Below are 240,482 nucleotides of genomic sequence, written 5' to 3'. Positions count from 1 at the left end.
CCCTCAAACCCACCCAAGGCTGCTTCCTGGACCCAGCAGGCAGAGAAGGGACCTCTGGTGAGTGTACCTTTTAAAATACTATACATGGTTTAAAAGCAAGCATGTGAAAGGATTACTTTGCCCTGGCATTCGCGGTTCTCCTAGATGTACTCCTAAAGCCTTTGCAAAAGGTTTCTGGGGAGGACAGCCTTATTGTGTCTTTAATGGTAGGACACTTTACCACTCCAGGCCAGTAACTCGTACTCGGGAATCATTGTAGAACAAAGCATTGCAGTGTATGTTTGCTGGCATTCAAACAACATCCGTTCTTTATCTCTGTGTTATTCTCAGGAGAGTGAGATATAATTCATGGTCACCTGGTTGAAATAGAGTGCTTTTCTTCAGGGGACACTCAGAGGAGCCCATTCCTGCTGGGCTGTTTGCCTGTGGCTAAACAGAAATGTTCCCCGCTGTTAGCCACAGGGAGGGGGGAGGGTTGAGGGGGTAGCCACGCGGTGGGGGAAGGCAAAATTCGACCTTGTAACGAAAGCACATGTGCTATGTATGTAATGTTAACAGCAAGGATTACCCTGAAAGAGTGTAGCCACTGTTTTATAAAATGTGTCTTTTTAAATACTGCTGTCCCTTTTTTTTCTCCACCAGCTGCATGTGTTTCAATGATCACAGGATCTTCTCCTTCCCAGAGGCTAGTGAAGCTTAGAAAGAAAAAAAAACGCACTCGCGATGAAATGTTCTCCGAGCTCATGCTGTCCTCCCACACTGACAGAGCACAGACGAATGCGTGGAGGCAAATAATGTCAGAGTGCAGGAAAGCACAAAATGACCGGGAGGAGAGGTGGCAGGCTGAAGAGAGTAAGTGGCGGGCTGAAGAGAGGGCTGAAGCTCAAATGTGGCGGCAGCGTGATGAGAGGAGGCAGGATTCAATGCTGAGGCTGCTGGCGGACCAAACCAGTATGCTCCAATGTATGGTTGAGCTGCAGCAAAGGCAGCTGGAGCACAGACTGCCACTGCAGCCCCTGAGTAACCAACCGCCCTCCTCCCCAAGTTCCATAGCCTCCACACCCAGACGCTCAAGAACGCGGTGGGGGGGCCTCCAGCCAACCAGCCACCTCACCACAGAGGACTGCCCAAAAAAAAGAAGGCTGTCATTCAATAAATTTTAAAGTTGTAAACTTTTAAAGTGCTGTGCTTAAAGTGCTGTGTGGCATTTTCCTTCCCTCCTCCACCACCCCTCCTGGGCTACCTTGGTAGTCATCCCCCTATTTGTGTGATGAATGAATAAAGAATGCATGAATGTGAAGCAACAATGACTTTATTGCCTCTGCAAGCGGTGATTGACGGTAGGAGGAGCGGGTGGTTAGCTTACAGGGAAGTAGAGTGAACCAAGGGGCAGGGGGTTTCATCAAGGAGAAACAAACAGAACTTTCACACCGTAGCCTGGCCAGTCATGAAACTGGTTTTCAAAGCTTCTCTGATGCGTACCGTGCCCTCCTGTGCTCTTCTAACTGCCCTGGTGTCTGGCTGCGCGTAACCAGCAGCCAGGCGATTTGCCTCAACCTCCCACCCCGCCATAAACGTCTCCCCCTTACTCTCACAGATATTGTGGAGCACGCAGCAAGCAGTAATAACAGTGGGAATATTGGTTTTGCTGAGGTCTAACCGAGCCAGTAAACTGCGCCAGCGCGCCTTTAAACGTCCAAATGCACATTCTACCACCATTCTGCACCTGCTCAGCCTGTAGTTGAACAGCTCCTGACTACTGTCCAGGCTGCCTGTGTACGGCTTCATGAGCCATGGCATTAAGGGGTAGGCTGGGTCCCCAAGGATACATATAGGCATTTCAACATCCCCAACGGTTATTTTCTGGTCTGGGAATAAAGTCCCTTCCTGCAGCTTTTGAAACAGACCAGAGTTCCTGAAGATGCGAGCGTCATGTACCTTTCCCGGCCATCCCACGTTGATGTTGGTGAAACGTCCCTTGTGATCCACCAGAGCTTGCAGCACTATCGAAAAGTACCCCTTGCGGTTTATGTACTCGGCAGCTTGGTGCTCCGGTGCCAAGATAGGGATATGGGTTCCGTCTATGGTCCCACCACAGTTAGGGAATCCCATTGCAGCAAAGCCATCCACTATGACCTGCACATTTCCCAGGGTCACTACCCTTGATATCAGCAGATCTTTGATTGCGTGGGCTACTTGCATCACAGCAGCCCCCACAGTAGATTTGCCCACTCCAAATTGATTCCCAACTGACCGGTAGCTGTCTGGCATTGCAAGCTTCCACAGGGCTATCGCCACTCGCTTCTCATCTGTGAGGGCTGCTCTCATCTTGGTATTCATGCGCTTCAGGGCAGGGGAAAGCAAGTCACAAAGTTCCATGAAAGTGCCCTTACACATGCGAAAGTTTCGCAGCCACTGGGAATCGTCCCAGACCTGCAACACTATGCGGTCCCACCAGTCTGTGCTTGTTTCCTGAGCCCAGAATCGGCGTTCCACAGCATGAACCTGCCCCATTAGCACCATGATGCATGCATTGGCAGGGCCCATGCTTTCAGAGAAATCTGTGTCCATGTCCTGATCACTCACGTGAACGTGCTGACGTCGCCTCCTCGCCCGGTATCGCTTTGCCAGGCTCCGGAGCTGCATATACTGCTGGATAATGCGTGTGGTGTTTAATGTGCTCCTAATTGCCAAAGTGAGCTGAGTGGCCTCCATGCTTGCCTTGGTATGGCGTCCGCACAGAAAAAAGGCGCGGAACGATTGTCTGCCGTTGCTCTGACGGAGGGAGGGGCGACTGACGTCATGGCTTACAGGGTTGGCTTCAGGGAGCTAAAATCAACAAAGGGGGTGTCTTTACATTAAGGAGTATTTCAGGCAGGACTTCACAGAGGGTTCCAATAGGAAATGGTGCATCTAAGTTATTGTTCTTATTGGAACAAGAAGGTTAGCCTGGCCTCTGATTGATACATGGCTAGATTTACCTCGCTGCACCTTCTCTGTGAGTGACTGCAGTGTGACCTAGAAGAATGAGTCCCCTAGACGGGGGAGGGGAGGAAGCAAATGAATACAGAACAAATCTGGTCTATTTCTTGTTTTGATCCACTCCATCTATCTTTTACATCTTTGGCTGGCAGCAGACGGTGCAGAAGGACTGCATGCCATCCACATCTCATGGCTGCTCAGCAGAAGATGGTACAGTACGACTGCTAGCAATCCTCATCTCTTGCCTGCCTGGCAGAAGATGGTACAGTACGACTGCTAGCAATCCGTATCGCCTGCCTGCTCACCATAAGACGGTTCAATAGGACTGACTGCAGGACTAAAGTGAATGACCTGGTCAAGTCACTCCAAATTTAGTCCCTGCGCCCATGTCTGTCCAGGCGCTCCCAGCCGACGTGGCCAGGAGCACCTCGGACATGACGATGACGGCTACCAGTCGTACTGTACCGTCTGCTGCCACAAGGCAATGGGTTGCTGCTACTGTGTAGCAATGCCATACCGCGTCTGCCAACACCCAGGAGTCATAGGGTGACGGTTACCTGAGCGGGCTCCATGCTTGCCATGGTATGGCGTCTGCACAGGTAACTCAGGAAAAAAGGCGCGAAACGATTGTCTGCCCTTGCTTTCACGGAGGGAGGGAGGGAACGGGGGCCTGATGATATGTACCCAGAACCACCCGCGACAATGTTTTAGCCCCATCAGGCATTGGGATCTCAACCCAGAATTCCAATGGGCAGCAGAGACTGCGGGAACTGTGGAATAGCTACCCACAGTGCAACGCTCCGGAAGTCAACTCTAGCCTCGGTACTGTGGAAGCGCTCCGCCGAGTTAATGCACTTAATGCACTTAGAGCATTTTCTGTGAGGACACACACACTCGAATATATAAAACCGATTTCTAAAAAAACAACTTCTATAAATTCAACCTTATTCCGTAGTTTAGACATACCCTGAGTATCAATGATCAAACAGCATTCCAAGGCTCTGAAGGTACCCTGCCTTTCTTGCCATTACTTAGAGCTAATACAGAATTATAGCATTTAATTACTTGGAAATGCTGTTTTGTGTCTGTGTCCCCAAAAATCTATAGTTGTTCCACCTGAAGACTATTAGTCTTCTCCTAGCTTTTTTTAAGTAGGATCCAGATATTAGAGACACTTTGCAGGCTGAAGTGCTGAGCTCTAATTGCTTTTAATTTTGTTTTAACAGTGATATTTTGGAGATTGTGTGTGTGTGTGTGTGAGGGAGCCTCTGAGGTAACCAAGAATACTTGGCCATTATTTTGGTGTATTAGGAACGCCATCAGTAAAAACACACAGACAATTAATTACAGTGTTAAAAGCAATGGAAAGCAAAAGACCCTGAAATATAAATGGGGTGGAAGAAAAGAGATAAGTGCTCAGTCATTCAGAAGCTCAGCACAGCACATAATCACATACATAACTGTAAGGACAAGAATAGTTCTATTACAAGGACTAGCTACATTAGACTAATGAGTACAGATAGTAAAGAGAATATGGGCAACTTAATCTTACTGGGCCCAGTCCTGTAAAAAATCCATATATAGGGCCTGACCAAAGTCTTTGGAACTGGGAGTCTTTCCACTGACTTCAATGGGCTTTAGAACAGGTCCATTTTGAGTACCTTCACTTTTCCATTACCTACTTTCCCATACATTTACATTGATAACCTTAATGTTACACTGATCTTCGAACTCCTGTTTAAAGAGAAAAATGAATAAGCTACCTAACTTCAGCATTAATAGTAAAATAGCTTCATCTGCAGGGCTCTGAACTCACCACTGAGAGGTAGAGGAAATTCCTGCCTCTCCAGCTGCTGCCACTTAGGTGGAGATTATGGTCTACTCTTCAAAGCTGGTTTAATAGGGAAACTTCAAATTGAGACTGCTGTATCCCTACTACAGAAAAACACGTCTTTTTTTTTAATCAGGCAGGCCTTGAATTTGAAGTAGGTTGTGGAAAGCATTAAAAACTACAGAGAGACCTGTGAGGTCTGTAAATGTCTGACACCTGCAACTTTCTTCTCTCCTTGATGTTGGGGTACTTTTTTTAGAGAATGTTTCCTTGTGCATTTCAATGAGATATTCACAACCTCTTTCATCGCAGCTTACCTCTGTTCACTCTGCACAGAGAAAACACACCAGGCCCTAGATTAATCACAGAAAGGAAGGGACTTCCCTCTGCTCTGCTAAAAAATGTGGGCAGCTGCCTACTGAGCGCAAGAGTGAGGTTAACTGCTGAGTGGCTCTGCTACTCCTGAGTTCTTCCTACTTTCCACATTCACACATGTCATAGTGTGTTCTTGGTAAGCAATTATAACTGAATTAATAAAAGTGAGAGCTAGATTGGTCCTGATTCTGCAAGGAGAGCTGTACACAAAAGACCTCTGTGCCGGCATGGAGCTGTTGTAGGATCTGGGCTGTGGACTATTGTATGCGAGGACACAAAGGCTAAAATTAAGGAAAATACATAGCTCAGCCATGATGGATTTTCTGATCACTCGCTAACTCAATAGAATGCTACCTCCTTTGCATTTATTCCTAAAAATTAGGGTTGTGTGATTTATTTTAGAAAACAATTATTGGGAAATACTTCAAACTACAACATATGGGCAGGATGGGCCGAAGCTGCTTCCCAGCAATTTGGAGCAAGTCAAACCTACTATGTGAGTCAATCAACCAAAAGTGAATGCAATTACTGAATATCAAATGTAGAGCAGAGAGACTAATTTAATCACAGAGGCCACAAGGATAGTGCTTGGAGACGAAGCAGCACAATGCGGAAATTAAGATTAATCAAATATTTTATCAGGAAAAAGAAGAAATTATTTTCAAGCAGTAGCCAAGTGCCTTCCCTGCCTGTTGCTTTATGCTAGTTCCACCTCAAGAAATCAGTTTGCTGTTCCCCTTCTCTGTCTGTACAAGATTGTTTTATTATCTCCTATTATTTGCTTTTATCAAGTGAGCATCTTTCTATTTCTTTGGAAATTAGTTTAATAGTACATGGTAGCACCTAGAACAGAGACATTTATCTTACTTAACAGCCATACCTATTATCCATAGCTTAGTTAAGTAAGAATAGCCATACTTACCCCTTCTTCTTCCCTTAGGATTTTCCAAAGCAGGTGTTTGCTCCATCTGATGGAAAGTGCCTGCTGTCTGAACTCCACAAAACCTGCTGCATTCCTGGAACATCCACAGGTTAGTACAGAAACTTGTCTATATAATTCAATTGTACATTGTTACTCATGTTGTTTTGTGATAGCAGCATAGATTTGTGAACCTGCCATCTCCTGCTCTCATTTGTTTTATTGTTGCTGTTATAGTTAAGATGAGCTGGCAGAAGGCAAAGAGGGAGAGTAAAGATGACAGCGGAGGTGATATGAAACATGGAAGGAAAAAGAGAGAGCGTCTGTTTAAGAAAAGGTTTTCTGCACTGAATTTCTTCTCTGGGCCTTCCAAGAGTAAACTGTAAGTAGGTCTGAGGCTGAATGCTCAATGACTCATGATAGACACAGTGCAGGGTCCCATAGCATAATCTTTAACTAGAGGCCGTTACTTATACGTAATACTTTTCACTTCTAAATCATCTTCTAACCAAAGCCCACAAAAAGCTTTACAAACAACCCTGTGATCTGCTTTTACAAACTGGGAAACTGAGGTATAGAAAGATTGAATGACTTATGTGGATTTGTTTCCCAGTGCCCACATTTACTTGTTGGTACCCTTGTACAGTACTTGTTAACACTGAGTTGTGACAGCCCTGGAAATCACTTCCAGGACTAACATTACTAAGCTGGTGAATCAGTGTTTGCACTGGTATTGTATCCTGGAATCACGGCAGAAGTAGGGTGACCATATGTCCCATTTTTTAAAGGGACAGTCCAGTTTTTTGGGACTTTTTCTTATATAGGCGCCTATTACCCCCCACCCCAGTCCCGTTTTTTCACAATTGCTATCTGGTCACCCTAGAGAGAAGACATGATATGGTAGCAATATATAGGTAGAGCTGAAATCAACACACAACTTTATAGGTACTTGAAAGTTGCAAGTGTGGTGAGGTGTGTGTATGATACCACATTTTGAGTTGTGGGCTTAAACTTCAGTTCTTCCCTCTGAAATATGATCATGTAAAACTGATGCCTCTTTACTCAGCAGGCTTGCTCCTTGTGTATGCTCAGACTCCTTTCTGATCACTTCAGTGACAAAAACGATTAACTGCTTTTCTACATACTTGTTAGCCCCATTGGAATGTTGATTGTTATTACCTACTACCTTTCTTAGTGTCATTCATGTCACTCCAGGTCCCTCTTAGATGAGATTAAACTGAGGGCATGCACAGTGCAGAAATTATTGTGGATTGCTAACAAATTAACTTGAAAAAATGTCCTCGCCCAACCCATAGTCCAAAGCTGCTTTCTTTGCAGCTCTGCTAAAAGTAGTCTGTCTTTGGTCATTAGACCCAGGAAATTATGATCTTAGCAAGAAGAGCATGTAAGTATCAGCAATTAGTACATTAGGCTTGATAGCCACATCAACTTGTTACATGCTTGGCACAGATTAAAATAAACTAGCCAGAAATGACACTGAGAGCCAAACTCTGTTCTAGATTACACTGGACCAAATATGGAATAACTCTATTAATGGCAGTAGGGTTACACTAGCAGAACTGGACCCTGAGACATGAGTTGCGATGGAACATGGACAGATTTTGTGGGTTACATTTGCTCTCTTCTCGGGAGCTTGTTCTGGGGACAGAACAGGGTAAGAATTCAATTTCAATATAATGATAAAAACAGGAAAATCATGCTTTCCAAGACAAGGAGGCCTCAAACTAATCTGAAAGTGAGGACAGCTGAAAATGGAATAGAGATTTTTCCAAATTTGTTATAAAAAGCAGTACTGTTCTAGCTGCCCACTCTCTCAGTATTTTACTACACCAACAAGCTGACATAACAGCGCCAGTCCTCACATGGATTGAATGTATTTCTAAGGATCCTACTGTCTCGGTACATAGAAGTACCAATAAGCCCCGATCCCGCAAACACTGTTTGAGGACTATTCATGTAAGTGCTTGCAGGATTGAGACCTCAGTTAGCATTCAACTCAGTGGAAGGACACTGTTATACTCAGGTCATTAGTATTCATTTTTGTGAGTGCTAGCAGTGTCCCTTTTAAGCTTTTCCAGTTGTCTCTGTTGAAGGACAGAGCATTGTCATGTTTTCCTGCTAGTCGCTGAAGCTGCATGTGAGTTCACAAATGCAAATGGGCACTTTGTAGGATATATTTGGACTTTGTTTTACTAACTAGGGCCTGATGCCTGCAACGATCTCTGCACGGGCAGACCCCTGCACCGAGCCCTATGGAAGTCTGCACATGGGACTCCTTGCAGGGTCAGCTCCATGGAAAGTGCATATGTGTGGCTGTGTGTAGTGCCAAAGCGAAACTGCTGTTCTAAATTAAAGCCTCTTTCAAGATACCTGCAGTAACTTTCACTGAAAGAGGGCATTCAAGACAGCTTTGTTCTACAATTTTAAAACAAGCAGCTCAAAAATTCCAGCTTTGAAAAAGCAAGGTCTGTGACCTGTAGCATATTGTAAGTACCAGACTCTGCTTATTCCTTCCACACACATATTCTTCAATGGTGTTTAAATATGGCACCTGTTGTTTAGAACGTGCCACAGAGAAAACCTCGAGGGGTGGGGGGGTCGGGGTTAAAAATAGGGCATTAACAGCTTCTGCTAAGCTCATTTTGCTATCAAAACTTTATAGGTTAAATTTGTCACTGTTTTCCTTCTATTCCAGCCCTCAGGGGAGGAATCGGGTTTTTGAGGACAAGAAGAGATGTTTACACAGGAAAGGTTCCAAAAAAATGAAGCCCCCAAGGGAGGAAATGTGTTCTCTAAGGCAGCCACACTCGGGGAAAATGTGTCCGAAATGTGAAATCATCATCTGCCGGAAGTGTGAGACACTGCACTCAGAAAGCAGTTTCATTGCCCACAGCTTATTGGATCACTATGACCGAGGAGACGCCTGCTGCAGTACTGTATTCCCCAAAGGCCATCATGGAAATAGGGGTGATCAAGGACTCACAGTAGATTCCTTGTTTATGCAAGATGTTGAAGCTCCAAAACATTAAAACTCCAGCCCTACACTTGGATCCATATAGGCTCAGCTTGGAGTTGGCATGGATCTGAAAGCAGGACTGGGGTCTAAAATTGCATTGCATGCTTGCTACATATACCAGCTGCACATTGAATAACCTAAATATTGTGAGCTCTTCATATGTAAAGTAGTTTATAAGTGTGTGAGCTGAAAGCTTTTTAGGCCTACTAGGACCTATGTTTGCTCCGTAATAGCATCCTCTTAAAATGGATAGCATTCTCCATGCCACTCTCTATGAAACAGGTTAATCAGCTGCAGCAGGAGTAGTGCAGAATCCTAGATGCAGATCTTGACAGTGAATGAAGAATTTTGGCTTATATTTGTTGGTAAGGTGTAGGGCTGTTCAGAGGTTTTTTTTATTACTGATCTGGCATATTAAACAGTTTTTTTTTTATTTATTTTTAAACTGCATGAGCATGTATGTGAAATCAGAGAGACAGCCTTAGTGTCTCAAGTCTTCTGTTTATCCACAGGAATCCTTACATCCCTCCATTTCCCCACAAGCCATCCTCCCATACCCTCTAGTTCAGGGACCCTCTGTAGCTTCTCTCACCATCTTCCCATGCCTGGGGCTCTGTCTGTCCATTCCCTGCCCCCTATCAGCAGACAGGGTGTATGATCTCCCAGGTTATCATTCCCCACTCTTCCCCCTCATGCCAGCAGCTGTGCACACCCCCATTCCCCTTATCCCTCAAAGCAGGTGCTATCCCCTCCTCTGCACATACAAGGGTCTCCCAACTCCTCCCCCACCCCCACCCCGCAATGGCAGGGGCTGTGTGCACCCTCCATTGTCTCCTTTCTGTCACGGAGATGAGTCATTCAGTGTGTCAACATACTAAACTCTATTAGGAGGATAGGCAGAGAGGCTAGAGTGGAAGGTGGTGTTTGTATTACTGCAGCACCTACCAACCCCAGTCATGGACCAGGATCCCACTGCACTAGGAGCTGTACCAACAAAGAATCAGAAGGTGCCATTAGTTTGACGTACAGACAATTGTAAAGGTGCTTGAAGCTGTGGTTCTGCTAAACAGAGGGCAGGGGCACTTCTTACATCTCCCATGTTTCCCCTTAGGGTTTTGCCCTTCTATGCCCCCAAATAGTGTTCTGCCCCCTACTGTCCCCAACATGCATTGAAATTGTAGAATTGACTGGCTGTGGCATTCAAAATTTATATTGCAGACAGACAAAGAGAAATGGTGTTTAAAGCATCCCACGTGTAGCTAATCAGAGTAGAACACTGTGTATCTGTTCTATTGAAGTGAAACAAATTACAGATGGGGCCTAGCTGCCCATGTCATACTAGGATAACCATCTTCTATCTCAGATGCTCCCATTAGCAGTTAAGGCTCGATCCTGCACCTGTAAGAGAGTCTACATTGCTACCATGGTCCGTGGGAGTTGAGAGCATTCAAGCACTTGATAGGGTTAGCTTTAGTTGTGTAAAATGGGCATCTGAGCAAAATTCTACTCTGAGTGATCAAATGTGGCAGATGGCTGTAGGCGTAAGGAGCCCATATCCGAAGAGAAGTTCAGTTATATGCCCAAGCAGTAAAAGTTCATCTCTGATCAACCTTTTTGTTATCCCCCTAAACACAGAAGATTATTCTAAGACATAACATGCTGATCTGCAGGGAGCATCTCGAAGAACAGCTTTCTTTGTATTATTAGAGCACACAAAATGTACCCGAATGCACTTTTGCTTTTGTGCCTGAAAACGTTGTCAATGATACAGTTTGTATGATCATGGTCATGGTACTGAATTGCAGCTTGCAGACACAAAATGCCTTGCTTTCCTAGCCAGGTGGAGAGTGGTTTGCCAACCACCTTAGAACTGGAAAAGAAACCGAATGGTACTAAATCTTACCCTTATAAAGAAATGACTTTAAACACTTACTAAATAGGGGCAGTTTTGAGAACTCAGTGTGTGGGAGATTCAGACAGATAGGCTATGCCTTGTATGTATGTTATTAATAGCAGCCAGTAACAGTTATTGTACTTATTTGAAAAAAACAATATTCTTTAATAAAGCTGAAGCCTCTGTGTGCCTATGTCAGTGTTGTAACTCATCTCATGAAAAATGCAACACACAGATTTTTAAGTGCAGGTTCCTCAGATCATAGACAAACATCTCAGTCCATTTACCCTGAGAAAAAGCCTTAAGGTGGCTCGTGAAAAGAGTTTTCAGACAAAATGTGAAAGATTCAATTTTATTTCCTGTTTAAATGTTCATGGTTCATTTTTTGCTCTCCTGGTTACGAATTTTGGTTGGGGTGGAGGGATTTAATTCCACAGCTTCCACTGATACTAAAGGGAGTTGTGTTGCCCATCGCAGCTTTGGAAAAAACTCAGCCTCTGCTCTTATTCACAGAAAAATCACTAGAGAGCATGTGTATATTTTCTTTAAAAAACCCAAACAAGTAAGTAGGCATGGAGACCACCAGCTTTGTAAAATCTTGGGGGAGAAGCTATTTTCTTTACTATTTTGCCTGGATTGGGGTTCACAGTTGCTACAATAATAGGTATCCTTATCCCTTGCAGGGGTCCTTTTAGGTCAGTTTTCGGGTACAGTGGGGCAGCTTGTACTGATGCATGTGCTCTACCATGGTCTCTAACTAGAGAATTTCATTTTCCGAGATCATTACTCATCTCCCAGCACCATTACTCAAGGTGAATTGTTTTAAAGATTACAAAAAAGGTTGACATGTATGAACATGTAATTTCATCTTTAGTATTAAAGACAGGTGATAGTGTTAGATTAATACAGTATATTAAAAAGATTGATAATCAGAATACTGATTGCACACATTAAGAACAACATTTGAAATCACATCTTTGTTTTACTGAAAAGGAATAAAATCATCATAGTCTGACACTATAATAACTAAGTCTCTACTAGCTAATTATCTGATTTCAATAGTTCCAACAAACCAAATAATAGGATCAGGTTATATTATGAATAGTCATATTAGATGATCTGAATCAATTCAGACTGTTTAAAAATGATATGCGGTAAGAGTTATGAAATCAACATAAATATACACAGCTGTGAGGGAGTGAAAGGGAAGCTGCCTCCCTTGGAACACAAATATGAGTTGGCACTTAACAAGCAAATACCTAGATGGACAGTTGTGAACATCTGCCACCTTCAAGCAGTGAGTGCAGGAAGAGAGGGAAGGAATATACAGAAGATGAAGCACCTTTAGGGAGCAGCATAGCTACCACACAATTAAGAAGTCAAACAAGAGAGGAGATGACAAAACAATTTACAATTTATGCTCTGGAAAAGGGTGCTATTACAGCTTATTTATCTTAGGTCTGGGTGTCTAGGTGTATCTTCTCTTCTACAAACATGAGCGACTGCAGCTAAAGGGACTGCTTTAACAAAGGGGAATATTTTTTTAAACAGCAAACGGTACATAACAGGGTAACTTATTACAATTACCCTCCTCAACATCTACTTAAAATAATGTGAAACTTCATGAATCAGAAGATGTTTCAGTCTCATAATTTGTAGTCAGGATTCCATGTATTTGACAGCAGTGGAATTTAGGTCTTGCTGTAGATTTAAACTATACAATCTAAGCTTTTCATTCACCTGATAACTATGTCTAGTCACCTATCTATAATAATTATTTGAGGGTGTCAACAAACATGTGCACCAGGGTGATACAGTGTACTTGCACTTTCAGAAAGCCTTTGACAAGGTTCCCCACCAAAGGCTCATAAGTCAAGGTGTAAGAGGGAAGGTCTTCTCATCGATCAGTAACTGCTTAAAAGGTAGGGAACAAAGGGTAGGAATAAATTATCAGCTTTCACAGTGGAGAAAGATAAATAGCAGGGTCCCCCAAGGATCTGTATTGGGACCAGTGCTGTTCAACATATTCATAAATGATCTGGAAAATGGGGTAAACAGTGAGGTGGCAAAGCTGGCAGATAATACAAAATTACTCAAGATAGTTAAGTTCACAGCTGACTGTGAAGAGTACAAATGGATCTTCCAAAGCTGGGCAACAAAAAGGCAAATGAAATTCAATGTTGATAAATGAAAACTAATGTACAGTGGAAAACAATCCCAACTCTACATACAAAATTATGGGGATCTAAATTAGTCATTCCCTCTCAAAGTACTCTTGGAGTCATTCTGGATAGTCCTCTGAAAACAGCTGCTCAGTGTGCTTCAGCAGTCAAAAAAGCTAACAGCATGTTAGGAACCATTAGGAAAGGGATAGATAAGACAAAAATATCATAATGCAACTATATAAATCCAGGGTACATCCACATGTTGAATACTGCATTCGGTTCTGGTCGCCTCAAAAAAGATATTAGAATTGGAAAAAGTACAGAGAAAGGCAAGAAAAATGAGTAGCGGTATGGAATAGCTTCCATATGACAAGAGATTAATAGGACAGACTGTTCAGCTTGGAAAAGAGACTACTACAGGGGGATATGATAGAGATTTATGAAATCATGAATGGTGCAGAGAAGGTGAACAAGAAAGTGTTTACTCCTTCACATAACACAAGAAACAGGTGTCACCCAATGAAATTAAAAGGCAGCAGGTTTAAAACAAACATAAGAAAGTACTTCACACAATGCACAATCAACTTGTAGAACTCATTGCTGGGGATGCAGTGAAGGCCAAAAGTATAACTGTGTTCAAAAAAGAATTAGATGAATTCATGGACGAGAGGTCCATCTATGGCTATTCGACAAGATGGTCAGGGATGCAACCACATGTTCTGGGTGTCCCTAGCCTCTGACTGCCAGAAACTGGGACTGGAGGACAGGGGATGGATCACTCAAAAACGGCCCTGTTCTGTTCATTCCCTCTGAAGCATCTGACCACTGTCAGAAGACATGATACTGGGCTAGATGGACCCACGTCTGACCCAATATGATCATTTTTATATTCTTAGTCCTCATCATTGAGGAAAATCTTGAAACTGTCAAACAAGTGTAATCTGATGCCGTGATGTCTACTGGAGACTGCAATCAGCCTAAAACAACAGCTGTCAGTGGGGTGAATGGCCATTTACCTCAATGGGATGTTTACACCAACACCTAACAAACGACTATTTAAAATGTCAATGTAGCTAATTACTTCTCTGCTGATGATTTTAGCGGAACTATCCAGCTACTGCTCCCACTAGCCTCCCCTATGTCAAGGGCCCAAGAATTCCTACCTAGATGACAAAATCTCCAGCCTTTCTGTCTCTCTTGCCACCTTCTCCAAAGCAGGTGTGTTTTCTCAGCAAAAAACGTGCAGCACATTACAAACTGAAACTTGAAGGACAGCCTAAAATTCAATTTATGAACATAAATAGGGGAAATTAATATATCATTATTATTTAGTTAATTAAGACACTCCATTTTTAAATTTAAATGAAGCTGTCACAAAAGTCTCCAGGCTGCTGAGGAATTCAGGAACCTTGCTGCAGCCTTTGGCTCCAGTTCACTGCACAGTGCCTTGGGTCTTTATTTATTTAAAAGAAGGGACCTTGTATGGTGTGAAAAGTTTACCTCAGTCACTCAAATACATACTACTTAAAGTGTGGTTCTTCTCTTACTCTGGAAAACCAGTACCCCAAAATTTCATGGTTGCATTTCAATAATTTCCCGACCAAGATGGCTCAGTTTACAAATTGAAAGAGATGATTTTTCTAACTGCTAGCAATGAAAACAACTCCAGTTTGCCTCTCAGATTCTAGAGTTTTCTGGCTCATTCATTGCCAACCACAAATATGGGGAAAATAAACGATAATCATGAAGGCAGGGAGGTGCAAGGATGCTCCAGTACAAGCGCCAGTACAAGGTCTAGTGTTCCCTGGGATGCTAGTTGCACCAAAAGGAAGCAGGGAACAGATGGGGCTATTTATCTATCTCAGGTACTTATATACCCTCCATTAGAAGTATCTGAGTGCCTCACAATCTTTAATGTACATATGCTCACAAACCCCCTGTGAGGTAGGTAAGTGTTATCCACATTTTACAGATGGGGAATTGAGGAAGAGAGAGAATTAGTTATTTGCGCAAGGTCACTCAAGAAGTCTATGGTGGACCAGGAAATTCAATGGCTTCCCAAATCCTAGGCTAGTGCCCTAACCAGCGGGCTATCATTCCTCCTGTCATGGCCCTGCAATACTTGTGCACCAGACAGGAATAATGCAATATGTGCATTCCCCACTGTGCTCTCGGGAGTTTTCGGAGAGATTGGACTTCCCTGAAGCTCAGTCCCTCCCAGAAGTACTGCAGTATGGCTCCACATGATCTCTAATGCAGGCCTCTACCTATCAGAGCTACATTAACCCTGAGTAATCTGGGTAATCTGCCTTGTTGTATAGCAAAACTAAACATGTCCAGCAATGGTTCTGCTGACTCAACTGAGCAATGGTTATAGATGTTAATTTTTAGGCAGTGAATTGGTAGAGGCTGATGATCTGTCTCCCTTTAGGGTGAAGACAGATTTGTGGCCATTGGAGTAGTTTTTCTTCTCCCTTCTTCCTGTCTGCTCCTAAAAGCAGAGGGATGATATGGTACATGGTTACCAAAAGTAGACAGGCAATTAAAACAATTGATATGTTAGCATATTAACACAACAGGCTTTACCAGAAACATCACTAGCAGCAAAGAACATGGAACATACCCAACAGTCGGGGCAAAACAACATTTCAGTCCTTTCATATCTGACAAAAGAGAACAAACCAAGTACAAAATGCTGTACTTCTAACTGGCTTAGATTTGGTGTTTGGTCTTTAAAGAGGACAAAATAATTCACGCTATGAACAAAGTAAAATAATCTTTAATGAAATTCCTGTGTAAAACAATTGTTTAGTCCAAAAGGTAAATATATATTTAATTCTCTTTCAAATGTCAACACAAATTGAGAGCTACCAGTGGTCTTTGGAGAACAAACAGTAGTTAAGTTCCATCTTGCTAATGTTCAGAAACAGTATATGTTACACCTTTAAAACAGCAGTTTCTATTGCACGTATCACAATTGCTCTCCATGTAGGCACCTAAAAAACTGATACCTCACTAAATAAATTAAAACAAATCCAGTTTCTTTAGCAACCATTTTAAACTGAACACAAATATCCTGGAAAAGTAATATTACTGCAGGCTTTTAATAAATACAGTAAGAACAGATTTATGACTCCTCACTGGTGTTTTACAACATGTTGAATTTTAAGTATGGACTTTATTTTTTATAAAATCTTAAGTACCGACCTGGTGGTACAATTTCCTTATTATTTTGGTACATATGCTCTGTTAATCAGTATTTGTATTATATTTAAGTAAAATTTTCCATATACTGTACATACTTTACACAGTGGGTTTGTGTGTGCATCAGTGTTATGAACTTAAATGGAAGACTGAGTCAAGCAACTCTTTGCAGACAGATGAAATAACTTTGCTTTTTGCAAAGAGTTAAAAAACAGATTTAATTGAAGACAATACACCTTTTCGGAGGGATTTTCAAAAGCATTCAGCAGTGGCCTAATTGCTCCCAGTGAAGTCAGTGGGAGCAAAGTTAGGCCAACACTAAGTGCTTTTGAAGAACTCCCATTAGAAATCTTACAAATATCTAGATACTGTTCTTTCAGCAGCAGTACAAGACTTTAAGCACCTCCCTGTAGTACAATAACTGTGGCTACTCTTTACAGTAGAATTAATTAATGCATTTATGCAAGTATGGCAGATTTCATATGAAAAAATATATACAGTATGTTTAGAATTAAGATATCAAAAACTTCCGCCCTTCTTTTAAGCCCCAATTTTAAAACAATGAGCAGTTTCATAAGAGGTCTCCAAGCCTCCCGAGTGTGTAGAGTACATTAGCCCAAAATACAAAAACAAATATTTACACTTTCTTAAAGTACCAAATAATTAAAAAAAGAAAAAAAAGAAAGTATCTAGTAGCTCTCAGCGTGCAAAGTCAGCAGGAACTGATTATCCAGGATATTTACTATTTGTTCAGAAAGTCTTGGGATCAAGCATTCAGAAGCAGAGTGCAAAAGAATCAGCAATTATTCAGGCCACTTCCTTTTTTCTGTTTTGAAATACATTTTGTTGGTCAAGCCTACAGTTCCCTTTTTAAACACTTATTGTCAGAGTAACATTCAGTTTAGTGCAAATCTAAAAACCACCTAGGATCTGTAATCTTTTCGAACAGTGTGAGCCATCCAGTTCACTTTAGTAGTCCAACTTTCCCGGAGCGCTTCATCAAATTTTTGCTTAAATTGTTTTAGCGCTTCTTCCTCACTCTTCCCTAAGGCAAGAGAGTCCTAAAAACAAAAAGGAAACAAAAAGGTACTGTTGGGAATTTAAAATCCAGTTACGTCCCGTCCCCCAGCATTTTTAATTTTTCTAAATCACATTCTTCCTTCTCTACTATAAACCTTTAAAATCCATTATTCATTTATCAACATACAGTGATATTTTCTGGACTTAAATGATAGAAAAAAGAGGAAATCACAGGTTTTTTTGAGAAACTAACCAACTTTGGCCAGTGTTTGCTGTTAAAGCAACAAAACAATGGCTAAAGAAGAACATGGCACTAATTTGCAGTTCAGTAACTAAAAGTTATGAGTGACATACAGGCAGATGGCAACTCAACGTTGGCAAAAAAGAAATGAACTGTCGGAGAATATAAAAAAGTGACAGCCAGGAAAAGCTGGTATGAAAAATGTACTTTTACCTGAGTGATGCAATTTGCAACATGCTGTACTGTTCTGTTTTGAAAAGCATTCCACTAGCCCTCTCATATGAACGTGAACTACCTACCTAGATGATAAGATACTTTTAAAACAATTTCTTTATTTTGACTCAGAAATTAAGAAAAACCTTTTTCTTTACAGCACTATCTTCATCAACCAATCTGTGGGGTCATAAAAAAAAACTTCTTAGGGTATTCAAGCACCTTCAATTCCCACTGATCTTAATGAGATCAGCACCCTGGAGGGTCAGAATCTGACCTCTTGGTGCCAACTGGCAGAGGGCACAGGGGTTCATAAGAGTCACAGAGATCCCCCGAGTCTGGTATCCACATACTAATTTGCCAAAGAGCGTCATGTAAGGTCTCTATTGAAAGCCTGCGTCACACTGGTCCCCATATCCACTGGTCCCCTCATCGCAAAATGTATGTATGAACAATATGTAAGTAGTTATGTATGTATACTGCAAATTATGTTCTTAAGATCTGTGCCTTGGGACTGGTCACCAGAATGTTTTAAACAAGTTACTTTCAGGTAGGAGATGCTTATCTGCCTGTCTGACGATATGTAAATTGTGTACTGTGTGCTTCATAATGAACACCTATGTACACTCTGAGAAAAATGCAAATCAAATGATAGTAATGTCTCCTGGGGAGATTCTAGATAGGAAAAAACAAGCAGTGGAGGTTACCCACTTTACAAGTGAAGACAATGAATCATTGGAACTGTATCTGGAGGTGCAGAGATGCACCCACTTATCCTTTGCTGAGACGACAAGCTGCCAGCACACTTGTCTTTTGAATGGAGGATCACAGCCTGTCTGGCTGTTTGACAGTGGGAGAGAAAATTTGGGTGAACTAACCTTTGAGAGGCATCAGAATGTCCTGTTAGTTAAGTTTAGGCTCTACAAAGTATATTATTATTTTATTGTATATGTTTGTATATTTTATATATTCTACTAGCTTCTTGAATGTATTCTTTTTTAAATAAACGTATTGTTTTTACTATAAAAATATCTAAGTATTATGTGGTAAGCAGAGCTGTGGTCTAAGATGTAACTGATAAGCTGGTTGTACTGTTCCTTTGGGAGCAGAGAATTTGGGAGTTCTGTGAGTGTCTAGTGGATCCTGGGCTGTGAACCATGGTGTGATCCATCTAGTGTGATCCATGGGGCCGCTCAGGGGCCTCAGGGGTTGGAGTGTACCTATCATTAACCAGTAAAGGAGAGTGGGGTTAATGGAGGCCTGGAAGGCAGTGCTTGTGTTGCCAGAGACTGGTGGAGTTGGGGAACTGACCACAGCAGGCATACACAAGCATTCCTCACCACCTGGTGGTAATGAGGTTCCTCAAAACCCATGGTACCCCCAGGAGGCATCACAGATCCCTTGAGAAACATAACTAGTCATTCCAGTATCTTACATACAAAATAGTTGAGGGAAATAGGTCTGTGCCTCAGTACTAGATACCACTTGAAGAAAGCTCTATTATATGGAATGGAATACTAGGGAAAGGGCTTTCAAAAGTAAGGAAATGCATTTGCTGTGTGATCATAAATTCATGTACAGAAGAAATGCTAAGTCATACTGAGCTGTAGTTCTGGTTTTTACCTTGAGATACTGGATATCCTTGACAGAGGTTAGCTCTGGAAGCCCTGCAGTTAACATCAGTGCAAAGAGTGTGATAAATAGATTTCCATGTCTTCGCAGAATCAAATATGCGTCTTCACAACACTGGCGGAACCTGAACATCCATCACAAAACATATATGCAATGGACATGAAGCAGGAAAAGATAGGTGAGATAGCTCTTCACAGGTCATCTGGCCCAATACATATTTTTTCAAATGAAATTAAGCTTAGTATACAATTACTGTCTGAAATGACACTTGTGAACTTTTATTTAACCCTCCAGCTGTTCCACTTCCAACCCTGCATTTGTTTGCCAATATACATACAGTAAATACAGACAGTATCAAACTGAACTGTGGGCTAACTGCTTATTCTACAGTAGAAAAATAGCTCATTGACATTCGGTTTGTTTTCCATTTATCCAGCAGCACCAACTACAGGCAGCATTATGCTCCACCTACCAGAAGCAAGGATGCAAAAGGTCAGTCAAACTGAATGTCTGAGCATCAATATGCCCACTTCTTTGCCAATATGGGCTTCCGTAGCAAAGTGGCGACTCACATCAAAGCAAAATCTCTGAGAGACTCCTCCTAAGAGTACATCTCCACTGCACACTAAGCCCAGGTCTCTGGGACCGGGGCTTGTGGACTTGTTTCCAAGCCCATGCTTGACAGCCCACACTGCATTGTAAGCCTGGGTTTACAATTGCTGGACCTTGCTAAAGCATCAATACTGCACTACACAGACCTTCTGACTTGGGTCAGTGGATTGAGCTGCATCCACATTTCAAAATGACAGGGCCTGAACCCAAGTTACAGCAGGACTCTGTCTTTGACTGCTTCCCCCACCCCCAAGCAGAATTCTAGGTTCTGAGTGCTTGCTGACCTGAGTCTTACTGATTTGTGTGTGGATAGAAGGGGGACAAGTCAGAGTAGGTAGGAGTCAGGGACGATGTAGAAAGGGAGAAGAAAGGACTTTGACAAATAGAATTACTGGTGGGCAATTTTCCCTTGTCGCATGTACGTTGCCTTTCATACTAGCCAATGACAGTAAACAGAGTCAGTGGCTGTTGTAAGCAGTGGGTCAAAGGACTGGCAGCCAATCTGCACAGGCCGAAACTGTAGAGGGCCAAAGATAGAAGGTCTCCACAACACTGATAGCCATGGGGGCTATGGAATTGGCCAGGACGTGGACTACAGATTTCAGAGAGTCTGCTTGAGTGACAAGCTCTCAGGTAGGTAGAGAAGTCAGAGAGATGAAGTCGAGCCTCAGGGACATTACTGTGTCCCTGCCAATGAGATGGTTCAGAGCCCCTGAGTGGAAGGTTTGGTGTGGAGGATGGTTTATTCCTGCTGGCTCCCTGTAATTCTTGCCTACCAGCTACAGAGCCTTTTAGCTGTGAGCTGGCTTGGAGGTATCCGTACAGATGTGCCCTCCCTCTTCATTCTCCTGTGACTAGATTTTTTCTTCCTTTCTCTCTTCTCTTTATGTAGATGAGTTGGAAGACATTAGAGAAGAAACGGAAGAGCTGAGAAAGTACCGTTACTTATCTGATAGTAACTATGGTTCTTTGAGAGGTGTTGTCCAAGTGGATTCCCCTCTTGGGGCACACACACCCCATGCAGCGTCCAGAAGTGTCAGCTGAAGCTGTGCCTACACCTTATATGTCTTTGTGTATGCCTGCCCAGAGGTATAAAGGGTGGAATGGGCCCAACCATCCCTCAGCTCCTTTGACAATCCAGAATCCCAGAGGAGCAGGACTCTTTAGTTGTGGGGAAGGAGGGTTGGCCTTGGAATCCATGTGAGTAACAAATCTTAAAGAATCTCCATTCTTTCTCGTTCAAGTGATTGTCCACATGTATTCCACTCTTGATAAGTGTCAAGGTTCCTTCCCCACTCTGAACTCTAGGGTACAGATGTGGGGACCTGCATGAAAGACCGCCCTAAGCTTATTCTTACCAGCTTAGGTTAAAAACTTCCTCAAGATACAAACTTTGCCTTGTCCTTGAACCCTATGCTGCCACCACCAAGCGTGTTAAACAAAGAACAGGGAAAGAGCTCACTTGGAGACGTCTTCCCCGCAAAATATCCCCCCAAGCCCTACACCCCCTCTCCTGGGGAAGGCTTCATAAAAATCCTCACCAATTTGCATAGGTGAACACAGACCCAAATCCTTGGATCTTAAGAACAATGAAAAAGCAATCAGGATCTTAAAAGAAGAATTTTAATTAAAGAAAAAGTAAAAGAATCACCTCTGTAAAATCAGGATGGTAAATACCTTACAGGGTAATCAGATTCAAAACATAGAGAATCCCTCTAGGCAAAACCTTAAGTTACAAAAAGACACAAAAACAGGAATATACATTCCATTCACCACAGCTTATTTACCAGCCATTTAAACAAAAGGAAATCTAACGCATTTCTAGCTAGACAATGCCCTTACTACACCAAAAGTATGAAGTTTAGCTTTCCCTGGGTTTGACTGAGGCTTAGGAAATAAAACTGGGAGATGAATAAACTGGTTCTTATGGAACTCTGAAAGAACTTTGGTCAGGAACTTGTGATGAAGCCTGAGAGTACCACTGTCCTTATGAAAAACTGTATAAGACAGACTCAATGGAAGGGCCTGTTTTCCCTATCCTTTGAGCTGATACAATAGCTACTAAAAAGCAGTCTTCTGTGATACATGGTATAGGGTACAGCTTACTAAGGTCTCAAAAAGGGAGCCATCAACACTTAATACTATATTGAAGTTCCAAGCGGGACAGGGCTCCCATATTGGGGGGAAAACATGAATAATGCTCTTAAGGAATCTAGCTACTGTAGGATGAGAAAATATTGTGTGGTCCTGGATAAAGAGAGTGATGTGCAGATATTGCTGTTATATGACCCTTTGTTTCTGGACTAACAAACAATAAAATACTGCTGAAAAGGGTGCTGGGGGAAAAGGATGCTGATGAAATGCCCACACAGAAATCCTTTCCCGCTTAGCTTTATAGGTCAGTCTATTTGATACCAGTTGAATAGAAAGAGTGTTATCTCAGGAGGCTGTTTAACAGCAACTACTAAAGTTAGACATTTTTAAATCAGCAGGTCCAGATAACTTGTATACAAGAGTTTTAAAAGAGCTGGCTTGGAATGCTGGGGAAGTCCCAGAAGACTGGAAGAAAGCTAATATTGTATCAATATTTAAAAAGGTTAAATGGGATGATTTGAGTAATTATAGGCCTGTCAATCTGGGCATCAATGCTGGACAAGATAACAGAGAGAATGAAACAGGAGTTGAATAATAAAGAATTAAAGGATGGCAATATAATTAATACAAATCAACATGGGTTTATGGAAAACATTTCCTGTCCGACCAACTTCATACTTTTTTTTTTATGAGATTACAACTTTGGTTGATAAAAATAATAGTGTTGACATAATATATTTAGATTCCTGTAAGGTGTTTGACTTGGTACCACTCAACATGTTCATTAAAAAACTAGAATGATATAAAATTAACATGGCACACATTAAATGGATTAAAAGCTGATTAACTTATAAGTCTCAAAGCTTAATTGTAAAAGAAGAATCATCATCAAGTGGGTATTTTTCTAACGGGGCCCTGCAGGGATCTGTTCTTGGTCCTATGCTATTTAACATTTTTATTAATGACCTGGAAGAAAACTAAAATCATTACTGAAAAAGTTTGCAGATGACACAAAAATTGTGGGAGTGGTAAATAACAAAAAGGACAGGTCACAAATACTGAGCGATCTTCATCACCTGGCAAACTGGTTGCAAACAAACAATATGCCTTTTGATATAGCTAAATGTAAATGTGTACATCTGGGAACAAAGAATTTAGGCCATACTTACAGGGTGGAGGACTCTATCCTAGAAAGCAGTGACTCTGAAAAAGGTTTGGGGGTGGTGCTGGATAGTCAGCTAAACATGAACTCCTGCTGTGACACTGGCCAAAAGGGCTAATGAGATGCAAAAACAGGGGAATCTTGAGTAGGAGTAGAGAGGTCATTTTACCTCTGTGTTTGGCACTGCAATCACTGCTGGAATAGTGTGTCCAGTTCTGGTGCACACAATTCAAGAAAGATGTTAATAAACTGGAGAGGGTTCAGAAAAGAGCCACGAGAACGATTAAAAAATTAGAAATCAAAAAAGGCGTGAATTGATTCAAATCAATAAGTACCTATATGGGAAACAAATAACTGACAATGGGCTCTTCAATCTAGCAGAGAAAGGTGCAACACGATCCAATGGCTGGAAGTTGAATGTAGAAGAATTCAGACCGGAAATAAGGTGTAAATTCTTAACAGTGAGAGTAATTAACCACTGGAACAATTTACTCAGGGTCACAGTGGATTCTCCATCACTGGTAATTTTTAAATCAAGACTGGATGTTTTTCTAAAAGATCTGCTCTAATGAATTATTTGGGGGAAATTCTATAGCCTGCGTTATACAGGTGGTCAGGCCAGATGATCACAACGGGCCCTTCTAGCCTTGAAACCTATGAATCCAGTTGAGGCTTCTTGCTTTGGATGGAATGTTCTGAATACATGGGGCAAATGCACACAGAATAGAATCCGTATGAACAATCACTAGAAGAAGAATTGGGGAATCACATTACCATCTATGCATTTAGGTCAGGCAACCAAAATATACGGAAAGGAAGTGGAGCATAAAATTAGTAGCCTTGACTGACAGATATATTGTCTTTAGGATTCTGGTAGGCAGACCCAAAATGCTCTCAATAATTGCTTGCTGCCGAATACAATGGTACCTACATTTACATTTAGCCATTTGGCAAAGATCAGTAGAAAATTAGTTTTAGAAATATCACCAAAACTGCTAAATTTTGCTATACACCCTAGAATTTGATGACCGCAGAATTGCAGGATAATTTCTGGTAGTGATAGCAGTGCTATTTCTACTTACACAGTACTCAAGAGGTGTGTTAAAATAAATGTGTGTTTTAACAATGGGTGGGTTTTAAATTCAGAAAAATCATTTATAAAAATATGAACATGAATCAGATCTATGTATAAACAATCTATATTACAAAAGCAATCCTACCTCCTTTTTCTCTTCCACCAACCCCCCCCCCCCCAATAAATCAGTTATATCACATGGCTACAGATAGGTGTGTTTCATGGTTGAGACATCATTGCTGTGAATGCAGACTTAAGAATGGCCACACTGGATCAGACCAATGGTCCATATAGTCCAGTATCTGGTCTTCCGTCAGAGGCCAGTGTCAGATGCTTCAGAGGCAGTGAAAAAAAACAGGCAATTTTTGAGCGATCATCCAGTTGTCCAGCCCAGCTTCTGACAGTCAGATGCTTCAGGACACTCAGAGCATAGGGATGCATCCACGACCAACTTGGCTAATAGCCACTGATGGGCCTATCTTCTGTGATATTATTCAATTCTTTTTTTTAAAACACAGTTATGCTTTTGGCCTTCACAACATCCCTTGGCAATGAGTTCTACACGTTGACTGTGCATTGTGTGAAGAAGTAGTTCCTTATGTTTGTTTTAAAGCTGCTGCCTATTAATTTCATTGGGTAACCCCTGGTTCTTGTGTTATGTGAAGGGGTAAATAATATTTCCTTATTAACTTTCTCTGCACCATTCATGATTTTGTAGACCTGTCATATCCCCCCCATAATCATGTCTTTTCTAAACTGAACAATCCCAGTCTTTTTAATCTCTCTTCATATAAAAGCTGTTCCATACCCTTAATCATTTTTTGCCCTTTTCTATACTTTTTCCAACTTTAACATCTTTTTTGAGATGGAGCAACCAGAACATGCAATATTCAAGGTGTGGGCGTACCATGGATTTATATAGTAGCATTATGATATTTTCTGTCTTATTATCTATCCCGTTCCTAATATTCAGGTAGCTTTTTTGAGTGCTGATGCATATTGAACAGCTGTTTTCAGAGAACTATGCACAATGTCTCCAAGATCTCTTTACTGAGTGGTAAAAGCTAATTTAGACCTCAGTTTTGTACGTATAGTTGGGATTGGGTCTTCCAGTGTGCATTACTTTACATTTATCAACACTGAATTTAATCTGCTTTTTTGTTGCCCAGTCACCCAGTTTTGGGAGATCCCTTTGTAACTCTTCACAGTCAGCTTTGGACTTAACTATTTTGAGTAATTTTGTATCATCTTCTCAGCTTTGCCACTTCACTGTTTACCATTTCCCAGATCATTTGTGAATATGTTCACCAGCACTGGCCCCAGTATAGATCCTTGGGGGAACCTCATTATTTACCTCTCTCCACCATGAAAATTGACCATTTATTCCTACCCTTTGTTTCCTGTCTTTTAATCAGTTACTGACCCATGAGAGGAACTCCCCTCTTATCCCATCAGTATCTACTTTGCTTAAGAGCCTTTTGTGAGGACCTTATGAATGCTTTCTGAAAGTCCAAGTATACTATATGCATTGGACCACCTTTGTCCACATGTTTGTTGAGATGTTCAGAGAATTCTAATAGATTGGTGAGGTGTGATTCCCCTTTACAAAAGCCATGTTCTTTCTTCTCAACATATCATGTTAATCTAGATGTCTGATAATTCCATTCTTACCAGCAATTCCAGCAAATACCAATTTGCTGGTATTGAAGGTAGGTTTACTGGCCTGTAATTGCCAGGATCACCCATGGAGCCTTTTAAAAAAATAAATAAAAAAATCAGTGTTACATTAGCTATTTGCCCATCATCTGGTACAGACGCTGACTTAAGCGATAGGTTATGTACCATAATGAGTAGTTCGGTTCACCTATATACGCAGGGGGTACAGTATTTTCTTAATACTTTGTTTTCAAATTAAATGAGTTAAAATTACTTCTCTCTTAAAAAGCAAAAATGTTTCAAGTTTGCTAAGGTGTATTTTTCCTTAGTCTAGGTCCACTTGCATGGGTGATCACTTTGCATTATTTTACTGCATGCTGATTATGCAAAGGACTGTGTGCTGGAACTGATCAACATACTTTGCTCCAGCTACAAGGTGAGGAGAGAAGTTATGACTTTATCTTAGACAGCAAAACAATACTTACCGGCCAAATTTCTCAGTGTTCCCCGTTTTGCCTTGTTGAATGACATGAATGAAATCATAGGTAAGAATGAAAGGCACTCGTTCCCTTTTAATTCCAAATTTGGATTTGAAGTTCCCAAGAATATGCCCAAAATCTATGTGAAAGAGCTAAACAAAAATAGAAATAAAAATTTATTTCTCCAGAAAAATATTCTGTTTCCTAATTTGTTTAAAAACTTAAAGGGGAGCTTGTCAGGAATGGTTAGCTAAAAACGAGACTCACAGTAATCCCCCATCTTGCCCTAACACCCCATCTTTTGTGTATCTCTGAAGAGATGTAATTTCTTGTTTAGGGTTTTATTCTCAGTGTTTCAAAACTGAATAGAAAAATCAGTGCCAGCAACGTCCACACAGGAGGAAATATGGTCAGTCAGGAAGGAAATTTCAGTTTCAAGCTTCCAAGGTAGAGCAATAAACATTATTTATCTGTGTTAGGGCTTTACCATGATGCCCAACATCATAGTATCTGAGTGTTTTCCAAGTGAAATCCATAGCAATAGTGAAGTCCCCTATAGACTTCAAGGAGTCTCTGGCATTCCACCTTTCCAAGGTCGAAACTATGTCAGGGTAAGGCTTCTATTTTTTAAAGTTAATTAATTATTATCAAGATTTAATTTATTTCATGTTTTTGGTTGATGGGGCAGTGTCAGGGATATTAAAGGAAAAATTATTCTACGAATTAATAAAATACTGACAGGATTGTTCTAAAAATGAGAAAATGCTTTGTAGATGGAGGAGTGATTTCACTAAAATCGGGATAAAGCTACACTAGAAATAAAAAAAACTCATTATGAACAACGGTCTTTATTGAGAATATTCTTCATGTCTAACCCAGATGGAACCATACAGTTCAAAACTCTATACCTTGATTTTCTAGGTTGGTCATTTGCAAGATACATTGAGATTTGACCATAGCTATAATCATCTAGTGCCATAAGGAGTAGAATTGTGTAAATAATTAATTTTTCTGCTTTGGTGGCCAAACCAAACAATAATTTAAAAAAATTCTGCTGACCCAAAACATACATGTTTCAGTTTTTCTGGAGAAACAAAGAAGATGAAAAAAATCTATTTTAGGTTGAACAAAACGTTTTGCTCAACCTGAAACTGAAGTGTTTTGTTTTCAAGGTTACCTTTTCAAAAAAATGTTAAAAACAAAACAGTGAAATTCTGAAACAAAATGTCTTACTGAAATAAGAAGCTAAAATTTTATGTTGAAGAAATGCTGAAAATGAACGGTTTGCACATTTCACAATATATATATTTGATCAATTTTTTTTTTCTGAAATAGACTTGAATGTGTGTTTCGGTTAACATGAATCAGCATTTTTCAGTGAAAAAAATGATTGGCATGAAAAACATTTGCCTTGCTCTAATAAGGAGACTTACTGGGTTTTGGGGAAATGATGAATTATTCAGGACAATCTTACTTGACAAATAATTATTTACAATATCTCCCCCAATCTACCAGATCAGAGTCAACCATAACGACTACCATTTACATATTTAGTTCCATATTTATATGTTTTATTCTAGTAAGACACTAAAACTAGAATAATAAAAATGTAATTGAAAAAACTCTCAAAATAAGCTTTCTACAAGAACTACAATGGCAAAGACTTTTTTTTAAAAAAAATAGAGTTCATCTAACTGCTAACAGGGTTCTTACCTGACCATTCTTCCTGACCATGATATTGTCACTATGTCTGTCACCAATGCCCAGTACGTAAGTAGCTACACAGTAGCCAGCACAAGACAGGGTGAACTCCTCGATGGCTCGATCCAGGTCATCTCTAAAAATACAAAGGCAAACAATAATTCTACACGTTAGCAATAATTCACCTTCTATTTTCATATTAAGATAACACACAATTTTGCTTAAACTAGGATCAGATATGGACATTTTAAAACAGCCCAATTGCAGGATTATTAAACCATTTCACTATGTAGTGAAACAAAGTTCCTCCTCTGCCTTGGTCGTTTCTGTGCTTTTCGGCAGATTTGCTCACCTCAGAGGTTCACAGCAGTCCTCAGTTTGGTTCCTTTTGTTAGTGGCACAAACCTGCCGTTCACTCAGCTAACCTCATCACTGGCCAGCATGGGGAAAAGGAGGCGAACAATCCCCGCAGTCTCTGCTGGCCGACATAATGGGTCGGGGAACAGGCCAGAGACCTTCCCCTCTGGTGGGACCCACAGTCCAGGTCAACTCCTCTCATATCAAATAGGGAGTTGTGGGGATGGGGGAACCCAGGCCCACCCTCTACTCCGGGTTCCAGCCCAGGACCCTCTGGATTGCAGCTATCTACAGTGTCTCCTGTAACAGCTGCGTGACAGCTACAACTCTCTGAGCTACTTCCCCATGGCCTCCTCTCAACACCTACTTTGTCCTCACCACAGGACCTTCCTCCTGATGTCTGATAACGCTTGTACTTCTCAGTCCTCCAGCAGTACGCCTACTCACTCTCAGCTTCTTGCACGCCTCTTGCTCCCAGCTCCTCGCACACACCTCACTAACTGAAGTGAAGTCCTTTTTACAACCAGGTGCTCTGATTAGCCTGCCTGTCCGAATTGATTCTGGTAGCTTCTTAATTAGCCTGCCTTAATTGGTTCCAGCAACTTCCTGATTGTTCTGGAACAGCTCATTATCTTACTCAGGGAAAAGGGACCTGCTTAATCTGGGGCTAACATGTCTACCTTCTGTTACTCTCCTGTAGCCATCTGGCCTGACCCTGTCACAGTAGAAATGCAGAAATTAAACTATTACAATAGGCAATGGCATTGAGCCATTAGGTATGTGTAATTATTATTTTCTTTAAATTATGTTTCATGGCTTATCCAATGATGTACAGCACAGATAGCTGCCAGTGTTGGAATTCAGTGTTTGGATTGCTGTTTGAACTCCAAGAGCAACCTGAATCTGAAATCTAAAAAGAGAAAGGCAACAAACTTGCAGAGACAGCTATATATATATGTACTTGTGCATATATGCATGCATACAATGGGCGAGATCCTCACTCCGCTCAGCCCTTTTACATTGCGTAAAAGGGACAGAGCAATGTAAAAGGCATCTAAAAGCTCTTGATCCAGCCAAGGGAAGACTCTCAAGGCACAGGAACAGTGAAAGACAATAATGAGACTTCTGTCTGAGGACTCCCTGGCAAGCCCTGGCATACAGGGAGTGCTGGAGGCAGGGATACAGCACTCAGTGCTTGGAGATTCCAGACAGCGCTGTGGCCCAGTGGGTCCCATTAAACTCCTGAGGGCTGTCTAAATTATGCGTGAGACTGCAGAGCTTACAGCCGCCTTAGCCTCTCCCAGTCCCTGAGATGTGAGTTTTCTGCTGAGCCTCTTAGAGGTGCAGTGCAGAAACTCACCCAAACCTTCTGGATATGCATTATGGTGATGCTATAATGGCTCCAGAATTAAGGTTGCTTTGAATTTAAAGAGGGGGATCAAACCTATTTATTATGTGTGAATAATACAGTGTATCCTCTACTAATTCTGAGAACATAATACATTTTCGGACAATTTACATGAAAAAAGGGTGCTCTGAATCACTTTGCAGGATTGAACCCTAAAATGGGATTTTTTCTTAATCCTCAAAACAGATTTTCACTTTGTAAGGAATTTTATAACAAGTTATAAGCAAGAAATACACATGAAAATTTACCCTAAATTGTATTCCTTTAGCCAATTTAAGAGAGCATCTTTGTTGAACGCAGCAGCAGCAGCAACATTGCTACTATTTAACTGAATATCTGCAATGGTTTCTGAAGCAGAAACAGCCTCAATAAGGCCAGAATGGTCTCCTGTTGCTAAACAACCATATGGCAACATCCTGAAACAAAAACAGAGACACTATTAAAAAAAATTAGGAAGATTGTTTCTTTCAACACAAACATTCTTGAGCTGAATGTCCATGCTAATTTTAAGGATAAACTCTCAGAAGTTAATAAATGGACATGTTTCTAGAGCAAAAATATCAACACTTTATTTAAAAATAGTATTTTCCCTCCACTACATAAATACAGAAACTGCTATAGAAACTCACTTTTACAAATCCCAATCTTACAAATGGCCACTTCTATGAAACAATTTCCTGAATTTTTTCGGGGGTGGGGAGGGGGAGAAGAAGGGCAGGAAGGGCAGATATCACATAACAAAAATCATGTAGATGAAGAACAAGTCAATATCCTTTCACATTTCGATGCCTTCAGTGTATTGGAAATTGCTTTGCAATACTTGAAAGGACAAGAAGAAAATGATGCAGTGCACAATACAACAATTTATACACTGTAACTACTGTAATTCTGAGTGCTTAATTTTAAGACCTTTTCCACTTTACAAACTCCTCAGTCCCCAATTAGTTTGTAAAACAGGGGTTCTACTATATGGGAAATATGCAACACTTTGTTTTTTACTGAAGTGTAATTCTGTTAGAAAAACAATAGAGGGAGCCATTTCATGTCAGTTGCTAGTTTACAGTGTAAATGGGCTGTAAAGAGGAAGTAAATTACATTCACACTCACTTTAAGATTCCTTTATAGTGTGGTTTAATGAATGGTGTGGTTTAAGAGTGGTTTAAAGGTGCCTTAGTTTAAATGAAAATCCAGCCCCCTCTATGTTTTAGCACAATATCTATCGGATTTCCATTCTTCCTAGTTCAATTAAAAAGTTTCAAGACATTAATAAAGAGGTAGCACAGTATCTCCCCCAAAGTGTTTAAGAATGACCATCATAGGATGCTTGGGTGCATTACAAAGAGAGAAAATAATACAGAACATATCTAACAGAATATATATGCTTTTAACAATCTGTGCCATAGGCAAGATAAAATTCTGAAAGTTGGTACACTCCTTCATTCTGGACTGCTGATTACAGACAGGTTTCAGAGTAGCAGCCGTGTTAGTCTGTATCCGCAAAAAGAAAAGGAGTACTTGTGGCACCTTAGAGACTAACAAATTTATTTTAGCATAAGCGAAGTGAGCTGTACTCCTTTTCTTATTACAGACAAAAACCCAAATCTGGAATTTCTTTTACAGAACACCAAAAGGTTATCATTCTACCATCCATTACCACCACACTAATTTAAAATCAAGAAAATTGTCAAAGGCAAGCAAGTGCACACCACAGGCACTGACATTGATAGCGAAGTCCATCTAGAGACAAGCATATTGGCAACACATCATTATGTTATACTCAACAATGGCAATCCCTTCGGTTTTCAGTTTTGATAATTCATATTGAAGTAAATTAGAGCTAAGATTAAACTGGACCAGACAAATGCAAAAAATATGGTGAGGAGGTGTAGACGGGGATACAAAAAACAGGATTAGGGTTATTTAATGCAGAAGTAATTTAACTGAGGTATTTACAAGTATGGAGAATAGGGTCACATATAGATGTTAACAATATTTACAATTCAAATAAATATGAAGCAGTTTCATCAAATCTGGAGTTCTAGTTGTACACTATTCCCACCATTAACCCTAAGAAGACTATTTTATATATCTTCATGAAAGTAACTGATTCTAAAACTGAAATTTACTATATTAACTACAACAGAAATTACAAAATATTCATAAATATTAAAAAGCTGGCTACTGATTTTAGGATTCATTTAATTAGACCAAAATATGGCACCAAATATAGTGGACATGAGTTGAAAAGTATACGGTTAAAATTACTACCCACTGGTCTTGAAAAGTAAACTGACCTTCTTGTCCATTAGGGTGGGGACAGATGCTGAATTAACCCTGCTCCTGCCAGTCTCCTCTACTTTCCCACCACACCTTTCCCTTCTCCTCACTCTGAGCTGCAGAAAAGAGTCTCCCCCCTCACAATTTCTCTAGCCCTCTCTCACTATGTAAATGTTTGAATTCTGGGTTGCTATGAGCAGGTAGAATGCCTCCTGCTGCCAATCACCCATATTATCTCTTCATGCAGGACCATTTCAGAATCTGTGTCAAGAATTCACCATTGAAAGCCACCAACCCCTTTTATGGTTTCCTTATCTAGGGCAGGGATAGGACCAGCAGAAGGACAAGTCGGGGCAAAGCTAGAAGGCAGACTGAAGAGAATACATGGATTGAGAATCCCAACCCTGGCCTGGCAACAGCTATCTCCCCCTCCCTCCTCTCTAGTAAACATCTCTTAGCAGCCCCGACACAATTCAGGAAACTGTGTTTTTGGGACATATAAAATTCAACAAAAAAAAAAAAACATACGGTAAGGAATAATCTTCCATTGGCAGTGAAAAGAGCTACTTCTTTTTCCATCTCTACCATTCAGCGGAATAACAGAATCATATATATGTAATACAATCTGTCTGAGACACATAAAATAAAGCCTAAATGTGGATGATTTGGTTGTAAGATATATCCATATTATTGCTCAGTATTTCAGAAATCTGTTCTTATAGTGAACAAACTAAAAAAAATTCAGATTTGTAACCTTTTCTTTTTTATTACAGTCTCTTTCCCAATTAAAAAAAACCCAACATCCCAGACAGAGTTTTCACACTGGAATTAAAGAATACATATAACAACTGCATAACACCAGGGTTCATGGTGCAAGGAAACACTGCCCATCCTTATCACGACATGAAAATGTAAGCCAAGTATTGCTAGGTTAAAGTGCAAGCTGGCGCTCTTCCATGGCATTTCAACCTACCCTACTTGTAGCTTAACTTGGCACATATCCAACAACTTCCCCTTCAAAAGCAAGCAATGATGAAAGCTATTCAGCCCCTGGAGGACAGTGTGCTTACAACTGGAGGAAAAAACATTCTTGTCAGAGAGACAGTTTGACAGGAGTCAAATTGGGGACAAATCCTCAGGGCTCTGTCCATCTCCTTCTAGCCTTTTTGCCTTCAACATCTGTCAGTGGGATACCTTCCTCCTTTTTGAAGACCATGTAAAGACCACTGACAGATCTATAAGTAATCTTTGGCAATAAATATAATCTTCTTTCTCCACTGTATTTTCTCTAGTATCTTTCAATCCCTAACTATTTCAAAAGTTTAATTCTTCAAAAGGGATCTCTTCCAAATAAATGGGAGAGTATTGGTACTTCATTACATCAGCATGTTCTTCTATTTTCAGGTATAGCATTCAGTTTACTAAATGACTGAAATCCTACAGACAAAGAAAGGTTTTCTTTGGGTTTTTCTAAAATAAACTTTCCTTAATTTACTTGTAGTACCCACAGTGCCAATGCCAGACCTCACACCTATCAATACAGGTAAAAATGAAAATCCACTGTAGGCTTCTTGACAATAAAGGTAAATATACGTATATAACCCTCTTTGTCTATCAATGTAGTAACTAAGCACACCAACCACCGTAATATGTAGGTTTTGGATTAAAGCATCTTGGTTTATATGTGAAAATTCAGTTGAGTCCTGGGAAAAAAATACACAGCCTTTGAAAACATTTGTCTACATTGGGAAAATGGGTGGTATTTTAAAGTTGTGTTGACTCACATTCACTCCCCTCTAAGAGTTAACCATGACCAGATAGCATGTTTTTTAAACATAACTATCTTTACCCAAAATCCTGTGGCAAAATGGTTTTAAAAATGTGTTGGATAACATATTTTAAAATACCACTCATTTCCCCAGTGTAGACAAACCTGAAGTTATGAGATAAGCTGACTGTAAAGCAAGTCAATATATCCAGGTGAAAGGTTGGTCTCTAAATCTCCTACCCCTGTCCAGCTGTGCAGCACAGAAGACCAACACATGCTCCCAAGTATCTGAATACTTTGTCTCCCTTCCAGGAGAGGATGATCTGCTGGAGTTTCTGTCCTTGCATAGATCCCAAGCAGAAGAGAAGAACTGGACTGAGCCTCCATTTAGAATTGCTATAAAATAAACATTCTGGTTTTGGTGGTTATAAGAGAATTCTGGTCCCCATCCCAGACTGCTCATCTGCTGCATAGTGCTTTCTGCACCAGGGCCAGTTCACTGAAGCTGCAAAATCTGTGGTGGCAGGGGGCCCCAGACTGGATGAGGCTCCCATGAGAAGACTGCTTGAGGCAGTAAGCAAGTGCTCCTGCTCTTCTTTTAAAAGGAAAGGTGGAGAAAAGAAGCAACAGAACAACTGGAGCCTGGCTGTTTTCACAGGAGTGTGGTTGGTGGATAAGGATCCAGAGTGAAGTAGGAGAAGCTGGGAAGCCTAGGGCCTTCTGTGCACCCAAGAGAGCACAGGGGGCAGCAGCAGAAGGGAGACTTATCATTCAAAGAAATGGGGGGCAGGAGGATTGGAGGAGAAAGGGGCAGAACTGACTGGACTGGAGGGGTAGGGGTGATTTTTTCAGCCAGATTGAATTGTTTTGTTTGGCGGATTGAAGATGTGTCAGTGGAAATTAATATGGTTAGACTTCAGTTGTGTGGAAGTACCAGTATTTTTCCCCTGTGCTAATAGCTTTAGTCCTCAAGCAAATAAATTGAGGACATATTTTTCAAAGTCTGCTATTCAATCCTTTCTTCAGGCTCTATGCCTCGTGAACAGCAGACACACCCAACACCTGACCCTCACAAGAGCTCAGCCTGGTTATTTTTATATTTTCTGATGAGACACATGTGCTGTAGAATTGGGGTGATTTACATTTGATTTTGTGGTAGGGGTGACTTATGGTTCTCTCCCCTGCTTCCAGCATATGCTACTGTTGCTGTCATAACTAAGGCTATTTCAGTGTGCCCGGATCACCATCTGGATACTGCTGCCTGAATACTTCTTAATTCTTTTTGCAGCCTCTACACCCCCTCAGAATTTTGTTTGTAAGCATAAATTATAAAGGATGGATGAGAGCGGGGCTCCCAATCAAACAGATCCACAGGGAACCCTGAGCGTGTCTGAACCAGCCCTATGCTCCATTATGGTGCAGCTCTCTGTGGGGGTTCCCCTTACGACTCTTTCTGAGAGTTTATGGAGGCAATCTTTGGAGTGCATGGCATCTCTCTTCATCTCCCTTTGACGACCTTAGAAAGTAGGTCAGTCAGAGAAAACACATCTAATGACCCATCAAATTAATTCCCAATTGCCAAACGCTGTGTGTGGGGCTGGGCTGGAGTCATAGAGTCTACCCCTGAGAAGGGAGTAACTGAGGAATGCCTGATCTGGTGCTCTCCAGCTGCCAGGAAGGCAGTCCTTTTCCCCAAGTATTAGAGCAGCCTCCTGTAGGCTATTCATAATAGTATAAATTATCTGCAAATATATTTCTCTCTTTTCAAAGAAAAAATTAATCAGATGTTCAACTTTACAGCAACTAAGCAAACATTCAATTATCCTAAAGCAAACATATACTTCCTGAAGTAATCTTTCTATTTAAATTCTTCTTATATCTTAGACTTTACTAAAAGGAATCTTCTCATAAATAGCATATTTTCCTGATGGGTAACTTGTTTATAATTTTCCATATCTGTGTGGTTTGATGCGATGTGCCTGTAAAATCATACTATGAGTCTTCAACTACAAATGTTTAAATGATGAGATCAAATTCTCCAGCTGGTGTAGCCTGAATATTATTTAAAAATATGCTGACTTCTAGCTTACTGCAAAGATGTATATAGTTTAGCAATTAAAATCACAAACTGTAAAGGTTACAACCCTGCACCTCACATGGTTTCAAGTTATGGACAATGACGGCATGGAATGCTAAATTGCAAGGCTGTTAAAAAAAATCAACGTATTGTTAGAAACATTAGTTCCAAAGATGTTCTTAGAAATCAGTCTTTTTTTTCTTTTTTTTTTTTTTGCAGGGGGAGGATAGTCAACTAAAACTAGCATTTGTGTGCTTGTATATGTATCCTCAGCAGTGGGTGAAGTGGCAGAGGCAGCTGCCTAATAGCTAGTGTCCTGCACTATAATGCTATATTCCTTATCTTGTCATTTCAACTCTTGGAACTGGTACTAGTGCAAAAACGTCATGTTGAGTGCTGTAGTGAGTGGGTGGAAGGAGGTGAGTTCTTTATGTTGCTCTGTAACAAAGACTGGAAGATATAAGAGCAGGGCCTACTAGCTCTGAAAGAAGTTCTGTGCTGTTCAGTCCAGTCGTCAGTGAGTAGAAGGAGGGTGACTACGATCTGGGGATGTACATTAAAGATGGTAATAATAGGAGCAACTCTTAAGCTTTAAGATGGGTACTAAAGATGAACCTTTGGAAGAAAAAAAAAGTGTCAAGTTCATGACTACTAACATCGATGATTAAAAAGTTTGCCCTCTTCATTAAAGTACATTATGGTAAATCATATGTCAGAAGTCTACTGCAGTTAAGCAACCCTCATTACCTCTCTTTAGGTGCAGGAAATTATGTTTAATACTTCCTTAGCATAAACCCATGATAATAGCTAGATCGGCACTATATTCTGTTCCACTGGCATTCAGAAATAGCATTTCAAAACTGGTCCAAAATGAGTGATATCTGCACTATTAATTTAAGTCTCCAATCCCTAAATTATTGAAAATCATGTATGTTTTCATTGCAGTACATTGAGCTACTTTAAAACATTTACAGTATCTTATTTCAATATTAACTTTACTAGGATAAACTGTGGCATTTTCCTATGCTTCCAATATAATACAGCAACGAAGGATTTATAGCATGGTAAGGTAAACGTACACGTATATATACCCCCCTAAAGATACCAAGAAGTGAAACAGATAAACTGCTTCACAGATTTAATACATCATGTTTCTCCCTCTCACCCTTTGTTCCCTATATTATCAGGGAACAAGTGGTAAGAAACCAATTATTACAGGGATATCATACTTAACCAGTCCTCCTTGTCTTTAATATAAAATTTGTTTGTTCTCTTTTTTTATTGTAGTTTGACTGCGCAGAAGTCAAAAGCATTTTCTGAAGATTTTCATGAGAATCAGTTATAATCCAATTATAAGAATAAATGAAAGTGTACTTTTTCAGGGCTCAGTGCAGGAACTAAACCTCAATGACATTATATACATCATCTATGAGATGTAGTAATTATTCACATTGGAGGTGTGTTCCAGGTCAGAAGAACTGAACTGAAGTGAAGAACTTTTTTAGCCCATGAAAGCTTATGCCCAAATAAATTTGTTAGTCTTTAAGGTGCCACAAGTACTCCTCAATTTTTTTGCATATATAAACTATTTAACTTGAAAAACTGTCATTAGGAAACAAAGGCAACATAACAGGTAAGGAAATGTCATTTTTTTAAAAATTATGCTAACACTTCTAGTAAAAAAGAGCATTTAAGAGTTAACTCACTGGAGGTTTATTTAAACATAGCACGGAAGTAGAAAAAACTAAAGAAAGAAAGTTACTTTCACCAGGCATGCATTACCTTACATCAAACAGAAACTAGGCTTATTTGTAACAGTCCCACATGTTGTTGCCTCTGTTCACTTTGCCTTCGGGCTATATTAGACTGTGCTAAATATGCTTCAAATTTGACTAGAATGAATACAAAACTACATTAAAAAAGTTAAAGTTCTGACTTAAACTGATAAAACTAGGCATAGTGAAAATGATCAGTCTAAGTATTGCCCCTCACATAGCATGAATCATCATACACAACTGAGATCCCTTTATAAAAGGTTGAAGAGAGATCACACTGATGATCTTAACTCTAATATTCCTTTATTTACCCAACTTAAGTCAGACACTTATTTAAATACACCATAGAAAGCTGAGAGAAAATTTTTGCCTAAATGCCTTGAAGAGGATGTTTCAATTTCAGCACAGAAATTCACAAGGGCAATTTCCTGCAGTGATAGGTTTCAGAGTAGCAGCCGTGTTAGTCTGTATCTGCAAAAAGAAAAGGAGCACTTGTGGTTAGTCTCTAAGGTGCCACAAGTACTCCTTTTCTTTCTGCAGTGATAGGCAGTATTCTCTTAACAGGTAAAACGACACTGGGAGATTTGGCAAACTCCATTCCCTCCTCAACATTGCAAAATTCCTCGGTTTTATTTAATTAAAAATTACAGTATTAACTATTTTTGGATTACTTCTTTTAGATCATTAGATTACTTGTGTCTACTTTTGGGTCATTGTAAATAAGGACTTAAAATGTATTTGGTTTCTATGCTAGAGACTTTTCACTGTGAAAAACATCCCAGAATTCTGCAGAATTAGGATAGTTTGCACTAGTGCAAACTGTTTCCAAACAAATGAACTGAAATACTTACTTCGAGGGAGGGAGAGGTGCGGGTGGATGGGGGATAATAATTTTTCCTAGTCCTGTCTTGAACCTTAGTCTACATTCTTCTTTCCCTCTACTGTAACACTTGCCAGTTTAAATTTTAAGTAAGAATCCAGTTTAATACAAATTACCAAACAAAATAAAAATACAGAATTCAGGTTTCAGTTTGGGTTAAAAAAGACAAATATTAACATTTAAAGACAGTGGTACACTAATATGCTGTGCAATAAAAAAAAAATCTGTTCTTCAGAGAGTGATTTCAATAATGAACTACAAGTGCATATACAAGAACATAATTTGCTCCCAAAAGAACTTTGTGCAAGTTTCCTTTGTGGCCATTTTTGCACTCTACAGAAATGTTGAGACGCTGCTATTAATGGAAGTAGCTACACGGGTTATAAATATATGCAGGGGATGATCATAAGCCAACTTTTTGGCACAAAGTAGTAGTACGAAACCTACTTCCAGTAATATCAACTAATATAGACATGAATGCCAGTAAAACAACAAATCAAAGTGGACTCCAACCCAGTAGAAATACTTGAATTATGAAAAAATACTAAAATGACATGCTGTGACAGCCATATCTAGCCTGATTTCATCAGTCTATAAATTTGGATGATTTTAATAATTTGTGTGACACATTTATATTTGAGACATGATGTCTATATCCTGAATTACACTCTATGTAAAAAGAAAAGGAGTACTTGTGGCACCTTAGAGACTAACCAATTTATTTGAGCATGAGCTTTCGTGAGCTACAGCTCACTTCATCGGATGCATACCGTGGAAACTGCAGCAGACTTTATATATACACAGAGAATATGAAACAATACCTCCTCCCACCCCACTGTCCTGCTGGTAATAGCTTATCTAAAGTGATCATCAGGTGGGCCATTTCCATTTCTATGTAAAGAGCCCGACTCCCTCCAGATGGCAATGAAGTACTGTTCAAGGTGATGTCATAAGTCCTTGAAAAGTAATAGTTAACTGATATGTATTGGACATTCTGGGAAAAGCCACCCTACTGAAACCTGCCTTGAAGATGTGAATGAAGATTCATACCAGGGGAAGATGTACTTACAGAGACAAAGGCCTCATACTTATGTATTTTTTGGAGATACAGAGCAAAGACAAGTCAGCTGAACTTGGTATTCAAACATTCTAGCCCATTCAGCATTGCGCCAGAATGACCATTAAGGGCATCAAAGCAAGCAAACCTCAAAGGTGCTCAACACAGCTATGCCATATACTTGCCGCTGAAATGTATTCTCAGTTTGAGAGCTGCACAAGGGCTGTATGAGATTAAAGTGCTTAACTGGAGTTGGTAGGTCAGTGATACGATAACTCTGAGTACATCAAAATGACAATTCATGCTGCCTTGAGAATTTTTTTTAAAAAACGCTCAGGGGAAGAATCTTCTATTTCCTTCCATGGCCTTTGGGTCTCACACAGATCTAATACTTCTCAATCGGATATTGTAATCCTCCTGTAAGGGATCCATATGGATATCTACTCATGAATAGCTTAATGTGTCTAATTTCCAATCCTTTTCTGCCTGCCACTTAGGTCTGGTTATTAAAGAACTGCAAAGTTGCATTCCAGATCCACATACTCCCAGAATTCAACACAGTAGCTAGCCCCACCCCCAGCTAGTTCACAGCTCAGCCAGTGGCTAGCCCCCTAGATAATTCATGGCTCAGCCAATGGCTAGTCCCCCTAGCTGTAGCCAAACATAACTATGCTCTTTGGTCAAAATTCTCTACTCTGGCTGGCAAACAGAGATTCACCTTTTAAGTTTTTACCTCACTTGGACATTCACAGCATTGAATGCTAACTAGGACTACCAATTCCTGGACCACAACATGAAGCACATTTATATTAGTTCTGAAAGACCAAGTTAACAGTTAATCCACAAAATCATTACATGACAGAATATCACAGACAATGTTTTCCAGAACTATATATTCCTGACATATACCAAAGAATCATAAAAATTGACTGGTACACCCTTATTCAAGTGTTTCCTGTCACCAAAAGACTAAGGCCCAGATTTTTAAAGGTATGTAGGCCTCGCTGTGTTCAGTGCTGCAACACCTAGATGATTTAGGAGTCTAAATCTCATTGGTAATACTGATTTAAGCACTTAGGAGCCTAACTCCCATTGACAGCTGATGGGATTTGGGCTCCTAAATCAGTTAGGCATTTTAACACTGAACGCAGCAATTCCTAATTACCTTTAAAAATCTGGGCCTAAGTTCCAAAAGAAAGCCAAACAGACAAAGCAATTGATGGCATGAAAGAAGTCACTCAAATGCGAGACAAAAATGTGTGTAAATAACATGACAAGATGACTTCACCATGACAAAGGTGACAGCGTATTTGCTTGGTACACAACAAAAAAGCACATCATTTCCCATTCACTTCACTACTTCCAGTATTTCTTTCTCACAATAATTTGGACCATTTTGAGTCAGAAACCAAAAAATGCTGAGAACCACTGGTTAGGTAGTATTGACTTCTCTGGAAAAAATGGAATTACCAAAACTTTTGGCCATTGCAGAATTCCCCTTTATATAGGTGTCAATCCTTAAATTTGCACCTGTCCACCAGCAATCTGCAGTTTGGAGGAGTTAATTGTGAATGAAAAGTGGAAGCCTGGCACTGTTTGACTATTATGAATCAATTTTTTGGATAAGCTGGGTTGAGGGGTGCAGCATTGCTAGGTTTCAAGGAGGATAAACCTATGTGGAGGGCCTTTGAGGAGAGCTGTGAAAGCCAGTGTTCGTAATTTTGAGGTGTTCCTTTGTAATACTGAGTGGTCTTTGAGGAGAAAATGCAGAGAATGGTTGGGGGTGCCTTCTTGGACTCCTCCCTTAGTTGAAAAGTCAGGCTCATTTACTGTGGGTCCATATTGCCCGAGGCTGGGACAATGAGCAGCATAAAGGTAATCTGAATTTTAATCATGGGCAAGTGAAATCTCATCAAAAAAAGACTGAGGAAGCGAAGACAATCCTAGCTGGCACAGCAGATGCACTTTTAATAATGAACCTCTATCTTTTAAGTGCTCAGTGGGCATTGAGGCTGTTTTAGTCAGATGGATTCTTGTCACTAAAAAGGTCTTGTCCAGTGGAGAAGATAAGTTTGGGACAAGGAAAACAGTCACATCCTCAACAGTCAATTCCCTTTGCTAAAGCTATAGGTACCTGGTTCCCCGATTCCAGCCTTGTTGAAGACTATTCCTCAGTATGTGGTGTAGAAGCTATGCTGAAGACCCTGGGTTAACAGTTAAGATTTCTGGCATAGGAGAGAGACAGACTCAATCAGACTGGACTGTACTACCTTGCCAAAAGGACAGCACTAATCTATTTTTCCCAAAGCCTTGTCCACTTTATCAGTCTTTATCAACACACTGAACTGCAGGAAAACTAAGCAAGAGAATTCAGGAAAGCAAAGTAAGAGTTAAGGTTAAAGACTGTGCACTGCAGAACAAGACCTCGGACCTTTATAGTGGTCTTCAGACAATAATCAAATAATTGCTTGAATATGAATGTAACTTGTGAATACATTTAGAACTACTGCATGTGAAACCATGATAACTGCAGGCACATTTGTTAATCAGAAGGCCTGAAAACTTGGGAAAAAATTCTGTAATTGCATTAGCCGCATAACTGCTGATATGAGAAGTGAAAATGTACCAGTTAGAGACTACCTTGTCTACTCAGGGAAACTGGATTCTCTTTGCATTGGATTCAGAAAAAATTCTTACCGGAGGTCGAGACCGGCTTCTTTCCAAAGTAAGTCCATCAAACGCAAAATCTGGAGTGTCAACATGTCTTGCCGTAGATCTGCAAGAGAAAGATTAAAAAAATGCTACTTTAATTAAATAATTTCATGTTGTTTGTATTAAAGGCAATAAAAAGTCAGTAGTCAATTACATCAAAACATACATAATAAATATATGGAGATATACCTATCTCCTAGAACTGGAAGGGACCTTGAAAGGTCATCAAGTTCAGTCCCCTGCCTTCACTAGCAGGACCAAGTACCAAGTAAACATTATAACATTTTATTCAAAGAATGCTGCCCAATCAAATACTACATCAGTCCCAAAGGTTAAATGGGGCTAATAAAAAATATGGAGCCCTAACAGATAAAATGACACATGGATGGGTTTCTAATGGGTTAGGCTTAAATAGTATCTGCTTTTCGAGTTATAGGAAGGCATGGGTAACTTATGGCAACAAAAAAGCTATACAGTCTAAATGCAAAGAAAAAAGGAGAAGCAAAAAATATGAATTCTCAACTTCACTTACCATCACCATTTTTAAAGATGATCCCAAAGAGATCCCCTCCAAACATCTTATTGTTGTATACTATCCATAAAGGCTTCATTTTAGAATCCATATATTTACACTTCTCAACACTGGAGGGAAATACAACAACTATTTTACTCAATTAAGTAAACACTCTTTATTTGTAAGAATGAAGTGCAATAAAAAGTTTTAGAGTTCTAGTGTGGAATTGTTTTATACTTTGGTTGAATGCCATTCCAAACTTTCATTTCAGCACTATCATGCGAGTTATATTTGGCAAATTTACATCTATATAAATTTATATCTGGAAATTACTAAACCTAATGCCTGAAATAGCTGTCTGTATTTTCTAAGAAAATACATGACCTTCTTTAAATCCAACCCATTCAAATTTTACAGTTTTCTGTCTGTATTTAACTGCTGAGCATAGTATTCTAATGGCTAACATGTTTATTGTTCTGAACAGAAGCCAAGACTGTACTCTGACTTTTAGGTTTATATATATATAACTACAAGATCAGAAAGAGCGTTAAGTTTTAAGGTGGACAGCAAAAATCTTCAACCCCAAACTAAAACTGACATCTTACCCTTAAGAAAGCAGAAATTTGCTTACACAGCTAGGATGATACCAGACAGACAGACCGACCGACCTTCTCCCACCCTTGAAAATGTACTCTGTGTCAGAGCTCCTGCTGAGTTTCACAGACAACAGAAATCAAAGTGTTTCCATATTAAAGTTATGGTGAAAATGGAAACAGACAATCATATATAACTTACTATAGTTCTGATAGTATGACAGAGGGATTCAAAGGAGACTGGAGGTTAGAAAGTGCTTCTCTGTATGCATTTTGTTTTAAACACGTGTGCATTGCATCTTTTCCTTTTGCTTTGCTTTGCTTCATGGCATTCAGTTTTATTAGACTATTTAAGGTCTTCAATTTATTGAGGGCTTCAACCTGAAACAGATTTTTTAAAGTATTAATTTCTGAATCATTTATGAAATTCTAAATACAAGGATAATTTGAAATCCATATTATAAAACTACAAATGCAAAGTCTCATTTTCAAAATAAAAGGCCAATTAAAGATTTGGTTAAAATATTAAAGACAGCAATAGTAACAGATTTCTTTCAATAATAGTAAGAGTGGATTGTAATGAAGATGCCATTTCTGAAAAGAGAGTAAAACTTTCAAGAGCACTTAAGTGCCTTAGACTTCGAAATCGCATTTTCAAAAGTGACAAAGGCACTCAGGAGCCTAAGTTCCACACACTTTCAATGAGACAGGCTCCTAAATCATTTTGGAGAATAAAACTTAGGTGTTTTTGAAAATTTTCCCCATAAAATTTATTTTAGTGTATTGTCGATATACATGCATTATCTCTTCCATATACAACATACTTCTAAGAACTCTGGCCAAATTTCAAACTAGATGCCTAAAATTTGGCACCTACATTCATACTGAAGTCAGTGGAAGCAGTGGGCATTCATCATCTCTGAAAAAAACAATTATTTAAGAATCTAAATATGGATTCAGGCACCTTGCTTTAACTGGCTTATATCAGCTCAGTATAATCATGCCACTGATCCCACAAAAAATTAAGCACATGCTTAAATTTAAGTTTTTGCCGGATTAGGGCTATAGCGAACACTGGTTTAATAAAATTGTGCTACACCCCTCCATTTCACCCACCGTTATAACAAACACTTGAAAACTACCCTATTATAACATTAAAATGGGACTTATCCGTTTGATTTTCCCATCTTCACTGACAATGTAAAAAGTGAAATCCTGGCTCCATTGAAGTTAATGGCAGTTTGTCATTGACTTAAATGGGACCAGAAATTCACTCTAAATATTTTTGTTAGTTATTCACTACAGTTGATTCACTTTTAAATGAACTGAGGGGAGGACACAAAAAGCTACCCAGTTAGAAATGGTTTGTCTGAGGTAAGTTTTTTTCCCTTGCCAATGACACCCATTGCAAATAATCCATATCGTAATCCAAACCATGAACCAGAGAGCTTTAAAGACTGGGAAAGCTATGGAATATATACAGTTTGCCAGCTATTTAGTAAAGAAACTTTGCTAACTTATTTAGAGATCAAAACTAACTAGCCTACTCTCCCATAATACCAGAACTTTCAAATCAGACATTATGTTTCTCAAATTTCTAGAAAAACTCTTTCATACAGAAAGCTAACTGTAATGGAAGCAATGGCATCCGGTCAATTAGGAAAGAAACAAAAACAAAAAATACCAACTATTTTGTATCAGTCTTTGCAGACAACTTTCCTAACAAAAAAATGTCCATACTTGACATGCTGGGAAAAGGATATGGATAGATAAATAACCCCAGAGGAACAGGGTTTGATCAGGAAAAGAGGACCAGTAATCTCACTCTGTAGCACAATAAAAGAACATTTCTTTTTAAGATACTATTTAATGGTACCTCACACCAGACAGGTAAAAAATATAGATAGACTGAATGGGGATAAATTGGAGAAATTGTGATGGAAAAGGAGACTATGCATACATGGTGGACATGTCCAGTCATTAGAGAGTACTAGGGTTGCCAGGTGTCCAGCTTTTGACTGAGACGCCCAGTAGAAAGGAATTCTGGCAGCTCTAGTCAGTTCTGTTGGCCAGGCCATTAAAAGTCCGGTCGGCGGTACAGCGGGGCTAAGGCAGGCTCCTGGCCTACTCTGGCTCTCCATGAGTCCCGGAAGCGGCCAACATTTCTCTCCGGCTCCTAGGCGGAGGCACAGCCACAGGGGCTCCACATGCTGTCTCTGCCCTTAGCACTGACTCTGCAGCTCCCATTGGCCAGGAACCATTGCCAGTGAGAACCGTGGGAGTGGCACCTGAGGACATGGACAGCATGCAGAGCAACCTGGCCGCACCTCCGCCTAGGAGCTGGAGAAAAATGTCGTCCACTTCCAGGAGTGCCTGAGGTAAGCGCCGCCTGGAGCTTGCACTCCAAACCCCCTCCAACACCCCAACCCTCTGACCCAGGTTAAAACCCCCTCCCCCACCCTAACTCCCCCCCAGAGCCCGCTGCCTCCCCCCTCCCTGCACCCCAATCCTGACCCAGCCCTGAGCCCCCTCCCGCACCCAAACTCTCCCCCAGAGCCTGCACCCCCTCCCACATTCTGAGCCCCTCAGCCCGAGACCAGAGCTCTGACCCTCTCCCACATCCCAACCGCCTGCCCAGCCCACTGAAAATAGTGAGGCTGGGGGACAGAGAATGATGGAGGGAGGGGAGATGGAGTGAGCAGGTCCACAGCCTCGGAGAAGGGGCGAGGCAGGGGTGGGGTTTGGAAAGTTGGCAACCCCAGAAAGTACTGGAATGCAATCAGTAATCAAATATCACAAATTGATGGGTATTACGAAATTATCCTTTGGTAATCTCCTGGGGCTTCCAGAAATGGTCACCCAAAAGGAAATGAAGAATTAGTCCCTCATCTGGTAGTAGCTGCTCAGCTACTGAAAGCATCTAATTGGAAAAAGAAAAATAGCCCAATTCTAGAGGAATGGTTAAAAAAAAAACATATGGGAAGTTGTGGTTATACTAATTTTTCCATAGCAATCACATACCCAGAAAAAACAGAGGATAAACAAGTACTTTGATAATTGGCTAAATTTTATTCAATACTCAAAGAACATTCACCTGCAAAAAACCCAGCACACCTGTCCATTTTTTTTGGAATATTAACATTTGATAACACATATTTAGCAAACCAGGCATGTCTATCACTCAATTTATTAAAATCACTAGAAATGACATGTCATTGGTGGTGTAGTAACGCTCACTCTGTTAATATGTAGCAGCCTGTTAGCAGAGAGATCTGATGACTATATTTCTGTATAATGTCTCTAAGCAAAAGTTCACTATTGTAATGATTCTGTTTCCTATATTTATATGGCAAAGAGCTGTAAAACTGTTACTACTCCCTAATTAAATTATTGGGAGGGGGGAAATGTTTCTCGGATCACAATTGTTTGACCTTAGCCACACTGGTAAGGCATATTGTATATCTGTGGGAAATTCAATAAAAGTAAGTATAGTTTTTATTTTATTAAATCCTCATTGCAGTGAAACTTTAATGTGACCAAGAATGAGTTAAAAGTGCTTTGAGAACTATGGATGAAAAGTGTTATATGGCCCCCAATCAACTGTACTTAACCATGTCCCTAACCTTTAAGCATTTGAGTAGTCCCCATTACCTTCAACTGACTTCATTGACATAGCTCATGTGAGGAAGTTAGGCACATACTTAAATACCTTGATTAATGGGGTCTATAATATTATTATTATTAAACAAACAACTTTAAATTTTGTTGCTTGTAACTGGACAATTATTTGTAACCAATATCGTATTATACCTTGTGATGTTCACTGAACTGTTTATTCCTTTGTGGCAATCTTTTTGAGGAAAGACACTGAAGAAAATGCAGTGACATTACAGCACCGAATGTCAATATCGCAAAGCTCTTTATACATTCTGTCTAGGCTTGCTACTGATTAACATATTAACATGTGCATGCTATATTTTAATCTCAACTCGCGATTAGTGGTTATAAAATGGTTCTTTATTATAATTGTATTCATAAAATCCTCTTTAAACCAAAGTTAACTTGATCAATAATCTAACGCTGATTATTATTCACTCAAGGATATTCTACTTTCACATTTGCAACAGTTAGTTTCTATACAAGGAAACTTCAGCCTAATCTACAAGGTGTTGAGTTAAAGCTCAACATTTCTATAGATAAGCTGTCAGGCAGGATGCTGTGGAAGCTGTATGCAGTTTGATTATAAAACTGAGGCAGTGGAGGACCTGCCAGGTCAGCCATCTGTCAAAACCAAAAGCACTCTGCTTTTCCACAATTCCAGGAGCTGTACAAACACCAGTGACAAGGGGACAAAATGGAACCTGTGCTGAACAAACAGGAACTTTTTGAAGTATTTCTACTTTGAATTTCTTCCGTGTTTGCACAGTTGGGAATTTTTTTGCCCCTTCTTTGATTGTGTTGACATTTGTTTCCTGAGAAGTGCACAAAAAACTTCACTGACCTTAAGTCTATTACTGACAGCATTTCATCACCTAGTCTTTTTATGATTTTTAACAATACTAACAAGCACATTTGTGTAAGAGATGGCTTTTTCAATGCTTTCTGAACAGCACTAAGAGAGAAGAACAATGGTAGATTCCGATTTACTTCTTGAGATACAGTTGTAACCCAGATGTGATCAGAACTAAGAAAATTTTGATCAGAAAATTTCTAATTGGGTTGCTTTTTGTTGCCTCCTCTCAGTTTATATATTTGCTATGCATCAAATAAATCGGACAGAGATATTACCTCTGTTTTTCAGAAATACGTATTACTGTAGCAGCCCAGGTTTCAAGCCAATGCAATTTTGACACATTAAACTCTTCAGAACGAGCTTTGCAATGGCAGATCATTAACAGCAGCACATTATAATATGTTTAGAAATGAACGTCAACTCTTCTCTTGACTGGTACCTCCACAGTGATAGCAAAAATTATGTCTGTTGTCATTTCTCATTACAGCGAGCTATGTAGACTCCATTGTTAAGACATTATTTTAGCCTCCTTATTAAAGCAACAGTTTGAATTACCTTTAACAAAAGCCAAAGCTTCAGGAAGTGACCCTTTAGAGTAATCTTCTAAATCCATTGTTCCCCCTGGGATGCATGCACCCTATTTACAAGTATCAGGAATAGTTAAATGGCTGCCATGCAGGAGAGCTTTCCTCCTCTGGTGCTCCCCCACCGCTTGCTACTTCCTGTGTCAGTGGCGTGGGGCACGGGCTCCCCATTCCTCTGTCTCTCTCACTAGCCCTTTCTTCTCTTTACCTCCCTTCCCTTTTCACTCACAGATGTTGTTCTTACGAAAGGAGCTTGCAGTTGAACCCCATATCATCGATGGAATAGATATTTCACTTGCAAGTCAGGAATAAGTGAAGACAAATATTTAAACAATCAATACCTGTTTGGAAAGCACTTTCATGTGAGCAATACTTCCACGGCAGTAAGCTTCAAGTATTACGCCAAACAATACGGAGACAGCAGGTATGTGCACCTCTGACCTACAGGAAGCATGATGTGAAAACAGAAAAAAATCACTGAGTTGCAAAGATAGATTGTATCCATTTTACAGATAAGAAATCTTCAAGCTCTTACAATAGGAACTTATTACTACTGCAATTAAACACAAAACACAATACTCTAACTTAACTAAAATGCAAAACTACATTTGAAAAAACAAAATCCTAATGCAGGGCCACTTTCCCAAAGGACAGCAGCATAGTTCAATGGCTACGTGCTAGACTTTGAAGTAGAAGAGTCGGTTTCTATTAGTTTCCTCATTCTTTGGCCTAGGAATATTTCAGAGGCATTTTAAATCATGAGGAAGGAAGGAATGCTTTTATATCAGTCTTCAATACCTCTTTGGCCAGAAATGGTGTTGATAAACTATGGAGGGAACGATGCTGGCTAGACTTCAGTTATGCTAGAGTAGCAGGGGTATTGTGAGGAAAAATGGAGGCAGTCTCAAGGGTTCATGAGGAATGTGGAAATTTTCCAAAGGAGTTCCCCTTCCTCCAAAACAAACCATTTTAAAGGTATTAGGACAAAAGCTAATTATCCTCCACAAAAAAATTAAAAATGTAGTACTGTATTTACTTTGTTTTTAGGTAAAAACAACAGCAAGTTGCATTTCTAAGCTTGAGACAAATGAAAGCCCTTCTTACAAGGTATTTGTCATTCACAGAAAGGCCTTTCTACTCTTGCCTTTAAAAAGTGGCAACTAAGAATCAAAGAAATTTAATGTCTCAACAAGAATTCAAATAAAAGTGAAATTCATTCAAATTTGTGAGGTATAAATGTTGCATTTCCAATGCAAATAAAACATTTAAATTTATATGCAGAACAAATTATAGAAATAAAACTTCTAAATGTATGACCATATTAATTCCAAAATGGAGCAATTTAATTTTTTCTTTTAAATGTAGCTTTTGTTTTGGAGATTGCGCTACTGTTATTACATTTTCTGATTTTTAACCCTTTTTATGAAGAATTTCATGTTATCAACATCAAAGTTAAGGAATCACAAGATCAAGAAATACACAATATTGGGGAATAGTTACGATGAAAAATCCTCAAGAACATGTATTTGGTATGAAAGAGTTCATTCTGCCTGCTGAGGATACACACCACCCACACCAGTAAAAAGCGGAAATTCTTACCTTAGATGCCAAAATAGCATCTGCCCTATCCTCCTATTAGCAAGTGCTCTCTCTACCAGGAATCTGGAGAGGGCACAATCGAGAAAAGGTTCATATTTCAGAACTTGCACAAGCTGGAGAAGATACTGAGAGAGCTCTTCATCACTGGAAGGAGATAAAATCTTGTAAACAGCCAGGTAACTGGATTAATCGATTCTTGAAAAACAGACACACACACAAAGTCTGTAACAATGGTAAGGTCCACATCTAACAGGAAAGGTTTCCACCTTTCAGGCAAATGAGGAAGAAAAAATAATGCATGTAGGCTGAGTGTGAAACTGCCAAAGAGGTTCTAGAAGACCTTGAACGATAAGGAGAGACACCATTATGGTTAGAGCAGAAACTTCAGATAGAAATCAAGGGGCATAAAATGCTTTGGGTGAAATCTACTGAAATCAACAGGAATTTTTTCCTCTCTGTGTGTGGTCAGATTAACTGCCTTCAACACTTCATAACGGATCCTTGTCTCCTCTTTCAATTACTCTGACTGTGGAGATGGATCTATGGCAACAGCTCAGGCTCACCCCAATCCCCTCACGTGGTGCAAGAGGCATGACTGGAATGGACACTGAAATCACCTAAGAAAATAAACTCCAGCAACTCCCAATCCAGGTCAGTGAAACTCAGTAAGCTTACTCAGGGATGCTAGGTAAGTGTAAGGGTGAATAAATGGCCAATCTTTGTCTTTAGGGGAAAAAATAGATTCTTAGTGGCCCCAGGTAGAAGGGAGTGCACTAAGTACAGTTCTGCCATTTCCAAGGATTTAATCTTTAATGGTTATCCAAATGTTGAGGTCGTTCTATGGCTCTAATGAGACAGTCAAGGTGAGCTACAAGATCTCTGTGGGGCCTTACAATTCCGTCAGCCCCTCTGTGAGGTTCCAGCTGCTTCTGAAGTTAAATGGGTAGCTCTATATCTATGCAACCACAGCACCCAAGATCTGAATTAAAATTTCAGCCTATAACTGTTTGAGGTTCAGCACCAATTTCACCAGAATAATTTTGCGATCAGGTAGCTCTAAAAAGTGAAAATATGGCATGTTGGTTTAGAATGGTTATCATAAAAAGATGTCAAGAGCAGCCAAAATTTAAAACAAACAAGTAAATAAACCAAAAAACTCCAGAACTAAAGTAGTATTCAATAATTCATCCAAAAAAAGCCACCCAAATAACTTTTCAAGCACCCCTTTTTATTACGTAATTGTTCTGTATAATTGAAAAAAATGTATTCCTTCTCAAACATAACATACATCTTTCCAGGAAAACATCTATTTCCAGAGAAATAAACACTTGCATTCTCTGTTTTTTATGTAGTGACTTTGTTGCTTTATCAATGTCAGGACATATCTGAACTTCCCCCCTGAACTTTCTAGATTTTACACTTTTGAACTGCCTATAGAACTCTTTACCCAAAACAGACACAAAAGTAAAAATTAAAACTTTACAAGTTACTGAAAACTCAATCATGACAGTTGGTAGCATGTTTAAAGTGGCATTCTGAAAAAGTTTAATTTGGATAGAAGTACTGAAATCTGTTGTAGCATAAATTCCAACAAAGATAATACTTCATTTCCAACTATTATTTATTTGTAAGAATCTGTTTTAGAATTTTTAAGAAAGTCTAGAATACAAGTATTTTTCTGCTGTCTGGTGGTACATTAAGGAGTAAAAGCAGAAGAATAAGGGCAATGGACTTCAAAAAAGTAGACTTTTACAAGCTCAAAGAACCGGTAGGTAGAATTCCATGGGAAGAAATCTAAGAGAAAAAGGAGTTCAGAGAGCTGGAAGTTTCTCAAAGAAACAATATTAAAGGCACAGCAGCAAACCATCCCAATATGAAAGAAAGGCAGGAGGAATAACAAGGGGCCAACCTGGCTCCATCAGGAGCTCTTTAATGACCTGACAATCAAAATGGAATCCTATAAAAAGTGGAAACATTGACAAACTGCTAAGGATCAGTTCTAAAGAATAGCACACACATGTAGGCATTAATTCAGAAAGGCTAAAGTGCAAAAATGAGTTACTCCTAGCAAGGGATATAAAAGGCAACAGGCAGAGGTTCTATAAATATATTAGGAGCAAGAGAAAGATGACGGAAAATGTGGGTCTGTGACTTCGCAACGAAAGAGAACTAATAACTGATGACACCAAGAAGGCTGAGAAGTTTAATGACTATTTTATTTCAGTCTTCGCTAAAAAGGTTAATGGTGATCAGATGCTTACACAATCAATATTAACAAAAAGAGAGAAGGAACACAAGCCAGACGAGGGAAAGAAAAGTTTAAAGGTATTTAGATAACTAAGGTAGATGTATTCAAGTTGGCAGGGCCTGAAAAGATGCACTCAAAAATATTTCTACCTAAACTAGCTGAAGCAATCTTGGACTGTTAGCGATTATCTCTGAGAACTACTGGAGGATCGGTGAGATCTCAGAGCACTGGAGAAGGGCCAACATAAAAAGAGGAACAAAGAGGAACCAGAGTATTACAGACCAGTCGGTCTAACTTCGATACCTGGAAAAACCCTGGAACAAATTGTTAAACAATCAATTTGCAACTATCTAGAACAGAGGTGGGAAAACTATGGCCTGCAGGCCACATCCGGCCCGTGGGAGCATCCTGCCCAGCCCCTGAGCCCACGACTGGGGAGGCTTGCCCCTGGCCCCTCTCCTCCCCCGCAGGTATGCCACCATGCGGGCAGCGTGGCTTGCACCTGCCCACCTCCCAGGCTTTCCAAACAAGCCTGTCCTGCCGCTCTGAGTGGCAAGGTAAAGGGAGGGTGGGGAGACTTGGGTAAGGGGCAGGAGGTCCCGGGGGGGGGGCAGACAGGGGGCAGTTGGATGGAGCAGAGGTTCGGGGTGGGGGGTTGAATAGGGGGTGGGTTCCTGTGATGTTGGAGGGTCCCAGGAGGTGGCAGGACAGGAAGCGGGGGGGGGGGGGGGTTGGATAGAGGGTGGGGTCCTGAGAGGGGGCAGTCAGGGGACAAGGAGTGGGGGGGTTGGATGGGTCGGGAGTTCTGAGGGGGGCAGTCAGGGGGTGGGAAGGGGATGGGAGCCAGGCTGTTTGCAGAGGCACAGCCTTCCTTACTCGACCCTCCATACCATTTTGCAACCCCGATATGGCCCTCAGGCCAAAAAGTTTGCCCACCCCTCATCTAGAAGATAATAGGGTGAAAAGTAATAATCAACATGTATTTGTCAAGAATAAATCATGCCAAACAAACATATTTTCCCCCTTTAACAAGGTTACTGGCCAACTGAACCGTGTGGGAAACAGGAGACATTATATATTTTGAGTTTAGTAAGGCTTTTGACACAGTGCCACATTACATTCTCATAAGCAAACTAGAGAAATGTGGGCTAGATGAAATTACAATAGGGTGGGTGCACAACTGGCTGAAAAAACATACTCGGTTATCAATGGTTCACTATCAAGTTGGGAGGATTTACCTAGTGGAGTCCTGCAGGGGTCTGTCCTGAGTCTAGTACTATTCAATACTTTCATTAATGACTTGGATAATGGCATGGAGAGTATGCTTACAAACTTCGTGGATGACACCAAGCTAGGAGGGGTTGCAAGCACTTTGGAGAAGATTAGAATTCAAAAAGACCTTAACAAATTAGAGAATAGGTCTGAAATCAACACAATGACATTCAATAAAGACAAGTGCAAAATACTAAATTTAAGAAGGGAAAAAAATCAAATGCAGAACTACAAAATGTGGAATAACTGGCTAGGCATAGTACTGCTAAAAAGGACTTGGTTATAGTAGATCACAAATTGATTATGAGCCAACAATGCGACACAGTTGCGAAAAAGGCTAATATCATTCTGGGGTGTATTAACAGGAATGTTGTACATAAAATATGGGAGATAATTGTTCTGCTTTACTCAGCACTGGTGAGGTCTCAGCTGGAGTACTTTGTCCAGTTTTGGGTGCCACATTCCAAGAAAGATGTGTCTAGAGAGTCCAGAGGAGAGCAACAATGCTAAAAGGGTTAGCAAACAGGACCTATGAAGAAAGGTTTAGAAAAAAATCTGGGTATGTTTAGCCTTCAACAAAGACAACTAAGAGGTGACCTGCCAACAGTCTTCGAATATGTTAAGGGTTGTTATAAAGAGGATGGTGATCAGTTGTTGTTCATATCCACTGAAGGTAGGACAAGTAGTAATCAAGTTAATCAGCAGCAAGGGAGATTTATGTTAGATATTAGGAAAAACTTTCTAACTAGAATAAGTTACTAAGAAAGGTTTTGGAACCCCCATCACTGGAGGCTTTTAAGAACAGGTTAGACAAACACTTGTTAGGGATGGTCTGGATACACTTGGTTCTGCTTCAGCATGGGGGTGATTGACTAGATGACCTCTCAAGGTCCCTTCCATCCATTCGATTATTCATCACCATTTAGATTACATTTTCTTTATATTTTTACTTTCGGTATTCTATCAGGCATATAAAAATATCTGAAACTGAGTTCTTATATTCTGTTGAAGGGAATTTTGCTTTGGAGACATTGCTAAGAATAATCATTCCGGATGAACCAATTCAGCATTATTTGGTGAGCCAGGGTTAACAGCAATTACTTGTTTACATTTGAAAGAAGTCAAAATATTTTGTCAATAACCTAGCCTTGACAATAAAAAGCTGTTCATCACATACAAAGTTCAGGAGTCAAGGACAGGAGACGTGCAGTAATTCTGCAAATGATAAAGTTCAGCTTGTTCTGGGGCAAAATTTATACAACAGCAGAAATGTACACTATAAAGAAAGAATTGCAAGCAGGGGAAACTACCTCTTAGAAAAAAGAAAAGAAGGACTAGTGGCACTTTAGAGACTAACAAATCTATTTGAGCATAAGCTTTGGATGCATCCGATGAAGTGAGCTGTAGCTCACAAAAGCTTATGCTCAAATAAATTTGTTAGTCTTTAAGGTGCCACAAGTCCTCACTTTCTTTTTGTGGATACAGACTAACACGGCTGCTACTCTGAAACCTACCTCTGCGAAGAAACTGAAATGAAAAACTATCAAATCTGAGCTTTTTATTAAATGGTACAGAGAGTAATTGGGCCACTATTTTCAGGCACAGAGTTTGTGGTTTGTGATCCTCACAGTATTTCACTCTCCATGTACTTCTCCTTATTATCAAAGGCCCCACATTATAGAGATTCTCCCACTGACTAAGGCCTTGTCTACACTACGTGAATAACATAGCTGGAGTCGATGTAGCTTAGGTCGACTTACTGCGGTGTCTACACCAAGCTGCATTGACAGGAGATGCTCTCCCATTGACTTCCCTTACTCTTCTCATTCTGGTGGAGTATCGGAGTTGATGGGAGAGTGATCTGTGGTCGATTTAGCTGGTCTTCACTAAACCTGCTAAATCTACCTCCGTTGCATCGATCATTGCAGCACTGATCCCCAGTAAGTGTAGATGCCCTAAGTGGGGAGGAAAGACATGCCCTTTCTGTGGGATTAGGACACTGCCAGCCTCTTCTTGGAAAGGAAGGACATAAACTTTGTTCCCACCATGGCAGTATACTGAGGTGTTAATGGGCTGCCAGACTAGACTATAACTGGGCCATTCTAAAAGAGTTTAACTGTTTGTATGTATTGTTTTACTTGGGGATCCTTGTGTGGGAAAGAATGTGTTCTTAGACCATTTTTGATTCTGAGTCCTTTTTTCCCTTGTAAAAAAAGTAGAATGCAATTTCGCCCCAATGACACTTTTACAGCTGAAAAATTTCCATAACTTACCTCATTTGCTTTAAACAGCCCACTGCATATTCTCTCACATACTGGTCCGGATAATTGAAATCCAGCAACTCTAACGCTTCTCTAGGAGGCAGTTTTGACCATATTTGAAGAAGAGCCTGAAGCTGTTTTAAAAACAAGAATATCTATAGTCAGTCACCTGTTCAATATATAGTTGAGAAATTAGATGGGCAGATTTTCCTGATGATAATTATTTGGAATAGTAATGTTAACAAAAGGAGAAGGTGATTATGGGGTTAGCTGGTTGTAAAACTAGAAAAACAATTTTGTGAAATTTTTCCCATTTTTCAGCTGTCCTTCTGGGGTTCTTTTGGTGGAGTTTTGTTTTCTGAAAACCTGGTTTTCAGTAAGTAAACAGTGGTTTTAGCAAACAAAAATTCAGATAACTAAAAATAAGATAAGTGTTCTAAATGATTTCAGTAAAAAAAGTGTAGTTTTGTGGAAAATTTCTTGAAAACATGAAAATTTTGATGAAAAATATTTTCACAACAAATTTTGGTTTTTTTAACAATTTTTTTTATTTTTTTTTTTAGGGGAACAGACAAAAAAGCTTTTCATATTATACATTTTTGCCCATTCAAATTATGCAGCACATCTTTGGATGTAATGTGACTGCTCTGTATTAATGTCACTTTGGCTGCGAGCATAAGTGACCCAGGGAAGAACACCACAGTGAAGGATGATCCTATAACGGTGTGCAGATGACCTGGGTACTCAAATTCCATACACAATCCCTGCTACCAACATAGTGGGAAAAGGAAGCTATAGCCCATAGAGCTAAAGCTACAGAACATGGTTAATGAGAAGGGGGCATGGTCTGGATCCCCTTTGCTATGCAGATCCTGGGTTAGATTTTCAGCCCCCGAAAACGATCAGAGCAGCCTTCAGTCTAACAGACCACAGGAAAGAAAAAATATGCACACCACCACAAAGATCAGGGCAGTATAAATGAAAGCTTTAACCCAACTCAAAACAGCACCCCTTTACTTTGGTTCTGTACATTTTAGCTGTACTCTGGGATCTGACCCTACAAGTTTAAATTAGTCATCCAGTAAGGTGCACAATTTTCCTGAGGGCTACTTTTGTTAAAAATATACATTTCATCTTTATAAGCTTCATAGTAATGTTTAGAGGTCCCAAACTGGGATCCCATTGTGCTAGGCACTGTATATATACACAGGAAAAAACTGCACTGCTCCACAAATAACAGCATAAATATACAAGACTAACAAAGGGGGGGAGAAAGGGAATGTAGAACCCCATTTTAGAGATGCAAAGCTGAGGAACAGACAGATTAAGCAACTTGCCCAAAGTCACATAAGAAGCTTGTGACATAACTGGGAGTTGATTCCAGTTGCCTTAATCACAAGACTATCCTCCTTCCCTAATTCATGCTACAGCTGTAGTATTGATCTAAACTGCTATATGCCTGCAAACAGAAGCATTATTTCTCAAACTGGTTAAGGGACATGTATTTCTATCATTTGAAAATATGAAATATTTATTAAAATAGCAAAAGTTGACCCACTTCTAGCTCAGTGTCACCTATGAGTGATTAGTAAAAGTAGTGATGTTTTACTGCCCTTGCTATTTTTATCCCTTATGGTAGATCTAGCCCTGACCAAGTATAAATGAATAAAGATCTGTTAGTACAAGAAACACTAGAGCACGTATTCGAATAATTGAGGAAATAGATCTATAAAAGTCTCTGAAAAGAAGTGATCATATTATCAGAATACTGTTTTGCTTTTATTAAATTAAAATATAGGCACTTTTAAAAATTAATCTGCTGTCTGAAAATACCTTTTTCTAAGGCATATATCCATGTGGTAGTGAGACAGTAGGTCTTGTCAGTGTTAAATCAGCAACCCAGCGGGAATGTAAATGGGATATCAACACTACATTTTTTTTTTTAATTTTTCTTTAGTGGTAAGCAGCATCTATACTAAAAACCCTTCTTGTTAGTAGGATAATACAAATATTTCATAATAAGACCACTTATTCAGTAAAAGCTGAATGATGAAAATAATTTACATGTTCTCGCTCTGATTAGTGAATGCTTTTATCCACAAAGTGATACTTCCACTTTCCACAGCATGTCAGATCAGAGCTGAATGGCTTCACTCAAATATGCCAAATGTGCACTTATTTTGTAATGTTAATTACTATCCAAGGCCATCATTGAAAATTTAAGGGGCCACACTCCATGCTGATTTATATCCTGTGCAATCTCATTGACAGGGTTGCCAGGGATGCAGAATCAATTAAAAAAAAATTAGCTCAAATGCCCATGTTACAATCCCTGAGGAAAAAAATCAATGTTTCAGTCAGTGAGGTTATTTTCAGTAACACAGACTGATGAGAAGAACTGATATTTGTAGGCTTCAGAAAGATTGAAAGATAGTACAAAGTTTATCTGGAATATAAATACTGCTTCACCACAGAAATGTATATTTAAACTACCTGATGTACCAGACATTCAGCCCAGAGATGGGAATATCAAGTCATACTGTTTCCCTCTGTCAGGGAGCACCATGACATAGGAGCTGAAGTACCAGTGCTGGAGCTCTACAAATATACTGATGCTGATGCACCAAAACAGGTGCTGAGCACCAGCAAACACAGGTACTGAAGCATTGACAGCACAGGCTCCTCAACGCTTAAACACCAAAACAAATATGCCAGAGCACCAATGCAGGCGCTGAACCATCAAAAGCACAGGGACCTACATGTTGAGGCAGATAAAAATCCCAGATGCCGATATGTCATGGCTGAATGTTGATCTCAATGGTACCTCTGGAAATCAGGACACTTATTAAAATGTACAAATATGGTTTTAGGTGCTCAATTTTAAGCAACTAAGTTTGAAAATTACAGCCCTATCCTACCCAAATCTGAGCTCAAGTAATTATTTAAAATATTAATTTCCTACAACTTAGACTATGACTGCATTAAATTGTTAAAATTAAAGACAATGGTTATTAAAGCAGGAAATGTTAACTGATGTGACCTTAGAGGAAGCAAGAGCTAGAGATGACTTGTGAAAGAGCCAAGAAAATTCCAAAAGTACAGCCTGCTCTTGTTTACGTTCCTCCTCTGAATCTGCATTAGGAGGGAAGTGTAGGCCAACTAGCTCAATGTCCCAGGTGAGCATCTGCTGATCAAAATGTGAAGGTCAAAGTACATCAGACGTACTAGTCACATCTGGATAATTTTTCCTTTCTTAAATTTATTTTTTAAAAGCACATCTGGAGAACAATTAGGACAATGGGGAAGTTTATTTGGAAGTTTTCCAAACATTTAATAATCCTTAGATCTAAAATACTATATTTTTATTTAAAATGTGCTCTTTTCAATATCAACCATGTTAAAAAACACAAAACAAAGCAAATCAGTGCATAAAAAGTAAATGAGATTAAGCACTCATTCCTGTGACAGAAAGGCTATATTCACACTGCAGCTGGGAGGTGTGATTCCCAGTGCGGGTAGACAGACTCACGCTAGCTCAGCTTGGGGTAGCACACTAAAAATAGCTGTGTGGAAGTTGTAGAACTGTCAGTGGCTCATGCTACCAGCACAAGCTCAGACCCAGAGGTTGGGCGGGCTTGGACTTGGGCAGCTAACCTGAGCCAACGGCCATTCCGCAACATCCATACAGGCACAATAGCTGAACTCGAGCCAGGGAGAGTCTGTCTACCCCTTGCTGGGAATTATATCTCCCTGCTGAGACATGCCTTAGAATCTCACATACATGAAGACAATACCAGGAGCATGACATCAAGAAGTGAGGATTCTTAACTCTCAGTGCTGCTAAGGTTCTAGAAGAGATACAAAAAAGGATTGAATGACACCTGAAATCCGACTGGTTTTTATATAGGTTTGAAACTCTTGCTTTTCACTAGGTAATGAACACATGCATCCCAAATTCTTTCCAAGTGAGACTGCTTTACCACATTAAGTAAAACAGTTGAATTAAAAACTCAATATTTTTATTTAAAATTGTTTCATGTTTCAAAATATCCAATTGAGTTGTCTTTTCTTTCTCTCCTCCCGGAGGGTGACATTAGGCTTGAATAAAGACTGGGAGTGGATGTGTCATTACACAAAGTAAAACTATTTCCCCATGTTTATTTCCCTGCCCCCCACACTGTTCCTCACACATTCTTGTCAACTGCTGGAAATGGCCCACCTTGATTATCACTACAAAAGGTTTTGGTTTTTTTTCCTCCCTCTCCTGCTGGTAATAGCTCACCGTACCTGATCACTCTCTTTACAGTGTGTATGGTAACACCCATTGCTTCATGTTCTCTGTGTATATAAAATCTCCCCACTGTACTTCCACTGCATGCATCCAATGAAGTGAACTGTAGCTCACGAAAGCTTATGCTCAAATAAATTTGTTAGTCTCTAAGGTGCCACAAGTACTCCTTTTCTTTTTGCGGATACAGACTAACCTGGCTGCTACTCTGAAACCTGTCATCCTACTGAGAGTGGATGGGTTAACTTGGATGATCTGTTTAATAGGATCTGGCATCTGCTTTCTGCACACATTCTCTACGAATCCCACACTTAACCAAGTTCTCCCATCCTGCTGCTGGGCCAAGGTAAGAGCCCTTGATATTGACGAGGCACTTCAACAACAATAAGGGCTATTACTTAAGACAAATTAATTCTGGATAACTGTTCTGCTGTAACAGTTACAAGAATGTAGTATGTAAAAGAAATAGTCAGTAAATTAAATTACATTATTTTCTGAGAGTTTCTGTTGGTCTATAGTGTTTTATTTGCCATTTTCAGAACATCTAAAATAATTCATGACAGTAAGATGGTCTGCTGTTAAAAATATTACACTATTTCTTGAGACTAGATTCTGACTGCAAACAGCAAAATTTAAAAACACCCAGAAAAGTAGTTTTGATCACATTTAGTGACAACAGCTGTTTTTTTGCACCACATGTCAGACTCAGTGCAATGTCTGTTGCCAGTAAAAGACATTATTCAAACCTCTAATGCCAAGAAATTACTGTATTTTACACAGAGGGAATTAGTTGATGCTGTTGTGATGGTCCTTGGCCATAGTATTTATTTATTTTAACATTGGAAAACATTAACGACTATAAGATGCAACTTTAGAGGTTCTACCGTACCTCAAATTTTTGGAATTCATAATTCATACAAAAGCGGCAGTTTCTCCCCTCTAAACTGGTTTAATATATAGGCCTGTAATGAGGAATCATAAGTAATACTTTATCACTTTTGTAAAATATACTACAGTATATTTATTAAGACATGAATTATTATAATCAATACTGCTAACTACAACTGTGAAATTAAATAAGCTAAATACATTTTGGGATGCATTACTCATGCTTTATTGTTTGAATTATTTTCCAAAACTCAATTCAGGAAACTAAATAATTTGACTATGTCCTTTTAATATCAATCAAAAAATTGGAAATTCAGATGTTCATCCAAAATGCTTCAGTATTTTTTTAAAATGTGCTTCACAAAGAGAGGGTAAGCGGCTTATCTATCCATCTTGCTAGTATTTGTAACCTACAATTTTTCCTATCTTTATTTTGTACTAATATATTTACTGTGTATAGCTCTGGAAGTCTTATGTGCACAAAATGTTCTTTAGATAAAGAAACCTTCTTAAAATACATGGTGTATGCAGTTTGAGTAAAACTGATCCGAGTGCAGAGGGACCACACAAGGTCCTGTATATACCACATAAGTGTGACAAACCTTTAATGAATATCTTATGTGGTGCCTGAGACTTGGCATAGTTCCCCTGTATGGGATCTATTACAACCTAATCAAGTAAGGGTCCTGTTCAAACAACTGTTTCATTTTTAATCCAAAATGAAGTTATATTATCCTGAAAAAAAGAGGTTTTTAATAATTATTTTTCTATTTTTCCATTCAGCACAAGGTCCCCGCTACATGTCTGAGGCAGCGTAGAAGGTATGTACAAATATGTAACAAACATTCATGAACGCCACACAATATTTCTTTATGGGCCAAATGTGATTTATAATTTTTAAAACTCATTTAGCCACTGCCACGGGGCTAACTTTCCCACCTTTCTACCACTAGAAGGCCCTATCCAAAGCAGATCAATATGATTCTGCTGCATTGGGCATAGGGTGGCAGGATTCTGGGACTACATGCAGGGGAGCCCTTGACTTCTGAATGCCAAGAAACTCAGCTCTTTATCACTGACCCAGCATAAAAGGAAGGCATGGGAGTGAGAGAAATACTAGTAGACACAAAGCTCTGTGGATTTCAGAGCCATTCCTCTTCATGGAAGTGTGGTTCAAGTGCTGCGGATGCTATTGCAGCCACAGAGTATGGCCTGGAGGATTTCTTCCTCCCACTCCAGGGGACTCCACTGAGCCAAGCCTGATTTAAGAGAGGCATGGTGGACAGAATCTGCTCTTTATTTCTTATTCTTAATATAAATATGTAACAGAGCAATAAAAAATATACATATTTCGCAGTGAAGTATGCCCCCGCTTCACTTGCTCAGTGAGTAACTTTAGGCACATGAGAACTCCCATTGAATTCAATGGAACTATTCATGTGGATGTGTGCCTGCAGGAAGTAACATCTTAAACATTTTAGAATAGAAAAAACAGTTACCTACCTTTAGTAACTGCTGTTCTTTGAGATATGTTGCTCACACCCATTCCATTCTAGGTGTGCATGCACCCACATATGCAGTCGTCAGAGATTTTTGCCTTAGCGGTATCTGTAGGGTATCACCCCCTTAAGTGCCGCACTCATGTGTCACTGACCCTACTCTTTCTCAGCTCCTTCTTGCCGGCAACGCTGACAGAGGGGTAGGAGTGCGGTAATGGAATGGATATGAATTACACATCTCAAAGAACAGTTACGAAACGTAGGTAACCGTTTTTTCTTCTTCAAGTGCTTGCTCATGTCGATTCCATTCTAGGTGACTCACAAGCAGTATCAATGGAGGTGGGCTCAGAGTTCAGGGTCTTGCAGCACTGCTCTGCCAAAGCCGGCATCATCTCGAGCTTGCTGGGTAAGTGCATAATGAGAAGCGAATGCATGGACAGACGACCAGGTAGCAACCCTGCAGATCTCTTGGATTGGTAGCTGTGCCAAGAAGGTAGCTGACAACGCTTGTGCCCTAGTCGAGCGTGCCGTCAGGATCACCGGCGGAGACACCTTCGCCAGCTCATAGCAGCAGCAGATGCAGGCCGTAATCCAGGACGAAATCCTCCGAGCAAACACTGGGTGACCTTTCATTCTGTCTGCCACCTCAACAAACAACTGTGTTGACTTATGGAACGGCTTTATTCTATCTAAGTAGAAGGTCAGTGCCCTCCTGACATCTAGGGTGTGTAGCCTGTGCCCCTCATCTGACGCATGAAGCTTTGGCAAGAAGACGGGTAAGTATACGTCCTTGCCAGTAGGAAACTGGAAACTACCTTGGGCAGAAACGCTGGGTGCAGTCGCAGCTGGACCCTATCCTTATAGAAGACTGTATAGGCCAGCTCTGAAGTAAGCGCCCTGATCTCGGATACTCTGCGGGCCGACATTGTTGCGACCAGGAACAAAACCTTCCAGGAGAAGGCAGGAAGCCAGAGGCTCAAAGGGAGACCCCATGAGCCTCGACAGCATGAGATTCAGGTCTGGGGGGTATAGAATCATAGAATCTCAGGGTTGGAAGGGACCTCAGGAGGTCATCTAGTCCAACCCCCTGCTCAAAGCAGGACCAATCCCCAATTTTTGCCCCATATCCCTAAATGGCCCCCTCAAGGATTGAACTCACAACCCTGGGTTTAGCAGGCCAAAGCTCAAACCACTGAGCTATCCCTCCCCCCATGGGATCTGAGTAGGATCCCAGATGTGCAGGCAGACACTCCAGACCTTTCAAAAACAGTGCCATCATGTCGTGAGTGAAGATTGACCTGCCTTGGAAAAGAGGATGGAAAGCCGAGATAGCGACCAGGTGGACCTTTGTCGATGACAGGAACAAACCTTGGAGTTTGAGGTGCAGCAGATTACCTAGGATCTCCTGCAGCAGGGCCTGCTCTGCCCAAATACACCATTCCAAGGCCCAGCATGTGAACTTTTTCCATTTGGCCAGGTAAGTCACTTTGGTGGAGGGTTTTGTGCTACCCAGCAAGACCTGATGAACATGGGCTGAGCGTGCCTGTTGTCTGCGCTTAGTTATGCGGTAGCCAAGCTGTCAAGCGCAGCGCCGCCAGGTTCAGGTGCAAAAGCCTGCGTTCTGGGACAGCAAATCTGGCCTGCGGGGCAGCTACTGAAAGGCTCAACAACATTCCGAACCAGTGCTGGCAAGGCCACATAGGGGCTATTAGGATAATTCTTGCCCTGTCTTGCTTGATCTTCACAAGGACCCTATGAATCATCGGCACTGGTGGAAAGGCATATTTCAGTGGCCCTGACCAAGGAATGAGAAAGACGTCTGACAGGGAAACCGTGTCCATCCCCTGCATTAAACAGAACGCCTGTTCTGCCAGGACACAAACAGGTCCACCTGGGGAGTCCCCCACGTCTGGAAAATTATGCTGACCGCCTCTGGATGGAGGAACAACTCATGGAGAGATGAGCAAGTCCTGCTGAGGTGATCCACGAAGACAGTCCTGGTTCCAGGCAGGTGCGCGGCTATCAGATGAATGGCATGTAGCACATAAAAATCCCAAAAGGCGGAGAGCTTCCTGACAAGGGGCCAAAGACCTGTCTTCGTGTAATACACATCATGGCGGTATTGTCCATCAGGAACTGCAGCACCTCGCCCTTCAGGTGAGGCAAGAAAGCCTGGCAGGCCAGGTGAACCACTCTGAGCTCCCTGATTTTGATGTGGAGGGCCAGATCGTCCTGCAACCAGCGGCCCTAGGTGCTCCGCTCACCCGGGTGGGTTCCCCAGACCAGGTCCAGAGCTTCAGAGACCAGGGTCAGTGACAGGGATGGAATGACAAAGAGGACTCCCTCCAACACCAACCCGAGGTCCAACCACCAATCCAGGGATGACCTGATGTGGTCTGGCACCCTGACTACCTGGTCTAGGTGGTGCCTGTTGCAGACATAGACCAATGGCAGCCACGGTTACAGAATCCAGAGATGGAGATGAGCATGGCTGACCACGTACGTACACTCGGCCATATGGACCAACAGCAGCAGGCAGGTGTGAGCTGTGGTGAGGGGGTGGTTCTTTAGGTCTGACATGGCCTGAAAACGCACTTCCAGAAGGAAGGCTCTGGCTCGCATGGAGTCGAGAATTGGCCCAATGAACTCTATTTGCTGGACAGGCGTTAAGGTGGATTTTTTCTTATTTATTAACAGGCCCAGGTTGCGGTAGGTGGAACATACCAGATTGTGGCTCCTCTGCGCTTCCACCCAAGACCTGCCTTTGATAAGCCAGTCGTTGAGATACGGGAAGATCTGGATCCCTCAACACCTCAGGTAAGCAGCTACTGGTGCCATACATTCTGTGAACGACCTCAGGGCCGAAGAAAGGCCAAAGGGCAGAGCCATGAATTTAAAATGGCGTCCACCCACTAAGAAACAGAGGAAATGTCTGTGACATTGGAATACGGAAATAAGCGTCTTTCAAGTTAAGGGCAGTATACCAGTCTCCTGGATCCAGGGAGGAGATGGAGGCTAGGGAGATCATGCGAAACTTCAACTTTCTGAGAGACTTGTTGCGGCGATGTAGGTGGCCTTTTGCTTTTGGAGTTAGGAAGCAGCGGGAACAGAACCCGATAGTGCAACACGTGCCGGGGCAGAGGTTGAGAGGACATTGAACAAGGTGTCTGCCTGCTCGACCATCCCCTCCACCTCTCGGCCCAAGTTCTTGACCACCCATTGAAGCAGAGCCTGGTGTTCCTTAAAAATAGTCTGGTGGGCTGGCCCTCAAGGGTCCCATGACCGCCTCGTCCAGGGATGAGAAGGACTGTACCGCCCGGGGTAGGCTTCGGGTCACTGTCTCCTCTAGCCCGATCTCTGAGCAGGTCTCATGCATGGAGTCCCGTGCCGCCAGCTGTTGCTCCGAGGCAGTGGCAGATAAGTGGTGTAAAAGGGGCATCGTCATCACTGGCATGTCCCACGCACACTAGTAAGGCCACTGCACTGGTCATGGTGCCAAGGTGGTGCCGTAGACATCGACGACGCCTCAGGTGCCCATTCATGCCGGTGGAGTCTTGGTGGAGGGTTGAACTGCCTTTCCGTGCCAGAAGAAATCCCTTCTGGTGACCACGGTGGGGCCATTGATGCCTGTGTCTGCCTCCTGACTGTCGCTGCTGGAGACAGGTGTTTGGAGTGGGAGGATCGATGCCAGTATCGAGGAGACCACTGTCAGAGCTGGGGGGACTGGAATTGCGACGGGGAGTGCTCCCATGGGGCACGTGACTGAGATCTGTGCCAGGACAACCAGCAGGAGGGCAAACGGTGCCAATGGAATGGAGACTGGTGCCTCCCCCAGGCAATCCATGTTGAGATGGTGGGGACCATGATCATGGTGCCAATGACTGAGGGTGAGCCCCAGAGGATCTGGGCTGCGACGCCGGAAATCTGTGTCACAGAGATGGAGAGCACTGCCTTGTTTTGGGAGATTGGTGGTGCTCCACAGCCCCCTGAGGGGTCTTAGCGGCTGGCTTGCCCTGGTAGGGAGCCTTTGCTGCTTCCTGCAGCACGTGTGGTGCCGGCGGTTCAGGCAGAGGCCTCTGCTCTCTCAGCGCCGGGGGAGCTTGGGAAGGTGTTGATGCCATTAGAAGTTTGGGTCCCCTACTATTCCTCGGAGTCAGTGGTTGATCCTTTAAGGGGCTAATGGCTCCGACCAGGGAGGCACATCCACGTGGCTCCGGTGTGGCAAAGATGCCCAAACTGGATCCTTTGCCTGATGCCCCGTGGCCTTTCTTGCCCAGTGCCAGGGAGCTGTGGTTCTTAGTTTTCTTTCTGGGCACCGACAATGGGGAGCGGTGCGGGGTGGAGCCCGGTGCAAGGGGGTGTGCTGTGCACCAAGGCCAAGGTACTAGGCGAGTCTTGGTGGGATGGCTCGGAAGCCGTACACAGGGCAGCCTCCATGAGGAGAACCCACAAACGAATATCCCGCTCTTTCCGAATACTGGGTCAAAATTTTTTATAAATACGACACTTGTTCTTCACATGTGATTCTCCCACGCACTTGAGGCAGCTGCTGTGGGGGTCACTTACAGGCATAGGCCTGTTACAGTCCACACAGGGCTTAAACCCTGGAGACCAGGGCATGCCCTACCTAGGGCGAAGTCCTCGCTGGGACTCTTAACTTCTGACTCCTAACTACACTTAACTACTTAACACTAACTACTATAAACCACTATTTACAAGGCCCTAAGGCTCAAAGTCAGAAGAGACAAAACCACTAGCCGTTGCTATGCAAGGAAAGGCACTCCAACTAACCATCACAGGAGATAAGAAGGAACTGAGAGGGCGTAGGGCTGGCGGCGCCTGATATACCAATGCATAAGTGCAGCACTCAAGGGGGCACCACAGCTGGACCTACGGATACTGCTAAGGCTAAATCTCCAACAACTGTGCACGTGAGCACATGCATACCTACAATGGAATGGACAGGAGCAAGCACTCGAAGAAGAATTTTGTATTCCTCACAAATATAGCTTACTAAGGCTGCCAAAATACATTACTCAATCATCAAATCATCCCCTTCTCTACATTAGCAAAGAGAAATACCACATTCCTTCCAGAAAGTGCACATTAAGATACATGATAAATGGCTAAAATACACAAGGTTATATATATTATCTTAGGCATTTTATTTTAAAATATTTTTAAAATGAAGTGCCATAATGTCATTTAATCTATTTTTCTCTAATCTTTATTTCCAAATAAAAAAAATATTTTAAGTAATGTAGACCTGTCAATTCATTTCCTATAATTGTTTAGGCATTGACTTGTGGTGAGCATACCCCAAAACCCCTTCCCTACATTCTCATTTTTATACCTGTTTAAATATTCTTAACAAACTAAGTAAAAACAAGTCAAACGCTTAAAGTGAACAGTAGATGTGCAAGACCATACTGGAATGAATAAACAATGTGAGAGAATTCATGTGTACAAAAGAATGCAAGTGGGTGAAGAATCAGTGGGTGATGCATATGACTAATTTGGAGTTCATTGCTGTAAGCCATTCAACTGCAAGTTTAGAGAGTGAAAATCAAATTACTTTAATAGCTCCAAGAGTAACTTAAGGCATATTGGAAAGAAGGATATAATGGAAGAAAACAGATCTTTCAGAATAGTGCATAAGTTCTCCTTAGGCTCTTTGCTACCTAGACCCTGGGGTAACATTAAGTTTTTAACTGGACTGTCCAATCAAAAGGGCCACATGATGAGTAAAGTTGACAAAAGTTGTTGATGGTGATGGTGTTGGGGGTGAGAGTGTTTCCACACAGTGGATGAATGAGTTTCCCAGTCTCCTAAAAAAGGTTTAAAGTTTTATACTTAGTAAGTGGAGGAGTAGCAGATTAGATTCAGATACTAATTGGAACACATGTTTATACTGTGATCATTATCCTCAATAAAAAAATAGTTGATTTTTAGCTCAAACATTTTAAAAGTAAATAGTTTCTCTTTCAAATTATTAGTATGGTAGGTTAGTATGATAGCTTACTATAATACTGCCAAATATATCCACAGATGACAGATACAACCTTAGTGTGATGGTCTCTAAAATCACAAGTGCCATTCAATGCATGGTTCCAGTAACAGTAAATTTTAAATAAAAGCAAACAGACATACTGCCGCAAGTATCTGTTTCTCTGTTACACTGCGTGTTGGATCTGTTAAAGCTGTCTGGGTCTGTATAGTTTTGCCCTGCCCACTGCAATAGTAAGCTTTTTGAGTACACAGAAGGTCTAGGCAAAATTCCAGTGAAAATACAGAAATCCATTATTTTTGCTACATTTACACAAATCAGTCTGAGATACAGAAACATTATGAAGACTATGAAATCCATATACTTTTCCGATACAAAGTTACAAACAACACTGTTCCACAACTTAAAAATTTAAATGACCTCTGTTACTAGATAGCTCCATAACAGAGGATCTCACATTATAATCACCTCAGAAAAATAAACATTTCATTCAGAAACCAGAATTCCACAAGTATCAGTTCATCTCAATAACTCTGAGGATATAGCAACAGAATTCAGGGCAATTATATACTCCACTAATACTAAACACTGGCAAAGTATAGTTTTTTAGTCATGAATCCAATTGTGCATTGCTATGCAAATTGAGGAGATTCACATGTTTCTACCTATTTTCAACAAGCATTACAGGACTAGGATTCTATCTGGGATGATGTGAAAAATGTAGACATACCACTTACAGTAATAAAACAGACTCGTATACCTATATATCTGATAGATTGAAACTAAAATGAGAATGACACAATGTGTTTGACATTAACATCAAAACCTGAAGCCCCTAATTATCTCTATTGCAGCTTTAGGAAGAGCTTATTCAAGAAAGTAGTCTCACTGAAGTGAGTGACACTATACTTTGTAGCAAGATATTTAATTGAAAATGAATTGTTCTCCTCAATAACTATATATCAGCTGGTTTGAACAAATCAGTTTTTCACAAAGTTCTAAAGGTTTTACCATCTGAAAAAGTACAGTCAACCTGAATCTAAGTTTTTGGACTTGCAGTTTTAATCAAGGCCCTGGTCCTGGAAATGCTTAGGCACATGCTCAAAGTTGACCAGATGTGTGTTTTTAGGCTCACAGCCTAAATTTGGGAAATGGAGAGAACTAAAGAAACTGTGGAGGGGAATAAAACAATGTAACTATGTCAATCTTATTTCTCTTTTGCATCCTTGGGCTTGTCTACCGCTCTCCTTTCCAATTGTTGGTGGATTATGGAAACGTCCCCTTAGAAGTAATCTGAAAGCTTTGTCAACTCAGAGGGGATTCAAGCACACAGTCTGCCTGATGTTTTTTGAGGGAAAAAAGTGCTCGGGAACTGGTTTTTCATGTTTAACTTTTAAATTAGTATTAAAATCTGGCTCGAGACATAGGTTCTTTGAAAGCAAAAGAGTTAAGGCCCAGTTTACAGCCATCTCCATCCCATAATTTTAAATTGCCTTTGCCATTTGTCTCACATTAGGCTCCCAACCTCCACTGAAATCAATAGCCTTAATGCCTAGTTTTATAAACTAAAGTTTAGCACAACACTTCAATGTTTCTGTGTACAAGAAAAATTTTGCTCATGATTTACCTGCCATATTTTTACATTGCCTTTGCCATTTGCCTTACCTGAGCAACATCTTCAAGTTTGTTCCATTTTATAGACAGCAGCAGTTTTGGCAGTGATTGTGGGAAATTTTCACGACAGTCATACCGCAAAGTCCAAATAAGATCCATTTCATTTTCGCAGAGTTGGGTCAAGGGGTCCCTTTCCATGATTTCTTTTAGTTCAATATAGAACTTCTTGCCACCTCGACCCTAGGTAAATTAAAGTTAGCAAAGTAAGTTCAAGAATCACCAAACTTATGTTATACAGGACTCAGACTATTAGAGCAAGCTAATCAGTGTATGATAAAGCTACATTAGGAGAACAGTAGTATTAAGTGAATTGGATTCATTTCTTAGATCACAGGGGGAGGATTATCAGGCTTTTACTTCAGACCTCAAATGTCTGGGGATGGCAGAACATATTTATACAGCAGACTCTAAATTCAATTTACAAAAGTATTTGAAAAAAAAATTATACTTCTGCATAAACAACACTAGATGGCAATATTGCTGTTTTCCCATTTAAATGGGGGAATTCTTGTTTTGACAGCAAGTATTTTTCCCATTTATTTGTCAGATAAATAGTGCCATGGCATTCAGGGTAAAAGTCAAATTAAAATCAAATGTTAAGGATGCACTTCCAACTATAACAAAAAAGACTGGTTTTGTATGTAAATACTAACATACATTATGTTTTCTAATACAGATTTGTCTTATTCTCACAATTCTCATTTTAACGCGGAATCAAAAGAAACGTAGGGTGGGAAGGAACCTTTAGAAGTCATCCACTATCCCTCAGCACTGAGGCAGAATTAAGTATACACACACTATCCCTGATAGGTGTTTTTCTAACCTGTTCTAATCCTCTAATGACAGGGATTCCACAACCTCCCTACGTAACTTGTTCCAGTGCTTAACTATCCCATGTCTATTATTATAAAAGGTTAACAGTTAACATAACTTTGATTACTAGAACTTGGAAATTAACATTACTTTTAAAAATTAGGTTTACTAAGAATGTATCTTCATTTGAAAGACACGTGGGTCAGAGGATGCATCCTTACTATACAAACTGCAAGGAAAGAAATGAAGCTGACCACCATCATTTGAAAGCCACAGAGACACAATTAAATGTGATAGAAGCTGCTGCTTCTAGACAAAGATGTACTCTATGCAGATACATTAATAATCTATTTTCATTTTGTATTATATGAAACTCTGAAGCAACCTGAAAACTTGAGTTGTTTAAGCAATTAGTATGGAAACTTCCTTTGATCTTGTGAAATTAGAGTGGATTCAGATTTTTTTTTCAAGTGGTGTTCTTTTTGCATGAAAACCTTTTTCCTTCCTTGTAAAAGTTCAGTTAAAATTATAGGCCAAATTGAAGACAAATATTGTTTATGTATCGTAAACAGTTTCACTTCATAGTAACATTCCATAGAGAGTTCCTAGTTGATAAAATAATTCAAATGCTACATACATTACTGCTTTCAAATTTAGCTCTTAATAGAAAGGATGAGTGCCTGAGCTTTGCACTGTGTTTAAGTAAATATCTTCAAGCAAAAATATCATTTAAGAACAAACTGTTTAAGAGAATAGACTTAAAATAGCTGGTGTAATTGAAATGTTTGTTCAGTGAACTAAGAAAAGTATGTGCTTTGTTCTTATGTCAAAATATACAGTAAACAAGAAAGTCTTGAAAATAAAGTCATTTTGTAACAAAGCTTTATTCAAGAAAGCAGTTTTCATGCTTCTAAAAGATAATAAAAGGTCTTGATTACAAATAATGTCAAGTTGACATTCTGCTGTGTAAGTGGGAATCTCATTTATATATTCAGTTGCTTGTAACAGAATAAGTTATGAGTTTTCAGTGTTTCTGAACACTGCATAATGTTTAAAGTGCTTTATTAAGTGTTATTTACACTTGATGTACTTGTTGACTAACTTCTGTATTCTGCTTACTGAGAACTGTATGATGTTTTAGGGGGGAGGGATAGCTCAGTGATTTGAGCATTGGCCTGCTAAACCCAGGGTTGTGAGCTCAATCCTTGAGGGGGCCACTTAGGATCTGGGGCAAAAATTGGGGATTGGTCCTGCTTTGAGCAGGGGGTTGGACTAGATGACCTCCTGAGGTCCCTTCCAACCCTGATATTCTATTCTATGATTCTATGAACAGGTACTTTCCAGTAGCAGACTGGAGGACTAGCAGAGTTGTAGTTTTCTGTATTTTTTAATTTTATTTTTGCCCTTCAACATTAGGTGGGTATGTATTAAGAAAGCAATTTCAGGTTAAAGACTTCATATTAAAAGTACTACCTCTGTTCCAGAACTGTTCACCTCCTTTAGAAGATCAAATATCTCCACGGGTATACAAAAAATTAAGGAGTTTATTGTTGTCAAAGATCAATCCAGCTAAAAAATGGTCATTATTGGGAAGCTTCTGACAACCAGACAGATTATCTTGCTACATCTAACTATTCATTAAATTTGTATGCTGTATGAAACCAAATTTCAGACATGGATGAGGTATAATCCATGAAATATATTCAGCCACAGCATCCCTTGTCCACTCTGTAGCCTGACTAGTGTCCAATACAGAAAGTATATGCTTGATTTGAAGGAAAGGGTAAGCCCCACAAAAGTGGGTGGTTATTTAAAAAACAAACAAAAACACAAAACAAAAAACTTGGAGGGTTTTAATGTTACCTGAATACATATACTTATTTTCTATTAGAATAATACAAGCATAAAGTGGCAGAGAAATAGGATATTGGGATTTTCTAATCTTGAAGATGCTATTTTCAGGTTGGATACTTACTGCCATACCAGCATTCTCACTGCTTTTTGCGATCTCAGCTGCCTTTTCAAGTATCTGCAAAAGGATAATAGTTTAAGCATTGGATTGAAATAAAGAATTGGACTACATTTTGAAGGAAAAATGTTATAAGGTGAAGTGGTAAAATGACACAGTAAAAGTTCTCTCTTTAGTTAGAGAACTGATTATTTACTCATATTTGTTAATTTTTATCCTTTAAGTGTGGCAACAAATGTGTTTATGTAGGACGTTACATCACAACCTTACGTGTACTATTACTCTTCCATAAAATGTCTTTTTATGAAAATAAATAGCTAATTTAATACAAAACAGATTTAATACAAAACTAGAAAACTCAGCATAGTATGCACAAGTGCTACATAACAGTTACCCATGTGAAGAATAAAGTACTAGTGGAATGCACCAAAAGCAAAGGGATTTCTCAGGCAATTGATGCTCTCTGAAGATGGCATCCTTGCATAAATCCATGTTCTTTGGTTCCACTTCAGGGCATGGAAGTACAATATTTTCTCCTCATCTTTACAATTATACATGTGAATTAAATCTGTGAAAAGCTGCAAGTTAACATTCTTGGAGACTGATACCCTCTACCTATCCACCAAACACATCTTCTATAATGTCAGCTTCCCTACACTGTCCCTTCAGTAATCTGATGGGTATTTCAATTTCCATGTCCATCCAATTTTTGGTGGCTGTGCTCAGTGCTCAACACCTCCAATATTATTGTCAAGTAGTGTCCATTGTATGAGATGTTCTGTGATTTAGATACCTATCCCACTGCAAATTAGATTGAGACCTCCAACCTATTTTGCATAGTTTGCTGAACATACAGTAACAACATTTGGTTTTTATTGACCTGGGCTGGATTTGAATCAACAGCACTTATTCCTTTACAAATATCCTGAGCCATTCTTCACCCAAGCACAAACAGTACTTTGAAAGTTCAGATTTGTAGAAATGGCACCATGAAGGTGGCACCCCTCAGCAAGGGGAAGGAGATAGTGGATCATGTCCTACCCTATATATACACATTTTAAACTTAAAGCCACAAAAGCTTTGGTTGACACGTCAGTGGAACAACGCACATAACTATAAGTAGGTAACTTATCCTCTCTACGTTATTTAATAGTTCTCCTTCACAGACAGTATTCAGTATAAGAAAGTTATGTATTCAAACCAGATGTTTTTCATGTTTAAGAATATCTAAAGATACATCAAATAAGTAATATAGAAGCAATCAAATACACAGTCTCTTTAAAAAGTATAATCAACATCCACTGTACAATTATTATAGGTGGAGCCAGTAGCACTGCCTATCGTTAAAGCTGCCTGATGCTTTCTATTATAAGATGATGTTTTCAGTTTCATGCAACTTTTCCAAACTGGTTGGGTTGACATTTTCTATACTGGGTCTCTGCCTGACATTGAGTTTTTTGTTTTGAAAGTTTCAGCAAAAAGTTCAGCTGTTTCCCAGAGTGCAAGTAAGGGAAAAATACATCTTTGGCCATCTTAAATATATTTTTATCATTTTATTGAAAAGCTCTTGCACCTTCATGCTTTGGGGTGGTCTTGGAATTTGGCAGGCATGACCTTTTGCTGCTTCTATGGAAAACCTCCCGCTCAAATTATAAACCTTTGGGAAAAAAAATTTGCCCATGCTCAGTAGAGCCTTGTTAGAGTTTGGCAGCTAACTTCTCCAAAGGTTTTATCTGCACTGAGCAAACTCTGGACTAGTGCTGCAGTGGCAGGACATTTCCTATAATTGTTGCTCCTGACACTCACAAGGCCACTCTGATTCAAATGCAGAGAGGACAGGAACCAGACAGGGGCTGGCAACAGCAGAGAGAGAGAGAGAGAGAGAGAGAGAGAGAGAGAAATTTGGAAGAAAGAGTTGGGAGAGTGGAGAAAATTGAATAGGAGCTGATGGTGGGGGGAGTGGAAACGAGTATGAGAAAGGGAAAAGCAACAGGAATATTGAGATCACACAAGGAGCTGGGGAAAGGGACGGGAGAGTGGGGAACAATGGATGATCCAGTGCTATTTAGTGAAGGAAATTCTTATCTGTAGGGTCCCTGCCTCGTTTGTTGCAGAAATTGGAAGGTATATAGTGAAGGAGGCAGAGTTTTGCAGGAAGAGAAAAGCATGGTCTTATGGTTAAGGCTGCTGAATGCTGCCCTGGAGAACTGGATTCTATCCCTACCTCTGCCATTGAGTTCTTATGTGATGCTCAACCAGTCACATACTACAAAACTTTCACAGGTGGCCACTGTGTTCCCTCATTTTCTGGACATTTGGGGTCTAATTTGCAGAAGTGCTAAGCATGTACAATGGCAACTATGTTCAGTGGGGCTCTGCTCTGAATATATAAAGTGCCATAAAATGCTAAGTACTCTGGAAAATCAGGTCCTAGGCATCTAAAATTGGGCAGTCAAAATTAGTGCACACTTTTGACCTTACTGTCTCTCTGTGCTTAGTTCCACATCTGTAAAATGTGGATACTACTACCTCCTCACCTCACAGGAGTGTTGTGAAAAGAAATCCATCAGTTTCTGTGAAGCACTCATAATACAGTGATGAGTGCTATAGAAGAGCCTATGAGGAAATTAATAATTTTGTCCTCATAGCAGGATTTGAACAGTGTGCAATAAATAGGCACAAGGCCACATTTGAACAATGAGGATAAAAGAAATATCAGATTGTCATTCATTGAGCACCATCCATTCTGTGAACTGAATAAGGGCGGTCTCCTGTGGAAACAGTACTATGTGATAATGGAATTAAAGACTATCAGTGTGTACGCATAACAGGCTGAATTCAAGCAGCACAGCCAACCTTCTTAATTCTGGCATTTCCTATCTTTTGAGCGCTTGACTTTGCAGCCTTAACATTCTTTTAATGAAATGTGCAATTCAGCTATAAACTCCACCACAACACAATAAATAATATACAAGATACAGTTATCTTAAGTAAAGTGGTGAGAGCTTGACTTCCCAGCCCAGAAATAGATCCTAGAGAGCAGATAAGGCAAATCTGGATTAGTGTTGTGACTCAGGATTAGGTTCCAGTGGACTTCTGAATTAATTCTACTTAAATACAGTCTAACATTTAGAGCAGACACATGATTAACAACATTAAGTAATTAGCTGCTGCTTCAGCAAAGATGGCTAAAGTGAAGTGTCAATTTGCATCTATAATGAGGGCCTTTGTATGTTCTACTAACAGGTGGACTGATGCTATGATCATATAAAGTGACAGGGTCGGGCCAGATGGCTACGGGAGAGTGATAGAAGGCAGATATATTAGCTGCAGGTTGAGTAGGTCCCTTTTCCCTGAGTAAGGCAACAGGGAAGGTTCCAGAACAATCAGAAATTGTTTCTTAATTTCTGGAAACAATTAAGACAGACAGGCTGATTAGAACACCTGCAGCCAATCAAGAAGCTGCTAGAATCAATTAAGGCTGGCTAATCAGGGCACCTGAGTTTGAAAAGGACCTCACTTCAGTTTCTGGCGCGTGTGTGGGGAGCTGGGGGCAAGAGGTACTAGGAGCTGAGAGTGAGAACACATACTGTTGGAGTACTGAGGATTACAAGCATTATCAGACACCAGGAGGAAGGTCCTATGGTGAGGATAAAGAAAATGTTGGGAGGAGGCCATGGGAAGTAGCCCAGGGAGTTGTAGATGTCACACAGCTGTTCCAGGAGGCACTCGAGACAGCTGCATTCCACAGGGCCCTGGGCTGGAACCAGGAGTAGAGGACGGGCCCAGGTTTCCCCCAAACCTCTCAACTCCTGGTCAGACACAGGAGGAGTTGACCTGGACTGTGGGTTCACGAAAACAGCCAAACTGAGGGCTGCCATGAATCTCCGAGGTGAGCAAATCCGCCAATAAGCACAAAACCCACCAAGGTAGAGGAGGAACTTTGTCACAATAAATAAATAAATACATAAATAAATACATAAAATACATTTTGTTTCATCTTCAGGCTCTGTGATCTCTCAAACCAAGATCACACATCTAATTAAGGGTATTCTGTCTAATGCCCTCACCAAACACTGAAAACTGGAACAAATTATATATTTGCTAAATTTTACTTGCAAATTTAAACAAATACTGAGGGTCCAAATCCTCAGCTGGTATAAAACAGGTAGCTACAAATATCCTTTATGCCATCTGAGGATGTGGCCCATCGTCCCTATCAGTTTGATCCAAAAGGGCCTTTATCCAAATAGGGGAGCTTTATTCCTTCACAAAGATTAATTACTATACCATCCTGATCTCAGCAATTCATCCTCAGTAGCTCTGATCTCAGTTCATTCACAATATTGGAACTAAATAGCTTGAGGCAAAATATTTTGAAGCTTTCAGTTTCCCATTGATGTTATAAAACATTGTTCAACTCGAGAGAATTAAAAGCAGCAGAATGTTTTGAGCTATCTGAGTTCTCCAATACTGAGTGCTTCCAGCAATCATTTCTTCTACCAGCTGTGAAATCACTTCACATAAAACACTAGAATTTCCCCGAGTTTGATGTACAGAATTGCTCAGGTACAGTTGAAGAGAATAAAGTTCCCAAACAGGAGTTATAAAACACAGGGGAATATGATAGGTCAGATTATCACACTAAACCATTGTGACTACATAATGAACTGCACTCAATAAAATCCTCTGACCACATTTATGGCAATATTTGAACATGCTTGCATATTTGAATTTTCAATTGTAAGTAATTAAAAGCACAAAAGAAAAACTGAACACCAAAACAAAAATATTAACTAGTAAAGGTAGTATATATTCTAAATTATCTCAGGAACACAAATACATATGATTTTAAATATTGGTAGAAATAAATGTACGCAAGATAATTATCAGAAAAAGAACAAGAATTATAATTAAAAGGTGATAAAATTGCCAAAATATTTTTAAATAAGAGAAATAACTTTTTCAGGAATTGGTAATAAGATTTCGCACTACTGTCAGGAAAATGGTATCAATTGCTTAGTGCTGCGAAACTGCTATCCATAAAATCTGCTTTAGCTTTGGGAGCACTCCTGATGCCATATGTCCTATTAGTGGAAATCTGTGCGTATTACACAGAAGAAGCCACTACTAGACTTCACAGATTTTTTTTGCCTTATTTTAGTGACCTGACTCTCAGAATGACACGGTTCAAGACAGTAAAACTTTTTAAAAATGTGAATTTTCTTTAGCCACCAAAGGTGCAGATTACTCATCAGAAAATGAAAGTTTAGCAGAGTTGATACTAACCCTCTGCCAAAGAAATCCAGAGTAACAGATATATAGGGCTTAAAACCTTACTTTCAGCACATCGAGAATTGGCTGCTTTTAACACTTACATTATTATTCTCACCTGGGTTCAGCTTTATTTGCTAGTCTGTGAATAAACTAGCTGTTCTAGTATTTATACTGTGGATTCATCAGCTATATTTTGAATACACCCTTCCTGTCCCTAGGCAGATATTCTTATTTGTATCTGTGACACTGTACAGTACAACTAAAGAAGTGTTTCAGTGTAGAAACAGTGTAAAACATAAAAAGACATAAAAAGTATATTTCTCCAGAAAAGGATTTTAACTGTTGAAGGGAACAGAAAGTGGATAAAATATAATCTTAAAAGTGAAAAGTCAGATCCTTTTCAGTCCTGGTTAAGTACAGTTTGAGATCACTGACTGTGTTTATATGGAGGTTTCCAGAAATGCAACTGTGGTATATTATTGTCAAAGGCAGTTGTAATATTAAAAATAGACAGTGTTTTTTCTGACACTCAAAATAACATACACTAGAAGTGCAGAATGTTTAAAAAAATCTGTTCAACATGTTCTCTAAAGATACTGAAGCCAGAATACTCTACTGAGGTTTAATTATGTTCCAAGTTTTAGTAACTACAATATGTAAGCTAAAAGGCAGGAAGGGTGGATATAATCAAATGCCAGTGTTAAAGGGGAAAAAAGTAAATACCAGACAGCCATTTATATACTAGCATTCATGGCTTCTCTTTATTTAGTATATCTTACCTTATCAAAGGGAGGGTAATAAATAGGCAGTTTTGAATATTCTTGAAATTTAATGTGCAAAGCCGTTGCATTTTCAGTGTAAGGATTAGTTCGTACGGTTCCCATTGGATTCAACATTTCTTCAAGTTCATCTAAAATATCAGAACAATTTATGTTATAGTACAAAGTGTCTTTGGAAAAGGCAGCAATGCTATGAGAAACTGCTTCCTGTGTTTATTGTAAAAATATACATTGCTGTTCACAGAGGGCCAGATTCTCTCCCACTTTGCAATGGATCTCTGGCACAATCTGTTCCTAACGTCAACATGTGTGAGGCTCAAGAGGATCATCCATCGAAAGGAAGACCAGTTACAGAACCAGCTTGGCTCTTATGACACTTCCCCTTGTTACTGTTTCATAGCAAAGAAAATGGAAGGTTGGCAGTAAAAAAAAGTCCCTATCACATGCCAATCCCTAGCTGCGGTTTCAGCCTCATGGATAGATTAGGTTCCCATAACTTTGTCCAAGCGGGACTGACCCAGCATCTAACAGGAATTCTAAGCCACTGAAGACAAGAGTGTTGCTGAATTACTTCTCTAATGAAAGAGCAAGATTAATAAGCTCGAAAGGGCATTTTGTCCAGTTTTCCTTGTGCAGATGGAAGGTGACTACGATGTGGGGCTTTATGGGACAGAGCAGCACAAGACAGGAAAGCACAAGGATATCCTCAGGACTTTGACAGTTCTATTTCTGGTTCTGTCACTTATTTAATGCAAGCCTTTGAGCAATTCACTTCTCTGTACCTCATTTTCCCCATTGACAAAATAGGCATAATAGTTTCCTACCTCACAGGTGTCAAGTATCAGGGGGTAGCCGTGTTAGTCTGTATCCACAAAAACAACAAGGAGTCTGGTGGCACCTCATAGACTAACAGATTTATTTGGGCATAATCTTTCATGGGCTAGAACCCACTTCATTGGATGCTTGGAATGAAAATTACAGATGCAGGCATTATTATACTGACACAGACTAACACAGCTACCCCCTGATACTTGACACCATGCAAGGCACTAAATTTAGCCATATGAAATGGAAATCCATCAAACAACAAAAAACTCACAAAGATACAGACAGACATCATCTTCCTTTCCAAGTGCAAACAGATGGACATCATACCAAATGGACTGAAGGTAAAAAATACATTGCAATCGACATACTACACTGACTATGGTTGGAGACTGTGCCACACACACTCAAAGAACCTGACGAACCACCTGATCAGCATCCTGTACAGCAGACAGGAAAACATCAAGAATGAGCTCTCAAAACTGGAGACTCTCATACAAAACCAATCTTCCACACAAACTTCCACGTGGGTGGACTTTACAAAAATGAGACAAGCCATTTACAACGCACACTTCACTGCTCTACAAAGTGAAAAAGACGGTAAACTATCTAAACTCCTACATGCCACAGGGGGCTACAACAGTGGTACCCCCAACTCACCTATCAATATTATTAGTCTATCCAACCACACACTTAGCCTGGCGGAAGAGTCTGTCCTATCTCGGGGACTCTCCTTCTGCCCCACCACCCCCATGAACATGATACAGGTCTGTGGTGATCTGGAAGCCTACTTTCATCATATCCAAATCAAGGAATATTTTCAAGACAACACTCAACAGTGTACTGACCCACAGGAACCCTCCTACCAACAATACAAGAAGAAGAATTCTGCGTGGACTCCTCCTGATGGTCGAAATGACAGACTGAACTTCTATGTAGAGTGCTTCCGCAGACGTGCACAGGCTGAAATTGTGAACCAACAGCATCACTTGCCCCATAACCTCAGCCGTACAGAACGCAACGCCATCCACAGCCTCATAAACAACTCTGACATTATAATCAAAGGGGCTGACAAAGGAGGTGCTGTAGTCATAATGAACAGATCAGATTATGAAGAGGAGGCTGCCAGGCAACTCTCCAACACCACATTCTACAGGCCACTATCCTCTGATCCCACTGAGGAGTTCCAAAAGAAACTACACCAGCTGCTCAAGAAACTCCCTGCTACAGCAGGGGAACAAATCCACACGGACACACCCCAGAGCCCCGATCAGGGGTATTCTATCTGCTACCCAAGATTCATAAACCTGGAAACCCTGGACGCCCCATCATCTCAGGCATTGGCACTCTTAGGCAGGATTATCTGACTATTTGGACTCTCTCCTCAAATCCTACACTGTCAGCACACATTCTTCGAGACACCACCGACTTCCTGAGGAAACTACAATGCATTGGTGATCTTCCTGAAAACACCATCCTGGCCATGATGGATGTAGAATCTCTTTACACCAATATTCCACATGAGGATGGACTACAAGCTGTCAAGAACAGTATCCCTGATGAAGCCACGGCACACCTGGTGGCTGAGCTTTGTGACTTTGTTCTCACCCACCCAAATTTCAGATTTGGGGACAATTTATACCTTCAAGTCAGTGGCACCGCTATGGGTACCCGCATGGCCAACATTTTTATGGCTGACTTAGAACAACGCTTCCTCAGCTCTCATCCCCTAGCGCCCCTCCTCTACTTGCACTACACTGATGACATCTTCATCATATGGACCCACGAGGAGGCGGCCCTTGAAGAACTCTACCTGGATTTCAACAACTTCCACCCCACCATCAACCTCAGCCTGGACCAGTCCACACAAGAGATCCACTTCCTGGACACTACAGTGCAAATAAGTGATGGTCACATAACCACCACTCTATACCGGAAACCTACTGACCGCTATACTTACCTACATGCCTCCAGTTTCCAGCCAAGACACATCACATGATCCATTGTCTACAGCCAAGCTCTAAGATACAACCAAATTTGCTCCAATCCCTCAGACAGAGACAAACACCTACAAGATCTTTATCAAGCATTCTTAAAACTACAAAACCCACCTGGGGAAGTGAGGAAACAGATTGACAGAGCGAGACGGGTACCCCGAAATCACTTACTACAGGACAGGCCCAACAAGAAAAACAACAGAACACCACTGGCCATCACGTACAGCCCCCAGCTAAAACCTGTCCAGCATACTATCAACAATCTACAACCTATCCTGGGAAACAATCCCTCACTCTCCCAGACCTTGGAGGTAGGCCAGTCCTCGCTTACAGACAGCCCCACAACCTGAAGCAAATACTCACCAGCAACTACACACCACACCACAGAAACACTAATCCAGGAAGCAATCCCTGTAGCAAACCTCGTTGCCTACTCCTGTCCCCATATCTACTCTAGCGACACCATCAGAGGACCCAACCACATCAGCCACACCATCAGAGGTTCATTCACCTGCACGTCTACTAATGTGATATATGCCATTATGTGCCAGCAATGCCCCTCTGCCGTGTACATTGTCCAAACCAGACAGTCCCTACGTAAAGGAATATATGGACACAAATCGGACATCAGGAATGATAACACACAAAAGCCAGTAGGATAACACTTCAATCTTCCTGGACATTCTATACCAGATTTAAATGTAGCTATACTTGAATAGAAAAACTTCAGAAACAGACTTTAAAGAGAAACAGCAGAGCTAAAATTTATTTGCAAATTTAACACCATTAATTTGGGCCTGAATAGGGACTGGGAGTGGTTGGCTCATTACAAAAGCAGCTTTGCTTCTCCTGGAATTGACAACTCCTCATCTATTATTGGGAGTGGACTACATCCACCCTGATCGAATTGGCCCTGTCAACACTGGTTCTCCACTTGTGAGGTAACTCCCTTCTCTTCATGTGTCAGTATAATAATGCCTGCATCTGTAATTTTCACTCCATGCATCCGATGAAGTGGGTTCTACCCCACGAAAGCTTATGCCCAAATAAACTGTTAGTCTTTAAGGTGGCACCAGACTCCTTGTTACCTCGCAGGTGGGTTGTGAGGTTTAATTAGCTTCTTATAAACTCAGATCCCTGGAATAAAAAGGCTCCCCAAAACTTCAGAGGCAGTTACAAGTAGTTGGGATTTATTGACAGAGGCTATTCTATGCACTTCACATGTTCAGCATAAACCATCACATTATAATTCCCATTTTCCACAGAAAAAGTTACTGAATTAAACAAAATAGACGGCCAAATCCTCAGCAGCTATAAACTGGCATAGCGCCACTGATCCTCAATCAAGCCAAGCCAATTTACACCAGCTGTGGATCTGATCCAGAATGGATATCTTTAGAATGATTTTTAAAATAAATATTTAAAATCTGCTCTTATTTAATTAAAGAAAAAATGTATCAATAAAAATTAATGTAAATTAAGCTCTCCAATTTGCCAGACAGATTCTCTGCAATATATATGACATGACAATGCAATTAACTTTGAGTCCATAAAAACCACATGGATTGAAATTTATTATAGTAAAGTTTCCTCCACTGAAATATACAGGTTGCTTAATAAAACAATATGAAATCTAGGTGCCACTCTTCATTCTAACCAAAACAATCATCTTTTTTTTATGGCATAGGAATCTAAACAAACACAAACAATGAAAATATAATGGCATCTTAAAGATGGCACACATTATAAATTGCTAGAAATAATAGTCACTGCCATTTTTAAAGGGTCCTTATTCAGTAATGGATAGCATTTCAAGGATATAACGGATTTCCAAACTAAACAAGAACCATCCCCAAGAAATTTAGTATTTTTTGAGAGAAGGATTGAAGAAAACCGTACAGAAGTTTAACAAACACCAGACTAAGGAGACTGCACAGAATATCAGAAGGAAAACAGAGCTAACTACTGAGGGGACACAGACATATTTTATACAATAATAATGTTTGCTCTCTCTTTCCCTGTTTGGAACAGGCAAAAACAATTAATATTCCATTATCCTAAATTAATGTTGTTCTTTAGTCTCATGAGTACTCTAAGGTATACAGCAAATCCAAGGATTACAAATCAAACCTTACCAGGAAATGATGTCCAACTGTGCAGTAAGAGGTCTCCACTCTTCAACTGTCCTTTAAAATCAAATACCATGGTATTTACCCAGGCTACAGGATAGTGCTGTTGAAGGAAAGACTTTATTGTTTAAACGGAACCTAACAATAAATTTGAAACTTTAAAGTGGTAAATGACACAAAGCCAGAAAAATAAAGAGTAAAAAAATTGTTCTAGACTACAACCCTAATTCAGGAAAGCAATTCAGCACATGCTCAACTTTCAGCATGTACCTAAGTCCCATTGTCTTTAGTTCGATACTGAAAGTTAAATATGTGATTTTCTGGATCGGTCTAGGGAAAAAAACCCTATCCTGTTCAGAGCTCAAAAGATGTGAATACAATTTCACAAATAGAATATTTTTTAAAGAAGAGACATTGCCAACTACTTTAAGTTTATGGCCTTTTTCTCTGTGTGGGGAGGGCCAAAAGCTTTTACAAAACCCAATAAGAACAGAATATTCTCCTGTGTTGGGGAATGTAAACAGCCTTGATCTGAGTACATGGATACCAAAAATTGAATAGTAAAATGCAAAAAAGTAAACAAAAATGATGTGAAATAAATTAGCTTTCAAAAAAAAATTTTACTTTTAATATAAGATGTTGTTAATAATACACGAGGATTTTAAAACGTGATTTTCACAATACCCCTTTATTTAAAAACTTTTTTTTTGCTGGAATAAAAAAGGATACAGAAAAAACAAACCCTAGTAATTAACAAAAGGAAGAAACATTATCCTTTTTTGTTTTAAATAAGCTCCCCGAGACCAGACAGTTCATAAATAAGTTGCTTTTTTAACTGAGCACTACTTCATTTAAGGTCACCCACTTTTTTCATTTGTGTTTCATATTTCCAAGGTGAGAAAATAAAATGCCTATCAAGACACTGCTCAGTACAATTAAGAGGTACATTACAGGAAAACAAATGAAAACATTACCACTTTTCCAGATTTCCTGATGGTCTGGTATTTGGAGGGATTAATTGTCTTGGTTGACTTTTTAGTTTTCATTTTATCCATCACAGCATAAACTGCAAAGCACAGCCTAGCCATTCTTGGCAAGTCACAGACATTGATTTCAAATTCCAGTGTTTCATTCCAAACATGTTCACTTCTCCCAGATATTTCTGCACTTACAATCGGCTTACAAAGGAGCTCAGTTCCGTGGAAAAGACCAGCCCTGACATGAATCTGTAATAGAGGTGTGACAGAAAAAGTATCTAAAAACATTCCACGAAGCCAAGAATATTTACTTAAAAACATAAGAGCTGGTTGAAAGTTTTTCTTTGAAATGATTTTCTGATGAAGAAAGTCCTTTTCACAAAACCAAAATTTTCCATGGGAAAAATTCCTTTTTGTCAGGAAAATCAAATTGACAGCTCCCATGTTGTTCTCCTAGAAGGCTCTTGTCATTTCATTTTCTGACAGTGAAACTGAAAAAAGCTTTCCCAGAGGGCTGCGGAGGCCAAGCACCATCCGGCTCTTTGCATCACAGCTTCCACTCAGCTCCAGGGTTGGAAAGCCTGAGAGCCTGGGCACTCAGCTTCCCCACCACCCTCCCAGCTCTGACACCACAGAGGCAGAGAGTTCGCTGCTTAGCTTCTCCGACCCTGGAGGTAGGAGAGGGGAAGGGAGGCTGAGCACTGGGGCCCTCTGTCTGGCTGGCAGGCTCTTGTCAATTTCACAAGTGAAATAGGCCTTCCGGGCAGGCAGCCAGGAAGCCAAAAACCATACCCATGAGAAATTTTGCATTTTGATATTTTGTCCTGATTTAGAATTAAATTTTTATTCCAAACCTCCCCCCGCCCCTTTTTTTTTTTTTTTTTTTTGCAGGAAGTGATTTCCATATCCTGCCCAGGTCTATTAAAAACAGAGTATTTATTAACCTAAAAACATACACTGTACAGGAAACTAAATCAAATCTTGAAAAAAATTACTTCACTTTTGGTGTCTATTATTGCTGGTGTTCACACATAGCTTGTGTTGGCAGAATAAGTATTAAACTGAACTTGTAGTGATAAAATTATATGTATTTAGCTATGTGAAGAAAAGTGCTGACAGTATTTTATAGTTGCTTCTTTTTTGAGCTAATGAGTAAAAGGATTGACTTCAATTCTTCCCTTTAAAATATTTCCTGGAAAAGGCGTCAGGTCCAAACTACTAACCTTGTTTTCTATTTTCTACTTGAATTCAAGGTAAGCCTTTTGTTCTATACAAAGTCAACATGCTAAAGCAAAACAATTACAAAACCTGGATACAAAAAGGTAAACTCATGGTGAGGTGTTTTTCCCCTTTTTATTCTAAAAAATCGTATATATTCCCATTGAAACTGTTGCCTTGAAAACCCATTAAAAAAAGCAAAAACATGTATGTGGATTTACAATTCAGTTCTGGACAGAATTAAATGCATGGTAAGGGTAGTGATGAGTTGGATGAACTTCAAAAAGTTAGATGCTTATCCAAATTATTCAGGTCTGTAAAACTGTGAAGGAAATCTTAATGCCTCCCTGGTGAGATTTCTGACAATTCCTTATTTCTGGTCCAGAAAGAAATACCACAGATAAAATGAGTCTGCTCTACAGGCTATCATTGTTGTGGTAGAGGCTCATGATTAAGTCCCTGTTCCTCTGTGTATGTCTACACAGCAAAGAAAAACCTGTATCTGGCCTGGGCCAGCTGACTTAGGCTTGCGGGCCTCAGGTCGTGGGGCTCTCTCATTGCTGAGTAGACTTTTGGCTTGATCTTCAAGGTGCTCAGTAGTTTGGGCTTGTGTACCTAAAGCTCTGAGAGGAGAACCATGGTCAACAACTCAGCTACTCAGCCACTATGGAACTTTATATTATAAGGGCACAGCTCATCTCTGCAGGAGACTGCTTTCTCAGGGGCTGGCTGGAGATTGTAGAGTGAACTCCCACATGAATTAAGGACCTTTACAACCCACATCACCTTCTGTTCCAATGCAAGCCCTCAATCTCACTTTCTCAACACACAGGAATGTGTACATTAAAAAACAAAACAAAAAAACCTCAAACAAAACCTTACCAAAAACAAAATCCTGCACAACACACACAATTTTCCCTCTAGGGAGAAAGGGAACAAACCACGTGACTGATGATAGTGCACTATTGGAAAGCATTCAGATTCTACAGTGATAGGAGTTATATAAGAATCTATAGATCAGAGTGGGGTTGTGAAACTCGTGTCAAAATCTCAGTGCAAATATGGCCTAATCTAATTAAAGAACTGGAACTTCCAAGAGAAAACTGATATTTTAAAACTGTGGAAAAATTTTGTATTACTTATCCAACATGGTTGACACCAAACAGAGGTTAGAGCCTAGAAGAGGAAGATGATACTGACATTTGGTCAAAAGAAACTACACCTATGTGTCTTCTATATCTTCAATTTAAATGCTAGAAAATAAGGAATTGTACCCCAATTCTGTATTTGTGGAAGAGTCTGTCACAATTTGTTATATCAAAGTTGTGAAAAAAAACAAATAATCCAAAATTACAGAAGTCAGGCTCTTTTCTATTTTTAAAATATAGTCTTCTGTTCAGCCTGCTTGCCATGAGTCAAATGTATTTGTAGCATGTGCAGAATCATTTAATCTAAACTTCGTAGTAAAGTAGGCCATGAAAAAGCAGGGTAATAAAACACTGTGCATGCATGCATGAATCAGCAACAGCTGAGCTACCGGAACAGCAACACTAGCGAACTCCTCCTCCTCGTCCACGTGTGATAAGAGGATCACTATGGAATTATCAGAAAGTTCAGGGTGCATTCCATTGTAACAAAAGATCAAATTTCAAGATAAGAGTATATTTCAGTCATTCCTTAAAAGCAAAGAACCAGGAACATGGACCTATTTCAAGGCAACTTAAAAGCTGCTGTCATAGTATGTGTGTTCATGCCAAAATGAAGAAATGCCAGAAATTTCAAGAGATCCTTACCTCTGAAGGTTCCCAGTCCAAGCCCCAAAGGTTCAGACAAGCATAGAAGCTTTCAGAATTTTATTAGCACCATATCATCAAATCTTTTGAGATTTACTAATGACTCATTTTAAGAATGAAGAGATGAGAAACTGGTTTTGCTTAAAGCTCCATAATTAAAATGTAGAAAGTTGTTTTCTGAAGTTTTCAGCCAATTATGAGTCTATGATACTTTATGAGGCACTGTGGTGTGTATCTAAGTACTCCAGAGTACATGAATGAAACTAAAATAAGATTGAGAAGTTGGACAATGAGTAGTCGTGAATTAGTTTTTAACAGAAACTCTCTTATATTTAGCTCTAAAAAAAATAAATCTATATTTAAATCTAAAAATGGAAGAAGATCCAGAGACTGCATGATGTTGACAAGGGAATTTACTATTGATATTCATTGTATATGCAAGGTGCTCAGATACTTAAGGCAGCTTACATTAACCTAACTCTATAATGTAGACCAGGCCTCAGTCTGACTATTCTTTATTATCAGCCAAACAAATTAGGAAAATTCATGCTGTTCTATTTCAGAGGCAAAGAGTTTGTAAGGTCTTTATGTAAATTGTGTGGGACTGTGCAATAAATTCCCATGTGTTAACAACTTGTGGTCTGTGATGTAGCCATCTACATTTTTACCGGAAGTGCTGTTGCAATTTTTGCTATGTTCAGCATGTTTAGAAAATTAAAAACAGGATAGATTACACAGCAGCATGTGATCTAGACCCTTAGCCCTCGTCTACACTAGGACTTTAGGTTGAATTTAGCAGCGTTAAATCAATGTAAACCTGCACCCGTCCACACGATGAAGCCCTTTATTTCGACTTAAAGGGCTCTTAAAATCGATTTCCTTACTCCACCCCTGACAAGTGGATTAGCGCTTAAATTGGCCTTGCCGGCTCGAATTTGGGGTACTGTGGACACAATTCGACGGTATTGGCCTCCGGGAGCTATCCCAGAGTGCTCCATTGTGACCGCTCTGGACAGCACTCTCAACTCAGATGCACTGGCCAGGTAGACAGGAAAAGAACCGCGAACTTTTAAATCTCATTTCCTGTTTGGCCAGCGTGGCAAGCTGCAGGTGACCATGCAGAGCTCATCAGCACAGGTGACCATGATGGAGTCCCAGAATCGCAAAAGAGCTCCAGCATGGACCGAACGGGAGGTATGGGATCTGATCGCTGTTTGGGGAGAGGAATCCGTGCTATCAGAACTCTGTTCCAGTTTTCGAAATGCCAAAACCTTTGTCAAAATCTCCCAGGGCATGAAGGACAGAGGCCATAACAGGGACCCGAAGCAGTGCCACGTGAAACTTAAGGAGCTGAGGCAAGCCTACCAGAAAACCAGAGAGGCGAACGGCCGCTCCGGGTCAGAGCCCCAAACATGCCGTTTCTATGATGAGCTGCATGCCATTTTAGGGGGTTCAGCCACCACTACCCCAGCTGTGTTGTTTGACTCCTTCAATGGAGATGGAGGCAACATGGAAGCAGGTTTTGGGGACGAAGAAGAAGAAGATGAGGAGGAGGAGGCTGTAGATAGCTCACAGCAAGCAAGCAGAGAAACCGGTTTTCCTGACAGCCAGGAACTGTTTCTCACCCTGGACCTGGAGCCAGTACCCCCTGAACCCACCCAAGGCTGCTTCCTGGACCCAGCAGGCAGAGAAGGGACCTCCGGTGAGTGTACCTTTTAAAATACTATACATGGTTTAAAAGCAAGCATGTGAAAGGATTACTTTGCCCTGGCATTCGCGGCTCTCCTGGATGTACTCCCAAAGCCTTTGCAAAAGGTTTCTGGGGAGGGCAGCCTTATTGCGTCCTTCATGGTAGGACACTTTACCACTCCAGGCCAGTAACACATACTCGGGAATCATTGTACAACAAAGCATTGCAGTGTATGTTTGCTGGCGTTCAAACAACATCCGTTCTTTATCTCTCTGTGTTATCCTCTGGAGAGTGAGATATAATTCATGGTCACCTGGTTGAAATAGAGTGCTTTTCTTCAGGGGACACTCAGAGGAGCCCGTTCCTGCTGGGCTTTTTGCCTGTGGCTAAACAGAAATGTTCCCCGCTGTTAGCCACAGGGAGGGTTGAGGGGGTAGCCACGCGGTGGGGGGAGGCAAAATGCAACCTTGTAACGAAAGCACATGTGCTATGTATGTAATGTTAACAGCAAGGATTACCCTGAAAGAGTGTAGCCACTGTTTTATAAAATGTGTCTTTTTAAATACCACTGTCCCTTTTTTTTTCTCCACCAGCTGCATGTGTTTCCATGATCACAGGATCTTCTCCTTCCCAGAGGCTAGTGAAGATTAGAAAGAAAAAAAAACGCACTCGCAATGAAATGTTCTCCGAGCTCATGCTGTCCTCCCGCACTGACAAGAGCACAGACGAATGCGTGGAGGCAAATAATGTCAGAGTGCAGGAAAGCACAAAATGACCGGGAGGAGAGGTGGCGGGCTGAAGAGAGTAAGTGGCGGCAGCGTGATGAGAGGAGGCAGGATTCAATGCTGAGGCTGCTGGAGGACCAAACCAGTCTGTGCTCCAGCTGCCTTTGCTGCAGCTCAACCATACACTGGAGCATGGTTGAGCTGCAGCAAAGGCAGCTGGAGCACAGACTACCACTATAGCCCCTGTGTAACCGACCGCCCTCCTCCCCAAGTTCCATAGCCTCCACACCCAGACACCCAAGAACGCGGTGGGGGGGCCACCGGCCAACCAGCCACTCCGCCACAGAGGATTGCCCAAAAAAAAGAAGGCTGGCATTCAATAAATTTTAAAGTTGTAAACTTTCAAAGTGCTGTGTGGAATTTTCCTTCCCTCCTCCACCACCCCTCCTGGGCTACCTTGGAAGTCATCCCCCTATTTGTGTGATGAATGAATAAAGAATGCATGACTGTGAAGCAACAATGACTTTACTACCTGTGCAAGTGGTGATCGAAGGGAGGAGGGGAGGGTGGTTAGCTTACAGGGAAGTAGAGTGAACCAAGGGGCAGGGGGTTTCATCAAGGAGAAACAAACAGAACTTTCACACCGTAGCCTGGCCAGTCATGAAACTGGTTTTCAAAGCTTCTCTGATGCGTATCGCGCCCTCCTGTGCTCTTCTAACCGCCCTGGTGTCTGGCTGCGCGTAACCAGCAGCCAGGCGATTTGCCTCAACCTCCCACCCTGCCATAAACGTCTCCCCCTTACTCTCACAGATATTGTGGAGCACGCAGCAAGCAGTAATAACAGTGGGAATACTGGTTTCGCTGAGGTCTAAGCGAGTCAGTAAACTGCACCAGCGCACCTTTAAACGTCCAAATGCACATTCTACCACCATTCTGCACTTGCTCAGCCTGTAGTTGAACAGCTCCTGACTACTGTCCAGGCTGCCTGTGTACGGCTTCATGAGCCATGGCATTAAGGGGTAGGCTGAGTCCCCAAGGATACATATAGGCATTTCAACATCCCCAACAGTTATTTTCTGGTCTGGGAATAAAGTCCCTTCCAGCTTTTGAAACAGACCAGAGCTCCTGAAGATGCGAGCGTCATGTACCTTTCCCGGCCATCCCACGTTGATGTTGGTGAAACGTCCCTTGTGATCCACCAGAGCTTGCAGCACTATCGAAAAGTACCCCTTGCGGTTTATGTACTCGGCGGCTTGGTGCTCCGGTGCCAAGATAAGGATATGGGTTCCGTCTATGGCCCCACCACAGTTAGGGAATCCCATTGCAGCAAAGCCATCCACTATGACCTGCACATTTCCCAGAGTCACTACCCTTGATATCAGCAGATCTTTGATTGCGTGGGCTACTTGCATCACAGCAGCCCCCACAGTAGATTTGCCCACTCCAAATTGATTCCCAACTGACCGGTAGCTGTCTGGCGTTGCAAGCTTCCACAGGGCTATCGCCACTCGCTTCTCAACTGTGAGGGCTGCTCTCATCTTGGTATTCATGCGCTTCAGGGCAGGGGAAAGCAAGTCACAAAGTTCCATGAAAGTGCCCTTACGCATACGAAAGTTTCGCAGCCACTGGGAATCGTCCCAGACCTGCAACACTATGCGGTCCCACCAGTCTGTGCTTGTTTCCCGAGCCCAGAATCGGCGTTCCACAACATGAACCTGCCCCATTAGCACCATGATGCATGCATTGGCAGGGCCCATGCTTTCAGAGAAATCTGTGTCCATGTCCTGATCACTCACGGGACCGCGCTGATGTCGCCTCCTTGCCCGGTATCGCTTTGCCAGGTTCCGGTGCTGCATATACTGCTGGATAATGCGTGTGGTGTTTAATGTGCTCCTAATTGCCAAAGTGATCTGAGCGGCCTCCATGCTTGCCTTGGTATGGCATCCGCACAGAAAAAAGGCGCGGAACGATTGTCTGCCGTTGCTCTGACGGAGGGAGGGAGGGAACAGGGGCCTGACGATATGTACCCAGAACCACCCGCGACAATGTTTTAGCTCCATCAGGCATTGGGATCTCAACCCAGAATTCCAATGGGCAGCGGAGACTGCGGGAACTGTGGGATAGCTATCCACAGTGCAACGCTCCGGAAGTCGACTCTAGCCTCGGTACTGTGGAAGCACTCTGCCGAGTTAATGCACTTAATGCACTTAGAGCATTTTCTGTGGGGACACACACACTCGAATATATAAAACCGATTTCTAAAAAACCGACTTCTGTAAATTCGACCTTTTTCCGTAGTGTAGACATACCCTTAGCCTTATATAAGATAAAGTTTAATCAGAGCTACATAGAACACTATATATCTAGTGTCGAATCAGAATGCATTCATATTTAATCTGTGCTCGTGTATAAGGCATACATGTCTATATCAAAATAGCTTGATCTGCATGCATACCTTTTGTGCCAAGATCACACCAAACATTAGAAAAACATTTGCTGAAAATCAGGGACAAACTAGACAAGGCACTAAAGCATGCGTCTTATTGTAGGCAGGTGCATAGTGCAACTGGGACTATTCATGTGCATATTGCTTAAGGCCCTTGCTGAACTGGAGCCTTTATTAGCTGACATTCAGTAAACACTTTGCAAATTAAAATGATCAGTCAGAAGAACATCTCCTGATGCTAGGCTCTACATTACTTACTTTGGCAGTTTCTTCTGTGTTCAATTTATTACCCTTTAACAGCATAATCTTGAAAGGGTTGCTAATATCCCACACACTCTGGGTCAGCTGCTGCAAGGAAAACAGAAAGGTGGAAGTCTTTTTTTAAATGCAATTTAGTGATCTAGTATTTTATATATTAAATATTTTTCCAATATTCATGGATAAAGCTAAAAATGCATGATTAAATATTAAAACTAATTGTTTTTTTAAGAATTGAATGAAGAAAAATTCAGCTATCATAGCCACAAGACCATTTCAGATGCCCTGAGGGAGCAGGAAAGAAAATAACCCACGTAAACCACATCTTGGGACTAAAATATGCCTGCTGTGATGGTTGACAAATCAGAATAAGTGTTTCCTCATGTAAGTTTCAAACCTATTCATCTCGCATACATACAAGCCGTTTAAAAACAAAACTTTGCAATAACTACTGTATCACTGAACAAAGTCTCTCCTTGTTCCCAGGATTCACACTTATAGAAATTGCAATCACATTCTGAGGGTAGCAGTTTAATTAACAGACTGATGGATTTTTTAAAAATTTTAATTGTCAGACATGATATTAAGAATTCGTAAAAATATTTCAGAGTTTATTGAAGTGGCAGCACTGTGTAGCAAATCTGGGTTAAGAAGCAGACACAAGGCTGCAGCTGATGGAAGGTAGGCATGCAGATGAAGCTGGGGAATCATTCGTTCCCTCATGTAACTTCTCCACTGTTTAGTTACAGGTAACCACCTGCTCCTCTGGCTTGTAGTAAAAAGTGTTGTCAGTATTAGTGGAAAAGGGGCTTAAATTTGGAAGAGGTTAAAAGAATCAAAATGGAAAGGACAGGGTAAAGACACCAAGACCTCTTATCCTTGATGTAACATCTTGAGCAACAATAGGAAACTCTTGGGAAAGAGGTATGAGAGGAAAAACATACATGAAGGAAAAAAAGTCATCAGTGGTGTGTCTTACGTTACTTTTGTTAGTAAATGTTCTCCATATCAACTTACAGTAACTGTTCGTGTTTTTTTTGGTGGCAGAGGAAGAGGAAGGTTGGATGATTTTTGGTTTATGGCAGCTTCTATGGCAATCATTTCCTGTTCACACATTTTCTTTATGCTACAACACTCAACCAGTGTCAGGTGAGGAAGAGTCCTGTTCATCACACACTTACGGATATACTGAAGCCAGACAGAAAATAGTTGTTACAAGCTGATAATAATTCCATTCTTGTTGTTTAAAACCATTTTAGCTCATGCTAAATTTGACTCATGAACTTCAGATAATTAAGAAAATTAAATTAAGATGATTTTAGGAAAGCTTTTGACATAGCCCCACATGACATTCCCATAAACAAACTAGGGAAATGTGGTCTAGATGAAATTACTTTAAGGTGGATGCACAGCTTGTTGAAAAAATATTCTCAAAGAGTAGTTATCAGTGGTTTTTGGCCAAATAGAGAACATATTTACTGGGGTCCAGCTTAGATTTGTCCTTGGTCTGTTCAATATTTTATTAATAACTTAGATAATAGCACAGAGTATGCTTATATAATTTGTGGATGACACCAAGCAGGGAGGCTTTGCAAGCACTTTGGAGGACAGGATTAGAATTCAAAAGGCCCTTAATAAACTGGAGAGTTGGTCTGAAATCAACAAGATTAAATTCAATACAACTCCACAGCACTTCACTTAGGAAGGAAAAAATCAAGTGCACAAATACAAAATGGGGAATAACTGGAATACTGCTGAAAAGGATCTGGGTTACAGTGGATCACAAATTGATTATGAGCCATCATGTTGATGCAGTTTCAAAAAATTCTGGGGTGTATTAACAGGAATGTCATATGTAAGGCACAGGAGGTTTTTGTTCTGCACTATTTGGCACTGCTGAGGCATCAGCTGGAGTCCTGTGTGCAGTTGTGGGCACTACACTTTAAGAAAGATGTGGACAAATTGGAGAGCCCAGAGAAGAGCAACAAAAATACTAAAAGATTTTGAAAACAGGATCTATGAGAAAAGGTTACAAAAACTGCATATTTTTAGTCTTCAGAAAAGATGACTGAGTCCAGGCCTGATATGTATGTTAAGGGCTGTTATAAAGAGGATGGTGATCTATTGGCCTCCATGTCCACTGAAGGTAGATTAAAGTATTCGGCTTAATCTGCAGCAAGGAAGATTTAGATATTAGAAAAAGTTTTCTACCTCTCAAACGCAAGGAGGCAACACACTGGTACACGTGGACAACACCAGATAATAGTGGATGAAATGAGAAGTGGAAAATATGGCCAAGGACAGAGAGTTTAACCATTAAGGTGAGTGCCAAGGAATCATTAATGTCCACACAGGGCAGGCAGAACTTTGTTTTTTAAGGTGTCATCCAAAAGAACTACACCCAATAAATGACATGATAGCCAAGAATTGACCATGTCACACCACCTCAGGATGATTTTCAGGGTGCCTGTTTCATACTGGAAATTCAAGTCCCCTAAGCTAAGCCTCTATATGCTTAACCACCATATATTTCTATCTTGATTTTTACACACAAATGCAGTATTTTATTATTACAGGAGGAACTAACTCATATACTAATGCATGAACATGCCTCGTCTGAACAAGATGTTCCAGAAGTCAGAGAAGACACAGATGGAGTCGCGTGCCCATGCAATTAATAAAATGTTATACTTTCTCTCCCGATAAACCTGACACCTCTGTGATTTCTAAATACTATGTGGTGTCACAAGCTATGTCAAAACCAAATTTGGAGCAATTATCTCCTCAAATTTATTCCATTTGGAAGGAAACTTCATAGGAAAAGGGTATTAGTTTAAGCACCAATGTGAAACTTATCACATTACCATGACAGTCACAGAGAATGCACCTGAACTTTAAGTAATGAGCCAGCAGCAGTGCAGATACACTATTGTTTTACAGGAAGAAAAAGCCTTTGGCATGAATTATTATTATAAATTTGAGAGGTATTGTCACCTGACAAACAAAATAACCATCCAAATAAAACAGATTTTATAATTATATATATTAAAAATAATGGGCCAGATTCTCAACGGATGTAAACTTGCATAGTTCCATTGAAGTCAGTGGAGCTTTACTGATTAACACCAGCTGAAAATTTGGCTCATTATGTCTACAATTTAAAGTTGAGACAAACTGACAAAAAAATGTCTAAGCTCATGACAACACTTCAATCTGAACTAGTGTGATTATGGAGGGAAAAGAAAAAAAAAGCAGTCAGCCTTATTTTTAATATTCTAATGTTGTCCTTATTTTCTGAATCATGATATAATACTAAATTGGTTCTAATAAGCATGATAAAATAGCTTTATGTGGGAAATACATTCTACTTCTCAACATGCTAATCCTTGTGAAATTTTCTTTGAAACAATTTATTTCTGTGGTCAACAACACTTCTAAAATAAATAATCCAGCTGTTCCGAAAAAGTTAAATTCCTCAACCAGAAGTTACTCCAGCATAATTGTGAATTAATTTTCCTTGTTTCCAGGCAAAACCCACTTTTGTCTTAAATTTAGAATTCAAAAAAATTTCAATACCTGGAACTGAATTAATGGGCGGTCACCAAAAATATATTCCAGTCTTCCACTAATTTGCAACACATAGTCATAAGGATCAACTTCGTCTTCCTTTCCATGGATAGTCAAACGTTTTCGGATTGCCAATTCATTCAGCTTAACAGGATTTATGTTAGGAGATACTTGAAAACTAAATACATCCTAACAACATAAAAAAGAGAGACTATTTAAAACAACTTTTCATAGAAATGCATTAAAAGGAAAAATATATAAATATATACCATGCTGTACATACAAGTGAGAGTTTTCAGAAGCACCTAAGTGAATTAGGAGCCTAAATCACTTTGGTGCTTTTGAAAATTTTGCTCAATATATTTCAAGTGGAGTGCATATTAATTGTATTGATAAATGTTGCGAAAGTATCTGTCATAGTTGGATTCATAACCTGATACAAAGCTTGTGTATAAGTTTTATTATTACTATTTTAAGTTCTTTTATTTGTGTGAATATATTCTCTCAAGGAAAGGTTACTTCAGATATACAGATAACCTCATTTTGGCCTGTATCTAGATTTCATATTTGCACTCTCAAGAAAAATGAAAAAAATTATGAAAATCTATTTTTAATATTATAATTAAAGGCACCTATGGTTAATCTGTATAAAACTATTGCAAGTGAAACAGTAACCCTCCTAGAAGCTATGAGATGGTTATCTCCTAATCCTGGCTGTGATCAAGACACTTTTTAAGAGCACGAAATCTTAAGTAGAAATATTAGTCTACCAAAACTGAATACACAATCAACACTTTAGTGTTTTCTATTTATGATTTTTATTTTTAAATTTTACCACAAAGGGATCAATAATATGAGAACACAGTGTTTCTGGGAGCCCTTGACTTGCAGCCAAGCTCAAATAAGGAAAATATAAAATAAAGTCTATATTTGTAATCATATCTATCTGTTTTAAGCTTGGTGAGTTTGAATGCTTTAAATCATAAATATAGACTGTAAATAACTACTGGTTATTATTATTTGTCATGCAGCAGTGCCTAGTGGGTTCAACCAGGTCAAGACAAATAGCAAGTGACAGACCCTGCCCAAAAAAGATTATAATCTAAAACCCAATCCTGCACGTTCTGAATGGAACTGGTCACAGTGAACAAAGTTAAGCATGTACATAAATCTTTGCAGAATTGGGACCCAAGGACTCAAACTTGCAAATGCCTCTGCATGAGCCCAGGAGTCTACCCATGAAGTCAGTTTCAGGATTATGGCCTAAATACAAGATGCAACAAGTGGGCAAAACAGATGCAATCTAACAGAGAAATTTATCAAATTGTCCTGTTAAGTAAAATCTTGCATAAAAAAAAAAAAAGGGCAGGCAATTAAAAAATTAGGCTATGCTACCAGAATTATATTTCAAAAAAAGATATTTGATTTTTGGGGTGGGGGGGTTACCAGATACTTGATGCGATTATGTACAGAATTACGGAAGAACCTGAATTTTCAGTGAAACATTTTATATTGATTTCAGAGATTATCTGCATATTCCCCATGCTGCTCTAAAGTTATATAGTTACTGTACCTAAATTAATTTCTTTGAGACTACCACAGATACAAGTTATGGTGAAATTAAAAAATCTCAAAAAGGAGAAATATATTTCTTCCATAGAAACCTTCCCTCTCTTCCTTCTCAGCATATGTTATATACACAAGTTGATTTGTAACAACTCACACAGAGTTTTCATTTAAAGAATACTCTAGAAATATGTAATCATTCTAAAAGTAATTTACAAATGTAGTGTGGTCTAGCTTGCATTATTTTGTCTTGTGTCTTATTTATATATAGACTTCTTGGTAAAAAGCCAAGCCTCTCAAATGGAAACTTATAACCATAATAAACTAAGTCAAAATCAATTCAACATTTTCTCACTTTCAAAATGGTATGGTCCACATCAGCCTCCCTTCCTACAGCTGTTGCCAGACCCCAGCGGCCTCTTTTGTCTCCTCACCCACACCATAACTAATGTGAGAGAGCCAGGGAGTGAAGCAGTCTCTCCCCACAATTGCTGATGCTGTACTACAGGCTCTTATTTGGGGCGGAGGGGGTTATCTTTACATGTATTTAAATGTGAGAGAGAGGTGGTTTCTCTCTAGATCAAGGAGCCAGTTTGATTAATATCATAGTTTGTTGATGTATTCTAGGCAGCTAATCTTGGGGATTATTAGATAATTATTTTGGGGATAACCCTTTTTGTAATTCCTCAGTTTGCTCTCTCTGGTTGAAAGGAGATGCCATTCTCCTTTATTTTTTTAATTCTCTTCTGATTATTGCTTTTATAAAACTAACAAACCACAAACAGAAACATCCAGATAGCGCGAATGTAACAAAATAGGACTTGGACTATTAATGGCTATTGGAACCAACTGGCATCAGAAATGGACTGGGAAGCAATGGAGGGACCACAAGACAGATTTGATGTGTTCACAGCAGACTAAGCCATGGAGAAGGCAGGCAGCCACATTCTGCACTATCTACAATTTTCACCGTGGTTTTGTATCTGCTTCAGATTCAAAGAATTACAGTAAATTAGTCTGGAAGTGACAAATACATGAGCCTCTGGAGCCAGGCCCTTGTTGGAAGGTACGAGAGAAATTTCCTATTAAGCTGGACATGTAAGAAGGTTGTTAGTGTTGTATTGTCACTCATTATCCAGCCTCAACTATGTAATCAGGCTCATTCTTTTTCACCAGATCAGCAAAGTTCTTCTTTACTATTTCCAATCAATAACTTTTCAATCAGAGATTTTATTAGTATCAAGTTTAAAATTGGAACAGTTGATTTAAGAGTATGAATAGTTAAGAACTGGGTCAGAATTTGCACCACATGTACTCAATGGTTTTGAGAACTCTCTTTTAAAATCAGACATCCTGATTCATTCTAGTGCCGTAAAAACAAAGGGAGCCAGACTCTAAGAAGTCATTCCTCCAGAGAACATTTGGGTACAATTGGGAAACAAATTCTTTCAAATGCCTGGGGATTCAAATCTCAGACAATCTACAATTTAAATGTCATTACTTCAACAAAAAGATCTGGAGTGCTGGAGGAAGTATGCAATTTCTTGGCTGGGAAGAACAGTCACAATCAAAATGAATATTTTTTTGCCATTGTTATCTTTCTTGTTTCAAAATCGTTCTCGTGATCATCCCAGATAAAACCCTACAGGAACACAGAGGAGGTTGTTAGAATTAATATGGAATAAGAAAAGACTACAAGTGAGTGCAGATACTTTGTTCATAACTACTCAAACAGAATGGGGACTAGCTAATCCAAATATTCTATAGTATTATTAAAACAAATCAAAGGGGTAGTGGATTGGGAGAGCGCTAACCCGGCCAAACACTGGGTTATAGAACAATTGTGGCAATGTAAACACTGCTAGGCTACCATGGATTAATAAAATATCATGCTCTCTAGAAATTTATAGGTTTCAGAGCAGCAGCTGCGTTAGTCTGTATCCGCAAAAAGAAAAGGAGTACTTGTGGCACCTTAGAGACTAACAAATTTATTTGAGCATAAGCTTTCATGAGCTGCAGCTCACTTCATCGGATGCAGGCAGTGGAAAATACAGTGGAAAGATTTTATATACACAGAGAACATGAAACAATGGGTGTTACCATACACACTGTAACAAGAGTGATCAGGTAAGGTGAGCTATTACCAGCGGGGGGAAACCTTTTGTAGCGATAATCAAGGTAGGCCATTTCCAGCTTTTGACAAGAATGTTTGAGGAACAGTAGGGGGGGAAATAAACATGGGGAAATAGTTTTACTTTGTGTACCCCCCGCTGGAATAGCTCACCTTACCTGATCACTCTTGTTACAGTGTGTATGGTAACACCCATTGTTTCATGTTCTCTGTGTACATAAAATCTCCCTACTGTATTTTCCACTGCATGCATCCGATGAAGTGAGCTGTAGCTCACGAAAGCTTATGCTCAAATAAATTGGTTAGTCTCTAAGGTGCCACAAGTACTCCTTTTCTTTTTGTAGAAATTTATACACATCCTTTAGCAAAGGCTGCTCTATGGGTTTGGGACAGAACTAGAGATAAGTGCTTTCCCCTTACCAATGACACCCATTTCAAAAAATCCAGATCTTAACTTAATCACAAACCAAAGAACTTTAAAGATTGAGAGAGATGGAATACAAATAGTTGGTCAACTATTCAGTAAAGAAACTTTTGTAACTTGTTTAGAACTCAAAACTAGCTTTAACTTGCCCACTTGCCCTGCGGATGAATACTTTCAAAGTTAGGCATTATGTTTCTCAGCTTTCTAGAAAAACTTTTATACAGAAAGCTAACTTTAATACAAGTAATAGTATCAACCATGATTGAGAAACAAAATTTTTAAACTAATTTATAATCAATCTTGGCAGACAAATTTCCTAACCAAACAAAAAATCCACATATGAAAGGACCAGGATAGACAAATTACCCCAGAGGAATAGAATTTGATCTAGAAAAAAGGACCAGTGACCTCAATCTGTAGCACAATAGAAGAAAATGTCTTTAGGGTACTGTTTCAGTGGTTCCTCACACCAGTCTTGTTAAAAAAATATAGAGAGATTGAATGGGGATAAGTGTTGGAGAAATTTTCTAAAAAAGGACACTTTGTGCATATATGGTAGATATGTCCTGTCATGAGAGAGTATTGAGATGCAATCTGTAATCAAATACCACAAGTTGATGGATATTTATTACTCAACCCCCATGGACTTCCTAGCAGAAACGGTAGGCAAAAAGAAGAATTAATCTCTTATCTTCTGGTAGCTGCTTGGACACTCATAGCATGTCACCGGAAAAGGAAAAATATTCCAACAGCAGAGGTATGGTTCAGAAAAATATAGGAGGTTGTGGTTATGGAAAAGTTAACTACCAATTACGTACCTAGCAAAATAGACAGAGGACAAATAGATACTTAGATAATGGGGTACCTTGTATTCACTACTCAAAGTACATTCACCTACAAAAAATTAGCACATCTGCCCAGGGTTTTTTTTTTTTAATATTAATATTTGATATACAAGCCTGGTCTGTTAACTGTATAATCAGAGATTTTATTAAATTTTAGAAAATCAGTAGAAATGACGTAATATAGGTGATGTAATTATCCTCATTCTGTAAAAAGGTAACACCCTGTTAAATAGGCAGATTATTCCTGTATGTTTCTTTAAATGATAACTCACTGTTATAATTATTCTCATTTTGTTTCTAATATTTAAATGGCAAGATTTGTTAACCTGTTACTATTTATTAAATAAAAATAGTATTAAAAAAAGCAAAGGGAGAACAGTGGGAAGCATGAGAAAAGACCTCTTTGTGCTGGACCCCTAAAAGTAACTCTTCATGCTTGTGAAAGCAATAATCCAAACACAATTAAAATAAAACTGGCTTGAAACTAATGCTTTTCCCCCCTACTGGACAGGAAGGGCAATTTTCTGGGTTGTCAGCTGAACTACACTTAAGTTCCAACATTAACTATTTTTCAAATAAAGTTTTTTGTTTGTGCATGAGCACTGTTATTTACAAGTCAAATAAAGAGAAATCTAGTGAGCCTGTGTGCCTTATGCATTTCTGAGGGTAGTTATACACTGTAATCCACAACTTGATTGCTACTAATTTAAGCTCAAAGATGTTCAACAGTCAATCACAGCACAAAAATATGAGAAAAAGTATTCCAGGACCTGCCAGTTTACTAGTCTGTTTTTTAGTATTCTTAGTGTTTCCTTGGCCTAAAATCAATCATTAGCAAAGTATTGAAATAAGAATTGGCCAGAGAAGTTCTGCCAACAATGAACTATATTTTATACTTTGATTAAACATGAAAGAATACAAAGAATCATGAAGATGCAGCTAAAAACGTAATCAGTGTCTATCAGACAAAAAGATAAAATATGTTTGCAGACAGATATTGTTTCTACCATCAATTCACATTAGGTAATTCATATTGCATTCCTCTTACAGAGCAACATTTGCTTAATACATGAATGCTCATTGCATGTCATTTTATCAATTAATGTATTCTGCTCTAGTAATCTCAACTTCTAATGATGGTTTCCTCTTCTCACCCCCCAACAAAAGTGAAGAACTTCCAAGGCAGAATCTGTGTTCTGAAGTAAACACTACAGTATTTTAAACCTTGTTCAGTTCATCACGTATTTGATCAGGGTACCATTTTCCTATATCCTGGTGACCTATCTTGAAGAGCAGACTGTCTCACGTCAAGCCAACATGAAGTGTAGCTCACATATGAACTGTGATCCCAAATCAAAAAGTACATGTATGTAAAAAGACTCCTTTTCTGGCATCTAGTAACTCTACCTGGCACTTATCGAAATGAATGGCCACTACAAGATTTCCACTATAGAGTTTATCTTGAAAGTTTTCTGGGATTGAGGGTTCTTGTTCTGGAGGATAACTGTGCTTTAGCCAGTCAATCCAAGACAGGCCCACAAGCGACAGGAGTTTCTCTTCACTGATTCGCCGCATTTTACTGCGGAATTCTTTCACTTCAGGGTCCTGTAAGGCATCAAACTCATGGAGGCCTAAAAAGATTCAATCAAACAAGGAATATTTAGTTGCATAAATATTGTATAGCTATTCCCACCCACTCACCCTCAAAATCTTTTTAACAGAGTTAAGATTGTTTATGTGCTTTTTTTTTAAATCAACATAATCACTAAAAACAAAGAAAATCACCAGTTAAGGCTAAATGAACTTGCCATTAGCCTCAGTTCACATGCCTTCCCACCTAAACATTTTTTACTTCCAAAATAGCACAGAAAATTCTAATCTCTCCTGGACAGTTTCTGTACCAGAAGTGGAATTCAATCAGTAATGCAAAGAACTTTAGTCCTGTTCTAAAAGAAAATCGCAATGCAATGTTAACCATTGAGTCACTACCACAACCTATATAAGATGTTACAAGATACTTAATATTTTGCATACAGCATTTTTTTTATAGAATTTATATGCCCTAGAACAAGTCATGCATAAAACTGAGGAGAAAACACACCCCATTTCTAAAATAAAGCAGTTAAAACACTACATTTGTGTTCCTCTTCACCTCATAACATTTTTACTTGATTCTGAAGAGACTTATTAAAACTATAGCAAGTCTGGGCTTGAAATGTTTTAATGACATCTATTATCCAGAGGCCAATGAGTTCCAGGGGCAACATCCTGGCAAGAAGCCCTACTCTCCAGCCTAGCTACCAAAAAGGGGAGAATTCCTTGGTTTCTTGCCAGAGTGCGGTCCCTGGATCTTACTTGGAGACTCCACCATTTTTAATAAAATTTAGATAAATAACTTTAAAAGAGACATTCTGAATAAAAAATTCTAGAAGATAGAAGAGCTTGGCCTCTTCTACCTCAGAAATCCTATAGAAAACGAATAATCCAAACTGAGATTCCTCTCCTTGAAGCCAAATCCAAGCAATGGTACTTCATAAACATACAGCAGAGAATTTGGCTGCTTTGCAAATCTCCTGGACAAAGATTTTTTTGTTCAGATCCATATATGACATTAGGAAAAACTTCTTAACTGTCAGGGTGGTTAAGCACTGGTATAAATTGCCTAGGGAGGTTGTGGAATCTCCATCATTGGAGATTTTTAAGAGCAGGTTGGACAAACACCTGTCAAGGATGGTCTAGATAATACTTAGTCTTGCCATGTGTGCAGGGGACTGGACTAGGTGACCTCTTGAGGTCCCTTCCAATCCTATGATTCTATGCTTATTTTGCTTACTAAATAAGTTTTAACTTTACTTTATCCCTGTTCATCCTGCAGAACCAGAAGAGCTGCTGAAGAGTGAACTGGCTATTCTGGATTGAGCATTCCAATACAATTTTTAATTAAGTTTTGAGAGCGGAAATGTTAATACAGTCTGTGGTAAGGACTCAGTTCAACAGCAGGAACAAAAGCCTCTCCATGTCACTGCTAAATAAGAGAGAGCACTCTTACTCCCTGACCCCAGAAGATAAGCAAAATTAAACCACTTTACCTCCCTGCTCCCTCTCATCCTGCAAGACAGCAGACAGTAAGTAAAGCAGTGGGGCCAGACAAAGCTTGAAGACATCAAGGAGAAAGGGTTTGCAAGCCACCAGTTCTCCCTCCCACAAATAATTAGGAGGAAGTAGAAGGAGAAGATGGTCTGGGTGGCTTACAAGAAGCTAACGGTGTAGCAAACAGACAAGTTTACCCTGGCATTTCTCTTGGTGATTTTTGAATTAGTACAAATCTGATACTCCAGTCAAAACCAAAAGATCAAAAATTTGCACAAACCAAATTCACTGGTTTAGCTTTGCTAAACCTATGTAAACCAAAAGCAGAAAGATCTCAGCTCTACTTCTTCAATACCTAATGAAGCAAGGGCATATACAAAACACCACATTTCTCTCACACTTTGAAAAATATTCTCCAAATTGTGCTAAAGCACCTTTTGAGAACAGGCAGAGTTTAACCTTACAAGTTCATAGTGGAATGCATCATTTTTCCAAAGCACAAAATAGGAACCCAAAGCTAGCTCTGCACATAAATATCTTGAAGAGTCATAAAAACTGAAATAATTAATCAAAGAATCTTTCAGAATACTATTTTTGGAGTGTTTAAACAGGCTATGGCAGTAATGGCTCCATTGTCAGTTTGAACAAACAAGCAGACAGTTTGCTGCTGAAACCTAAACAAAACTTGTAGTCTGTATAAAAGGACTAACAATTCTCCATTGTTCTGCTACGCAATGTATGACCTCACTAGTCCCTATTTATCTTCATTTGTATCTGCAAGTGAATAATTTGACCATGTATTTAAAGATGAAAATTCTCTACTAATAAAGGCCAAAAGCAATTCACTCATAGAGCAATGTTAAGCCCCTACAAAACCGCTGAACAATTGTATGTTGAAAGATGTCTACAGTGCAACTATTAAGAAACCATGAATCATACCAAGCTAGCTGAACCAAAAAGCCACCACCTATGCAAAACAAGAATAGGTTTCTACTAGGGCTGTTGATTAATGGCAGTTAACTCACTTGATTAACTGAAAAAGAAATCGTGATTAATCACACTGTGAAACAGTAGAATACCAATTGAAATTCATTAAATATTTTTGGATGTTTTTCTACATTTTTAAATATATTGATTTCTATTAAAACACAGAATACAAAACGTACAGTGCCCACTTTATATAATTTTTATTACAAATATTCGCACTGTAAAAATGATAAAAGAAATAGTATTTTTCAATTCAACTCATACAAGTACTGTAGTGCAATCTCTATCATGAAAGTGTAACTTACAAACGTAGATTTTTTTTGTTACATAACTACATTCAAAACCAAAACAATGTAAAAAACTGTAGAGCCTACAAGTCCACTCAGTCCTACTTCTTGTTCAGCCAATCGCTAAGACAAACAAGTTTGCTTACATTTATGGGAGATACTGCTGCCTGCTTCGTATTTACAATGTCACCTGAAAGTGAGAACAGGCATTTGCATGGCACATTTGTAGACGGCACTGCAAAGTATTTACGTGCCAGACACACTAAACATTCATATGCCCCTTCATGCTTTGGCCACCATTCCAGAGGACATGCTTCCAGGCTGACGATGCTCATTAAAAAAATGTGTTAGTTACATTTGTGATTGAACTCCTTTGGGAAGAATTGTATGTCCCCTGCTCTGTTTTACCCACATTCTGCCATATAGTTCATGTTATAGCAGTCTCAGATGATGACCCAGCACATGTTCGTTTTAAGAACACTTTCACAGCAGATTTGACAAAAACACAAAGAAGGTATTAATGTGAGATTTCTAAAAATAGCTACAGCACTCGACCCAAGGTTTAAGAATCTGAAGTGCTGTCCAAAATCTGAGAGGGACAAGGTGTGGCGCACACTTTCAGAAATCTTAAAAGAGCAACACTCAGATGTGGAAACTACAGAACTCGAACCACCAAAAAAGAGAATCAATTTTCTGCTGGTGGCATCTGACTCAGATAATAAAAATGAACATGCGTGGGTCCACTCTACTTTGGATCGTTATCGAGCAGAACCCAACATCAGCATAGACGCTTGTTCTCTGTCAGAGCCATCCTCTGGGCGACCACTCTGAGCCCTGCACTTTGCAGGGCCCCATGGGCTGGTGTGATTGGCAGGCATGGTTGGTCCCAGAAGAGATGAATCCATCATTTCCGCTCCAGACCACGCACTCCCGTAGGGACAGCCCTGTACGTCTGGAATGGTGGTTGAAGCATGAAGGGACATATGAATCTTTAGTACACCTGGCATGTAAATATCTTGCGACGCCAGCTACAACAGTGCCATGTGAACATCTGTTCTCATTTTCAGGTGACATGTAAACAAGGCAGCTTTATCTCCTGCAAATTGAAACCAAATTTGTTTGTCTGAGCAATTGGCTGAAGTAACTGAGCGGACTTGTCAGTTCTAAAGTTTTACATTCTTTTATTTTTGAATGCTGTTATTTTTTTTTGTACATAAAATTCTACATTTTTAAGTTCAACTTTCAGGACAGAGATTGCACTACAGTGCTTGTATTAGATAAATTGAAAAATACTGTTTCTTTTGTTTTTTTACAGTGCAAATATTTTTAATCAAAAATAAATATAAAGTGAGCACTGTACACTTTGTATTCTGTGTTGTAATTCAAATCAATAGATTTGAAAATGTAGAAAACATCCAAAAAAAATCAGAATTAATTTTTTTAATTGCTTGACAGACCTAGTTTCTACCTTCTTACGCACATTAGGATCCTTATTGTAACACCCTTCCCTCCCCTCCCTCACACACACACTTATGGGATGGGAGAGCAGGAAAATGTGTGTCTGTAATTCTTCTTAGGAAATATCTCATGGGATTCTCACTTATGGGTCTCATGATCCCTGTGTGAAACTGGCAGAATTCCCCCTAGCCCAAAGCTTTTTGGTCCCTTGAGGCAGCAATAGTTCAAAATGAGTCCTGTTCTACTAATACCTGAGTAGCAAAGGCCCCTACCAGTACCCTTAGAAACTTCAAGCCATATGCTTTTTGATTGTGATTAGACAGGAGCTACAACAATTATCATTATCAGCTCTTTCATCTCTGTTCTTTTTGGTTCTCTGCAGGAAACTCCTTGCCTGATTGTGGTCAATCAGGGACTGGCTAAGGCTGAAGTAGCTGCTGTTGGAGGAGCCCGAACAGTGCAACCAGGGAGGTCTGTGCTGAGTGCTTCTTCAGTCTCAAAAATCAAACTTCTTTGAGCTAGGGAGTTCTGCTAAGTCTCATGCTGGGAGCTGGAGGCCAAACACTGAGAACCCATGAAAGATCATATCTTCAGAAAATTGATCTAAGTGGCTGTAAATGTCATGCCACTGTCATCATTAATCAGAAGTGACTTGGATTTTTATTATTTTTATTAAATTACATTTCAAACTAGCAGTAAGGCACTTTATCCACTTCATGTCTCTTCCACTTTTCAGATGGTTCCGGCCACTTGAACTTCATTCTTGTGCGTTAGGACTTCATCAGATGTGTGTGATAATTGCTCAGAAATACAGTGCATCATTTGTTTTTGTTAATTCTATTTATCCTGGTTACAAAAATAATCTCACTACATTTTTTGAAATTTCCGGTGTTAGTGTTACAACAGTGTTTAGAAATTTTTTAAAGTTAGATTTGTATCTCCTTTAGAATGGATAGTTCTAGATTCTAGAAGACAAGGGATGAGGCAGAGATATCCTGGCCTCTGTGAAACTAACTTACACAAAATAAATTCTCCCTCCCTTTTCCAAATAAAACGAAACAGAAAAAATTTAAAAAATTACCTTTTCCTATTAGGACACCTATTTTGGAATCCAATTTTTCCCCTGGGTCACAGTTCCTTGTCACTAGTTTGAGGACAGGAAGAAAGGGTCTAACGTCACACAGCCTTCGCGTTTCATCCTCTAGTTCCTCACGTACAGCCGTCTGGTTCACACATGAGAACATGTAAGAGTCAATCTCCATAAGGAGATGAAATAGAGGGTAGCTGTGTGCCTGCTTCCATAGTAGCTGCAAATAAGAAATACATAGACACCTATTTAGGTCTAAAAGCAATGTTGAGGGTTAAACTTTAAATTTATCTTCGGAAAGCTAATACTCTTCACAGTGTTAGGGCTTTATCCTAACGGCAAGGTCCCACTGATTTCAGGATCAGGCCATTGTGAGACTCTCAGATACTACATTGACAGGGCCATATAAATACCACATGTCAGGGTTCCTTCCCCACTCTGAACTCTAGGGTACAGATGTGGGAACCCGCATGAAAGACCCCCTAAGCTTTTTCTTACCAGCTTAGGTTAAAAACCTCCCCAAGGTACAAACTTTGCCTTGTCCTTGAACAGTATGCGGCCACCACGAAGTGTTTTAAACAAAGAATAGGGAAAAAGACCACTTGGAGACGTCTTTCCCCAAAATATCCCCCCAAGCCCTACACTCCCTTTCTTGGGGAAGGCTTGATGATAATCCTCACCAATTTGTACAGGTGAACACAGACCCAAACCCGTGGATCTTAAGAACAATGAAAAAATCAATCAGGTTCTTAAAAGAAGAATTTTAACTAAAGAAAAGGCAAAAGAATCACCCCTGTAAAATCAGGATGGTAAATACTTTACAGGGTATTTAGATTCAAAACACAGCGGATCCCCCCCACCCCTCCAGGCAAAACCTTAAAGTTACAGAAAACGGGAATAAACCTCCCTCTTAACACAGGGAAAATGCATATAAAAAAAAAGATAAACTAGTCCACCTTGCCTGGCTTACCTATACTGATTGCAATATTGGAGACTTGGATTAGAATGGGTTGGAGAAGATGGATTTCTGTCTGGCCTCTTTCAGTTCCAAGAGAGAACCAACAGGTAAACGAAGAGCACAAACAAAAGCCTTCCCTCCCTCCCCCAGATTTGAAAGTATCTTGTTCCCTTATTGGTTCTGTGGGTCAGGTGCCAGCCAGGTTAGCTGAGCTTCTTAACCGTTTACAGGTAACAGGATGTTGCCTCTGGCCAGGAGGGATTTTATAGCACTGTATACAGAAAGGTGGCTACCCTTCCCTTTATTTTTATGACACTACAGATAGAGAGAGAAGGTAAATTGAGCACTAGAATGTGCTCCTGAAGCATAGCACTAGAAAATCAACATACAGTGAAAAACTGGCTGAACTGTTTGCCAGCTTACTTAATTCTTATAGCTACATACCAGTGTATTTGTTATGCCTTGTCTTTACTGCTAAAAAGGTATTTTTTTACCTCAGGGTAACTAAGGCATGTGAGCTACCTCCAGATAAAATCCTAGTGAAGACAAGGCACAGTAGTTTTATGTGAGGCAAACTAGGAGAGGTCAGCCACCATGGCATGTTGTAATGCTGACTTCTCCTAGTTTACCTGGTGGTAAAACAAACATGCCTTATCTTCATTGCATTAAGTTACCCTGAGTTGAAAAAGGGAGTACTTGTGGCACCTTAGAGACTAACCAATTTATTTGAGCATAAGCTTTCGTGAGCTTATGCTTTCATAAGCAGTGAGCTGTAGCTCACGAAAGCTTATACTCAAATAAATTGGTTAGTTTCTAAGGTGCCACAAGTACTCCTTTCCTTTTTGCGAATACAGACTAACACGGCCGCTACTCTGAAACCTAAGTTAAAATAAACTTTTTTTTTTTTAAAGCAGTGAAGACGAGGCTTTAATTTAAAATAATAACAGAGCACAGATAGATCCTAGAACCAGAACTCCTTTGTGCTGGTCAGCAAGCTGTCACTCTCCTCCATCCACTCTGGTACCTCCCCCAATCACAACCTTCTCCTTTCCCAAAATTTTTTGCAGATCATTTTTTCTCCTATTCTCATTCACAGTGAAAAATCTAGAAGATAGTAGGGGGAGGGGACAGAGTATGAGCAAAGGGGATACATGTTGAGAATTTCAAAAAATAAGACTGATAAATAATTGTATCCATTGTTTCCATTAATTCTTTCCACAGTTCTAAAAATCAGATATGTACATAAAGTGGTTGGCCTAAACAACAGTTACTATAGAGGTTTTATGCTTTTTTTCAGTAATTCCTATAAGCTGTGCGTTTTATCACTATGCTGAGTAAAAAAAAATTTTCTTTATACTTTGGCAAACAATTCCCATCAACAATTTCTTCCCATAAAAATTCAGATTAAGTCTTTTGACCAATTTTCATACCATGTATCTATTACATTTAAATTACCAGTATATCAAACCAAAAAATGAACTTTCAGTATTTTCATCTTATGTTTGAGATACTGTAGTGTTATAGGGATAGGGTAGCTACCCTTTAAATAGTTTGTGAGCCCTCCAATACGTTCAATGTTTTAGAAGCCACCAGAAAACATATCAGCAGTATGTATGTAGCTAGGCCTTGCATGTTCGTGTATATTTAGTAAACATGATTAACTGTGATATAACTGTGCCCATATGTCTTCATTTTTTGTTGTTACGTAATAAACAAGAGACAGATACACTAAAAGGCAGAGCCTCACTGTACTAGGTACAAACAAATAAATAAATTACATCCCTGCCCAAAGGAGCTTACAATTTAAGTTTCATCTAACCAGTACAGTAGAACTTGAGTTACGAACTGAACAGTCACCCAGACCCCTCACTTGGAACCATAAGTATGCAATCAGGCAGCAGCAGCGACCAAAAAAAAAAAGAAGAAGAAGAAGGCAAACATTACAGTACTGTGTTAAACGTAAACAACTGAAAAATAAAGGGAAAGCAGCATTTTTTGTTTGCATGGTTGTGAAGCACTCCATATGCTTTATAAAAATATGTTTATAAGTGTGAATATAATGTAACTAGAATATGCTTTATGAAAAAGGCCTCTTATAAGGTATCACTGCAAAGCTTATAATCTACTGAGTGTGTTCATCCTATTTGTACGCATGTATCATTCTTGTATCTGTAACTAGAAATATGAAGTATAACTCTGAAGTCCTATTGTAATTTTGCAAAGTGTGAGCCATTAATGGTGGCTTGGAATCTTGAGGGCTCCCATTGACTAAGATAATTGGTTGTAAATGGCTGTGTTTACTTGCAAGCCTTCCTGTGTTCCTGTCAGTCATCCCAGGAAGAATGGAGGCTTGGGGTCTCACAGGACATGTGACCATGTCACCTGGTACTGGAATCCATCTTAAACCTGGTGCTTTTCCATTTAGGAGGAGGGGTGGGAACCCAGAGAGACAAAATTTTCCCACCTTGTGCCAGAGATATAAAAAAGGGGTGGAACAGAACAGAAGGGTCCCACTCATGTGAAATCCCCTGCTTTTCACCTAAGATGCCTGCTGGAACTAACAAGGTCTGTAACCAGGGGGAAGGATTGGGCTCAGACTAGGAAGCAGTCTAGTCTGTGATAGAAGCTTAGTGGAATATTTCTGAGGATGAGATTTACCCGTATTCAGTTTCTTAATGTATTAGGCTTAGACTTGTGTGTTTTGTTTTATTTTGCTTGGTAACTTACTTTGTTCTGTCCGTTATTACTTGAAACCACTTAAATCCTACTTTTTATACGTAATACACTTTTGTTTAGTAATTAACCCAGAGCAAGTGATTAATACCTGGGGGAGCAAACAGCTGTGCATATCTCTCTATCAGCGTTACAGAGGGCAGACAATTTATGAGTTTACCCTGTATAACCTGTATACAGAGTAAAATGGATTTATTTGGGGTTTGGATCCCATTGGAAGCTGGGTGTCTGGGTGCTGGAGACAGGAGTACTTGCTGAGCTGTTTTCAGTTAAGTCTGTAGCTTTGGGGGCGTGGTTCAGACCCTGGGTCTGTGTTGCAGCAGGCTACCGTGTCTGGCTCAAAAGACAGGGTCCTGGAGTCGCAAGCTGGCAGGGAAAAACGGGCTCAGAGGTAGTTTCAGCACATCAGGTGACAGTCCCAAGGGGGTCTCTGTAACTGAACCCGTCACAATGGTAACATTAAGTCACTGTTCAGCTGTAAACTTTTGAAAAAAACAACCAGAACCTTCTGTTCAGAATTACGAACAACCTCCATTCCTGAGGTGTTCGTAACTCTGAGGTTCTACTGTAGATTGATATGACAAACTGGTGGGGAGCAATGAGACTATTAGAATCAGTAGGATAAGCAATGGTCACAGGACGCCAGCTGCCTAACCACTTTTACGTTTGTAGGCCCCATGACACAAGTGGGTTTCAAAGAAAAATGTAGAGAAGGACAATGTAATAGCCTTTTACAAGTAACCCACTATTCATAAGGGTCAGCATGGAAGATAGGCCCAATTCTAATCTTCCATTGTTTTTTTCTCCAGCTGAATATCACTGGAGTTACTGTTCATTTACACAAGTGCACATAACTTCAGAATCAGGCCCCTGACATTGAGTTACACTGCACCTATTCATTTCAACATGGAAAACTAGTTAATATTTCACTGACATTCTTTAAGATTTTTTTCAAAGCAACTTTCATTTTTACACTTTGCCTAAATTGCATTAATATTAGCATCATAACAGGAAAGCTGAAATCACTGACAGAAAAGGAGTTCTGTCTCTTCAGCTACTGTTCAAGTCTTGTATATATAGTTTTTTACCCTAGCTTTCCTAAAGCTTTTTTGGAACAAGAACTAAAGAATCAGTAGTGTGATCTCGAAGGTATTTTAAATCTTTGGATAAACAAAGAATCCTTTAAAGTGCTTCTGTTGAGTACAGCCAGTTTTTCCATAGACTTTAAGGCCAGAAGGGACCATTATATCATCTAGTTTAACCACCTGTATAGCACAGGCCTTTAAAATTTCACCCAATATCACCTCTGTATTGAGCCTTAATAACTTGCACTTGGCTAAAGCATATCTTCCAGAAAGGCATCCAGTCTTGATAAGAAAACATCAAGAGATACAGAATCCCAACAATTCCCTTGGTAGTTGGTTCAAATGCATAAGCACCTTCACTGTTAAAAATCTGTGCCTTATTTCTAATTTTATATTGTCTGGCTTCAGCTTCCAGCCATTGGTTCTTGTGATGCTTTTCTCCACTAAACTAAAGAACACTTTTGTTATCTGCATTTTCTCGCCGTGAAGGTACTTATACACTAATCAAATCACATATCAATCTATTTTGATTAATTAACCAGATTAAGCTTTAAGCATCTCACTGGTATTTTCTCACATCCTCAAGTCATTTTTGGCCCTTTTCTCCACCTTTTCCAATTTTTCAACATCCTTTTAAAAATAGGAAGCAAATATGGTATTCCAGAATAGGTCTCACCAGTGCCATATAAAGAGGTAAAATGAACTCCCTACTAACAACTCACTAATCTTGTTTATACATTCAAATGATCTCATTCCTTTCAGAGTCAGTGCTTTCCAAGGAACAGTTCCCCCATTCTACAGATCTGGCCTGCATTCCTTGTTCCTAAATATATAATTTTGCATTTGGCTGTATTAAAATGCATTGTAACCAAGCGACCCAGATCACTCTGTACGATTGCCTTGGCCCCATCATTATTTATCACTCCACCAATTTTTGTGTCATCTGCACATTTTATCAGCAGTATTTACTTCTAGATCATTGATAAAACTGTTAATAGCACTGGGCCTCATACAGATCCCTATGGCACCTCCCTCAGAACACCCCCATTCGATGATGACACCCCCCACGGATGACTACTTTTTGAGATCTGTCACTTAACCACTTAATCCATTTAATATATGCTTTATTGATATCATATTTTTCATGCTAATTTTTTAATCAAAATGTTGTGAGGTACTAAGTCAAACACTTTACAAAAAAGTCTAAATATATTACATCTACACAGTCATATTTTGTAAACCCAACCAGTAATCTCAAAGAACAAAATGCGTTTGACGAAAACTGTTTTCCATAAAAACATGTTGACATTATATTCCTATCCTTTAATTCTTTATCAGCTTAATGACATATGGATTTTTCCATTATTTCACTCAGAAATAGTGTCAGGCTAATCAGTTCATAGTTACCTGGGTCATTCCACCTGCCCTTTTTGAATATTGGCCCAATGTTAGCACTCTTCCTATCTTCTAGGGTTTCCACCATACATTTATTTGACTACAATGTAAAATTTATTCCCCTTTTCATTTAAGTATTCAATTATTAGTGAAAGATGTCACACCCATTTACCCTAAAATACAAGAGAACTGCATATGAAATTATTTTAATAGAATCATAGAATATCAGGGTTGGAAGGGACCTCAAGGAGGTCATCTAGTCCAACCCCCTGCTCAAAAGCAGGACCCATACCCAATTAAATCATCCCAGCCAGGGCTTTGTCAAGCCTGACCTTAAAAACTTCTAAGGAAGGAGATTCCACCACCTCCCTAGGCAACGCATTCCAGTGTTTCACCACCCTCCTAGTGAAAAAGTTTTTCCTAATATTCAACCTAAACCTCCCCCACTACAACTTGAGACCATTACTCCTTGTCCTGTCCTCTTCCACCACTGAGAATAGTCTAGAACCATCCTCCCTGGAACTACCTCTCAGGTAGTTGAAAGCAGCTACCAAATCCCCCCTCATTCTTCTCTTCTGCAGACTAAACAATCCCAGTTCCCTCAGCCTCTCCTCATAAGTCATGTATTCCAGACCCCTAATCATTTTTGTTGCCCTTCGCTGGACTCTCTCCAATTTATCCACATCCTTCTTGTAGTGTGGGGCCCAAAACTGGACACAGTACTCCAGATGAGGCCTCACCAATGTCGAATAGAGCGGGACGATCACGTCCCTCGATCTGCTCGCTATGCCCCTACTTATACATCCCAAAATGCCATTGGCCTTCTTGGCAACAAGGGCACACTGCTGACTCATATCCAGCTTCTCGTCCACTGTAACCCCAGGTCCTTTTCTGCAGAACTGCTGCCTAGCCATTCGGTCCCTAGTCTGTAGCGGTGCATTGGGTTCTTCCGTCCTAAGTGCAGGACCCTGCACTTATCCTTATTGAACCTCATCAGATTTCTTTTGGCCCAATCCTCCAATTTGTCTAAGTCCCTCTGTATCCTATCCCTGCCTTCCAGCGTATCTACCACTCCTCCCAGTTTAGTATCATCCGCAAACTTGCGGAGAGTGCAATCCACACCATCCTCCAGATCATTTATGAAGATATTGAACAAAACCGGCCCCAGGACCGACCCCTGGGGCACTCCACTTGACACCGGCTGCCAACTAGACATAGAGCCATTGATCACTATCCGTTGAGCCCGATAATCTAGCCAACTTTCTACCCACCTTATAGTGCATTCATCCAGCCCATACTTCCTTAACTTGCTGACAAGAATACTGTGGGAGACAGTGTCAAAAGCTTTGCTAAAATCAAGATACAATACATCCACTGCTTTCCCTTCATCCACAGAACCAGTAATCTCATCATAGAAGGCGATAAGATTAGTCAGGCATGACCTTCCCTTGGTGAATCCATGCTGACTGTTCCTGATCACTTTCCTCTCATGTAAGTGCTTCAGGATTGATTCTTTGAGGACCTGCTCCATGATTTTTCCGGGGACTGAAGTGAGGCTTACTGGCCTGTAGTTCCCAGGACCCTCCTCCTTCCCTTTTTTAAAGATTGGCACTACATTAGCCTTTTTCCAGTCATCCGGGACTTCCCCCGTTCGCCACGAGTTTTCAAAGATAATGGCCAATGGCTCTGCAATCACAGCCACCAGTTCCTTTAGCACTCTCGGATGCAACTCGTCCGGCCCCATGGACTTGTGCACGTCCAGTTTTTCTAAATACTCCCTAACCACCTCTTTCTCCACAGAGGGCTGGCCATCTATTCCCCATGTTGTGATGCCCAGCACAGCAGTCTGGGAGCTGACCTTGTTCGTGAAGACAGAGGCAAAAAAAGCATTGAGTACATTAGCTTTTTCCACATCCTCCGTCACTAGGTTGCCTCCCTCATTCATTAAGGGGACCACACTTTCCTTGGCTTTCTTCTTGTTGCCAACATACCTTCTTGTTACTCTTAACATCTCTCGCTAGCTGCAGCTCCAGGTGCGATTTGGCCCTCCTAATTTCATTCCTACATGCCCGAGCAATATTTTTATACTCTTCCCTGGTCATATGTCCAACCTTCCACTTCTTGTAAGCTTCTTTTTTATGCTTAAGGTCTGCTAGGATTTCACCGTTAAGCCAAGCTGGTCGCCTGCCATACTTACTATTCTTTCGACACATCGGGATGGTTTGTCCCTGTAACCTCAACAGGGATTCCTTGAAATACAGCCAGCTCTCCTGGACTCCTTTCCCCTTCATGTTAGTCCCCCAGGGGATCCTATCCATCCGTTCCCTGAGGGAGTCGAAGTCCGCTTTCCTGAAGTCCAGGGTCCGTATCCTGCTGCTTACCTTTCTTCCCTGTGTCAGGATCCTGAACTCAAGCAGCAGACTTAATATGTATGGAATGTCTTATTTTATGAAGACAAAAACATTAAGCCATCACAGCGTCAATGTACTTCTCATAATTAGCTCACTGGAAACCAAAATATCTCATACTGCAAACCCTTAAATGTACTACACCTCTGTTCAAAGAACCGTCAGATTTCCCTCTCAAAAACAAGGTACCTGCACTGCAGATGTCTCTGTATCACCTTTTCTATGTGCCACAGCCATGGTCTGGAAGGACCACCTCTGAAGATCAAAAAACAGTTCAGTCTTCATGGTTATTCAATTTTTGGCCTCGGACATGCTGATGAAAGCGAACAAGGGTGCTGTCTGTGCTGTGGTCACTAGTTCACGAACGAATGGTTTGAGAAAACCACCCTGTTTCACATAGTCACAACCATTCAATGGAAGTTTAGGAGCCCACAGATCACTGCTCACATATGCTCTATTTAAACCACTGAATTAGAAGTGAAAAGGCTTCATTATTTCATTAGCACTCCTCTGACCCTCCTAGCCTACTTAGACTATAGGCCTGGGGTTTTTTCCTCCTTTTTAGGGGGACTTTGGCAGAGAAGTAAAGGAGCCTAAGTCTTGAAAATCTTCCCCTTTTATCCTGACCCTACTTTGCCTACATATCTGGTCATCTCTCTGGTCAAAGCCTCCCTCTGGAGCAAATTAAAAATCCTACTCTACTTAGCGGGTGATTTTTGTTCAGCAATATAAGGATCTCCAGTGGAAGCTGAACATACCATTTCTACGACTCTACCAGCTTGAGGGAAAATAAAAGAATGATCTTTGGAGCTATGAAGTTTGTAACTGTGATTCCCTTGATTTTTGAGACCTGTAAAATATCAATACTAATCTCAGCTAGTTTCCTTCTGTAGTAAAGGATGTTTCTAGCCCTCTCATTGTGGACAGCCTTCACAATACAAATAAAACATTCAGGTAGAAAGTTTTTCAAACAGATTTTAACTTTTTAAAATTTAATTTATACATTTATTTTTAGGTTATTTTTAACAGGTGATACAAGAACCTCTAGCCCCTTGAAATGGTGCTTGAGACCAATTAAGGCCATAGGTAGAAGTATTGCTTCAAATAATCATTTTGCTGGTCATTCTCTGGGTCCCTGTTCCAGCCTTGGAGAAATGTACTTTAAATCAATATCAATTTAGCTGTCCCACTAGATGACGGAGTCAGTCCATGCATCTAATTTGTTGTTCCTTGACTTTAGCAAAGCTTTTGGCATGGACTCCCACAATATTCTTGCCAGCAAGTTAAAGAAGTATGGGCTAGATGAATAGACTATAAGGTGGATAGAAAGCTGGCTAGATTGTCAGGCTCAACGGGTAGTGATCAATGGCTCCATGTCTAGTTGGCAGCCGGTATCAAGTGGAGTGCCCCCAAGGGTCAGTCCTCAGGCCGGTTTTGTTCAATATCTTCATAAATGATCTGGAGGATGGCGTGGATTGCACTCTAAGCAAGTTTGCAGATGACACTAAACTGGGAGGAGAGGTAGATACGCTGGAGAGTAGGGATAGGATACAGAGGGACCTAGACAAATTAAAGGATTGGGCCAAAAGAAATCTGATGGGATTCAACAAGGACAAGTGCAGAGTCCTGCACTTAGGATGGAAGAATCCCATGCACCGCTACAGACTAGGGACCGAATGGCTAGGCAGCAGTTCTGCAGAAAAGGACCTGGGGTTACAGTGGACAAGAAGCTGGATATGAGTCAACAGTGTGCCCTTGTTGCCAAGAAGGCTAACAGCATTTTGGGCTGTATAAGCAGGGGTATTGCCAGCAGATCGAGGGATGTGATCGTTCCCCTCTATTTGACATTGGTGAGGCCTCATCTGGAGTACTGTGTCCAGTTTTGGGCCCCACACTACAAGAAGGATATGGAAAAATTGGAAAACGTCCAGCAAAGGGCAACAAAAATGATTAGGGGACTGGAACACATGACTTATGAGGAGAGGCTGAGGGAACTGGGATTGTTTAGTCTGCGGAAGAGAAGAATGAGGGGGGATTTGATAGCTGATTTCAACTACCTGAAAGGGGGTTCCAAAGAGGATGGATCTAGACTGTTCTCAGTGGAAGCAGACGACAGAACAAGGAGTAATGGTCTCAAGTTGTAGTGGGGGAGGTTTAGGTTGAATATTAGGAAAAACTTTTTCACTAGGAGGGTGGTGAAACACTGGAATGCGTTGCCTAGGGAGGTGGTGGAATCTCCTTCCTTAGAAGTTTTTAAGGTCAGGCTTGACAAAGCCCTGGCTGGGATGATTTAGTTGGGGATTGGTCCTGCTTTGAGTAGGGGGCTGGACTGGATGACCTCCTGAGGTCCCTTCCAACCCTGATATACTATGATTCTATGAAAATAGGGCTATTGTTTATTTACAGTAAAGAAAGCTGGGTTTGAAAGTCATCCACTTCTGTGTTGCTAGAAACAAAAAGGTACGTTTGTCAAGTCTTCAACTGTTATGCTCTGCAATGTTTGCTTATATTCCACTAACACTTTTTGAGACTGGAATTAAGTATCTCCACTGAAGTTTCCACTGTAAAACCCTTGCATGATTCTTTTGGCTATATGGAAGTTGCTCTTGACCTTCCAATACTGAATTTCCACCTTTATGTTTATCAGCCCTAGAGGCTGAGTTCTTCATATGGAAAACAGAACCAAAATGATTCAACTTTTAATACTTTCAGAAAAGCCACAAAAATGTTATTTTCAGTGTATTTTATGAAACACTTCAGGTTGATATGGAACAAAATATGAGTGCTCTTGGCACATACAATGCCACAGCTGTTTTATCAGTCTAAATTTGTAAATGTTCTTCATATTTGTCAAGCATGGACAGACAAAAAATAAATCCAATTACAAAAAGACTGTAAAGTGTATATTTTTTGCACATCAAATATTAACAGCAGGCCTCTTTCAGTTGGCTTCACAATTACTTGTTACTAAGACTTTATCCTCTCTCAAAATTGAATTAAAAGAGGCATTTAATACTATATAATTAATGCTTTAGTCAAAGGGCCAGATAGGAGAGGGATACTTAACAAAATTAAGCCTTAAATGAATATATTTGACTATATATATAGTCTCATTGGACCTACATTAAATAGCTGGGGCTTGATTTATGAAGGAGGAACCTTGAGTTATGTGCTTAAAATATGAGGGGAAAGGACAGCACAGAACTAGCAGCCGAAAAGGTCAATGGGAGGTGCGGGGGGTGGGTGGGTGTTAGAGACACTATATTAAAACTAAAAGAAATTTTCATTAAAAATTTAGAAACAAAACAAAAATATCCATTCATGATTTTACTAATATATATAAAAATTAAACAGGGCCTGAGTAAAAAACAAAACCTCAATACATATCCAGTTTCCAACTGTCAGATGAACTACTTCAGAATTTTCTTCATTTTCTTCAAGTTCTCCTGGCAAAAAAAAATTCCACATAATTTCAAAACTCAGACTATTGTAGGGTCACTGATCCTTGGATTCATAAATGTACAGTTGTGCATCTTTTTTCATGTATTACAATTAAAAAACACTACCTTCTTGCATAATTTTATTGTTTACAATCTGTCTTGCACATTGTCCAGATTGGGCAGCAGACTGGAATTCCATAGATTTGATTCAATTCCCAGCAATGTCACAGATTGCCTGGGCAAGTCACAATCTCTGTAGCCCCAATTCTTGACTGTCCTGTATTTTGTGTAGTCACGTACATCAGTGCAATGTGGATTTATGATGCCTCCATTCTGATCTGTACATGTGTAAATGACTACACAAGATGCAGGGCAGCAGAGAACTAAAGGCTCTGGGGCTCAATTACCTCTTCTCTAAAAGTGAAGGGACTATCATGACCGTCTAGACTGACCTCCTGAACATTGTAGGCCACAGAACCTCACCCACCCACTCTTGTAATAGACCCCTAACCTCTGACTAAGTTACTGGAGTCCTCAAATCACGGTTTAAACACTTCAAGTTACAGAGAATCCACCATTTACACTAGTTTAAACCTGCATGTGGCTCATGCCCCAGCCCCCCAGCAGAGGAAGGCAAAAAAAAAAAAAAACACACCAAAACCCCAGGATCTCTGACCCAGGGGAAAACTTCTTCCTGACCCAAAATGTGGAGATCAGTTAGACACTGAGCATGTCAGCAAGACCCACCAGCCAGACATCTCGGAAAAAATTCTCTGTAGTAACTCAGTCAAAGCCCTCTCCATCTAGTGTCCCATCACTCAACCAAAGTAGGTATCTGCTACCAGCATTCACAGATTGCTTACAATGGCATGTAGGCAGTCACATCATATCATCCCCTCCATAAATTTATCAAGCTCAGTCTTAAAGCCAGTTAGATTTTTTTGCCCCAACTGCTCCCCTTGGAAGGCTGTTCCAGAACTTCACTCCTCTGATGGTTAGAAACCTTCTTCTAATTTGAAGCCTAAACTTGTTGATAGTCAGTTTATATCCATTTGTTCTTGTGTCCACATTGGTACTTAACTTAAATAAATCCTCTCCCTCCTTCATATTTATCCCTCTGATTTATTTATAGAAAGTAATCGTCTCTCTCCTCAGCCCAGGACCTTAGATGAAAAGAACACTGTCAAATGGAAATATCGTATGCAGTGTTGTTGTAGCTATGTTTGTCCCACCATATTAGAGAGACAAGGTGAATGAAGTAATATCTTCATTGGACCAATTTCTGTTGGTGAAAGAGACAAGTTTTTGAGCTTACAGAGTTGGTCCAATGAAAGGTATTACCTCACCCACCTTGTCTCTCTAAATGGAAATATGGTCAATTTTAAAAAAACAGTTAAAATACTATCAGATATTACACCTGCCTTTGAGTCCTCCAGAAAAGTTGGGGTTTTACAATCATATTTACCTATGTTTAAAATGGATGTCTCTCTTGTTTTTGTGTCACACACAAATAGCAAACGGAATTATTACAGAGGAAACTGAATATGGGTATACATAAAGTGTTGTTGATGCCTAAAACAACTGAGAAAAATGGAAAACATTTTCTTTAACCTATTTTGCTTACAGTAATCTTAGGTGTATCTTTCAACAACAGTTAAAAAAATCAGGTGTGATTTTTTAAAATGTAGCTGTATCCCTTAAAGGAAGTTATATTCACAATACACACTCTTTGCTGAACCAACAGCTACACACACATAAATGCATTGTTCCATTTTCCAAAGCCACAGCAAGACATGCTCACATTAGAGATCCAGCTCAGAGTTTCTACACTGCACACTCCATGTGCGCCTCCAAAATATATGCTGAATGAGAAATAAACTGTTCTTAACTAAATAAGATTAACAGAAGTACTTTCTATCTTCATAGTCAAAACATGGTGTATGCCACAGAGAACTAGAACTAAAATCTGTGCAAGGCTCCAGGAGACAAATTCTGTTCTCAGTCACACCAAGGTAGATCTTGAGTTACTCCACTGAAGTCAATGGTGTAACTCCAAATGTATGGAGGTATAACTGGGAACAGATTGGCCCCCATGCTTCTATAGCAGACTAACTGAAACTTGCAGGATTTCTAAATTTTAAAAAACACTACATTTTGAGTTAAATATTAAATAATATATTCAGTGTAATAGCCCTTGTGTTATTTATTTGAATATTTAATTCAATTCATTTTGCAATGTTCTCACCCTTTCAGTCTTCAACATAGATTTGGGGGTGGGGGGCAGACAATGTATAATTTCATCATAGATTTGTCACAGAGAAGCTAAGGTTCTGGCTGATGATTAAGGGGTGGTTGGGGGTTTTAGTTCCTGAGAAGGCACAGGAAGAATTTTGGGGTTGCGAGCTGGGCACAGCTAGATTCTGAGCTAAAATAATCAGCAGTGAAATAGTTAATGCTGACATTTAAAATCGTCATCATTAGTTTCAGAGGTAACACTGGATCAGAAGAATGGGAGCAGTTCACATTTCTTGGAGCTATTGTTTCATGCAGTCTACAGTCTAAGTAAGACATCGTACCAGTTTTACATTTTATTCACTTTTTAAAGTTGCATCTTGGTTTCATTGACAGGATAAAGCTTCTAAAGGCCTATTAGAAGACTTTTAAACAACATTTAATATATAAAGTACTTCTCAACAAAATCAGTGATGGAGCTCATTTAAAATAGCAAGCCAACTACTAATTTACCTGTTTAATATGGCATATGGTGGCATCTCGAGGGACATCCAGGTTGATATAGGTTCCAGTTGGGAGCAGGAAGTCCACAGAGATTAAGCCATCAGCTCCTATCTGTGAATCCACTGCCCAGATGTCAAGGATGTCTGTCATGGCAGGAGGCATTATGGAACCTGAATACCATAACCACATGGACCTAGGAAAAAATTAAAATTCAGTAAAACTCAGTGTTTTATAGTCAGACACATTTTAAATTCTTCTGAGATTTTGTATAGGTCTGCTTGCACAAATCAGCTTGCAAGACTGGAGCCTAGGGATTACCAATTTTGGCTGCATGTAATCCTAGAGGTTTCATCACATAACATAACCTTTAATTAAAGATTAATCTTTAATTCCTGGAGACTCCAGGACAATCCTGGAGGGCTGGCAATCCTACTGGAGCCTGAGATGCCTGATACTGCAAATATATGCAAGTAATCAACATCTCAGAGACTACACAAGTGACTAAAGATACTTCTGTGTGGTTGCAGGATCAAGGCCTAAATTACTATGTTTAATTATATATACAAATTTTTCACTAATTTACCTACCTACCAATCTCTGTTTGAAGTAGTGATCAAAAACTTGCACATACTAGAAATGGTTAAAATACCAAATTAATAGGAAAATGGATTAATCAAATCTGTTTATATATCTGAATATATGATAGCATGTATATTTTAACGAACTGTATGTTCTACTGCATTCTATTATGTTATCACGAATTATCATAAATGTTTTTACATGTATCTGCAACATTTAAAATCTCAACTAATTCCAATCTATTCTAGGTAGGTGTTCACAACCATAATGATAATAAAGTCCATATTTGTACTAAGATAAGCCCCTAAATATTCCTGGGAATATTTCAGATTTGATAGCTCAACGATTATAGAAATTAACGTATTTCATTAAATGTGGTGTTCACATGTGTATAAATTAAAAACGTACAGATTAAGAAATCAATTACATTCATAGTATCATAGCATCATGTGTGATATTGAATAAAAGCACAAGAGTGGAATATTTAATTTTTTCCTATTGAACTAATTAAAAAATATGAATATGAGGAACTGCAACATTATTGGGGTAAAAAACAACACTGCTTTTGCATTGCATATAAAGAAACATGTAAATTGAAAATATTTTCTAACTGATTTGATTAACACTATATTCAAAGCTGGTGGTAAAATGTATGACATTTAAAATCAAAGTTTAAGTTGTCATTTTCAGATATCTTAAACATAATAAAATGACAAATACCGCGTTTGATAAAATGAAATCCCCCCAAACACATCCACTTTCAACATTTCCTAAAACAATATTTTTGATGCAGATAAAATGCATGCTGTACTTACAAAGTTCAGCAATATAAAAACAAAGCACATCTCTCCTTCAAATACTTTTTATATTTAACAAGCTTACACTGGCTGCTACCTACTCACAAATGGAGTGATTAAGGATTATAACAGCAACATGTTTATAAGTCTATTAAACCCCTTATTGGGGTTTAATGTCTTTTTTGTCTCGGGGCAGGAATCTCCTACTCTATTTCTTTGGGAGGGTGACAAAGTTCTCATTTGCTACGAATCCAGCTAATTACCACATCTAACTGCATTACTAGACAACAAAAGAAACTCATGCACAATCAACACCAATATGAATCAGTTCAGTTCGTTCTTTCCGCTTGACTTCCCCAGCTTTGTATTCTGAGTCTCTTTCTCATCCTCCCAACAGTCCCGCCAGTTCTTCTCTTCCCCAAGTTCTATCTTTCCATCACCCCCACATCCACCCATCATTACCCCTTCTATTTTCCTCAAAAGCATCACTGCATTCAACATTACCCTCCAGTTGAGAAAGGCTGCACACTGCGCCCTCCAGACACAGCCAACACTGCTCCATTTACTGTAGGGTGGGTAGGGTCACAAGACTGCAGCAAAGCACTCCTTCATAGACAAAACAAGCTGTCTTTGTAGCACTCCAAACCTTTTTATCCAACAATATGAGATGACGGAATCACAGTCTGTCCAAGATTTTATTTAATCTGGTGACTAGATTGCTAGTATATCTCTTCTGCTTTTATCCTTCTTTCCCTTCTCCTTGTTTCTGTTCTGTACTGTGGGATCATACCTGTATTATTTCACCACTAAGCACTTCTACTACAACATCAGCAGGAGAAGTGGGATTTCAATTTTAAGAATATCCGTTTTACTCATCTGCTGCGCCTTCTGGAGCCACAGAAGCGCTATGTGCAAGAGCAGCAGACTCAATTGTGATCCTCTTCTGATACGCTTATGTACAGGGAAATTAAAAACAAAATGCAGCAACTGCGATGAAATCAAAATGCTGACTATTGCAGTGCTAAGAAGTCTACCTTTGATGTAGTCTTGCTAACATGGTGTTCACATTTTGTTGTAATCCTATTACCAAAAAAAAAAAGTCCCTCCTGACATAAGGATGTAAAATGTTAACCGATAAGCATTAGTTTTACCGATGAACCCGCCTTAGCCTTTAACTCCCACACCAGTCAGAGCAGCCCCAGCCGCCCCAGCCCTTTAATTGGTTAACCATTTAAATATTTTAATCATTTAAACAGTTAACTTTTTAAATGATATTTACATCCCTACCTGGAAGTAAAGGTACCTATACATGTGGTTACATCCAGAAGCAGTGTATTATAGTTTGCCACTTTGAGTACATGACTGACCAAAAAAATCAGATAAATAATAGTTATGCTGTGTGTCAGACTTCATAAACACCCACAGGCTATATACGATTTGTAATTATAGCTTTATATGCAGGGGGTATTGTTTGTGCAATTCATTGACAACCTCTTTGTCTAAGTATAGTATTAGGGAATATCTTTATGAGACGTTATAGTCAAGCACACACTAGAACTATAGGAAAGTACCCCCCACCCCATTTATTGGGAGGCATATGGGTTTACACCCTTAGATTCTAATCCTATTGCAGATTAGTTTTAGAAAAGAGTCTATAAATCAACTATGAAGCCTAATCACTGTGCTATCTAAGAACTTGACTGACTCTTGAAGAATGTATTAAATAGTTAAATGGCTGACAGTCCACTTTATAGCAACAGTCTCACATAAGTACAAAAAACAGTAAAACATCTTCAAGATGTAGAAGCAGACATCTATTCCACTCAAGTGTGCACATATCTAGGACGCTGAAGCCAGAAAACTTTGCTCAGTCCCTTATGGGAGCCCCCCTGCCCTCGGGCTCCTCCAGAGGCTATTTAAGGGTGGTGCTGCCACAACCCTCCTCAGTTCTTTCACACGAGAATCCATGATCCACCTTCCAATACAGAGGGGATGGAGGGTGGATCATGGAATACACATCTGCACCCACATCTCAAAAAACAAGTTAGTTACAGTACAGGTAATTAACCGATTTTTCTTCAAGTGGCTGCAGGACTTTATTCCACACAGGTGACTCACAGGCAGTAATGGAAGGAGGTGGGGCTTGGAGTCAGCTTAAACAGCAACTGAAGTACCGCAAGCCTGGCTTGACACGAGTAATTGGACATGGCTGAGGTCTCATTTCTTGGTAGACAGGATTAGGGAAGTAAATAGATCAGCAGGATAGAAACAAAAATGTCTGAACTAGCTAAAATAAGGGGGAGCAGTCAGGGAAACATTTACAATAGATAAAATACGTCGGATGTTGCATGGACAGAGCATGCTGTACAGGGAATAGTTTCTGCAAGCGATCCAGCTATATTCACTTCTTGGACCAGATCCTGTGCTCCATTTAGGACTAAATCAAGAATTGCCTCTCCTCTTGGGGGTTCCAGGACTAGCTGCTCCAAGCAGCAGTCATTTAAGGTGTCAAGAAACTTTACTTCTGCATCTCGTCCTGGGGTGACACATATCCAGTCAATGCGGGAATAGCTGACATCCCCCATTATTATTGAGTTTTTTAATTCTTATAGCCTCTCTAATCTCCCTGAGCATTTCACAGTCATCATCCTGGTCAGGTGGTCGGTAATATATCCTTACTACAACATCATATATCTTATTATTATAGATTGGAATTACTATCTATAGAGATTCAATGGTATAGTTTGGTTCATTTAAGATTTTTACTTCATTTGAGTCTATGCTTTCTTTCACGTAAGTGCCACTCCCCCACCAACACGACCTGTTCTGTCCTTTCAATATATTTTGTACCCTGGTATTACTGTGTCCCATTGATTAACCTCACTCCACTAATTTTCTGTGGTGCCTATTATAGCAATATCCTCATTTAATACAAGGCATTGTAGTTCACCCATCTTATTATTTAGACTTCTAGCATTTGTATATAAGCACTTCAAAAATCTGTCACTTTTTAACAGTCTGCTATTACATGATGTAATTGAATGGACCTCTTTTTCATTTGACTGTTTCTCATTAGATCCTACCCATACTTCATCATCTTCCATCCTCTCCTCCTCACGAGGAGGCAGAGAACCTCCATTAATAGATCCTCCCCTAAGGGATGTGTCTGTCCAAACCACATGCTCCTTCACACTTGTCGGGTTTCCCCCAGCCCTTAGTTTAAAAACTGCTCTACAATCTTTTTAATTTTAAGTGCCAGCAATCTGGTTCCATTTTGGTTTAGGTGGAGCCCATCAGTTTAGGTCTTTACTACATTTTCTAAAAAGATCATTCAAAGCTAGGAGATGGCACAGAGGGATTGCAGAGTTGTTAGTGCTGCAGTCACACTTACCTCTTGCAACAGTCTAGGTTCTGATACAGTGAAAGTTCTGTCTCCTACAATCATGAGTCTCCCCCTATCAGTTGATAGTTATGTTCCAAGGCAACGCAGCTGCCATGGGAGGTAATGGTTGTAAAAGGAGAAGATCTCGCTCAGGTAGCTAGAGCCTAACTTATGGAGGACTTTGGCTAACATGCAGAAACTTTAAACTGTATTCTGTTCAACAGGAATCACTGCAGACAGAGGAGCACTGATGGTTATGCTCATGGCAACCTGTTCTACTAGAAAGATGCACTACTGTATTTTGTACAAACTGGAGTGTTTCAAGAGGTGTGGCTTCATTCCTAAATATATGTGAGTTACAACAGTCAAGCCTGTGTCAGAAGTTGATCTATCATCATATGGCTATGTCCATGTAGGACAGCATTGAGCACAATCTTCTGGCCCATCACAGATGCTAGTAGGCATTTTTTGGCACTATGGCTATTTGGGTATCCAATATCGCTGAGGAGTCCAGAAGGACTTCAGAAGAGCGGGGGGCGGCAGGGAACCTTTTGTAGTGATAATCAAGGTGGGACAGTGGGGGGTGCAGGGGTCCTCAGACGTCCTTGTCAACTGCTGGAAATGGCCCACCTTGATTATCACTACAAAAGGTTCCCCGCCGCCCCCCGCTCTCCTGCTGGTAGTGGCTCGCCTTGAGTGATCACTCTCCTTACAGTGTGTATGGTAACACCCATTGTTTCATGTTCTCTATGTATATGAATCTCCCCACTGTATTTTCCACTTTATGCATCCGATGAAGTGAGCTGTAGCTCACGAAAGCTTACGCTCAAATATATTGGTTAGTCTCTAAGGTGCCACAAGTACTCCTTTTCTTTTTGCGAATACAGACTAACACGGCTGTTACTCTGAAAAAAGAACTCATTCTGATGCTGTGAACACTATTCAAATACCGATATTCAATAAAGATATAGGACTGATCGAATTTTACTATATATTTTGTAACCAAGAAAACACAAACAGCAAAAAGTCCTAAGGTATTTATTTGGAATCTTTTTCTGATATCCGACATTCAATGTAATTTATCGGAAACCTTTCCGTATTTTTGGTTAGAACTAGAAATTACCCACATTAACCTGCAGTTTAGAACACTGCAAGAAGCCAGGATGTAAACTTTAACACTCTAAACACTCATTTATTGAGATGTTTATTTAACATTCTGTTAATTAGTGAAACAGATTAGATTTAGAAACAATATCCAATCATGATTCTAGTTCTGCCACTAACTGACATCATAAAGGTCAACGGAGAGCACGTATTTATACTGAAAACAGGACTGGTCACAAACACGGGACTGCTGTGAGAATGAGTCATGGGCCAAACTGTGTAACATGTGGTGACTGACTTAACAACCCTCACATCTAGTAACTGAAATTGTGCCAAGACATCTGGATGGTAAAAGGAATGATGAGAAGCATTTAAGAGATTTCAGCTAAAGGGAAAAAGTGCTATTTCAGGCTCCTAAGGTCAAAACTATGTGTGTCTACCCTCATTGTAAAAACAATTTATCATACAAAAGGAGGAAGTAATTAAGGCAGCACTTAATCTTGGTGTGTCCAGTATCTAGTTAAAGATTATTTTAGTTTACCAGCAGCATAGCTCCTTATATACCATTTGAAGTTACAAGTATTTTAAGTTGTGATTTTGCTAGATAAACACAAATATTTTCCTATGTAAAGTGCAGTTCTCTGAAATGTGAGTTTTTTAAAAAAGTACTTTGGCTTCATATTTGTGTGTCTCAGTAATTGTAGATCAATCTGCTCCATTGACAAGGTTCTTCTGTCTTAAATACTACCAATCCAAGAGACTCATCCAAGGATCTAAAAATTGAACCAGGTTAATTCCTGTTAGCATATCGCTACCAGTAATAAAGATGCTGAAAGTCAAATTATGTCTTTGTTACATCTGTATAACCATATTATGCTCCCATTTACTTTGGGGTTGCACTGGAAGGTTGTACCTGGAAGGCATAATTTGACCTGAAGAATCTTTATTATTGTTGATGGACCAGTTGTAAAGAACCCATCTTGAGTTTTGGATACCAGGCTGAGATTTATAGCAGAATCAGCTAAAAAAAATTAATTTGTTAACTGAGCAAATTTGAACTATAACCATTTAAACACAAACATGGGACCCTGCAGTAAGTCAAGCAATAGCATAACAGCTGATGTGTTGTATTAAACAACTATTTTATTGAAATTTTTGTTCTCTAAAAATACACTTCAGTAGATTTGCATGTTTGGGTCTGTGTTTCAAGCATGAGACCAGGTTGGAATACCAACAGTTTCAAAGTTTTCAGTCTCTGAGGAAACTTATAAAGTCATTTTGAGCACCCTTTCAGTTGGTGCTCCAGGTTGCCTTTATTCCTACCACAGCCAGTTCCTTTGAAAAGCAGGCAGGAACTCCTAAATAAAAGCTGATAAAAATATAAGTGTATACAAAAAAGGTAAAGCACTGAAATATAGATCCTCAGAGAACAAGTATTACAGGTAAGGAATATTTTGTCCAAGGGAACCACGAGAAGGGCTACATATATAGTTCCAAGTGACAGAGGATCAAATCTCTTTCATGGACATCCACTGATGTGGATGCTGCTCATGGATTAGATCTGCTCTTTCCACTACAACAGGAATAGTTTAGGCTTCCTTATTACATTTCCTTCCTCCTGGACTCTGGCAGCACTACTCTCTGAGCCTGCTTCATTCTGCCACCACCTGACAGAGAATGGGGTTAGTCTCACTGCTCACTACTATGGGAACAGTGAGAATCCTTCCTTTCAAACCAATGGGAAAATAAAATAATTGATTTTTTATTTTTATTTTTTAATATTCTCTACCTGTTGTGACATTTGTCACAGCGTGAACTGACCCAGTAAGATGTATGCGGCTCAGCCTCACATCTGTGCCAGGTGTAGCCAGCTTCCCCAGGTGAAGGAAATTAATCCAGGGGTAACACAATGGGAATCTGTGGCTCACTAACCAGGCCTTTTGGGAATATATAAAAGGCAACCTGAATTCTGTTAGGGACAAGCAGATAGTCCAGCAAGGAATCGAGGGTCATGGAGGGGACCAGGGGAGAGGCTGTCCACAGGAAATGCTTGTCAGGAGCTACCTGCAGGGAGGGACAGGAACAAAAAATGTTTAAGATGGGAGTAATGAATTGGTGAACCTGTAGGAGGCTGAAAATTTCTAGGTTTAAAATTCATCTGTTTTGATAGTAAACCAGTCCCCAGGAGTAGAGAGCAATTACAAAGTACCAAAAGTGGTGGTTTCGTTTGGCTGCAGAAGGAGAAAAACTGATGCAGCAGCAAAGTCCAAAAATGGTTTAGGACAGCGTGGTACAAAACTTCCTTTTAGAGCAGCCTGCAGATCCTGGGTGCTGAATCTGTATCCCCTTTCAGCTCTCTCAGTGTGTTTGTATATGTCAAAGTAATCTAGCCCAGCTTGCCATTTATCACCCCTTCCACTGTTTCCCTCAGCAATATTTCAGTTGCCAACATTGGTAAAAGAAGGAATACCTCTGTTTTTGGCTGGAGAGAGCATACTCAAAAAGGTAATTCTGGAACAAATTAGGGCACTGACCATGGAAAAAAGAAGCAAAGACTGGAGTCTACTTTTTGTTTAAGCCATTTCATCTTCCATTATTTATACAGCCACCAAAAAGTGAACCTCACAAAACATATGATTGTTTTTATATTATCCTAATCAACATCAAATGCAGTGTCTTATCTTTATGAAACCATCTAGTAAGCTAAATGCTATACAGCACCATAATATACTAAAAACATGCTTTTAGTACAGTATGATTGTGTTTAATTGGTTTCCAATATTTAAACAGCTTTCTATCAAAGATAATTGTAGACAGTTTTAAAACTGAAGTTAAAACTTGATTCACAAAAGTAAAAATTTACAAAATATATGATCTTTCCCCAAGGTAATTACTTACATTTCCTTATGAAAACAGTAATCTTTGCCGTCTTTGCCGAAAACACAGGTATAATTTTTTTTTTTAATCTTTAGAGCAGGGGTCGGCAACCTTTTAGAAGTGGTGTGCTGAGTCTTCATTTATTCACTTTAATTTAAGGTTTCGAGTGCCAATAATACATTTTAACATTTTTTAGAAGGTCTCTCTCTATACGTCTATATATTATATAACTAAACTGTTGTCGTATGTAAACAAGGTTTTCAAAATGTTTAAGAAGCTTCATTTAAAATTAAATTAAAATTCTGATCTTACACCACCGACCTGCTCAGCCCGCCGCCGGCTTGGGGTTCCATTCACCTAGGGCAGCAGTGGGCTAAGCAGGGCCTGAGGCCAGGACCCCGGCTGGCAAGGGGCCGGCAGCCAGAACCCCAGACCGGCAGTGGGCTGAGCGGGGCCAGGGGCCAGGACCCCAGATCAGCAGTGGGCTGACCAGCCCGCTGCCAGTCTGGGGTTCTGTCCGTGGGCTCCTGCCAGCCAGGGTCCCAGCTGCCGGCCCTGCTCAGACCGCTGCTGGTCTGGGGTCCCGGCCCTATCCACATAGAGTAGGTACCTACCTTCTCCCTGGTTCTAGCCATTCTCTTCCTCTCTCTACACTGAGATGAGGGTGGGAGTGCGCTGAGAACAGGGCTGGGGGTCATCTGGGCAGTTCCCATTTGGTGCGAGGGATGAAGGTGGGAGTGTGTGCAAGAGCTCCCGTTTGGTGGTGGGGGTGGGGATGCGGGGGGTGCAAGAGTCAGGGCATGGGGTGTGGGGGGGCTGGGTATGTGTGGGGGGTGCCGGAGTCAGGGCTGGGTTGTGGGAAGGTTCAGGGGGCAGGGCACAGGGCTGGAGTGTGTGAGGGGGTGCAGGGCACAGGGCTGGAGTGTGTGGGGGGTTGCAGGGGTCAGGGTAGTGGCCTGGGGTCATGGGGGTGCTCCCAGCCCCCTGCCCTGAGCGGCTCACGGCAGGGGGCTGGAGGGGATATGCCGATGCCACCCCCTTCCCCAAGGTCCCCGGAGCAGAGAGTGCGCTGCAGCTCCGCTTTTCCCTCTCCCCTCCGTAGCAAGGGCCTTCAGCTGATCAGCCGCAGGGAGGGAGAGGGGCAGGAACCCAGCACGCTGGGGGAAGAGACGGGGGGGGGAAGTGGGAAGCTTGCCTGCCCACAAGGAGAGAGCGGTGGGCAGGGGGCGGAGAAGAGCAGGCCGGGCAGGGCAGGATTTTAAATGGCACGCTGCTTTCTACCAGGGTAGGCAGACGGTGGCGTGCCATTAAAAATTGGCTCATGTGTCATCTTTGGCACACATGCCATAGGTTGCCGACCCCTGCTTTAGAGCTTTTTCAGGGGGAAAACATTTTTTTTTTAAAAAAAACTCCAAAAGGGAAGGAAGGCTGCATTTATTTTCATTAAGAAAGTTAAGAATTCTACTTATGCACATGTGCCATAGAACAAGACCAGAGTCTAAAACGCAGATAAGGTTAAACAAATTTTTAAAAAAGTAATAAAATTTTATGCCAATGAATGAATAACTGCAAAGCTTTCAAGTTGTGTTATGAAAATTTTGGATAACAGCTGGGTTTAGCTACAACCAGAAAAATTTACCCCCTAAGGAATGGCACAATGAAAATAAAGCAATTCAATTCAAGATCTCAATTCTGCAAAAATTATACACATGCTTAACTTTAATTACTAAAAATATTTTAAAAAGAGTCTTATTGAGGTCAGCAGGGTTACTCCTGGGATAAAGTGTTTAAGTCTTTGCAGGAAGCAGGTCCAATATTGCAAAGGAGAAATGCAAGTCTTCTATCTTGTATATAGCCAATCTCAGTGAGCTTTGTGATGTAGCAACATTATGTACATCAGAATATCATGGTAAACGTACACAAAATTATTGTTCTCACTAACCTTAGCACATGGTAGACACCTTTTTATGAAGCATTAAGAGAAAAATTTCCTTGAAAAATATCAATGTTAACTAATCCTAAATATTAGAACGCTAACGGCTTCAAGAATAACAACTTCATCCTGAATTATATTGGACTGTATGGTACTCTGAGGCTAAAAGCTGAACTCTGAATTTATTATAAATCAGGGTATGATTCTTACATGTTTAATAAGAAGCATCATATTACTACACTAAAAATCATTTAAAAATTCCAATTCCAGCACATCCTTAAGTTCAGAGAGGCGTTGTCTCAGAGTAATGTCTATATATTGTTTACATTATGTTTGAAAATTGAATTCAGAAAGTGTTGCCATTCATCCAGTTTAAACACAAATACTGGATAGCTATTCTGGGGACAAGAACTTTGTTGGCCTGTAGGGATGAGAGTGTGAGAGACAGAAATGAGTTAAAGAATTTAATTTATAACTTTTATTAACACTTTCCCTTTCAGTAGTCTGACAATCCTACATACTTTCTTTAAAAGTAATTATCAGCAGAAGACTATAGTCTATGAGAAACATCTTGCACCTCCATCAGCATCCATTTTAAATCATATGTGGCATATATCATCAAGTTATTGACATCCAAAATTAATCCAAGTTAGCTCAGTCCTTTTAAAATAAACATGTTGGATCTTGTCTTGTATGTTTAGGTTGGCAATTTTCCTTTTCTCCTGAACTCCATACTCCAGAGATTAAATGTTTAAATAGGGACCTGACAGAGTGTGGCGTTCCATTATTTTAAAATTAACAAAACAAAACCATAAAGCAGTACCTCATCTGCTAACATGAAGAATTACAAATTATTCACCAGAACAGAATGAAAGAGTGTGGGGCGCTGGAAAGAAAAAACAAATGTATCAGCAATATAACGTAAAATACTGAAGGCCTGATTATGACACCCTTACTTATGTCCAGTAGCACTTACTCTCCTGAACAGTCTCATAAGGCAAGAATACAATCTAATCCTATATGAATTCTTCATATACTTTAGAAATCAGTAGTAATTTGTACATCTGAAAGCATATTGTGTACCCCATCACCAGCCAAGACGTGGTCAGAATTCCTTTAAAATGAAATACCAATACTTGACCTCAAACTGATATACTGAAAACTGGCATAAAATGTTCAGATATGCACTAAGAAAAGGTAGTGCTCCATCATGCAGGAACTGTCTTTTTGTTCTGTGTTTGTACAGCACCTAGCATAATGGGGTCTTGGTCCATGACTAGGGCTCCTAGATACTACAGTAATACAAATAATAAATATTAAATCAGTTTATTTTAAGCTGCCTCTTTCAAATAGAAAGCCACAATTTAAATATCTACAAGGGACTAGCTTAAATGATGTGTATTTGATCAACTGAGTAAAACTTTTAAATACAGAAAAGCCTTTTCTATTCTAGTTTTCGCTGAAAACTAATATGAAGTTTTAAGTAGAAGGTAACAACATGAAAAAACTAAATTTGCTCCCATTAACTTTGTCAATTTAAAGTTCTACTTGCCCAATATTTAACTTTGTGTTGTAATAACTTGTTGCAACCGTTAAACACCACATGTCAAGATGAACACCATTGCCATCAATACAGTCTTTATTTACTACTTTTTCTGTCATGTGGCAGTCAAGAGACTGAGTAAGACTCTTGCAGCACTGAAAACAGTTAGAAAAGGCCACAACAATATCTCACTGTCCCTGGCAGACTAGAGGACAATCTAACCACAGTAATATACTAGGAAACAGCAGCAGCGTAACACATAGGTCTAAGGACAAGAACACCAGGCATTGACAACATCATCTTTGTAATCATTTTTCTAAATACGTAAACATTCAATACTCTAAAAATCAATAAAGAACCATGAAAGGAAACATTTGAGAATGAAGGAGAGAAGGGTATCTGGTGACAAAGCTGGATAAGCAAGTTAGAATATGAAGTGTGGTTTGTTATACTTTATGACATTTTCAAAATAAAACGTCAACAAAAAACCCTTCTTCCTTACTCAAGGGAGAAATTCACATCCCTCATGCAGAGCTTGTGAATGGGATGTGTCCAAGGGAACTGATGCACACATTGGGTGATATATGGAACTGAAAACTTTTCTTCACTTAAAACTGAAAGTCAGTGTAAGAGAAGTCCCTAGCCCCAAGATCTCAGTCTATACGAGACAAATGATGGAAGAAAAAGCATTAGTATTTCCATTTTACAAATAAGAACTAAGGTACAGACAGATTAAGTGCTTAGCCCAAATTCACACTGCAAGTCTGTGGATTTTTCTTGGGTCAATTGCATTTCCTGAACAGAGTGGAAGCACTGCGGCCTTGCTACATTTTGGCCACCTGCAGCTGTACAGGTCAATTTCAACTTAAATCGTTCAACAATTAAAAAAAAAAAATACAAATAGCATGATTAAAAACACTGAAGTCAGTGAAGCCAGAAGATATTTTCATCCGAGTACTTTCATACACAACTGGCATTCCAAAATTATGGCAAAGCTTATAAAATTCAAAACATCTAAAACGTTGCCATGAAGAGGTTTTTCTAAATCATAAATTACTAAAAATATTGCATCTATTTCCCAGGAGTCTGTTTAAACTGGCATGAACTGACTATATGCAATAAGAGACTAGATAGCCCCTTTTAGTGAGGACTGTTGATGAAATTCGATTTTAAAAAAATAAACAGCATTTACCTTTCTGAGAAAATGTAGACACATAATATGGCATATATTTTAAGCTTATTGCTTTAATTGTTGGGTAATATTTAGACTGGTATGAAAAAGATGTGTATGAATTTAAGCAATCAAGATAGATTTCTTCCTTTTCTTTTTAAACTAAATATACAAGTAAGCATTTCCAGCATCAAAAATTAAGAATTGTTGGGCTTTTTATATGGTTTTGTTCAGTTAATTTTTGTAGCCTTATTTCATTTTAACATTATTCTACCACCTCCCTCATATTTTAATCTGCATTAAACAACAAAAGTTGAGGACAAGATTTTCAAATGTGAGTACCTACAGCTGAGCTTCTACTTCCATATTTATATAGTTAAATAAAAACAGTTATCACTGGGTAGTTAAACCTCCCAATGACTCCAAGTACATTTGTAGGTTCTCAAAACAAGTGATAAAAAAATCAGGCCTCTGTTACTAAAGTTACAAGCTTAATTTTAGGCACCCCAGTTTGAAAAGTCTGTCTTGAATTTAATTAGCATTACTCCTGGGGGAATTCTGTGTCACTGTGCAATGCAGAATTGTGCAGAAATTAACACTGTGTGCGCAGAATTTCCTTTCCCCCACAGAAATGGACTACAGTGCTGCTGGCCACCACTAGCGGCTGCCGAACCTGGAAAAGCCCAGCTCACACATAGAAGACACTGCCAGTGGGAGGTGGAGGGAGCTAGAGGGTTCCTAGCAGCTGCAGTTCCCAGCACACCCTAAGGGAAGGAGGCAGCAGCGAGCAGGAAACTCCATGCAAGGTTGGGACCAAGCATCCGGCTGTTTCTCCCTCTGGATCCCTGGGCTCTGTGGGGGAGGAAGGGAGACAAGTGTCTGGGGTGTGGGGGCCATGGCTGGGCTCTGATGGGGGGAGGGTATGCACCATTGGTGTACAGAAGGATTTGGTCATGGGGTTCACGGAGAAGTTGAGGCATGTATGTGATAGCACTCCCCCACACTGACTTTAGTGACTATAGTGACTCCCCTCACTATACAGCTGACTTTTCTCACTCCACTACAGTAAAAATCAGTTTTGATTGGTCAAGAAGCAAGGGGGATTAAAAAGGGGTCAGCGACGCAGCTGCTGTACACGAACTCCATCTGAACTTTCTTACCGCTGTTCTCAGAATGTGTTTCCATCTCCACTGGGGCCACTAGGCACTACTGTAATACAAACAGGAATAATGCACACACTACATAGAGGATTTATTGTAGAGTGCTGTTTGAAACTTTCAAACATTCTGATTGAGTTCTGTTTAAATTTCAAAGTATTTGATAACCTCTTGATTTTATGCCAAGTATTGACAAAACATTGAAATGAAGAGATAACGATATGGATATTTAATCTGAAGGATTTGACCATTTTTATGAAGTATTTTAACTTGCAGTATTTTTTAAGAATTTAGGCAGCCCCTCAAAACAAGGGGCTTGCATTCGGGTTTGCAGTAAGAGTTTCAGTACTGCTTAAATAAAGACACTTAAATGTTCAGTATTAACTAACCTACTGCAGTCAAGAAGGGAATATTTGCTTTCCTTAGTTATGAAAAATACCAGTTCACAGGTCTGTGACGTTGCACCCCATAATGCTTTATGGAAATATGCTTATGAAAGTAAATATGACATAACTGGAATATGTTTTATGCTAGATATGTCATGTAACATCTCTGCAAAGGTTATGATCTACTGGATATATTCATCTTATTTGTATGAATGTATCACTTTTGTATTCAAAGTTAGGAATATTGGCTATGTACTTGCTTAATTTTAAGTAGCCTCAGTGAAGCAGTTGGTCAGCTTTCTGAGAAAAGACTATTTTTGGCCATGACAGTAAGTGCCCAATCAAGAAACACTTAAGCTAACCATGAACTTGGAGATGCCAATCCACATCTGACCGTTCCCGGGAATGCGGCCTGGCTGGTAAGGAACTCAGTCATGCACGGACATGTGACTTGCCCATGTGACTCCAAATCTCCATCTTGGAGCTGGATTTTGGATAGGAGAGAGGAGGGGGTCTCCACCCACAAGAGAAAGTCTATTTAAGCCCCTGGGAGACCCCTCCATTCTGTCTTAAACTGGCACAAAAGATAACCTCTCCACCCCAAAAGGATACCTGAAAGAAACTGGAACAAAGGGCAGTAACCACAGGGGTGTCAGTGATTGCTGGACCCAGACAAAAAGGAGGCTAGTCTGTAAAAGAAACTTATTGGAATATTTCCGAGGGTGAGATTTCATCTATAATCACTTTCTTACTTATCAGGCTTAGACTTCCGTGTTTTATTTTATTTTGCTTGGTAATTCACTTTGTTCTGTGTGTTATTATTTGGAACCAATTAAATCCTACTTTTTGTATTTAATAAAATCACTTTTTACTTATTAATTAACCCAGAGTATGCATTAATACCTTGGGGGGGGGGGTGGGAAACAGCTGCGCATCTCTCTCTATCAGTGTTATAGAGGGCGAACAATTTATGCGTTTACCCTGTATAATCTTTATACAGGGTAAAATGGATTTATTTGGGGTTTGGATCCCCCTGGGAGCTGGGCAGCTCAGTGTTGGAGACAGGAACACTTCTTAAGCTGTTTTCAGTTAAGCCTGCAGCTTGTGTGGGACGTGGTTTAGACCCGGGTCTGTGTTTGTAGCAGGCTAGCGTGTCTGGCACAACCAGGCAGGGTTCTGAATTCCCAAGCTGCCAAGGAAAAAACAGGCTTAGAGATAGTCCCAGCACATCTATTGGTAGCTCCCAAGGGGTTTTCTGTCATCCAACCCGTCACAAGGTCCTTCTGGGCTTTCGATAGAAACACTTGATCTCTTCTTCCCTACTAATAGTGAATACAATTGGCAGCTCATCACTGTTTCAATGTGTGGGGTTACTTTAATTTTTATTCCTTTGTTTGGAGCTGCTGTAACACATGAGAAGTGTCTGTGGAGTATAATCAGACAGAAACTTTTTTTTTTCCAAAGCTGGCAATATTTTAGAATAAAAATGGTCCCCACTAAAAATCATTGTGCTGAAAGTCTGTTAAAGAACAAGCATTACAAATGGAATTCTATTTCATATGTACGAATTTTGAATTAATTCCTTTTGGAGTTTGTTATAAAAATGTAATGCATTTGAAGACCACAAGGTCCTTTCATGTTGTTATTTTTGGCCATGACCTTTCTAGGACATACTAGACTGACCTGGAAAACCAATGCATAAAGTAAAAATAACCTTTGTTCTTCTGGTTTTAACTATTCTTCCTTCATCACCACAACATGCAAGTTACATACAGATGCTAAATCACAGAATCGTAGGATTAGAAGGGACCTTGAGAGGTCTTCTAACACAGTTACCTGCACTCAAGGCAAGACTAAGTATTATCTAGACCATCTCTGACAGGTGTTTGTCTAACCTGCTCTTAAAAATCTCCAATTACAGAGATTCCACAACCTCCCTAGGCAATTTATTCCAGTGCTTAACTACCCTAACAGAAAGTTTTCCCTAATGTCAACCTAAAAATCACCTTTGTTGCAATTTAAACCCATTGCTTCTTGTCCCACCCTCAGAGGTTAACAAGAACAATTTTTCTCCCTCTTCCTTATAACAACCTTTTCAGTACTTGAAAATGGTTGTGTGTCCTTCCCCTCCGTACTAGTCTTCACTTCTCCAGACTAAACAAACCCAATTTTTTCAATCTTCCTTCATAGGTCGTATTTTCTAACTCTTTAATGATTTTTTTTCCCTCTCCTCTGGACTTTCTTCAATTTGTTCACTTCTTTCCTGATATGTGGCGCGCATAACTGGACCCAGGCCTAATCAGCACAGAGTAGAGCAGAATTACTTCGTGTCTTGTTTACAACACACCTGCTAATGAATTCCAAAATTATGTTTGCTTTTTTTGCAACGGTGTTACATTACCGATTCATATTTAGCTTGTGATCCAGATCCCTTTCTGCAGTACTCCATTCTAGGCAGTCATTTCCCCTTTTGTACGTATGCAATTGATTGTTCCTTCCTAGGTGTAGTACTTTGCATTTGTCCTTATTTGCTTCAGACCATTTCTCCTGTTTGTCCAGACCATTTTGAATTTTAATCCTATCCTCCAAAGCACTTTCAATCCCTCGCAGCTTGGTATCATCTACAAACTTTATATCTGTACTCTCTATGCCATTATCTAAAATCACTGATGAAGATATTGAACAGAACCGGACCAAGAACTGATCCCTGCAGGACCCCCCTTGATATGTCCTTCCAGCTTGACTGTGAACCACCGATAACTGTTTGGAAAACTATTACCAGAAGTAGTTATGCACACACCTTATAGTAGCCCCATCTAGGATGTATTTCCCTAGTTTGTTTATAAGAAGGTCATGCGAGACCGTATAAAATGGTTACTTACCTTCTCGTATCTGTTGTTCTTCGAGATGTGTTGTTCATGTCCATTCCAATCAGGTGTGTTCGTGTGCACATATACAGTAGCCAGAAGATTTTTCCCTAGCAGCATCTGTCAGGTCGGCCTAGATGCCCCCTGGAGTCGCACCATCATGGTGCTCAATATAGACCCCAGTCGACCCGCCACCGCTTCAGTTCCTTCTTGCTGGCTACTCCAACAGAGGGGTAGGAGGATGGGTATTGGAATGGACATGAACAACACACCTCAAAGAACAACAGTTATGAGAAGGTGAGTAACTTTTTTCTTCAAGTGCTTGTTCATGTCAATTCCAGTCAGGTGACCCACAAGACTAAATTCAGGAGGCAGGGTTGGAGTCTTCTACTGATTGGAGCACTGCTCGTCTGAAGGCTGCAGGGTCTCTGGCCTACTGGGTAATAGCATAGTGCGTGATGAAAGTATGATGTGGTCCTCCATCCACAGGGGGGACCTGCTCCAGGAATGCTGTTACTGAAGCCTGGGCCCTGGTAGAGAGCGCAGTGACTGGGGGTGTTGGAACCCCTGCTAGGATGTAGGGCTCATGAATGCAGGACATGATCCATGATGAAATGCATTGTGACAACACAGGCAGACCTTTCATTCTGTCCACCACTGCCACGAATAACTGGACCAATTTTCTAAATGGCTTCATTCTCTCAATGTAAAAGGCTAGTGCCCTGCGGACATCCAGTGAGTGAAGTCTCTGCTCCCTGCCGGTCGAGTGCAGCTTAGGGTAGAATACCAGGAGAAAGATGTCCTCGTCGATATGAACTGTGACACAACCTTCAGGAGGAAACCCTGTCCTTATAGAACACGTGTAAGGAGGCTTTGATGTTAGAGCCTTGAGCTCAGACACCCTCCTGGACGAGGTTATCGCTACCATGAATGCCACCTTGTAAGACAGGTAGAGCACGGAGCATGTCACCAACGGTTCAAAGGGTGGTCCTATGAGCCTAGAGGACCAGGGTGAAGTCCAAAGTGGGGACAGGCTGACGGATATGAGGGTACAGTCTGTCGAGTCCTTTTAAAAATCGGCTGACCATAGAGTTAGCAAACATTAAGCGGCCCCCCTGTGCCCGGATGAAAGGCCAATATGGCGGCTCAGTCTGCTCTTATTGAAGAAAACAAAAGCCCCTGCTGCTTCAGATGGAAGAGGTAGTCCAGAATGAGCAGCACTGAGGCTAGTGTTGGGAACGAAAGGCGCTGCGCCGACCACATTGAAAATCTCTTCCACTTGGCAAGGTAGGTGGCTCTAGTAGAGGGTTTCCTGCTGCCAAGGACTAGTCTAACCTGGTTTAAACAGGAACGCTCCATTGGGTTCAACCATGGAGCTTCCACACCATGAGGTGAAGCGAGACACAGTTCGGATGTTGAAGATGACCATGATCTTGCATCAGAAGGTCCTGGAAGAGTGGAAGAGTGACCGGGGCTTCCAGAGACATGACTAGGAGAGATGTGCACCAGTGCTGACAGGGCCAGGCTGGTGCTATCAATATGACCTGAGCTCATTCCCTCCGGATCTTGAGGAGTATCTTGTGAATGAGCGGTATGGGTGGAAAGGAGATGGCCTCCCCATGGAAGGAGGAACACGTCTGCCCTGGAGCCCGGGTTGTGATTCTGGAAGGATCAGAACTGCTGGCATTTCCTGTTATGTTGCATGGTAAATAGGTCTATCTGGAGAAAGCCCCACCTCTGGAAGATTGAAAACGTGACGTCCGGGCGAAGGGACTAATCGTGGATGTGAAATGACTCGCTGAGGTTGTCTGCCAGCTCATTCTGTACCCCGGGGAGATATGACGCTTGCAAGTGTATTGAATGTTCCGCACAGAAGTCCCACAGCATGAGGGCTTCTTGGCACAGGGGAGAGGAGCCTGCGCCCCCATTCGCCGATATAGAACACTGCTATTATATTGTCCATCATAACAGATACACAATGTCTCGTTAAGTGTGCACGGAAGGTCTGGAATGCTCGGCGCACTGCTCTCTGACTTTGATGTGGAGAGCCAGGTCTGCGTGAGCCCAGAGACCTTGGGTCCTGTGGTCTCCCAGATGAGCTCCCCAGCCCAAGTCTGATGCGTCCGTCGCTAGCGAGAGAGACGGCTGCGGACTAGTGAAGGAGACCCCCGAGTACACCTCCTGAGGGTCAAGCCACCACAGGAGGGAGTTAAGGACTGGAAGAGGCGGGGTCACGATCCTGTCCAAGCTGTCCCAGGCTGGGCAATACACTGACGTGAGCCACGACTGAAGAGATCAAAGCCTGAAGTCTGGCATGCTACACTACATAGTACAGGCAGCCATGTGACCGAGAAGCTTCAGGCAGTTCCTTGCTGTGGGGGTGGGAAACTGCCTGATGCCTCAAATGATATCTGTTGGGGCCTTAAATCTTGCTTCCGGCAGGAATGGCCCTGGCTTGGGTCGAGTCCAGTACTGCCCCTATAAACTCTATCCTCTGGACAGGGGACAGAGTCCATTTTGCTTCGTTTAGAAGGAGACCCAGGTTGTCAAAGGTGGCTCTGATGAATCTGACCTGAACTTCCACTTGGGTACTGGAATGGCCCTTGATCAGCCAGCCGTCAAAGCACAGAAACGCCTGTACCTGGTGCCTGCGCAGGAACACCGTAACAACTGCCATACACTTGGTGAAGACTCGAGATGCTGCTAACAGGCCAAATGGAAGGACTGTGAATTGGTAGTGGGTATTAGTCACCACAAACCTGAGGTACTTTCTGTGGGGCTGAGTAACTGCGATATGAAAATACGTGTCCTTCAAGTCGAGGGCAGCATACCAGTCTGCTGGATCCAGCGAGGGGATGATGGAGGCCAAACAGACCGTGCACAACTTGAGTTTCTTCACGAACTTGTTGAGTTCTCGCAGGTCCAAGATGGGACTGAGGCCGCCCTTGGCTTTCAGTATTAGGAAATACTGGGAATAGAAGCGCCTGAGGAACTTCTTCCACTGCCCCTAGCAATAGGAGCGAGTGCAGCTCCTGTATAAGGAATGCTCATGAGAGGGGTCCCTGAAGAGGGATGGGGAAAGGAGGTGGAAGAGCAGAAGGGCACAGAATTGGATGGAGTATCCCCTCTCTACCGTGTGGAGCACCCAGCAGTCCGAAGTAATACGGGACCATGCACAGTAGAAAGGGGATAGTCGGGGTGAAAAGGTAAGGCGGGGTGGATCCAGATCTCGCTCTTGTGCGCCATCCTTGACCACATCTTCAAAAGACCGGTTTGGCCCCTGAAGATGGCTTGGATTGTCCCGAGCTCTGGCCAAAGGATTGACACGGCCTTCTCCTGCTGTTCCGATTCCTCCTTCTGGAGCCATCTTGGCGGTTCTGATGACCAAACCATTGAGGAGGCTGTGAATAGAAGTGTCTCTGCTGCATTGAGGGCATATAGAGGCCCAGGGACCTGAGGGTGGCTCTGGAGTCTTTAAGGCTATTTATCCTTGTGTCAGTTTTTTCTGAGAAGAGAGTCTCACCCTCAAAAGGCAGGTCCTGAATGGTTTGCTGTACCTCGTAGGGGACACCATAAACCTGGAGCCATGAGCCCTTTTCCCGACCTTTCAGGAAACATCCCACGAGGGGGTGTGCAAACACGGAACACCAGGCAATGCCAAGATAGCCGTGAGGTGGACTTTAAGAGAGCCAAATGCCAGATGCGGGTCTTTCAAGTGCACTAGATAGTCCAGGATGCACGGGATTGAAGCCTGGAGTGGGAACACCTGCCGTTGAGCACACCAAATGGAAAACCTTTTCCACTTTGCTTCGTACATAATACTGGTAGAAGGTTTGCGGCTTTCCAGGAGCACCTGTCTCACCAAGTCCGAACAGGCAAGCTCAGCCTGGTTCAACCACGGATCCTCCAGACCATGAGATGGAGAGACTGAAGGTCCGGGTGAAGGAGACGACAGTGATTCTGAGAGATGAGGTTGGGGGCGAGAGGTAGACGCAGCAGGGCCCGGATCGACAGAACCAAGAGAGTGGGGTACCAGCCCTGGTGAGGCCAAGCTGGGGCCACCAGTATGACATCCGCCTTGTCCCTGAGGACCTTGAGAAGCACCTTGTGGACCAGAGGAAATGGCAGGAAGGCGTATAGTAACTGACCGGACCACGGAATCGGGAAGGCGTCTGCGATCGACCCCGGACTGTGACACCGGAAGGAGCAGAAGGTTGGGCACTTCCTGTTGGTCCGCATGGGGAACAGATCGATTCAGAGAAACCCCCAGCTGCGGAAAATGGAGTGGATAATATCTGGACGAATTGACCATTTGCGTATAAGGAAGCGTCTGCTCAAGCGGTCTGCCATTTCTGAACACCCAGCAGGTAGAAGGGCTTCCTGACAGAGAGGAGACAACCGGGCTCCACCTTGTTTGTTTAAATAAAACATGGCCGTGGTGTTGTCCGTCAACACTGCTACACAATGGCCCTGCAAGTGGGACAGGAACGCTTGGCACGCGAGGCAGATAGCCCTGAGTTCTTTGATATTGATATGCAGGGCCAGTTCCTCTACCTGCCATAGACCCTGAGTCATCAGGCTTACGAGATGCGCCCCCCAGCCCAGCACAGACGCATCCATTACCAGGGTCAGAGTGGGCTGGGGAGGGTGGAATGGGACTCCGGCGCCCACCATGTGGGGATCCAGCTACCAACACAGGGAATCGAGGGTATGCCTCTGGACGGTGAGCACCATGTCCAGATTGTCGCGGCCCGGGCGATATACGGACACCAGCAACACCTGTAGGGGCCTGAGCCTCAACCTGGCATGCTGCACCATGTAAGTGCAGGCTGCCATGTGACCCAGCAGCTTGAGACACTGCCTCGCTGTGGTAGTGGGAAAACTGCAGAGACCGGCCATTATGTGTGCAAGGGTTAGACGTCGGGCCTCTGGGAGGAATGCTCTCACTTGGTTCACATCCAGGACAGCCCCAATAAACTCTATACTTGTTGACATTGAGAATGATGCCCAAGCGGTCAAACTTGTCTCTGACTGGAATTGATATGAGCAAGCACTTGAAGAAGAAATATCGTTACCAAAGCATGGAAAGCATTAATGGTCCATACATAGGTGTCAGCAATCCAAAGTGTCTCTCAAATGGAACAATACTTAATGAAATACCAAACAGGGTGGTTACAAATGACAGCTATAAATACAAATTGGGTCACTTTATCTTAGACTATGCTGGTGACTATGGCTCTGAAATATCCATATACAATCCAGAAACAGCTAGATATCAGGATGAGTTTGGATTCTATTATATTTCTGAACCTCAGGTCAGGCTTGAAAAACAAAAAGTAAAAAAATGAATCTCTAAATGAGCCTGCAGAGGCTGGTATGTTGCCAGTTCTATAAGCAAACCACCCAGGATTTACAATTCATACTTTACTATCCAATTTTCTTTAATACTATTTTATTTCCCATGTTGCCAAGAAGTGGAACATATGTATAATTAGGGAAAACTGTCGTTTATGATGTAAGTATTACAGCTTCAAATTCAATATCAGATGCAGGCAGAGTTATTAAAATGACCAACAGGTTTTAGGCATATAGCTATCATGTCTTCTCTAGACCACTACCTGTTCATAACCATACACACAAAGAATGCCTGGGAGCTTAGACAGAAGCAGCAGCTATCTCAGTTCACAGGACAGCAATTACCAATGAGATAGCAATGTCCTCTCCAATGATCTTATAAAAAGATTTCACTGGTGCTTTTGCACTCTGACATGTAGATCATTTGACCTCTATAGTATTTTGTAGAACATCGCTCCACACTAATACACTAATGACACACTAAACTGCCATAGACAAGATTTTTTAAAAAAATCTAACAAACAAAATTAAAGAAAGACTTCACAGTGATACTTACTTCAGAGATGTGCTCCTGTTTCAGTGTCACTTGACAATGAATTTATTTTTGTTAAGCATAGTTTCCTTGTAATCGCTACTGTTTTCTCTGAAGACTTTGTGCGATGATCCAAAAGTGACCTTAAAAACCAAAGCCAAAATAAAAAAAGCTGAGTAAATCTTGACAGAATGTAATTAAACAAATTAAAATCTAAATTATTTGTCATTTTATGTGCTCCATAAATTCTCAATGAAAAAATGCCACAGATTAACCAGCACATTTCCGTTCTTTTCACATACTGTACAAGAATATAAATGTCACACAGTCTAGTACAGCATTTCTCAAATGCGGCCACCATGGCTGCATGAGGCCACAAGGCCCTGCAGACACAGCCTCCTGGGTTGTGATTGGCGGGAAGGGGGCAAAGTAGCAGCCCTTTCCTCTCCCTGTTGCTCCTGGATGCACAGCCTTGGTGTTGGTTGCTGGGGCCACCAGCAGAGTTGGGTCCTGCCCTCCTCTGGAGACACCTGGGGAACAATGCGGGAGCAGCAGGCAGCCAATGAGTTCCCACCTTCCCAGAGGCAGTGAGGCTCAGGCTTTGGGCTTCAGCCCTGGGGTGGGCTCACATTCAATTTGTGATCCACTATAAGGATCTGGAGGTTCAGGAGTACTACTGACTAGCCAGTTATTTCCAATTTTGTAGTTGTGTGTTTGATTTTTCCTTCCGAAGTGCAGTGTTTTGCCATTCTCTATTGATTTTCATCTTGTTGAATTCAGACCAATTCTCCAATTTATCAACAAATGCCCTTTTGAATTCTAATCTACTCCTCCAAAGTGCAAATGACCCCTCCCAGTTTGGTACCATTTGCAGATTTTATAAGCATATGTTTCATGCCATTATCCAAGTCATTGATCAAATACAGGAACCAGGACAGACCCCACGGGACCCCACTAGACAAATCCTCAATTTGACAGCAAACCATTGATAACTACTCTTTGAGTGTGTCTTTTTAACAAGTTGCCTACCCACCTTACAGTAATTTCATCTAGACCACATTTCCCTAGTTTGTTTATGAAAATGTCATGTGGGACCATGTCAAAAGCCTTACTAAAATCATGACACACTGCATCTTACTGTTTCCACAAATCCACTGGGTCAGTAACTGTCAAAGGAAATTAGATTGGTTTGACATCATTTGTTCTTGACAAATTTATGTTGGCTATTACTTAAAACTCTAATATCCTCTTGGTGCTTGCTAACTCTTAATAATTTGTTCATGTATTGTTCAGATATCGAAATTAGGCTGACTGTTCTCCTTTTTCAGTGTAGGAATCATGTTTGTCTTTTCCAGTTCTCTGGGACCTCACCCCTCCTCCATGAGCTCTCAAAGATAATCACAAATGGTTCTGAGGTAGCTTCAGCTAGTTCCTTAAATACCCTAAGATTAATTTCATCAGGCCATGCTGACCTGAATACATCTAACTTATCTGAATATTCTTTAACCTGTTCTTTCCCTATTCCAACTTGTGTTCCTTCACCCCCGTTGTTAATATTAATTGTGTTAAGCATCTGGTCACCATTAACCTTTTTAGTGAAGACTGAAGCAAAATACACATTAAACACCTCAGCTTTTTTGGTGTCATCCATTATCAGCTCTTCTTCTCCATGCTAAGTAGAGGACGTACACTTTCCTGTGTCTTTCTCTTACTGCAATATACTCTTCTTGTTGCCCTTTATGTCCCTGGCTAAGTGTAACTCATTTTGCACCTTAGCCTTTCTGATTTTGTCCCTGTATGCTTGTGCTATTCTTTTACATTCATCCTTAGCAATTAGCCCACATTTCTACTTCTTGTACAATTCCATTTTGATTTTCAGATCATTAAAGAGTTCTTTATGGAGTCATATAGGTCTCTTACTATTCTGCCTGTCTTTCCTTTGTATGGGGATGGGTTGCTGCTGTGCCTTTAATATTATCACGAGAAAATGCCAGCTCTCCAAACTCTTTTTTCCCCTTAGATTTTCTTCCCATGGGGACCTTACCTAACAGTTCTCAGAGTTTGTTGAAGTGTGTTTTTTTTATTCCATTTTCCTTATTCTGCAGCTTTCACTCCTTCCTTTCCTTAGAATCATGAAATCTATCATTTCATGATCACTTTCACCCTAATTATCATTGGGTTTCAGATTCACTACCAATTCCTCCCTGTTAGTCAGAATCAAGTCTAAAATAGCTGTCCCTCTGGTTACTTTCTCCACCTTCTGAAACAAGAAGTTGTCCCCAGTACACTCTAGAAAGTCACTGGATATTTTGTATGTTTGCTGTACTACTTTACTAATACATGTCTGGGTAGTTAAAATCCCCCTTTATTACCAGATCTTGTGTTTTGGATATTTGTGTTCTCTTGATTTGGTGATCCACAACAGATGTCTACTATGACATCACCCCGGTTTCTCTTTCCCCTTCCCCTCCCCCCACATTTACATTTACCCAGACACTTTCAACTGGTTGGTCTCTTATCACCTTCTAGACCTCAGAACAAATGCACATATTCTTGATGTTTAATGTAACACCTTTTTTCACCCCCTGCCTGTCTTTCCTGAACAATACACCCCACTACACCAATATTCCAGTCATGAGATTTATTCCATCAAGTCATAATTTAGTTTACGTACTAATATTTCCAGTCCTTTATTCTCTATATTCCCTGTATTTGTGTACAGACATCTAAGATGGTGAACAGATTTCCCCTACTATTTTCCCTCTTGTGGTTCCTATGACTGTACTATAATTTTCCATTTCCTCCCACCCTCCCCTAGATGGATACACAAGACTGTAAAGAAGCATCACCTCCCGTAGGTGGGTGGAATGTTGTGTGATCTGGACAGAGCCTTGGCTCCAACCCCAACACACCAGGCTGCATAACTGCACCAGCATGCTAAATTAAATAAATTAAGAGAACATTTGAGGAAACACTTTTCTGAGTAGGTGACTAATCTGCATTTAACAACTTTTTTTAAAAAAAAGTGTATGATAATATGAAGCCATATAATCCTCTCCCACCATAAAACCTAAAGAGAGGGGCTCACAGAAAGATAATCTCTGCAACAATCCTGATTAGGAGACCAGAGCCATATGTACACAGAGGTCCTGTAGCTCCACCACAACTCTGGCTTTGAAGACCCTACCTCCAGCACAGCCCTCCAGACCCCTATCCTCCAGCCTGTCTAGTCATCTCCCGCCTTCCCCCTCCCCTTGACCTCCAGTGCAGACTTCAACTCTATTCAGCAACTTCTGAGGCAGTGAGAGGGGGAGAATGGGGGTAAAGGGGAAGTAACTGAGTACTCCAGTATGAGTGGAGATAGCTATAAGCAGAGGAAGGCTAGAAGAATGTGGTATCTAATAAGCTTTTTTTTGCTCTTCTTCTGTTTCTCTCTGCCTGCCTGTCATTTTGAAGAGTGGAGAGCTGTGTGGGTGAAGCCAAGGTTATCACGATGCCAGAGAAGTAGTGAGACAAAGGCAGAGACTTCAGGTATGCTCTGTTGTAAGGACGACTGCCATCCTGATATCCAGGAGCATCCTAGGAGAGGAAAATAAGCAGGGTGGATTGATTTAAATCAAAGCAATTTAAATCACTTACTTTAATCATGATTTAAATCAATAGGAAAGAAACTTTGATTTAAATCATCAATTTTGATTGCATTGCATTTGTACTTTAGTTATTTTCCTAAAGAAAAGTTGACTCATCAGCTGGTAACCATAAAAACATGAGTTGCAACTAAATATAGCCTTTTCACTAAATTTGGTCCTTCTTTTGCTAACCAGTGAGAGAGAGAGTCTATACACATTTATTTAAGCCATTATCTAGCTTAAACTCACATTTATATAGATTGTTAAATTTCACTTTTTTTAATGTTAGAAAATGGTGAATGATGCATTTCTTATTTACTACGTGATTAATTTTTACTTGCAATTTGTGTCAAACTATTTATCTAGCAATTCAATTAAAAATGCATAAAGCACTATTTAATATTTTTATTAAATAAACCTACCTTAAATGTGCTTGATGCATAAGAAAAAAGTTTTATCAAAACATGTTTTGCATTTAAAGCTAACTGATTTAACAAACAAAGGAAGTATCTGTAGTTAGTACATTTAACTGATTATTTCTGGTCGCTGCATAATTAGAACTAGTAGATCTCATCCTCTCACACTTAGTTTTTATTCATAGATGGCAAGAGGAAAAAAACCTTTTCTGCATTTTCAACTCTCAATTGGTTTCTTAACTTTGAACGAACTAGTCATTGGGTTAAATTAAGTGAATAAACTACTCCTCTGCACCTGCAGAAGAGTACACTGCTGTTTAAAGCTAATTTAGCACTTCACCAAATGCTGGTTCCAGCTATTTAGCCAGACACTTCCAACACTTCAGTGATTTGATGTTCTTCAAAAATTGGCAGCAAACAAGTATGGCTTAATATTATTTTTTTGTATTTAATTTAAATTATTATAATAGATTACAATACAATTAGGCTTTACCATAAGTTGTCAATTTCAAATAGGTTTTTAATTTAAATTTAAAAAGTGATTTAAAGTAAAATAATCTGATTTTTTAAATAAAAAAAAAAATTATCCACCCTGAAGATAACTCACTATTGAAGATTTGGGATAGATGTCCTAGGCCTGAGAAAGACTGTGGAGCTATTTAAATTTAACCATAAAGAAGTTTCATGATGTATATGTCCATTTTACAAAATTAAAAGATTTTTTGAGCTCTGATAGATCAGAGTTTCTCTTAATTTGCTTTTTATTTATTCACAATTATATTTGCACCTATCATTACTAGGCACAATTACAACAGTCAGAGGAACAAACTCAATTAAAAATAAAAAGCATACTATAACCAGAGAATTCCTAAATGACCTTTATGTTCCATAAGAGCAAATGCCTTTGATATGTTTGAAGAAGTCTAGTTCACAAGTAAAGGTACGTGATTGACTGTAGCTGATGACTTTCCACAATTCTTCATTCTGATTGCTCTTTTGTGAGCACACTACTACATGCATGCTCTTGTTTGAAGAAGGCAGCCAAAACTCCGAAACAACTTTCCTCTGCATACACAAGTTAAAATTTGTAACACCAAACTGATCTGGACTACTTAGTTAACATTTTCAAGTAAGTACCAGGTGAACATACCTACTGTTCTATGTTTTTTGGAATTTCCAGATGCCTTTCCAAACAAAACAAAAAACAAAACAAAACTCAAATAAATTCCTCTGGTCTCAAGTCTTGAAGACATGGGCATGCTATTAATTACATTACAGGACTAAATGCAAGTGCTGTTGAAGCCCAGCAGATAAGTTTTTAATCACACATTACCTTTTATTGCATCAACAAGCTTTCAAACCATAAAGGCCCTTTATCAGGCTAGTGAAGAGCTTTCAAACAGGTTCTGCTGCAATCCAACAAATTGTATGAATTCACAACAAGCACTTTTGCCTGAAGAGCAAGAGCAGTAGTAGCCACACTGCAGTCCCTTCTCCCCCACATTAAGCCGTTGTGAAAGTTAAGCAAAAGATAAATCTAAGGGGGAAAAGTTAAAACTACTCCGGAGCCAAAAAGAAAAGATCTTTTAAAAAGTGTTCAAGTCTAGGAAATAATGTAATTTTTGGCAGCTAATAAATTCCATTTATTAAAGTTCAGCTCCTTAAATACTAAAGTATGCTAAAAGTTCTATCACAGCTGTAAGGAAAAGATATTAATTCCACCACAACTAAAAAGTAGACATTTATAAAATCACTATTTCAAGAATGTCTAGAAGTCCCAATCTATTTAAAATAGAAATCCACAATTTTAAGAAAGGAAAAAAAGATTTTGAACAGCCAGCCTAACAAAATGTACCTGTAAACGGAAAGTCAAGCGGTGTTGTTGTTGTTCTCTGGCCTATGTATCACCATCAGTAATAAAGATGCTACAAACGAAACAACACTAGCAAATTCTATGTTTTGATCTAAGTCATAGAAGAATCCTGCTCACACTGAGTTTTATCGATTCTGTAGTTCTAAAACATCGAATTTGTTGTTAAAGCAAACAAAAAGTATGACTGAACGCACATGGATCAAATCAGGTGAGTAAAAACACCCTTTTAACGGTCACTTTTCCGACCATAACCACACACTGAAATCAGGCAAGAACTGCTCTTTTTTTTCTGTAGTTCCCTCTTTCACATGTTTAAAGGAAGTACTTTTATACCACGTGAACATACTTATTGCTTAATATACCTCCAAAATATCTCTTATCACTACTATTTTGCAAACTTTTGGGGGGGGGGGAAGGGAAAGAGGGTTAACTTTCTGTTGCAATCTCCTCACATGGGGCCCAATCCAAAGCCCACGGCAGTTATCAGGAGTTTCTCTGTATTATGTCAGTGGGTTTTGGATTAGGTCCTATGCTACATCAGACTCTGACCCAGTTTACTTGCTTCATCTGTAGTTCTGCAAATATTTTACCCATTACATGCTAACTTTTTTCAAAATGAAGCTATTACTACTTTCTGTTCCCTGAAATCTCTTCCAGATAGGAAAAACTGAGTAATATAGACTAACACACTGATTTTCACTTCCTCACCACGTTTCAGTTAACATACTGTATGTTTAGTTCCCTAATTTTCTTTTTGTTGTGAGGGTTTGATGTACATAAAAACACATTAGAAGAGCCAAACTGAAAAAAATAATTTTGTGTCCAAATAATCACGTTACTATAATTATCCTTTCCTGTGAAGTTGCTAATAACTGCACTCTAGTAATCAAGTTTTCATGTAAAAAATCATCTGTAACCATAATGGTTGTTGAAATAACTTTCAAAATGTGCACTAAAGGTAGATTCAGCTATACATCAGATTAACAGCATGAAATACTTCAGAAAAATGTGAACTGCTGCTATCCTGAACTATGCTGCAGTGTAGTTTTATCTCTGACAAGTACAATTTAAATACCAAAAATCAACTATTCCGCTGCTGATACTTCAGCAGAAGCATCAATGGCTAACCCCATCATTGTTGGACATAGCTTTGGATATAAATGTGAAGTGCTATAGGTCAGCTAGTCACTGACCTTGGTTGCTGTTATTGGGAATGAAGAATTCTAACACCCACTAACAAGTGTAAAGTCTCCTTAGGACTACCTCCCAAATGCCAAAAAACAAAACCTTTTATGGCTGGGTGCTAAATGCATCAAGCATCAAAACCTTCAGCTTTTTTCTTCTCTTCTACTCCCCCCAGCTTTTTTCCAATATCATAGAGCCTCTAGTATGTCACACCATGGTGCTGAAGAAAATAAATTATTACCTACTGTGACATTGCAGTCCATATGTTTTATGGAAATATGCTTATGAGTGTAAATATAACATAACTGGAATATTCTTTATGCAAAAGGTTTCTTGTAAGGTATCATTACAAAGCTTATAATCTACTGAGTGTGTGAGGAAAGGACTTTTTCCAGAAGTATCACTAGGCAATGCATGTTCCCCTGTCATTCTCGTGCACACAGAGTTGAGGGTATAAAAGAGTTGTGGCCACCACCTCATTCTCCATTCCTTCGGACGGCTTACTAATACCTGAAGTTGCAGGGGAAGGAGGAGGATTGCACAACACATCTCACAGAACAACAGTTACTGCACAGACAGATAACTTTTTTCTCCTTCAAGTGTCTGTGCACACATATATTTCACTCACCAGTAGTTTCCTTGCAGGTGATGGGACTTCAGATTACTTGAAGGGAAACAGCAGGGCTGACTTCTGAAGTTGGCATTGTCCTGGGAAGATTCAGTGACAGCATATTGTCTAGAAAAGGTCAATACCAAGGACCACACAAATGTCCATCACCACTATGTTACTCAAGATAGCTGACCAAACGGAATGTGCTATTACTCTCAGAGGAGAAACCTTTGCTAGATTATAACAGAGTTGGTTACAGTAAGATATCCAGTGAGATATACACTGGTTGTAACCGGTTGCCCTTTACTTCTTTCACCAAAGCCTAAAAAAGTCTAGCAGATGATCTGAGAACATTTTGTGTTGTCCAGATAGAAGGATAGAGAGCCCTCCAAACGTACAAAGAAAGACGCTTCTCTTGGGTTTGCTGGAATGGGGTTTCTGAAAAAACATTGGAAGATGAATGAACTGAGTGAGGTGAAATGCAGATACAATCTTAGGCATAGACATAGGATATCACCTAAGAGAAACCTGGTCTTTGTGAAATGGCATGAAACAGGGGGTTCACAGCTAGCGATGCCTGGAGCTCCAACACCCGTCGTGCAGAAGTAACTAACTGCTACCAGAAATGCAGTTTTCATTTGATAGCAAAGATAAGTAAGATGTTGCTAAAGGTTCAATGGGGAACCCATTAAACTCTACAGAACCAAATGCAGGTCCCGTGAGGGTACTGGATCAGACACATGAAGGTACATATGAACAATGCTCTTTAAAAAAAAAGAAAAAAAACCTAGATACCAAGAGATGCAAAAAAAGACAGAAAAATCTATCTACTGGTAGACGTATTGCAGAAATGGAGACTAAATGCACCCTCACTGAACCGATGGAGAGGCCAGACAATTTCAAATGAAGTGAAGTCTCTATTATATGCCTAGTTTCCATATTTCGCGGTGACAACTTGTGAGACTCAGCCCATGCTAAGAACCATTTCCATTTTGCTGCATAATTGGCTCTGTTTGTGTCCTTCCTGCTGCACACCAAAATGGCTTGGACATTCTGTGAGTACTCTTCCCTCACTGCTCAACCAGAGATCATCCACACTGTGAGGTAAAGAGACTATAGGGTAAGGTGCAGTATATCGGCTTGGTTATGATACACAAGGTCAGTACTGCCTTGTCCAGGCTGGTTCTATGAGGATTAACGTTGTTTTGTCTCTTTAGCTTCCTGATCACCCTCAGAATTAGAGGGACAGAAGGAAACGCATACATCAGAAGACCTGACCAAGGGAGAAGGAAGATATCTGTCAAAGAATCTGGAGCAGAATTTCCTGCATTTGCTCTTCAGATTGGTTGCAAAGATGTCTATTACTTGAAAGAGCAGATGTGGAAGGTCTGTGTACTGATGCCTCAAGACGGTTTAGGAAGTTCCTACTGAAGAAAACTGCAATAGTATTCATCACTCTCTTTAGCAAGACATTGTTCTTTATGCACAAGTTGCCTACATGGATCATTTCTTGGCATAATTGATTAGATCTCAGATCTCTCTGCCTGTTCAGATAAAACAGTGGTGTTGTCAATAAACACCTGAACCCCCTCCTCCCCAGTTTCTGATGGTGGAAACTAACATCTCAAAAGCTCTCTGAATGATTCAAAAGGCCAGTATATTTATATGTAAGGCCCAGAAGGTTTTGCTCCAAAGTGCCTAAGCCTGAAGCTGACCCAGGTGGGCTCCCCAACCTTTGGTGGAGCCATCCATTACCAGAGTCACAGTTGGTTCTGCTGGCAGGAAGGGAATACCCTTGCGTACATTTTGAGGGCCCATCCACCAATTCAGAGACTGAAGCACTCAAGCAGGCACACAAATCAACATGTACACAAAATGCCTGTTTAGGCAATATACCATGTGGATCCAGGTCTGAAGAGGACACCTGTGGTGAAGTCTGGTATGTTAACTCACATACTTGGACGAGGTCATGTGACCCAATAGCTGCACACAAACCCAAGGACATCAGTATTGTTGTGATTGGAGGATTTTGGACAGAGACACTATGGACTGGAATCTTTCCATTGGAAGATGAACCACACTGGCTGTACAGTTTAGATCTGTCCCTATGATATTTATTATTTGTGTTGGTTGTAACGTCTATTTGTCTATATTTAATTTTAGACCAAGACGAGAAAAAAAGGATGTCCGATGAGCAAGATGCTGTTTTGGACGTGGGAACCTGATCTTTTCCAAATTAGCCAACTGTCCAGATAAGGAAGTATTTGAATCTCTGAATGGCATAGAGGAGCTGCTATTATTGCCGTATATTTGTTGAACGCCTCTGGGGCAATGGATAGACTGAAAGGCAGTACTGTGTACTATTAGTACACATTGCCTGTCGTGAATCGAAAATACTTTCTTTCTCTGGCCAGGATAGATTGCCACATTAAAAGTACACATCCTGCAGACTGAGAGCATATCAATCTCCCATCTCCAAGGAAGGGATAACAGATGCTAGGGTAACCAGGAAGTAGAGGCAAGAGAAGCCCCCCTTGCTCTCTGTTGGTAAGGAACCTCCTCAACTGCTCTCAGATCCAAGAGAGACTGTACACATTGTATACTAATATAGCCTCATGAGAGAAGTCCCTGAAAAAGGATGGTGAAGGGGAAGAATATTAATTGGAAAATATATCCCTCCTTCACACTGCTAAGAACTCGCCTGCCTGAAAAAATTTCTGTCCATGGAACGTAAAAGGAAGATAGATTCTCCAAATAGGGGGTGGATGTCTAAAATTGGAGATGATTTACAGTTATATGCTGTCCTCGACTGTGATGTAAAAATGATTGTTTTGAAGCCAGTGAGAAAGGCCTGTTATGGATGAGGCCGACGGGCGACACCTAGGATGGTTAGATCTCGGATTTAGAAACATCCTGAGTGTAGTAAGGGCTGTACTGAGCATGTGTTTCCTCTTCATCACTCGGATGTAGACCTCCAGTGAGCGAAGAACTGCCCAAGAATCTTTTAATGTGCACATGGCATCATCTATCTTCTGAGAAAAAAGCTCATTGCCCTCAAATTGCAAGTCTTCTACTGTATTTTGTAGTTCCCTGATATACCAGAGGCCTGCAACCAAAACCAATGCCTCATCAAGATGGCAATCACCACTGAACACAAAATTGTGAGTGTAGATCCAGGTTCACATTTTAAAATTTTGTATTGCACCATTTGTTTTCACCACTCTCATTTCTCGTTAAATATTTATTCTTTCTTAAATAAATCCATTTTTGTTTTAAGTGCTCAGAAGTGCTGTGTGGTTTGCAGAAGCAGTGGTTTAAGGCAAAAGTGGGGTATGCTGTACCTCTCAGTGCAAAGGATCTGGAATTTCTGTGACTAACCAATGTCAGGGGCCGGATATCACAAGGAAAGGACTCAAAGAAGCTCATGACTGGGTTGTACCTATTGTCAACCTGAAAGACAAAGTAAGGGTGGCATAGCCCACAGAGGAGTGCTTGAGTAGCTGAAAGGCGGGTGGTGTGCAGGAATTCACATCCAGCTACCACAAGAGCGCCACTCCCTCTTACTGCAGGCAGAGGCTAACAAGGTGACTCCCAGTCCTGGATACTCCAAGAACCATCCCGGGGGGAAAACTGTCATTTGCCACAAGAATGGCTTGCATCATCGACAGCACCAACAGCAGAATTAAGCATACAGCTGCTGGAACTAGTACAAGATCTGAAGGTGCCATGGTCAAAGATCTCCCTGGTAAAAGAGAAGGCACTGGTTTCAATGGTCCTACCAGAGTCCACAGCACTGCCTCATACAGTGTCAGTGAGTACTGATGCTTATGACCAGACCTCTATTTGGCAATGGAAGACCTTTTTAATCACCTTTTTGTGAGATGAAGAGTGTGGCTGATCAATCTCAGATGGTTTTGAATGCTTTGAGGAGGCCACAGGTGAGAAAAACTATTGACATTTCTCACCCAAAACTGGCTTCAGAGCCATAGCAGCTGAAGGGGCACTCCTTATGGAGGAACATTCTGCTCTCTCATGGTCAGGGTCAGGCCCTGAAGAGGGACGCTTCTCAGACTCCTTTTCTACAGACTACCTATACGCTGTTCGCCATTTCTCACACACACAAAGCAACAACAAGTCTCTTTCCCAAAGCTGTCAACATTCTGTGACAGTTAGTGAAACAAAAGGAGCTCCAGTTAACACAATGTGATTGGAAATCTATTACATATTTAACCTTCTCAGAGTTAAAATTATAGACAAATCATTTCCACCATCAACCTAAAAAGACACTGTATTTTTTCACTGAATCCCAATATTTGGAAACTAAAAATTTTAATGAGTTTCCTTTAGAAAAATAAAAATAAAAATTATTACAAACATGGAAAGGAGAAACAGAATAGCTCAACAAAGGCAAAAAACCAACAAGGCCCTAATCATCCAATTGTTCTTTATATATTTGCTTTTACACCTACTCAAAGACACAGAAAATCTCAGAATGACCTCCTGATATTATATAACCTAAGAGGCATGAGCTCAATAAAGTGCACTTCTGCAATATTTCTTCAATTAATAATAGTCTTACATTATATGGCCTTTCATGACAGACTGTTCATGTCAAACATTAGCACTCGCCACTATGCGGTAGCAAGTATCAAGGAATTTTGCACATCTGTTAAACTGGAACACAGAACTTTAGTTATTCACTAAAGGTTAACCAGCAAGTCACCGGGCCAAGATCAAATATAAATTCTGCTCCCATCAAAACTTAACTATGTTTTATTTCTGACAGCTGCCAGAACCCAGTCTGAGTTCAACATACCAGAAATGAAACAATAATAGTGCCACTATTATTTCCTTTGGCACTGTGCATCCCAAACGTAATCTAGTAACTTCTCCCTACTAATTAGATCCCTTTACTGAAATCCAGTAATTTGGACAGAAAGTGTTCCATAAATGCAGCCTGGTCTGAAGCTTTCTTCCTAAATAAAGAGTCTAAATACCTACACACCTCTAATCTTTAAGGGAAGTCTATAAAGTCATATGAATACAGAATACGATTAATTTACTCTGCAAGGCTGTTCTCTGAGAAACTGCAACCAAAGTCTGTGTTTTAAAAGATGATCTGCAAAGGAAAAAAGAAATAGGCTTTATGTCCTTTTTTCATTTAGGGACACTAGATTATTTTAATGTCAATTTGCAGCAGATTACCCAGAAAATCTGAGCTCTGATTTGTTAAGACAACTAAGCATAAGACAGCTAAGTTTCCTGACCAGTGAACCTCAGTTCTGACTTGGCCCTCCACAGGTAGATCCATCTCCTTGCCGTTCAATCTTTGACCACTCTGCTGACCTGACAAAAAGGTGTGAATTTTGATATTAGATACATACCTACTACAAACGGATTTGAGACCAGCACCTATTTTTCATTCAGACAGTTAATAAGTGGCCCTGACTTTTGGTCATTACCGGGTTGGGGTTGATTTGAACTGATCACCTAGAGATTTGAGAGACCATGTTCCGTTCCATTCCATCCCCTCAAGCATTTCAATCCCCAAAGAGCGGTTTTAAACACTAAAACTGGTATTTCAAATGATCAAACAGATGGTGGAAAACCAAAGACACATGGAAATAAAGGCCTCTTTGAATCTTATGACTGATCACAACCAATGTTCATTCCAATCAAAGTAGAAATAAAGTTAGGACACATCTGCTTACATGTTAATTTGCTTTATGTGACAAAAAAAATCATGTCACTTGAGAAAGAGTACATGTTAAAATATTTGATACTATCAGTTCTAGTGGAGAGACTAAGACAGGAATGTCACTAACCTCTCACAAAATTTACCTAACTGTTCTCTAAAACAGAAAGATAAACTCATGGATAATAGTTCTAAATAGAGAGGGTTAATCATTTATATTTGTATTCCCAATTAAACTATTTACACTAAAAAGACATCCCATTTAATACACTAACATTCAAAAATCCAAACATTTTAAATGCAATGGTAAAGGATTTTTTCCTCTTCCTTTTTATGGCTAATTTTTGTAGTGCTTCATAAAAGAGTAGATTTTCATTCCCTAAAAGGGCATCTCCTCAGTAAAAGCTCCCAGTCAAAGCAAAAACATTCCAGCTATTACATATTTTACCAGATGTGTTTTTAAAAGTGCCATATAAAAATGCATTAAATTGAGACTATACAGTTCACATTTCAAATGAGGATGAGAAACAATATTCCTAATCTAATACTGTAGTGTATACAAATACTTACCAGCTATTCATGTCTGATATCAGCTGCTGCAACTGAAAGTTTCCATAGCTATATAATTTAATATATTATTAATAATATTATTTGTATTACAGTAGCACCTACAGGTCCTAATTCAGACTAGGACCCTGTTGTGCTAGGCACTATGCATACACATAAGACAAAGGCCCTGGATGGACTATCTTAAGATATAAGTAGACTAAAAGTACTATTATCCCCATTATTACAGATGGGGAACTAAGGCACAGAGAAATGAAATTACTTTCCCAGGATCATACAAGAGGTCTGTGGCACAGCTGGGAATTGAATCCAGATATTCTGAGTCCCAACTCAGTGTCTTACCACAAACTTTCCCACCAATAAAATTAATTTTGAAACCCTAGAAGTAGATTCATCTAAAAGGGCTTGGGAAATCTTACTAAGCATCTTAAATACAATTCTGTTATGATAAAACGGGAAGAGATGAAGGCTTGCATCATATCAAACACATTATTTTGAGGAAACGGAAGAAGATAGAATATGAAGCGATAAAGAATCCTAATTTGATGTGGGAAATGCCCTGGGAGTACACATTTTACAGAACTGATTCCAAAAGATGAAAAGCACCTGTAACTTTTGTTGAAGCCAATGAGAAGTCCAGGTACTCAGCAAACCTAAGGACCAAGCCATAAGTCAGGTACATAGTAAGGTGCCAACTCTGCAAAGGAATCTGCATGGCCAGACCAATGCAATTGTGCAGAAATTTGTAACCAATGGGACGACTCCTTAATCCTTTGAAGAATCAGACAGTAAATCAGGCAAATGGGTAATTATTGCTGTAAAGCAGGTACCATGATACTTACTTGCTTTAAAGTTCTCATTGCAACTTTTAACTTTAGCAGCTGAATTAATCCTTCATTTACTTTTTTATTTGTTCCATTAATTTACAAATATTTTGTTTTTTCTCTTCTATCTTCTCTAGCCTGCACTTTTTCCACTTTTTTCTTAGGATTAAATGACAAGTACAAAAGTCTCACTACCTTTCTGCTTAATATAACTTTGAATTATTTGATTTTTCTTCCTGTTCGTGTAAACCCAACAGCTTGCTCTCACCAAGAACCACTTGCTGATTTATTAGTTTATACTGTGATTTTTTTCCTTTTAATATTATATCCTACTGTCATCCTTCCCCAGCACTTTGGCTCATAAGTACGATATAAATAAACAACATGTAATGTACTATGCCAATTACAAAGTTAATGGACAACTGAAAAACAAAGACCATTACATAAATTAACTATGAAAAGATATGATCTGATACAGTTCCATGACTTGACCACCCAGATATATTTAATTTGATCAAAAATTTGGTTAAGAGTTACATTTAAAAGTATTTTCTTCCTTAATTTAAGCATTAAAGCCCCAATTCAGCAAAGAACTTAAGCTTATGCTTTTCTTGAGGTCAATGACACTACTCATATGCTTAAGTGCTTTACTGAAACCAGATCTAAACTAACACATTTTCATTATTGTGTCTATCACTTACTTTGCATAAAACACACAATTCTACTATCACCACTATGGCCAGCATAAAAATTTAAATATTAAAAAAACATTAATGCTTCAATAGTGCCTCAGAGGCAGCCTTGCTTCTGTTGAACCCAGAGGACTGAGAATCATAATGGTTAGTTGGCATTACATAAATCAAATAAACCTATCAATACTTCATTTTCTTGATCTATAAAATGGGTATGACCACTTACCTCCCAGGGCAAAGCTTCATCATTGAGTATCTGAAGTATTTTATATGATTCATGAATTGTGGGAACTATAGGAATGCAAAGGATTATTATTAGGATAAAAACAGTTGTGTAGGAATAAGCAGATTATAGCTGTTTTAATAAGGGAGTATTTTCAGAAGTTTTATTAAAAAGAGGGAGATCATCAAAAAGTAGTCAAGAGGTTATTTCTTTTATGTACTTTCTGACCAACTCTCAACAGGTTGATAAATCAAATTTTTCCTATTTTCATTACTAATGTTGGCAGGTAAAACTTTTTGCTTGTGTGTTAGGCAAAAGATTTATGCTTCAGCCGCCAGTTGAAAATCTTCTCAAACCTCACAGACCATTCCTCTTCCTAGCTCAAAAGGTTAGGAATTCATGGAATTTATTTACTACTTTATGTGAACACAATGAACACTAACCACCCCACTATAAACAGTTTAGAGTCATAAGCCCTTTCTTCACATGCAAATAAAAAACAAAATAGCACCTCTTCTCTTCACTCCTTTCCCACCGCGCCATACCCTCAGTCATTACAAAAAGAAAAATTTTATAGTAATGTATTGTATTACCAGTGCAGAACTCCAGATGATCACGGCCCAAGAGAATCATACTTCATCCTCTCACATTACTTATCTTCCCCTCCCCCACATACACGCGTGCACAGACACACCACTCCCTCCAAGTTATTTACTTAATCCCACAAAGTGAAGTCCAATAAGATAGCAGCAAAGACATTTCAAACCTCCACAAGTAAGCCTTATCTCTTTTTAGTACTGTTTGTTGAGTCTCTGAAACTGACTGACTACTTCATACTCCTAGATCAGCTCTATACACATATGCAAGAATCTCTGGATGCTCCCTATCTACTCTTTTTCAGATGGTAGTCTTCCTCTACACTCTTCCTCTTTGGAATCCTTGGTTATGTTCCAACACTGGAGCCAAACTATCTACCCCTTTTCTTGTTGGATGTGTTCTCCCTACCATTTGCCTGAATTACCACTTTATTCCAATGGTTACCAATTGAAAACAAAACTTTCAAAACCTACACAGCCAATTTTACACTTTAATCAACTCAAGCTGTGGGTCCTCAGCTTATCTGAAAATCAGAAACAAGATTTGTCTGCCTCAAGCATCCAAAAGCTGAGGCAGACAAATTTACTGCATGTTTTCTTAAAGTTTTGGCTTCCATGACAAAGCTTCCCTATCCACTCTTGCCTTTTCTGACTAAATAAACCTGTAGTTCCTCTCAAAGACAGAAGTGATTCAAACTAAAACCACCTCTCCAATATTTCCCTGTGTATGCCACTAGTTTGACTCCACCTCTGCTGAAATCCCCATCGCAACCTTTATTTCTTACCATCTTGTTATATTTACTTCCTTCTTTATAGATACATCTACACAGTAAACAAATAATGACAAAAAACCATCACCAACCACCCACCCCTAGAAGCAAGTCTCAGAACCTGGGTCAACAGACTCAGATATCCTCCCCACTAGGTTTCAGAACTGGTCTCCAATCTGAGGCCAGCATCTACACTGCTATTTTCAGCCCCTCAGAGCAAGCTCAAGCAGTTGACTCAGACTCTGAGACTTGCTGCCACAGGTCTTTTTTTTGCTGTGTAGATGTAGCCTACAACTAACGCCCAGCCCAGCTCACCCATCCTCTGCAGCATACTGCATGAGCAGCAAGCTGCTGATAAAGCTTCACTCAGACATATAATATCATTCCTATTTTCCAGCAATTCCACTGAATCCCATTCATTTCAGGATTTAGTTCCAAATTGCCCTCACTGTTCTTTAAAGTCCTCTAGGGATTAGCTACAGCCTACTTCATGGAGCTCATCTGTCTCTGCTCCCTCCCCATCTGATACTAGTTTCCTCCCTGACCTTTTCAAAAGCCTCCTTCTCCTCTTTAGAGTCTGTAATACAGAACTATTATTAATCATGTTTATTATGGTACTGCCTAGGGAGTAAGCAAGAATTGAGCCCCACCATGCTAGGCATTGTGGTTCCTGCACCCAAGAGCATACTGTCTAAACCAGGGATCTCAAACTCATATCACCACAAGGGCCACATGAGGACTAGTACATTGGCCCGAGGGCCGCATCACTGACACCTTTTCATATAAAGATACAAAAGCCCCCCAGCCCCAGCCCTTGCATGAGGCCCTGCCCCACCTCTTCCCACCCCCATTCCAACCCCTTCCCCAAAGTCCCCACTTTAGCACTGTTTAGTTTCTGAACTAGTGCTTTTTTTACTTGAGTTAAAGTCATACAAAAGAACAAAACCATTCTTCTCAAACACACCCTCTATAAAAAGCAACAAAATTGTTTCTGAGATGCACAAAGCTGCTGTTAGTGTTAAATTTTGTCATGAACACAGTAGTTGTGTCACCTAGTGACTACAACACAACCACTAAACTCACATTCATTTCTAACTATGATGGCACCATGCAGAAGATGGAAGCATTCTGGCACTGAGGATCCAGCAACAACCCCAAAAGAAGGGGGAGCTCAATTGGAAATACTAAAAAGGAACCAGAGATGCCCTCAGAACCGAGAAAACTGAATCGGAAAACACTGATCTGCCCATGTGCCCCTTGAATCTATAATGTTTCTTCAACTTCTGTGATAGCACCGGGTCCCCTGGTACAGAGTTCCCTCTAAGCTCAAGTTCTTTTTATCCTTAGGCAGATGCAAAGTTTCCCTAAACATTGGGCCCTAGTGAAACCCTGGAGGTAAGGGGAGCTCAGCACCAACAAAAGCCCAGTTAGCCAAGAACTCAGAGAGTCCATTATTCTACGGGAAACAACACTGGTCAGCTGAAAAGACAACACCAAAGTCCCTGACAATGAAGACTTCCCAGCACTGATTAACTTTGGCAATGAAGCCAGCTTCTTTGGTGCTGGAGCAACCACAGAACCATACCCTAACTGCTCGGGTGAGTTAGAGCTAGATAACAACATTGATCCTGGCACCAAGGGCTTCTGCTTCCCCATTTAATGGATTTTTGAGGTTGATCTGTCCCTGCCATCCTTGCATAGAAACAGGATCCCAACTTGAGGATGGAGCCAAAGGTCTGGAATGCAGGGCAGTCAAGAGCAGTGGTTCTCAAACTTCTGTACTGGGACTCTTTTCACATAGCAAGCCTCTGAGTGTGACCCTCCCACTTATAAATTAAAATCACTGTTTAATATATTTAACACCATTATAAATGCTGGAGGCAAAGTGGGGTTTGGGGTGGAGGCTGACAGCTTGCAACCCCCTATGTAATAACCTCATGACCCCCTGAGGGGTCCCGACCTCCAGTTTGCGAACCCCTGGTCAAGAGGAATGCCTGGTGCCAAGGTGCCATAAAGGCACAGCATGCCAAGGAACTTTTCTGAGAATAGGCTCCCCCTGAGATGTAACAGACAGCAGGTACTGTGTGTGACACCTGGGGTGCAGTCCAGACCAGTGGGATGCTGTATCACCCTTGCCCTGCAACCTGGGGTGCCCTACAATGCCTTGCTGAAGTAGCTTCCTCCTGAGCAGCTCAAACAACCTTCCAGCATGCAAGCTACATCCTGAGTGTCTGTGTGTAACTGTAAGTGCCAGCAACACTTGGGTTACATTCTGGCTTTTACAAGCCTTGGTTACTTATGCAAGGTGACTCCCAGCCCTCCCAGAAATGTATATTATTTACTGCCCAGCCCTTTCCTGAACAGTTCAAATGTATTCAGTCTATTATTCCTTTAAGGGAATAACATACACTAGCTTGTTACCTTAAAAAAATGTTACCCAGACACACTAACTTAAACATAGTGGATTAAACAAGTTTATTAACAACACAGACAGATTTTAAGTGAGTACAACCAATGGGGCATAAAAGTCAGAAATCGCTGCAAGAAAAAGATAAAAATGCTTTCCACTACTTAGCTTAAATTATATTAGATTCAAAGCAAAGTTTCTCGCCACATGCTTCCAACAGCATTACTGACCAAAATCTTCAGGTCAGGATCCCTTCCTCCAGAGTCCACTGGCTGTTTTGTCTACTTAGCTGCAAAGAAGGAGATGGGCAGAGAGAGAGAGACAGGGGTCTCTTGACATGTTTGCCCCTCCTTTTTATAGTTTTAGTCTCCCCCCCCCCGAAAAACTTTTCCAGCTGAGAACCAGGAGACAAAGAGTTTGTATAGAAGGATGTTCCCTGCTGGGTTTTTTCACCTGCATGAGCTGTTTTCTCCCTTCCCCTTTTCTGTTTGATTACTCTGTTTACTACTTAAATGCAAGTTAAGACAAGCATACACTCCTTTGTTCAAGACAGGTGTGTTTGACTAGTTTGGTGCTATGTGAGTCTGAACATGTATTTTTAATATCTTACAAGGGAAATTTACAACAACTTTACGCATAAAGCTGTTACGCACATTTTACCATGATTAGGGCCTACCAAATTCACGGCCATGAAAAATGTGTCACAGACCATGAAATCTGGTCTCCACCTGTGAAATCTGATTTTTTTGTGTTTTTACTCTATGCTATATAGATTTCACAGGGGAGACCAGCGTTTCTCAAATTGGGGGTCCTGACCCAAAAGGGAGTTGCGGAGGTGGGGGAGTCACAAGGTTATTTTAGGGAGGTTGCAGTATTGCCACCCTCACTTCTGTGCTGCCTTCAGAGCTGGGCGGCCAGAGAGTCGCGGCTACTGGCCGGGTGCCCAGCTCTGAAGGCGGCACCCTGCCAGCAACAGCACAGAAGTGGCAATACCATATCATGCCACCCTTACTTCTGCGTCGCTGCCTTCACAGCTGGGTGGCTGAAGAGTGGTAGCTGCTGACTGAGAGCCCAGCTCTGCAGGCAGCAGCGCAGAAGTAAGGATGGCAATACCATACCATGCCATCCTTACTTCTATGCTGCTGCTGCTGCTGGCGGCTCTCTCTTCAGTGCTCAGCTCCCGGCCAGCAGCCACCACTCTCCAGCTGCCCAGCTCTGAAGGCAGACAACTCCTTTTTGGGTCAGGAACCCAGAATTACAACACTGTGAAATTTAAAATTTAAATAGCTGAAATCATGAAATTTATGATTTTGAAAATCCTATGACCATTAAATTGACAAAAATGGACTATGAATTTGGCAGGGCCCTAACCATGATACTACTGATCAGCAAGTTATGAGTTTTCAAATGACACCTCACAAGGCATACCTTGTACAAAGATTATTACAATAGCGCGTAGGGTGTGAACACGGGTGCATTCCATCGCAATGTGCATCTGACTCCAGAAAAAAGAAGGGCATAAAATAAACATTTTGTAAACCTGTTTCTCTCCCTTCAGGTCCTTAGGGCCTGGATAGGACATGGTGTCCTGGAGTCAAGCTACAGACAGTCCAAGAATCTAAATGCCACAGAAACTACTACCTACCAACTTTCTAAAACTATGGTTCCCCACACCACATAAAGCCATGTGCCTGCCTGGAAGGAAGCCATAACAGGTTAACAAGAAATTCTTGGTTGGAAAAAAATTCTCTGGGCATGAAGTAAAGACCCCTATGCCTGCAAAAGGCCATAAAACAGAAAGAACTGCAGCAGTTGGAGACTGCATGACCACTTATAAATTTGGCTCAGAACATCTGGTGCTGCAGAGGGCGGGTCACTCAAGTGATCCCAACAGGCACTGTTTTTCTTGAAGGTCCCTGAAGTTCAGGAGCACTAGAGGGAGGCAGTATGAATATGCAGAAGCTACATCAAAGAATCTTTTTGAAGCATAAAAGGTAATATTAGGCTCTACTAATAAATAACAAATCATAAAAGGACCCTTTTAAATAGCCATCACACAGTTGAAGTTGCCTTTAAGGTTTCAGAGGTTTTGAAGGAACAGCACCATTCCCCCCTGTCATTTCAAAGGGTACAGCTACACTACAAATGTGACAGCAGCACAGCTGTGGGGCTGTAGCTATGCTGCTGTAGCGTAGATGTTGCCACAGTGATGGAAGAGGTTTTTCCCCTGTCACTGCAGTAAATACACACACCCCAAGAGGTGAGAGCTTTTCCATCTATCTACAAGAATCTTCACTGGGACTTGGGGCCACTTAATTTTTGAACTTTAAAAGTAAATGATACTTGTAAGGTTTTAAACAGATCGACACACTGCAAAAGACCTTTCAGATCATGTTAACTCTTAAGTAATCTTATCTTCCCCCTCTCTCTCACAGATCAAACTACTCCCACCTATTTTAATGAGTAATTCAAAGCCATCTGAAGGTTTAGTCCTATGCACCATCTCCTCTCCCCCTAACTGATAAAGACCAAGATGTGACTAAAATTCGCCAGTGCCAGGAAGAGGGCAGATATCTGACTATCGTGTCTGTTGAGCAACTCCAGTGTTGCAATTTTTTTTAAGGAAGCTGAAAAATGCCCTTTTCCTCTCCCCGTCCCCTGCACACTGGCTCGCTGCTACCACCGGGAAAACAGGGAAGGGAGCAGCCACTACCCTGCAGAAAGGATTTGAGCACCAGCTGGAGAAGGGATTGAAAACCAGCCCTAGATCTGCCAAACCTGGGCGGGAGGGAAGAGAGGAAGGAGGCTTCATTGTGTCACTTGTGAGCTCTCCCCCGGGGAGGGGTAGGGAAGGAGGGAGGGGGCCTCGCCCCACTCCCCCGTTTGTCTCTATAGCGCAGCGAGACACTGCTGCAGCCACTTCTCTCGTTCACACCGCCCTAGCTCCGCGCCCCGGCCCTCGGCAAAGCCCAAGCTCGGGTAGGAACCGTCCACACGCCGCGCCCCGGCGGCAGCTTCCCTCCGGGCAGTCACCGCCAGCCGCAGCCCAAGCGCGGTCCCGGTCGTTGGGGGGGGGGGGGGGGCGACGTTGCACTCACACGCCGTTCCCGCTCTCACACGGACACGCACAAGGTCCTCTCCGCCCGCCTCACGCAGTCACTCACCTGCCCGGGCAGAGGCGGCGGCGGCAGCAGCTGCTGCCTCTGAGCCGCCGCCTCCCAGCCAGCGCGGCAGCAACTGAGTGGCCCGTTACCAGTAACTCACATGGAACCGCGAGGCCTCGGCATACGTACGCGCGGACACCCTAGAGCCGAGGTGAGAGGGAGGGCGGTTTCCTAGGCAATAGCTACCCCCTAACTTCGCCACGCCCCCCACCAGCCCAGCCAATCCGATTGCGGCTTGCGATATCAGCCTCGGTTGGCTTCCTGCTCGCGCATGCTGACATCGCCGGTTGGGGGGGAGGCCTCAGGCTGGGCGGGGGGCTTGCCCCTGACGTGCAACGCACGGTGGGGGAAGGGAAGCGGTCGGGGAGAGTGGCTTGCGCCATGGGTGGGCGGGTGAGGCCGAGGGGAGGGGCCCGGGCAGGGTGCGCTGGGATAGGGCCGGGCGAAGGAGCCCTGGCAGGGAAGGTGGCCCCTGGGCTGCAGGGGGCAGGGCGGGGCGAGAGGCTGTTACAGCACCTGCTGCGCTCGTCTGTCAGAATGCGGACGGCTCCCCAGTATGTGGGCACCTGCATCGCTGGAAAATAGGGGGCGGTGGCAAGGATCCGTAACGCGCTCGCCCTGCTTCAGCCTGCCCCGCCCGTCAGCAAACCCCAGCATTAGGGCAGGGCATGAGTGCCCAGGTGCACAACGGGCCGGCCTCGCTTAGGCACCCCCGTGTGAAGACTTGTACCCGGATCAGGCTGCGCTAGACTGCGGGTACACGGCAGGTGTCGGGCAAGGGATGCCCCAAGATAGGTGCCGAGTGGCAGCTACCCAGCAGTTACAGCACCCGAGCCCCCAGCCTAGGACTTGGCAACGCACCCATGGAGGAGTGGACTGGGCTTTGAGCTGCTCACTTGCTGTGTGATAGAAAACTAATGAGTTTGTTTTCATTTTAACAGCTTTCCTAGAAATGACTGGATAAGTGCCAAGTCCAACTTTGAGTAATAGGCTTACAGCCATTCTCTGACACCTGCTCTGGCCACAACACTGTAATTGTTTCCTGAGCCCGAAACAAGAGGGTAAAAAGATCTTACTATTCCTTATTTTGATCATACTATGTGTGAAGTTGGCCCTAGGTTTTGCAGGGTCCTCTGTGAAGTGACTTAAAAAGTTGCCCCAGTTCTCTTCCACGAGAGGAACTGTACTCAGGTGCCCTCTGACTTGCAGTGTCCCTATCTTCCCTCACCCCCCCCCCCCAATCTTGGTAATTCAAAAGTGACCCTAGAAGCAGCACAGGCCTGTGGACAGCAGAGGTGGCAGAGGCCCATAGAAACACAGGGTCCTATAGTCCTGGTTACATACTGGTGGCAAGTCTCCCCTGAGACCAAAAATAGAGCAGCTGCTATGGGTGGTGTTACTTAAGGGGCAGCCTTGATTGTAGAATAGTATTACTGTTTTTTGTGCTGACAGGTTTTTTTTTTTTTTGATGTAGGGAGACTGCTTCCATTACTTATTCATTGTAGCAAAACGTCACATTATAAATACATTCTGTTATTGCTACTATTGTACAACTCATCTTAAGTTAGTATCCTCTCTGAGGGCATCTCTGGAAAACTGCAAGTTACATAGTATATTATTTAAAGGGTGCCAGCCTCCCATGCTTGCATCTTTGCAGTGAGGATTCTTACAAATTAGGGCCATATTTTAAAAGATTGAAAGAGGTCATCTTCTATGTTCACACACAGCTGGGAAAGGTTCTTAAAAGAAGAGCACTTTGAAATAGCTTTGGAAAATAGCAGGGAAGGTTTTATTACAGTAGCTTCTTTCCCTTCAGCAGCTGATCATTTCCATACTAAATCCTCATTTTAAGAATCTTATAACAGAACGGTTACAGAAAATTATGCTGAAACTAATAAATGCCACTGAAAGGACTTAAAAATAGGCAAACTGTTTTTAAAGACAATCAAAGGAAAGGACATTTGAATGTTATTTTTGTGTACCTATAACCTCATGAAATACACATGCTGTTCCTGTGTACCTATAACTCCGATAAATTGAATTTTGCACACAGTGAGCCTTCTCCCACTGAGGTCAATACCAAAATTCCTATTGACTTCAATAAAAGCAGAATGAAGCTTTAGTACATTACTTTTTTCATATTTAAAATGGAATACAGTCATGGTAAGCATATTAAAAACACTTCCTTAGTGTAGTAATCACACATTATATGATTTTTTTTTTCATTTTTCAGCTCTGAAAATAAAAAGACTGGTCAATTTCACTTTTACTTCTATTCAATTTCACTTTCGGATACTCATGCACTAACAATGCGTAATGTTAGGGTTGGCAAAATTGTAACAGAATGTTTTCCCACTCCAAGATTTTGGGAAGAATGAGAAACTTCACTCCCCACGCTCTCCAGTTAACCTAGGTATTGCATGGGAGATCAGCAGATGATGCAATATTTAGGCAAAATGTCAAGTTATACATGAGTCAATAATAGAGCTTGCCTACTATGTGTCAGATTTTTGCACAACCTTACTCTTCGTTGTTTGTATGAATTAATAGTTCCTGTGAGTGCTTATTTTCAGTTCCTTTAGGACTATTTAATATCATAGATAAAATGTAAGCATTCTTTCTGAATATCATGATCTTAAATAATATGTAGGAATATGATAGACGCTTCTGTATAGAAAAAAATATCTGCTATATATTTTAAATGAAAAAATCTCATCAGGTAAGAGTTTTGATCATACAGATACTTGTCTTCTCCATAGGTCAAGTTGTCACAGCTAACACATGCACTTTTGCTCACCACCCTATTTCATCCAAATCAAACCAATCCATCCGAGTTTTTTTATGTTTCTCTACCAAAGGAGATTTGTTTCCAAAAGCTAGATAGCGTGAAAAGTTAGCAATATTTGACTCTTTGAGAACTGTTTTACTTTATTATTTGAAATATTAAATCTCAAACATCTGTTTAGAAACTCAATGTTTGGGTTGTTAGTTGGCATTAGTGATACTTTGTAGTACTTTGACTGTTTTTGGAAAGGCTGGGTGGAAATTATTTAGAAAACACTTATTTATTCTGGCTTTTGCAAATTTTAGGCTGTTCTGCATGTGCCAATGCAGTTTTTATAAGGTGCAAACCAGCTGTGGTTTTCCTGAATCTTTAGTGGACTGACCAAGGGGGCTGGGATTCTTGAACTCTGTAGTCTTCACTCTGCCATCCTCTGACTTTAATAATGATATTTTGTAGTTGAACAGTATCTGTTATCCACAGAACTCAAAGTACATTACAAAAAAACTAATACTGGGGAGGCAGTTACCATTATACTTATTTTACACATGTGAATCAACTTTAGTGGGGTTACGTCCCCATGGAGATCATACATGATTGAGGTCCTAGATGGTAAGCTCTTTGGAGTAAAGACTGTTTTAATTTTGTGTCTATATAGCTCCAAACACAGTGTCAGCTCTTAAAAAAATAATAAGAGTATTGAAGAGGTCTCAACCACTAGGCCTTTGATCAAGACATGAAGATACTTGGAGTTATAACAGGTCACCTTCTTGTGATATTGTGATACTTGTCATAAATTCCTATCTATCACGAATGGTGCACAGAGTGGCAAGGGCCTGGGACAGAATTAAAGTTGTTTGGAGTATTTTAAATCTGCATTTTTTTCTCTCCACTACTTGGGAGAGAGAAAAAGAGGAGGTTTTAAATGTAACCTTAACTTTCAATTTCTTAATTTTCAGTCTGTTAATGTTTCCTCCCATCCCCAGCTATTCTTACATACAACAACAATGTAACAAAAGTTTTGTCTGGGAATTTTGTATCTGAATTATGTCTCCATGTAAAATGTCCACCTAGGGCACATTTTTGAACATGTCATACTTTCAGGTGAAGGGTGATAGAATACATGCTTTGTACTCACATTACTTTAGCAAAGACAACTGAGAAGGGAAAAGGAACTGCTTTACCAGGTAAAGGCACAACACACAAGGTAAGTTTGCAGCTAGTACGAAAGTACTGAAGGGATAGATGCAAACACCCTACAAGAAAAGAACACAAAAAATAGAGGATGCAAGACAGTTGACAGTAAGCAAAAAGAGATGGGGGGAATCAACCTAATGTACTCAGAGAAGTATCCAAAACAACAGCTACATAGTAGGATGGAAATCCTTAGAAAATAATTGGGGCCAAGGAAAACTAAAATGTAACTGTGAGAGGCAAACAAGATATTATCTTACTTTATTGTTCCCACCATATCACAAAAAACAATCTTCATGGGGTAATCTATGCACAGGCACTTTTTTGAAAAAGTACCAGATAACTTCAGAGCTCCGGTGAATATTTTTTTTCTCCTGAAAAAATATGTTCTATCCAAAGCTGCGAGAGTACAATTTTGAGAGTATAATGACTATTCTGTTTGCCACACAGTCACTCCTTTATCAGTATGGCATCTACTGTAATACATGTACGAGCTTTAGAACTCCTTGCGTATGAAAAGTAATGTGACAGACTCCTAATATAGTAGTGAGGGGCTACCCAGTTCCGCACAATTTTGGATTTTGGGAATCTGTCAAAATGAGATGTACAAAACTAGTTTGAATTTGCAACCCTTTTCCCTGTATTTTAAACTTTTTTCCTTAGCTGTATTAAAGAAAAGATTGTGAACCTACATGATATTTGGAAAAGAAAAGGAAAACCATCTGTAAAAGCTAAGCTGAGACAAGTTGTGCCCTAAAGTATATGCACTTATATAGATCCTGTATTATTTTTTGTTGTTGTTCAATTTGCCTCTTTTCCCCTCTGTACTCCTCGCTCCCTCCCCCTCTCAGTTTCTGTCTGTCACTGCTTCCGCTCAATTCTATTTTACCCATAGATTTTCATTAATTTTTTCTCAACCTTTTCCCTCTTCCTACCCTGTTCCACTCCATAGAACTGAAAACAGATACGTTTTATGTATGCGTGTGTTCAAAGTTAGATAAAATGAGTTCACCTATCCTTAACAGTAATGTAGGTGGAACGAGAATTTAGGATTTGAGCTCTTTCAGGTTGATCCATTAAGGAGAGCTGGCACAGGCATTGGTTTCAGATAAGTATACTTTACAGCCTTTGAAATGGCTACTTTACCCATAGGGTTGGTATGACTTCCCCTTTTGAGTAAGGGTTTTAGCTACCCTTCTGTCATACACTCATGTCCCATCTTGTTAAATATGTTCTATGGTGGCCAGCACTTCTTTTTATTTGTTTCTATCCTTTCTTTCTCACTCTCAGAACAGAATGCAAGAGACAACAGCACATAAAGGAAACACCTAAAGGAAAACATCAGTCTGCAGAAACAGGGCATTGCTGGAAACAAGGGGTGAACTAATTAAAGAGGAGATTGAAACAAAGGTTTTCCCCTTCAAAGGTGCTCTGCAAGTGATTTTTTTTAATTGAACTTGTTCCCTTTTTTACTTAGAAAACTTTTTCCTTTAATAAAGATTGTTCTGCTCATTATCTTAAATGCCAGGAATATCAACTCTGCTCGTCCCTAGTTTTGCTGTAAGATCCACTTGATATCTCAAAGAATGTACATTGTTAACTCTTACACTCTAACTTAACGGATGGAAGATGGTGAATCTTTACTGTTTTGGAGAAAGAATATTGTTAGTGATTCAAGTTAAAAAGGTGTTAACGATAACAAAAAAGAATTAAACAGTCATCAGACATATTTCCTGTTATTTGTTTAAATGTTATTTCAATCTTGGCCTACGTTTTCCAAACATGCGTGCCTGAAGCTCAGTGCCAAAAACCATATTTAGGCTCCTAAAATAAAAGTGGTGATAGGTACTACAGCTCCTAGTGACTTCAGTATGTGAAGAGAGGATATTCATGAAACTACAGAAGAATTCTGTGTATGAGGTCAAAATATTGCAACAGTTTGTAAGTGATGTGATAAAGCAGCAGCTGGATATGGGTAAGAGGCTATAACACCAAATTCAACACAAAACACAGCCTATAAACAAAAGAGATCATAGCGGATTATTTCCCTCTGTATGATAATTTTAAAACAATGTGATGGCCATGACGAGTCTGAGTGTACAGTTAAAATGCTAATGGATATGAAAAGGGAAACTTGGCAACCAGTAGAACACAGATTTTTTTTTTAAACCAAAATGTAATTTAGAAGGTATACTGTACAGTTGTTATGTGCTGGTCTCTTCTTACCCTTGCACTACCATGTGTTCCCATTATAAGCTTCTCTTTGTTTCTCACAGCTAATACAATTGGGGGGGGGGCAATGGCAAATAATGGGCTGAGTGCCAACAGACTGAAAATGCAGATGTCAGACAAAACGGATATACAGCTTGGCTAACGAAGCCAGAGCCTGCAGCAAGAAGTTGTCAATAGTGCTTTGCAATATCAAGTTATTTAACATTTACAAAATTCACTGCAAAAATTTAGTGTTAATGCAACATCATTGTTGAGAATTTACAGTATCTGCAAAGGAGACAGGAAATTCAGACTACTACAACTTTACCTGTAACAAAATGCTCAGCAGCTCAGGTTGCTATGTGTACGTCATTCTGGTGCTCCAGTCACTCAGCTGGCTTGCCATTGAATAAAGAGTCCAATTTAAGGTCTCCAGCTTCATATTCAAGCTCTCAGTGGAATCAGCCCAAGCAACTCGAGAAATTGCCTCTCCCCCTGAGTCCTTGACCTCTCATGCCAGCTGCAGTCCACCAGAAATATCAGACTGTCAACCAATAGCTCCTAAAGCTTTCAAAACAGCCTAAAGCATCTAAATTTCTAATCTGGAACTAAGGCAGAGAGTAGATTCCTCCTGAATGCTGCCAACCTGGATTGAGGCCTACAGCCATGCTGATACCGTCCAATCATTTGACGGAGATGCCAATTCAAATCTTTTGGTGAAAGCAAACAACTGCCTAGCACTGATTATTATTATTTTTATATTCCAGTAGCCCCAATCAGATCAGGGGTAGGCATCCTACAAACATATTAAAAGACTGAGGTTTCCCTGAAGAGTTTACAAACTAAATAGACAAATCAGATGAAGAGTGAAAGAAAAGGAATTGAGCACACAAGCTGTAATCAGTGATAAGAGGCTATGTGATGTTAACTACATATGTTTTTTAAAACACTATTTTCTTGTTTTTTAAAATATAAATTTGGGAATACGGTGAGGGGGGAAGGAGATGATGTAACAGAAGCACACAAATAGTAGGAAAAGGAAGGAAGGGAGGAAAAGGGAGAGAAATACAGGAAGGATGGAGGGGAACACTGAGGTCAGTTTTCTAGGTATGAAAGGAACAATTGCAGGTTGGTTGCTGCAGGTTGAAGCAGCAACCCATGATCAATGGAATCAAAATCTGCTGAGAGGTCCAGCATGAGAATAAATGCCAGTTGACCTCAAATTAACAAAAGATAATTCATGACCATGACAAGGGTCATCCCAATGGAATGCTGGAACCCAGAATGGAATCTGCCAGGGTGGTGGTGTCCAGATGCACATGGAGTTGACAAGCTTTGCCCTCTCAACCACGTCTCCAAAGGTGGTGAAGTTTAAGATCTTGCAGGATTGAATAGTAAGTACTGCCACATCAAAGGAAAGTATCTTGAAGAGGGGTTAGACCTTAGTGTGTTTAAGAATTGTCAGCACCCTCTCCTTGCTTAGTGAGGTGTTAGCAGTGCCTCTCAATACTGATACCATGACTACCATGGGTGACACTTGCTTTGAGACACCAATGTGAATAGGGATCAGGACCACAAGTGATGGCCCTCAAGAAACCAAGAGGGCAACAGATGCATCCATCAGAAAACAAATTTATGTTTAATTATGAAAGCAAATGTCCCTCAAACAGAAATGCCAGAGACCACCCTAGAACTAAATAGCCTTTGGGTGCCATCATAATATAAATATTTACAAATAAAAATAATAATAATCTACTTAAAACATCTCCTCACAGCAGTCATTTGAAGAAATTACAAACAGGCAGACCAGAATAATCAGATTGTGCAAAGGACTAAGACTCCAAATGGCTGAGGACAAGTAATGTTTTTTGGCCTCAGTCACAGCTTTTTTGTACGTTTCTTTTCATAGAATCATAGAATCATAGAATATAAGGGTTGGAAGGGACCCCAGAAGGTCATCTAGTCCAACCCCCTGCTTGAAGCAGGACCAATTCCCAGTTAAATCATCCCAGCCAGGGCTTTGTCAAGCCTGACCTTAAAATCCTCTAAGGAAGGAGATTCTACCACCTCCCTAGGTAACGCATTCCAGTGTTTCACCACCCTCTTAGTGAAAAAGTTTTTCCTAATATCCAATCTAAACCTCCCCCACTGCAGCTTGAGACCATTACTCCTCGTTCTGTCATCTGATACCATTGAGAACAGTCTAGAGCCATCCTCTTTGGAACCCCCTTTCAGGTAGTTGAAAGCAGCTATCAAATCCCCCCTCATTCTTCTCTTCTGCAGGCTAAACAATCCCAGCTCCCTCAGCCTCTCCTCATAACTCATGTGTTCCAGACCCCTAATCATTTTTGTTGCCCTTCGCTGGACTCTCTCCAATTTATCCACATCCTTCTTGAAGTGTGGGGCCCAAAACTGGACACAGTACTCCAGATGAGGCCTCACCAATGTCGAATAGAGGGGAACGATCACGTCCCTCGATCTGCTCGCTATGCCCCTACTTATACATCCCAAAATGCCATTGGCCTTCTTGGCAACAAGGGCACACTGCTGACTCATATCCAGCTTCTCGTCCACTGTCACCCCTAGGTCCTTTTCCGCAGAACTGCTGCCTAGCCATTCGGTCCCTAGTCTGTAGCTGTGCATTGGGTTCTTCCGTCCTAAGTGCAGGACCCTGCACTTATCCTTATTGAACCTCATCAGATTTCTTTTGGCCCAATCCTCCAATTTGTCTAGGTCCTTCTGTATCCTATCCCTCCCCTCCAGCGTATCTACCACTCCTCCCAGTTTAGTATCATCCGCAAATTTGCTGAGAGTGTAATCCACACCATCCTCCAGATCATTTATGAAGATATTGAACAAAACCGGCCCCAGGACCGACCCTTGGGGCACTCCACTTGATACCGGCTGCCAACTAGACATGGAGCCATTGATAACTACCCGTTGAGCCCGACAATCTAGCCAGCTTTCTACCCACCTTGTAGTGCATTCATCCAGCCCATACTTCCTTAACTTGCTGACAAGAATACTGTGGGAGACCATGTCAAAAGCTTTGCTAAAGTCAAGAAACAATACATCCACTGCTTTCCCTTCATCCACAGAACCAGTAATCTCATCATAGAAGGCGATTAGATTAGTCAGGCATGACCTTCCCTTGGTGAATCCATGCTGGCTGTTCCTGATCACTTTCCTCTCATGCAAGTGCTTCAGGATTGATTCTTTGAGGACCTGCTCCATGATTTTTCCAGGGACTGAAGTGAGGCTGACTGGCCTGTAGTTCCCAGGATCCTCCTTCTTCCCTTTTTTAAAGATTGGCACTACATTAGCCTTTTTCCAGTCATCCGGGACTTCCCCGGTTAGCCACGAGTTTTCAAAGATAATGGCCAATGGCTCTGCAATCACAGCCGCCAGTTCCTTCAGCACTCTCGGATGCAACTCGTCCGGCCCCATGGACTTGTGCACGTCCAGCTTTTCTAAATAGTCCCTAACCACCTCTATCTCCACAGAGGGCTCCAAATGACTCCAAATTTCAACTCCAAATGACTCCTCTGTTAAATCCCCTCCCATCTACACACCAGCCATTTCAGCTCCTGGGGATTACTTTTAAAACTTGGTGGTCTCCAAGCACCAGATACAACCAGGGTGCAGTGAGAGGCCAGCAAGCTGAAAGCCCCTGCTAACAACTGATAGCAGCTGTTAGAGTGAGCTGATTGACACCCTATTTTGAAGGGGAGAACAGATACCATTCTGTGTTTGTACAGCACCTAGTGCAGTGGGATCCTGGACCATGATTAGGGCTCCTAGGGGCTTCAATAATATAAATAATAAGATATACCTTGATCTCAGTTTCTGTGGGATCTTTAGTATTACACATGTGCAGAAGCCAACTTTCAATTGCTCATAACTTTATCACACACTTTTTTCAGTCTTGGTTGTGACCATACACTTCAGTGGCTTTTGACTTACCATTTTTCAAAGTCACTGTGTAATGAAAGTGGTGGACATTTTTCTTCTGAAGGAGAATGTGTATATTTTTCACCATTGCAGAACTCAAAATTGATAAAAAGATTTTATCTTACATGGCATGAGCCTTTAAACTGTCCCAAAAATTTAAAGATGTGCCATCATCTGAAAGATTTCAAGTCACTTAAATACTTTTATGTTGCCGTAAATATTTAAAGCACTTATAAGGGTGTCATTTTCAGCATATGCGGTGACTTAAATGTTTATGGCAACTTAAAGATTATTTTTAACTCCTAGCAAATTAAATGCAAAAAAAAAATGTATGAAATGTTAAGGTTGTACAGTTAAACTAATCAAAAATTTGGAAATGCAAAGTTAAAGGTGCCAATCACTATGCTAACTCAGTTATGTTACATGTACTGTGTATATACTATACAGCATTTTCGGTTTGTGGTTTTTGTTAAATGTATATGTTAATGTGTTACTGTTTATGTCAGTAAATGTATAGCATAATACATACAAGAAGTTCAACACAGCTGGGGCAGCATTGCTAGTGGAATCCAAATTCTTGCATTCCTGACTTTCAGTTACTTCAACTGAGCAGCCTGACAGTGTGGTTATTTATGGTCAGAAACAAAAGTGGCACTTCCTCAAAAGATTTGCTACCTGGGTATATTTGAAATTTATTTTAATGATAGAAATAAGTGTTTACTGCCTTTTTTTTTTTAAATTTATTTGGTTAGCCTTGCAGAGCCAATACAGCCAAGAGAGATTGCACTGGATTATTGTTGGATTCAAGCACCATGAAGGGAATTGCTAACTAAAATGCAGAATCATTACTTCAAGTGATGCACAAACTAGAGAAAACACAATTTCACCTCAAGCTGAGAAACCAAGCTTGATGTTAAAAAAATAATATATATTTACTTGTAAAATAAGCAAATTAAGGACCTGATCCTGCAAGTTGCTGAGTACCCTCCACTCCTGTTACCATTCAGCAACTTGTCAGATCAGGCCTTTCGTACAGATATCTTTGATGGTGTGTAAACATGGAACCCTACAATATCCTGTTCACAGAATGACATTGTAGTGTATAACCTCACTTTAATATTTAACCCATTTTTTTATGTAATCTTCCTATCAGTCATTATCTCAATTCAGTTGCTCACATGTAGTGACTGAACTCATACTCAGTTCCAACATTCCTGTGCAGCACTGGGAATAGCTGCATTGTTAGAGTTTCCGTTCTTTGGATGAGATATTAAACTGAGGTCCTTTGTGTTATTTCTGCTGATTGTTCTAACTGAAGTTAAAGATCCCATGACACATTTTGAAAACGTAGCTAGCTAATTTATTCTTTTACTAAAAACCGGTTCTAATGTCCAGCAGATTCTAATGAGTTAGCTATTTCTGAAAGTGTAATAGATGCCATATCTGCCTAAACTTGTACAACCAATAACTAGCTTATCACTTCTGGAATATGTTGATTGTGAAAGGTATTATAAGAAAATCAAACGCTATTCTTTAAAATTAATTGAGTGACAGTACTGTGACTGAAATATGTAATATTTTGTTATAATTATAATGTAGAGTTTTAAACAATTATAAAAGGATAATAAATAACTTGTGATAACATTTACAGTGGACCGTTTTCTGACACTCTTACAATAAATAGTACCTTACTCCTTGAGATAGGAGCAACCCCACTGAAGTCGATGAGATTTCTCATGTGCTTAAAGTTATGTTTATGTCCCTTGTTGAGGCAGAGCTGACATGAGTAAGGACTTGTCTACACTGGAAAGTTTTTTTTTGGTATAACCTAACATGCAAATTTAAATCAGTATAGTTAGACCAGTATAATGCCCCCATGCAGACATTCTTATTCCACTATCAGTGCATTTTTTCAGTTTAATTTATGTCACTCTGGAAGAGGTTTAATCTAAACAAACATAAATAAATAAACAAACCCATTCTTATACCAGAATAGGAGTGCCCATATGGGAGGGTTACAGCAGTATAACTATATTGGTGTAAGTGGTAAAACTTTCTTGTGTTGACAAGGCTGGAGGATGGCAGAATCCAGCCCATTATTCTCCTATCCAAATGGTAACAGCATACAACATTCCTCATTACTAGGTCACCTTATTGACTGTTGGAAAACAATGTCTAGTTATTAAAGGGTGTGTGTGCTGTCAATTAAAATAAAACCTCAGGAAACATGACAACAAAGCTAAACTGTCCAATAGTTTTCAACTTAAACTATAGCGTAGTTTATCCAAGGGTAGCATAAAAAGATGTTTTTCTGTTGTCAATATATTCTCCTCTGCTGGGACACACGTTTTATATCTCCCAGGCTAATGGTTTATTACTACTCTTAGCAAAGGGCAAAAAACTAGACAAGAGATTAATAAATAGTAGAAACTAGAACACAAATTAAGGATTTTAAAAGAAAACACTTTTTTCCTTTCTTCCTTAAATCTGTTTTCTAGCCTATGCCTTTTCATTAAGACCATTTTGATCATATGGAGAATTTTATATTTTATATTTCTCATGTGATTCAGTGTTTTGAAAAAAGTTAACAGAGTAATAATCAAATCATATAAATGAAGATATATATGCTTGGTAAATTAACAAGGTAATCAATCACATCCACAACTTGCAAAAACAGACTCATCTCTGAATTTGGCCTTGCATGAGTGTGAACTGGTGTAACATGCACCTTCTTTCAGTCTGCTTAGGGCCTTATTCTCCTGTCACCCACACCAGCATTGTAAGTCAGCAATAACCACAACACAAGATATCGGATATGCACAGAGGTAAAACTGATGTAAGAGAGAAGACTCATGGCCGTAGGAGACATAAACCCTATGTAAATTACACCAGCTTAGTCTCTCTTAGATTCAAATGCACTCATTGATGTGTAACTTGCACATTACCTCTGAATTTGGTCAAAGTGCCACTCATTAATCATAAAGACTTCCTCAAACACAAACCTTCCTTTATGTTAGCTGAACTGCGTGTGATGTGCAAAGCCAGAAGAAAGTAAAGGTTACTAGTTTAAATTACAGCTACCATAAATATAGTTATCACATTAACTCTTCATTTACCAAATTAAAACTTAACAATTGGATAACTTTCATCTTCCTGTGATCTAAGCTGGTTAATATACTCTACTTTACTAGGATCTAATATCAAAAAGCTGCTAGAGGCCAATAAACTACACTGATTGAAAAGTTCATTATATGTAGGGCCCTTTGTTTTCAGTTTTTACCAAAAACCAGCAAAAATTCTCAGGTTTTGAAAAACCCAGTATTCAGGTTTTAACCATTTTAACCCAAATTTTGTAAGTGCCAGAATTCCCTGGGCCTGGTTCCCACTATGTACCATCCAGGCTAAACAGCAAAGTACACCTGTGCAAGGGAAGGTAACTCTTGGTTGGTGGCTGCTGCAGATTTGCACAGGGAGCCTGGTCCCAGCACCCAAGACTCCTGAACACTGCTGCGATTGGCCCACTGGGAGCAGAAAGCTGCACCCAATAAGTACTGGACCCTGTCCACTTCCCTGCTGAACAAAGCCCCCTCACTCCTGGCCCCACCCTTCAGTGTGAACCCAGGGCCCATCCACCTTCCCCTCATCCCCACCCCCCTCCCTGATGCCCCACCTTGAGTGCCAGGCCTCCCTGTCCCCCTCACACTGACTCCCATGAATACCCGGCACCCTCTCCCACCACATGCTGTCCCCATCAGTACCAGACACCCCATCCTCACCTGCCCCTGTGAGTAGCTGAGCCCTTCAGCATTGCCTGGGGATATGTCACTGTCAGGAGAGGAGCCTCAGGGAACAGAGCCCCATCTGCTTCCCCCACTGGACAGAGCCCCCTCCTGACTCAGCTCTTCTGAGGAGTGCACAGCGCAGGGAGGAGGGTAGTGGCAGCCCCCCTGCTTCTGGCGAATGTGTGTCTCAGGGTACATCTACATAGAGATAAAACACCCATGGCACAGCTGTGGGGAACCCAGGTCAGCTGGCTTGGGCTGCAGGGCGAAAAATCGCTGTGTAGACATTCAGGCTCAGGCTGGAGCTTGAGCTCTGGGACACTCCACCCTCTAGGACAGGGGTGGGCAAACTACGGCCCGAGGGCTGGATCCGGCTCGTCAGGGCTTTGGATCCAGCCAGCAGGATTGCCACCTCCATAGCACCACAAGCCCCACACTGCTACTGGAAGCGGCCGGTACCATGTCCCTGCGGCACCTGGGGGAAGGGAGACAGAGGGCTCTGCGCACTGCCCTCACCTGTGGGTACCTCCCCCCACAGCTCCCATTGGCCAGGAACGGAGAACCGAGGCCAATGGGAGCTTTGGGGGAGGTACCCACAGGTTAAGGCAGCACGTGGAGCCCTCTGTTCCCCGTCTCCCAAGGGCTGCAGGGACGTGGTGCCAGCAGCTTCTGGGAGCGGCATGGGGCCAAGGCCAGGGCCAGTGCAGGCAGCCTACCCTGGCTCTGGTGCATGCTGCTGCCACCATAGAGCCCCTCCAGGTAAGTGGCGCCAGGCCGGAGCCCACACCCCTCCTGCACCCTGCACCCCAACTCTCTGCCCTGAGCCCCATGCCGCACCCCTCCTGCACCCCAACCCTCTGTCAGGTACACAGGAAAAGCCCCAGGAAATTTTGAATTTCATTTCCTGTTTGGTCAGCATGGCGAACTCAGCAGCACAGGTGACCATGCAGTCCCAGAATCGCAAACGAGCTCCAGCATGGAGCGAACGGGAGACACTGAATCTGATCACTGTATGGGGAGAAGAATCTGTTCAGGCCGACCTCCAATCAAAAAGAAGAAATGCTAATATATATATATGCCAAAATTGCACAGGGCATGGTGGACAGAGGCTACAACAGGGACACACAGCAGTGCCAGTGAAAGTTAAGGAGCTCAGGCAAGCCTACCAAAAGACAAAGGAGGCAAATGGTCACTCTGGGTCAGAGGCCCATACATGCCGCTTCTATGATCAGCTACATGGCATTCTAGGGGGGACCCTACCACTACCCCACCACTGTCCATGGACATCTGCAAGGGGGGAGTCTCAAGCAACAGGGAGGAGGATTTTGTGGATAAGGAAGAGGAAGAGGAGAATGCGCAGCAGGCAAGCGGTGAATCCGTTCTCCCCAGCAGCCAGAACCTTTTCATCACCCTGGAGCCAATCCCAGATTCTGAAACCAGAGAAGGCAGCTCTGGTGAGTGCACATTTGTAACTACAGTACAGGGTTTAAAAGCAATAGTGTTTAATGTTTGATTTGCCCTGAAGAATTGGGGTGCGTTCACAGCCAGTACAGCTACTGGAAAAGTCTGTTAACATGTCTGGGGATGGAGCGGGAATCCTCCAGGGACATCTCCAGGAAGCTCTCCTGGAGGTACTCAGAAAGCCTTTGCAGAAGGTTTCTGGGGAGGGCTGCCTTATTTCGTCCTCCACGGTAGGACACTTTACCACACCAAGCCAGTAGCAAGTAGTCTGGAACCATTGCAGCACAAAGCATGGCAGCGAATGGTCCTGGGTTTTGGTCACATTCAAGCAACATTCAGTCTTTACCTTTCTGTGCTAGCCTCAGGAGAGTGATATCATTCATGGTCACCTGGTTGAAATAGGGGAATTTTTGTCAGGGAACAGTAAAAGGACCCTGTTCATGCTGGGCTGTTTGCGCTTGGCTAAAAGGGATCATCCCAGAGAATAGCCACATGGTGGGGTGGTGGGGAAGGGTGTGCAGCACATCCACCCAAAAACCACAGCCCCTCCTTTTAAATGGCAAACCCAACCGGCATTGCTTGTTATGGGAAAGGAGGGCGCTGCAGTTTGAAACCATTCCCACATGTTATGAAGGCAGAAGAAGCCAACCCCACATACCCTTTGGCTTACCATGGCTGCCTGGAAACCGAATTCTGTTGCCCAGCCATGTGTGATGTGTCACCATACCGGCAGGCGCTCAATATAAAAGGCAAAATGCAACCTTGTACCTAAAGCACATGTGCTGTCTGCTGTGAATGGCTTGATTCACTGTGAAGGAGTCTCCCGTTTGTTCTCAGAAATATATCATCTTAAATTTTACTCTCCCTTTTTATCCCCCCACAGGTGCAAATGTTTCTATGCTCCCACATCATCTCTGTCTGTGAAGTTATCGCAGATTAGAAGGCGAAAAAAACGCACTCGCGATGACATGTTTTCTGAGCTTATGCAGTCCTCCCACACTGATAGGGCACAGCTGAATGCATGGAGGCATTCAGTGTCAGAGGCCAGGAAAGCATTAGGTGAGTGCGATGAGAAGAGGCAGAAGGCGATGCTAAGGCTAATAGGGGAGCAAACGGACATGCTCAGCCATCTGGTGGAGCTGCAGGAAAGGCAACAAGAGCACAGAACACCACTGAATCCACTATATAACCGCCTGCCCTCCTCCCCAAGTTCCATATCCTCCTCACCCAGACGCCCAAGAACGCGGGTCGGGGGAGAGGCTCCGGGCACCCAGCCACTTCACTCCAGAGGATGGCCTAAACAACAGAAGGCTGTCATTCAAACAGCTTTGATTTGTAGTGTGGCTACAATAAGCAATGTGGCCTTGTCCTTCCCTCCTCCTCTCCCCTCCCCTCCCCTCCCTTCCCACCCTACCCGGGCAACCTTGTCAGTTATCTCACTTTTTTTTTTAAATTAATAAAGAAAGAATGCATGGTTTCAAAACAATAGTGACTTTATTTCCTTTGACAGCTGTGATCAAAGGGGGGAGGGTGGTTGGCTTACAGGGAATTAAAATCAACAAACGGGGGGTGGGTGGGTTGCATCAAGGAGAAACACACACAACTGTCACACCACAGCTGGCCAGCCACGAAACTGGTTTTCAAAGCCTCTCTGATGCGCAGCGCGCCTAGCTGTGCTCTTCTAATCGCCCTGTTGTCTGGCTGCTCAAAATCGGCCACCAGGCGATTTGCTTCAACCTCCCACCCCACCATAAACGTCTCCCCCTTGCTCTCACAGATATTATGGAGCACACAGCAAGCAGCAATATCAGTGGGAATATCAGTTGCACTGAGGTCTAACCTAGTCAGCAAACAGCGCCAGCGATCTTTAAACATCCAATGGCACATTCTACCACCATTCTGCACTTGCTCAGCCTATAGTTGAACTGCTCCTTACTACTGTCCAGGCTGCCTGTGTACAGCTTCATGAGCCATGGGAGCAAGGGGTAGGCTGGGTCCCCAAGGATAACTATTGGCATTTCAACATCCCCAACAGTAACTTTCTGGTCTGGGAAGTAAGTCCCTTCTTGCAGCTGTTCAAACAGCCAAGAATTCCTAAAGATGCAAGTGTCATGCACCTCTCCCGGCCATCCCACGTTGATGTCAGTGAAACGTCCCTTGTGATCCACCAGTGCTTGCAGCACCATTGAGAAGTACCCCTTGCGGTTTATGTACTGGCTGCCAAGGTGGTCTGGTGCCAAGGTAGGGATATGCATTCCATCTAACACCCCACCACAGTTAGGGAACCCCGTTGCAGCAAAGCCATCCACTATGACCTGCACATTTCCCAGAGTCACTACCCTTGTTAGCAGAAGGCCAGTGATTGCATTGGCAACTTGGATCACAGCAACCCCGTAGTAGATGTGCCCACTCCAAATTGATTCCCAACTGACCGGTAGCAGTCAGGAGTTGCAAGCTTCCACAGGGCTATCGCCACTCGCTTCTCAACTGTCAGGGCAGCTATCATCTTGGTATTCCTGTGCTTCAGGGCGGGAGAAAGCAACTCACAAAGTTCCAGGAAAGTGGCCTTACGCATGCGAAAGTTTCGCAGCCACTTGGAATCATCCCATACCTGCAACACTATGCGGTCCCACCAGTCTGTGCTTGTTTGCCGGGCCCAGAATCGGCATTCCACTGTATCAACCTGCCCCAATGCCCCCATGATGTCCCAATTGCCACATCCCGTGCTTTCAGGAATGTCTATGTCCATATCCTCCTCACAATCATCCTCAGTGCTGGCGTCTCCTAGCCAGGTTCTGCACATACTGCAGGATAATGTGCGAGGTGTTTACAGTGCTCACAACAGCAGCAGTGAGCTGAGCAGGCTCCATGCTTGCCATGCTATGGCGTCTGCATGGGTATCCCAGTAAAAAGGCGCTAAACAATTGTCTGCAGTTGCTTTCATTGAAGGAAGGAAGGAGGGAGTACTGACGACAAGTACCCAAAACCACCCACGACAGTGTTTTTGCCCCCATCAGGCATTTGGAGCTTAACACAGAATTCCAATGGGCAGTGGAGACTGCGGGATAGCTACCCACAGTGCACCGCTCCATGAGTCGATGCTAGCCATGGTATTGAGGATGCACTCCGCCGACTTAATACGCTTAGTGGGGACATATACAATCGACTGTATAAAATCACTTTCTAAAGATCGACTTCTATAAAATCGACCTAATTTCGTAGTGTAGACATGAGAAAACTAAGGCTATTTGTTGTTTTTTTCTGTCCTCCCATCCTGCAACATTCTGCATAATTACCCAGAAAACTTTGATACTTTTTTCCACTAATTTTCACCTGCTTTTCAATTTTTATAATAAACACTGATTAACACTTAAGAAATTCTAAATGAAATAAAAACCGTAAACAAGAGACCTTAATTACATGAAATCTTCATCTATGTAGTTAACAAGAAACACAAAAGTATAACAAATGGAAATGTACTGTATAATTTCACTAACAATACTAATTCTTAAGTACAAAAGGTCTATTAGTTCATTAGAATCTGAATTTTGAATTTCTTGGCTTTTGTGAGTGTCACAATTTTAATGAAAGTGTCTTTTTTTTAAAAGAAAAAATCATGGAAAGTGATAAAACTTGCATTTAGGCAGTTTTAAAAGTATTTATATTTTGACTGAAAATGCATATGGTATACACAAGCTTCTTAGGACTTATGAATATCTATTCTTATCATAGAAACATTTATTACAGAATTGGTCTAATGGCCATGGGACCTGATCCAACAAACCAAGTCCCACTGAAGGCGCCAACTTCCCCTCTAGCCGGTGGGTGCTTGAACCCCCCACCCCCCGGTCCCGCAGCACTGACTTCTGTGGAAGTGGGAGTACACTCAGCACAAGAAGGCACCTGTAGATAAAACTGAGTGTTTAAATATTTTTTCTTAAAATTTCATTTGTCAATAACTCAGGCACACCACCAAAAAATACTACTTTCTGGTCAGGACATAATGCGGCTAAATTCTCACTATTTGGAATTAACACCATTTCTTCCAAACCCTAATCTCCAAAAGATAGTGTTCAAATACATTTTGGAGCAGCATCTACAAAATTATAGTCACTGCTCATGGTACACAATGCAATAGTGGTTCTGGGCCTATCCCTAAATTGTCGGTACATGTGTCATTTGTCATTAGACAATTAGACATTCGACATTGTTAGTCACACTGAATCACAGAGACATGCATTACTTCCAAGAATTCTGTTTTAAACTGGCTCTTTGAAATATATCTGCATCATCTTGACTTTTAGAGCTAAATTCCCAACATTGTTAATTTTGAAGTCTGGTTGAGGGACATCAAAAAAATTAATTTAACAGCTTAAAGAGAAAAAAAAGGTTTTGTCAGAAAAAAAATACACCAGTCTCAATTGTTTCAAGCTTTCTGTTGCATCTATTTTTAGATCTTCCTGTGTTCCCAATTATTCATTAAACTATCTCTCTCACCCACTCTCCCAAGCAATCTATCATAACAAATTTGAAAGTCTTATTTATGTGAATCATCCCCCTTTTAAAATTGACCAACCACACAAATGCTGCTGGTTCTATTTTTATAGTGGCTTTGCCAGCTAAACAAATCATATGATGGGTGAATCACACAATTACAGTCTGGATTCTGAGAGTGGATACAGAATGCAAATGGATCACTGCCAATTTAGCTTTACACTTTTCAATCTATCCCTCTCACATCTTTCATATATTACTGTGACATCCTTCACACCAGCACTGGAGTTGCATTTGTCTTTCTTACAACATAGCTGTTTACTTTGGTCCCAATTCAGCAAAACATTAAGCAGGTGCTTAAATCCCATTAAGATCAATGGGGTTTAAGCACATGCTTAAGTGTTTTGCTGAATAGGGATGGTTTGCTGAAAGAGCTTTTGAGAATAATACCCTACTTATATTACAGAAAGAAAACTGGATCAATTTAAATTGGCAATGTATATCTCCCTCCTGCTTGAACACAGTGATGTATTGGAGGCAGTTCATAGAAGCCTTTTGTTAAAATTCTACACAGGCTGGAGGCGAGGTTGGGATGGTTTCCCTGTCTCTGATGGAGTTCACACCTTTTCTGGATATTGTTAATCACCTTTGCCAGAGATGCCATCACTGTGGCTCATAACAATACTTTGGAAGGATGACTTTTCTGCCTTTGGAATAAACCAGATTGCATTAAATGACAGGAATGTTCAACAAAAAATGGTCCTGGGGGAGAATATGAAATCTTCCACCCCCAACCCCACCCCAACTGAAATTACACAAGTTGACTAAGATGTTATATATGTCAATATGTTAAGCAATGTGTAAACATTTCAGTAAGTACATATAATAAGCCCTTGTTTGCCAAATCGCATTGCCTCTCTCCTTGGTTATGAGAGAGTTCTCGTTAAATGGGAAAACTACATTCCCTAGTTCCTCTCCCTTCAAGAACATGAGTCCCCGATACATAAGGTTTAACCTAAGAAAGTAATTTTATTGATCACTGCTTGAACTCCTTCTCGATATTTCCCTATACTGTATTTGTTTTCACAAGTTTTAAAATCTCTCTCTCAAATATGTCAAGAGAAATGCTCTTTTCTATGACCTCTGATGGGCTTTGTAGTGGATGTTGGAGGGTCACCTTCAGCCCCCAATTTAAACCTCTCCAGTGCATCATCAAGGATCTACAACCTATCCTGAAGAACGATCCCTCACTCTCACAGATCTTGGGAGACAGGCCACTCCTCACTTACAGACATGCCTGCAACCTGAAGCAAATACTCACCAGCAACCACACAACAAAAACACTAACCCAGGAACCTATCCTTGCAACAAAGCCCGTTGCCAACTCTGTCCACATATCTATTCACGGAACACCATCATAGGACCTAATCACATCAGCCACACCGTAAGAGGCTCGTTCACCTGCACATCTACCAATATGATATATGCCGTCATGTGCCAGCAATGCCCCTCTGCCATGTACATTTGCCAAACCAGACAATCTCTACACAAAAGAATAAATGACCACAAATCAGACATCAAGAATTATAACATTCAAAAACCAGTCGGAGAATACTTCAACCTCACTGGTCACTCAATTTCAGACCTAAAAGTCGCAATTCTCCAACAAAAAGCTTCAAAAACAGACTCCAGCGAGAAACTGCAGAATTGGAATTAATTTGCAAACTGGACACCATTAAATTAGGCTTGAATAAAGATTGGGAGTGGATGTGTCATTACACAAAGTAAAAACTATTTCCCCATGCTAATTTTTTCCCCTACTGTTACTCACACCTTCTTGTCAACTGTTTGAAATGGACCATCCTGATTATCACTACAAAAGGTTTTTTTTTCTCCTGCTGATAATAGCCCACCTTAATTAATTGGTCTCGTTACAGTTGATATGGCAACACCCATTTTTTCATGTTCTCTGTGTATATATATCTTCCTACTGTATTTTCCACTGCATGCATCCGATGAAGTGGGTTTTAGCCCATGAAAGCTTGTGCCCAAATAAATTTGTTAGTCTCTAAGGTGCCACAAGGACTCCTTGTTTTTTTTGCCATTCTCACAGTGTTACAATTTTGATGCCAAGAGAGAGGGCAGGAGCAATTTAAGTCCCATCATGAAAAGCGTCAGGTTTCTTTTCACACTACTGAGGCTTTTTCACGTAATAATTGTATTTTTCATCATGAACTGTCCAGAGGCTGCTTCTTGAATTCTAAGGCTCTGCACTTCCAGTGGGGTTATTCTGGGATGTGAGATCATAGACCTATGTCTCCTTATATTGATGCCTGCCCTAGTGGAAATCCCCTTGAGAAGTAATGCTGTGTCAAGCATGCAAATTAATTGTGTGTACTCTATGTAGCATTAATTCCCCTTCCTTGAAGAATTCCAGGGATGAAGACTGGTTGCCCCAAAGAGCCTTAATTCCACTGGGTTTCCAAGCCACATCCCTTCTTAAAGATCGAAAATCCATCACCTTCAAGGGAGAATGCAGAGGAAACTTTACAAGAGAAAACTCAGAGAGAGTTTCAAGTGGAATTTGTTCTCTCCCATGAATTTCTCCTGTAGTGCCAACTTTCCTGATGAATTTCTACTAGGTTATACTTACAGTTCTGCTCTGAGAAGTGCATGTAAACATGACACCTTCCTACTCAACATACCTATTTAGAGTAGTATCTGTTCCTTTTAGTGGCAAAAGCAACTTATTCCCACTAGTCTTGCAGAGGCAACAAAGATTTGACCAGATTGTTGAGCATAAGCAGTTAACAAATATTTCAAGGGACCATTCAAGGTGTAGTGGCCTGTTAACACTTCTCCAGTCATCGGGAGGAAAAGAAGAGGGTGCATCGGTGAGGTTCTTAGTGAGTTACAGATTGTTGTAAGAAGTCATAAATCCACTGTCTCCATTCAGTCCATGATTTTAGTGCCTAGCAAAGTAATGAATTTAAGTTCCCAGGCTCATCTTTTGAAAGTGTTGTGCAGGTTTCGTTTGAGTATAAGGACTGAGAGAGAGTGATCACTTTATGAAAAGTTTTCACTTATAGGTGATACGTTTTTGTTGTTTATCATTTTCCTGTGTGAGTTCATTCAAGAGCATAGTGATTGTCTGGTTTCACTCACATAGTTGCTAGTGGGGCATTTGGTGCACTGAATGAGGTACACCACATATTGTGTTAGGCATTTGGAGGATCCATGGATCTTGAAAGGTGTGTTGTGAAGGGTGTTGATCATTGTAGCTGTGGAGATATGTCTGCGGTTTTGCATCTGTTGTTCTAGCAGGGTCTGGAGCCACTTTCAGTTGGTGTCCTGGTCTGTGAGAAGCTTTCTTCTGATGATGAGGTTGGGAGGCTGTTTGAAAGCCAGAAGAGCAGGTTCAGGAAAGATTTCCTTCAGAATGGGGTCCCAATTGAATATAGGTTATAGTTGTTTGATTATACCCTTTATGGGTTCCAGTGTGGGGTGGTAGGTGACAACTTGTCAGAGGGGGTTATTTCTATAATGAAGCAGGTTCTCTTGGAATATCTGGGTGGCCCATTCCATGATACGATCTACTTCTGTGGTGGAATGTCCTTGTTTGGCGAAGGCAGTTTTGAGCGTGTTAAAGTGTATATCTTGATGGTGTTTGTGGCATCCCTGACAGGACTTGCTCAAGAGATGCTAATTGTTTTCTCCAGAAGATAAAAAGCAGAGGAAGGAAGGAAGGGAGCTGGTGGCTGGCAGTGGGAAGAGAAAGAAACTCAGCAAAAGTCAATGATGAGGGTGAGTGCGCAAAACTAGGCCACACAGATGCTGGCTCTTCATACATGAATGGCATCAGCATAGAAACAAAGTAAACACCTTTTCAGAATGAGCCTGCCCTACTCAGGGCAGTGCTTCTCCAGCAGACGGTTGGTGGGAGTTTGACATTTGCACTCGGATTGTCATGAGAATAGCAATCCCCCCCTCCCTGTTTGGAGCTGTAAAGACTGCTTCAATGAAGATATGTGCAGGAGTGCTACTTTTCAGATGCCTCTTGGTTCCTCCTAGTGGGGAAGGTGCACACATCCTGCTATGGGACAGAGTGAACTGCCTACAAGCAACTTTTGGGTGTGCCTTTGGCTAGCCGCAGCTGTCTGTGCAGAGCTTTATGGTTTGGTGAGCAGAGTTTTCTTCCACAGGAATGAGGAAGTTACTGCACACATAATTTTTCTTGTCTGGTTAAGGAGTTACTAAACCTTCAAATTTTTTAACTTAAAATACCAGGGCTCTAGGTCAGTCTTGACTGGGGTAGCAGAAAAACTCACCAGCTTCCAGGTTAGTTGAGAAATTCTACTCCAGCTAGCAATCTTATTTTTTTCAATTTAGGAAGCTGTACGCAATAGCAATACTGTTAGTATTTTGTTCATCTGAGTTTGGAGGTAAGCTCCGGACACAGGAAGGTGATAACAGTAAGAGAAAGTATTTAGTCCACATGCACCCCCTCCACGTCTGCCAATCAGAAATTTCTTCATGTCCCCTTCCCACGCTTCTTCAACCAGTCCCTCCTGGTGCGTGGGAAGGGAGTGCTACCTCTGCAGCAACTCCCTTTATTCCCAGTCCTATCGAAAAGTGGTTCTTAACCAGGGGTACGCAAAGGTCTCCAGGTGGTACATCAACTCATCTAGATATTTGCTTAGTTTGTGATACGTTTGTATTTTTATGTCTGATATTGTAAACAAGTAGTTTTTAAGTGAGGTGAAACTTGGGGTACAGAATACAAATCAGACTCCCAAAAGGGATACAGTAGTCTGGAAAGGTTGAAAACCACTGCTATAGAAGCCGTTCTACAGGTGGTTAATGTGAGTGAGAGAGAGAGAGAGAGAGATGGTTTGATCGGGGTCATACCTTTGATTCAGCTATTTCCTGCATTTCTTTCTGAAGCAAATGCAGTTTCAAAGGCAATTATAACTTTATCATGGTGGTCTAGTTGCCTGTCAACAATGGCACACAGGATTCCCTGAACAACAGTGTAGTCCCTTAACATTTTGTATTCTCTGAGAGCATCTGCTAGGGAAAGAAGAACATAGAAGGCTGACATGAGGTGATTATTTTTATACCAACCAATATATGGGGTGTTCTGTTGCTGTCTATAGCTTTATATCAATATACTATAGTGTGTATATATATCACAGTGCTGTCAGCTGAGCCTGTTCCAACTGCAATGATCTTCACCATAAAGCTACACTGAGTTGCTGAAGCAAAACATTGACGTAATCCCATTAAAACAGAACACAAACTGCCTCTAAGTACTCCATCAGAATATAACACTTTTACTAATGCCAGTAGACAATTGGTACAAATATGTTACATTTTAACTTTAAGTTAAAACTTTAATTTTTAACACATGCTAACTTTATCCTTGAACCAAGTAAAAAGGACATTCACACCACTTTTAATGACATCAAAAAGCTCTACAACTAATTTTCAGACAACAGTCAATGAAATTCTAATATGGATATGGAGAGGAGTGGTATTTTCAAGAGGCTAAGGGTGTTGGACACCTGAAAATGACACCCTAACCCGCTTACACCATTTACAGAGAACAGCCATGATTTATTAAAAAAATTACACTAATGCAAAACATACTTCAGTTTTCAAAATATTTCCTATAGACTTCAATATAAATCATCATCAGATTATACCTGTTCTGAATCACAGAATCATAGAAATGCAAGGCTGGAAGGGACTTCAAGGGGTCATCTAGTTCATCCCCATATGCTGAGGCAGGATTAATTTACCTAGACTATCCCTGACAGATGTTTTCTAACCTATTCTTAAAAACCTCCAATGATGGGGATTCCACAACCTCCCTTGTTCTAGTGCTCAACTATCCTTATAGTTGGAAAGCTTTTAGTAATATCTAAATTGAATCTCCTTTGCTGCCTAAAAGCTAAGCCTATGAGGCTATTACTACTTGTCCTACCCTCAGTGGACATGGAGAACATTGATCACCATCCTCTTTATAACAACCTTTTCCCATATTTGAAGACTGTTATGTCCTCCCTCATCCTTCTTTTCTTTAGATTAAACATATCCAATTCTTTCAACCTTTCCTCACAGGTCAGGCTTCTAAACCTCTTATCAATTTTGTTGCTCTCCTCTGAACTATCTCCAATTTTTTAATATCTTTCTTGAAGTGTGATGCCCAAAATTGGACCCAGTACTCCAGCTGAGGCCTCACCACTGCTATAGAGAGGGGAACAACAATATCTCTTCTAATTCTACTTTAGTAATGTTTTCATATAACACTTAACATGAATAAAACACACTCATGAAGTCTTTAAATTTTTAGACTTGTGTGAAATTACTATGAGAAAAATATTTGTGGAAAACTATTCCAGGAATTTAAAAAACAAACAAAAGGTATTCAATTTATTTCCAGTATTTTTTATTTAAAATTAAAATAGGTTTTAAAAGATAAAAAGAATCTATACATATATATTTATAAACCTATTTTAATTTCAGATAAATATCAATGTATATTTCCATTCAAATCTTTTTGTGCTTGCAAAAGAAATATAAATTTATGACTAAACAGAAAAGTAGGGCATTCCTGTAGGTTAGCTTTACTATGAAAAGTATACACCATTCTCTAATAAACCAGCATTCATATTCCATCTATAACAACATTTTACACTAGTTTCACGTCTATTGGTAACTTTGTTATGTCACGATCTCTGTTAGAAACTCTAGGAAAGGTCAAGGTAAACCAAAATGCAGGTCTGTTTTCCACAGAGTTTTAAAAATATTGAATTATTCAGGCAATTCAGTCCCAGACCTGTGGCCATGAAAGGTAATGGGAATTTCATTATTTACTTCAATCATAGGAGCAGGTTCTAGCAGTCCAAGTTTCTTATACCAGTGCCCCATTGATGTAACCTCATTGGTATGTCTCCTCCAACGCTGTAAGGGAGGGGAGAGTCAGATTTGTGCCTGACAGGTTAAGCATGTATTCATAATTGAGTATTTGTACAGAAGCAGAAGTAGGTCTGGATAGCTTGATGACAACACTGTCCCTTCTATCCTATATAATTTTGGGGCTAACCTTTCAAATGTACATTTTCACCTTTAAATTTGTATTAATGTTTGTGCAATTGGAAGACTAAACAAATAAAAATAGTTCACAAACACCACCCTGCTGCCCAACCAACTTGACTTACCCAACCAACACTCAGCCTAGGATGAAGGAAGAAACAAAACAAGAATCAGGGAGAGCCCCTGCTTACCCTGGAATGGGAGGTTGGCTACTTGCAAACACAAAACTTAGCCTGTTCAAATTCTCTTTTAAGCCACTGGAAAGACTCATATTTCAGTGGGAGTTGCATTGAGACCTGGTACCTTTTAAGCTCAATTTCCACACAGTCTTCCAGCTTTTGCTTAAATACAATAGTTTTACTTGATTCTACCATGTTACTTGGAAGGCTATTCCACTTTAAATGTTCCCTCATTAACTTAAATCTATATCAGAGTTTTAATCAGACTGTGTGAATGGAGTAGTCCATCCTGGGTATCAGCTGCTTGGGAGAGATGCCATGAAAAGGCCTGTTAACATATCAGTTTAAATGTACGTGATTTGGATACAAATTTAAAATATAAACATGACATTTCCTGCATAGAATAGGTCCCTAAAACTGCTTTTAAGCTAAACCATTTAGTATTTGGACTCAAGGGTATGTGTGTTTGTGCTTAAACATATCACACAAACTTACTTAACCTTTGTTTAGAAGCCAAGAGATGGAGTGATAGTTGAATTATCAAATTCTCGAGAATTTTTCATTGTAAATAAGTCCATAATGAAGAAAAATGATTTAGATTTTGTCAGACTGACTCAAAAAGCATTCTACATAGCTCTCATAACTTAGGGTCCAACAAAATCTACTCAAATATGAAAATTTAACTGGTCCTTAATCCCAAATTAAGACCCCTTCTTATTCCCCAACAGCAGTCAGGGTAACCTTTTAAAGTGAACTCATTCTGACGCATCATAGATAAGCAAATAAATAAATAGTGTATCGAAGCCACTGGGCCCAATTCAGGACTTAGATTCCATAAGTCACAATTCTGTGAATGACTTCCATGTGAATTGTATCCTGTGTACCTTGAAGGCAGATAATGTAAGAGTTCATGTCATAGTACCTTCCAAAGCACTTCAGGGGCTAACACTGCTCCAACACATATTGCTATACTATTACTTGTCAATTTTGCTCCTTGCCACACCATTCCTGTGTTAATCATCTTGTTTGTGGGTCCCCCTGTGCTAAATGATTTTTAGAACCCTGCATGGATACAAAATTTTTATTCACATCTGATCTGCAATCCTCAAACATATTCTGTGGATATCCGCAGATATAAAGCAGATATCTGCAAATTTGCAGGGCTCTAAGGATGTTCTGTTGCCCTTTTCTTAGTTTCCATAAATAGAGATTGCAAAACTGACCTTCAGTACTGTTTTTCCCCCTCCACAGCTCATGGTTCTGTAATAGGCATGCCACACTGATCTTATTGTCACTAAAGAATAGGTGAGATCCTTCCTCCAAGGACAACAAAAAATCTATATGGAAACTACTTACTATCGAATAAAGAGGCAGGGCTATCATACTGTGTAAAAAGTTAAATTACAATAGTAATACAGAAGAACAAGAAAATATGCTTTGTGCTTTTCATTATGACATGTACGTATTTCTCTACAGTGTGCCGATCCCTCTGCAGCATTTTAACTATCAGGATACTTTCATAATTGTAATATAATTTTCTTGGCATTGATAAAATACACCAGAGAGAAACTTTTATTTTGTGGTTCGAAAGAATAAACTCCTGCCTTATTTTAAACATCTAGTTTGAAATAAAAGCTTTTGGAAAGGAATTCTTCTGGACAAAGTATGAATAAATCCCATCTCCAGAATGTTAATTCATGGCATTGACATTCAATTATACATGTTCTATGTATGTGTACAAGTGTTATGACATTTTGAGTTGCACCTCTGGAGTTTCTTACAGACGGTTAGATATAGCAGCTGTCATAACATTGTCCTCCCAACCTTTATCCCAAAGATGAACTTCTAATTCTTTCTTCTACTTATGTTTACTACAGACAGAAGCAGCACCCTGCCTAACTGAATAAACATTACTGTTGCATCATTCAGCAGCAAACGACCAATTCATATTTGCTAAGTGCAAAAAAATCTACACCACCACCACATTACATAATTACAATAAGGCTGATAATTTAAGTCTACTAAAATCGGAATGAATGCCTCTGTGGCAACTTTATCATCATTGTTCTTAGTTAGGAAGCCCTTATAGTCCAAATAAAAAGATTCCAGATATAGTGATTCATTGATTTTTTTCTATGATGTATAAACATTCTGTATAATGAGTATCCTGAATAGTAATCTGCATTATTACAGCATAGAAAAATATCAGTTGTCTCAAATTCTGAACATTTAGGCCTCAGAACTGCAAACACACGAATAACTTCATACATGGGAGTAGTCCCACTGGGTCCAGTGATCTTTCAAAACCAGAGTATGTGCTCTGTTCATGTCAGATACTGTGAATCTTACTGTGTTCCAGTTCATTCCATCTTTTAAACTAACCTTGCTATCGAGGTCGACTACACTTTTCCAAGGTTTCGTGTTCACCCTTCCCCCCCACACACACTCAGTTTTTCCTATCTGATATACATTGTAATGATATTAAAAGGACTTTAATAAAAGTACTAACTTAATTTCTTTCCAGTGCTTCTATCCAAACTGGCCAGCTAACTATGAACTTTTGAAAGGTATTTGGCAGAGGTCCATCATTTGTCAAGTTATTTTTCCAGTTTTTTGTTGGTGTAAGTTTTAAAACTGGTATCAAATGATTTTTGTTACATCAGTAAAAAGAATCTCTTACACTGAGCTGAAGTTCTTTAGTATAAAGAAAAGCCCTCCCTAACTTCCCCCCCCCCCAAAAAAAAAATTAGATGAACTAAGTACAAACTTGAAAACCACTCTAGAGTTTCTGGTTAACAGCCCAACTTCCATTACTCCCTGATGCTGCGGAAAAGAGCAGATACTCAGAGCAGCATTCCAGACCACTTGTCAGGTACGAATTTCTTTCTTAATTACATTATTTTCTGAAAGCTACATCATTAGCTATGGACCTGGTGCGCTGTCCAGAGGTGCTGCACGATCCTGTATCATTCTGCTGGTCCAACAGTTGTAGTAAATCAATATTGCCAATCACACATGAGGCTGTGATTGCTATACCCAGTTCCCACAAGGTTTTATTAATCACTGAGTGGTATGCTGCCTCTGGAACAGCCAGCTCCAAGTTCTGGAGACTGAAATGGAATCAGTAGACTGGTTCAAAGCCTTTCTTACAGTTGCTGCTAAATCATAATTACTTAGAAATATTGGCTGTGGCAGACTAGGAAGAGGAACAAAGAGTCTTACTCATGGAAAAAGATGACTAGTCTTATGAACGATTCAGATGATGGATATATGAGCCCATAGCTACCTTTTAAAGTTTATGCTTAAATTGGGAACTGCATTAAAAAACCAAATGCCCTCCAGAACTTCTCTCATTAAGATCTCATGCAATTCCGTTTGTTTTGTATGTTGTTTACACTGTATTCTTTATCCATCTGTGACCCATGTTACTGCTTCCCCCACCAGTTACATTAATTTTTTTTGCACCTTATGTAATCTTAATTTTACCATTTATGTATGCCCACAATAAAAAGGAAGAATAAAAAGCAGAAAAGCAGGCCATGGCATAGGAGATATGGCCAAGCAAGGGGGTGTGGCCAAAGTGCTATTGAGCTCTGGCAATTTCCAGCTGTGAAATGTCTCCCACCCTCCACTCCAGGAGCCATTACCAATCAGCACAACTTACTGCAGTCCTTAGACTGCTTTAAATCATGCTGTGTTCTGAACTGGCTGCAGAATCATAACGAAATGGGAAGATAGTATAAACCTCCTTTACAACCCCAGTACACAAAACTGCACCAATTGCGGCCCTGGAATTTGGTGGATTTTTAAAATTATGTGACTAAGACTCTAACCCATGTTTGTAATTGAAATAGTTGTTTTCAACTTGTAGCTATGACCAAGCAGTCTTTTTTTAAATGACATCTACTGTACTGTACCTTTGATTGTCAGAAAAAATAAGGAACTTTCATACTGGTTTATAAAATGATCACACTACATGGGCTCAAACAGGTGACAAATGAACCTTAAGAAATCTGGATGCTCGGTTCCTATAAGCAAAGAAAGCACACAGAAATGGGAATATTTAGCCAAACGCATTCAGAGTCTGCACAATTATGCCAGAAATCTTATGAAAACTAGCTCTCTCTGAGATTTTTGGTGTTCCCAGCATCTGTTTGAAGCAGAAAGTGCAGAGGTGCACCAAAATGAAAACTTGCTATCATGTAGGGAAATGTTATCCCAACCTCAAAAGTTCTGTTAATGTTTAGGTCATAATTCACATATTCCTCACACAAACTAGAATAACTGTCCAGTAATTCTAACAGCAAAAATATATGGCATGTTTAGGAGGCTCTTATCTTCCCATCACAAGAACAAACAAGTACAAATTCCTCTAATGAATATTACAATAATTAACTAACAGTCGACCTAATATTTAATCAGTGCTTTGAAAATACAAAGCGTTGTCAGGATGAAATTGATCTTTACTATTTTAAAGAGCAGTCTTTGGTCCAGATCTTCAGTTGGTATATATAAACTGGCACAGTAGAGTGAACTATGAACTACAGTTTAATACCAGGTTAGCATCTGACCTATTCTGTGTGGTTGCTTTAATTAAGGTTTCTGGTAACTGGATATTTGACACTAAAAGAAAGGAAGCACTGTAAACATCACTTAAGGTAGGTATAGGAAAGTTCATCATGGAATCAATTAAGGATCAGAGCCCAAAAGTCTCAGTAGGAAGTCTCTATCATTTTGAGAGTTGAGCTGGAGCTTGAAGGAAATTCAATTCCTTACGTATTCTATAAAATAGACAAAGTTTAGAGGATACCTTGATCGTTTCTATGGACTTCAAAAAAGCAGACTTTTACTCAGAGAACTGGTAAGTAAGATTTTTTTTCCATGGAACCTAAGGGAAACAGGAATTCAGGAGAGCTGGCAGTTTCTCAAGGAGACAATATTAAATTCACAACTGAATTCAACTAATTCCGATCCAAAAGAAAGATAGGAAGAATAGTAAGATACCAATATGGCTCCATCAGGATCTCTTTAATGACCTGAAAATCAAAAAGGAATCCTACAAAAAGTGGAAACATGGATTAACTGATAAGAAGGATTAGAGAAAAACAGCACAAGCATGTAGGGACAAAATCAGAAAAACTAAGGCACAAAATGAGTTACACCTGGCAAGGGACATAAAAGGCAATTAGAAGAGGTTCTTTAAATACATTGGAAGCAAGAGAAAGATGAAGAAAAGTGTAGGTCCTCTACTTAGTGGGGAAGGAGAACTAATAACTGATGACATTAAGAAGGTAGAGATGTTTAATGCCTATTGTGCTTCCGATGAAGTGAGTTGTAGCTCACGAAAGCTTATGCTCAAATAAATTTGTTAGTCTCTTAGGTGCCACAAGTACTCCTTTTCTATTTTGCTTCAGTCTCCACTAAAAAGATTAATGATGACTAGATCCTCAACACAATTAATACTGACAACCGGGGGAAGGAACGCAAGCCAAAATAGGGAAAGAACAGGTTGAAGAATATTTAGATAAGTTAGATGTATTCAAGTCAGCTGGGCCTGATGAAATTCATCCTCTGGTCCTTAAAGAACTAGCCAAAGCAATCTCAAAGCTGTTAGCAATGATCTTTGAGAACGCCTGGAGGACGGGAGAGGTCCCAGAAGATTGGAGAAGGGCAAACATAGCACCTATCTTTAAAAAGAGGAACAAGAAGGACACAGGGAATTGTAGACCAGTAAGCCTAACTTCAGGAGCTGGAAAGATACTGGAGCAAATTGTTAAACAATCAATTTGTAAGCACCTGGCGTATAATAGGGTTATAAGGAATAGTCAGCATGGTTATGTCAAGAACAAATCATGCCAAACCAACTTAATGTCCTTCTTTGATGGGATTACTGATCTAGTGGATGGGTGAGGGAAAGCAGTAATGTGATACACGTTGATTTTAGTACGGCTTTTGGCAAATTTCTGCATGGCATTCTCATAAGCAAACTATGTGGTTGAGACAAATTTACTATCAGGTGGGTGCACAACTGCTTGAAAGACCACACTCAAAGAGTAGTTATCAATGGTTTGCTGTCAGACTGGGAGGGTTTTTCTAGTGGGATCCCGCAGGAGTCAGTCCTGGGTCTGGTACTATTTGATATTTTCATTAATGACTTGGATAATGGAGTACAGAGTATGCTTATAAAATTTGCAGATGACACCAAGCTGGGAGGGGTTCCAAGCACTTTGGAGGACAGGTTTAAAATTCAAAATGACCTCGACAACTTGGAGAATTGGTCTGAAATCAACAAGATGAAATTCAATAAAGACAAGTGCAAAGTTCTTTACTTAGGAAGGAAAAATCAAATGCACAACTACAAAATGGGGAATAACTGGCTAGGTGGTAGGACTGCTGAAAAGGATCTGTGGGTTATAATGGACCACAAACTGAATATGAGTCATCAATGTGAAGCAGCTGCAAAAGAGGCTAATATGATTCTGGGATGTATTAGCAGGAGTGTTGTATGTTGACGGTGACTCCTTAGCCACATTATGGTTCTGATTTTCAGCATGCTGAGCACCCATCACTCCAATGATGTCTGTGGGAGCTCAGCACCTGTGAAAAATCAGGGCTTAACTGCTGCGAGATACAGGGTGTTGGGAAGAACTAGCAGCAATGTTCAGCAAATTCTTTTCTTCTCCTCTCAGATTCATTAGTTTGGAAATATTGGACAGTAGGTAGCATATCTCAATCAGTGTTTATGAACAAAGCAGTGTGGGCAGGAGGAAGAGGAAATGGTGAATAAGGTAGAGGAAAAGATGGAAGCGAGGAGGGTCAGAAGGTTATTTATATTTTTACAATATCTTTAAAATAAAGTTCCAGCCTATGGAGAAACATGTGGCAGATCAAACCTTTCAGCACACAGGAAGACAGGAATGACCATACTGGAGTATATCTCAGGTCATCTATCCAGTATCCTGTCTCTAACCTCTCTCAGTGCCAGATATTAGAGACATCCACATTAATATCTGGCAATCCTAACTTGAGAGTCTCATAGGTCCGACCTAAAAAGCTGTGTGTTACTACTATCCACCACAAATTTTCCTTTTTGTTAAAGCAGCACTGTATGAAAGAGAAGGGAAATCTACACTAGAAGTAGGGAAGCTGAAATGATACAGCATACAATTATTTGTGACAGATGGAGCCAAGGATGAAACTTGATATAATGTACAATGTCACGGCTTATCTTTCTCCTGGTTCTCAAAACATTTCATTTGAACGTGTGTCATAAGTGTGCAAAATCAGCAGTGTATGAAAGGGGCCACTTACTCATAGCAGAGTCTTGTAGGGTGAAATCTTAAGGCCCATGGAAGCTTCCTAGTCCTGTGGAAGGAAATTCTACGTTAGGATAACATGGCAAGGAGTATTTCACTGGTGGGTCTTTCTATCCCCCTACAGCATTGGCTTCTTTACTAGGGCTAGTCCAAAAAAAAAAAATCCATTGAAATGGTTTTTTGAATGGGAAATTGAGCATGACAAAACAATGTTTTTCATGAAAAGTTTCTACTTATGGCAGAAAATTTTGACTTTATGCTGAAAAACAAACACCCCAAAACTGAGACATTTTCTTTTTTCAACCAAAACCAAAATATCATGCTGAAAACCAACACATTTCACTCTGGGAAATGCTGCTGTGGTTCCTCATGGGAGTCCTCTGAGTCAGATCCCCACTTGGACTACACTTCCTATAATGCACCATGGTCAGGGACTCCCATGATTCACTGGAGTGATTTACCAGGATGGGAGACCACAGTGCAGCCTGGGAGATGTAGTATGGTTAGGGAGCCTGCCCCATAGAAGAGAATAGGGGCAATGATGCACCCAAATTCAATTCCCAGGAGGCACTGTGGAAGCATTCTGAATCAAAGGTTTTGAATTTTCATAAAAAATTCAGGCAAAAAAAGTTTTTTTTATTTTCTAAATTTTAAAAAAACAACAACAACCTCCACTCCTTCCCTCTGAGGGAGTCCCGGAGACTACTGCTGCCAACTGTGGAGCCAACCGCATTAGAAAGAGATAGGGGGCTCAGCAATGGGGATATTAAGCGTAAGCTTCCCCCCAAAAAACTGGTGCTTGTGAGAAGGTAAGATGAAGGATTGCAAGGAGCTCAGTTCCTGCACCTCAACTTCTTTTTCCCTGGGCATTTCTTCAGCCTGTGGACCTGACCCTTGCTGGCTGACAGCTCAGTTTCAGAGCTTGCCTACTCTTATTCTCCACATGGGACCAAAGTTAACAGGGAACATGACAAACTGTCCTGACATCACCAAACACTGGCACATTGTTTTTGAGGTTTAGGTATAAACCCAGCTACTGATATATCACCGTTGAAGCATCATTTTAATACAGGTCCCCATCACATGGAAATGTATACCCAAAATGTAGTGCCACTGAAGTTTTATGAGCTCTCTTGCAGGATGTAATGGTATAATACAAGAAGTAAACTTTATAAATAGCAGACTCGCAGCAATCTGCTTCATGCTTTAACAGCTCTTCAGCTAAAGTAACCTGCAGCATGCTACACCTCTCAACACAATGTGTGGTTTGAAAGGGACGCATTACAGCAAGAACCTCTTCTGGCCTGTTAGGAGTCAGAGGTCTATTTGGGAGGGAGTCTGGCCTGCTGGGTAAACTGAGTCACAGGTTATTGATTGGATGCTTTCATGAGGAGTCACATCCTGAGACAATGTGAGAGTTGGGCTAGGCCCAGTGAAAAGTTTAGCTGAGAAAAAAATACGGAAATTGATGGTATCCAGAGAAAACCTGGGTATGCTAAAGAAGACAAGCAAGCAACTTTAAATGCTTTCTGTTATTAAAGAACTACGGATTATAGCTTTGGACAGTAAATATGGAAAATGTTTAAGGAAACAGATAACACTAGGGAAAATTAGGACTTAGTTTAACTGACGAAGGGAGTGAGCAGGACATTCTTCCCCTCCCCAGACCTGCCCCAAAGGCCCTAACCCACATTGGCTCCTCACACAAGAACTGGAGGAGCAGCAAGCTGATAGATGGGTGGAACTTTGAAGGTGCTGCCAGTCACTGTTCCACACGCCCGGATGGGGAGGGGGCTTCCTGCAGTGAAGGTGGCAATTTGGCAGCTTTCCCCAAGACTGCCCTCCTCTTGTCTTGCTTCTCCACCACCACTGTCTTACAGGACATTTCTTGAAGCTGTTGACTCTTCCCTTGTGGGGGCAACAGCTCTGGTGGGGCCCCTTGGACTTGTGCCCCCCACCTGCCCAAGAACCATACATGCAGTGGATTTACATCCCCGAGGGTGTGAATCAGGAACTCATACAATTGACATCCACTGAATGAAAACTGAGTGAGCAGATTGCTAACAAGATGAGAAAAGCCATCCGTGGATGTAGGGCTATCAAGTAAGAAAACCACACATGGGGGTGGAAGGAGAGGCAGGCTACAAAAGGGGGCCCAATTCTCCTCCCATTGAAATCAGTGGTAGCTTTGTTGATGATATGGGAACAGGATCTGGCCATATGGCAGTTCTGCTTCTGCACTCTGCCTTGGGTGGTGCCTGTAATGTGTGGGAAATCCCAGGGCTTTCATAGGAATTAAAACAACTATGGAAAGTCAGTGCCATCTCCTTCATTTCTGCACTAGCCAGAATAATCATACTGTTGGCCAGAAGCTGGTTCCCAGAATGTGTTATTAACAGACCTTAAAAAATGAAAAAGCTCAGGAAGTCTTTTAAATAAAAGAATCTCAAATCTCTCAGCTATTAAGTAGTTAATACCCCATCCAGATAGAGTAAAGAGATTGAATTCTTTCTGGCTTTAACAAATAATTTAAGTATTTTTCAATCAATATTCAGCAAAACAGTGCATTACCAGTGATTTTCTTTCTACAAGTGTTAATAACATTCATCTCCTCTCCCCTCATCTAAAACATTTTACTTCTGTAGACACAAACTTAGCTGGCAAAAATCAATTCATTCCCAGTTTATTATAGTCCTAGCTCCTCACCACTTACTTAACTCATAGCAGAGTATCTCCTGTAAATTTAAGCACATAAACCACAGCAAAAAGCAGGTCAGGCTGTAACTTTTGAAAACAAGGCTCCAGGAGGTGAGGAGACAGAATTTCCTGGCTAGATGACGTAACACTTTATAAATAGATGAACAATCACTCTGAAAGCCTGTTTTCTTGTAAAGAAGGGAGGGGGGAAAGAACCTGCTTTCCTACCCTTGTTCAGGTTTCTGGATCAGATCCTCTAGGAAGGTGGGACGTAGCTGTCCTAGTTTGTGTGTGTTCTTTGGCCAGGTTTCCACAAACACACACGTAAATTACACAGAGGCTCCACTTATCAGCACAGCTGGCGTTTCATTCCTCCCTCCTGTTCCTGCAGCACACCCAATTTCCTTTGAAGTTTTAGTCCTTCAGTCTCCCACCGTGTATCAATCCAAGGTACAGGCTGAACCTTTTCCCTCTCAGATTTCTACCAAGTGAACAAATAAAAGCTGGTAAGGTCTGAGCTCCTGTTGAAACAGAATGCTTTTGTCAGCCTTCAGAAAGCCTAAATAAAAGATGGGATCTGCCAGTGACTGGTATGTAATGAGTAAACTCCTCCTCTTGGCTGGCAGGGGGAGGGTGTTGGAAAGATAGAGTGACTGTGAACAGACTGACTTCCTGCTTGGATGAATAGGAAGGTGGAGCTGCTGTGCTGAATTAATATTTTCAATAGTGTTATACACAAACACCCATGCATATACACAGACACTTAAAACAAAGGCTGCTCCAAGTACACAAGAGCCAAAATGCAGTGATATTTTGAACAAAAACTTTCTTTAAATCAGTTAAGTAACTACTATGGGCTTCAAATTAAAATCTGATTAAAACAGATAGGATAACAGTTGCAGTTTGTGTGATTACAAGATTCTCCTTCACTCCAGAGCTTCTGCGGACAAAGCAACCTCGTAGTGGTGCTAAAGTTATGGTTAAGGAGGCAAGGCCCTTTCATTTCAACTTTTAATTTTCAGGCGCTTACAGCTTTTCAGAACTTTACCCTCAGTCTGATTGTGTGTCTTTAGCTGTGTGCGTGCAGTTATTCGCAGTACAAAGGTAAACTCTTTAGGAAGTTTAATAGCCTATACCATAGTATAAATTGCTGCATACATGCCAGGAGGGTGTTACAGTTGCCATGGGAAATCGTATCCTTTCCTAAGTTTATTTTGATTACATTTTCAATCATAAAACGCCATTATCAAAGTTTTTAACATCAAATTATATTAAACACCACCCAAATTCTAGTTCCCTCTCCTTCAGTTTCTTTCAAATCAAAATCCTAAATATTGCAATGAAGCTGTTGGTTCATCATTGGGTGGGTACTCCCCTTTCCTCAAATGAGCGGGATGGAAAGGACTGGGTCACATGAAATTCTGGGAGCGCCACAGACCCAGCTCAGCTTCAAGTCAATAGAGGGCACTATGTTACCAGGAAGAGGAAGTGTTGTCATGAGGCTAAGAGAATCAGGCAAACAGCAGATGGGGGTGGGACTGCTGAGCATCCTGCGTCTTGCTCTCCTACCTGCCTCAGCCGAAAAGATACCAAGTTTTGTGCAACTGCTCAGAAAAGGACATATTGACCACAAATCAGAGTCTATGGTCATAGACAAGTTATTTGCAAATATGCAAATCAGTTCATTAAATTTGCCTAAAACATCCCTGGGAGCTGCACAGATCTTGGCAGCTACGGGCTGGAGGCTGTCTGCAGAGGGAAGGCCAGGAGGATGAACCTGCCAGCAGGAGACATGAGGCAACCACTAAAGCTGGATGATTGGAGGACAACAGAGAGCTGCCCCTCAACAAGACCAATGAAGGGAATGACCTCTGTCAGTGGGATCTACAGGCAAATGCTGAATTGCCTCTTAAGAGAGCCCTTGACTAAAGGAACCCCCCAGTTGCAAGCTTGGGAAGCCTCACAGGGCAACATGTCCCTTTCACCTCTCCTCTCCTTGGCTGCTGTGGGGGACAGGGGTTGGTCAAGGTAGGTCACTGTTCTTTTTCTGCCAGCACTCAAATCTGTACTTAGCAGAAGTGTATATTTCATGGGAGAAAAAGGACAAGAGTCATTCCAGCTCTTGCAGCAGAGTTCATGATACATACAGCATGCTACCAAATACCCAAAAGGGACTAGAATAGCACAGCACTATATGGACACCGTCTAGTGCAGGGGGTTACATTATATTCCATTGGTTTATTCCCAAAGAACTCTACAAGGCTGGTGGTGTCCACAGTACTACACCATGATATGACACATTTTGTTTTCCTTCCAGGAATGAAGAAGTTATTGGAATAGCATTTGCTAAAGTATCTCCGGTGATTTGAAAACCAACCTATGCCACTGTCCTTATATTGTCACTATCAGGCCAGCTCGATGAACTGCAACCAGTATTGTCAACTCACAGTTTGTTTTTTTTTGTGAGTTTGTGATATTTAGTGTTTTCAGTAAATCTCCAGTTTCTGGAATCATGGGATCACACAAGACTCTCGACTTTCTTTTTATTTTTTGAAAAGTAAGTTTCTACTCCTTGTGGTTGTGGAGAAATGCCTAATAATGTGATTCCTAAAGACACAGAAACCAGAAAGCAAGTAATAGGAACACCAAATATATTATTTATCTTCATGTACAGAACCTCGTACAATGGGGCCCCAATTCTGACTGGGGCCAGTAGGGGTGCCATTGTTGTAATACAAATAATAATTACTATTAATAAAGTGGTGTAAAGGAAAGGAGAATCAGATCCATTAAGCTTCTTGTCTTTATGCTTGTGAAGAAACCTTCTGAGTGTGACCCAATGGCAATGTTGTTTTTCAGACTACAGACAGCCTGTAGGGAGGCTTAGCCTCATTACCTGAAAGAGTGAAGAAACTATATGCATATTTTCTGGAAGAAAGGGGAAAGCAGAGTTCCCAGGGTCATATCTGAATTCCATACTTGATTGTGTTCATATTGTAATTCCATATATGTGCCTGTCTACACTTGCCTGGCTGTTATCATGTAATGATATTAAAGAGGTTGTTACAATGCTAATTTTAAAAAAGTTAGACCATACATAGAACACAACAACTACAGAGTTGATGTTGCCAAATCCACGCTTTCAAAAATCATAAAACTGGCTTAAAAATCATAACGTTTTTGTATATAAAAATTTTCTTCCTGGTTTCTGAGCCTTTAGGTCACACTTGAGATGCATTTTCAAGATCTTGTCTGCAAGCGCGAGGGCTAGAAATGATATTTTTTAAATGAAAGCAGAGACTCTCACATATTCACATGACTTCAGGAGCTGAGGACAAACACCAACTATCACATGACTCAGGATAAAATTACAAGGGTTGGTAACACCGTGGGGAGTTCATACTTCTCTGGACCGAGGTAGATGTTTGCATTTGCACTGTGTCCTAACCACAGCTTTGGCCACTGTTTGAGGTTGAGATGGCAGCCAGAACAGGCTGTTCTATAAAGTATCGGGTCAGTTATCAGATAATATCAAGTTCCACATTAATGAAGGAGCAGACCAAGTTGCACCAGGAAGTAATCATTTATTCATGTATCTCAAAGCAAATAATGTAGTGGTAAGAGACAAGTGTCTGCGTAAGATCTCCTACACCACCCACTGCACAGTCAAAGGCACAGGAGTATGTCAGGGATGGGCAGCACTCAGGCAATCCCAAACTGAGGAATGGTTCATTGGGGACCATAGCCAGCTGAGGAATGGTCCATTGGGGACCATAAGCAGCTGGTGTAGCAAGGCTGCCCTAAGCTGAGCTCGGGGGAGGAGTGGAACAAGAAGAGAATGAGACATGTAACCTCATGGCCCCCACTGCTGCTCCCACAGCAGCAGAGAGTCTGGGCCCATGTCTGCTTTCTAAGGTCACAGTCCATACTGATAGTCAACTACTTCCATCTATAAAACATTCCTGAGTGCCGACAGAGGCAGGCATGCTACATTATTCCCAAACCTTTGACTTTCTTGTGAACTGACTTGGTATTTATGAGTACCCAGGAGCTGTGAGTTTTTTTGCTCTACAGCTGGGAAGTATGAAGATCACAGGACTACATTATGACATGACTGTCAGGAAGGCAGAGAAATTATTATTCACTCTCAGGAAAGTTCATGACAATCTCATTAGTTGCTACTTCTGTCGCTGTAATAACTGAAGCAGCCTGTGGGCCAAATCCCAAGATCCTGACTCAATTTTTACCAGGTCATATTCAAGAAAACTTCCTCTGATGACATCTAAGGGCAAGATTCTGATACCCCTTTACATAGATGCAGAGTATTGGGTAAGCATGCAAGGGGCATGAAGACAATGCTGAAGGCTTTCTTGAGTCTTGTGTTACATTAAGGTTCCCACTGTTTTCAGTGAACTGGTTATTGCATCAGTGGGAGTTCCCCCTCTGTTTCACATTGGTCCTCTCCCATCACGAGACCAGTTTCCTCAAATGGAGGTTCAGGGCAGCCAGGTCTAAGGTGGACCTGCTCTTCATGTTCCTGTACACTGAATGTAAATAACTCTGCTCCACCGGTTTAACTCTGGTCTGAAGATCATAGAATCATAGAATATCAGGGTTGGAAGGGACCTCAGGAGGTCATCTAGTCCAACCCCCTGCTCAAAGCAGGACCTGCTCAAAGCAGGACCTTAAAAACTTCTAAGGAAGGACATTCCACCACCTTCCTAGGTAACGCATTCCAGTGCTTCACCATCCTTCTAGTGAAAAAGTTTTTCCTAATATTCAACCTAAACCTCCCCCACTGCAACTTAAGACCATTACTCCTTGTTCTGTCATCTGCTACCACTGAGAACAGTCTAGATCCATCCTCTTTGGAACCCCCTTTCAGGTAGTTGAAAGCAGCTATCAAATCCTCCCCTCATTCTTCTCTTCCACAGACTAAACAATCCCAGTTCCCTCAGCCTCTCCTCATAAGTCATGTGTTCCAGTCCCCTAATCATTTTTGTTGCCCTCCACTGGACGTCTTCCAATTTTTCCATATCCTTCTTGTAGTGTTGGGCCCAAAACTGGACACAGTATTCCAGATGAGGCCTCACCAATGTCGAATAGAGGGGAATGATCACATCCCTCAATCTGCTGGCAATGCCCCTACTTATACAGCCCAAAATGCCATTGGCCTTCTTGCAACAAGGGCACACTGTTGACTCATATCCAGCTTCTCGTCCACTGTAACCCATACGTCCTTTTCTGCAGAACTGCTGCCTAGCCATTCGGTCCCTAGTCTGTAGCAGTGCATGGGATTCTTCCGTCCTAAGTGCTGGACTCTGCACTTGTCCTTGTTGAACCTCATCAGATTTCTTTTGGCCCAATCCTCTAATTTGTCTAGGTCCCTCTGTATCCTATCCCTATCCTCCAGCGTATCTATCTCTCCTCCCAGTTTAGTGTCATCTGCAAACTTGCTGAGGGTGCAACCCACGCCATCTTCCAGATCATTAATGAAGATATTGAACAAAACTGGCCTGAGGACCGACCCTTGGGGCACTCCACTTGATACCGGCTGCCAACTAGACATGGAGCCATTGATCACTACCTGTTGAGCTCGACAATCTAGCCAGCTTTCTATCCACCTTATAGTCCATTCATCCAGCCCATATTTCTTTAACTTGCTGGAAAGAATACTGTGGGAGACCATATCAAAAGCTTTGTTAAAGTCAAGGAATAACACGTCCACTGCTTTCCCCTCATCCACAGACCCAGTTATCTTGTCACAGAAGGCAATTAGATTAGTCAGGTATGAGTTGCCCTTGGTGAATCCATTCTGACTGTTCCCGATCACTTTCCTCTCCTCTATGTGCTTCAGAATTGATTCCTTGAGGACCTGCTCCATGATTTTTCCAGGGACTGAGATGAGGCTGACTGGCCTGTAGTTCCCAGGATCCTCCTTCTTCCCTTTTTTAAAGATGAGCACTACATTAGCCTTTTTCCAGTCATCCGGGACCTCCCTCGATCGCTATGAGTTTTCAAAGATAATGGCCAATGGCTCTGCAATCACATCCGCTAACTCCTTTAGCACTCTCGGATGCAGCGCATCCGGCCCCATGGATTTGTGCTCGTCCAGCTTTTCTAAATAGTCCCTAACCACTTCTTTCTCCACAGAGGGCTGGCCACCTATTCCCCATGCTGTGTTGCCCAGCTCAGCAGTCTGGGAGCTGACCTTGTTCGTGAAGACAGAGGCAAAAAAACACTGAGTACATTAGCTTTTTCCACATCCTCTGTCACTAGGTTGCCTCCCTCATTCGGTAAGGGGCCCACACTTTCCTTGACTTTCTTCTTGTTGCTAACATACCTGAAGAAACCCATCTTGTTACTCTTAACATCTCTTGCTAGCTGCAACTCCAAGTGTGATTTGGCCTTTCCTGATTTCACTCCTGCATACCTGAGCAATATCTTTATACTCTTTCCTGGTCATTTGTCCAGTCTTCCACTTCTTGTAAGCTTCTTTTTTGTGTTTAAGATCAGCAAGGATTTCACTGTTAAGCCAAGCTGGTCGCCTGCCATATTTACTATTCTTTCTGCACATCGGGATGGTTTGTTCCTGTAACCTCAATAAGGATTCTTTAAAATACAGCCAGCTCTCCTGGACTCCTTTCCCCCGTCATGTTATTCTTCCAGGGGATTCTGCCCATCAGTTCCCTGAGGGAGTCTGCTTTTCTGAAGTCCAGTGTCCGTATTCTGCTGCTCTCCTTTATTCCTTGTGTCAGAATCCTGAACTTGACCATCTCATGGTCACTGCCTCCCAGGTTCCCATCCACTTTTGCTTCCCCTACTAATTCTTCCCGGTTTGTGAGCAGCAAGTCACGAAGAGCTCTGCCCCTCGTTAGTTCCTCCAGGACTTGCACCAGGAAATTGTCCCCAACACTTTCCAAAAACTTCCTGGATTGTCTGTGCACCGCTGTATTGCTCTCCCAGCAGATATCAGGGTGATTGAAGTCTTCCATGAAAACCAGGGCCTGCAATCTAGTAACTTCTGTTAGTTGCCGGAAGAAAGCCTCGTCCACCTCATTCCCCTGGTCCGGTGGTCTATAGCACACTCCCACCATGACATCACCCTTGTTGCTCACACTTCTAAACTTAATCCAAAGACTCTCAGGTTTTTCTGCAGTTTCATACTTGAGCCCTGAGCAGTCATACTGCTCTCTTACATACAATGCAACTCCCCCCACTTTTCTGCCCTGCCTGGTCTTCCTGAACAGTTTATATCCATCCGTGACAGTACTCCAGTCACATGAGTTATCCCACCAAGTCTCTGTTATTCCAATCACATCCTAATTCCTTGACTGTGCCAGGACTTCCAGTTCTCCCTGCTTGTTTCCCAGGCTTCCTGCATTTGTGTATAGGCACTTGAGATAACTCGTTGATCGTCCCTCTTTCTCATTATGAGGCAGGAGCCCTCCCCTCTCGCATTCTCCTGCTCATGTTTCCTCCTGGTATCCCATGTCCCCACTTACCTCAGGGCTTTGGTCTCCTTACCCCGGTGAACCTAGTTTAAAGCCCTCCTCACTAGGTTACCCAGCCTGCTTGCGAAGATGCTCTTCCCTCTCTTTGTTCGGTGGAGCCCATCTCTGCCTAGCACTCCTTCTTGGAACACCATCCCATGGTCAAAGAATCCAAGCCTTCTCTCTGACACCATCTGCGTAGCCATTCGTTGACTTCCATGATTTGACGGTCTCTACCCGGGCCTTTTCCTTCCACAGGGAGGATGGACGAGAACACCACTTGCGCCTCAAACTCCTTTATCCTTCTTCCCAGAGCCACTTAGTCTGCAGTGATCCGTTCAAGATCATTGGTGCCAACATGGAGAAGCAGGAAGGGGTGGCAATAAAGGGCTTGATGAGTCTCAGCAGTCTCTCCGTCACATCGTGAATCCTAACTCCTGGCAAGCAGCAGACTTCTTGGTTTTCCCGGTTGGGGCGGCAGATAGATGACTCAGTCCCCCTAAGGAGAGAGTCCTTGACCACCACCACCCGCCTCCATCTCTTGGGAGCAGTGGTCGTGGAACCCCCGTCCCTAGGACAGTGCATCTTATGCCTTCCAATCGGCAGAGTCTCCTTCTGTTCCCTTCCCTCAGATGTATCTAGTCCACTCTCTGCATTAGTACCTGTGGAGAGAACCTGAAAACGGTTGCTTACCTGTATCTGCATTGCTGGTACATGGACGCTCCCCTTTCTTCTTCTGGAGGTCACATGCTGCCAAATTTCTTCACCGTCCTTCTGTCCCCACTGCGCAGCCTGCTCTGAATTTTCAGAATGTTGTGTCCATAGTAGCATATCCTGACGTCTATCCAGGAAATCTTCAGTTTCTCTTTTGCAATGCAGGGTCAATACTTGTTTCTCCAGACCTTGAACCTTCTCTTCCAATATGGAGACCAGCTTGCACTTTGTACAGACAAAGTCGCTTCTGTCCTGGGAAGGAAGACAAACATGGCACATCCAGTGCAGGTCACAACAGCTGAATGCTCCCCATCCATATTACCTTCCTTCTATGAGCTTCCTCAGGAGTTGTAGTAACTACTCAGAGAAGCCGGCAAGATGTAAGCCTCAGTGGGCTCTCCCAGGTGAACTCCCAGGCAAACTCCCTCTGTTAGCTGTTGGGCTCTGAGATCTGCTGTACCAGGCACTGACTCATACTACCCAGCCACAAGGCTAATTAACTGTATATTTGACACTCTCTGTAGGAAACTGGGTAGCCTCCACCCTGACTAACTGGCTTCTAGTCTTCCATCTCCATAATTACACAGGAGTCTTTACTCTGGGGCTGGGTAGGTGCCATTTACTTTCTTTTTTTAAATTCAAAGCAAACTTTTTTGTTACTTTTAAAAAGACTAATTCAGAGTCTTATTAATTGCATTTATACAGACCCAACCCTTAGTATCCACCTTTCAAAATATTTGTTTTAAAGATTATGGCTTAAATCCTAATATTAAAACCCCCGACGAAGAGAAGCTACTTATTCACGGGAAGTCCTAGTCATGCTCCATCAGTGCTGCTCACACTGAGGGCTTCCTCCACTAAAACAGTTTAGAGCAGTGGTTCCCAAACTTGTTCCACCGCCTGTGCAGGGAAAGCCCCTGGCGGGCCGGGCCAGTTTGTTTACCTGCCGCGTCTGCAGGTTCGGCCGATCGCGGCTCCCACTGGCCACAGTTTGCTGCTCCAGGCCAATGGGAGCTGCTGGAAGTGGTGGCCCGGTGTGGTGTGGCAAGTGCTCAGCACCTCTGAAAATCAAGACCATGGGAGCTCAGTTTGGGTACCCCAAAACTGAAGGTATCTAAATCAGAGGCTGCTTTTGAAACATTGCCCCAAGGTGACACAACAAATTAAAAGAGGAGTTAGGCTCAGAGCCCAAAACCTTTTCTTCGGGGGTCTGAGATTGCTTTACAGACATTAGCTAGTTAAGGCTCCAAGCACCTAAGAGACAGATAGTAACAATTATTATTATACATACAGGTAAACTCAGTCATAGAAAGGTTAAATAGCTTGCTCAAGTTATGAAGCACCAGATTCTGCCACTCTTAATTATGCAACAGGTAATCAGTGGGGCTCCTTGCAGAGTAAGTTATTAATCAGAGCATGTCTTGACTACAGAGGCTATACTAGCATAGGTAAATCAGACTGATATGCCAGCATAACCATGATGTAAGAGCCAGTGGGACTAGAACATGGAACCATGAGGATTCTGGGTTGCTGATGCTTCTGTATCACCATTGGATGCTTAGGTTGGGTTTCTGCTGGGGGACCCAGCTAGGCTCTGCAGGACATACTGCCCAGCAGGGCCTGAGTGGCAGCCTGTGACAGGGTGCTATCAGCAGCACCCTGATCACTGACATAGCTACAGCCTGGAGAAGGCTGCAGGCCCAGCTGAGGGCAATTACACACTTTCTGGTGGGGGACTGTGAGCACCTGGGTAACAATCATTGAGTGACAAGGTAATTGGGGAGAATATATTGGGAGGAAACAGGAAGCAAAGGGCAGCCCAGGAGAAAGCTCAGAGGGTGAGCCTGGGCTGGGAAGTGAGGGCTGTAGGGAAGCCTGCATTACATGACATTGCTATGTAAGAGGGGAATAAATGCACACCTTGGTGAAAGATACACAGCCCAGTGTGTGTTTGTGACCATGAAACCTTCTGAACTGGCCAGGCAGTGAGGGTCACTGGGTAGCGAGAGAGATGTCCTGTGACACGACCCCCTTAACTGATTGGCTTATGTTCATATCTAAACCAGGAAGCCAGCGTAGGGAGCTGTCTGAGCAACAGTGCAGGCTGCCTGCTTGCTTTGCTGTAGACCCTAGACCAGTGGTTCTCAACTCTGGTCCACCGCTTGTTCAGGGAAAGCCCCTGGCGTGCCAGGCCAGTTTGTTTACCAGCCGTGTCCACAGGTTCGGCCTATCGCGGCTCCCACTGGCCGCGGTTCGCCGCTCCAGGCCAATGGGGGCTGCGGGAAGGGCGGCCCGCACATCCCTCGGCCCGCGCTGCTTCCTGCAGCCCCCATTGGCCTGGAGTGGCGAACCACTCCTAACTGCAACTTAGTAGCTGATCAATGCAGGCAGGCTGCCCATGGCCTAGCCATGACTCCCATAGTGTAGATGAGCCCTATACTGACAAAAGGGGGTGGGAGGGTTCTGTCAGTGTAGGAACATCACATCCCTGAACAGGCCAAACCTGAGTGGCACCAGGCTGCAACATCTGGGACAGGAAACTGGGCCCAGCCTTGTGGGACAGGTACCACCATTACTACAGGGTGAGTGCAGGGCAGGTTCACTCTCGAAACCCTCGCTGGCCTCTCCTCCACACCAGGCCAAGAGACGTGTATGTTTGCCTAGGGCCCTGCTCTCTAGAACCTTCCCGGGACCCAACATTTGAGAAACAGTGCTCTAGCCCTAACTAAATTCAAAGGCCTGATCAGACTATTGAAGGACTATAGCATTGGGATCAGTATATCTGCATTGTTTTGTGACTTGTAAGTTGCATTCCTGTAAAACAATCACTACTTTTGATTTCTTTGCAAAGTACCATAGCACTAAAATCCTCTTTTCACTGAGTGCTTCATCTGGTTGTTGGTGCCAGTGTTCTGTAACTGAAATCCATTGCCATCTATCACACTTAAATCCTCACGATGTTACATAACAAATTACCTCTATTGTCTCATGGAATGGCTCTGATTTTTGTTGTTGCCTCTTCAGTCTTGAGCATTCCAGTCTAATGTCCAGTTCACGCCTAGACATTGCTTCTGTATGACAAACACTTTATTTCTGTCACTGAGTAGAAAGCTTCAGGATCCATAACTACACCACCATTATATCTGGAAAAACAATCAATTGTGTGGTTTGTGACTGCTGCCACAACATTGTCTCTAGAAACTGCTGTGCCATAAATTCTTGCTTAATCCTATAAGACAATACCTAGCTACATTATGCCCTTAGTGCCTGTCTGATGCCTTCATGCAATGAGAACAATATCATAAATAAAATACACAGCACTGTAACTTTGAATGATCAAAGCTGTCAATAGTGGATGCATTTTAACGCTATGCCATAATCTTTTTCATCAGTTTATCAAAATGTACTGCCTTATGAATTGCTTTCGGTGTTCAAGTTTCTTGTAAACATTCAATATTAAACATCTCTATTAAATAACAGAGCATGGAAAATGTTAAAACAGCCATCTATACAATTGCAAAATGCTAATGACATGCTTCTTGAAAATCATCTTTACATATCTTAGCATATATTACAGCAAAAGAGGAAAATGTAAAATAAAACATTTGTTGCTAGATTTCAGGGTGTTTTCTTTCTTAACAATTTTTTATTTTTAAGTTAGCCCCTTTTTCTGGTGGCACACATTCAATAGATATCAAGCTGTAAGAGCTCTTATATGTATGAGCAGACATAATATTTGTAACCAGAAATTAATATTATAAATTGATATCAAAGGGCCAGATTTTACCACTTCTGCTCACTTTGAATTGTACTGTGTTCTGAGAGTTGTCCCATTGAAATCACTCTGATTAAGGGGGACAGGACATGGCCCTTACCCAGTTTGAGGACAGACATTCTTTGACTTACACTGTTAAAGATTAAAGGTTCATACTATTCAGTCTGCTTGCCATAGCTGTCTTGTGCACATTCTGCAAAATGAAAATAAAGCTGGTCAAATAATATTAGCAACTGGTTTAACTTTTGTCATCAATAATCAGATAAATTATTCACAACTATTAGATCCACCATTCAACCCCCTCTCTTGATGGTAAAGTAATATCCACCAACAAAATCATTTGGGATTTTTTTCCATTATTTAACCAGCTCTAGCTATGTAAACATGTTCAGCCCAGCACATACATTTAATGACAAAGAGTTTAGCACACTTTTTGTTTTTATAGACAATTACATTTTGTTCAAGGAATAAGATGCAGCTGCTTTGAGACTGTACTTTTCCTAATTAATTGCATCAACTCAAGAATGGGACCTGAGTGTCAGTGAAGACCTCAGGTCATTGTGGTCAAAAAGCTAAGAAGATTTCAGGATGCCTAAGGAATGGGATGGTGAATAAATATAGAGAGTATTGTAATACCATCACAGGGTCACCCGAACCCATGGAGCATCTCACAAAGTGAGCCTGCCTTAATTTTACAGCTGTAAATTGATATTCAACTTCAGTTGGCTGCCTAGGCTTAAAATTCCATGGCATAAAACAATAATCTTTCACTGGCTCAACGAAAAGGTGTAGTCAGAGTTATGCTCCTGACCAGGGAGGGACTCTTGGGATAAGGCTGGGGAGATCCTGTCCCAGCTTCACACAGAACTAGCAACTGGGAGCTTTTTATCTTGCCTGCTGGACCTTGATGGGCTTCAGCCAAGTCAGCCTGTCCCTTGATCTACTAGACCCACAAAGACCAATTCTCACTGGTTCTGCCAGTAGCTGATCTTATGTGGCTTCTCTAAACCTTCCTTGGAGGTCTAAATTTGCTGGGTTTTTTCCTTGGAAAGATACCTTCCACAGGCAGAGCATGCCAAGGTGGCGGAGCCTCTAGTAAGGGGCATCAGAGGCCTGGTACACCCTGTCACGATGCCTTTATATAACCAATGGTGCCCGCTCATCTGGATACATATGCTACGCTGATCACCGCATCTCAGCAAAGACACTGCAGAATTAATAGGGGTTCAGAGACGATTGATGAGAATGATCAAGAGCTTGGAAAAACTCTCATAAAAAGAGAGATTGAAAAGACTGATTGTTTACCTTAGAAAAGCAACAAGTAAAACTTGATAAAAGTATGTCAAATAATTAATCGTATAGAGAAGGTAGATTGGGAACTTGTGTTTTTCCTCTCTCATAATAAGAACAAGACAACATTCAATTAAATAAAAAGGTGGGAAATCCAAAACCTGATAAAAGAAAATATGTTTTCACATAATGTGTGATTAAACTGTGGAACTCTCTGCCACAGGAAGTTGTTGAGGCTAAGAACTTAACAGAATACTTAAAAGGTATTGGCCATTTATATGGATATCAAGAATATCCAAAGCTATAATGAACAACAAATTTTGGAAAGGATACTTCATGCTTCAAGGTTTAAGCCAATTTCTAAGTACTGGAGATCAGGATGAAACCTACTGGAGGGGGGCAAATTATCCCACTTCTGCTTTCTGCAGAGTTCTTTCATGTTTCTCTGGAGCCGCTAATAATAGCCTCTGTCAAAGACAGGATATGGAACTAGGTGGAGCTCGGGTCAGATGCAATATGGCAATTCCTAATGTTCCTAATGTAGGGGCCAATCCTGTTATTTTTACCCTGACAAAACTACTAATGATTTCGATAGACCATTTTAACACAAGTTTAATTCTTCCACTAAAGCATTTTCAAATAAATTGAAACTTCAAAAGATTGTTGTCTTTAAAGCCCAAAGCATGATTTGTGGTAAAGTAGTAAATCATCATTTAATTCTTTCATTGGAATCATGTCTGAATCAATGCTAAAGCTAAGACGAAATAGAAAGTATTCTGAGACTGGTTATAAAAATGATTTAGAGGCCTGATCATGTTCCCACCTAAATCAATGGAGTTCTGTCTTGGATTCAGTAGAACAGCAGCTAGCCCTATATAAATGGAAAGACTTTGCTATGAAGAGAGAAACTAAAAAGACTTGAGACTGTTCAGTGAGGAGATTAGTAAGAGACAACATGAGACAGGTCTAGGAAATAATAAATATCCTAGAGAAGATAAGTCAGGTGCTCCTATTTACCCTCTTTCAGAATACAAGAACAAGGAGACATCCAATGAAACTGAAAAACAATATATTTTAAACTAATAAAATACTTTTTCACATGGAACATAATTAACCTGTGGAACTCATTGCCACATGATATCACTGAAGCTGAGAACTTGTCAGATGCAAACAAGAATTAGGCATTTATATGGATAATGATCACATCCAGTTATATTCAATTGAATAATTTTTATAATGATTTAATATAGTATTTATATTGCAGTAGCACCCAGTGGCTCCAAACAGGATCAGGGCCCCGTTATGCTATATTCCTGACAAACAGGACCACTAGGAGGGTTGAGTTGCAAAAGGGGCAATTTCCCCCTCTCCCCTCCCCCCCGCAGCCTCCCAGTTGAGAGGACCCCCAAACCAAGTGGTGCAGCAACCTGGTGTGCAGGGTCTCAGAGGGGCAGCCAGGCTAAACCTGAGTGGTTCTGTGACCTTGTGTGCCAGGTCACAACACCTGGAGCAGGTAGCTGGGGCCAGCCCCACAGGACAGGAGCCACAGCCACAGGGTGAGTATGGTGTGGACTCGCTCTCCACCACCTCTCCCATCCCCGTGCACTGGGAACTTTTTTGGAAGGCTGGGGGAGCCTCAGTGTCCGATTTTGCCCTGGGCCCCCAAAAACCTCTGTGCAGCCCTGCTTACAAACACATATAAGACATGGGATGAAGTCCTGGCCCCATGAAGTCTGGGAGTTTTACCACTGACTTCAGTGGAGGCAATGTCTCAGCCATGGTCTCTGCCCTGAAGAGAAGTCCACTGTCTGTTAATGGGGGTTAGGAAAAGCTTCCCCTGGAGTAGATTAGTCAGTATTTTCCCATTGCTAGGTTTCTTGCACCTTCTTCAGAAGTGTCCCGTCATGGCTACTATCAGGGGTAGGACACTGGCGCAGATAGATCTGATCTGATCTAATACATTGCTATATTTCTGTGTAAGCAGATGAATGAAATATCTATTATCAATGACACATCTCAGATGTAGTGCAGTACAATGACATTTCCTATTATAATGAATGGCATTACAAGCTAGCTATAAATCAATCTCGAGAAAGTGAGTTCTAAGTTCAGGTGGTGGGGGGGGGTGATGACAATTTATTCCAAGTATACATATTCAGGTGGGCGTATAATGTTTTTTCACTGAAAAGTGTTGTCAAATATTTCCAAAGCAGATGGGTATCCTTAAAAAACAAAGAGCCAAACCACTGAAGTTATTTGTCAAATCAAAACTGAATGTTATAATCAACAAACACTCAGGGGAAAAGCTATTTCTGTGACAGTTTTTTACTGCTGGCGTGTGTTCCCTGATTCTTCCAGTATACACAATGTCATTCTCAGTGCAGTTGTGGGCCTAAACACCCACACATCGCTGCTGGGTACTTACCACAATGAACTCATTCTGCAGAGAACTATGGGCACTGGAATGAGTGCACATGCCACTAATAAGAGAGAGCAAGTTTTGCTGCTGTTTTTACAATTAAAATGTCTGATAGTTGTATATATTTACTTGGCCCTTTGATGTGGTCAGTGGAGCAGAAGAATATTTCCTCCTTGACGAATGTTCAGTTAAAAAATCTGTTTTAGAGGCAGAAACTGACAGGAAAACCACCAAGAGACGCTGTTTTTGTTTTTTTAAAAAAAAGTAGTTCCAAAAAATACAAAAAGCAGTGTGTACCATTGCCCAGATTTCAAATCAAACCCAAATATTTCCACAGTCATATCAGTTCCTGTAAGTATCTCCTATCCCTTTCCTCCCATCATATTCTTTTCCCTTCACCTCATACGGACCCATGGTGACATCTTGATAGGCCTAGGGTTGCCTGCTGAGCTGGCTGTCCATTTTAGATCTTATGGTATTGGTACACAATGCATTCTGGAGGCACTTCATGCTAGAAGGAGCCTTGGCCAACTCTGAGATTTGAAGACATTAGTGCGAGCAGAGCACAGTTCTCCCTCCAGGGTCTCAACATGAAATGTAGGGATAAAGACTGGGAGTCACTGATTTCTAGGCGAGGCTATCAGCCAGAGAATAGATTATAATGGGGGCGGACAGAAGATCAGTTTGGAAGGTCAGACTGGAAGACAAAAAAGAATCAAACTCAGGGGAGAGAGCATGGATGCCACTGAAGAGAGAAAAGTCTGGTTGGTGGAAAACAGGGTCTGGAGACAGGGCTTAGAGGGGGGAAATGTCAAAAAATTTGTTTTTTTGATAAGCATCAGCACTTGTCCAGCTGAAGTTTTCACATCCCTAAAATGAAGCTCCCCAAGTATAAACACGCGGTCAAGGCTCAATCAATAATAAATATAATCAAAAACTTCACATGAAAATGCAGTTTCTACCAAAACAAAAGATTCTTTTGTAAATCAATTACAATGATACTGCCATGTTGACCACAGCAAATGTAGCCAGGCTGTACAGGTGCTCAGGTTTATTCAATTAATTTTGTTTTGATCTGCTACTAATCTCTGAAGCCAGGTAGGTATACATTTCCATAGACTATAGGGTTGTTATCCATTAGCCAAATCTTGTGTCCCACGTTTGTAGGCTGAGGGAGGATTGCTTCGGAGTACATTATTACTAACGATTTTGCCTATCGCTATACAATGTAGCGTAGACAGGAAGGACTCTGAAACAACAGTCAGATTACTCAAAAATTTATCTGTCACTGCAACAGAGTTGCCTTCATCTCTGGGCACGGCAAGCATAGACCTTTTCCAATCTGTCAGAAAATAAAATTGGCTTTTCTTTTCCCAGGTAAGTTCTAGCAAGTCTAAGGAAACCTGTCCGAAGGACTGAACTGTTTCTTACGAAGAGTAATCATCTCCACCTAGTGGCCAAAAGCTAAATTCCTGGTGTGCTAAAATCCAGTACTCCAGTGTCAAGTGTGTGTTTTCTTCATACTGTCCATATCTCTCATCAGTAGCAGAGCCAGGTTTTACAACTGGCAGGAGGGTGAATGGGTCATTGGTAGTGGGCTGGAGAGCGAGCCCACCCTACGCTCACTCCAGGTGTTGCGATCTGGTGCACAGAGTTGCAGCACCTTTCAGGTTTGGACCAGCTGCCCTTCTGTCATGAATGAGTGGCATTGCAACATGGCATATGAGATCACAGGGCCACATGACCCCGTGTGCCAGGCTGCAATGCCCAGATTGGGGAGAGAGGCCCAGACCCACAGGATAGGAGCCACTACTTCAGGGTGAGTGCAGGGAACTTCATGTTCCAGCCCTGGGTGGAAATTCGTGACATAGACCTCCTTTTGTCAGTTGCAGAACACAGATGAAAAGGCACCACACATACACCTAAGGGCCACTGGGGGACGGTTGCCCCGTCTGCCCCCCATCAGTTCTGCCACTGCCTCTTGTCCCTAAGACTATCTGCCCAAGTCCCTTGGTGAGTTTTTAGAGAAATCATTGAAAGCCCTTCTTGTCCAGGCAAGCCTGAGCATGGCTATTTTATTTATGCTGTTCTGGAGGGGCTGAGGATTCTCCAGCTTCCCCTCTTTTGTTTCCCAAACTATGATCCTCAGACCTTGCACGGGGTTCTCAAAAATGCTTTAGAAATGGCATGCTACTTTCAGAAGTGTGACTCTCTCCCAACATTTGGATTGAGAAAAAGCCAAAATGTGTTGGTGAGCTTGAACTTGGGGCTCCCCTGATGCTGGGTAAATGCAGGAGATGCCCAGTCACCACAGTTTTATAGTGACCATACAGAACGTTTCTTGAGAAGCCAGGTCAGCCAAAGAAACCTGTTTGCTTTGGTGGGCTATGATCCACGAGCCCAGACAGCAGACTCACTATCTATTGGCTCCCTAAGAAGGCAGCCTAAACAGGAAATTCTTCTGATATTCCATAGCACCTGTCCCATAACTTTCTTATTCAAATAGAAAAGCCACATCCCAGTCACAATAAAGTGAGGCCACTGAAGACAGCCTGGTGACTGGCCCTGCAAACACAGCATGAAACTAGAGATGTTTCATCAAGGCCAACTTCAAAGCTCTGTTTGTAAAGCTTTGATAAATCCAACCTCTCTTTTAGGGCCTGATCCTAAGTCCATTGAAGTCAATGGAAACCTTTCGACTGGCTTCAACAGAGTTTGGATCAGGCCCACTAAGAACTTTTGAATTTTTCAGAATCATGAGTTTCAAGAATAGGCTCAGTCTGTCCTCTCTAGGTAAGTACTGGTATCTGTAAACATAATGGGATGCATGCTCCTCTAATTGTGTTTGCATGCACAGCTCCTGTTAGCAGCAATGGAAGCGGGGAGTGCACACTGAAAGGAGGTTCTACTCAGCTTAGCTTGCCTGTTGGTTTGTTTTTTCACAGCCTTCTGGGTATGAAGGGAAATGTGTTTCATGGTAACTCTGTCACATGTAGAAACTGCCGCCACCACCACCATCACATCACCTTGAATTACTGTAGACTACTGTTTGTTAGTTTCAGCAGCGATTTTCACATAGGCCCCTTGACAGAACTGTAGTCTCTATTCCAGAAGTAGAAAGCCACTGCTCCAAGCTATTTGGACAGCCTAGCGTAGAAGATTTTTTTTTCTCCTCATCAAAATACTGAGATCTAGACATGGAACCACTTAGATAAAGAGATAAAAACATTCCAGAAAGCCTAAACAGCAAAACCCAACAAACAATGTTAAAAGCATGCTCAGCACAGGACAGTTTCTTAATTTGAAAATGGAACAACGTTGAAAAAGCATCCGAGATGAACACTCATTACAACAGATGATAATAGATTATATTTTATTAACTGAAAAATGTATATAGTAATGTATAAATCCATGTCACTCACAGGGCAGCTGCTCTTTATGAAGGGCTAGAGACCAGTCTGCCTGTGACTGCCTTATGAAGGCCCTTCTTGGGGGTAACTGATTGTCACAGGTGGCTGATTAGTAAACAAGTACCTGGACCAAATAAAAGGTTACCCAAGCTTAGTTAGAGAAACTCCAAAGGGAGGCAGGAGGCTCCTAAGGGAAGCCTGAGCCTGAGGGCTAAACATGGAGCCTAGAAGGTGAGCTCTACCAGGACAGGGAGACTATAAGAGGAGCTTCTAGAGAGGGGAGCCTCCTAGTCAGAGGGCTTTACCACTCATCCCCCAGACACAAGCTAGCAGCCTGGCTTGGCAAGGACCAGCTGCTATACCTGGAGAAGAGTTGCAGTGGACAGATCTCCCCAAACTCTAGAGAAGGCTGTTACTCTGGTAGGAGCAAGAGGCCTAAAAGCTGGGGCGGAGACTGGAACCAAGAGAGCCCTGGAGCAAGAGCCTGGGTCAAGGTGAACACTGGAGTCAGATGTGGGACAGGAACTAAGAATGAGCTAGTCACTATGTTGGGATGAAAGTTTTGTTCATGTTCTGCGTTGACTCTTCCTGTTAATAAATGAGACCCTCCACAAGGAGGTGCTCTGAGCACTTTAAATGGCTGATTAGCTTTGTTGATACCTGGGCGAGGGGAAGATCAACTAAGGCTTCATCTGCCACATTACAGCCACCCACAAGGGGACATGCTGGGTCAGACTGGAACAGTGACAGTCCAGTACCAGTTCTAGAGGGTCAAGGTTTTACACAGAGTCCAAGGAGTCTGACATCTTAGCACTTCTGAGAGAGAGATTCTCTTACGGATGCGTGGCTAGGGGACTGGTAATGGGATCCAGAGTCTTTCCACTTTTAGGCACTGATTCTACCAAAACTTGTACAAATGTAGAGCTTTATGTACATGCACGTCTGTAATGTGCATAAAACTGTTTGCAGGATCCAGGCTCGAAGTTACTCATTCTGATGCATCTCAAGTTGGTAATATCCAAAAGCTGCTACTTTCTGATAGCCATTCCGTGGCCTCTATACAGTTACAATATGGAGGAGGGACACTGATTGTACAAAGCTATGTTCCAATAGGCTGTGTGACCTTAACTGTGGACCAACTCCTGCTGCTAAGTCTTGATGGCCAAAAAGAAGGAAAATCCCTATGTCCACTTTAGAAAATAGGTTAAGGCAAAAAAAAAAAATCTTAATATTAACCTCTCTCCCCCATCTCCTTTAAAACATTTTTCTAGAATGAAGATAGAACTATTGCTCTTAAAATATTATAGGCTTTAGCTGCAATAGCATTCAAGGCCTGTATTCCTCTCCCGCTTGTTTACCACACTTCCAGGCACTTCCACCTTCTTTGCCCCCTCTCCTTTCAATTAGTTTTTTAATGTAACAAACTGAATTGGGAGATGGGAGTTAGCTCCCCATTCAACTGCCTACGGTAACGTTTTGCTTAGACTCAGCCTGGCTCCTTTTCCAGTTCTGCTGAGCAAGTTTTCCTTTGAAGCTTTGCCTGGAGGGGGACTGACAGTGGGATTTCAAAGGGAAAGTAACACACACCTCTGCAGCCTGGCCGTGGTGCTCAGAAGCACTAGTGAAGCAGCCAGGCTGAGTTTCAATGGAATGCAGACTAGCCTGACGCTGCACAGCTCAGCTCCAGTTAGAGACAATTTTAAAGGAGTCTGAAAGGGGAGAAAGGTAGGAAAAGGCTGCAGGTGTTTTGGGAAGGGGGAGAATAAGCTGTCTCTACCGCTCCTCTAGATACTCTTGCTGGACACAACTGGTTAAAAAAAGGTCCCGAACCTGTAAGGAGCTGTGAGCAGGGGGGTCCTTGCACCCATTTGGAACTGCATTAACTTAAATAATTGGGGTTCCTCATGGGCTTGGCCATCTACCTGCAGGGTCAGAAATGCTTCCAGTACTGTTTAAGCAATAGAAAGTGGAGTGAAAATGTCTCTAGAACTAGACAAGCTTTGCAGAAAAGGCAGCCAGGCACCCAAGGCAGGAAAGAAGAAAGAAGGTCCTGCCAAACCAGGGAACCTGGAGGAAAAAGAAAAACATTTGAAGAAATGTAATTTTATAACAAATATTTGAAATAGTGAAAAAAGTGTTAACCTTTTCTCTACTCTATTCATTACATCCTACTATAAGATACTTTTCACAAAGGCAGGATTATGATCTGGTGCATAAATCCACCCCCTGAGTGGGTTAAAGACTTAAGGAATAAAATGTAGCAATTGTACCAATAAAGGGGTTGCCTTAATACACCCCTAGAGAGGACAGCAGGGGTGAGAGCTACATGGGGCATCCCCACATGGTCCCTGCAGGGTTGGTGGAGAGTGCAGGAGAGGAGTTCTCCTTGCAACAGCTGCCATGGTCATGGCAATACCCATGGCTCAGCAGTTATCTGAGTGAAAAGCAGCCAGAGGGCTGAAAATGTTAACAACCAAAACCATTCTTAGCATTTTTGGGTGGATCTGCAAAAACAGTATTTTACTGCCCCCTGCCCCAAACGCAACAGACTCTTGACTGCCATCACCACACAAGGCTGCACAGGGCTGGCCTGGGGGCTTGGGGAAGGGTCAGCAAGGTGATTCTTTTCAATGCACCACCAATGTAACTCACTCACTCTCCATAAAGACGAGCATTGGATTTGGGTGAAACTTTAGGACCCCTCTCCCCAGCCAGCCTTCTGATGCCAAAGGGTAGCCCAGCTGCTTGTTCCTCCCCCCACTAGCAATCTGTGTACAGTTTGAGAAGCACAGCTGAAAAGCACTACAGAAGAGGTAGGTATTTTTGTTGTAATTTGATGAGGTCTTCTCAAGGAGGAGGGCCAGAAATTTACATTTTTTAAAAAGAGACAGTTGAGATTCTCCTTCCTGGGCCAGAAAGGCTGATTTTGTTAAGCAGGGGCTGATGTGAGTCCCAGCAACCCCCTGTACGAAAGGGGATTTAACAGAAAATGACTGTGGGGGAAGCACAAAGACAGGTTGTCGCCAATGGGCAAAGTGAGCAGTAAAATGACAGTGTTCTGTTAACAGCCCAATCCAACTCTCACTAAAGCTAATAGGAGAATTTTCATTGACTTTAGCAGGAGCTGGATGAAGCCCTCATCAAAATGATGTTCATGATAATAACAAATCCTCTCCGAAGTGTTTAGATAGACAGGTGAGTACCTGTCACTGACATTAAGAGAGAGAAATCAGGAATAACACATTCGGAGAATAACTGTGACAGCCCCAAATACTATTTCAGTGTTTCTTTGAGACACCACAATTCAGATAGGGGTTTGGAGAAGCAATTATGCATTTTTATGGCTTTAAATTAGAATTTGAAAAATTATGCATGTCCTGTGTCTATACTTGAGCAGCCTCAGGTTTCAAGATAGCCCCAGCTTAGTCATATTGAATTTCCTCAGCTCCAGCCCCTCTGGAAAATGCACACTGCATTGCTTCAGTTTTTATTCTAGTTCTGAAATTTAGCAACTTTTCCCTATCTGAATGGACAGTTTAGTAGAAGTGGTGATACCGACCCACCCTGCTGAACCTCCAGATGCTAAATGATACAAAAGAACACTGCGTAGAATTTCCATTGAGGTGCTCTCCCATGAAAGGAGGCACAGATTTATTTTCTTCAACTTCCATAGCTTAATTTTATTTTACTTACCTTCACTAATTTGACAGCAGCTTTGCTTTTAATGCCACTTCAGCATCTGCAGGACTTGGGCTTTGTGCACGAGCAGAAGCATATTTTGCAAACGAGCTCAGTTCTTGAGGTTTGAAAATTCAACTCTCTCTCTTTCTCTGTGGACTTCACTCCAGAGCTGATACTGAATCCAGAACTAGGGGAAGGTTCCCCTAATGCTGGTATCAACTGGAGTGGAGGGGACGAGCACATAAATGCCCCTCCCATCCCAGAAGCAGTGGGAAAGGTGGTTGGAAAGGTTCCTTTAGTTCACTGCTTCCTAGCTCTTTTATTAGAACTATGGAAACCATTGGTAATGTTGCTGGGGTGACTGGAATTACTCTGCAACAGATCCAAGACCCTACCAAGAAGATCAGAGTCAGTTCTTGGTGATGGGCATTCATGTGTCATTAAATCAAAGATATGAAAGGTGGGGTCTCCGGGGTCTATCTTATTCCCCATATTGTTAAAAGGGCCTTCTTGGTTATAGCTTTTCTAAACAGGGGACAGAGCATCACTCACAAGTGGATCATTAGAGCTGGGTGGGAAACTGTTTTCCTGTCCTGCAAGAATTTTTGAGATTTCAAAAAATTTCCCATCCTGAATCAGGACAAAAAGTTGATGTCTAAAATTTTCCTAAACCAAAAGTCTGAAAAAAAAATTCGCATCAGGTCAGTCTGCTCCCCAACTTTCTTGTTCTCTGACTACAATAATTGCATCAGCACTGTTGAGATGTGGAAAGCCACTTGTAGCTGAAGCTGTGATTGCTAAGGTTACCATCTGGCTAGGGTTAAGGTCTTTAAATGCAAAAGTGTAGCGTACCAATACCTCTGGGGAACTAGCCATCGTCATCTATTGCTTTTAATTTTTGTATTACTAAAAAACAGTCTGTAAACCAATAGTTAGTCATGGTAGCTTGATATTCAAAGCATCACAACCTACAAAATGGGAATAATCTATTAAACAGATACCATAAAGTTTGATAGACCTGGAACTGAAAGTTACTTTATATTAAAGTTCTCACCTTTAAGTTTCCAAACATTCACATTACTTCTGCATTTCAAATATACCTGACCCCCTTTCACACCTGTCACTCTGACTCATATAGATCCAAATTCTGCTCCCACAATCATGCTTCACTGAGTTTGTACAAGAGAAACCATGGACAGATGAAGTGAGCTGTAGCTCATGAAAGCTTATGCTCAAATAAATTTGTTAGTCTCTAAGGTGCCACAAGTACTCCTTTTTGTTTTGCGGATACAGACTAACAAGACTGCTACTCTGAAACATGGACGGAATATGGCCTAAAAGAAGTCAACTGATAAATGTACTTTTTCTCATGCCATAAGACATGCACTAATTTACTGGGGGTCTTACATTACACTGTTGGTTATGTGTTATACAAACATTGACTGGTGCCAAGGGAAACAGCCATAAAATACTGCCCAAGGCAACAGTATCTTGTCCAAAGCTAATACGCAAAATAAAAGGAGTGGTTGGTGGGCCTGACTGCTCCTCTAGCTCGTAGATGCTCTTTGTTAATGGAAGGCATTTAAGGAGACAGTTGGAGCCTTTCCCTGCTGAGGGACACTGGGGGAGCTGGCTGACTCTTTTTAGAGGAGCCTTGCAAGGGGGAAATGGCTGCCATGTTTGTTGGCCTTTTCAAGACCATCCACAGGGATGTCTATGATGCCCTTGACATTATCCTATTGTGCTCTCATGAGGGCAATAGTACAAATCTCATCTGATCATGCACCCTATAAACAAGAGTGGATATAAAACTCAAGGGTAAATAAACAACTGTACAATTAATACGCATCAGCAATCAGTTTGGAAAAAGGCATGATTGGAATCATTAAGTTTAGAACTTCATTTTGGGGCAACTTGAAGCTGAAGAGCCTTATTGTATCTCTTTAAACGAACAGTCCTCAGCTCTTCTCCTCAACTGGCAGAGAGCCTACGGACCTCAGCATATCACTTTACTCAAATGCTCCCAAATCTTAGTAATACTGAAACTATAAATGACCACAGCTGACAGAAATAAGAACAAAATAAATTAAATGTAGGTGAAAGAAAAATTATTTTGTCTCTCTTGTGATTTCATTAATATGATTTGTTTCCTTTTTTCCAGTGGTCTGTGCTGAGCTGGAAAAAGCTTTCTTGGTGCCAAATCTGCATCTTGTATGATTTTCAATCCATGTTATTTTTATATTCCTTCTTTGGCAGTCAAGGCCCTTATAAGTGACTGCCAGTTCTTCTTCAGCCTTCCCTATCCAAGATACACCATACACTAATTGGGCACTAAACTCTCTGAGCTGGTGTCCAAGGAATGAGGCTCATGGGATTTTTTTTCATGCAACATATTGTAATGCCCAGATATTATGAACACTCACATATATTGGAGGTTTTGCCTCTCACATTTTAACAAGTAAAAATTACTAACTTCACACATCTGTGTTTCTGATCTCCTCAGAGATGCCATTAACAACCCCCGCCCCCTCCCCCACTAGTTTTTAACCTGAGCTGCCATTTATTTTCCGTACAGGGCACAATTCACCCTGCAAGAAAGCAGCCAAATGTGCTCTCCAGAATGCTGCATTTCACCTTGCCGCTAGTAAAGCAAAGCCTTTCTACAGGCTGAAGAACAGAATGTGCTTTAAGGGCCTGATCCAAACTTCCTTTGAGTTCAGAAGGTTTGGGATGAGTCCGTAAATCTGTGTCACTAGACATATTGTGATCTAAAATGGAGTACAGCACAGAACAGTTTAACAGCAAGCTTCTCCACCCAACAATGTTAGGCTCAGCTAACTTTACCCACTTTCTGGAGGAAGAAAATAAAAGTATGATTCTTAATTATACCTACACGTTAGCCAAAAAACCCCTCATATTTTTAAATATAATTTATTGCAGCAGTTATAATAATTCATTAGAACAATGGGGCTATTATAAACAATCTACATAAAGTGACCATATTCATGACATTACACACTTTTGTTTTAAAACTAGCCATAGTCAATTTATCTGTGTTTCCCTGGTCCAACCAGCTCTAGCCCCTTTCTGGGTGAGGGACTGAAAATCAGAATCAGAATTCTGTTTTTTATTTTGATATTTATATTCTACACCACAGATCATAAAAGACCTAGGTCTTTTTTATTTTTACAATTTGTTCTCCATGTGGTGTTATTTTTGGTTGAAATTTGGATTCTAGGAGAGTTTTGTAAAAAAGAAAACAAGCACTAATGCTTTTTTAACTTAATGCAGCCATTAGAAAACATTTTTCAGCACTTCTTTCCATCTTCCTTTTTAGCTTTCTCATGATTTTTGATCAAGAACTTTTATTGTTTTTAGGGATAAATGCTACTTATCAGACAAATTGATGTATAGGTTCTGGACTGTAGATCTAATCCTATTGGCTTTCCTCTTAGACAGAGGAACTTTTATAGTGGCTGGGGGCAGGACGTAGAAGGCTTATATCAATATGTGGAAGGGGAAGGTTGTAACCACAGTCTGGAAAGGAAGGGACAGAGAGGAACCAAAGGCTTGTAGGGCTTATGGAAGGCTCTCACTAGAAATGACATCACCAGTAAAGGAGGAGCTTGTCTTTATCTATTGATCAATCTCTTGTCTAACTATCTGTCTTTATTTGGCAGATGTTGGCTCAATATATTTCTCCTATCACTAGTATGTCCCAATCACACAATTGAAATCCATAGAAATTTTTTCATTGACTTCAGAGGGAACAAGCCCTCACTTTGAATTCTATGGGCCATATGCTACTTTCAGTTATTCAAATATAAATGTGAAATAAGTCAATTGTCTTCAGTAGAGTGACTCCTGATTTACGCTCGTGAAACTGAAGGCAGAATAGGGTTGCACTGATAAAGCTTCCTGTAATGTTGCCTCCTGAAAAGTATAATTCTCTCTATGGCAGGGGAATATTTCTCCTTAAATGAACTAAGATTTACTTCATGGGAGTCCTGTACTTTTCAGTGGACAGTGAACTCACTTCCTTTTACTTTGTTTACAGATGTATGGGAGGTTTTTTCCTCTGCCATTCCCTTTTCCAGGAGCAAGGAGACAATGAGACATTGTTGAATTTTAAACATCCAGGTTTCTGTTTCTTGTCTTGCAGCATAATGAAACCACTCAGACACTGTGAGAACTGCAGTGATGGTTGAGGGGAAATGGCAAAATTTAGATGAAATTTCTTAGAGAAGTAGCAGAAGTTGGATAAGGCAAGCTAGAAATGTTTGCATGTTAAAAAAATACAAATTAAACAGAAATTATCCTGGTTAGAATATTGGAGGGATTTGGAAAGACAAGCAAACAAAATGTAAAAATGAAGAATATTTTCTAAGTTTCTTCTGTTGTCCTTTAATAAAGGCCAGATTCTGATACACATACTCACATTGAGCAGGATCTAACGCCAGGGGAAGACCCACTGAAATTAATGGGACTGCTTGGGGGAGGAGGGGGACCAGGTGCTAGTCACCATGGCTCAGAACTTCACCATAAGCTTCTCCAGAGAATAATTCACAAAGACGATTATGTTTATGACTAGGAATCACATCACTGACAGTGGTTATCAAAGATCTAACCAGTGCCCAGGACAACACAACACTGTGGGTATTTCCTATGGTTTCTTGAAGAGAAGTTCAGCTTTTAAAAATAAAACAGCACATTACACCAAGTGTGAACAGCTCTGGGAGCAGGTATAGCCTTTTCAAGTGTGCTATGTCTTCTTCTTATCTGCGGTGGGCCTGTTCCTGGAGAGGCTCTGTGTGTACCTTTGCCAGTGACTGACTTTAGGGATAGTTTTGCACACTGAGCACATGCAGGACCTGGAGGTATGTTGGGGCCTGGGTCTGCAAACATTTACTCCTTTGTGTGTGTATTTAGGAGCTCCTGAATGGCGTCCCAAAGAGCAACCATTTGTGCATGAGTGTTTGCAGTAGGAAGCCCCTAGTTCAGCAGAGGGAGAATATTAGCACACTTAAAAAATTAGTGATTTTACTGCTATGAATGTTCACATGGAGCAACTACTGTCCTCCTATGCATCCTCCTAAGTAACTTTCCTCTGTAAATCACTTTGATTGTGTTACATTTTCATCTTTTCTGGCCTTCATCAGGTCTGTTCTCTGTCTCCCAGTGACAGGAGGCAGGAAGCTCTGAGGGTCCCCTTGCAGAGTGTGCTGTGCACTCTTCTATTGGGGGAGTGGCATTGATTCTTTTCATGGGGGACAAAAGGTGTGGCCCTCAAGTAGCATGGATGGCCCTAGGGTATGGGGCTGTTGAAAGGTAATATACTGCACTGGGTGTGTTATCCTTCAATGGAGCAAATGAGATGAGGATTTTTGTCCCTGGCCCACTCTCCCTCAGCCTGCCCAGTTCATGTCCTGCACTGCTGCTTGACAAAGAGGGAACAGTGCTGTAGATGTAGCTGGATTCCCTTTTCCAGACCAGAGGGGTGAGATCCATGAAAACAAAGTCTTTCCATGTATGGATCAGGGGAATATGATTGGGCCTTCTCTTTCTTTCAGCTTAGTGAAGGCCTTTGAGAGCCTCTGGTGAAAGCTGCTAGATACAGTAGGTGCAAAATATTACTCTTATTGTTAGTTTCACTCTCCTTTTCTCTTTTTCCTTTTCTCGTTCCTTTTTCCTCTTTTCTGCTTCTCTCTTGCAGCCCCTCCCCTCTCTACTTCTGATTCTCCCTACCCTTTTTTTTAGCACTTTTTCTATCTATGTTTCATAGATTTACAGATATTAAGGTCAGAAGGGACCATTATGATCATCTAACCGACCTCCTGCACAACGCAGGCCACATAATCTCACCCACCCACTCCTGCGAAAAACCTCTCACCTATGTCTGAGCTATTGAAGTCTCAAATTGTGGTTTAAAGACTTCAAGGAGTAGAGAATCCTCCAGCAAGTGACCCGTGCCCCATGCTACAGAGGAAGGCGAAAAACCTCCAGGGCCTCTTCCAATCTGCCCTGGAGGAAAATTCCTTTCCGACCCCATATATGGCGATCAGCTAAACCCTGAGCATATGGGCAAGATTCACCAGCCAGATACTCAGGAAAGAATTTTCTGTAGTAACTCAGATCCCACCCCATCTAACATCCCATCACGGGCCATTAGGCCTATTTACCATGAATATTTAAAGATCAATTAATTACCAAAATCATGTTATCCCATCATACCATCTCCTCCATAAATTTATCGAGTTTAATCTTAAAGCCAGATAGATCTTTTGCCCCCACTGCTTCCCTTGGAAGGCTATTCCAAAACTTCACTTGTGTTCTTCCCTTCTGCTGGAACCCTTCTTTCTCATCTCCAGTCACCCACTTCTTTCATAGTGTATTAAGTCTAATGCATCCTGACAATCTAACTGGTTTTAATGGTTCCAGTAAATTTATCTAGACATTTCAGAGAGCAGTATACATTTAAACCAAGGGCCTTTTCAAAGGCTTCATAATCCATCTTCATCCCATGTATTTAATACAAGAGCCATATGTTTTTGTGACAAATATATTACTTTGCATATGTGGATATTTCCCCAGCCATTACATAACAAACGTGTGTTTGGATATCAGTTGTCATTTGCTTTCTGAGAAGTCATTTAATTTCGTGTTACTTAGAAATAATTATACTTTTAAAATACATCAAACAATTGTCATCTAAGGTTCTCAAAATGCCTTATGAATGTTAATTAAGCCTCAACACCCTAATGAGATAGTGATTGTTTGTTGGCTTCATTTTACAGAAGGTTTAAAATGATGCACATATAGGTTAAATGTTTGCCAAGATTAAGCAGGGAGTTGGTGAGAGAGCCTGGAACAGAACCCAAGAGTCATAACACTCATCCCCTTGCTCTCACAAACTAGACCATGCTCCTTCTAATTAAAAAGTTGATGTTTCCATGAAAGTCACATCTAGCAGAGGTCCAAAAACTGATACCTGTGGAGCACAAAACAACACTTTCTCCCAGCTGAACATCAGTATTCCCTGTATTACTATATTGTTTTGTTCTTAAGTTAACCATTCCTTAGTCAGTTGTTCATCATTCTCATTTGATATCCTTGATGCTTGCTGTTCTTTGAATGAGCAGTACATTTTCTTTCCTAAAGAGACAGCTAGTTTGATGTGACTTGTTTCATTGATTTAACAGCCACAATCCCCAGAGTCATCATCATCATCATCAACACTCCTAATGACTATTTAGAACTTCTGAGGCTCTTAGGCTACTCACAGCAAGTTTACTAGAAAACAGTACCCACCTTATTGTGATTTAGGCTCAGATGTAGCAGTTCTTACTCAGGCAAAACTCCCATTGACTCACCTATTGCAGTCTTAGCTGAGCAGGGACTGCAGGATCAGTCTCTGGTGATACAGCAGTCACATGGAGGTTAGCGGGGGAAGGCTCGGGAGAAGTAAGAAGCAAAGTTTCCTTTGTTCTCAGTTAAAGTATTGAGCAAAATGTTAAAGTCATACCGAAGGTGTTGGTGTCCCCTGCACTTTTCTTCATATCAGATGTATGTGTCTCAAGAGGCAAGTGGACAGAGACTTGCACTGATTTAAATGGAGGGGGAAAGGTTCTCACACTGATTCAATTAGGAGTAGTATATGTTGTAATATAGCTTCAAGGGATAACTGAAACTTTCTGAGAGTGCTTCTTCCTCCTCCCTCCCCCCTCCCCCCCCGTAACCTTTTGGTTGCTGCCACATGGAGCTCATTTCACATTTCGACTATAATGTAAGTGATATAGAAAAATAATTCTCATATTGTGTCAGAGCCACTGGGGCAGAATACACACATGTGCTCCTCCCATTAATCATAGAATGTAATTGCTCTTAAGGCACTTTCCCACAACTGGGTTTCCAGTAGATGGAGCTTCTTTTCGGTTTCTAAATAGAAAGTAATAGATTACTAACACAGAAAATCATCATTCCATTCAGCTGTCTGGGAGAAAGCAAATACAGTATGAAAAGTATAAACATATCATCACAGTTGTTCTGTTAGTTAATAAGTGACACAGAGGATAGCATAAACAAAAGAGACATTGCTAAGTGCATGCACTAGTATAAATCCAGATCCTCAACTGATATAGCATAACTCCATTAACTTCAATGCAGCGACTGACACCTGCTAAGAAACAGGCCCCTCATGTTTCTCATAAGCAAAAACTTTCCTTTAACTTTAAGAACAAGTAATATTCTGGAAAAAAAAATCATAGAACTATTTGACTGTAAGCTCTTTAGGGCAAGGAGTGGCTCTTACTATGTGTTTGCAAACTGGGGTCCTAATCTATCTTAGGGCCTCAAGGTATTACTGTAATACAAGTAAATAATGGCTAAAAGAAAAACAAAAGCATTTCCCATAAGCCAAATTTTCAAAAGAACCCTCTGATTCCGGATTCCCAGACTGTGGTACGTTGGACCTAACTTTCTGAGACTTTAAGTTCCCAAGTTTCCCATTGACTTTAGTTCGAGTTGAGTGTGCTCAGCACTTTTGAAAATCAGGCCCTGAACAGCTCAAGTTTGAAGGCCTCACTGTTGGTAGACACTTGAAAACTCAGGCCCCCAGATTTTTGACTAATGTGGAAATGTTTTAGCAAAGTCCTCTTCATAACATAATGTCTCCATACTCAGATTTTCAGTTTGCACACTGTAATGCACTGAGGGTGAAATCCACTACTCCACTGTAAAACCTGAGCAATTGGGCTCTATTCAGGAAAGGTGGCTGGGCTTTATATAGTCTAGCAACATAGTTATATATCTTCCTCTACGACACCTCACATCACAAAGGTGAAGTTGATGTCATTCACCCGAGAGCCAGGATGCAGCACTGCAGCCTACGGACTGGACCGGTGGTTGCAACCTTTCTGTGCCCCTTGAATGGGATATTGGAGCCACGAGAGCCACATAGAAATGGATCCTGTGGCTCTTCCCCAGGCTTATCTCATGCCCATCCCATTATAACACTGTGAGCCAGCCCACGTGAAACTGACACAGAGACTCCTTCTCCATCACAAGCAGGTACACAGGCAAGCATTTACAATCCCAGTGTGAAATTAAGTTGCGCAAAGGTCCTTTCTCTGACTTTGACATCATGGATTAATTTAAGACCAAAAGAATAAAGGATTTTCATCTTACTTCATAATAAATGAGATTTCACTGTATCTCGAGTTTCCTAGGAATCCACTGTACTTGGGTTTTTTAATGAATTTTAATCATTCATTTATTTTACAAATATGCAATTCCTTTTTTAAATAAGTGGAGGTAGTTGATTATGTTATGGGAACATCAGAATTCACATAAAATCATTTAAAAGAGTGGTTCCAGAATAGTCTCGTCACACCGCGAGTCCTTCACTTGGCTTATTTTGTATTTTGTTATATGAGTTGTGGCTGTAAACTAGCAGCTATTCTCTGTTTGCAGATTCATTAATGCAAGTAGTAAAGAGGATATTTTCCATTGCCCATATCTTCTTTTCCTCATTTGCATCTCAAGCCACCCTAAACTCTGATTTGATCAAAATCCGTAGATTGCTAACTGACTTGCTTTGGGTCTAAGAAACACAAAATGAAGATTACCACTAAATGGAAAACTCCATACCTTGGCTTATAGGTACTTAAGACATTTTTCTAAAATGTAAAAGGTCCCATTACACTTAAGAGAACTCAGTCATAAAAGAACGATTATTTTAAAACCTCTCTATCACATGCTTGTCTTTACTGGAAGAATTATCCATTGAAGACTACTCATTTAAATCTTTTGTAAGTCAACAGTGTTCACTTTGCATGTTGATTTGTTGGTGTTTAATTGATTAACTTTATCTCAAAAGCAATCAATGAGAACAGAGCTAGGCCAACTGGCCACTTTTGAAAATCCCATCTTCAAACTGTTCACATTGCTAAAATGCAGACATAGATGCAGCTCTTGGTATAAAGGCAATGGTTTAGGATAAAGACATTACATATGTGATTTTTTTAAACAGCGATTTGACTTAGAAAAAAGTGTGAGAGACAGACAATGGTGTCACAAAGGGTATAATGAAGTATGGTGTATTATTGCCACTTAACACTATAAAATATCAAAAGCTAGACGTATTATCAAAGAGAAAAGAAGGATATGTGAAAGAAGTGAAGGTGAGATTAAGAAAAAGAGAGGACTAGCACAACAGTGTACAGTTCAACATCCCCACTGATCCAGAAGTTTCAAGATGAATTAAATCCTCATATAGTCTAGAAGAAATTTCCATCCATCATGATATTCCTCAATATTTTCTTATAATCAATACATCTTGTAAGCAGCTGTGTCCATGTCCAATAATGGGCAACAATTCATTCTTTTGTGTTGGAAAATGATCTCTCCAATCTCTAAAATATTTTTACGAGCAGACATACATTAATCCACTTCAGCTCGTATAAGAAAAACCTAGGATAACTTTGACATGACTTCACACATAAAAAGATGTACCAATAGGCTGTAAGAGAATAAGAAATGCCATACTGGTGCAGACCAATGGTCCAGCT

At 40.9% G+C, this 240,482-nt stretch overlaps 1 protein-coding gene and 1 long non-coding RNA gene across 13 annotated transcripts; one reads left to right on the top strand and one right to left on the bottom strand.

Moving 5' to 3' along the window:
- Positions 1-15,964: 15,964 nt before the first annotated feature.
- PIK3CB (phosphatidylinositol-4,5-bisphosphate 3-kinase catalytic subunit beta) lies at positions 15,965-207,681 on the bottom strand. 9 transcript variants are annotated; one of them, XM_048863851.2, is made up of 25 exons: positions 207,364-207,681; positions 204,434-204,487; positions 147,344-147,462; positions 123,646-123,829; positions 108,876-109,101; positions 103,380-103,603; positions 97,016-97,195; positions 94,457-94,627; positions 93,440-93,529; positions 85,307-85,558; positions 84,339-84,435; positions 79,382-79,512; positions 73,332-73,385; positions 70,535-70,723; positions 56,200-56,321; positions 50,407-50,550; positions 49,149-49,248; positions 43,913-44,091; positions 43,136-43,245; positions 42,589-42,667; positions 30,306-30,473; positions 28,305-28,428; positions 26,598-26,743; positions 19,505-19,637; positions 15,965-17,468 (listed from the first exon to the last, which is right to left on the bottom strand). In XM_048863851.2, exons 4-25 carry the CDS (start codon positions 123,823-123,825, stop codon positions 17,331-17,333), a joined length of 3,237 nt encoding a protein of 1,078 aa, XP_048719808.1. In that variant the 5' UTR covers positions 123,826-123,829; positions 147,344-147,462; positions 204,434-204,487; positions 207,364-207,681; the 3' UTR covers positions 15,965-17,330. The 9 variants fall into 9 exon arrangements, with proteins under 9 accessions (XP_048719808.1, XP_048719805.1, XP_048719807.1 ...); XM_048863848.2 differs by lacking the exons at positions 204,434-204,487; positions 207,364-207,681 and adding exons at positions 163,037-163,101; positions 169,971-170,051; XM_048863850.2 differs by lacking the exon at positions 204,434-204,487.
- On the top strand, positions 169,671-175,675 carry LOC125642459 (uncharacterized). Of its 4 annotated transcripts, none has more exons than XR_007358407.2 (3): positions 169,671-169,785; positions 170,912-171,031; positions 175,237-175,675. It is a non-coding gene; the product is annotated as an uncharacterized LOC125642459 (long non-coding RNA). The 4 variants fall into 4 exon arrangements; XR_007358405.2 differs by lacking the exon at positions 169,671-169,785 and adding an exon at positions 170,028-170,121; XR_007358406.2 differs by lacking the exon at positions 169,671-169,785 and adding an exon at positions 170,225-170,312.
- Positions 207,682-240,482: the final 32,801 nt, after the last annotated feature.

This window comes from Caretta caretta, chromosome 9, assembly GCF_965140235.1.
Source record: "Caretta caretta isolate rCarCar2 chromosome 9, rCarCar1.hap1, whole genome shotgun sequence".
In the NCBI taxonomy this organism is placed as follows: Eukaryota; Metazoa; Chordata; order Testudines; family Cheloniidae; genus Caretta; species Caretta caretta.
This window is presented reverse-complemented; position numbering and strand designations above follow the sequence as displayed.

Excerpts from the sequence above, each read along its gene's own strand:
- PIK3CB (XM_048863851.2), bottom strand. The coding sequence starts at position 123,825 with ATGTGGTTATGGTATTCAGGTTCCATAATGCCTCCTGCCATGACAGAC. Across the intron at positions 97,196-103,379 it reads TTCATTTCGATAAGTGCCAG|GATGTATTTAGTTTTCAAGT; the intron begins GTAGAGTTACTA and ends TTATGTTGTTAG. Across the intron at positions 19,638-26,597 it reads AACACTGAGAAATTTGGCCG|GTTCCGCCAGTGTTGTGAAG; the intron begins GTAAGTATTGTT and ends ATGGATGTTCAG.